The sequence below is a fragment of the Trichoderma aggressivum genome, assembly GCF_033847375.1.
Source record: "Trichoderma aggressivum f. europaeum strain CBS 100526 chromosome Unknown scaffold_025, whole genome shotgun sequence".
NCBI lineage: Eukaryota > Fungi > Ascomycota > Sordariomycetes > Hypocreales > Hypocreaceae > Trichoderma > Trichoderma aggressivum.
The window spans coordinates 6,288-278,755 of record NW_026946391.1 but is presented as its reverse complement, the minus strand read 5'-3'; the positions used below and the strand labels follow the sequence as shown (position 1 = coordinate 278,755).

At 49.9% G+C, this 272,468-nt stretch overlaps 77 protein-coding genes across 77 annotated transcripts; 36 read left to right on the top strand and 41 right to left on the bottom strand.

The window, feature by feature from the left end:
• Positions 1-1,050: 1,050 nt before the first annotated feature.
• On the top strand, positions 1,051-3,326 carry Triagg1_6400 (uncharacterized protein; the record flags this gene model as incomplete). The annotated part of the gene is made up of 12 exons (XM_062901021.1): positions 1,051-1,443; positions 1,520-1,751; positions 1,819-1,900; positions 1,982-2,048; positions 2,131-2,157; positions 2,219-2,412; positions 2,473-2,595; positions 2,651-2,700; positions 2,765-2,846; positions 2,908-2,925; positions 2,984-3,053; positions 3,123-3,326. The coding sequence occupies 12 exons, from the start codon at positions 1,051-1,053 to the stop codon at positions 3,324-3,326; spliced, it is 1,542 nt and encodes a 513-aa protein (XP_062754653.1).
• Positions 3,327-4,269: 943 nt separating this feature from the next.
• Triagg1_6399 (uncharacterized protein) lies at positions 4,270-5,380 on the top strand (the record flags this gene model as incomplete). Its single annotated transcript, XM_062901020.1, has 6 exons — positions 4,270-4,311; positions 4,379-4,399; positions 4,453-4,697; positions 4,754-4,796; positions 4,852-5,116; positions 5,187-5,380. 6 exons carry the CDS (start codon positions 4,270-4,272, stop codon positions 5,378-5,380), a joined length of 810 nt encoding a protein of 269 aa, XP_062754652.1.
• A 1,055-nt stretch (positions 5,381-6,435) lies between these two features.
• On the top strand, positions 6,436-8,645 carry Triagg1_6398 (uncharacterized protein; the record flags this gene model as incomplete). Its single annotated transcript, XM_062901019.1, has 4 exons — positions 6,436-6,589; positions 6,646-6,962; positions 7,268-7,394; positions 8,230-8,645. The coding sequence occupies 4 exons, from the start codon at positions 6,436-6,438 to the stop codon at positions 8,643-8,645; spliced, it is 1,014 nt and encodes a 337-aa protein (XP_062754651.1).
• A 32-nt stretch (positions 8,646-8,677) lies between these two features.
• Triagg1_6397 (uncharacterized protein) lies at positions 8,678-9,376 on the top strand (the record flags this gene model as incomplete). Its single annotated transcript, XM_062901016.1, has 1 exon — positions 8,678-9,376. One exon carries the CDS (start codon positions 8,678-8,680, stop codon positions 9,374-9,376), a length of 699 nt encoding a protein of 232 aa, XP_062754650.1.
• Positions 9,377-10,554: 1,178 nt separating this feature from the next.
• Triagg1_6396 (uncharacterized protein) lies at positions 10,555-13,857 on the top strand (the record flags this gene model as incomplete). Its single annotated transcript, XM_062901015.1, has 1 exon — positions 10,555-13,857. One exon carries the CDS (start codon positions 10,555-10,557, stop codon positions 13,855-13,857), a length of 3,303 nt encoding a protein of 1,100 aa, XP_062754649.1.
• Positions 13,858-14,433: 576 nt separating this feature from the next.
• On the bottom strand, positions 14,434-16,597 carry Triagg1_6395 (transcriptional regulator family: Fungal Specific TF; the record flags this gene model as incomplete). The annotated part of the gene is made up of 4 exons (XM_062901014.1): positions 14,434-14,692; positions 14,775-15,568; positions 15,717-16,255; positions 16,555-16,597. The coding sequence occupies 4 exons, from the start codon at positions 16,595-16,597 to the stop codon at positions 14,434-14,436; spliced, it is 1,635 nt and encodes a 544-aa protein (XP_062754648.1).
• A 1,396-nt stretch (positions 16,598-17,993) lies between these two features.
• On the bottom strand, positions 17,994-19,231 carry Triagg1_6394 (uncharacterized protein; the record flags this gene model as incomplete). The annotated part of the gene is made up of 4 exons (XM_062901013.1): positions 17,994-18,101; positions 18,167-18,577; positions 18,639-19,124; positions 19,187-19,231. 4 exons carry the CDS (start codon positions 19,229-19,231, stop codon positions 17,994-17,996), a joined length of 1,050 nt encoding a protein of 349 aa, XP_062754647.1.
• Positions 19,232-20,188: 957 nt separating this feature from the next.
• Positions 20,189-20,823, bottom strand: Triagg1_6393 (uncharacterized protein; the record flags this gene model as incomplete). The annotated part of the gene is made up of 2 exons (XM_062901012.1): positions 20,189-20,673; positions 20,784-20,823. 2 exons carry the CDS (start codon positions 20,821-20,823, stop codon positions 20,189-20,191), a joined length of 525 nt encoding a protein of 174 aa, XP_062754646.1.
• A 4,702-nt stretch (positions 20,824-25,525) lies between these two features.
• Positions 25,526-26,131, bottom strand: Triagg1_6392 (uncharacterized protein; the record flags this gene model as incomplete). Its single annotated transcript, XM_062901011.1, has 1 exon — positions 25,526-26,131. The coding sequence occupies one exon, from the start codon at positions 26,129-26,131 to the stop codon at positions 25,526-25,528; it is 606 nt and encodes a 201-aa protein (XP_062754645.1).
• Positions 26,132-27,416: 1,285 nt separating this feature from the next.
• On the top strand, positions 27,417-28,385 carry Triagg1_6391 (uncharacterized protein; the record flags this gene model as incomplete). The annotated part of the gene is made up of 3 exons (XM_062901010.1): positions 27,417-27,872; positions 27,996-28,133; positions 28,173-28,385. The coding sequence occupies 3 exons, from the start codon at positions 27,417-27,419 to the stop codon at positions 28,383-28,385; spliced, it is 807 nt and encodes a 268-aa protein (XP_062754644.1).
• Positions 28,386-28,980: 595 nt separating this feature from the next.
• Positions 28,981-31,481, top strand: Triagg1_6390 (uncharacterized protein; the record flags this gene model as incomplete). The annotated part of the gene is made up of 4 exons (XM_062901009.1): positions 28,981-29,083; positions 29,827-30,283; positions 30,328-30,694; positions 30,747-31,481. 4 exons carry the CDS (start codon positions 28,981-28,983, stop codon positions 31,479-31,481), a joined length of 1,662 nt encoding a protein of 553 aa, XP_062754643.1.
• A 1,799-nt stretch (positions 31,482-33,280) lies between these two features.
• Triagg1_6389 (uncharacterized protein) lies at positions 33,281-34,975 on the bottom strand (the record flags this gene model as incomplete). Its single annotated transcript, XM_062901008.1, has 1 exon — positions 33,281-34,975. The coding sequence occupies one exon, from the start codon at positions 34,973-34,975 to the stop codon at positions 33,281-33,283; it is 1,695 nt and encodes a 564-aa protein (XP_062754642.1).
• Positions 34,976-35,761: 786 nt separating this feature from the next.
• On the bottom strand, positions 35,762-36,803 carry Triagg1_6388 (uncharacterized protein; the record flags this gene model as incomplete). Its single annotated transcript, XM_062901007.1, has 3 exons — positions 35,762-35,934; positions 36,012-36,234; positions 36,300-36,803. The coding sequence occupies 3 exons, from the start codon at positions 36,801-36,803 to the stop codon at positions 35,762-35,764; spliced, it is 900 nt and encodes a 299-aa protein (XP_062754641.1).
• Positions 36,804-38,264: 1,461 nt separating this feature from the next.
• On the top strand, positions 38,265-39,452 carry Triagg1_6387 (uncharacterized protein; the record flags this gene model as incomplete). Its single annotated transcript, XM_062901005.1, has 1 exon — positions 38,265-39,452. One exon carries the CDS (start codon positions 38,265-38,267, stop codon positions 39,450-39,452), a length of 1,188 nt encoding a protein of 395 aa, XP_062754640.1.
• A 115-nt stretch (positions 39,453-39,567) lies between these two features.
• Triagg1_6386 (uncharacterized protein) lies at positions 39,568-40,732 on the bottom strand (the record flags this gene model as incomplete). Its single annotated transcript, XM_062901004.1, has 4 exons — positions 39,568-39,704; positions 39,765-39,933; positions 39,990-40,598; positions 40,655-40,732. 4 exons carry the CDS (start codon positions 40,730-40,732, stop codon positions 39,568-39,570), a joined length of 993 nt encoding a protein of 330 aa, XP_062754639.1.
• Positions 40,733-45,271: 4,539 nt separating this feature from the next.
• Positions 45,272-46,357, bottom strand: Triagg1_6385 (uncharacterized protein; the record flags this gene model as incomplete). Its single annotated transcript, XM_062901003.1, has 1 exon — positions 45,272-46,357. One exon carries the CDS (start codon positions 46,355-46,357, stop codon positions 45,272-45,274), a length of 1,086 nt encoding a protein of 361 aa, XP_062754638.1.
• Positions 46,358-50,180: 3,823 nt separating this feature from the next.
• On the top strand, positions 50,181-51,798 carry Triagg1_6384 (uncharacterized protein; the record flags this gene model as incomplete). Its single annotated transcript, XM_062901002.1, has 4 exons — positions 50,181-50,423; positions 50,773-50,974; positions 51,217-51,414; positions 51,467-51,798. 4 exons carry the CDS (start codon positions 50,181-50,183, stop codon positions 51,796-51,798), a joined length of 975 nt encoding a protein of 324 aa, XP_062754637.1.
• A 1,663-nt stretch (positions 51,799-53,461) lies between these two features.
• Positions 53,462-54,239, bottom strand: Triagg1_6383 (uncharacterized protein; the record flags this gene model as incomplete). The annotated part of the gene is made up of 4 exons (XM_062901001.1): positions 53,462-53,693; positions 53,756-53,822; positions 53,887-53,959; positions 54,069-54,239. 4 exons carry the CDS (start codon positions 54,237-54,239, stop codon positions 53,462-53,464), a joined length of 543 nt encoding a protein of 180 aa, XP_062754636.1.
• Positions 54,240-59,532: 5,293 nt separating this feature from the next.
• Positions 59,533-60,798, top strand: Triagg1_6382 (uncharacterized protein; the record flags this gene model as incomplete). Its single annotated transcript, XM_062901000.1, has 4 exons — positions 59,533-59,707; positions 59,776-59,859; positions 59,924-60,431; positions 60,690-60,798. 4 exons carry the CDS (start codon positions 59,533-59,535, stop codon positions 60,796-60,798), a joined length of 876 nt encoding a protein of 291 aa, XP_062754635.1.
• Positions 60,799-63,889: 3,091 nt separating this feature from the next.
• Positions 63,890-65,615, top strand: Triagg1_6381 (uncharacterized protein; the record flags this gene model as incomplete). The annotated part of the gene is made up of 3 exons (XM_062900999.1): positions 63,890-64,165; positions 64,228-64,996; positions 65,074-65,615. The coding sequence occupies 3 exons, from the start codon at positions 63,890-63,892 to the stop codon at positions 65,613-65,615; spliced, it is 1,587 nt and encodes a 528-aa protein (XP_062754634.1).
• A 1,117-nt stretch (positions 65,616-66,732) lies between these two features.
• Triagg1_6380 (uncharacterized protein) lies at positions 66,733-67,788 on the bottom strand (the record flags this gene model as incomplete). Its single annotated transcript, XM_062900998.1, has 2 exons — positions 66,733-66,844; positions 66,923-67,788. 2 exons carry the CDS (start codon positions 67,786-67,788, stop codon positions 66,733-66,735), a joined length of 978 nt encoding a protein of 325 aa, XP_062754633.1.
• Positions 67,789-68,767: 979 nt separating this feature from the next.
• On the top strand, positions 68,768-71,175 carry Triagg1_6379 (transcriptional regulator family: Fungal Specific TF; the record flags this gene model as incomplete). The annotated part of the gene is made up of 4 exons (XM_062900997.1): positions 68,768-69,377; positions 69,478-69,509; positions 69,590-70,924; positions 71,077-71,175. 4 exons carry the CDS (start codon positions 68,768-68,770, stop codon positions 71,173-71,175), a joined length of 2,076 nt encoding a protein of 691 aa, XP_062754632.1.
• Positions 71,176-72,669: 1,494 nt separating this feature from the next.
• Positions 72,670-72,999, top strand: Triagg1_6378 (uncharacterized protein; the record flags this gene model as incomplete). The annotated part of the gene is made up of 1 exon (XM_062900996.1): positions 72,670-72,999. The coding sequence occupies one exon, from the start codon at positions 72,670-72,672 to the stop codon at positions 72,997-72,999; it is 330 nt and encodes a 109-aa protein (XP_062754631.1).
• A 1,010-nt stretch (positions 73,000-74,009) lies between these two features.
• Positions 74,010-75,902, top strand: Triagg1_6377 (CAZyme family AA7; the record flags this gene model as incomplete). The annotated part of the gene is made up of 5 exons (XM_062900994.1): positions 74,010-74,065; positions 74,125-74,486; positions 74,554-74,978; positions 75,034-75,670; positions 75,736-75,902. The coding sequence occupies 5 exons, from the start codon at positions 74,010-74,012 to the stop codon at positions 75,900-75,902; spliced, it is 1,647 nt and encodes a 548-aa protein (XP_062754630.1).
• Positions 75,903-78,680: 2,778 nt separating this feature from the next.
• Triagg1_6376 (uncharacterized protein) lies at positions 78,681-79,061 on the bottom strand (the record flags this gene model as incomplete). Its single annotated transcript, XM_062900993.1, has 2 exons — positions 78,681-78,958; positions 79,058-79,061. 2 exons carry the CDS (start codon positions 79,059-79,061, stop codon positions 78,681-78,683), a joined length of 282 nt encoding a protein of 93 aa, XP_062754629.1.
• Positions 79,062-85,148: 6,087 nt separating this feature from the next.
• On the bottom strand, positions 85,149-85,559 carry Triagg1_6375 (uncharacterized protein; the record flags this gene model as incomplete). Its single annotated transcript, XM_062900992.1, has 2 exons — positions 85,149-85,498; positions 85,550-85,559. 2 exons carry the CDS (start codon positions 85,557-85,559, stop codon positions 85,149-85,151), a joined length of 360 nt encoding a protein of 119 aa, XP_062754628.1.
• A 2,260-nt stretch (positions 85,560-87,819) lies between these two features.
• On the bottom strand, positions 87,820-88,250 carry Triagg1_6374 (uncharacterized protein; the record flags this gene model as incomplete). Its single annotated transcript, XM_062900991.1, has 2 exons — positions 87,820-87,918; positions 87,984-88,250. 2 exons carry the CDS (start codon positions 88,248-88,250, stop codon positions 87,820-87,822), a joined length of 366 nt encoding a protein of 121 aa, XP_062754627.1.
• A 6,589-nt stretch (positions 88,251-94,839) lies between these two features.
• Positions 94,840-96,456, bottom strand: Triagg1_6373 (uncharacterized protein; the record flags this gene model as incomplete). Its single annotated transcript, XM_062900990.1, has 3 exons — positions 94,840-94,912; positions 94,983-95,801; positions 95,915-96,456. The coding sequence occupies 3 exons, from the start codon at positions 96,454-96,456 to the stop codon at positions 94,840-94,842; spliced, it is 1,434 nt and encodes a 477-aa protein (XP_062754626.1).
• Positions 96,457-97,990: 1,534 nt separating this feature from the next.
• Triagg1_6372 (uncharacterized protein) lies at positions 97,991-102,237 on the bottom strand (the record flags this gene model as incomplete). Its single annotated transcript, XM_062900989.1, has 8 exons — positions 97,991-99,615; positions 99,678-100,132; positions 100,186-100,440; positions 100,501-100,612; positions 100,666-100,825; positions 100,940-101,148; positions 101,212-101,679; positions 101,742-102,237. The coding sequence occupies 8 exons, from the start codon at positions 102,235-102,237 to the stop codon at positions 97,991-97,993; spliced, it is 3,780 nt and encodes a 1,259-aa protein (XP_062754625.1).
• Positions 102,238-102,619: 382 nt separating this feature from the next.
• Positions 102,620-107,092, top strand: Triagg1_6371 (uncharacterized protein; the record flags this gene model as incomplete). The annotated part of the gene is made up of 14 exons (XM_062900988.1): positions 102,620-103,288; positions 103,340-103,346; positions 103,785-103,902; positions 103,960-104,067; positions 104,118-104,335; positions 104,395-104,425; positions 104,477-104,658; positions 104,708-105,333; positions 105,532-105,614; positions 105,676-105,766; positions 105,858-105,958; positions 106,011-106,113; positions 106,164-106,262; positions 106,892-107,092. 14 exons carry the CDS (start codon positions 102,620-102,622, stop codon positions 107,090-107,092), a joined length of 2,637 nt encoding a protein of 878 aa, XP_062754624.1.
• Positions 107,093-108,919: 1,827 nt separating this feature from the next.
• Positions 108,920-110,883, top strand: Triagg1_6370 (uncharacterized protein; the record flags this gene model as incomplete). The annotated part of the gene is made up of 7 exons (XM_062900987.1): positions 108,920-109,269; positions 109,334-109,535; positions 109,599-109,640; positions 109,699-109,846; positions 109,902-110,007; positions 110,062-110,421; positions 110,478-110,883. 7 exons carry the CDS (start codon positions 108,920-108,922, stop codon positions 110,881-110,883), a joined length of 1,614 nt encoding a protein of 537 aa, XP_062754623.1.
• A 664-nt stretch (positions 110,884-111,547) lies between these two features.
• On the top strand, positions 111,548-113,005 carry Triagg1_6369 (uncharacterized protein; the record flags this gene model as incomplete). The annotated part of the gene is made up of 5 exons (XM_062900986.1): positions 111,548-111,778; positions 111,875-112,097; positions 112,276-112,363; positions 112,457-112,740; positions 112,848-113,005. The coding sequence occupies 5 exons, from the start codon at positions 111,548-111,550 to the stop codon at positions 113,003-113,005; spliced, it is 984 nt and encodes a 327-aa protein (XP_062754622.1).
• A 1,558-nt stretch (positions 113,006-114,563) lies between these two features.
• Positions 114,564-115,272, top strand: Triagg1_6368 (fungal hydrophobin; the record flags this gene model as incomplete). The annotated part of the gene is made up of 3 exons (XM_062900985.1): positions 114,564-114,993; positions 115,082-115,167; positions 115,243-115,272. 3 exons carry the CDS (start codon positions 114,564-114,566, stop codon positions 115,270-115,272), a joined length of 546 nt encoding a protein of 181 aa, XP_062754621.1.
• An 8,658-nt stretch (positions 115,273-123,930) lies between these two features.
• On the top strand, positions 123,931-125,772 carry Triagg1_6367 (uncharacterized protein; the record flags this gene model as incomplete). The annotated part of the gene is made up of 1 exon (XM_062900983.1): positions 123,931-125,772. The coding sequence occupies one exon, from the start codon at positions 123,931-123,933 to the stop codon at positions 125,770-125,772; it is 1,842 nt and encodes a 613-aa protein (XP_062754620.1).
• A 3,750-nt stretch (positions 125,773-129,522) lies between these two features.
• On the bottom strand, positions 129,523-130,959 carry Triagg1_6366 (uncharacterized protein; the record flags this gene model as incomplete). Its single annotated transcript, XM_062900982.1, has 3 exons — positions 129,523-130,439; positions 130,514-130,626; positions 130,688-130,959. The coding sequence occupies 3 exons, from the start codon at positions 130,957-130,959 to the stop codon at positions 129,523-129,525; spliced, it is 1,302 nt and encodes a 433-aa protein (XP_062754619.1).
• Positions 130,960-132,199: 1,240 nt separating this feature from the next.
• Triagg1_6365 (uncharacterized protein) lies at positions 132,200-133,801 on the bottom strand (the record flags this gene model as incomplete). The annotated part of the gene is made up of 1 exon (XM_062900981.1): positions 132,200-133,801. The coding sequence occupies one exon, from the start codon at positions 133,799-133,801 to the stop codon at positions 132,200-132,202; it is 1,602 nt and encodes a 533-aa protein (XP_062754618.1).
• An 871-nt stretch (positions 133,802-134,672) lies between these two features.
• Positions 134,673-136,574, top strand: Triagg1_6364 (uncharacterized protein; the record flags this gene model as incomplete). The annotated part of the gene is made up of 4 exons (XM_062900980.1): positions 134,673-134,780; positions 134,848-135,255; positions 135,337-136,228; positions 136,297-136,574. 4 exons carry the CDS (start codon positions 134,673-134,675, stop codon positions 136,572-136,574), a joined length of 1,686 nt encoding a protein of 561 aa, XP_062754617.1.
• A 650-nt stretch (positions 136,575-137,224) lies between these two features.
• Positions 137,225-140,653, bottom strand: Triagg1_6363 (uncharacterized protein; the record flags this gene model as incomplete). The annotated part of the gene is made up of 1 exon (XM_062900979.1): positions 137,225-140,653. The coding sequence occupies one exon, from the start codon at positions 140,651-140,653 to the stop codon at positions 137,225-137,227; it is 3,429 nt and encodes a 1,142-aa protein (XP_062754616.1).
• A 1,172-nt stretch (positions 140,654-141,825) lies between these two features.
• Triagg1_6362 (uncharacterized protein) lies at positions 141,826-142,646 on the top strand (the record flags this gene model as incomplete). The annotated part of the gene is made up of 2 exons (XM_062900978.1): positions 141,826-142,438; positions 142,501-142,646. 2 exons carry the CDS (start codon positions 141,826-141,828, stop codon positions 142,644-142,646), a joined length of 759 nt encoding a protein of 252 aa, XP_062754615.1.
• Positions 142,647-142,887: 241 nt separating this feature from the next.
• Positions 142,888-144,418, bottom strand: Triagg1_6361 (uncharacterized protein; the record flags this gene model as incomplete). Its single annotated transcript, XM_062900977.1, has 3 exons — positions 142,888-142,982; positions 143,039-143,715; positions 143,784-144,418. The coding sequence occupies 3 exons, from the start codon at positions 144,416-144,418 to the stop codon at positions 142,888-142,890; spliced, it is 1,407 nt and encodes a 468-aa protein (XP_062754614.1).
• A 645-nt stretch (positions 144,419-145,063) lies between these two features.
• Positions 145,064-146,516, bottom strand: Triagg1_6360 (uncharacterized protein; the record flags this gene model as incomplete). Its single annotated transcript, XM_062900976.1, has 2 exons — positions 145,064-145,801; positions 145,878-146,516. The coding sequence occupies 2 exons, from the start codon at positions 146,514-146,516 to the stop codon at positions 145,064-145,066; spliced, it is 1,377 nt and encodes a 458-aa protein (XP_062754613.1).
• Positions 146,517-147,523: 1,007 nt separating this feature from the next.
• On the top strand, positions 147,524-148,729 carry Triagg1_6359 (uncharacterized protein; the record flags this gene model as incomplete). The annotated part of the gene is made up of 1 exon (XM_062900975.1): positions 147,524-148,729. One exon carries the CDS (start codon positions 147,524-147,526, stop codon positions 148,727-148,729), a length of 1,206 nt encoding a protein of 401 aa, XP_062754612.1.
• An 8,196-nt stretch (positions 148,730-156,925) lies between these two features.
• Triagg1_6358 (uncharacterized protein) lies at positions 156,926-159,932 on the bottom strand (the record flags this gene model as incomplete). Its single annotated transcript, XM_062900974.1, has 7 exons — positions 156,926-157,144; positions 157,217-157,451; positions 157,536-158,698; positions 158,769-158,954; positions 159,040-159,543; positions 159,648-159,702; positions 159,763-159,932. The coding sequence occupies 7 exons, from the start codon at positions 159,930-159,932 to the stop codon at positions 156,926-156,928; spliced, it is 2,532 nt and encodes an 843-aa protein (XP_062754611.1).
• Positions 159,933-162,926: 2,994 nt separating this feature from the next.
• On the top strand, positions 162,927-164,820 carry Triagg1_6357 (uncharacterized protein; the record flags this gene model as incomplete). Its single annotated transcript, XM_062900972.1, has 3 exons — positions 162,927-162,959; positions 163,025-163,507; positions 163,567-164,820. 3 exons carry the CDS (start codon positions 162,927-162,929, stop codon positions 164,818-164,820), a joined length of 1,770 nt encoding a protein of 589 aa, XP_062754610.1.
• A 456-nt stretch (positions 164,821-165,276) lies between these two features.
• Positions 165,277-166,865, bottom strand: Triagg1_6356 (uncharacterized protein; the record flags this gene model as incomplete). Its single annotated transcript, XM_062900971.1, has 3 exons — positions 165,277-165,850; positions 165,948-166,494; positions 166,541-166,865. The coding sequence occupies 3 exons, from the start codon at positions 166,863-166,865 to the stop codon at positions 165,277-165,279; spliced, it is 1,446 nt and encodes a 481-aa protein (XP_062754609.1).
• Positions 166,866-168,204: 1,339 nt separating this feature from the next.
• On the top strand, positions 168,205-171,805 carry Triagg1_6355 (uncharacterized protein; the record flags this gene model as incomplete). Its single annotated transcript, XM_062900970.1, has 5 exons — positions 168,205-168,214; positions 168,336-168,759; positions 168,811-169,111; positions 169,162-169,378; positions 169,443-171,805. 5 exons carry the CDS (start codon positions 168,205-168,207, stop codon positions 171,803-171,805), a joined length of 3,315 nt encoding a protein of 1,104 aa, XP_062754608.1.
• A 1,347-nt stretch (positions 171,806-173,152) lies between these two features.
• Positions 173,153-175,381, bottom strand: Triagg1_6354 (uncharacterized protein; the record flags this gene model as incomplete). The annotated part of the gene is made up of 3 exons (XM_062900969.1): positions 173,153-174,416; positions 174,504-174,909; positions 175,360-175,381. The coding sequence occupies 3 exons, from the start codon at positions 175,379-175,381 to the stop codon at positions 173,153-173,155; spliced, it is 1,692 nt and encodes a 563-aa protein (XP_062754607.1).
• A 3,389-nt stretch (positions 175,382-178,770) lies between these two features.
• Triagg1_6353 (uncharacterized protein) lies at positions 178,771-183,403 on the top strand (the record flags this gene model as incomplete). The annotated part of the gene is made up of 2 exons (XM_062900968.1): positions 178,771-180,767; positions 180,871-183,403. The coding sequence occupies 2 exons, from the start codon at positions 178,771-178,773 to the stop codon at positions 183,401-183,403; spliced, it is 4,530 nt and encodes a 1,509-aa protein (XP_062754606.1).
• A 543-nt stretch (positions 183,404-183,946) lies between these two features.
• Positions 183,947-185,653, bottom strand: Triagg1_6352 (uncharacterized protein; the record flags this gene model as incomplete). Its single annotated transcript, XM_062900967.1, has 1 exon — positions 183,947-185,653. The coding sequence occupies one exon, from the start codon at positions 185,651-185,653 to the stop codon at positions 183,947-183,949; it is 1,707 nt and encodes a 568-aa protein (XP_062754605.1).
• Positions 185,654-187,765: 2,112 nt separating this feature from the next.
• On the bottom strand, positions 187,766-189,469 carry Triagg1_6351 (uncharacterized protein; the record flags this gene model as incomplete). The annotated part of the gene is made up of 1 exon (XM_062900966.1): positions 187,766-189,469. The coding sequence occupies one exon, from the start codon at positions 189,467-189,469 to the stop codon at positions 187,766-187,768; it is 1,704 nt and encodes a 567-aa protein (XP_062754604.1).
• Positions 189,470-190,770: 1,301 nt separating this feature from the next.
• Positions 190,771-193,188, bottom strand: Triagg1_6350 (uncharacterized protein; the record flags this gene model as incomplete). The annotated part of the gene is made up of 1 exon (XM_062900965.1): positions 190,771-193,188. The coding sequence occupies one exon, from the start codon at positions 193,186-193,188 to the stop codon at positions 190,771-190,773; it is 2,418 nt and encodes an 805-aa protein (XP_062754603.1).
• Positions 193,189-194,164: 976 nt separating this feature from the next.
• Positions 194,165-195,133, bottom strand: Triagg1_6349 (uncharacterized protein; the record flags this gene model as incomplete). Its single annotated transcript, XM_062900964.1, has 1 exon — positions 194,165-195,133. The coding sequence occupies one exon, from the start codon at positions 195,131-195,133 to the stop codon at positions 194,165-194,167; it is 969 nt and encodes a 322-aa protein (XP_062754602.1).
• Positions 195,134-196,317: 1,184 nt separating this feature from the next.
• Positions 196,318-198,298, bottom strand: Triagg1_6348 (CAZyme family AA3; the record flags this gene model as incomplete). Its single annotated transcript, XM_062900963.1, has 3 exons — positions 196,318-197,300; positions 197,435-198,161; positions 198,230-198,298. 3 exons carry the CDS (start codon positions 198,296-198,298, stop codon positions 196,318-196,320), a joined length of 1,779 nt encoding a protein of 592 aa, XP_062754601.1.
• A 1,166-nt stretch (positions 198,299-199,464) lies between these two features.
• On the bottom strand, positions 199,465-204,387 carry Triagg1_6347 (uncharacterized protein; the record flags this gene model as incomplete). The annotated part of the gene is made up of 6 exons (XM_062900961.1): positions 199,465-201,116; positions 201,168-202,426; positions 202,487-203,108; positions 203,180-203,544; positions 203,737-203,764; positions 203,880-204,387. The coding sequence occupies 6 exons, from the start codon at positions 204,385-204,387 to the stop codon at positions 199,465-199,467; spliced, it is 4,434 nt and encodes a 1,477-aa protein (XP_062754600.1).
• Positions 204,388-205,172: 785 nt separating this feature from the next.
• On the top strand, positions 205,173-206,274 carry Triagg1_6346 (uncharacterized protein; the record flags this gene model as incomplete). Its single annotated transcript, XM_062900960.1, has 2 exons — positions 205,173-205,353; positions 205,418-206,274. The coding sequence occupies 2 exons, from the start codon at positions 205,173-205,175 to the stop codon at positions 206,272-206,274; spliced, it is 1,038 nt and encodes a 345-aa protein (XP_062754599.1).
• Positions 206,275-206,470: 196 nt separating this feature from the next.
• On the bottom strand, positions 206,471-208,744 carry Triagg1_6345 (transcriptional regulator family: Fungal Specific TF; the record flags this gene model as incomplete). Its single annotated transcript, XM_062900959.1, has 1 exon — positions 206,471-208,744. The coding sequence occupies one exon, from the start codon at positions 208,742-208,744 to the stop codon at positions 206,471-206,473; it is 2,274 nt and encodes a 757-aa protein (XP_062754598.1).
• Positions 208,745-209,730: 986 nt separating this feature from the next.
• On the top strand, positions 209,731-210,573 carry Triagg1_6344 (uncharacterized protein; the record flags this gene model as incomplete). The annotated part of the gene is made up of 1 exon (XM_062900958.1): positions 209,731-210,573. The coding sequence occupies one exon, from the start codon at positions 209,731-209,733 to the stop codon at positions 210,571-210,573; it is 843 nt and encodes a 280-aa protein (XP_062754597.1).
• A 1,650-nt stretch (positions 210,574-212,223) lies between these two features.
• Positions 212,224-216,256, top strand: Triagg1_6343 (uncharacterized protein; the record flags this gene model as incomplete). The annotated part of the gene is made up of 6 exons (XM_062900957.1): positions 212,224-214,170; positions 214,230-214,428; positions 214,536-215,052; positions 215,145-215,378; positions 215,430-215,704; positions 215,760-216,256. The coding sequence occupies 6 exons, from the start codon at positions 212,224-212,226 to the stop codon at positions 216,254-216,256; spliced, it is 3,669 nt and encodes a 1,222-aa protein (XP_062754596.1).
• A 222-nt stretch (positions 216,257-216,478) lies between these two features.
• Positions 216,479-219,315, bottom strand: Triagg1_6342 (CAZyme family GH55; the record flags this gene model as incomplete). The annotated part of the gene is made up of 6 exons (XM_062900956.1): positions 216,479-217,016; positions 217,113-218,295; positions 218,361-218,439; positions 218,504-218,632; positions 218,700-218,953; positions 219,009-219,315. The coding sequence occupies 6 exons, from the start codon at positions 219,313-219,315 to the stop codon at positions 216,479-216,481; spliced, it is 2,490 nt and encodes an 829-aa protein (XP_062754595.1).
• A 2,754-nt stretch (positions 219,316-222,069) lies between these two features.
• On the top strand, positions 222,070-226,214 carry Triagg1_6341 (uncharacterized protein; the record flags this gene model as incomplete). The annotated part of the gene is made up of 4 exons (XM_062900955.1): positions 222,070-222,440; positions 222,576-224,148; positions 224,213-226,052; positions 226,108-226,214. 4 exons carry the CDS (start codon positions 222,070-222,072, stop codon positions 226,212-226,214), a joined length of 3,891 nt encoding a protein of 1,296 aa, XP_062754594.1.
• Positions 226,215-226,649: 435 nt separating this feature from the next.
• On the bottom strand, positions 226,650-227,678 carry Triagg1_6340 (uncharacterized protein; the record flags this gene model as incomplete). Its single annotated transcript, XM_062900954.1, has 1 exon — positions 226,650-227,678. One exon carries the CDS (start codon positions 227,676-227,678, stop codon positions 226,650-226,652), a length of 1,029 nt encoding a protein of 342 aa, XP_062754593.1.
• An 843-nt stretch (positions 227,679-228,521) lies between these two features.
• Triagg1_6339 (uncharacterized protein) lies at positions 228,522-229,205 on the bottom strand (the record flags this gene model as incomplete). Its single annotated transcript, XM_062900953.1, has 1 exon — positions 228,522-229,205. The coding sequence occupies one exon, from the start codon at positions 229,203-229,205 to the stop codon at positions 228,522-228,524; it is 684 nt and encodes a 227-aa protein (XP_062754592.1).
• Positions 229,206-229,868: 663 nt separating this feature from the next.
• Triagg1_6338 (transcriptional regulator family: Fungal Specific TF) lies at positions 229,869-232,761 on the top strand (the record flags this gene model as incomplete). Its single annotated transcript, XM_062900952.1, has 10 exons — positions 229,869-229,954; positions 230,011-230,036; positions 230,091-230,200; positions 230,261-230,301; positions 230,362-230,475; positions 230,853-230,956; positions 231,018-231,515; positions 231,592-231,854; positions 231,913-232,028; positions 232,101-232,761. 10 exons carry the CDS (start codon positions 229,869-229,871, stop codon positions 232,759-232,761), a joined length of 2,019 nt encoding a protein of 672 aa, XP_062754591.1.
• A 166-nt stretch (positions 232,762-232,927) lies between these two features.
• Triagg1_6337 (uncharacterized protein) lies at positions 232,928-234,833 on the bottom strand (the record flags this gene model as incomplete). The annotated part of the gene is made up of 6 exons (XM_062900950.1): positions 232,928-233,050; positions 233,109-233,592; positions 233,652-233,777; positions 233,865-234,211; positions 234,274-234,470; positions 234,563-234,833. 6 exons carry the CDS (start codon positions 234,831-234,833, stop codon positions 232,928-232,930), a joined length of 1,548 nt encoding a protein of 515 aa, XP_062754590.1.
• A 2,967-nt stretch (positions 234,834-237,800) lies between these two features.
• Positions 237,801-238,636, top strand: Triagg1_6336 (uncharacterized protein; the record flags this gene model as incomplete). Its single annotated transcript, XM_062900949.1, has 2 exons — positions 237,801-238,060; positions 238,123-238,636. 2 exons carry the CDS (start codon positions 237,801-237,803, stop codon positions 238,634-238,636), a joined length of 774 nt encoding a protein of 257 aa, XP_062754589.1.
• A 1,412-nt stretch (positions 238,637-240,048) lies between these two features.
• Triagg1_6335 (uncharacterized protein) lies at positions 240,049-240,546 on the top strand (the record flags this gene model as incomplete). Its single annotated transcript, XM_062900948.1, has 2 exons — positions 240,049-240,103; positions 240,212-240,546. 2 exons carry the CDS (start codon positions 240,049-240,051, stop codon positions 240,544-240,546), a joined length of 390 nt encoding a protein of 129 aa, XP_062754588.1.
• Positions 240,547-241,421: 875 nt separating this feature from the next.
• Triagg1_6334 (uncharacterized protein) lies at positions 241,422-242,888 on the bottom strand (the record flags this gene model as incomplete). Its single annotated transcript, XM_062900947.1, has 1 exon — positions 241,422-242,888. One exon carries the CDS (start codon positions 242,886-242,888, stop codon positions 241,422-241,424), a length of 1,467 nt encoding a protein of 488 aa, XP_062754587.1.
• Positions 242,889-244,429: 1,541 nt separating this feature from the next.
• Positions 244,430-247,288, top strand: Triagg1_6333 (uncharacterized protein; the record flags this gene model as incomplete). Its single annotated transcript, XM_062900946.1, has 6 exons — positions 244,430-244,527; positions 244,576-244,931; positions 245,326-245,645; positions 246,205-246,378; positions 246,450-246,672; positions 247,002-247,288. The coding sequence occupies 6 exons, from the start codon at positions 244,430-244,432 to the stop codon at positions 247,286-247,288; spliced, it is 1,458 nt and encodes a 485-aa protein (XP_062754586.1).
• Positions 247,289-247,778: 490 nt separating this feature from the next.
• Triagg1_6332 (uncharacterized protein) lies at positions 247,779-249,220 on the bottom strand (the record flags this gene model as incomplete). The annotated part of the gene is made up of 8 exons (XM_062900945.1): positions 247,779-248,000; positions 248,062-248,095; positions 248,165-248,411; positions 248,469-248,481; positions 248,553-248,716; positions 248,767-248,785; positions 248,863-248,989; positions 249,081-249,220. 8 exons carry the CDS (start codon positions 249,218-249,220, stop codon positions 247,779-247,781), a joined length of 966 nt encoding a protein of 321 aa, XP_062754585.1.
• A 1,320-nt stretch (positions 249,221-250,540) lies between these two features.
• Triagg1_6331 (uncharacterized protein) lies at positions 250,541-251,899 on the top strand (the record flags this gene model as incomplete). The annotated part of the gene is made up of 1 exon (XM_062900944.1): positions 250,541-251,899. The coding sequence occupies one exon, from the start codon at positions 250,541-250,543 to the stop codon at positions 251,897-251,899; it is 1,359 nt and encodes a 452-aa protein (XP_062754584.1).
• Positions 251,900-254,353: 2,454 nt separating this feature from the next.
• Positions 254,354-256,256, top strand: Triagg1_6330 (uncharacterized protein; the record flags this gene model as incomplete). Its single annotated transcript, XM_062900943.1, has 3 exons — positions 254,354-254,641; positions 254,813-255,209; positions 255,340-256,256. The coding sequence occupies 3 exons, from the start codon at positions 254,354-254,356 to the stop codon at positions 256,254-256,256; spliced, it is 1,602 nt and encodes a 533-aa protein (XP_062754583.1).
• A 394-nt stretch (positions 256,257-256,650) lies between these two features.
• Triagg1_6329 (uncharacterized protein) lies at positions 256,651-258,229 on the bottom strand (the record flags this gene model as incomplete). The annotated part of the gene is made up of 4 exons (XM_062900942.1): positions 256,651-256,761; positions 256,813-257,080; positions 257,188-257,914; positions 257,998-258,229. The coding sequence occupies 4 exons, from the start codon at positions 258,227-258,229 to the stop codon at positions 256,651-256,653; spliced, it is 1,338 nt and encodes a 445-aa protein (XP_062754582.1).
• Positions 258,230-260,080: 1,851 nt separating this feature from the next.
• Positions 260,081-260,488, bottom strand: Triagg1_6328 (uncharacterized protein; the record flags this gene model as incomplete). The annotated part of the gene is made up of 1 exon (XM_062900941.1): positions 260,081-260,488. The coding sequence occupies one exon, from the start codon at positions 260,486-260,488 to the stop codon at positions 260,081-260,083; it is 408 nt and encodes a 135-aa protein (XP_062754581.1).
• Positions 260,489-261,232: 744 nt separating this feature from the next.
• Positions 261,233-262,135, bottom strand: Triagg1_6327 (uncharacterized protein; the record flags this gene model as incomplete). The annotated part of the gene is made up of 1 exon (XM_062900939.1): positions 261,233-262,135. The coding sequence occupies one exon, from the start codon at positions 262,133-262,135 to the stop codon at positions 261,233-261,235; it is 903 nt and encodes a 300-aa protein (XP_062754580.1).
• A 2,311-nt stretch (positions 262,136-264,446) lies between these two features.
• On the bottom strand, positions 264,447-266,118 carry Triagg1_6326 (uncharacterized protein; the record flags this gene model as incomplete). The annotated part of the gene is made up of 2 exons (XM_062900938.1): positions 264,447-265,741; positions 265,827-266,118. The coding sequence occupies 2 exons, from the start codon at positions 266,116-266,118 to the stop codon at positions 264,447-264,449; spliced, it is 1,587 nt and encodes a 528-aa protein (XP_062754579.1).
• Positions 266,119-267,693: 1,575 nt separating this feature from the next.
• On the top strand, positions 267,694-268,584 carry Triagg1_6325 (uncharacterized protein; the record flags this gene model as incomplete). Its single annotated transcript, XM_062900937.1, has 1 exon — positions 267,694-268,584. The coding sequence occupies one exon, from the start codon at positions 267,694-267,696 to the stop codon at positions 268,582-268,584; it is 891 nt and encodes a 296-aa protein (XP_062754578.1).
• A 180-nt stretch (positions 268,585-268,764) lies between these two features.
• Positions 268,765-272,033, bottom strand: Triagg1_6324 (uncharacterized protein; the record flags this gene model as incomplete). The annotated part of the gene is made up of 8 exons (XM_062900936.1): positions 268,765-269,505; positions 269,575-269,956; positions 270,020-270,110; positions 270,178-270,230; positions 270,295-270,872; positions 271,269-271,290; positions 271,345-271,781; positions 271,845-272,033. The coding sequence occupies 8 exons, from the start codon at positions 272,031-272,033 to the stop codon at positions 268,765-268,767; spliced, it is 2,493 nt and encodes an 830-aa protein (XP_062754577.1).
• Positions 272,034-272,468: the final 435 nt, after the last annotated feature.

Below are 272,468 nucleotides of genomic sequence, written 5' to 3'. Positions count from 1 at the left end.
CGCGGACCTCGAGCCAATGCTTCACGCCAGGCAGCGGACAATCCGAGGACTTGATCTGCTGTGACGTGATAGTGCCTCCAGCTGAGAGCTCCCTTGCCAAACTCAATTTCCTTGACGAGAGCTACGGTGGCAGCGGCAACATGCGACGGCGTGCTTTTCGGTCGTCCAAGGGCTGAAGGCTGCTCCGGGATGCCATCAGGGGGATTGACTGACGCGGCAAAGGATGGGAACAAGCCGTGCCGCCGACATCATCCTCACCCACGGGCGAGATGACTAGATGCATGTTTTTTTTTTATATTTATATGAAAAGCATGTGCCTAATTTTTACACATAGTTAGACATAGAGCTCGGTTTTGAGCCGCCTAGTTAACCTTGTATGATGGTAACAAATCAGTGGAATAAAAAAGAGACTAGCTAGAGTCGACTATGCAACCATCACTTTTCCATGATGCCAATTTTCGGCTGAATTTCTACTTTAGTTTCCATATTTAATATTCCTAATATTCTCCCATGATAATCGCGATTAATCTATATTCTTTTTTATCAGATTTAAAAGGAATATGTTAGGTAGTTATCAAAAGTGATATAGGCTTACCCTCCGCTGTCACCCTGCAGGTCTAAAGTGGTCAAAAGTCTGCGACCGCTCTCCTCTGAGCTCCACCCAAGCACATATAATTCAAAAGAATCAACATTGAATCCACGTGCATAAATAGAAATAGAGAGCTACTATCCACTTAGAAAAATAATTATTATTTCGAGTTTAAGAATATCAAGGCTTGGAAATAATCCCCATACAAATTCTGCGTGGGTTTCGGTTTTTGAACGGTTCCTAAGGTACTAGGTAGGTAGGTACCTAGGTACTCAAGTACCTCGCCCTCCGTAAATCGCCCAGCGGCCGGAAAAACATTGTTGCTCCGCTGTCCGCAATCTGCCCCTCCCCCTCCATCTGCCAGCCAAAAGATTGAGTCACCCTTGAGAGGCCGATTTCGACCAAAAGGCAGCGCCAACGATCGTCACCAAGTCGCAAGGACGACACAAAAGCACAGCATCATGGCTCCCGTATCCGCTGACCCGGCCGGCGATCTCGCCCTCCAGGTGCTCCAGGCATTGGCCAACGCCGACCAGATTCTCTCGACCGAGGCCTTCCCCAGCGTGCCCTTTGAGACGATCAAGGCTGCTCTGGACCGTCTTTCCTCACGGTCCATGGTTGTATACGAGCAGATTGAGAGACAGGAAGCGATTCTGGAGGCTGAGGCTGAGGAGATTGTCCAGCATGGAAGCCACGAGGCTCGCGTCTTTGAGGCGGTGCACAAGGCCCTTGGCGGTCTCTCCATCCAGGACCTGGAGACGGCAATCGGCGACAAGAATGTGACCAAGGTTGGCCAAGGAAAGGCCTTTAGGGAGAAATGGATCAAGAAGGACGACAACAAGCTTGTCGCGCTGGTTAGTTTCTCTTTGAGGGGAGGAGGAGAGAACAGGAACGAGCGACAAGACGTGATCTAACCCAACCCTGCTGCAGGTCGACTCGATTGAAGACGTTACGAGATCGCAACTCCGCTTCATCAAGGAGACCAAGTCGCACGACGGCAAGATCATCGCCGACCTGAAGAAGCGAAAGCTCATCACCACCGCAAAGGTCATTTCCTTCAAGGTTTCCAAGGGACCCAAGTTTGCGCTGGAAATTGTCAAGGAGGAGACGGATTTGACGGCTGACATGCTGGCGTCTGGAGCGTGGAAGACGGCCAACTTTAGTGAGTGGTCTTATTCAAACTTGCACATACCGTTTGTTGCGGGACACGAGAGTTAATGTTTGAACAGAGCCGTACAACTTCAAGGCCTTGGGCGGGCACCAGGTCTCTGGAGCGCTTCACCCTCTCAACAAGATGCGACACGAGTTCCGGTTAGTTGGCTAAATCTTGAACGGCTACTGGGATTCTATTTGTACACGGAAAGGCTAACTGTTTTCTTCTCCCCTTTACAGACAGATCTTCTTCGAGACTGGCTTCACAGAAATGCCTACCAACCAGTACATCGAGTCTGGTTTCTGGGTATGTCTCACTCCAAGATTCTCCCGTTTTGACACTTGAAGAAATATTAAGCTTGCAAATGCTAACTTTTTAAACTAAATAGAACTTCGATGCTCTTTTCGTCCCTCAAGTACGTTTATAGCTGAGAATTATACCCCCATCCTCTTCTTAGCATCACTAACAATAAACAGCAACACCCTGCCCGTGATTTGCAAGATACCTTTTACATCTCCGACCCCAAGACAGCTGGCCGCCCCGGCCCCGTCTCCGCCGACGATAAACAAAACTACGACGAGTACTTTGAGAACGTAAAGCAGGTGCATGAGAACGGAAAGTACGGCTCCATCGGCTACCGATACCCCTGGGCCGAGGAGGAGTCATTAAGGTATGTGTTTCCTAAGATAAATGTGTATAAACATTCAAGTATCATGCTAACAGGCCCCAGACTTGTTCTCCGTACTCACACCACATCTGTTTCGGCAGCCATGCTACACAAATTGGCGGCGCAAAAAGGACCTGACGGTCGTGTGCCGCCTGTTCGCTACTTCTCCATCGATCGCGTTTTCAGGTAACTATCGATATAACTCCTCATATGTGATGATGGTGACTTACCATATTTATAGAAACGAGGCTGTTGACGCAACACATCTGTGCGAGTTCCACCAGGTAGAAGGTATAGTTGACTTGACGTGATAGCTTAATACTTGTTTTATTATTCGAATGCTTATAATAATTAGGTGTTATTGCCGACTACGGATTGACCCTTGGAGGTCTGATGGAGTTCTTCGAGACCTTCTTTGCCAAGATGGGCCTGACAGAGTGAGTACATCAATTTGGTCTTGAATAAGTCTGCGATTTAATACTAATATGCACTTTGCAGTCTCAAATTCAAACCAGCGTAAGAAACGATAACCCTCTTGCCGAGCATCCCTAGACGCCACTAACAAAGGAAATAGTTTCAACCCCTACACAGAGCCTAGTATGGAGCTTTTCAGCTACCACAAGGGCCTAAAGAAGCTTGTAGAGGTAAGAACGGCGTTACTAAACTAAGCACTACAACGTATTCGGAATGCTAATCGTGGAAATTACGCACAGATTGGCAACAGTGGCATGTTCCGACCGGAAATGCTCGAGGCCATGGGACTGCCCAAGGATCTGAGAGTGTACGGATTCGGCCTCAGCTTGGAGAGACCGACCATGATCAAGTACGCCATTTCAAATATCCGTGAGCTGCTTGGTCACCAAGTAGACCTCAACTTTATCGAGAGGAACGCCGCCGTGCGACTGGACAAGGATTAGATGATGGAGCGCATATAGAAAGCAAGATGAATCGGCATATGATGGATTAAAAAAAGAAGAAGAAGAAGAGTCCAATGCTTGGACAGAGGGGGAGAGAAGAAAGAAGAGAAATAAAAAGGGCAGATTCGGAATATCGCCGTTCTGGGCCACGATGTTTCGATCAAGACGGCAGCAACGATGTAACGACACGGTTTGGTTGCAGAACGCAAAAGTCAAACCTCATCAATGCACTAGACTTTTGAGTCGCTGAGAGACAAAGAAAACAAAAAAAGATCAATCATGGTACTATTGCCCAGAGTATCGCTCCTATTCCGTAAAACGGCAGCGGTGACTGTATTTCCGATTGAGCCTCTTTACTAATGTCCCAATCGGAAGGAATACGCTCTGTGTTTCAGATTATCAAGACGAATGAGAATACTTTGCATCTGTTGATATTCCGTCACTCACAGGAAGAACTTGCCTACATTCTCGTCATTAAACCGAGCAAAGCTTAAGAATCCAGGACTTTGTCTGAGGAATTGCCTGTTTCGGAATATGTAGGTGGGGTTGTTCGCGATCTTGGTGGCGTCAACAGGGGATCGATTGTTAGTCGTATCATGACTGAGCTCAACGTCGGAGTTACGGGATTGGTCGAATCCTTATGGCATTGTTTGAAATGTAGTTAATCCTCCGTCACAAGATTCTACCGAGATTAGTAATAGTAACAAAGATGAGCCACTGAGAATAGGTAGCAGAGCGGACGTAGACCATGGAGTTTGTCGTTTCGTAATTGCACCTAGTTTGCGAGCTTATGAATCGTCTCTTAGAAGATATGGAGATGGACATCACTAGGTGTATAAAGCAATCCGTCTCCTCGTGAGTTGGGATACCTTTTTGTACTCGCCACCGAAGATCTCAGAACTCAAACTTGTTTAGTACACCTTTTATACAACCAACGCAAAAAATGTCTTCTTGGGCTATTGTCGGAGCCACTCGTGGTATTGGAGTAAGTGATTAATGGCGATGTGAACTTACGTGCCCCTTTTCGTGAGGCTAATCATACCACCCAATAGTTTGGATACGTGAAAGAACTGGTACGTTGCTCGTCGATATCGCTCTAGTGACTGATTGCTCACCTATAGGCCAGTCTGCTGATTCCAAGAACACGGTTATTGCTTTGATTCGAAGCCAGGCTACGGCTGGTCCGCTGAATGAGTTGGCCGCAACTCGCAAGAACATCCACGTCATTGAAACGGACATCTCTAGCGTCTCAAGGCTCGAAGAGACTGCAAAAAGCATCAGCAAGGTCACCAACGGCAGCCTGGACGTTCTGATTTACAACGCCTACTCTGCCGGAACTGACGAGGCCAAGCTTTTGCCGCCTTCTGCCTTGTGAGTATTTCATTATTCTGTGTTCGATATTCGCCAGAGAGACTGATTGCGTCAAGCCGCGGAAAGGAAGATCTTTTTAAGCGAGAAATCGACGAATCTGTAAGTCTTGTTAGGGAACGAGAAGCCGATTCATGGATGCTCACACCGTAAGCAGTTGGCTGTGAATCTCTTCCATGCTGTGAATACGATCAATACACTGCTCCCTTTGGTCGAAAACGGTCAGCAAAAGAAGATTGTATACATTTCGTCAGGAATTGGCGATATTCCTACCACTCGCTTCACCGAACTGCCCAATCTTCTTGGGTATGCTGTCAGCAAGTCCGCCGGAAATATTATCATGGCAAAATACGCAGTCGAACTCAAGGCCAAGGGCATCAAGACTCTCTCTCTGAGCCCTGGTTGGGTGGAGACCGACGCTGGTGAGTGTTTGTCATGCTTGGTAACCGAGTTAACCGACCGACATCTGCTGACATTATCTGGCACCATTAGCTCAAGACATTTCCAACTCGCCTGAGGCCTTCCAGTGGATGCTCAGCTCGTTCCAGAAAATGGACCCGAGAGTCAAGGGCATGATCTCGACCGAAGAATCCGTCAAGGCCCAGTTGTCTGTTATTGCTTCTCTTGATGAGAAGCTCAGCGGCGACTTTATTTCCCACCGCGGCAACAATAAGGACTGGTTTTAGACGCTATCACGGCCGCATCTCGACGCTTGTTCGCTTTTTGAGATTGATGCTGAAGAAGGCAAGTTCGTAAGGAAGCTGTGTTTTATAGTTAGCCAAAATGAGCAGAATAAATTGGATTGTTATTAGGAAGAGATGTTATCCTGTGTGAATACTTGTTGCATATGTTCCCAAGAACAAATAATTCTGATTCAGGCCCTTTCCTCGGCGTCAGCAGGACTACGTAAAAACTATGGCTTCCATCAATTTCAAAGTATGAGCGCTCAAAGAAAAGGATAATGCTACGTCATGCTCAAATCTTGGGCATGCCGTCATTATTTGTTCGGAGATCGGTTGGTCCCTGGAATAGATTGTCTTTGTTCCAGCTAACGCAGGTAAGCGTGAGGCTTGAATCCGGTTCATTGCTGCCCTCTGCTGCTGTGATTCCGTCTCGGTGTAAGCCTTGTGCCCTTGACTGGTGTAGGAAGTGCCCAATGAAGAGACTCTCCAGCCAGGAGACTCCAAGCCATGTCTTACCCCAGTCGAACGGCCCACAGATTATGTCTGCCGTCACTTGAGAAACTTCCTCTTTTGGTATGTGTAAGTGGAGTACGGGTTTCGCGGCTTGATTGTTTCGACTAAAAGGCAATTAGTCAGAAAGCTAGATTAAGCCTCGAAGGACAACCACCATGCTCCCTCACCCTTAAACAAAGTGTTGTCAAGAGCGTCTTGCGAGGTCGATTTTTGAATTCTTGAGAAGAGTAGTAGCTGAGAAGATGGTGAGAAGCAATTCCGCAAATGAGCCGCAGCTCAAGGTGCGAATACGTCGCTGGAGAAGCTACCAGCCGACAAAAACCCTAGCAAAGGATAAAGGATGTGATGAGACGACTTCGGAGACATCATCCGAGCATCTGCCATCTGGGCTTCCGTCGATATCATTGACCAAAAGAGTGGGAGTCGAGTTCATCAACGCAGCACATCCCCGCGATGCCACTTCGGCAGTGGCTGTATCTAGCATTCGATCGCATGCAGCTCGGGGAGTTCACGCTTCCCGGCGCGCATCAACCTTGCCGCTAAATATGGATTCAAAAGGAAGGGGAACGCAAGTGGATACTGGGAAAATTCCCCAAGTGGTCGTCGTTTGGCCCGCTAGACTGAACATTCCCCGGTTTGAATGGTTATTCCAAGGGAGCAGACCTATCACAAAGCTTGAGTATTTCCTCTTGGACTACTGTAGGTGATCCTATGCGGACGGTTTTGAGAACTCACCCAAAGCTAACTCGATGTAGACGTAAAGTCTGTTATTCCAGAATCTCGGGATTGGTGTGACCATGGCGAGGGAGAGCTTCCATTTTTCGAAACCGCAAGCCAGCATTGGCTCCCCTTTATCGTCTCGGACGACGGCATGCTAGCCGGGGTCTTTCTGTCCGCATGTCGTAATCTCGTACTACATGAGCGGCAAGGACCAGTTGACTGTGATTACGCACAGGTGGCAACCATGTACAAGGTGGAGTGTATCAGATCTATTAACGCGGACATTGCTGCAGAACGATGCTCTATTAGTAGTGCGTCAATTGCAAAGGCACTGATGTTGTGCAGCGATGAGGTAAGTTTGTCTTACGTTTGATAAGAAACTTTCCGAGATGAAAATCCTGATGCGTTTGATGATAGGCTCTGTGCAAGAATGAGGCCGCTTCGTTCCAGCACTACGAAGGCATGAGGCAAATGATTCAGCTCAAGGGAGGCCTGCCAAACCTTGGTGTTGAAGGTTTTTTACGCAAAGCCTTCAAAGGGTGCAACGTGTACCAATACTTTGGGAAGCCTCATCTCGAATATGCCAGATGAAATGGAGTCGAATCCATGCCGCAAATTGCTGGAGCAGACGGGACGAGAGTGCTTTAATGTCCTTAGGATGATGTTTCTGTCATCAGGAAATGTCAAGTGCGAGCTATAGAGACTTCTTCGCCGTCGATTCTTGGGAAGAGCGATCTCCAGAAGTTGCGAAGGGCGGCGTGGGGGTTCGAGGATGACGATCGTGGTTTGTTGATCCCTTGAGTGGTTGGCGATCGCGATTTGCCTCGTGTCCATCGTTATTGGGGATAGGAACTCACAGAGCTGATACATCACGGGGCGGTTGTGGAGTGGAAGAGGCCGCTTCAGAAGAGAAATTCAGAAGAGGGATTGTGGGAAGATGATGTAGCCGTCAAGATTGGGGCGTGCCTACGCGTCGGGGCAGAAGTGTTGATGGTCTTGGTACATGTACGTACAGAGGGAACAAACAAACCTAAACCAAGGCCAAAGTTAAAGAGGGAAATTGAATTTACCTTACGTTTAAACAATAAATTAACAAAAAAAAAAAACACTCTTATCTTTCTTTCGTTCGCTTCGCACGCCCCATCCATCCAATTTTCTTTTCGCCTTTTTGTTGGTTTTAGAACTGGATAACGACCCCAACAACATGCCCGCGTATCAGCATCGGGCATTTGACCAAGGAATCATTCGGTGCGGCCATTTTCAAAAGATATGTAGAATGAGGCAGGAAATAGGTTTTTTTATAGTACTATGGCGCCAACGAGTCTAATGTCGCCGCCATATGCTCAAGTGAATTCTATAGCAGCCCTCTGAGCAAATTGACCAAAGATACATCTGATGGGACTCTGCGGATCGGATTCAACGCCACAATCTGCGAGTAGGAAAACTATCAGACGCATTTTAGATTCAGGTCTAGTTCAAAACTGTACTATATAGGTATTTAAAGTTGAGTCACGATTCAGCTGGTATATAAAGGGCGTAGAGACCCCGGAGCCAACTCCTCGATGTAGGGAAAGTTGAACATTTCGCCAGAGCCTGGCTGCTACTATATCGAGTGCAAGAGGAACCGTTTGCAGACTCTCAAAATGTACCGGAATCGTGGAAGAGGAGGCAAAACACGGCCCGAGGGCTTCGTTCCACCACCTCCACCACCTTCACCATCATCACCACCTCCGCCATCATCACCACCTCCGCCATCACCGCCATCGTCGCCATCGTCGCCATCGTCACCATCGTCGCCATCATCACCACCAACAACACCAACACAGCCCCCATCGTTAACGCCGTCACGATCGCCGTCACGATCGCCGTCACCACTGCTATCGCCATGGTTGCGGGAACCACTGGAACAAGAGTCACCAGAATTGCCACTGCCCCCATTCTGGCGTCCCCTTCCTCCTCGGCCACCAATTTCTACAGAATTTCTCACGCCTCGCCCAGTTCGTTCCTCGAGACATGCTTTTTCTCATCTAACTGACCCTCCTATTATAAACCCTCATCTTCTTGACCATGCTCCTGCAAATCCTCCTCCTCCACCTTCTTTTCTTTCTCGGCTCCCCTCCTCGCAGCTTCCTCGCATACAACCTGCTGTGGACCGTCCTCTTTCGAGTCGTTCTTCCTCTTTTCACGGGCGCCTTCCTTCCGCTCGCAATCCTCATGGCAATTCTCCTTTCGTTGTACGTGCAGTTGCTCGTCACCGTCAACCTCCTGGGCCTCCTCCTCGTTCACATCTTCCGCTTTCATATCCCCGCCAACAACGTCTACATCCTCATCCTTTTCTGCCTACGTGTCCGCGCCCTACACCAACTCTTCCCACGTCCCACGGCTCTTCCGGCGATGGCCCCCAATACACCTCCGGCTCCCGACCCTCGACCAAGCGGTACACCACCACCTCCCGTCTCTAAACCAGATGGTACGCCCCCAGCTACCGACTCCCCGCCAAGAACCAAGGCGCGAGAGAAGCCTAGCAACGAGCAAACTTGCTTGACATACTGGAAGTGCTGTGCATGTGGCCAGCCGGGAATTTTTGGCGACCGCGTCAAGTCTTGCGTCAAGGACGGCTGCGAACATGACCAATGCAAACGCTGCACCTTTTACAACTCTTACGACGATGAAGGCTTCAAGGAGAAGGGGAGATTCCCCTGGTCCCGCAAGAGTCCGCCCATATCGCCTGCCAAGTATCTGGGCTGGGGAGGGATTATATCATGAGGTCATGATAATCAATTTCTAGGGAGGCACTGAACCTGGAACTGCGATGGAGGGAGTAACAGGGGTGCGATTCTTTGCCTGTCAATGGTTTTTTGATTGGTATCTGATTGATGGAGAATGGGGATAATGTGTTGTGTTGAGATTGCTCTTGTAACACACTCGTTTACGTTATGAAAGTTTGTTGTGGATTGCTCTGTATCTTCGTTGTTAAAGATGGTGACTGTGTGGGCGATTAAATTGCGGTGGAGATTAAAACAGTAATCGGTTCTCGCTCACCTCAGCAGTGTTCATACACTCTGCGATGGAAACAATGTCATTGGAGGAATAAATTCTTTATAAATCACTTCATTTCAAATGTAACAATCGTCATTCGCTGTTCAACTTGTTTGCCGTACATCATCGGAAGCTGTTCAGTTTCACAAACCAACTCATCCATATCGATAGGCATCGCCAGGCAGCAGCCGCACAAGTTCGCGGCGAGTTTTGATTCGCCTGAGGCCACGGCGATCTGGCTGCCTCAACGGAAAAACGATTCGCCTCTGCAGGGAAATCATCGGAAACGACTTCAATTGGACCACGGCTCAATTCATCTCGCGGTTGTGAATCATTGGCATCTCAACCGAATTTGGTGTAAGACGGTTGGCTGGTTTGCAGCATCAAGTGGACCTCGGACTTTATCAGCGTGTGACTTTGTCTTGGCTTGGGAGAGGGAAAAAACTATATAAAGCTTCCATGGTTCCCCTCGTTGATATTCGTCTTCATCTCCTTCATCATCATCGCCTTCATCAGTTTCTTCCTTTTACCGCTGGTGATACAAAACTGAGCGTTGCGATACTGCGGTATTGCTTGTTGTTTCTACCCCGCCACTTCCAAGCATCAGTTGATCATCACCAGACGTCATCCATCATCACAGCACTTGAAGCATCTTCTTTTATCATCATCTCTATTGCCTATTGGACTTGTCATTTATTGTTGTTTCTCTGTGATTTCATCATTGGAATTTTCATCAGTGGTCGTTTCTTTGAATCTCTCTCTACCATTGACCCACTTCTGATATCTCGGATTACCTCCCCTGTTCACATCTCAAACTAACCTGCCGTTGTCATCTTCTCCCATCCATCCATCCATCCATCGCCATCTGACTTGAGTTCTTACCCGCATCAAAACTCACCATCACAATGTTTCGATACAATAACCCCAACGCCATCCCCAGCTGTGGCGTCTACATCATTACCGACGACAACATCAAGTATCTTCCCATCGCGTCTCTTGATGTGCACACTTCCATCGTCGCCTCAACCTCGCGAACAGTCCTGACGCAGACATTTGTCACCACAGGTACCTCTCTCAAGAATGTGAAATACGTCTTCCCCATGTATGACGGTGTCTCCGTGGTGGGATTCGAATGCACCATCGGCTCGCGCGTTATCAAGGGCGTTGTGAAGGAGCGAGAAGAAGCCAAGCAGGAATACCAGGCTGCTGTAGCAAGTGGTAGAATAGCGGGCTTGATCGAGCGGTCCTTGGAGGCATCCGACGTCTTCAGCACCTCGCTCGGCAATATTCCCAGCCGCGCTAAGAGTGTCAAGGTTGAGATTACGTATCTTGGAGAGCTGAAGCATGATGCTCAGGTGGATGGACTGCGCTTCACCATCCCCACCAGGTTGGCTCCGCGATATGGGCAGCATTCCATGACTGGTAGCAACACTTTTCAAGGTGGGAAACACATCACCATCACGGTTGATGCCGACGTTTCCAGTGGTTCGGCCATCAAGAGCATTCAGTCGCCGTCCCATCCAATTTCTGTCAACATTGGCACCCTTTCTACCGCGACATCCGACCCGCCATCTCTACAGAAAGCCTATGCGACTCTGTCCCAAGGGTCAGCAGAGCTAGACAGGGACTTCATCATCCAGATTGTCGCTACCGGTCTCGGTGATCCCATGGCGGTCCTGGAAACGCACCCGACAATTCCAAACCAGCGGGCTTTGATGGCGACGCTTGTTCCCAGATTCAACTTGCCCATGGAAATGACTGAGGTTGTCTTTCTGTGCGATCGAAGCGGAAGCATGGGGGGCGGAAACAAGATTCCCAACATTGTTAATGCGTTGAAGATTTTTCTAAAGTCTTTGCCTGTTGGAGTCAAGTTTAACATTTGCAGCTTTGGATCACGCTATGAATTCTTGTGGGAACGATCCATGACATACGAAGAAGGGACATTGGAAACAGCTATAAGCTATGTCAGTGGGTTCGCAGCCAACTTTGGCGGTACAGAAATGTACCATCCAATGGAGGATGTATTCAAGCGACGATACAAAGACTTGAACCTCGAAGTGATTTTGCTCACTGACGGAGAGATTTGGAATCAGGGAGACCTGTTCAGACTCATCAATACTGAGGTTTCTGAAAGCAAAGGTGCTGTGCGTGTCTTCACTCTGGGTGTGGGATTAGATGTCAGCCATGCCCTGATTGAAGGCGTCGCTCGTGCAGGCAATGGCTTTGCTCAGACGGTGGGAGAGAACGAAAAGATGGACAGGATGTTGATCCGAATGTTGAAGGGGGCTCTGACGCCTCACATTACGGATTACTCTCTTGAAATCAAGTATGATAACAATGATGGTTCGGCAGAAGAGAATGATGACGACTTTGAAGTTATCGAAAGGGTTATGGACGCGATAACCTTGGAAGTCCCCTCCTCAGGACAGGCGGAAGAAAGTCGCATTCAAGAAGCCCAGCAGCCTATATCTCTGTTTGATCAAAGCGTTTCAGACAAGGACTTGGAGATGCCTAATACCTCTAATTCAGTCAAGGGGAAACTTCCACCCTTGACCGTCCCTCGATATCTTCAAGCCCCATTTCAAATCCCACCTCTTTTCCCTTTCACTCGCACGAGTGTCTATGTCTTGCTCTCAGACTCGACACCAGATCGTCAGCCTAAGAGTGTTATACTCAAAGGCACATCTGTCCATGGTCCACTGTCACTGGAAATCCCCATTGCGACTCTTACGGAGAGAGGTACCACTATTCATCAATTAGCAGCACGAAAGGCCACCGGAGAGCTTGAAGATGGTCGCGGTTGGATATTCCACGTCAAGAACCAAGATGGCAAGCTTTTGCAAGAGCAGTTTGACGGTCAATTCAGTGACATGGTGAAGCGAGAGGCGGTCCGCCTGGGGACGCAGTATCAAGTCAGCGGCAAGTGGTGCTCATTCGTGGCCATCCAGGATACTGATAGAAATGCCCACACGGGGGAAGAAGGCGAAGAGAATGACGATGATGGCGACGAAGAAGATGATGGAGATGAAGAGACGGACGAGTTTGAGGAGATCTCGTTTGATGAAATCGCAGCTCCAGAAGCCGCTGCTCGGAAAAGGAAAGCTCGCCGGGCTCAAGGCAAGGCTCTAGGCAAGGCGGCTGTTGCGGCATCTCCTCAACGGGGTTTTGCCGCAAGAGTGGCCCGAAAGTCCGCAACGTCCGCCGATTCAGGGGTTAAACGGCAAAAGGTTGCCTCTCAACCCAATCAACGAGCACAGCAGCTAATGTTACAGCAGCTACCTAGTCAACAAGCACATCCGCTAATTGCACAGCAACAAGGGATAATGCCACATGGGATGCAACAGATGATGCAACAGGGGGCTGTACCACAGATGGCGGGTGGTATGCCAGCTCAAGCTCTAATGCTACGGCAGGCTCAGGCACAGGCTCAGGCACAGGCACAGGCACAGGCTCAGGCACAACAGACGCAGAGTCAAGCAGGGAGGCCGCCACAGACAAGCAATGGTAGTTCTTTGTTTGGAAGTTCTGCTCCCATTCCTTCTTCTGGGGGCTTGTTTGGTAGTTCTACTACTCCTTCTACTTCTGGTGGGTTGTTCGGTTCTGCGAACGGTTCTGGTCCAGCGACTGGTGGTTTGTTAGGCGCTGGAACGTCGTCTCCCATGCCATTTGGTAACTCGTTCAACGCATCTGGTGGTTTATTCGGTTCTGCAAATAGTTCTCCTCCAGCGACTGGTGGTTTGTTCGGCGGGTATGCTTCTACTTCTTCTTCTGGTGGCTTGTTTGGCAGATCTAACCCTTCCCATTCTAGTGGTTTGTTCGGCGCTGGAACATCATCTTCCATGTCATTTGGTAACTCTAATAACGCATCTGGTGGCATTGGTAGCAGCGGAAATGATGTGCTGTCAACGCTGTCTGCTTTGCAGACATTCGCTGGCAATTGGCAATGGAGTCCAAGTCTCGAAGGTATTTTGGGCATCGCACCGCTGGCTGCCTCTGTCAAGATTGAGTTGCCTGGCCAGTATACCCAACACATGGATGTGTTGGCAACGCTTTGTGCTGTGGTATTTTTGAAGAAGAAGTTGGCGTCTGAAAAGGACTCTTGGGAGCTGCTTGTGCAAAAAGCAGAGGATTGGCTGAGGGCCCAAACAGGGGCAGACGTGCTGGAGTTGGAGAAGCAGGTGGAGCAAAAGTTGTGGCCAGCCTACTAGGCATTTATGAATTATGAATCAGATTGTCAGCAGCACTCGAAGCTCAATTGTTTCTATTGTGGTAAGGGATGTTGGATCACGAGGTAGAGCACATGAAGATATTTAAAGGGGCGTTATTTACTCACCTACAATATCAAGTGTCTGATACTGTCACTAATTTCTTCTACTATTGAATCTATTTTCTGCTACTATTGTTATATCTTTCTAGTATGTGCTACTATTGGTATATACTTTTAGTCTGTGCTATCATGGGTATATTCTTCTAGTACCTGATGGTATAGCTAAATTTCTCTATAAGTATTGTCGTTTCTGGTCAATGTATTCATCACTGATGAGTTTGGTTGAAAGTTTGTGACATGATGCTGGTTACCTGCGTTGGGGCATTGGCTAGTATTTTCCAGTCCAGATATATCAAGATTGCTATTTCTAATTTACACTTAATGCTGTACAATCGATTCACCATGCTGGGTGATAAATACTCAAGAGGGACTTATGGTAAAGAGCTTGAGAGTGAGGTAGACAGGTATCAGTTATAAGACCTTTGACATCTCAGAGTATCAGCGTAATACGTGAGCCTCATCCATGGGTTGGCACACCGTCCCTTGCCTTTTGTATAGCAAGCTCCCCCAACCTGGCAAGTTCCATCGAAAAGGCATCCAGAAGTTTCAGGTGCGTCAATTCGGCCAGCGTGAGCTTTCGTATGGGGATGCTTCTGAATAGCGTAGGGGCGCTCTTGAGTATTTCTAGATCTCCGGGAGCGGTTTCGTCGAGAGGGCTTGAGAGGATATTGGAAAATAGGGCGAGTATAGCGCTGATGGGGTAATAGATGATGACCCTGCATAGAACATAGAATCAGTAGTTGTTTAGCTTTATTATACAATATTCATCAAGAGAGAACAGGGTGTGGTTGATCATACCAGAAGCAATCGTCTGTTATGACGTGGAGAGCTACGCGCAAGTATACCAACGTCGATCTGCTAGCATCCAGGGAGAGATTGAAACTAGATCGTACGCCCTCGTGATAGTTCCCTGGTGACTGAGCCATGCACCTCCCGCTCGCTCGATGAACGATTGCGACAAAGTGGTAGTATGCCAACCGAACCATGGAGGACTGCATGCTGACATCTGCACTCACAGGTGTCGTTTTGCCAAATGTGAGTGTCGGGCGGAAATCAGGTGGAAGAGACATACGCCATTGCTCAAGGGATTCATCAAGGACACGGATGCTTTCAAGAAGCTCACATTGCGATTTGCGGTGCGCCATGGGCGAATACAGAGCGTCGTAGGCTCGAGACTTGATCTGAGAAAGGAGAAGTTCCCAGGGATACATGGGGACGGTTCGGCTACCAAGGCCAGGGATGGTGTGGCTCTGGATGTGGCGGTTTTGCATTACGGAGTAGTCAGGGGGGAGTGTGAGATCACAATGGATGTCTGACAGACACGATGGCTGGCCAGTGCGGATGCAGAGGTCTTTGTCAAGGGAGTAGCAGGTCCAGAAGAGATCGCGGAGATGATGAGTTCGGTCGTTCTTGTCGTAGGCTTGCGAGGTCGGGGGTGAAGATGCTTGATTTGAAGATGATGGAGAGGAAAAGTAAGATCTGGCAACGTCTTGAGGGTTTGTGTGGGCCTTGAGAGCAAAGATGAACCGTGTAGCGATCGATAGGAAGAGGCCCATAGACTGGAGGTCGCCCAGGAAATAATAAACAATGGCCTGATGTGGATAATCAAGTGTTAGACAGAGTGCACCATGGTTTACCACACGTTTGGATGACTAGGGAGGCCAAGCGCGGCTTGAAGGAATAGGGGAAAGAATTTTCGAAGAAATCAAGTTACTGGAAGGGACTGGAGCATAAACGTACTAATGTGACGAGGGTTTGAAGGCCATCCCCTGTCATTTCTTGCGTAACCTGGGGTATTAACGACCTGGCTGCTGCTAAATACGACTCACAGGACATCGTCGCAGCAGAATCATCTTCAATATGTAGAATAGAAGCTACAGCTAGAAACGAGTAGACGCACGCTCTAGCAGCAACGACAGAAGGAGAATCAGGCGAGGAATATGCCAAGTCGAGTGTCTTGGCAAAGAGACCTTTACTTAGGACGGGAAAGATGAGGCACACAGTCGAAGAGCAATAGGCCGCGGCATATCTCTCCAAAGTCGACCTTTGAGGGAGCTCGCAAGGCTGAGCACCGGCAGCTATTGCATCCGAGTCTAGATACAGACGGCGCGGACTGTGCCATTGGCGACCAAATGAGCAGAGGGTCTGAGGCGTCATACGGCTTCCAGTGCGTGATTCGATCCATGCTTGTCCTTTCTCAGAGAAGAGCGAGATGCCAGTAAACGAGGTAGCGTTGCGGAGGTCGGACTGAGACGAGGTCGGGTATTCAAACTGAATATCTGCGAAAAAGTTAGACAAAGATGTAAACAGATGGCGGGGAAAATAGACATGGATAGGTGAATATAGAGAGAGAGATGTATATGAAGAATAAGGTGCTTAGGCTGTTATGCTCGTACGAACAAGCACACCGTCCAAAGGATAACAAAGTCCAAGTACAAACAAAGCTAGGGGAAAACGAAGAGCAAGGAGGCGTGGTAATTCTATAATATGCCGTCATGGTAAGGAACAACAAGGTGCAAGAGGCCGAGATTGGCGAGCAAGGTTCTGTCTCGTTAACCAAGAGGATCAGGAGACTTACCATCATCGTGCTGGGATAACCGTTGGGCTAAGATGACCTCCATTCTGGTAACGGAATCTGGAGTTTGGGCAATCTTATGATCCGGGCTTCTCAAGGCGGGTCAGCAGTTGGCATAATGCCAAGGAATACTCGATCCGCATGTCCGTACGTGGCACGAGCTGGGGATGAGGCTACGAATGAGGAATGGCCTTACCCTTTCTTCTTGGTATTTGCCACCAATCGGCGGTAGGTGCAGGCTAGGTCATGGTGTTTACACCAATTGCATTGTGGAACGTCGGCATCGCATTGGATCTGTCATGCCGGTCTGTCAGTTGGTTCCTGGCCCGAGGCTTGTCTTGATCGGAGCAATCTTGCATCTCCATTGGCCCACCGGGCGAGAAATAAAGTTGACAGACACGTTTGACATGTATTGCCTCTCCTGTCCAAGATCCACTGGCTCTGGTGGGAACGCACCTTTCTCCTGGAGCACGAATCACACGCCTTTGCACGCCGTCCCCTGTTTGATTTGCGAGGCGCCCTAGTATCCATAGTGTGTTGACTGAAGCCAAACGAGGTTATTTTCCCGATCAAACGAGTTTATCGAAATGAATCAGACAATGATCTGAGTCGACTCAGAATTGCGAATTCGACTGCGGGCGCAGAAGACAGGAGATCTGGGAGCAAGAGATGGTTCTCTGAATCGTCAAAACTTGGGGATTTGACCGCTGAGTCAGCGGAATTCGGAATCATCCCCTGCAGCTCACGATGTGCCCGGGATTTGGTGGCTGACATCCTTGTTGCGGTGTTCTGAGAGGAACAAGTTGCATCGCGTCCGAAGCGAACCTAAGATGGATTAGTAAGGCCGGTGGAATGGAGAGAGAGGAGAGAGTGTACACGCACAAGCAATGCCGGAGTCACAATTCGTAGAAAGATGGAAGAAACGTAAAAGAAAAGTAGATGGAAAGAGAGAAGAGCAGCGAGATGGTAAAAGGTGAGATTGCCAAGGCTGCACTCACTTTATGCATTTACTGCCAGTTATTGTATTAAGGGAATTTTATCTTCCGTGCGTGTCCGCTGACTTTCCTTCTTCCCCAAGGCTAAACCACAACCGGATATCTCTTTGTCTCCTACTCTTCCCCATGCTCAACCATTTTTGACTAGGGACAATGCCACACAAGAAGCCTGAGATTAGCGAGTCAAGTTACAATTCTGTCCAGTGTCATATCCCCGGCTTGGTTGTCATCGTTTGACACATTCGAAGCTTCCATCAACCACAAGTTAGATGCACTACCGGATCGAACAACGGTAAGTTGTTACGTCTATTCATCCTTGCTAAACTGGCTAACCAACGTTACTAGAAGCAGGATTGGCTTTAAACAATTCGACAACTGACTCCTTGGAAGTACGACTCCAAACTCTACCCATGACGCTTGTCAAATCAATTCGACACACACTGGTGCTTAATGACCCCATCGAGATGGACCCTCGCCTGATTCAATCTTGGCTATCAACTCTTCCTTGTTCTCGAGGACAAACTCGTCCCACGTCTTCAACGATAGACCGGGAATCTACAAGCATTTGTCGTTAGCGTTGCACGGAGATTACCGGCAACCAAGTAAGTGTCAAAACTCACTTCATGCGCCTGAATGTAATCATGGCTTGCATAAACCTGTCCAAAGTACTCGAAAATCAAAAGTTGTTCCGTAAAGTCCAGAGCGGACTCAGGAGACATGCCAACACTCTCAAGCCGTCTTTGGAACTGCTCCGGGGTTGATTTCCGGTACTCAAAGGGAATTCCAATTACTGACCATTTCTCATTAGCTCCACGCTCTGCCTCCAACGACCCATGAAACGTACCCTTTGCCAGTGTGACAAGCTTTTCGCCCTCCGATATCGCCTGGGCATAAAACGCGATGGACTTTCCAAAGTAGGTCTTTGGGTTCTTCACGACGGTACGGACGAGCCTACCCGTGTCGGTGATGGCTACGTTTGGCAAAATTGTGCCGAGGCCGACTGGAAACTCGCGCACAAGCTTACCGGAAATCTTGATATGAGAATCGTTTAGCTTCCATATCTCTTGAGCCTCGACGCGAATGGAAACGCACCTTTTGTGGCAAATACCCCCGAGGGTCAGTCAAGCAGTTTTCAAAGTAGTTGGGGAACAGAACCGTCGTCGTCTTCTTCCAAAGCTCGTGCTTCTGCTCCTTGATGTACTCCGTCACGTCTGCCTTGCTCTTCCAATGGTGGACATGGTAGAATCTTCCCTGGGAAAGCTCCATCGGATCAGGGAGAGCGCTCCAGACAAAGTGCTCTAGCGTCGGGATCTTGGCAGCAGCATCGGCCAAGGCCTTACCCTGGGCGATCTCGATGACTTTGGATCTCGAAGCCCAGAAATCAGTCAGGGCAAAGATGATGCTTGCTTCGGCAAAGATCTTTTCCAGTGCCTTAGGGCCGTCGTTGAGGTCTACAGCTTGGACATCCACCCCTTTTGCAGAGAGTTGCAAAGCAGCGGGCTTGGAGGCATCACGCGTAAGACCCTTGATACGATACTCGTTGGGATACTTGAGAAACTCTTCAACGACGGATCCTCCCTAGCTCAGCCTCAGGTTAGATGCTAGATGGATCTGTCTGGATGGGGGATTGAGATACAAACCTGTAAGCCAGTAGCACCTACGACGACGACTGTTTTAGGAGACATTTTGATCTAATGTTTGCTGCTTTGCTTGGCAGGAGTTCCTCGATGCTAATGTGTTTCCGAATGGTTTTCCTAGGATTGGAACCTGGGAGATCATCTTTATATACTCCTTCCCCAGCCCCAGCCAACACGATCCAATTGCGCAATTTCGACCGAGTAAGCGGAAGACGTACGACCTTGCTTCACCGACATCTTGAGATTCGAGTCAGAATTCTGTTGAGAATTTCCGACATTCTGTCAACCCTGGCCTAGTGCTGTGTGTCGAGACGCGGGGATGTGCCTCAACGCTCTGCAATGTGACCCCTGACGTTGCATTCGAATGCCGTAGCGCCGGCTGAAGATCTTCCCAACCGACACCAACGCCAACGGCAGCTATCGGCTGTTTCAATTCTCCGCTTTGCAGAGCATCGTCGTCACTCATTTATTGACAGTCTACACCCGTCTGACACAGATGTCCTCCGTTGAGACTGTGTGCTTTCATGAGCCCATGCTCGGCCTCGGACCTTCAGTGTTGTGCGAGCCTTCGTTTTTCGGATTGGCGTTCCCACAGACTCCTCCGTACCCATCTTAGATTTTGCATCAGCACATGGTAAAGTCATGTTACAACTTGTGTGGATTCTGATTGCTAATGTGCAGTATATTTAGGTAATACGAAAGACTACAAGTCCTCCTCTCGTTCTACAACAGGTCTCCCTGATCCGATGACTCAGTACAGGGCCCATCACATCAAACGGATTTCCCGATTACCAAGGAATCTCCCCACCGTCCAAGTCCAAAAATCGCCCCGTAGTCTCTTTGGACGCCGCGTCAATCAGCTTCATAACACCAATCGTACTGTCTTCCACCGTCACGGGCGCCTTTTCGAGCCCTTGAGCCTTGGCCCCACGATTTCACATGTCCGTCTGTACAAACCTAACAGCATTTTAGAAACCAGATTCTATTACCAATGTTTGAATCATGTTACCCAGGGCTAATGGAAAGAGCAATCACATTGCTGTGCTCAATGCTAATCATCTTCATCAAAAAGTTGCCGGCCATCTTGGATATCCCATATTCCGTCGTGATGGACCATGTGTTGAGCTGACTGATACTGGCCACGCTTGTAGATATGTATACCAGCTTGGATTCCTCCGAGACACCCAAGAGTGGAATAGTGGCCTTGAACAGCCGAAGTAAGCCTACGGTGTTGACCTCAAAGTGCTTCAACATCTCGTCCTCGGATATTTTCGCCACGGGGCCAAAGGTATCGCAAATACCGGCATTGGCAATGACCAGATCCAAGGTTGTTATACCAAATTCATCTTTGAGAAGAGCAACTCCCTCTGTAATACTCGAGGCAACATTCATGTCAAGCGGGAGTACAATCACCTTCGAACCTTGCCCGCAAGACAGGGAGTGAAGTCTTTCTTCCTGTTGAGCCGTGACATGTCGAACCGTTGCAATCACTGTGGTGTCAGGCCGTAGCAGTTATTTGGCTACCAGAGATGCCCCGATACCTGATCCAGCATGGTTTAGCCCTTTCTACTTTGCGAAAGAGGAAGATATCCGTACACACCTCTACTAGCACCAGTGATAAGAATGGTAGGTTGAGACATTCGTGAATAAGGCTTTCGACTCTATGAGTGGTATTGCACTTCAGGGCAAGACGTAGACAATCATGCTTCGCATTAAATGCTTTTTCACGCCGTTTTCACTTTTCCCGAGACAACATCATCTCCATCACCAAAACCTCAACCATGTGTGTTCTATTGTGCGATTACTAAGCGCTGATGATGATCGTTGTCGATGTTTGTCCATTGGTTCGTTGCAACGTTCGGAAATCTTTCAAGTTCCGAAACTGGATCTCGGACTTCGCTTATTTCCTGTCTTTCACGTTAGTAGGATCATGTCATGAAGCAGGCCTTAAACCCGAATTCTGGTACATTTCTCACCTCCCGGCTAAAAATAGATGACGGCGGGCTTCTCGTATCATCAGCAGCTAATCGAAACGGCTAGAATCCCGACCACTTTTGACAGGGCGTACGAGATTCCAGCAGATGTGCCCGTCTATTAGGTTGAACATATGATCAGTAATTTCGGGTAGCGTAGTCTTCTAAGCGAGGGAGCCGATTTCTCTGTCATCTAACACGGATGTCTCTGGTGATTGCACCGGCTGCGTCGTTTGTAGGCCGAGACTCTTGAAACTAGATGGATGGAGATGGAGGGGGAAATGGTGGTGTTTGGAAATGATACTAAAAGGCATATCAAGTATCACCAAGTTGTGTACTGAGAAATCTCTCTCGGGACGGCGCGCCATAGCTGGTGAAATGCAAAACAACGATGAGCTTCATGTCGGAGCGTCAAAGGTGATGATGCTAGCACTAAAGACACTTTCGAGAGCCGTTTTATAAAATCAATTCATCATCCAAAAGGGGTGATATTTTTAACAAAGCAACAATTCCGTTTGGCGAAATATGTCGAATCTCGATGTCTGCCCCGATGTCAACTCCTCTTCCACTCTCCCTCTTTTCTCCTTTCCGTCACTCATTTGCGTGTGCGTGCTTGTAGACATAGCCAGGTGAGAGGGCATGGCCTTGTTCAGACGAGGGGACATGGTCGCACTGCATTGTTGCTGGGAAATATGCCCACTTATCAGAGCCGTCAGCGTCAGTCCGAGTACATGAAAAGGAGACGTAGGGGCCGTTGGCAATGTCATCCAGGTTGACAGGGTATATCCGAATGGCCTCTGTAGGGACACCGGCCGTAGTAGCAACTCGTCGAGAGCCGTCTTTAGTCATAGCGACCAAATTTGCATTACCGCCAAATTACCAGGTGGCCAATGCAATCACAGGGCTGTCACATTTATCAACCTCCTAGAGCTTGAATGTTTTGTCGAAACTGGAGGTGAATGCCAAACCACGAGCGCTGTCGTAGTCAGAGCTTTAGTCAAGCGGGCTGGAAAGGGACAGCAACCGTGAAGGTATATGCACAAGCTGAATAACAGGAGGCTGGATGTAATTAGTATAAATAGGTACTCCCTACCTGATCAGGCCAGTAGAGAAGAAAGCTATTGGACATACCTTCAAAAAGGCGAGGGGACATGGCCTTTGTGAGGCGGGGATGTTCGTATCTTTTTTGTCAAAGACGAGGGAGGACGAAGACGAAGATTCATCTGTGTGGCTTTGCAGCGTTCGTGGCGTATCAATCTTGCCACGGGATATTGAGTCTTCTCTTCAGGCCTATTCAAGGTGACATCCAGCTCGTTTAGTTGCGTCGAGTACCGTTACAAGGTCCGTTACTGTTGACATGTTAGCATAGATACTCGTCTAAGCTGGAAATGAAACATACGTGGCACAGAGCTTCGCCCGTTGATAAATAATCCGGGTGTGAATCCGGGTCTCAACCAGCGGGGCCAGCCGGCTGGGTCCTCTAGTAGCACCCCGGCCAGCCAGCCTTGCTTGATAGGCGAGGATGTTGGTATCCTTCTCGTCGAACACGAGGGAGGACGAAGACGAAGACGCGAGAGGACAAAGATGAAGACGAGGGCCAGGGAGAACGAAGACGAGGGTGAAGACAAAGATCTAGTTGCCTGGCTTTGCAGAACTCGTGGCGCGTTGTTTGCCATGGGATATTAAACCTTCTCTTCAGGCCTATTTGAGGTGATATCCAGTTCGTTGAACTGCATCGATATCATGGATACAGTATGTTACAACCATGGGTGTATGCTCTTCCGGCGCTTGATTCTTCTCCTTTCTAGATGAATGATCCCATCCCCTGACAATGCAAGGGCTAATCTTGAATCGTATGGTGACGCAGCTCTTGATGGCTAGTTCTGTCGACAAGTTAGCATACGTACTTCTAAACGCACAATACAAATACGTGAAACTGACCTTCGTCCGTTGACAAATAATCCGGGCGTGAATCCGGGCTTCAACCGGCGGATGGGTCCTCTAGTAGCACCCCAGCCATCCATTCTACATGAACGATTCCATCCCCTGATAACGCGAGGGCCAATCATGAATTGTATGGTGACACAACTCTTTATAGCTGGTCGGAACCGAGCTGGACTTGACTCCCACGCTGGTGCACTGCCACCTTTCCTAGAGCTGCAGCTGCATCCTCCTCTCCTCCTGAGCCTCCAGGGCCAGCCGGCTGGGTCCTCTAGTAGCACCCCGGCCGGCCAGCCTTGGCGACTACATCAGCCATCTTGATCTCGATAGCCTCTCTGCGCTCCGCCGCCTCAGGAATTTCGGCAGCAAGGTGACCTCGGCATCACTATACCTCCTGCCACCTCGGTGCGTCATCAATCCCTGTGCTTCCAGAGTAGTAGGTAAGGAGCCTTGGCCTCAATTTCCCCAATGTTTCGGACCTCTTGCGGGAAGGACGGCGCAGGCGAGATGGGAAAGCTTTCTACCTTGGTCAGCATCGTGAATGCGTCTCAGATGAATGGCAGAAGTTTTTGATGAGGATAATTGGCTGGCTAGACGATCTTACAAGAGAAGTGGCGGCTTATGAGAGATGCGATGCGCTGTAACGGAGCAAGTATAGAGTAGCTCAAACGTTGGAAGAGAGGAGGGAGAAGGGAGCAGTGGGCAGTGAATAGACTTGAGAGAGGATGGAAAGGTCGAGAAAACAAACGAAACCGTTCTGAGTATCTCTTTACCTTGAGGAACGTATCCCGTCCCCCGAGCAGAGAGAAACGACAGAGATCTCAGCAACGTAGTGGGCTTCGGCGTCAATAACTCTCCTACCACACTCGGCACCACGATTCACCAACTGGGGTATTTGAAACGAATCTATGGAGAGAGTCAGCAGATGAATCGATATAAATACGTGAGTTGATACGAGAGCAGGGACGTACTTTTGGGTTGTGGCGACTGAAGATCCGGCCCAACGCATTATTTGGAGGGAACATACGCAAGCATGTTGTAGAAGCAGCACTGTTGATATCACTTGATTGATTCAAGGGCGAGCAAGTTAGTGAATGTGCCAATGCAGAGACGTAGGTTTTCAAGGGAAAAAGAACACACTGTTCAAATGAACCGGTTTAGGGATTAGCACAAGGTGATTTCTGACTGTTGATTTGTACCGAACGCGTGATGAAGCAGCTCTGACATCGCCATTCGGCAGAGATGAAAGAGTTGCTGAGAAGTGTGTAGATGCAGGCTGTATGAATGCAGAGGCTGGTGGCGGCACGACGCCATCTCGATGGTGACGTATGGAAAGAATTGGCAGAGATTCACAAGGAGGAGAAATCAAAGAGAAGCAAGAAGCCTTGGTGGACGGAAATTGCGAGAGATACAGAAAGAAGAGAATGGAAGAGAGGAGAAGATGGCAGAGGGCCTTGGCGGTCAACCATAAGCTGTTTGTTTACGAGTACGAGCAGCAGCCTCCATCGGACCCACGCACCTCGCCTCGATGCTGCCAATGAGGAAACAGAATATCCGAGAGTGACTTGAAGGAAGCAGCTCTTTCTTCCTAAACTAGGTGCTTGTTACGTAGTCTCAATGCTTAGAGAAGGTGAAAGAGGAATGGCATTACGCGGCCTTCGCTTGATGAATCAGGTGGCAACTATTGCTCGGAGCCCAGAGGGAAGGCAGGTTCAGGCCTATTGATCTCTATTTTAGAGGCCACATTTCCCCCTTTGACGAGACAACTTTCCATCAACAACACCGAATCTCTCACCTGCGTTCACTTTCATTACGCGTAGGGGTTTGACACCCGAGCCCCCCTGCCCTACCCCCAGCAATCGACAAGCGAGACAATGATCAGAACGAGTCTGGGGCAATTGCGGGGGGTGAGGGTGTCTCCCCTTTAAGAGGCTACTTTGAGGCGACCAAGCCAAATGTTGTGAACCCTTCACCTGTTGGCGTCAACGGCAACAAGAACCAGCCAGCTCGTACAAACAACCACGAGGCAACTGAGCCACCTCAGTCCACGCCGAGCTCGACACTCCAGTGCAGCAAGCGCCCGCCGCCTACAGCATTACTCTCCAGCCTGAACGGCCATTCAACAGCTGTTCTGTATCCACCTGAACTACACTCTTGTCTCGTACGGAGGTGAGCTTCCTTTGTTTTTTGCTAGCCTTGGGAGATTACTGACAATTGTCAGGATCTCTGAGAATCTCTTTCGTCGACATTTCATCTTGTCTCTCAACAGGACTTGTTCTTCTTTTTTGTTGGAAGGGGAAGGGGAGGAGAGGAGACTTTGCGGTAATGGCAATGGACAGGGACGGGCATCATGATGGAGTTGGAAGACACATGTAGAGGTTTCATCTGGTGAATACACAACTTGTCACAACTGTCAATTCAACTGCCATTAGACGCGTGCATCCCGAACCATCGCACACTGAACATACGTCCCGTCCAAAAACGTATCCCTCTGCACAACTCTGAACCCATACCTCTCGTAAATAGGCTGTCCCGCCGGAGAAGCATCCAGAAAACACTCCACCTTGTCCTCGTCAGCCTTGTTCACGCCGTACTTGAGCATCAAGCTGGCCGCTCCTTTGCCCTGATACTGCGGCTTGACTGCTACCAGTTCGAGATACCAGTGTGGCCTCTTGCCCATGGCCTCGTGATGCATCTCGCCGAGCCTGCCAAAGAAGAAGACGGAAAACTGCTGGTCGCCTTCGCTGGGCCATTGGTCAGCCGGCGGGAGAGGCTCTGGGGAAGCTCCTGGGACGATCCATTTCACAAAGCCAACAAACGTTTCCGGCGTGGAAGAGTCGTCCCATACAGAGAGAAAATGGTTGTTCTCGTCGCGAATCTCTGCCGACAGCGACGTTGTCCAGAAATCGCGTGCCGATTGCGTTCCTCTTGGGGCGAAGCGCTGATGGATCGGATCTTGCGAGAAGGCCTCAAAGTACGTCTCTACCATCAGCGGCACCTCTTCAGGTTTACTGGGTACGAGTTTCAGTGGCATTTTGCGGCGATCTGAGTTGGAAACTTGTTTGGTGGATTTTGGGCTTTGGCGGCTCTGTTGCTGAAGATCCGCGGCTCTAAATATGTAGTTTGACAGACACCTGGTTAGCTAACGACAGAATCGGATAGTCTGGTTCGATAGCATCAATTGATGTTTCTCCCCCCCATGCATACCTTGTTATTTCTACAAGCGCGTCATTCCTATTCCGGCTTCGTTGTGGAATTTTTGTAACCAGTGGTGTTTTTGCACGGGCTGTGGTCGTGGATTGAATTATTGAAAAATCAGGGAAGAAGGAATTAATTAAGCAGTCTTAATTGTATAATAACACATTCTTCACGCAAAACGAAATCTCAGTCTCGACTGTCCTTCTTTTGGAAGGTGTATATGACTGTCAGATTCCAAGCAAGGCACAGGCCAAGTAGTCTTCATAATGCAGACGAAATGTTCAAAGGTCCATTTCTTCCAGCCTTGCAATAACCTGGCGATGCCTTGTCTCAATAGAGAGACGATTTCCGACTTCGGCAGCCCGACACATTTCAGATGCTAGCTGAGTAATATGTCGCTGATCATCTCCTGAGGCCCTTGTCCCAGCTATCCAGTAGGTCTTGAACCTTTCTTGGCCGATAGAAACCAACTTCTTGTTTCGTTGACTGCGAACGTGTGTATCTATTGGATCTTCGGATGAAAAGTCGAGCCGTGCCGATCTGCTGCCAGATGCTCCCTACTGAAATCCATACCTACCAAACCCTGACCGTCCTGTCTTCTCCCCCAGTGACTTTCCGCGAAGACGTTGGACACCAAGCTACCGCGATGACTTGGTCATCATGGTGAAGTGTCGACAAACACTTGCCCAAGCCCGCGTCCCATATCTTTGCTGTTTTGTCTGACGACGCCGAGACGACTTGTGTTTGATCCGGGGACCAGTTGACGCAGAGACCCTAGTCAGTATTTCCCTCGAGGTTCAATAGACATTGAGTTAATCTCCAGTCCCAGATTCGGACGTTCCTGTCGTACCCTGCAGAGGCGATGCGTGTTCCATCGGGTGACCAGCGCGCACAACGAGGATCGCTCTTGTCGCCTTGAGGCCTTGATTTTGCCTCGAATGTGGACGAATCCCAGATCTTGAGCGTGTCGTTGGCTGACAGGATCTGTTTGGAATTGTTTGACCAGGCCACCGAGGTGACCGCGCCGGGCTCTTGATGATCAAGTGTGAAAATGGATTGGAGACACTGAGCTGTTTGGGTATCGAATCCTGACGGTGTTGTCATACGACCCAGAGGCAAACATGTTTCCATCGCGATTCCAGGCCACCGTCATGACTGAGCTGGTATGGCTATGGAGAATGTGGAGGCATTGGCTCGTCTCTGCGTCCCAGATTCTCACCGTCTTGTCGTATGACGCCGAAGCGACCCGTTTGTTGCCAGGTTTCCAGTTGGGTGCGCAGGCAACTCCCCATATAAAGTCGGTATGGCCTCGAAGTGTTGTGACGCACTCGCCCGTTGACGAGTCCCAGATTTTGACAGTGTGGTCATATGATCCGGATGCAATCTCCTTTCCGTCGGACGACCAAGATACTGAGTTGACCCCAGACTCGTGGCCCTTGAGGATGAGCTCAAGGACTGGTTGGACTGGTTGGGCTGGTTCGCCGGTACTGACATCTCATATCTTGACCTTTTTGTCGGCGGACACCGAAGCGGCATGGGTCGTTGTGTTGCACCATGCCACCGAGTTGACGGCATCGGTATGGCCCTTGAGTGTTGATACACACGCTTTCGTTTCTGTATCCCAGATCTTCATCGTGTTATCGAAGGATCCTGATGCGAGCCGCTTCGCATTGCACGACCAGGACACTGACGTGGCCTAGTCCTCGTGGCCCGTGAATGTTGCGGTGGCCTCGCCTGTTTCTGGATTCCAGATCTTTGCTGAGGCATCCATCGACCCCGAAGCGAGGCGAGTTCCATCTGGGGACCAGGCTACTGCCATGACTGATTTGAAATGTCCTGTAAGTGTGCGAATGCAATCTTGCAAAACGGTATCACAGATCTTGACTGTAGCATCGGCTGATGCTGAAGCAACTCCTCCCTTTTCTGACCAGGCCACTGACCGGACGTCGGCGGTATGGCCCTCGAGCGTCATGAGAAGCTTGCCGTTCGCTGCATTCCAGACTTTGATGGTGCGGTCAAACGACGCTGACCCGAGCCTCGCTCCATCAGGGGACCAGACGACGGATGTGACTGCATCGGCATGGCCCTAGAGGGTAAGCATACACTCCTGTGAGTCTGGATACCAAATTTTGATTGTATAATCCGATGATGCAGATGCGAGTCGAGATTTGTCTGGCGACCAGGCCACCGACATGACGCTTTGTGCATGGCCACTGATTGTCGATAAACATCTGGCTGTCTTTGTATCCCAGAGCTTGATGGTGTTATCGTCAGACCCTGAGGCTACTCGCGTGTTATCCAAAGACCAGGCCACGGCGAGAAATGAGTCGGTGTGGCCTTTGAGATTCTCGATGGATGCATCCTTCTTCTTATCTTGGTCATCCATTTTTTACTTCTCTGATATTACGGTCAGTTTTTTTTTTCGTTCTTATGATGTCACTTCATTATACTTTGTCTCCTCACATGCTATTGTCTAGTAGTAGTAGAGAGGTTGATGAGAAAACTGAGTATTCGAGGTATTTGTGTTCAAATCTATAGATATTGATGCGTATTAATACTTTTTTCTGGAGTTCTAAACAGCTGCAACAATTTCGCACGTTGGCTAAGAGAGAGAGCTGCGATTCTCTTCCCATGAAAAGAATCTGATTCGTCTCGTTCAGCTGCACTACCCGCTTACATCTCGAAATGAAGATGAGGGCTGGGAACCGCGACTCCAATGCCAAACCTCAATCCATTCGCTACGGCTTCGTCGGACTCCCCAATAGGAAGAGGTTCGGTGCGGGGTTTGGTCAGTCGGATTTCTTCGCCAGAGCAACTTGGAAGGGAAAGACGATGCAGTTTGGAGGATTCGGAATCTCGCAAGACAGGACACAGCCAATGGGCATTTGAACAAGCCCTCACCTGGCAGCCGTTGGATATGCCACTATGGCAATGAATCCCTGCTCAATTTCCACCTCGCAAATGCATTCACAGATTTGCCAGCGAGACGGTACTTTTGCCAATGCCGTGGTCTCGGTCTCCGTTGGGGGCGACAAAAAATAATGATAAAACGGGCCCGTGTCGAAGAAATACATACATGGCATATGTGAGTAACAAAGTCTTCTGCTGTGTCTCTTTGAACAAGAAGCCGTTTGATGCTGTTGAAATATAAGCCTCAATAGGCCTCTGGGGCTAATCTTTTTTGTTTTCAACAGGCGTTACTAGAACCCCCCATAAGCATAGCCGAGCAAGGCAGCTTCATATAAGCCATGTTCGTTTATCAAGGACTCATCGGCTAGAAGATATCTAAGGGCACAGAATTCCTCGTTGTGGTTCTCCCTTCGAGGATCGATGTAGGAGCTCCAGTCATCGTCTTTCGCCAAAGTCTGGATGATGATTGCTAGAACCTCGGCGACCATGGCAGATTTGGCACTGTGATTGAGAGTGTCGACATTGCCGAAGATGGCAACACAGCCAGCCTTAACTGTGGAGGCTACAATTTGATGATGCTGCTTCCGCGAAATCTGCTTCCGCTATATGCCCACTTCTAAGTCAATGGAGACACGACTCAATCCACCTCATCGGTGGGCCTTGTTACGCGCAAGCATCTGACGAAAACCGAGTTCTTGAGCTGTGAACCTGTTAATTTCCATGGGCCAGTTCGGATCAACGACCAATCGCACGGCAATCGTATAGCGCTAGTTGTCTTCAACAAAACAAAAGAAGGCAGTGCCCCAGTTGCAACCCATGTCTGCATTTATCGGAAGTCCAAGGTGGCGACGACTGAAACGCCTGCCGCCTCCCAGGTATTTCGTATTGCGGAGGGACAGGAACAGCAGCAATCGGAGAATCAACAAAACGAGCAGAATGAGGGAGCCTTCTTCATCAGTGGCCAAACCCATGAATTTCAGGGATCCCTGAACAGGGCTAGAGATGCGCTGGAGCTGTCGCTTCGCAGTCGTTGCGGCTTCTCGGATGAAACACATTGGACGGCGGTGGCGATTCCGCGGTTGGACAAACACCAGCAAGCTTCCCAAAGCTGTTTTCCTTTAGCCCCAAATATGCAACGGTCACAAACAACAGCGCTGAAATGGTCAGCTGTACCGTTAAGAACAGGAATGATGCTCGAGGCGAGCTATTGACACCTGCTGGCCTCGCCCTCGCTCTGCTCGGATTACTTGCTGGAGTGCCTCAAGCCTTTTGCGCTGTGGTGGCAATCGGCGGACTCAGTCTCGCTGCCGAATCATGGAAGGACATGATGTGGATCAATGACACGAAAAACGACGAGTCAACTGCGATGCTGTTCCCTGGGGACAAGATCCGACATGTTGTGGGAGGTTGGGGGCCATTTGAAAACGACTACGATATTATAACGATGCAAAATCACGTCGAGGAACACACAAATACCTCCGGGGGTCCAGTCATACACCTTCCAAGTAACAATGCACTCCATCATCAACGCCATATACAAGGAGTGGACGGTGAAGCGCATCCGGGACAGCGGCACGTCCACGCAGATGGTCCATCTCCCTCTTGAGCTCCTACAGGAAATGGTACAGCGCCGGCTCCTGTTTATAGACGGCCTGAAGCCTTCCGGGTCTTCGAATCCGTCTAAAAGTCCGCCATTTGCCCTAGAAGAAGGCTCTGTCCTGTCGTACAACACCGCCTTCAAGTCTGGGCAGGGTATCTACGATTGCTGGTACTCCAACAGTTACTGGGGTGAACAATCCGACACCCTCTCGGAAGCCAATGAAGAGAAGAAAATTGCCATTGTCCAAGGCCCAGATTCGCATTTCAAGCCGGCCGGGTACTGTTCGACCGGTTATCACGTGCGTCATTTCGGGGAGGACCCATTCACGCCGGTGCTAGAACTCACACGCTGCTGCTATATCAAGGTACCCTCCTCGGAGAGAGAAACAGCTCGTCGCTTGATCGGCAGGGTTGACGGTTCTGCTGGCGCAATCGAGTTGATTGAAAAGAGCGAGAAGAGAGAAAAGAATACTAGGGCGTATCATCTACAGAAGGTGGCTAGAGACACCTACGATCTGTATGCTTGGGCATGGAAAAAGTCACTCACAATAAGGTCTACCGGCGGCGATAGAGTATACTTTGTGGTGAGGAAATGGTCGCCGGCGAAACGGGCGATTAGTCGAGACATTTGGACGTTTAGACGATGTCAAGTGCCTGTCTCTTGGATTAGTCGGTAGTTGCAAAATAATTAAAGGTTGGACAGAACCAACAAGATTGTGGTTGAATGAGTAGCAAGCAATTGGCGGCGATGTTTCTGCTGTGTGAAGAGAAGAATCTGCAAGATTAGGGGAACGCGAAGCTGTTGAATCCCATCAAATGGATCTTGTGGAAATGTCTGAGAGCAACTCGGAACAGCCAAGCGGGTGGATGGACAGGAAAGCAGCAACAGGGAAACAGCGACTGGAGAGATAGAGATGTTGCACGTGCACACTCGCTAGAAATATGCGCTTACGGAAATGATCGTCACACAGTGGAGCTGGATGCCCATATTTCAGAGTTTGTGTGCCCCATTTTTAAGGTCGCGGCCCCGCTTTCCGTTGCATGCACAGAAAAGGTACTTGATACCAGCGGACACAGTACATTCTCGTGTCGCAGTGCCGGTACTGGGTACATTAGCGTATGGGTGTCGCAGAGGTGCCGCTCAGCCAACCCAACCACCAAAAGGGAACGTTTGGATTCCAAAAGTCCAGTTATCGTAACAGCGCTGTAACCGTAACGAAGGCGCTGCAACGATGACAAAAGCGCGCTGTGATGATTTAAAAGGGAATTTCTGTCCACCACCCTGATATTTGGTAGGAGATATACGAAGTGAAAAAAAAAAAGGAAATAAGAAATAAAGAGAAAATATGTGAGTGAATTTTTTAAGAAGATCTCTGTAAAATGGATGTTGGCAGAGGTTTTATTTAAACCGTAAAAGAATGGGACTTGGGGTCTTTTTGCCAAGCAACTGGTGGACAGAACAAGTGAGATCGCAAAATAGATAAGTGCATACATTCAGGAATATAAGAACCCAACCAGCCAGCGCTCGAATTTTACTATATAACTATAATAACAATTACTAAATATATATAAATGTAGTAGCAGCTACTAGAGAAATGTAAATATAATAGTAAATAGTAGCAATTACTAGAGAGATGTAGACATGATAGTAAACGGTAGGAGTTACGAAAGAAATATACATATAGCAAAGAAAATATAAGTACTAGAGGTAGGTACCTAGTAGCTATAGTAGAAGATACTAAAAAGCAAAAGGCATATACCTAGGTAGTAATTTACTACGTGAGTGTTTGAAAGTACTCAGTCTGTCCTCCGCTTATCAGGTCAGCCCGCTGGGTGGTACTAGATTGGAGGCTAGGGCACGGTCACAACGGCAGAGGGGTGTGCCAGAGCGTATTTTGCATCCATGTATGCCTCCAACCCAAAATTGGGCTTCTGCATCAGATCACACCAGACGTGGTACCCCAGTATTATGACAGGCATGGGGGTGTAGTCGTGGCGTAATGCTTTATCAATTGCACGGAAGGCTGTCAGGAGGGCTGGGGGGTACCTCATTGCGAAAATATATGGGACCTCCAACACGTATCCCGAGGGTTTGTCGCCTCCTCTCAGTAGCTGCCAGACTCCCCAACAGTATCATTAAATTAAGTAAGGATGCATAAGGAAGAAGAAGAAGAGACCCAGGTCCATGACGAAGACCACCTTAAATACACACAGGCTGCCTGAGGCAGCTAGAGCCCTGTGTGGAAGGCACAGCCCAGCAGTACTGGGGTTTATGTGGTGTTGGCATAGTGCTGATAAGTACCCTTGGGTGCTAGATTAGGTACCTAGGGAATGGATTCCATTCGTGAAGCTTGATCGGGGTCACAGCTTACAACCGTAACAAGCAACTTGCTAGGTACTGTAATATGCGTTTACATGTATGCATTAGGCTCTCATAACTTGGACTGTCGTCTCTCACAACTTCGACTATCCTCTTTCACAGCTTGGACTGTCCTCTCTGCGTTATAACTGGGGTAATTTCCTCCGCCAAAGCCAGCAGCTTCTCATCTTCAAACCTTTGACCAATTAGTTGAACGGATAATGGCAGACCATGAAACTTTTCGGCATCATATAGCTTCTGAATGGACAGATCTAGGTCGTTGTAGCAATCTTCAAGTGGCATCGCAACGTCTATATTCTTGTCCGCATTCTCGTTGAGCGGTATCGCGATGCTTGTCCAATCGACAACGTTGATAATGCCAGTAAAGGCAACCCAGAGATATTTGTCAAATGGGACAGCAGTATGTGGCGCGTTGACAAACAGAATACCGTCGAGTGGTTTGCCGTCATGTAGCCAATACCTCTTCATCTGCATAGCGATGCGAGCAATCTGGAAGTTTAGCTCGTGTAGATACTCGACGGAGAGCTCTGGCTGCATTCCTTTGGGGGTCATGTTGCCCATCGCTTGGACAATGTTGGTGTGTGGTTCGGACTCGAGCAGTTTGCGCATATGAGACACGTCCATGAACTCGCCCATCTTGAAGTGTATTTCACTCGCCTTTTCGAAAGGCGGCGGGGCCAGCTCAATGACTTCGTAGCCGGCTCTCTTCAGTCTATCGTGAGCAAGACGCAGACCTCGCGCAACGGGCGGATGAAGATGCACCACGCCCGTCGTAAGCCACACGCCGATTCGAGGCTTGTCGGGAGAAGGAATCTGCATCCAAGGGTGAGGGTAAATAAACGGACTGTCGTTCCACGGCTGTGCCTCTGCCATGACTCTTGCTGCCAGCCTTGCATCTCTGACCGACCTCGCCAGAAACCCGCTGACTCCTGGCGGCCCTAGAGACGTGGTACCCATGATACCTTTGCCCAGGATTCTCTGGCCATCGATGGGAATCCTATATGCGCTTGGCTTGTATCCAACAACTCCGCACACCGCTGCCGGCATGCGCACACTTCCTGCTGCGTCTGTCCCTAGTCCTAGAGCAGAGCCGCCCATGGCCATCAGCGCGCCCTCGCCTCCCGAAGAACCGCCCGCTCCAAACTCGGCATTGTGAGGATTGGCCGTGCGTCCAAAGACAATCGAATCCGTGTCGGCGGTGAGGACAGTCTGGGGAACGGTGGTCTTGGCGATTATGACGCAGCCGGCGTTGAGCAGCATCTGCACTGCCTGGCTTGTTGATTTGGCGGGATTGAAGCACAGGGCAGTAATTCCGATGGAGCTGTCGTATCCCTTGATGTAGAATTGATCCTTGACACTGATGGGTAGGCCGTGGAGAGGGCCGACGGGCTTATTGCCGTTCTTGAACTCGGAATCTAGCCACTTGGCTCTTTCAATGGCTTCTGAGAACATGATTTCCGTCAGGCAGTTAGTTAGCTGGTGTGCAACGGCGGCACGCTTGCAAAACGATCGGACGACATCTTCAGCCGTCACTTTTCCAGCGGATATTCGCGCGAGCAATTCGGTGGCATCAGGGGCTGTGATGGCCAGATCGTGCTCTGTGAGTATTCCGCAACGAGGGAGAAAGTCTATGGGCCTAGTTACCGAGGGCCTAGCGCCAGAGGGAAGAGACCCGGCGAGACGCCATTCAGAGAGAAGAGACTCGGCGAGACGCCATTCAGAGGGGATTTTGGCGTCTCGCTCGGCCCGTTTGCGAGCAACAATGCCCTGCCACATTGGTTGAGGAGGCATGGCTGGATGGAGCTGGAGGAGGTGGTAAAAGGCGAAAGTTTTGGATCAAAATCGCGGTGTGTTGCTTTTAAAGAGAGCCCGACAAATTAATAGCCTACCAAGCGGAGGTCAGAAAAGGCGAGACCGCAAAATGACCAAGTGCATACGTTTAGTAATATAAGCATTTAATCAGCTCACGAAGTTGTCCTTTTATAGAAGAACGCAGATGCAGCCCGCATCCGAATATATTATACTGATATAGTCGCAGTTCTGTAATTTTTCTTTAAAAAATAGCAGTTGCTAGAGAAATATAGATATAGTAGCAGCTACTAAAGGAATCTAGATATAATAGCAGCTACTAAAGGAATCTAGACATAATAGCAGATACTTAAAGAGCAGTTGTATAATTTAACGCGTGGGTGTTCGTAATCTTCTCGGTCTCGGGTTTTCTGTCCTCCGCTTGCCAAGGTACCTACAGTGGGTGTCCAAAAGTAACGGTAACGATCCAACCCCAAATTCCCATATAAACACACCTCACACAATTTAATAGTAAAACACTCCACATTTTAATATAATATACCCTGGAGCGCCAATGGTGTTTCTGGTGACGGGTCTAGTGATGAATTTCTAGTCAGAAATTATTTTGCCGAATTGGCTGCCTTGCAAGTCCAAACGAGCAAAAATCGTTTTGACAGATCAGCCTCATTATGACTTGTTATGGCTTTTTTGACTAGATAGATGCTACGGTACTGAGTGGCTGATAGGACCATTATCTCGGATTCTTCGTATCCGACCATCCGTCCCCGTCTATGAAAGTCCAACAACTCCAACTTGGAGGTAAGTTGGCTTCTCCTCGATCCTCTTCCGCCATTCCTCGCTCTGCAGCTCATTCACGTCCCATGCTGCCCAAGTAAATCGTCCGTGCAGAAATTTGGCCTCGTCAGAAGCCGCCCAGACGGCGTAATTTCCTGGTAGGGTTTCTGCAAATATAGTCGTCAGCACCTATATAAAACCTCACGTAACAGAAATAAAGGAAATCTTGGAGAAACTGCCATACCATCATCCCAAGCCACAGCCTCCTTCGGAACGCCGCTTTTCTTTACACTGTCCGTGTAAATTCCTCCGGGATGGAAGCTCAAGATTTGCATATCATCGGCATCAATCGTCTGAGCATACATCTGCACCAGCAGAGTTCCCGCATTCTTGGACGCGCAGTAGGCAGGAAAGGCTTTGACAAATTCAAAATCGTGAATGGCCATGGTTGAGAGGTTGATGAGATACTGCGAACCCTCACGTTAGTACGCATTCCCAAATATTTCTGCATCTCGAAATCAAGCAGACGTACCAGCTTTCGACCTGCTTCTCGCTTCTTCTGGTGGTAGAATCGGTCAATGAGATCCATGTTGGCGCCCACGTTGGTTGTCCAGCTAGGCCACGCTTCGTCGAATTCCAGATCAATCATTTTAGACTGCCTGTACGTGACGAAAGCAGCATTCAAGATCAAGACGTCGACAACAATCCCATCGGCATCGAGCTGTGCCCAGGCCTTTTCCGTTGCTGGGCGATCAGAAGCATCGAGGACCTGGCCGATGAACTTGGTCTTTGGGTGATTCTTCGAGAGAGTTTCGACGGCTTCGTTCAGAGCACCTTGGCGGCGACCAGTAAGGATAACGGTGGCAGCTTGAGCTTCACCAAAGGCGTTGCAGATGGCAAGACCGATTCCCGCAGAGCCTCCAGTGACGTAGATGACACGGCCTTGTTGGGAGAGCTCTGGACGGGTCGCTAGAATGGCTGGATACGCCGAATTGTGGGAGGTCTTTGCGACTGAAGGGTTTTGGAGAAGAGCCATGGCTGCAGTTGAACTTGATAATTGCTTCAAAAAGGACGGATTCGGTACTATGATGTGATTGTTGATGTTGATAGAAGATGGTTGCAGGATGGATCGAGGTAATTCACCATCACAGCAAGCAGCAGTGATGATATTTATACATCAACTTCGTCCATCAAGGCACCATGAATCGGATCGGAGTACTAGCTGCGGACCAATCCCCATGGAATGTATTTCCCAAACAGGACAAGAGATCCTCGATGTTTAACCCACCGTACGCCGATTTTAGACATTGGTCTTCCCTGTCACGCTGCAATACGCCGCTATACGCTCTTTCGCAAAGTAGGCTAATTTCTACCGCGTCCGCGCCAACATCTTATAACTCTATTTTGACTTCCACTGGTTTATGTACAATGGTAATCGAGAGTCTAGCGATTCTATCGAGAAAAGATTCCATTCATCATCCATCATCGCTAGGCAAATATCCTCACTTACTACCTATACAATGAGTGGCAGGCAAATTGTAACCCACGTATCAACCCACCCTCCCCTCCCCAAATCTAATTCCGCAACTGTCATTCGGCGGAGCGCCGTCCATCAAAGTGTCAGCCATCGTATTGCTATTTCTGCGGAAAACCGCCCATCGGAGTTTCTTCCCATCGGAATAGTCGCCCTGGATAGCCGTAGCTGAATATTGATTTGATTCGATATCCTCGCCTTGTCGACCGGGGGTCGATGCCTTTTGCCCGTTGTGGCTCTGGCGGATCTTTTGCGGGAGTTTGAATCGCGTTATACCGCCCTGACTCTCGAACAGCGGGTCAACTAGCTTCACAGCAACACGAATGACATTGGATTCAAAGAAGGTAAAAAATAATAAAATGGAAAAATACGTCTAAATCCATGAGTAAGAGAGAGCCGATGGTATGATTTCTTTGGATGCGCGTAACTAAGGCGATGTTGCGGCTTCGGCGTATTGACCACTGACAAACAAACAGAGCCACAGCAGTCAAGAGAAAACAGCATCAAAACCTCGACAGTCCATAATTCAAAAATCCGATATCGCCAAGGCGGCAAGATCGATCTCAGTCCCAAACCACTTATCCCAGCGCCAAATCTTTAGTCGCGCGAGGCCATCGCTCGTCTTACAATGAACATGACGCCACGGATCTTCCTTAGTCGGAGTTCCGCAAATGTTCCGCCGGATTATAAACCGTCAAACCAGCGGCATCTCCTTTTCCCCGACTCCCATCTGAGCCTCATCAAAGTCCCGTCCCCTAGGTACATACCGGTACGTGTACTATACTCTCTGCAACTGCAGCATATTCTAAATCTTCCGCATATCGATTGTCTAATCCTAACAAATCATCCGCAGCCATGGATTCTTCTTTGATAAGCAAAGACTCCAGTCCTAACTCCGATCGGATTCCCGCATTGCGGCGAAGAGCCTGCATTCCCTGCACCAGTTCAAAGCGCCGCTGCGACATGGCCCGCCCGTCCTGCGAACGATGCTTGGACAAACAGGTCGCGTGTCGATACTCGGCGGCTCGTCTCTATGCTCGGCGAGGCATTCAATCAAAGCCCAGCGGAGTTACGGAGCCGGAAGCATCGCTCAACTCTCCCTTCTCCGCATTGTTCGAGAGTGGCGACGATGAGTGTGATGGAAGTTATAATGGCGGAAACCACCATAGGAGTGACGACGCCACCAATTCTTTCGATCCAGCCCCTTGGTTTCTCCAGGCTGAGCACTGGGTCATCCACTACCATGAGGATCTTCCAAGCCCGCCGCCTTACGTCCGCAGCACAGCCGTACGGCAGTACATTCTCTGCGTGAAGAAATGGCTTCAACAGTGGGTTGAGACCGGCCATTGCCCCATGATACACAAGTCTCTATTCGCCGACACGAAGCTGCCGCCATGTCTTCAAGATGCATATGCCGCTCTGGCGGTGTACAGTCTCAAAAACGACCAAAACGAGCATGTCGTAATGCAGCACATCGAGGACAAGGCCAATTCACTGCTTGAAGAGCATTGTGCCCATCAGGAGCTCCTCATTGATCCCTTTGTCGCCCCATGTCCCCTCACAACCGTTCAACATCTCGCCAGGGTTCTGTCCTTGATCATCTACCAGTTCATCCGTCTATTTGACGGCAACATCCGTCATCGGGCCCAGGCTGAGAAATACATTCCATTGTTGAAATCATGGACTTGTCAGCTTTGGAGCTCGGTCAACATCGACGTTACCGTTCAAAACACGTTCGGCGGCGATTACCTCGTCACTCAAGAAAACGCCGACGCAACCGTCAAGCTGTGGCGGACCTGGCTCCTGATGGAGAGTGTACGTCGCGCCTGGAAAGTGAGCGCCTACATGAGGTGCATCTACTACGTCTTTCGCGATGGAACTGCACCGTGCGAGGGCACCATTGATTTCACAGCTCGGCGGGGGCTGTGGGATGCTACTTCTGCCGCGGTTTGGAGACGCTTGCTCGAACAAAAGGACCCTTTGTTTGCTGTGCCGTTTGCATCTTCTTGGCTGCTTGACGCCACGACTCCCAAGGATATTGATGCCTTTGGGTTGGCTACTATGAGTATCTCGATGGATTCAGACAAGTTGGATTCGTGGATTGCCCATTCTTCGGCTATGCATTTGGAGGGTTTATTAATGGCTACATGATTAAGGGTTTTTGTCTCGATATGAGATGTACGAAGCAGCTGACAACTGACTATAGACATGGAAGGGGAGATGGTAGCAAGAAAACAGAAACAAGATTAGAAAATGGGCATACCAACTAATGCATGAATGGTTCAACCTGATCCAGGCACCAGTCATACCAAATCTTTCCCAAGCCAGTTCCTCCTTCTTTCGTACTTCGCGATCCCTTCTCGATGTCTTCTCTAATCTTCGCAAATCTTCCCCACGGTATCGCTGTTGCGGGAACCCCATTAGCTCATGCAACTTCAAAAGTTCAACGTCGCGGATTCTTACCATAACTTCCCGACTTGTCTGCCGTCACTTGTGGAGAGAGGCCACAGAATAGCTCAGAGTATGCACCATTGATTGCGGGAAACAAAATGACTTTCTGGTTTATTTTGTGAACGAAACCCTGCCCGCCATATCTCTGAAGGTCTGATCTGAGGTTTCCAGGGTTCACAGCCTGTTTGCTCGTCAGTACATACTCGTCCGATTTGGTACTATGTACATTTAGCTTACCAGACTAATGATTCCCTTGTCCTTGTATCGTTTCGCGTACTCTGCTGCCTGATAGTATACGCCCGCCTTGCTCACAGAGTACTTGTAATAGGTACTCTCCTCCTTTTTCGTAAATCCCATGTTCTCGGGATCAAATCCTCCCTTTGGTGAGCCCATTTCCGAGTACAGAGAGCTCACCCAGACAACTCGCACCGTGTTGGCAGAGCTCGCAGGATAGCTCGCCGCAGTTGTAGCAAGCAACGGCGTCAGAAGCTCTGTAAACAGCAAATGACCGAGATTGTTCACGCCCAGTTGGAGTTCGTATCCCTGCTTTGTCGTTGATCCTTGTGGCGGATGCATCACGCCCGCATTATTGAACAAGACATCAAGCTTAGACTCCCTCGTGATGAACTCTTTAGCCGACCTTGCAACGGCTCTCAAGTCGGACAGGTCGAGAGCAAGAAACTCGAGGCGACCGGTGGAAGTCGGAAAGGCGGCGCGAATATCTTGAATGGCTTCAGTGGCTTTGGCTTCGCTTCGGGCCGCGACATAGACGGCTGCCCCTTTGGAATAAAGGATTTGTGCGAGTTCTTTGCCGACGCCGGTATTGGAGCCGGTAACGATGTAGATCTATGTTATACATCAGCTATTGGGTCGATATAGAGAATCTCGTCAGAGTCTGATACCTTTCCGGACAAGTCTCCCAGATTCTGCTCTGTAAAGGCAGGCTTTGGTGGCCACATCTGAGTTATGATGCCGCCCATGATGTTGATAGTCGTTTCCCCTAGCAAATGATGGATAACAAATGATGTAGAGGTGGTTACTGGAGACGGACATTCGAGACGATTCTTGGCTCAACAAGTCCTTATATATATGCCAAACACTCCTTTTCCATCTCGAGAATATCTATCAATGCAAGTGGAATTCGGGAAGCTAACCGGCTTTTTTGTCCGATCATTTCTGCGGCGATTCCGTCTGCCGGTGAAGCCCCAGCCACGGCATTCGGGCAGCCACGCGATTATCTCCACTACCCATGATCCTATATCTTGGTTTTCGAAGTGAATAGATGGTCAAAGTTCGAGGCTAGCTGACATTTAGATGCTTGAGTATCCGATTGTAGAATAAATGGCTGACACCTAGCTCCTGGACCTCGGGATTGCGGCGGCCGCTTCTGCGCTAACGAGCGGCCGCTCTCTGACAACGGCGCGTTTGCCTCATTTTGCTTCTTATCAGTTGCTCTGGACGAAACATGGTTCTCTGTGACAGTGATTTGTGCATGTATTTGCCGTTTTTCAATCCGTTGCATCATGTTTGAGGGCTTTTTTCGAATCTTGTTTCACCGAGGGACATGAGCATTATTGAAGGCTTACTTCAAGTGCCTTGTCTGGCTCCCGTTAACTCGAAACCTTGTGCTTGGATGTCGAATGCCGATTGAACGATTCAACTAGGTATGTTATTCAGCTAGAATGGCGATAGCCGTCATGTCATATTTCTCCGCACTCCCTCTTCGAAGGAATTAGTTGCGCGTCGTCGTCCGCGGGCACGCGTTTCTTTAGAATAGGTCTATCGAATACGGTATTCCACTGTCTAGTCACCTGTCAGTCCATCAAGACGTGGTTCACATTGCAAAGCATGATGGCCTCAGTTGTAGCAGAGCTCCACGGTTGAAGAATGGCATTGAGGAGCGGGAGCGTACCAAGAAGAAATAATCCCCCGCCTGCTGCTTGGACATATTTGCCATTGCACCAGACACTGTGGATGACGGGGCTTTCGTCTATGTGTTTGAACTCAACGTTCTTGATGAAGATTGCATTTGAGCTGGATTCAACTCCCTCGCTAGTGCGCTGCCACCTTTTCCAGAGCTATAGCTGCATCCTTTTCTCTTCCTACGTAACCAGCCATTATCATAGCCTCCAGTTCTTCCGTTTTTATATCTGCCTTGGCCACTAGATCGGCCATTTTGCGTGGTTGTAGTCGGTTTCTTATCCCCTTTAGCCATCGTGGCTGTTTGGCGTAGACTTCGGTTGGCCGTTGACTTGTCTTGTAGTAGTTGTTGCAGGGGCTCGTTGCTTTTGTGGTGGGATGTCTCGTTGGGTGGTCTTTTGATCTTGAAAGGGTTGCGCTATAGATTTATTGTAGATTTTGACCCAAGCGTAGCCTTGCTCTGACTTCGCTATTTCAGCTTTACTGATCCTCTTGATAATAAACATAACATCTATATCGACCATCTTAACCTCAATAGCCTCTCTGCGCTCGGTCAAGTCAATAATCTCCGTTAGACATTGCAACATTCTTTGTGTTCTATAAAGATTTTAGTCGATAGTTGCAGAAAAGGTCAAGTAATTCGTTGCCGTCGACGCTGCAAGTCTTCAAGCCAAGCACTAGCCCTTGCCTGGATTTCTGCCAGGGCAACACTATACTTTTCGCTCACTGCTCTGCTGCTCTCATCTCGATCTTTCGTAAGCTGCTTGATGTTAGCCTCTACACGCCTTAGCTGAAAAGAGAAATATAGATAAAAAGACCTTGTAGAGTGATAGAAAGATAAAAAGCACCTTGAAAAGAAAGTTAAATAGTACGTGAAATTGTTTAGATGGACGACAGGTTTGTGCGTGTATTTGCCGATTTTCATCTCGGTTCATCATATTGGGGGTTCTTTTTTCGAGTTTTATTGCCAAATCCATGAACATTACTGAGAGCTTCGTTCATGTGTGGCTCCCATTCATCTGAAAGCTTGTACTTCCATGGATATTGTCAGTTGTCATGCAACTTTCTTGCGCACGTATTTTTCGAAGAATCTAGCAGCGTGTCCTCTACAGTACCCCCCGTTCCAATAGGAATAGAAGGATACTCCTTCTCTCTCTTGTGGGTATCGGCAATCTCGTGCCAAAGGCCTAGAATATGATCAACTTCGTGTGCCAAGATGTTAGCTGGGACGTCTTCCATGGGAACAGAGTTGGGCTCAGTTTGCGCGGACGTGTTAGGTGTGGGACTCCATTGTCTAGTTGTCACGTTAGTTTGTCAATTCATAGTGCATATTGAAAAGAATGACTGCATCACAGTCTTGATAGGGCATGCAAAAAAAGAATGGTTATGAAGAGAAGGCATAGTGAAAAGGAAAATACACAAAGAGACAGGGAGACATAAATCCAAATTTGCTGGTAGAAACCTGCTGAGAAATCCTTGCAGAGCTCTATGTTGCCTGCTTTGGTACCGCCATATGCGGTAAACAATGCGTTCCTGGTTATCAGGTTGGACTTGTTCATGAAGACTGACGATCTTATCTTCTTCCAATTCCACATGGATTTCTACACGGATACTCCAACGCCAGAGGGTAATAATCGCCGCAACGCAATTGTCTTCTCGGACAATTGCCCATACCTTCCGCAAGGAACGGGGGTGAATATCTTATGGAAAAAAGTAGAGACTACCACTCACTCATGAAGTAGGAGTCCCCGGTACTGCGATAGGAGCCTTAAACCCCCTCCGGGACGTTGTTGACAGCGACGGCGATATAGAGAAGTAAGACTTATCCATGATCAAAGAGCTTATGACATTCATCACCTCGGCACTTGGATAGGGGTTGAACAAAGCTTGACATGAGTAGTGACCGGTTACTGCTAAGAGATCAGCATTTCTGTATTCCCAGAAGGGCTGATAATCTTTCTTACAAGATTTTTCTTTCAGAAGTCACCTGGGACCCTGATGGGGCTAATATTGAAGGTGCCGTTTTCAGGCTCGGGCCTAGACTAATCGAAACTCTTACCATGCGCCATACTCCTTTTGGTCTCTGCCTATTACTTAGCCCACTTGCTGGTTCACAGAGCCAGATTGCTGAAATCGTGCATTCAGAGACGCCTGCTTGAGAGCCTGAAAGGCTTGATGCTGATACCACCACACAAGAGGGTCCTTCGCTTGCGCGTGAAATTCGGCAAGCTCCCGGGCGCTAAGCCTCGATCGCAAATGCATTCGAGTGCTGACTCTCTGCCGTTCTGTAGATCGATTCATCAACTTGGTTGCAAGTTCGTTTACCTTGGTCCTATCATCGGGCCCCAGCCTTGCCATTTCAATTGAGCTTGAGAATGTCGGCCTATTAGGAGTAGAAGCACCCTCAATGCCCACAACCTGTTGATTGGGTTTTGCCATAAGGGAGTTATGACTATTATAAAGCTGATCCTTAGTGATCGACATCAGTGGCTCTCCCCTCTGCCCCGATTCTTCACTTCGTAGTAGCTGGTGTTGGAGAAAATGAATATGGGCTTGCTGTATATCAATCCTCCGAGATAAAGCGAGGCTATCTGCCTCAGAAAGACCGTAGACAAGAGACAGCCTTTCTGCCAGATTCTCCATGTCGGACAAATCCCCGGGACTCAATCTCAGTGCTGTTTCCAGAACTAGTCGGTCTACCGTAGACGGACCAATTTTGAAGTCAATATCTACCAACTGAATCTGTTTATATCGGCCGATATCGTCCTCTGGATATTGAGGCTTTGGTGGCCTAGGTCCTTGAAACCGAGTTGGGGGATCTTTTGTTGAAACCTCTACTCGGTTTGCCTGAATGCTGGGTGAATCACTACTGATCTGGATGTCTTGAGTCTCTTCGATTCGCCTGAAATCTAATGAGCATCGACGACTGTGGTACCGTTTGCATTAGTATTCAATCTATCGAGAATTTGTTGGCTCAAAGGTAATATAAAAAGGTGATGCTCTCAAAAGCCCCCCATGCCATACCATTGAACTTGATCGGATTGAAGGCCGAGATTCATAAAGCCACAGGATGGGCATTTTGTGGAGCTATGGTTTTGCCTTCGGAATATCATTCGCATATTAAGAATTTGATTTGGCTATTTAGCTAGGTCAGCAGTTTGCGACTATTCGAGAGCATGAGTAGGTGACCTTGATGACAGTTTGCCAATCTTTGGACAGATCAAGGCGATGTCCATTGTGCTGATACTCGAGAGTCCATTCGCCCCGCTCTATCTTGTTGGTTCCCAAATCCTTAAATCTATGTTTGAGGATCTCGACAAAAAGCTAAGAGGGATATAAGTATACAGCAGTGGCAGATATATAAGAAAGTGAGAAGCACAATACCTCTTTCGAGTCAACTGTTTCCAGGTGAAAGGGTAAATAGCAACCCCTGGAGTCGATAACAACCACTAGGCTAAGTGGTAATTGCTGGCAGAGCTATTGCTGAAACAAGAAAGATCTTGATCGTTGTAGCTGATGTGTTTTCCATTGTGAACCTGTTGCAAGCCATGGGGCAAGGGCTGTTTCGGGCTCTATATACTGCCAGTCAGTACGCGTTGTCAACTGCAGATATAAGAGTTCGTTTTACCAGCTGAGTATGAATCATTAGACTTCTGGAACGGCTCCATCACAGCCACTGGTATTCCTTCAATCAGTAATTCTTTGGCGTAAGCTGCCGCGGTCGCTGCTGCGTACTCTTGCCATTGCTTATTCTTGTGAGAATCTGAGTAGTCGCAGATTCCTCGGATTACCAAGCATGGCAAAACATCGACTAGGCCAGCTGCTTCCATTTCGAAGCATATGGCATTTAGCTCCTGGGCTATTTCATCTCGTGAGATGGCGTCTTTCATCACCTGGTTGCCAGAGGCAACATTGCCGTGGTGAATGACTGGGTGATTGTCCGCTCGAGGAACTCGGTAGACTAACATGGACGTATCACAGCCATCGCAAGTAGCCATTTCTGGGCTGTGATGGTAGGTAGCGAGAAAGAGCCTGTCTTGTGATGAGCTCGGATAAGTATATTTGGTCATTTTCGGATGCTTCATTATCATTTGTTGAAGGAAACCTGGTACTCTGCTCGTCTTAGACTCGTGAATTGCCTTCAGTTTGTTCACAGCGGCCAAGAGGTTAGAAGGAGGGCTTTTTGGTGTTCCGGTTCGATGGACTCGAGAGCCTTGGATGACTTTACCAAGGTCGTGCTGGACCACATTGTAACCGACGACGATGTCACCGAGGCGCACATCGACACTGTCAAGCACTCCGCCGCCGATTCCCACCATCAAGCCGAATCGAATAGAGGGAAAAGTGCGGATCAAGTTGTTGGCCACGACTGCTGCGGAGTTTGTGCCATAGTGGTTTGCTGGGAGGCACGCCAATACAATATTGTGCCGGCCAATATTGCCCAATATGTAAGAGTCGGAATCCTTCGCATTCGAAGGCAAGCTTGGATGAATTCCGTCAAGCATCGCGTTCGCAGCGGCCATTTCGATAGAGAGGGCGCAAATCCAGGCGATTGTGTAGCTCTCATTTTGTAGTTTAACGGTGCTTTCTTCGATCCTTGGTCGTTTGAAAGCTTGTACCAATGGAACTTCATCATTATCGTTAAGCCGAGTCCTCTTGCGTGATCTGGAGCTGTCGGTGTCCATTTCTCTGATGAATATTTGGACCTTGGGTGATGGTTGGTAGCAGTTCAAAGGATTTAGAAGACGAACCTGAGGCGATAAAGAAAAGTACAAGGAACTACCGATTGTGTGTCAGGCAAGGCCGGCCCATCAACGTTGACAGCTGAATCACCTGCACAGCCACATCCACGTCAGGCACTGATATTGATTTAGGCGCCAGGCTGTCTGTCGCACGAGTGCAGGAGAATACGTTTTTTCCCGAGGATTTGCAAAGCGAGCTACATGCAGAATTGCCTTGATATCCCAGATGTGACGAAATGATATCTATCGAGGTAGTTTGGATGCGGTTTCCAGGTGAGAAGTCCCCAAGCTCTAGGTGTATGTCGACAAGCAGTCAAAATCGGCGATTAATCAATGCGACATCGTCCATCCAATAGCAGTGAAGGGATTGCTGGGGCCCTGATATCGGTAGATTGTAAGTTAACTGTTCACAACTGGCAATCCAAGCCATCCAAAAGATTATAGAGGGGTACATACATGTAGTTGGCTTGCTGTTCACTGTACTGAGCGTGAACACTCTCTTTTGAGTGTCCATTCACTTGACAATTACAATGGCTCGTGTAAACGCTTTGACGATCAGCTGGCGGGGGTCTGTGTATGGCACATACCCTGCAGCCTTGTTGCTGCGGCTATCGAATTCGGAGCTCGTAACACCATCACATGCGGAGGAATTCGACTGCAAATCAAATTAGTAGCCAAAGAAGGGAAAATTATCTGAACCTTACCGAGATAGCAACACTTTGCCGGCTGCGAGACAACTTGCGGTTGTTCTAAATCGAGGTTTTGAGATAGACTATGGTCAACGACAAGCCACTTTCAATACAGTAAATCAAAAGAAAATGTACAATGACGTGTTTCTTTCAGTGTGACAATGACTTGGAATTCAAATAAGGCCCATACAAACTAAACCTATCTCAATTCGTGCTTGGCTGGTTTCGGAGAGGCTGGCGGTTCGTTTCTGCATTTCACCATGTATCACTTGTCGACACAATAACGGCCGATGCTATCCGCCAGCTGCACTAAGGCGAGTAGTGGTAAATCAAGCACACAAAGAGCTGCCAATAGATGATACCAGGGCCACGGAATCTCTCAGATTGATTTCATGGGGATGAAGGAAACCTACTATTAGCCGTAAAGCATCTCAAAATGTCGATATGGGCTCCAGATCAAACACCAAACACCTACACCACCTTTTCCTGCACAACGCCAGAACTGTTCTCTACTATACCTGCCCATCTACGGAGAGCATACCATCAGGTATCATTGATGTCATACAATCACTGCACAGGAGAAGGCCAAACTGGCCACTGATACTTCAATCTTTCCCTACAACCTGCCCCAGCACAAGAAATCGCATGCCAAGGATCCGCAGCAGACACACACTCGGCAAAACCAATCCACTTTCCCTCCAGAAGCAATTATTTCACCGCTCCTGACTCTGCAAAACTTGCTCAGTTGTATCAATACGCGAAGAGCGGGTGAATGAGCGAGCAACAAATAAGAATACGGGGAGGAGGCTGCACGGATGCCTGGGGCAACCTCCCCATCAGCCAGTGAATGACGAGTTCGTCTGATGTCAAGGCGCACTTTCCAAGCAAACGAGTCTCCAGAAGGTAGGTCAGTTAGCGAAGAGGACGCGCGGCCTGTTTCCCTCCCTCCTCTCCCCCTCGAGGGTATACCTTGACTTTCTCATCTTCTCTGGAACTTTTCTTCTCTCATCATCATCATCTTCTCTCTTCAAGCAGTTTTCTGTGGCCTCTGGCGAGGGTCTCGTCCTCTCCGAAGCTTTTCTTCTCCTGTATTCTCCTTATCCTTCTCTTAAGCAGCTTTCTCTCTTCAAGCAGCTTTCTCTCTTCAAGCAGCTTTCTCTGGTCTCTGGTGAGGTTCTCGTCTTCTCTAGCCGCTTTCTTCTTTTATCGTCTTTTCTCTCTATAAGCAGTTTCTCCTAACCTCTGGCCAGGTCCTCGTCTTCTCTGAAACTTTTCTCCACTCATCGTCTCCTCTCAACTTCTTCTCTCCCTCCAAGCAGCTCGCTCCCTCCAAGCATCTCGCCATCTCCAAGCAGCTTTCTCTCGTCTCTGGTGAGGTTCTTGTATTCCCTGGAACTTTTCTTCTCTGACCATCATTTTCTCTCTCCAAGCAGTTTTCCCTGGCCTCTGGCGAGCTTGGCAAAGCGATAGAAGACTTGAATCCATCGCAGCCCATGGAAGCTGCCGGACGATGCTGGGTGGCAGAGACGGTAGGTCTTTCCCCTTTCCCTTCTCGTCTCTATCAGAACCAGTCGTGGAGCCCATACTGACAACTGAGCAAGGACGCCTGCTGCACGTCACAATCTGCGGTGAAAACTTGACAGACACTGTCTATTGTGGCCATTTACCCTCACTTTGAGAGCCCACCTCCTGGCCTTTCTCTGTTAGTTGGCCTTCCACGCTGTTGAGATGCTTGTGTTGATTTGGCCATCTGACAACTTGAAATAGGCACCATCTTCCATTTCAGGTCACTTTATAGGCATGCCTTGATCTTACTTTATGAGTCACACGACGGAAGCTTCGACTGATCAAATGTCGGTGACAGTTGTGAACATGACACCATGTCTATCGAGGCACCGACTAGTCAACATCGTTGATTTTGGTCATCTTTGCTCATCGACTTGTCTCACTGTTTGGAGCTTGTCTTCTCCGAACCACTCTCACCCTACACTTGACCATGCATCCAACGCTTGCTAGGGTCGAGGTCTCCTGAGTTGTGGCATCATTTGTCAGTTGCTCACGGGGAGAAACATCCAACGCGAGTTACGCAAGCGTCTGTTGAGGTACTCCAAGCTCGCAAAGCATCGTCACACTCCTTCATCATTGCTGACAAATACCCCCCTCTTTTAGCAGCCGGCCGACAAGTTGCACAGAGACAGGACATCCTTCGATGCCTCATCCTTCGATGCCTCATTATTTATATCTCGGGGGAATCTGTTGCTGGTCGGCCCTAGCCCAAGGACAGAAGCTATCCAGGCGGAGATTTCGATGTCAGAATGCGGCGAAATCCGACCTAACTCAGCAGACGGCGGTCGTTGGTAAGTAGATACACTGTCCTCCTGCTCGAGACAATATTCTCATGTCACGACTGCCATAGATGCGAGATGCCCCAACAAGTCACGGATTTCTCATTCGTCAGCCGTTTGGCCGGGCATGAGGGGATCGATGATGCATCTAGTGTGGTAAGAGATGTATTGGCTCTTTGAACTCAAACCAAACCAACCAACAATCTCAAAAAAAAGATGATTCGCCGTGACATGGACACGAGCATAATCTCCATCCTCGTCTCCATCCTCCCTTGGAAAAGACACTGGCTGCACATCATCTCCTACATATTCTTCAGTTTAAACATCCTGCTCTTCACCATCTTCTGCATCATCTCGCTACTACTACATACGGTCTATCCCAAGACTTGGATGGTCGAGATTTCACATCCCACGCAGTCTTCCTTCCCAGGATGCTTCTCCATGGGGTTTGCTTGCTGTCAAGATCCTCTACATGCTCCCTGACAAACGGGCTGAAGCCCAACGAGAGATAACCTCCCAAATCTCCGACTTTGCCATCCTCTTGTCCTCCATGGCAGCCGACATGGACTAGCTGTACGCAAACATGCCATATCACGGGCACGAGGAGGTTGATGACGCGAGTTTGGCAGGAAGTGTATTGACGCTGAGGCCCCTTGCTGTCAAGGTCCCGAAACTCTTTGCCAGACACATTGAGACGCTCTTTGTTTGCGCGGCGACGCAGGCTACAAAATCATGGAAGAGAGGCTGGCAAAGCGCCTCAAAGCCACGCCGCTCGCTTTGTCTGTTCAGGCTACCTCATTTGTGTCGCCGCTGCCAATATTGCAGCCAGTACCATCGCCTCTTCCAATACTCCTACAACCAGATCCCCCCGGCCAGACCATTACCGACCACCCAATCTTCATCGCTGACCTCATTGACGGCACATCCAACTTCGTCCACGGCTTCCTCGACGTCACCGTCTCCATCACCGTCGCCGTAGGCAGAGTGACCACAGCGGGCGTCGTCTACAACCCTCTTCCGCGACGAGCTTGACAGCCGTCACAGCGCTACATCTCTCTCACTTCGCGTCCTCGCTTCAGCTGCTGCTTGCCACTTATAAGGTGATATCGCGCATAATCCATTTCTTTTTCTGCTTTTGAGGCCACGCGTCACGCGCCAGGTTTTTGTGCCTCTTCGCCCTCCTACGCAGGCTCTCGCAGAGCGTGTTTTTGGTTACCACCACCTTACAACACGATATTCTTCTCGAGCCGACATACTTTGTCCCGACCTTTCTTCTTGTCAGACATCATTATCACTACGACGTCTGACGGTCTCGATGCCGTAGAGGCCGGTCCTTCTGTCGCCGCCCCGGGAGATGAAGGAACTGACACCGAGGAACCTCTGGTCCACCACCAAGGGCCACGGCGCACATCCTACCACACAAGTCAGCACCACCGCCACCACCGACCACATCTCTAATAACAATCATACGAAGCACTTCTCCCCCAACTATCCTTTCAAGGCCTCTTCTACGAATGGATCCCCCTGTACAAGCTCGAAGAATACTATCACCTAGACTTGAAGAAGAATCAACCTCTCAAGATCCACATGCTCCCAAAGGAGTCACCTTCTGTTCATGGGAGCTTTCGCTGCTATACCTGGAACGAGGTCATCAATTTCCCTTGGTTGTTCGTGCACCGTTTGACCCGGCTTATAAAGACCAAAAAAATGAGACCAAGACTTCTTCCATCCCTGTGCTTTCTGCGGCTTGACTTGGATAATTTTTCAGATCCTCTACTGCCATTTTCCGAATTTCAACTTCGCGAAGTCATATACCACGAGTTAGGATATGCCCTGAAGGAACTTCAAGTAAATGGAATACCATTCGACGATGTGGATATCAAGGTTTCTGCTGAGCTCAGTTGTCTGGTGAAGGACGAAGGCCTCTATCTGGATGCATCTACAGCTTTCATCACCCACCCCGGAAGTCCGCAGAGCCTCTCGGAAGATAAGTCCAGGACCAAATGGCAACCAGACAGTGGTAAACAATGATACCAAGGGCCCGCTGCTCCCATTGAAGAGGCTCATTCTGGGCTTCTCCGTCGTCCAGTATGTCATCGAGTCTCTGCTCAACTACCGTATCCTCCAGCTGCATAACTACCCCCGTCATCCTCGCCAAAAAAAAGTCAACCAAGAGACTTTTGACAAGTCACAAGCCTATGGTCGTGCTAAAGCTCAGTTCTCCGGCATCAGCGGCCTCTGGGGCCAGATACTCAACTTCGTCTTTGTCTATTTCGAAGTCATGTCTAAGCTGTGGTCCTGGACCGGCGACCTGCTTCTCAAGTATGCGCCAGCGCCCTTCACCGGCTAAATCTCGCGCTCGATTGTCTTCGTCTGTATTTTTATACTCCTGTCCCAGGCAACTATTCGTCCAAAGCCGCTTTACAGCCAATGGGGAAGGGGCGGCGACCAAGAATCAGAAAACCCACCAAGGGCCTCGGCACAGCCAGAACATCTTCAGGCAGGCATGGGCGGTTGATGACGCACCGAGGTAGCAGGAGGTATAGTGATGCCGAGGCTACCTTGCTGCTGAAATCCCCTACGAGCCGCCGGACACAGATATGAGCTCTGCTCCGGGAATCTCCAGCTGGTGTGGATGGACACGGGGAGGTTGATGACGCACCGAGGCGGCAGGAGGTATAATGATGCCGAGGCCCCTTGCTGCTGAAATCCTCCCGTTCCAGAATAAATCATTTGCCTCCCGACGAGCTTTATGACTTGACCCCGAAGAAAGCTGCTGCGCCAACGCATACAGATACCGAATGGTTTGGACGGGCACAGGGAGGTTGATGACGCACCGAGGCGGCATGAGGTATAATGATGCCGAGGCCCCTTGCTGTTGAAATTCCCCTGCTGTTCGTCTGAACCTTTCGGTATCTGCAGAACAAGACCGGCAATCGTGCACCCCGATAAAAGCAGTTGATTTTTCTGAAACTGCGTCCACTATTCATCGCAGCTCCTCTTTCGTAGGGGCTAATGAACACAACGATATCTGTAACTTTGACGACAGCCCATCAGATAGCAGCCCTGTTCCAGAAACATCCAAGGAGATGCCAACCGTATCGTTGGATCATTTACCTCCAGACGAACTTTACGACTTGACTCCCAAGAAGGCTGTTGCACAAACACACATGGATGCCAAGGGGGTTTAGGCGGGCACGGGGAGATTGATGACGCACCGAGGTGGCAGGAGGTATATTGATGCCGAGGTCCCTTGCTGTTGAAATCCACCTGCTGTTTGTCCAAACCCTTTGGTGTCTGCAATCAGCCGGTGATCAACGACGATACCAATGGCTGTTCAGCCAATATTACCTTACCATTAAAGGGAAAGAAACAGCGACAGAAAGCCAAAAAGCCTAGCTGTTTCGATTCTCTTACCCAAGAATACTCAACCGAAAGCCAAACCCTCATTCGCTTCGACCGTCTTACACAAAAAATACTGAACGACTCCATTTCTATGCGGAACAAACAATCTGCGGCTCCCAGACACAATACCTTTAATGTCAGCAGAGCAAGACGACCAATCGTGTACCCCGATGAAGAGAGACGACTTTTCCGAGACTGCGTCTACCATTTATCGCAGCCCTGTTCCAGAAACATCCGAGGAGATACCAATTTCATTATTGGATTATCTCCTGACGAGCGTTACGACGTCACTCCCAAGAAAGCCACCACACCAACGCAAGCCGCTGCCAAACCAAACGGCAGCTAGCTCGTCGTCGACGATAATATCAAGAGCTTTTCATCAAAAACTATTATCAAAAGGAAGAAATAATCACCAAGCCCGTGATGCTCCAAGGACCTGTTGCTCCCGACGGGTGGGATTCAGGTATGCGTCGATGGGCTAAACGGCCATGCCCTAGAAGTTCTTATAGCGACGTGCCTCAAGCCTCTTTCGCACCCTTCCTCCGCTGCTCATTCCACCACAAGATCCGTCGGCTCCCGCTGCGGTACTCAAGAAGCCTATCAACACCTTATCCGCCTAAATTGCCTCCGGCACCGACAAGGATGTCAAACTCAAGCACACCGCCGGAAAGGTCGCCGAGGCCGCCCAGTCGGGTTCCAAGCTCGTGATCCTGCCCGAGTGCTTCAACTCGCCCTACGGATACGACTACTTTCCCAAATGCGCATAGACACTGCTCCCGTCGCCGCCGACCAATAAACGTGGCCTCCGTTCCCAATCTTGGTGTCATGTTTGTGGCAGGCCTTGATGCGCACATGTTAGAACGTGAGAGGGACTGTGAACAGCAGTATAGAGGCTGACTCACCTCAGCTGGCTGGTGGTGTTGTACTGCTTTGAAAAGTCTATCTCAATGCTGCCAAACTTGTCGGCCTCTTCGTCGAATTGGAGTCAGGAGGCCAATTTCGTCCCAGACCTCGTTGAAACGATCCATTTTACCCTTCATGTCGCGGATGGCATCGTCCCAGAAGCCTTCAGCCTCGGCCTTTTCGAAATCAACAGCACAGGCTCCCTGTAGAGGCGATACATATGAGTAGAAAATTCGTGCGTGTGCCGCAGAGATACATTTGATGAGATGCTCCGGGCCCATGAGCCAGCCGAGAAAACTCAGGTCAACATACAGAAATATTCATCAATACTGTCGGCATGAGTACCGTACCAACACGCCAACCTCTGGCATAAAAGTTCTTGCCGGCAGAGCCAACCGTGATCGTCAGCTTCTCTATTTCAGGAGACAAGTCCATTGAGCCGAGCGCCGCACTCACTGTCGGATTTACCGATGCGACGCCCATTGTTCGACAGCAGACGTTGAAATCCGTGTTGGTTGTCATTGGCAAGCTCTCAGACCGCACTATCAACAGCGACCTTTTGGAGCAGCCGGCAAAGACGGCAAACGATGAACAGCCTGGCATTCGCACAAATACCACCATCTGTCTCGGCAAAATTACCAAAAATCGCAGTATGGAGGTTGTATTTATTATCAAGATGAGCTGCCACAGCTAGGTCAGAGGAAGGATACGCCCCGGCCTTTGGTTCAAAATCCAGAATCAATCCGTAGCTCAACCCGATCGGCCACAGCCGACCAAGTCAACCCTCGAAAATTCAGGCCACAAAGTATGACTGATCGAGGTTCAAGGCCAAATTCAAAATAGACGCGAAAAAAGGCTCGAACAACGAGGTTCCAGCACAACGCAAGCTTCAACCCCCGCAACTAATAGTTCAATGACTCAACGATCGTTCCGTCATGTTATCAAAGGCAGCGATAATCCTTGAAAATGGATTGCGCACGCAACGCAAAAGACCACCCAATGAGACCACGCAACATCAAGAGAGACGACCCTTGCAAAAGCTCCCAAGCAATAGCCGCAACCCGACCTCAACATGAGCAAGATGGCTGAGCGAACAGTCAAATCCACAATCAACAAGACAAAATCCCAGTATATCTTCAAGATACAAAGTCTTCAGAACTGCCTCAGAATAATCACTACAACGTCACCTTCTCCCTTCACCTAGCACACGGCAACTAGGAGCCCAAATACTATCCCAACCTCAAATTTGGCGTCCTCAACGGCACCGGTGTTCAAATGGCTTTATAACCTTCAATGCCGTCTGCCACGAGCACTGCCAAAGCTGGCCAGCCGGCGAAACTTCCAAGGGTTGCATTGATGTGTCGTCTCCAAACTAACAGGCCATCTACGCTGTGGGAGGCAAAGAAAGCTTCAGCGACGACGAAGTGGATCCAAATCTCAAGATGCACAGTCAACACGGCACCTTTACCATTGGCATGAAGAGACGGCAAGGCCGGGTCGATTTGCCTTACATGTTCCTTGCGCGACCTCTGTGTTTACCCGAGAAATGCGGCACCCTAAGCACTCGCTGCAACGGCCGAAGGTTTGAACAAGGACGATGGCACCAACTGCGTTGTGCCAGTCATATACCCGACTTTAATTGATAAGGGAAAACGTCCATCTCGTCGGCGGCTCGATCCGACAAGCACACACTACTCTAGCAGTACGGAGTCCAGCACCGCGGATGTGGTTGTGATACAAAGGACTTGCACGTTGGTGCAGGGGATTTCACCATTGCTGCCGGTCAATTACCTTCAAGCCTGCAGCGACAAGCAGTAGCTTGACAAGTCTTTGCCTTTGAAGAGACAATGGTGTTGCATCCAAGTCGGTGATCCGGCGCCAGGGTTCTCGACATCGTCTGAGATTCCCATCTTGTTATTGACAGCACCGCTATTTCCCTCGACCGAGAACCAGAAAACCCGTTCGCTTCGATCCTCTTACTCAAGAGATACTACACGACCCCACGACCATGAGAGAAACAATCTGCAGCTCCTGGATTGCCAATTATCAGCACCTTGGTGGTACCAAAGCCCCTACAGTCGAGATCCTCCCAACCACCGAGCTGAACATGAAGAGGAAACTGGCATCAACGTATATACAGGGCTGCCACTCGCTTCTCAATACATATTCTTCAATAAATAACAGTTCACAAAATACTTGTCTTCAGCTGTTCTGTCAAGTAATACAGCAGCACAACCATAAACCATAAGCCTCAAACCACCATCACCACCAACCTATTACTTTGAAGTGTGCGAATCAGAGCCACAACACAAGCCGCGACCAGTGGGATGCATCAAGCAGAGTTCAAATGGACCCCTACATCCTGGATCACTGCCCCTTAGCAGCTTGCAAGGACGAGGATGAGGAGGTCGATGACGCACTTCGGTGGCAGGAGGTGTATTGACGCCGAGGCCCCTTACTGTCGAGACCCCCTCTAGCCCAGATACTAGAGTAGCATCTCTAGCAGAGGAGATTATCAAACGTACTTCAGTCTCCCTAGAACAGGAGGACTTGGTGAAGAAGCTATTTGAGGCTCACTCTCGGCTTCCTGCTGCTTATCGGACACGGATCCTCGCCCTGCTTGCTAAGTCGAACATCGCATCAACAATGTCACAGAGCATTATGAAGGTGGTGACAGATCATTACCCTTTGGCGTCTTGGGCGAGAACGAAGACAAGGAGATTGATGAAACACCGAGGTGGCAGGAGGTGTATTGACGCCGAGGCCCTTTGCTGTCGAGATCCCCTTCATCCTCTTCGGTGGGGGCGGCTTGGGGTTGCGGCTTGGGAGGATTAATGACGCACCGAGACTGGCAGGAGGTATAGTGATGCCGAGGCCGTCTTGCTGTTGAGATCCCTCTGAAGCCGCTCTCCCATCGCAGGCTCTCAAAAGCCAAAGCCGAAACGGGCTCGACCTCAGAAAAAAGCGACGCCGCTGATGGACCGGAGATATGCTGGCGAAGACACGGAAGAGAAAGGCGTCGGAGGAAGGTAGGTGGTTGCGAGTGGACTTTTGTTGCTTAGTGCTGCATATGTGTAGCTGACTTTGATGCTCTTAGAAGGAGATGATCCTTCGGCCTACGAAGAAGACAGGTCATACGACACAGAGAAAGCAGCAGTCCAAAGTGCGAGCAGGGCTCAGGTAAGACGGTAGTTTGAAATATTACGGGTCACCGTGAGGATCAAGCTCTAACCCTGTTAAGCAGTGACTTTTGTTCTTTTATTGTTGTGCATTCTCTTGCTTTCCTCATACTTGATATGCCGGTGAAGACACGGAAGAGAATGGCATCGAAGTAAGGTAAGTAGCTCAGCGGGCGTCTGCTGTTTGTTGTTGCATATGTGTAGCTGACTTTGATGCCCCTAGGTGGAGAAGAAGTTGAAGAGATTCTTCAGCCTTCGAAGAAGACAAGTCGTTTGACGCAGATGCAGCCTCCCTCTAAAGTGCGAGCGGGGCCCAGGTAAGACGGCGGCTTGGAATGCCATGTGCGAGTTGAACTAGTATTAACCGATGCGAGCAGCAATCGGGCCGCCAATAGTACTTTGGAGAAATCATAGTCGGCTTCATCTTCCGCCAAGAGCGCAAAAAGTCAGATTCGTCGAAATGCGCATAGCTTCCGCGAACCCCAGGGTCCTGACGATAGCTGAATACCTCCAGCCCCCAAAAAGCCACCCACATCTAGTGGCCTGTGCACTTCCTTTGGGGTTGAGAAGATACGACTCGCCCTTTTGAGCAAGCCGGGCATACAGTGGGTTTCCTGTGAGGTCACTCATGTGCATCCACTTAAGTACCAGTGTTCTAATCTCAGTAGTATTATTGCTGGAAACACCGCTTTTCCGGAAAGTGGGATTAAAGAAGACGGGGGGAGGGGGTCTGGGACACTACAGACAAAGATCGTGGCGATGACAAGAGATGAGAGGGCCCGGAGGAAGGATTATTCTTCCTAGAGCTACTGTAAAGCTCTCCAGGAGGCACTTCTGCCCATGTACGACGGTACACGGCTTTCAACAAGATGAAGCGAGGATCCATGTACCGAGAGAGATCGAAGAGTTCCTCTACGCCAACGCGATTGACTGGACTGAATGGCCGCCACACCCGCCCAATTTGAGTGTGATTGAGAACTGCTAGGCCTTTCTCAAGTGGAATTTACGTTCTTTATTTCCTGGTCTAGGGAATCACAGAGACAACGAAGCCGACTGGGCAGCATTGATTGAGAAAATTGAGTTCGCGTTGGATGTTATTCAGTCGCTGTTCAACTCTATGGAGCGCCAGCTGCGCGCCGTTATCCGCGCCCAGGGATGGTATACGAAATATGAATCCCTGATTTCAGGGCTACAATGGGGGTGATCGCAGACTTTTGACCGCTTACTTTACTCGGGATGTTAAACGAGACCTTGAGGCTATTGGCCAGTGTTTGAGCTTATGTCAGGAGGTTGTTCGCCAGAATCTAGTTTGACACCAATCGAACTAAATGGGCTGTTTAACAGTATAATTTATATTAACATGGGGTACGTATATTGAAACTTCCTGGCTAGCATGTCACTAATTTTTCGGATATTCTTCTCAAACACAGAGATGACCTGGTTGTCAACCTCAGTGGTGGTAAAGTTGATCTGAGGCACACGCTGCAGAATCGTGTGGACAATATCAGTCGCTCCCATGAGGATCGCCGTGTCCAGTCGAAGATCTTGTCACCTTTATCGACAGCCCAGCCCAGCCAGTTGCCGAAAGTCCTTCAAAATGTCTACCAGAGCTCTCAAATGGTTCAGTCAGCCTATTGGCAGTCTACAATATCAGCGTGCATAACTATGTGGGCCAAATGATGCAACACCGTACGGCTCTCGAATACGACGTTGAAATCCTGTATACATATGTATGTCTCGACCGCAAAGAACGCCATAGGGTATCGCTCCGGCGTGGGTATAATGACCACAGCGGGTTACTAGAGGACTGGGGAAAGGGTTATTCGGAAGACAAGGGCCTGGCTACAGCACGTCGTTCAGAAATGGGTATATTCTCTTTGCCGACATTCCTAGGGTTTTATTCCCCAGAGAGCTTTTTCCTAGGGCTTTCCTATGTCAGCCGACGTGCCTAGAATGGCTATCATTTGTGGCGGCTACCTCAGGCCGACATATTGCTACTTGCAGCGGGGTCGTTAATACTAAACAAACAAGCAAACATCCTGTTATTGCAGATCCAATCTATAAGGATCACATTCATTCTCTTCAATCGGCTTCTCAAAGTTGGACTTATATCACACTGGTGTTATTTTTCGGGGGTGGTTGGAGATGTTAGAGAGTGGCGGCAATGGGAAGAGGAGAATAGTCAGAGCTGAGGGCTGCACGGTCACTATCACGGACCACACAGCTGGGTCGTACAAAGGACTGTTTTTACTTTCAATACCTTGTTCGACTCTTCAGCCCAATCAGCCTGCCAGTTGAGATCTTTGACGCCTTTGACTGCACTCTCTGAACAAAGGAACGTCCGCTTTGTAACTAGCCCCTGACAGGAGAAAAGGCGTGAGATATTGATGGCTTTAGGCGGATTTCGACCCATGATGGTCTACTACTTGATCCAAGCAGTGATGCGGCTGCTGAGGAGACTTTTACGGAAAACAAGTGGCGGCTCATGAGCGGTGCGGTGCTATGCCACCAGCTCACCTTGTCTGGTGTCTATCCGCACACGGCAAAGTCGAGCATTGGGATATCATATCGAAGCATGCGATAACGCTACGGCCGCGATGAGAGCCCGGCGGTGCCCAGGCCCAATCCAGCAGGGAACCGCCATCACTGACAGCCTCATGCCCAAGCCGCAGACGCATCCATCAGGTAGCCCTTCTTGTTGCTGGAAGGGGGAGGTTGTTGTCATGGGCTACAACGGCTGGTTCAAGGACATGGGCAAGCCTGACAACAAGAGTAAGATGTACTGGTTGAACGGAACCCTTTCACTGATCCTGCCATGAATACTAATGAATGTTCAACAGGTTCGGCACTTCTTACGGCCGAAGCCCTCAGACACAGCGTAGATGCCATTCCGAGGCTAACACAAAGGTCTCAATTGACCCGAAGTAAGCCATCCGGTCCTTGGTCATTCGCCGTTGATTCCAAACTAACCGTTGAAACAATATTTAGCAGTGTTCCCACAAGCAATTATGGATGTAAAAGTCCCGTTTAACGGCCCCGTCCATATCAAGCGCAATTATCGCAGAGCAAAGCACGGCATCTCAATAGAGGAGGTCACCGTGCTTCGTGTCATCGTTATAGAGAGAATGAAGGATTGGCGACAGTGTATCCGCCTTTCGAGGCAGAAATTGACATCGGCCGTGTCATTGAGGCTTCTTTTGACCACGAATCCTCGACAAGTGGCGGCAAGAAGCGCAAGATCCACACGACTAACAACAGGCTCTGCCACAAATGCAACAAGAACTTTCCGAGCCGAACGTCCCTTGACGAGCACTGACTCGAAGCACCCTAGCCCCTACGTCTGCGTCTTCCATTACGCCAACTGCAACACCAGATTCGATGCAAAGAAGAAATGGAAGTGCCATGTTAGTACCAGGCATCTGAGCCTAGAGTACTGGGTTTGCGCAGAGGGCATGTGTGCTGATGAGCGGCAGTCATCTCACCAGCGATACGCGGGGTGCGTTTCCCAGCGATGATGACTTCACTTCAGTCAGTCGTTGAATCTGACGAAGATATAAAAGAGACAATGAGAGAAAGAGAAACAAAACTCACCTTGGCAACGTGCCACTACATCCAATCAAACACCATCCACCACTCCCACAGCGGCAACGAGTATCGTTCACTGACAAAGTGCTTCTCCTCGTCTCTCCAGAGTCTGGAGCCGCTAGAAGTCGCGTAGAACCTCCAGCTGTCGTCTATGACCTAATGGCTATAGTCCTGCCACCCCTTACCATGCAGCCGGCCACTGTGACCCAGGGACGCTCTCACAGCGAGCTGGATGGGCCAGCAACGTCCGAATTCTGCCCTTCTCGACAACCCGTTAAGTTCACAATCCTAGAGACTTTGAAGTCTTTGGGGATTCAAATGTTGGGGATCAAGCCGAAGATTATTTTTGCCCTCTCTGCAAAGCATTCTTTCGCTCCAATACTGCTTCAACCTACCTGCACTTTCCAGGTGCTGTTGAGGGTGATACAGAGGTGGGATGCGTTTAAGCGTTTAGACTCTCTTGGGCGGGAGATTGGTGGTTCATTCAACGAGACCTCATTTGATCTACTTATATGTATTGTGTGGCGGATTAATGGATTATGTGAGTTGATGCTGAGGATACCTGAGAGTTGGTAATAATATAAACGTTGATGGGTATTTGTTCGCTGCTATTCTCTTTTTATCTCACAAATGTGCCAAATAGTTGCCCCAGGTAAACCCCATGTGAACAGGTACATCCATGCGCTAGTAGAGCTGGGGCGGATTAATTACTGGCAGTTGAATCCTGTTGAATGACGAATAAAAGATCCATGCTACGCAATCGGGTGAGTTTCGCGATGCTGCTGCTGCTGCATGCCAGTCATCAGTACTTGAAACTTGCTAGCTGCGCCACCGAAACTGCATGTACCGCGATGCACTCACCGGGAGACGAGCTGCGCAGGTGAGGCTGTCCCTACCATCATGGATATTTACTATGAATACTACCATAACTTGATGGAATTGGCTTCGTACGAATATCACATGTGGATGCTCCCAACAATTATTAACTCAATTCATCTTCAATAAGGGAGATGGATGAGACCGACACACAATGGGTGGCTCATCATGACAAAGAACTATTTGATGTAGTATCTAATGGTCGACGAACTGTATAAATAGATCCAGTCAACAGATTTCGATTGATGATTTCCATGTTATGGCGCGTGCCCCTCTCGTACATGTACATGACGATGGATCCGGCCAAGATGCCTCTCGTCAATCATGTCACGTTGCCCAATTCCCTCCCAGCTATCATTCGGCTCCAATCATTGCATATATGATCACATTGATTCTGTAGAAATTTCTACTGGCAATGGATGACTCGCCATGCCCGACTAGTTACAGAGGCTGGATGAAACCAGGGACCACAGAACTCCATTCCTTCAGCATTCAGCATTCAGCGTTCAGCATCATTTGGTCGGCATCGTGTCCAGGCTACGTTGCGTGAAAAGCTGCAGTCGACACCGTATCATTGACGACTCGTTTCCACTCCAGTTGTCCTTGTTTTCCCAAACCCGCCAAGTCCCATCCATTACGATCGGAACTCGGCTGGCTACAGCCAAGCACGGATACATGTAGCCACCAGCTAGCAAATGCTACTGCGGTTAGCACCATCTCGGGCTACCCCAGAGCCAAGACATCTTGGAGACGTGCTGTCACCGTCGTTATCTAGATAGCTGAGCTCTGACACTGGAGCTGATGCTTGCAAAACACGTTGCAGTGGCATGTCACTACAGTGAGAAGCCATCGAACCGGCCGCTGATAGCAGTAGATCGACTACTGTCACGTATGTGCCTCTCTCAGACTCGTTCTCGGGTCAGTCTGCCACCGAGCAAATACTCGTATTAGCAAAATCCAAAGCCTAGCAGCCACAATGCAACGTTAACCTTGAATGATTCCCCCACGCTGGTTATCTCGTCCTCCTGTGCCTGGAACCTCGTACCAAGTAACTGCTTCTGGAGTAGGGCCGCCCTGTGGCTGGCCTTTGGAGTGCGGGGGGGACGTGGTCAAGACACTAATACTGTACGAGGACAGCACGGTAAGTAAGCACGTATCATCTCGTACTCCGTGGTGCCTGGGATAGCCGCGAATAACTGGAGCCAAGCCCGCTGGGGATCCGCAGATACTTGCCGGGCATCTTCCTTCGCCGTACAGTCGATGAAGCAGAGATAACGGACAACTTGTTGATAGAGCCAAGATGGGCCAGGCCACATCTAATCTGCTACCTAGTTGAATAATGGACGCTACCAAGAAAACGAATGATTAAGGAAGATGTCGGAACTATCAGGCTGACGACAAATCCACGCCTTCGAGATTCCCATCCTCTCCTGTCCATTCTCCGTTCTCGGTAACAGTAATACGAGAGTCTCTCGCTCCACCCCCGCAAATGGTCGAGTTTTTTTTCTCTCTCCCGCCTCTTCAAGCCTTCATCTCCACTTCTTTTGCCTCTCCATCCTTTGCCTCCATCCCGCTAATCATACATGGCTTGCCCTGGCCTGGAACGGACAACATCCACAAGTCTGGGGCAGAAACGAGCATCCATGATTCTCCGGCAACTTTTCATGTCCTGGGAAAACGACTTCTTGTGCATGATGGAATGATCCTGGGTCGATGGTTCCAGGGGCACTCTGCCATTGGCAAGTCTAAAATTGTTTCTTTTTAAGCTTCCCTTTAGGCTCTTGAGCAAAAACCACATCCCTGCCAACCTCGCCGTCCGCCTGATAGGTGGAACAATCGTCGAGGAGCCATGCTAACCGTTGCTTCTGCAGACTTCTGCACCGCTCTGCACCGCGCTAGCAACCTTGAACTGATAACGTGTGGGATGGGCCATGCACTCTCCAATCTCGAAACTACCACACTCGAACAGTCGCTAGCCGGGAAGAGCCACAAGGTGTGCCAGTCCATTGAACCCTGCAGTGTCTGATCGGCCTACCTGGCAACCTGGTAACTCGAAGCTGACAGCATCACTCCTAGCTCTCCTCTTGTGCTACTACTCATGCCCCTCCGCATCACCTGTTCCATCGCACAGGCTGTCCCTAGTGGCAATTTCGTTACATCGGTCCAAAAGCTACTCCAAGCAGCTGCACAGTGGCGGAAGCCTTATCGGTCATGGCACTCCACTCGGTAGCCCATGGACACCTCCTTACTTGGTATATATCCACGACTCCCTAGCCCTGGTTTGTTGATTTCTACGGCTCGGAAGTCGCTGTCCTGCGTCGTCTCAGCACCTGCTCAAGCTTGGCTGCGTCTTGCGGCTGTCTGTCAACCTCGGCCGTGACGACCTCAGTCCTCTCCATCAGGAACTGCTCTCGAGGCTTGGCCCTACGACGACGCTTTCTTCTTTCCTGTTCTGCTTCATTTGCCCGTACCGATCGGTAAAGCATCGCAGCAATGGCGGAGAAAAACGACCTCCAACGCGAAGAGACGCGGCCAGACTCTATTCGCGACTTGAAGCATGGTGGTGCCACCGCCGAAGCCATCGAGGCAATTCGTGCCGAGCACGAGCTCACCTTTGGAGAGGCCCTGAAGCTGTATCCCAAGGCCATTGCCTGGTCGGGCTTTGTGTCCATTGGTGTAATCATGCTTGCCTTTGATCCCCAGCTTATCGGAAATCTGTATTCGACACCTCAGTTTGCTCGTGACTTTGGGCACTTGTACAAGGGAGATGTGAGTCTTTTCTTCTTCACCATTTACCTCGAATAGCGTTGCTGACACCGATCATCGCGCAGTGGGTGATTGAAGCTTCCTGGCAGACCGCTCTCTCAATGGGCAACCCAATCGGCCAAGTTCTCGGTGCACTCTTCGCCGCTTACCCCATGGATTACTTTGGTCGAAAACTCACCTTTGCCGCCTGTGTCATCCTCACCGCCGGCATCGTCTTTATTCAGTTCTTCTCCAAGACTCTCGGCGTTCTTCTCGCCGGAGAATTACTGGCTGGTCTCGTTCTTGGAATGTTCGTCGTCATTGCGCCAGCTTATGCCTCCGAGGTCTGTCCCACCGCGCTTCGTGGTCATCTCACCTCATTCGTCAACCTTTGCTTCGTCATCGGTCAACTGCTAGGAAACGGTGTCACTGCTGGTACGTCCAAGCTCGAAAACCACTGGGCCTACAAGATCCCTTTCCTGCTTCAGTGGTTCTGGATCCTCGTCATCCTCCCTGGTATGGCCTTCATCCCGGAAAGTCCATGGTGGTTGGTTCGCAAGAACCGCTTGGAGGACGCTGAAAAGTCGCTGCGGCGTCTGGCATCGCCCAAGGTGAATGTTCAAGCTACTTTGGCTTTCATCGTCGAGACCGATCGTTTGGAGCTGGAACTCGAGGCTGGCAGCACATACTGGGATTGCTTCAAGGGTGACAACTGGCGCCGAACTGAAATTTCCATGGGTGTTTATTGCACTCAGGTCCTCAGTGGTATCTACCTCATCAACTATGGCACCTTTTTCTTTCAGCAGGCTGGTCTTCCTACCGCCCGCGCCTTTGACATGTCCGTTGGATTCTTGGGTAAGTAATTATATCGTGGCATTTTTGTTATCCAGCGTGAGATGTGTTTACTAATGACTCTCTCTGCTGTCCTGTAGCCGTTGGTTTCGTCGGAACGCTCGTCTCATGGGGTCTCATGCTCAAATTCGGTCGCCGCACGCTCTTCGTCTCGGGTCTCGCGATGCTCGTCGTCCTCCAGTTCGTCATCGGCATTCTCGATTGCGTCCCCGGTCGACCTTCCGGTGCCATCTGGGCCGAGTCGTCCCTCATGCTCATCTGGAACTTCTTCTACGACATCTCCATCGGCCCCGTCTGCTTCGTCTTGCTTGGTGAATGCTCCGCTACGCGTGTCCGCTCCAAGACAATTGCTGCCGCCACCGCCGCTCAGGGACTCCTGGGCATCGTCATGACCGTTGCCATTCCGTACATGATCAACCCGGAGCAGGCCAATTTGCAAGGCAAGCTGGGCTTCTTCTTTGGCGGCCTTGCTCTCATCTGCCTGGTTTGGTCTTATTTCCGCGTTCCCGAGACTATGGGCCGTACCTTTGAGGAACTTGATCTTCTGTTCGACAAGAAGGTGCCTGCGAGGCAATTCAAGGGCTATAGGCTGGAGGGCGCGGTGTCGGCCGGCGCGGCGTGATTACACACGCGCAATCATGGACGGAAAGGGGGAGAAAGAAGGCAGAAAAGAAAGTGGCTCGATATTCGAAACGGATGCCTTTCACTGCGAATGACAAGCCGATCTTGATGTTACTGATCGCCGTCAAGTTACTCTGAACGAAGCTGCCGAAATCCCCCTGAGAGGCACCCAACGACCAAATCTCATCGGGACTGAGAGGAGAGGAGTGGAAACATTTGGAACATATTTTTGCGAGACAAGAATGTGTGAGCCCATGCTTTCTTTCTCTTTCTCGTTTCTTCTCCACCTTTCACGATTTTTTCTTTATTACATTGGAATTTTTTCATGGCATTAGATACCACTTGAACAAGTAATGAACATTGTTGAACCATCCTCAGTCCCCATCGTCACGTTTCGCCTGACGCAGCTAGAAAAATACAGGGGGTGGCCAAAGACAATAGGGGAGATTTGACATTGAAGCTATTGTTCTCAGATTGGATCTGTGTCAATCGTGAACGGCACTGCCTGCCGAATGGTTGATACAAGCCTTGATCCCGATCTCGTCAAGGCCCAACTATAGGCCTTTTGTAGAAGATATGGTCCGCTACACCACGTCAGGTTGCAACATTCATGCATAATCAAGTACAGTCTGATTGGATACCGGCTTACCGAATAAGCTCGGCGTCATCTTTCTCCTTTTTGATCAACTGACAATGAATGTGGTCCGCGGAGATTAATCCCTGGAGATTACGCTCGAACCACCTCCTTGGCAATCTGATGTTACCATTTGGTAAAGTTAAATGTTGTAATTGCATTAGAACGTAAACTATTGAAGCGGATGAAAGTAACATGTCAAATCCTAGTAATACAATCGCCTGTTGTTTGTAACGTCTTGGATGGAGGCCGGTCAAACAACATCCTGATACACATTCGGAGGCTGAATCATGACTTAGGCCGTCACTGATGAACACCATGTCCGCTGATATGCCTGTCCAAGCGTCATTTCAACCCTCGAGCCTCTCCAACCATTCGCAGCTGCACTGGCCCTCTCTAGTGGCGGGATATTCTCCCATATAAAGTCTCAGACGCCGTGGTCAATGGTCTGCGCATCAACCCATCAAGGTGAAGAAAAGCACTCCTAAAGACTGGACGATATACCGGGAGAGATTGTCTCGAGCGCGCTGATGAGCTCATCGAAGAACCTCTTCTGAACTTGATAGCCCCACTGGTTCGTGACGTGCTTCGCTGGCCTGGTACGACGGATTCATTAGTTATACAACATTTCTACGAAGCAGTGGCTGTTGAAGAGTATGATCGATGTTACTTACACCTGGACCTTGCAGTTGGTCAGATACTGGCCGTGGCTGCTTTCGTCCGTGAGGATCGCGTGTACCAAAGTCCGGCTCCCCTCTTCTGTGGAGCGAGCCATGATCTTCTCAGCGATTCTAGCCCCCGCTGAATCTGACTCTCTGGTCAGGTCGGATTTGCAGTAACTGGGGTTGGGAGTGTTGATAATGAATTTGCCCTTGGCTCTCTTGGCTATTTCCCGCACGGCAAAAAGAACAAGGAGTTTTGAAAGCGGATATCGCCCACCCATGTCGCCTTGTTTTATGTCATTCAGCCGATCGAGGAGGTTTCTATCGTTGAGCCCACCGAGAGGAGCCATGTAATGCAGAGCGCTGTTGGGAATCACGAAGCGACACGGGTTGCCTGTTTGTTGCTCTGACCTGCGCATGGTCGGGAGGAGCAGGAAAAACAGGAGAAAGGTGTTGATGACGTTGACGTTGAGCGTCTTTTCGCTTCCCTCGCTGAGTACAAAGTGGTTCGTCATGATGCCTGCGTTGGCCAAGACGCCGTCGAGTCGGGGCAACAGAGTTGCCCGTCCTGCAAAGGTCTTGACGGACGCCTGGTTATCCATGTCGATCGGCCACACTTCAATGGATGAATCGAGTTTTCCGGTGGATTTGAGGATTTCGTTCTTGGCTGCTTCTCCCTTGGAGGGTGTTCGAACGGCCATGATGAGCTTTCCCACGCCGAGGCGGGAGAGATGGCGGGTGGACTCGAATCCGAGGCCGCTGTTTGAGCCGGTGACGACCATGATTTGACTGGAGAGGTCGTTTTGTGTATTGGGAATGGGGAGGGTGACAAAGACTCTGCCGTAGATGACAGAGCCAAGCCCGTGAATGGCAGACATGTTGCTTTATATAGTTGAGTCTCTCTTTTGGAAGAGTCTGCGATCTTCTTCGAATTGAATACTGGCTTGAGCTTGCGATTCAGATGGTGAAACAATGGTTGCTTAAGTGTTGAAGAAAAGATGCTCCTGAAGTGACTGTTTCAGTGTTTAAGAGAAGATGCTCTTAGAGTGGTTGCTGCAGTGTTAAAGAGAAGATGCTCTTGGAGTGGTTGCTGGATGCGAGTCCAAGTGTTGATGATGGCTCAGACGGAGATGCAGGACGAAGGCCCTCGCCGTCACACTTAAATAATTTGTCTTTCCATTGCGTCCTCCAGCTGTCTGCCTCTTCTCCCTCGCTATTCCATCGTAATGTTAGCAGAGTCACCATCAGCCACCATTAGCCACCATCATCAACAACACAACAACAACACAATCTCCTCGAGTTGAGCATCACCATCTCGACTTACAAGATTCCCGCTCCTATCTCCGACTCAGCTCTTCGCACCAGCTGACGGGATTCCCCCTTGTGGAGAAGCCGGGGATATTATCTCCGCGATAGTGCCCGCTAAAAGTCGCCGATCCAGCCATGACACTCTGAGCTAAGGAGAAATCAGGCAATTGGCAAATGCTGCAAATCGATTTCCCGCAGTTAGGCTGGCCCGGAGTTAATATCCCCAACGGGGTTGTTAAATAGTCCGGTGCATCACCGATAACAGCCGGCCTTTTCGATTTCCACCACCTAATCTCCTGATCTCTTTTCTCTTTTCCAACATTGTACAAGTGCTGTTTTATTTATTGTTTTTTTCCTTTTTGTTTGTTGGGAGTCGCGTAATGGACTTTGGCCCAAGGAAGATTGAAAAGCGGAACCGGGCCCCCGTGTCTTGCGAACCATGCCGAGCTCGAAAGTAAGCAAAACCGTCGTTCCAACGACATGCAAAGTCTCCGAATGAAGCCCAGGAGAAAACATGGGAGGAAGCTCACCTTTACGCTTCGCAGGCAAATGTGCAACCGCGGCCAGCCGTGTGAGGGCTGCACCAGACGGAATCAAGCGTCACTGTGTCGATATGCTCCCAATGCCATCAGGAACAAGGCTCGCCCGCCCAAGGTGGGCAACATCCAGGAGCGGCTGGATAATCTAGAGGTGATGCTGGCTTCGATTGCGGCGAATCCCGCTGCTGCTGGGATTGGTATAGGAGCTGTGCCCAGTACGCAGGCTTCGTCCGGCCAGAGGAGAATGCCGGCGTCTTCCTACCCAGAGCCTCAGTCACCGTTCAAGCCAGCTCGAGTTCCCCAAGACGATCACGCCTTGCCGCCTGAGCTGCCTCATCGCCACGAGTCTGGAGATGGCCAAGTCAGTTACATCGACCCCAGCCATTGGAGGGCCATCTTGGACGAGATCAAAGAGGTCAGAGAGCATCTGGCAGCCTTTGACCGCCCTCTGGTGCAGGAGGAGCCGGAGCGCAAGAGCGTTGCATCAGAAGACGGGGCCGGATTTATGTTTGGCAAATTTCCGGTGGTCGATCTCGAAGACATCATCAGCACCCTGCCGCCGAGATCGGCCTGCGATGCCCTTGTTGCCCAGTATTTCAACGCCAGATTCATGGTGCTGGGTGAGTCCATGACAGTTCATGCTGTTCATATCCATCCTTGGCCCTACAATTCGAGATTCGGTGCACTAATGCAAGCGGGCCGTCTGCATGTCGTGTATAGGCATCCTGCACCCGGTCAAGTTCCAAAGGGAGGTCAGTTCAGTCATCGGAGATTAGTCAACACTTGACAGGTCGTTTTTCATGTTGCAACTAACCATTGGCGATGAATACAGTATGAAAAGTTCTGGGAGGCTCCTCTCAAGGCACCTCCTCTTTGGATTGCTCTGCTCTTTTCCGTTCTCAGCCTCACAACCTCTCTTCGCAATGTCGCCGGTGGCTCGGCCGGGCCCAAGTCGGCAAAGCCAACAGCCAAGACGCTGCAGCAAAGAACAGTGGAATGCCTGATCTTGGGACGTTTCCCTACCGCAAATGCGTATGCTCTGGAAGCCATGATACTGCATCTCCAAAGCTGCTACCTCACCATCAATAGACTCGGCTCCGATCACTGGTTTGAGATGGGCACTTTGATCCGCCTCGCCTTTAGAATGGGCTATCACCACGACCCGGATGGCTTACCGGGCATCTCAGTCTTTGACGGAGAGATGCGGCGGCGCGTGTGGCACAACATCTTCCAGGTGGACGCGCTCATGTCTTTTCAGATGGGGTTCCCAAGCATGATTCCGACAGAATTCTGCGACACCAAAGTGCCGAGAAACCTGCAGTTCTCTGATCTTGATATGGGCATGACTTTGCTGCCTCCAGGGCGGCCTCTGTTCGAAAACACCCCAATCAGATATCCAATCGCCAAGTCTGGTGTCATGGCCGTGTTCAAACGGATTGTTGCGCATTCCCAGTCTTTGTCTCTCCCAACCTATGATAACACGATTATGCTGGATAACGAAATGAGGGAGTCGTACAGCAACCTGCCGGAAATCCTGAGAGGGAGGGACGTAGGTCGTTCTTTCATGGACCCATCGAGCATCATCTTCGAGAGATGCACACTCGAAATGCTCTACTTGAAGGGTCTCATTGTTCTGCATCGGCGGTACATTAGCTACGAAGTTGACGGCCGTCGATTTGAGCACTCCAGACGAACCTGTGCTGAAGCCGCTCTCGACATCCTGGCTCGTCAGGCAGATCTGCATCAAGCATGCCAACCTGGAGGGCGTCTGTACGACGACCGATGGATGGTCTCTTCACTGACCATGCACGACTTTCTTTTGGCTGCCATGGTCATTTGCCTGGATCTCTCGGTTCGTCTTCGGCGTCCTTTGAGCGTGTTAGTGCCAGGAAAAGACGACGATGCTCTTACTGGGCGAGAATACCATGCGCTGCAGAGATCGCAGAAGATATGGGCATCCAGTAGCCAGATGTCTCCCGAAGCACGCCTTGCGGCTTTGGCGCTCGGCCTGATGGTGCAGAAAGTGGCCGAAAAGGACAGACGCCATATTCCTCCATCTACTATTACGCAAGAAGATCTGGCTGCTGCTGCTTCAGCTTCTACCCAAGAGCTTCCGTATGCAGGGCCCATGTCTCAGATGATTGATGGCATAGAAGGGCTAGACTGGGTAAGTTTGGATCCGTGCTTGTTGATCAGGTTGGAGGAGGATCTAACTCGAAGCAGGGCTTGTTGGACCAGTACTTTCAGAATCAGCCGACGGATCCATCACAGTTGGAGGGATTCAGCATTGATTCCAGTTGGTTTGACTTACCTCTGTAGAAGAAGTGGGAGGAGAAGTGTTTGCAGGAGTACCTTGCGGCTGGTGCCAGCTTTTGGACTGGAGAAACAGGTCACATGACGATGCAAGAGGAGCAGTAGAGTGAATTTGGGGAAGAGTGAACATGAAGAAGAAGAAGAAGAAGAAGAGATAGAAACAAGAATGAAAAACGGAGAAGGCGAGACTGCGAGCAATGTTTCCTCTGTCTGCGAGAGACGGTCAGGATGGGGAATTACTGCCGGTAGTTCAGAACGTACATCAAACTGCCAGGTAGAAAATGCAGATTCAGCATGACCTCAACGATACCCAAAACTGTAAGGGAGGAGGACAAATGCAGGGAAATATCACTGGTGCTTGAGAAAAGCTATTGAAGGAATTATTGATTTAATTCCTAGTCTACTGCATCATATTCAACTGCTATTGTGTGCGTTACGTTATTGCCTTGAAACGTCCCAGCTGTTTGAACGCCCCACTAGCAGAGCCAACCAGTTGCCGTTTTCCCTGCTTTTGTTTTTAAAAAGCCCACCCCAACCTTCTCGTTGCTCTCCCACTTCTTCCAAACATCTCTTCTTTCGTTCCAATTTTTTGGTTCGAAATTTGCTCATTTTTTGGCCTCTTGGTCTCTTATCTCTACCAACATTTGCTTCAACATTCTTCCTTGCTTCCTCATTCTTCCAATAGTAAGCTTCTGCGGCATCCATCTTCAACAGCCGCCCACACTCGTCGCGTCTTGACTGAACTTTCAGACTAATCATGGCCACAGATGACATATTTTTCTCAATATCCCACTCTCGGCATCGAAATGCCAAAGATCAGGTGGTGTCACGAAAAAGACACGGATTATGCACCGGCCCAGCTGCCGATGAACTCTACCCACCCCAGGCAGGGTACTAGACTCTGCATCAACCCATCCCCCCCTCGCCATATATATCGACTCATACTTGTTTGTAATTGCCACGGCGGTCCTCCAACACTCGCTCGGCGTCAACTCAAGTTACGGCATTTGCGAGGCCATGTTTGCACTGGGCCCTCCTTAGGACACCTGCGTTCTGGCTCAGCAAATGTGCCACCCAGACTCGCGAGTAAACACTTCCTTGACACTTTTTGCAAGCATGGACTAACATTCTTACAGAGCACAGAGAATGTTGCAATGCCTCACGGAAATTATCGAATTGACGGAGCGCAGAGAGGCGATTGAGGTCAAGATGACTGATGTCGTGGCCAAGGTTGGCTGGCGGGGGTGCTACTAGAGGACCCAGCCGGCCAGCCTTGTTTCACAATTCACGATTGGCCCTCGCATTGTCAAGGACAGACTGCATCCGTGGTTTCCTGTGGCGCTAAATGCTACAACTGATGGGGGACGGCTCTCTGGAGTTTCGACGGTATGTTCAGTTCACTAAGCTACACAACAACTCTCTGCATTGTTGCAAAAGAAACACATGAACCAGAAAGACTAACGCTGCCAATCAAGACAGAGGTGGTCGTTGGACCACTGATAATACCGTTTGTCCGCTGGAGGGCGCACACCGGCTCGAAGAGGGCCAGGCATTCAATGCCTTCAAAGGTGACATTCGGTAGAACGCCAAGGTTCAAGTATGGCGCGGCCCGGGGTCTACGAGAGGCCCAGGTCGCTGCCATGCTTGAACCTTGGCGCCGAATCACCACGAAGCCAGCTTCCCCTGTACTGGCGGGCCGTTGCCGTGCTTTGCCCGGACAAGACTTACAAGGCAACCGACATTGCCATTGTACATTTAAGCAAGCTCCTTGTCCAGTGTAACAAGTGGCTCCTCGTTCTCGATGTGCAGGGGCCTATGACGTACTGGGCTGTGGTTGCTGCCACGACCTCTGAGATGCAGAAGATTAAGCTCTCGGACACACTGGCCAAGGAGCTGGTGTTTGCTCTTCTGCGTGCCAGACAGCGCTAGGTCCTTCGTCAGGATGATCCCCGATCTGCTACCACCACTGTTAAGTCTCACTTCATCGCCAGCCGCCAGCGACTTCTCCAAAGATTTGAAGGAAAAGGACAAGGACCTGTGCAAAACAGTCAAAGTGTCTTTAATCACTCAGCGGTAGACGCCACCACCACTGTCAAATCCCATTTCATCGCCGGCCTCCAGCGACTTCTCCAACACTTTGAGGAAAAGGACAAGGACATTTGCAAAACAGTCAAAGTGCCCTTAATCACTCGGCGGTAGACGATTACCTGAAGCCAGTCTCCCCTGTATCTGTGGCCAATCACTACAAAGAAGCACACAATCAAGAGCTACACAACGACCAGAAGCTTTTCGCCTACCAGAAAATTCAAGATGCCCGCTGATATTTCTTCGACCAGCTCAACCTTCTGTTTGCAAAGTTGCTGATCGCACAAACAAAGAAATCGCTCGCTCTGCTCCGGTGTCGAGTTCAACTTTTGCCCAATCATTCATCCCCATAATACTCCGCGGACTGTCCTGCCACAACCAAGATTCCCTCGCGTTATCTCCTGTAAGTACAATACTGTGCATTTATCCAGTCCGCTGTCAATACGCAGAATACGGCAGAATGCTGACCCGCGTTGTAAAAGGTTAATCCTAGCGTGTCTCCCAGCTCAACGGTCAACCCGCGCTGTTCCCGTCATTACTTTCGCGGCATCTTTCCAAATGTGGTATTTTAGTGTCGAGCTACTCAGCATCTTGCGGTTGCGAGGAATGCGATCTCTTCCTATTGGCTGCAAAGAGGCGATCATCACAGCCACGATGCACGAGTCGTCTAATTTGCGGAGGATTACGTCGACTTTTCGCGGCATCATCCCAAGAGCGGGAGAGGCTGATCATGTCGGTCCTCTTTATGCATCGAGGGAGGATTGCCATGTAATCCTGTCACTTGTTGCTGTGGTGCCTCCTCGAGCGTACCAAAAACTATAAATGATGGCAAACTCACTTTCACGAATTCCAGAATGACCACTGCTTCATCACCATTCGACTGCATCACATATCTTGTTCTTGATGAACAGTCATCAAAATGCTAGCCTCTCACCTTCAGTTGTTACTCTGTCTAACTGGCATTGTCAGTGGCCTCTGTGCACCGCCTCCAGAATCATGCAAGGCATATCCTGGCACGTCCTCTTGGCCCTCCGCCCACGCATGGGCTACCCTCAATCAAACCATCAATGGACGACTGCTTCGACCTTCTCCGCCCGGTGCGGTTTGCCATCCTAGCCAGTCTACCTACAACATCAGCCAATGCTCCCAGGTAGTCGACGAGTGGAAGACGTACGACTTTCATGTTGCAAACCCAATTTCCGTCATGTGGGACAAGTTCGACAACTTTACCTGCCTACCTGATGAAAACACGCCGTGTTCTCCAACCGGGTATCCTGCCTATGTGGTGAATGCATCAACTGCAGAGCATGTCAAGATTGGCATAGACTTTGGTAAGTTGGATTCATGCCCTTTTACAGTGACGGAAACGCAGAGTGGTCTAACCATATCTCTTCTTAGCACGCAAGTACAATGTCCGCCTCAACGTCAAGAATACTGGCCACGACTATCTCGGGCGCTCCAATTCTGCAGGCTCCCTCTCCATTTGGACTCATAATCTGAAGACAATCGCCTACAACAAAGGGCAGTATAAGCTGCATGGCTCTGGGAAGATCTTGCAAGGAAATTCCATCACTGTTGGCGGTGGATCTGAGATGTACGATATATATATTGCTGCAGACAAGCATCACGAGCTTATTGTTGGTGGAGGAGGAAAGACTGTTGGAATAGGTGGCTACATCACTGGCGGAGGGCATTCCATCTTTGCGCCAAAGTATGGCTTAGCCGCAGATAACGTGTGGGAAATGGAGATTGTTACACCAGGAGGCGATATTGTTATAGCCAACGAAGATAGACATCAAGACCTATTCTGGGCAATGAGAGGAGTAAGTAGAGCTATTCTCAAGATGACCAACTTCTCAATACTAATGAGCATCGCAGGGAGGCGGCTCAACATTTGGTGTCATCACATCCATCACGCTCAAGACGCATCCAAGCCCCAAGATTATGGGCGTCGCCTACATGATGTTCACCGATCCCAAAGAATCCATCGTCTTCGACCTCATCACCTACATCGTTTCCCAAATACCCAGTCTAATGGCACAAGGCCTTTCTGGCTACAATCTCGCCACAAAAAACATGACGACGCCCGTCCAGATTCCAGGCATCCCAGATCGCATCGCCGGATTCCTAGGCACAACGGTTCTCCAAGACGTCGACAGCCCCGACGTCGTCGCAAAGATTTTCAATCCAATCAACGAAACCCTTGACGAGCGCTGGCCCAACAAGGTCCAATTCTACACTCTTCTTACCGAATATGATTCGTGGCTGGCTTGGTTCAGCCAGAATTATGACACCAACCAGGCGGGTGGAAGCCAGTACCTCGTCTCCCGACTTCTCGATGGCGAAGCCTTAACTGGTAACCCGCGGAAGCTGAAGAGCGCTCTCCAAGCAGCGATAACTCCGAGCGGAACCATATCCGTATTCATGGTAGGCGGCAAGGGTGTCCAAGAAGCGAAGCCGAGAGGAGGTAGCAATGCCGTCAATCCCGCATGGAGAACCGCATATGTTCACGCTCGTAAGTTGTTCAATCTTTCATCCAACGTGACAAAGTCCATTTTACTGACGATAGCCTACCACCAGTAACCAGCGAACCGTTCGGGCCGTTCAACAAGACTGCAGAGAACAATGCCAAAGCGATCCTCGACAAAGAATTCCAACCACTCCGCGATCTGACGCCCAAATCCGGCGCATACATCAATGAGGCACGTTGTTTTCTTTATCCCTCATCATTGATCAATGGCTACTAACTTGTCCTTGTCACCGTAACAGGCCTATCCGTTTGAAAAGAACTTCCAACAGACATTCTGGGGCAGCAACTACGCGAGACTCCTCCGCATCAAGCGCGAAGTCGATCCTACAGACGTTTTCTGGTGCGCGCCGTGCGTGGGCAACGAGAGATGGGAGGTTCGTCCAGACGGACAGCTCTGCAAGAAGTAGATGAGACCACCGTCTTCGGATCGAGGTCGGCTCTTCTTGCGTTCTTCAGCTGCGACCGCGATCGAGGAAAACAAGGAATAGTTTGGGGACATGATTTTGCGATGAAATCAATACAATACATATTTTCTTGGCGTGTATAAGGATGCAGATAATGTGAATATTTCAAACGATTTCTCCGATTTATTTGGCAAACGTGTCAAATAAACTTTGCTACTACATACTTCATGTGCTGGCAGTCACTCAGCGATCACATTCGCCGCACCACCTTTTGTGCTTCATCAAACCATTTTAGACAAGAGTAAACAAGCACTACCTGATCTTGGTGAATTGTGTGACCTGCCGTGTGTTTTGCAAGGTAAGATTGGTGAGATACAAATACATGCTAGGTATACAATATTGAAGTCCTCGGCAAAAGATCTCGAATTGCGCGCCACCAGCCCTTGGTGAACTTAATGCCTTGGCGGGTTCTTGACCAGTCAGGCTATACGTAGTAGACTTTACCGTGCCCGTCCTCCGACCCTTCCGTCTTGCCTTCAAGATCCTGATTCCGATCCTCCTTGGCCCATTCGCATTCGTTTTTAGTTCGGTAACAGCAAAACTGATATTAACACGCGATGCGCGTCACCCATCTCCTCCGCCTTACCCACAAGATATGCAAGGATGCTGGCGTATTGGAGGGGATCAAGTGTCTTATTATGATGATGCTCCCACCATAAGCCCGGTAAATTACGAACCTGCTTATACTTCGAGAGTGCGAGTACATCCAACCGAGCAGGGACCTGCTGGGTAGGTGAGAGACTCCTATGTAGGTACCGAAGAACATCGGTCATGGGTAGTTCCAAAGACTGGATAGGAGTAGGTGTTATTGTGGGAGGAGATGGTATTGGCCGCACTATCGGCGGCGGCGACACAAAGGAGTTGGCCTGAACGGGCAAAGGGGCCGGTGTGGTTTTGGCCCCCCGCCAAAAATGGCTCTGTCGGCAAGGCTGAAACGGTCGGTTGTCGAAAGATCGTTCGTAGGGGCGCCTTGCCGACAGAGCCGTACGCAGGACAGTACCGTGACGTCTGTATACATGAGAGTATGGACAAGATTTCTGAAAAAAGTTGATGTGGCGTAGTTGTGCCGTGTCCGTTTAGTGGGATAGTTGTGAATGAATTCTTGATTTGGCCCGAGAGTAACAAGGGGACAAGTAATGATTGACATCTGATGTAGATGAAGCTGGTTTCTCTATGAGAACGGTCAACAACATGTTTGACAGGTATTTCAAGTGGATGTACAACTTACCATGCCATCCGATGTACAGTGAGCTGTGAATTAGTGTTTTCAGCGAGATTAATCTCCTATAGCGAATGGAGTTAGCCAATGGTAGAAGTCAATGAGGAAACATAGACTTACTGCTTCTAGGATGAACGAGGTTCTGATGTTGGTATACGGGAGAGAAAAGATGTGGTGCGGATGGGGCACGGATGGGAATATTGCGTCAGGAGGGCCTCTGGTTGGGAGTGAGACTCTTGGAAGATGCGACAATGAGTACAAAGTGGACCTAGGAGGATGGTTAATCGAAGCGAAGCAGAAAGGTTCATAGGGAAAATCACCCACGTTTAGAAAGAAACAGGCTCTCCAAAGAGCAGCAAGTAGGTCGGGTGACGAATGTGGGAGTGAGCAGGGAATAGAGAGAGGGGATAGAGACTGTTGTTTGCTTTTCGAGAAGGTGGTCTGAGGTTAAGAAAGAGCACAGCCATCAACTCCAAGCGACGGCATGATGGACTTTCTGCAGAATTCTCTGTGCTCTACGCAGCGATGATTGTCCCACCCTTGAAGGTTGTGAATTCTTCCTCTGAGGACACGCCTTGATGAGCATCTCTCCAAAATACAGACACAGAAGTTATGCACTTACGAAGCGTCATCGTTCTCTGAACGGCCATTATTGGCTCCCCTTTTGCTTGAACGGAAGTGGTGCGAAGCTTTGCGAAGAGAGGATGGCTTTCTTGCCGAACTTTGGAGTGCAGGTGTGGGCTGGGCCGGTTTCTCTCCGCGATACTCGCTTGTCAGAAGAAATGAGACGAGCCGCTGACGAATAGAAGAATGGCAAACTGATGCCTGAAATTCTTTGCGAGGAGATGGTTGTGCTTTGGAACTGCTGGTGTTGGGATCTGTTGCTTGCAACCGTGTTTGTTGGGAATCAAGGAGAGGGAGAAGAGGAAGGAGAGGAGAGGGGAAATTGTGGGCAGTGGTCCAGACCGCAAAGGAACTCGAAGGAACTCGATGGAACTCGATGGAACTCGATGGAACTCGAAGGAACTCGCTTCAACTCCTGCTCCTGCTTTAGATAAGAGGCAGTTGGTGCGGCCTGTTACGTAGGTTATTGCCTGGTTATTCAGGTGGCCACTACAGCTGGCAACTGTTCAGGTTCGGTTGCCTCACCCAGGGGGGATGGCACAGCGGTCAGGGGGGCCCAAGGGCAGGTACTACTGGGCAGTACTGGACACCAATAGACGTTCATTTAATGTCTATTGACTCTTCATCATGGGCTCTTTTTTCCCTTCATCACAAGCTCTTCTTCCTCAAGGCGAGAGTTCAGTTACCATCAGTTGGTCACAATATCCCAAGTCTCCGCCCGCCCGCTCATTTGAAGTTGAAACAATCCTTCTCCCCACAGCTTATTTCCCTGAGAACTGTTGCCAACCTCGACAACGAGCTGGCCCCTTATCTCCTCGTCGATACAATATATCACGGTAGGCTTCCCTGGTGTGTATTTGATCTCTGCCTCGTCACCTGGGTTGATCTCCTGGGGAGGGTTATGAAGATACTCTTGATAACCATTGATCTTGAAGGTCGCATCCGTCGTGTTGTTCAGTGTGACAGCTGCGAGAAGTCAGACCATTTTACCTCGTGTCACCCATAAAGAAAAGGACTCCAAGAATAGTCATGGATCGATGGGAACTCGGCGACGATCAGACTTACCCATCTTGCCTCTTGGTGATGTTGGGGAACGGAGATTGGTATCTGATGTTTTTCCAAGGTGTGCTTGGGGATGGAGAGGATGAACTGTGGTTGATATATTGCTGGGACTGATCACTGAGGCACTGGGGCCAAATCTGGCATGCCGATTTTGTACTGTACTCTGGCTTCCATCAAAGCCATTCTACACTGAAATGACACCGTAATATTTTGTGGCTCGATTCCTCCAATACCACAACGCGTCGTGCCTAGAGCGGCATCGTGAGAATGCTTCGAGGTCGGAGAGAGGCTCATCTAGCAACCTTTAGATCCACCTAGCGGAATACCCTCGTTTACGTGGCATAATCAAGAAGCAGACATTTCTGGATTCCATGCTGATTGGGCACTGCCAAATTCTACATCTGCCGGGGAGCAGCTGAATATCTGCATTGGGAACTGCCTACGCGGGGTTTAGCTGAAAAGGGTGTTGGAGTCAAGCCTAGCATGGCATGGACCTGACTGGGGTTGTGTAGCTCCTTTTTGTACGGCCAATGAATTCCAATGAATAAAGAGAGTGCAGATTTCACTAGGGATCCGTCTTCAGCGGTGCCCCGCACGATGCGAGCAGGGCATTCTTGTGGGAGTTGAGCGACGTGGTTGCTTGCTGGGGCCTTTGTCCAGATCCTTGGAGAAAATACAGACATATCGTCATCTATACAGCGAATTACTACAGAGTATACTGCCGCTTGGATCGAGAGAGAGGACGGAAGAGGAGGAATCTTGCTACATCTTGCTACTCAAACGTCCCAGGCATTGACATCAACCAAACGACGAGGCTAAGCTGACTATGTGCCGGTGTCAGAGTGACAGCGGGATTAAATGCCGTCTCCACTTGATCTCCCTCCAGTTCTCTCAGGTAGGCCAAGTCGAAGGGAGTACGAACGGTGCAACGGTCTGCAGTCATTAATCTGCGTGCTAAAAGCGTTGGATAGAAATCGGACAAAGTCGGCGGTCCATAACCGGCCAGCGGTTCGGTACACGCCTCTTCCGTTTTGTCCACAACCATCGATCTGTGGGAGACGATCTAGCCATGGTCGTAGTAGAGGAGAGGTGAATCGCTTCTTCGTGTGCGAGGGGGAGGACTAAACGCAGAAACACCAGGTCAGCTTCTCTCCAGAGGAAGTGCTGCTCAGAACCAATTACTCAACAAGAGAGGGAACTGGGCACGTAACAAGAAATAAAGGCCGGATGGAACTAGACGGTGTGTTTGCGCGGCCGCCGTTTCTTGATTTTTGTAGGATCAGAGTAGTAAAGACTGGCTGTGGGAAACGGAAGAGTGGAGGAGAAATCCCATACCTTGCAGAGGAGCCTTGCACCGAGATTGTTAGTTCTGGTGGCTGCGAGGCTACGAGGCTACAACGTTTGATTGCTGGCTCGCTTTTGTAAAGCCCCAGTGCTGCTTGGATCTGGCTACACAAGGCTGCCACCACCATATCATTGCAATACAAAACACTCTGTTAATATTTCCCGATGCCTTGTGCCCAATGCTGAATTGCCTTCAAGTAAGTGTCTCCAAATCAATGCCTTCTCCACATGATCTCTACACTGAGAGCGTGATGCATCCCTCCAGGCCCCGTTACCCTACAGCTTGCCAATTGGAGTATATTATTCCATCGATACACAAGCGCCAATCTGCATTCTAGCAAACAGCTGACTTTCTGATGGCTACGTTATGACCCAATAACGAACCAATTGACATTTCGACCGTGTTTTACAGAGGGCACACACACTCTACCCATTCTTGGATTCTCGTGGCCTCTTCGTTATTCCATCACTGGACATGTGTACTACCTATTAACAACCCTTGGCCTAAACCAGGCAATCCCAACAAACGAGTCTTTGTGCCGATGTGCTCGGTGAGCTTGAGTTTCGCGGCTGTTCAAATCAATGTCTAAATCTACAGCTCGCCGCTTCATCTGTTTAGACATCATCGCTGAACAAATGCTGCCTCTGGAGGCATACCAAGTCAGCGTGCTACAAGCATTACCGTATGTACAGAAATTAAAGACCACATTGTAACTACTTGGGCGCGTGGTCTAGGGGTATGATTTTCGCTTCGCATGTGAAAGGTCAGGGGTTCAATTCCCCTCGTGTCCATTACTTTTGCATTTTTTTTTTGTGCACCCGTCTCGGCGTCAACATTCTCACAAGACTTGATTGTCTTGCTTCTTTTTCCCTTTTTTGTTCTTTTGTCTTCGTCTTGTCAAATTCCTCTCAAGATAACATGGAACTCGTAAATTCCATTGCTTCTAGGTTGGTCACATCGTAAGTATTTCGTGATCTCGTGGGAATAATCTCCTCCACGAAACACCACTCGGAAATAACGCTGGCAGTGATCCACACTCCACTCCAGCTTCATCAGCTTCGAATCCAGCCTAGCTCTCCCAAATCAATCAATCCAACGAGATCATGGCTGAAAGTTTGTCACATTCATTTCCTTGAAATATTCAGAGTCCGCATCCAGGGCGTCTGCTAAAGACTCCTAAGGTGTACTGCGATTCTCCCTCTACTGGACCTGCGGAACTAACCTTGTCCCTTCATAGGACCCTGCACGATTGATTAGGCTCGCCTATACACCGTTTCGAATCAGAGAGCAAACGTCCGTCAATGCGAAGAGAAGGAATTTTGCTGACCCAGAGTGTGGGAGGCCCCGTTTGGTTTAATTTATTTGATCTCGCAAGAGAAGACACGATATTCATCAAGACCTACACGCGTCAACACATCGAAGCTGATCCGAAGACTACTCATAGATCCACTGGCGGTTGGCCGGCAACATCTCTTGGGCAGAGAGAACACTCTCTGCACCATCCATCTACTATGTTTGATGGCCAATTGTCGGCCGATGGAAGAAGTGAAGACGCTTCATCAACATGACTGAAGACTACCATCTTCTTGCGATACGACAATCTGGAAGGAAAGCGCTACAAGAACCATAGCTGGGATAGTCTCATACATCAGCCTATGGCTGTATTGGGAGAACATGCCCCTGAAAAAGAAGAAGAGAACAAAGACCAAGTCAATGTGGTGCCGAATGAGTGGCCGCAGCAAGTATTGCATCAACGGATAAACCTCCCCAGACAGACAGTCTAGAGCATTAATTGGCAGCGATAACACGTCCACCACATCTCAAGGGAGGCCAATGTCCAACTCCTTCTGAATACCAACGGACTTGGCCATCAGGCACAGTGATAGCGCCACCCTGCTTTCATAGGAATTGCCATTTGAACAAGCTACGAGATGGAGCACAAAAGAAAACCAGCAATGGATACAAAGGCACAAATATCAACGCCACAAACATGTGAAACAATTCATTTGATACAACTATTCTGATATATACATTGAAAGCCGTGACCAACTCGCTGCACCGGCGTTGGCGCATCTGTGGGACTTTACCGTGCGGCGAGGTGATTTGAAGCGCCGACTGGGGAAAATAGATACATACAGGTGTAGCTCCGTGAGAAAAATAGACAATATTTGCTCAATTGCCAAAAGATCCAAATGAAGTTTAATCTGCCCGCATGGCTTGCATCATTCTCATTGCTAGAGCTTGTATGCCCTCCTTGTACCCCTGTGGTATGAGTTAGCGGTTGTGGCTTCATGGAAAGCGCCAGGATCTAAGGCTACTGACCTCCTCTATTTCTCGGACGAGTGTCCGAAACGCAGGACTTTATCGTGCACAATTGTCACAATAAAAGTCTCAGCGGGCGATTGGTAATCATTCGTGAAGATTGCATTTGAGCTGGATTCGACTCCCACGCTAGTGCGCTGCATCCTTTTCTCTCCCTGCGTCCCCGGCCATCATCATGGCCTCCAGTTCTTCTACCTTTGCATCTGCCTTGGCCACTATATCAGCCGTCTTGACCTCGATAGGCTGGCCGGCTGGGTCCTCTAGTAGCGCCCCGGCCGGCCAGCCTTGCTTGTCCAGTTCTTCCATCTGCGTAAGACTTTACCGTGCACAAACAAGTGGCACAGTAAACGTCTCACCAGGCGATTGGGAGTCATTCGTGAAAACCTAGTAAACAAGGTGTGAACATCCGAAACCAGTTGTTCAATCTCCTGCTTGAAACTGGCCTTCTTGAGATGATCATCACAATTGTGACTATGTTCTCTGCTCTGTGTGGGATTCCCTTTCATGATGAACACCTCCTGACGTAGTCTCTGTTCCGACTGAGTCCTCTCCCCCAAGGTTTGTCAGGGGAGGGTTCATCTGCGTGGGTTTACGGTGTGCAAGTAGCACGGTAAAAATTGGTTCCAGGAAAGATGGGTTGGTGTCAACGACTGGTCTTCTTTGAGTCTCTTGCTGCCCCTAAAAGGAGAGCTAGCTGCGACGAATGGTTGATGCAGTTTTAGAAAAGTCAACTTTGTGCGCAAGACTTTGTCGTACATGCTCGACACAATAAAAAGCATCACCGGGCAAGGTTGTGGGGATCCGGAAGTACAACAGAGCGTGCAGCCACTTGGGACTGATGGAGTGTGTGGATGTCGTTGTCCGCGTAGAACATGGCGCCAACGGAGTGAAGAGATTGCCGTAACTGGTCGGTTGAGGCTTCATGAATCCCGCCTATATCAGGGCTATGGAGAGGGTTAGTCAGAGCTAAGCACAGCAGAGCACGAACCACAACTAACTTGTTGTTGCGTACATTGAGCGGAAAGACGGACGCGTTCTGGAGTGATGGAACATGGGGGAGTGTCGGGTCTGGACCGAGCAAATTCGGCTCGTAGATGCCACCGTTGGCGAAATGTAATTATTGGAAATAAAGTCTAAAAAGACCTCAAGAGCCAGCTTTACACAACTGCAAAAGTTCCAGGAGCATAAGATTCATACGCGAGATTTACGAGACGCCGAATACTTGTCGAAAAGTTGAGTTGTCATGGATATGTTGAAGAGGCCTCAGAATGGCAAGGATGAAGAGGAGCTCTGCTGAAGAATTACAAACGGTAGAGTGTTGGCCTCTAATGAGAAGAGCGGAATAAGGAGCATGCATGAGGGAATGCTGGGAACGGCATGGCGTTGACTCTTGAATCAAGAGCTGTGCAGACCGAGTGAATGGATCGATCTGCTGTAGGAAAGACAGGCCTCAAAGGAGAAGAGATAGCCGAGAGGTTGAGAGAGAGGAAGGAAGTGGGATAGAGTAAGAGAGAGAGAAGGGGGGGGGGGGGGGGGGGGGTGCAAAAGGGGGGGTATAAATTTAACCCCCCCCCCCCCCCCCCCCCCCCCCCCCCCCCCCCCCCCCCCCCCCCCCCCGAGCAGACGGGCGGCTTGACAGTTTCCACTCCCCCCATCTTGAGCGGTCAAGAACCGAGCGTGTGACCAATAAATTCATTCGATCTGCGATATCTGCAACTGCATCTCGATCCGCATCTGCAGCTGCATGCAGGCCTGAGGCACTGAGTACCTTGGACTAGCATTAGTATGCCGTACATGCCACCCCCTTTCCCACAGGTGCCTTTGCTATCCTGCTGCATGTATAGGTAGTTGAGTTTCTCTGGTCACTGGTAGAATGCTGCAACAAGACGAAGACACTGAGAGTGCTGCTCGACTGATCACCTCTGCAACTATCACCAAATTCTTGATTCATTACCTTAGTAGTAGGTACACAAGCATCCGTGATGTGCTGTACTCGGGTGTTTGTATCTATTGTACTCCATCTCCCCCTTCGTATCCGCTCTCGCCTCCAGTCTCTTCTGTTGAGCCACTCGCGGAGCTTCCTCACCCTCCCTCCTCGACCCACTCCACCATTTCATATCGCGCTCTTCCTAATTCACTTGACATCTCTTTCAGCAATCGGTCAGGAACTGTCGAGGCTTGCCCCTAGTATCAAAAGGATCGGGATCGGCGGGATCGGAGTAGACTGCCGCCTTGGCGTTGTTGGGGATGAACTGTGCTGTCCAATCGAAAGACACACTCAACTCGCCATGGAAGATTCTTGAAGCAATAGGAGACCTCTCGGCTTTTTGTTGGGATGCCTTGCCTGCCAGCTTTTGCTGAAAGCTGGCAAGTGTTGCCAGAAGAGTGACGCAAGCGATCACGCTGACCCCCGCCCTTCCCATTCCTTTATATTTCCCCTTCGCCCATCCTTTTCGTTTCCTCTTCTCTCTTCTTCTCTTCTTTTTCAAGCCTGTTGAGCTGGCGGAGGCAAGGCTGGCTGGCCGGGGTGCTACTAGAGGACCCAGCCGGCTGGCCTTGCTTCTGTAGTTCAAGGAATTGGACGTAACGCCAAATCGGCCTGAGAGAAGACTCGTCCTCGTCCTCGTCCTCGTCCTCTTTCTCGTCCTCGTCCTCGTCCTCTTTCTCGTCCTCGTCCTCGTCCTCATCTTTGTTCTGGTACTCGGTCTCCCTCGCCTTTGACGAAAAGGATACCAACGTCCACCGATGACGAGAAGGACACCAACACGTGTCTTCTTCTGCAACTTCATCCCCATGTATGTTTCTCCCTTGATCCTTCTACAACATACCCTCCGTCATGATGCTGATCTTGTTCAGCACTGAATCTCACCCCAATACGATTGGCATGGTTGATTCATTGAGTCTGTTGGCCACTTCGGTCCGAAGAGCCACAAGCAAGACAAGGCCGCTTCTGGAGTAGCAGCGCCAGACTGTCCTTCGCCGACTCACCATCGACTTCGACTGTCTCTGAATTTGACTTCTGAGACTTCTCCTGCTCCAACCACCATCACACCCTGAGCAGACCGCATCATCAAAGGTGCAATTGGCCCATCATTTCGTTGTTTCCAGAATACCATGACTGTAAGACACTCCCCAACTACAGGTTTGTTCGCAGCTGACATGGTGATCAACTTCAGTACTCAATCGCGCTTTCTCGTTTCTGGCACTTCTCAATTCAGGTCCAACTCAACACTTTCTTTGCCAACCAAAAATGCTGGTCTTCTTACATTTCGACTTCTTTTTTCTTCCGATCTCGCCCTGTGTATATGCTGTAGTCATCCGCTCCTCTTTACATCTTTTACCTGAATTGTGCAAGTGGTGGTTAGGATGGCTTGAGTTTGTTGGTTGTGGATGATGGTCGAGTGTTAGGCAATGAGCTCTAGAGTATCTTTTGGAGCGTTATAATGGAAATCGTTTCGCTGTGGTCCATTCTTGTACAAGTCTTCTATTGCGCCGTGACGATTCTATTCATTCTCCTCAGAGTATGCTCTCCGTCACTAGAACCGAGTCGCGCAAACATCTCTGGATGCTCTTGTTGCTATCTGTTTGCACACTTGGTAGCTGTCTTGATTGAAATGAACAGTAAGCGAACTTGAAGGATTTCCGCAGCACACAGTTGGTTTGTTCAAACGCGGCGATTTAGTTGCATTCCCCTCTCCACCAACGTTCAAACGCGCATAGAATGCCTCAGCAATTTCCATCCGCGCAATTGCACACGCCGCAAAAGCTCTTTGCATTTTCGACGGCAACAGTGAGTACATTTGATACATCTCTGGAGCGGAAAATGCTCACGGCATTGATTGATTTCTCTCTAGATGTGTCTAGACCTTCAAACCTGTCGCCACATTGCCTCCCAACCGTCTCCGTCTTTTGTCTAAATGGTCCAACGCCCAACGCAGCAATGTCGCGGTGGAAGCCAGTTCTGGCTCAGCATTGCTGTCGATGTCTTTATTCGCCGTTTTCGGGGGTATTGCCCAAGACAGCTGAGACGCAGCATTTGTGGCTGTACTGAAACTGTGAGATTGTGCTCTCTTCTTGAGGCTACAAGTCAATAGCACTAAGAATATCTACTGAAGCAGAGTCGAGATACTCGAGGCAACGTGCCGTTTCCCACGAAGCGAAAAGCCTTTCGAAGCAACACCGAGATCATTCCTTATCGCCGAGCACACAAGCACATACAATCCGATTCATTTACAAACTCAGACAATATGGCAAGTATAGATCGCCTTTGGAGGGCCAACAGTGACCAAATGGAAATTAATCAAGTCATGCCGAATCTTCAGAGTCACCTTTGTTACAAGAATCACGATTTCCAGCAGCGGACGAGTGCGAGCAGGTGGCCAGAGTACACATGGCCCCTTTCTTCTCCGGATTCTTTTTCTTGAGTATCTCTCTATCAATTTTACGCCTCAATGAACAAGAAGGTAATTGTTTCATCTTTCTACTCTTGAGAAAAGTCACAGTTCTTGAATATCAACATAGTACATCCACGCTACCAGGGCAGAGCGGTGTTTAATCGCTGATAGAAAAACTTTTCAGGTATGCGTCCTATTTTCTCCTGTTCTTATTATTCTCGACCCTCATTCCTAGGACCGTATTTGGAAGAAACCGGTGGCCACTCTACCATGAGTTCTCTCCATTGTCGTGGTCACCAGCTTGCATTGGTCCAAGGAACCCCTTTTACAGTCATTGGCGCTCGCGCAGCCATGTTACAGAGAGATTATCTGGGAAGTTCAAAGATGTACTTTATTCATTCATCGACCTTTATAACAGCATCCTTATTGACTATACGGCTGCGACAAGACGCTATTGGTAATGCCATTATGTCCATAACTAGAGAGAACAAAATCGCACAATGCTAACAGGGACGATTTGGCATAGGAAGCTGTCTGCAAGCATGCAAGAGCATCGATACGGTCGTACGGAAATCCAAATACAAAAGAGAAAAAAGAGTAGGGAAATCCAAGGGAAGAAACCATTCCTTCAACGTCCCCTCAAGATTGGCAGTGACATCCATAATCGCACAATGCCATGTCAAGTTTCTCTCTTCCTGGCGCATCTACGAGCCGATGCAGCAGAAGCCGAGGAGGAAAATAGCAATGATGCAGTTGCCCTGGTCACAGCCGCTGCAGCAACGCTTCTCGATGTCACGTTCAGCCTTTTACGCAGTCAGCAATGCCCCATTTGCGATTGGTTCGACACACCAGATCAGAAGATACATACCAGAGAGTTAGTGTCATTCGGAGGAGCGCCGGTGGTCTGCACACCAATTGCCTCCAAGTAGCCCAGAGCAGCAGTTCGGGCGTCTTCTTCACTGATGCCAGGGTATTTTCCCTTCACCTGCCAAAGAGCAGTGGCATAGTGAGGATCGGCGGTCAAGTCGGAGGTGAGATCAATGGTTGCGGTGTTGGCAAAGGTGCTCGAGGTTGGTGCGGCCAAGACAAGGGGAGCGGCCAGAGCAGCAGCAGCGAAGAACTGAAAGAAACGCATGTTGAGAATGGTGGGAGAAGAAGGAGATATGGAAAGGGAGATGAAGATATCGAATATGATAGGAGTGCTTGTTGAGCTGAGTTGTTGGTTGATGAGTGAGAACCCCTTTTGGAGGAATTCGTCGTCCTATATATACATTTCAAGGTATGCCATCGTGAAGACTTCCATCTTGATATCAGCTAATCGAGATGTTATTTTAGGAATACCAGGCGACTAATACGCCCACCATGAAGCCAATATTCCGACTATCAATCCTATGATCATGCTGCGCCTGGTGTTGACCATCCTTTGGCAGAAAGCGGCCCAACTCTAGCCCGTTATTTTCCTGTCAGCACTGACTTCAACCGACGGCGAAGTTTAGATGCCAGCCTTACGGGGCTAGTAAACAAGCGCGCTCCAGTCAGCACAATCTTTGCTACTTAATTGACTAGTGAGTATGGATGAAGTATGACACGAGCATTCTCTAACAGCATATCAAAGAGGAAATAGGTTGGCTTACCGTGCTAATGCTTCGCCATGTAATCACTTGCGATGACGATCATCAGTCTATCAATAGTTCGTTTCCCAAGAGAGCATCAGCTTGCTGGACAAAGAAGAGCAAGCTCAGAAGAAAGCCTCTTTGCAGGACGAGTAAGTCAGTTCTATGGCATATCGCCATATTCCATTCTTACAGTCTTGGTTTCAACAACGGTTTGTCTGTCGTTATTACCTGCAAATGATAACGCCAAAGAAGAAGAGATCTTGCAACAAATGTTTCTGTGCGATTAATTTAGAAACCATCATAGGATGATTACTCTGTAAGTGAGACGCAGCAGGGATGATTCTTGTTGACTAGGTAGGACTGTTTATAGCATTATGTCGAGCCGAATCCGCGTCTTCCTGTTTGCCACCCCTAGGTCCAGTTCGTGTCATCGTTTCATGAAGGATATTTACAAAGTGTATGCGAGCTGCTATAGGTACAAAGCCCAATGATGCTTATTACTTTCTTCAGTTGCACGTACTAAATGTACCAAGGCACTGGTGGAAAAGGCTGTTGAGCCATCGAAAAAGGACCCTCGTCCCGATCTCCGGTGCTATGTTTACTCTAACAGAATCGCCGAGTATCACAAGGCTCAGAAACAAAAGTACCACAGTGACTTAAGCAATCGATGTGATTACTGCTTACCTCTGCGACTAATGTTCTCCCATCACCTCCCGAAATCTCCGCAGTCTCCATCGACGCAGCATTATATCCACAAAGTTCGGAGTTTATTTCGCGGGGAAGATCCGATCCCTGCCAGACGATCTTTGCGTGCGTGCTGCGCTTAATATAGCAGGGCTATACTACTCACAGAAAAGGAGATGGGGCCAGCTAAAATGCTAGAACGTGGTGTGGCGATGTTCCGGACGACGACGGCCTTTCCTGCTCTCCGGACCAAGCATCCGTTCAACTAAGGCGAGCCGGGTATCGTTAAACCCCCTTTTACCATCAATCGGAAGATTCTTCCACCCATAATCTCTCGTGATTTGATCAGCCGCTGTAGGTGTCATCCAAAGACTTCCAATCTCCTCGTCGGAAAGCCATAGCCGAAAGTCCGATCAGGAAGAAGATGTGGAAACCCCCCAGACGCTACCACCAAGCCACGACGCCACCAGCACTTGACCCTGGCCAGAGCAAGGCTAAACGGCTTGGAGTTGGCGGTGCCAGAAGCCAGATAGATTTAGAGGACATTGGCTGTCTAAATTGACACGAACTGTCTCGGGCGAAACACGCCGCGGGTCGACGACGCAAGACCCCGTGTCAAACGAACTACTCACAGATATAAACATCCAAACGACATTGGGCGTGCACAGAATGTTGTACGGGGTACTCTCTCCTCAACTTGGAGCGCCTAGGCATAGCGCGGAGAGGCTTCAAGATGGCAGTACCGTGGATCATACCCCATATAAGCACAGGGGAACGGGGAGTGTGGTGTTACGTGGATCCACGGATACGCACGCTCGTAGGGATGAAGCAACTCATCGGATCTCTGCCCTTCCGATTATAGCAACATAGAACAGGTCGGTAGAATATCATATCGCAGAGTGATTGGCAAAGCTCCCTCCAGATAACGGATATTATCGGTGCCTAAGGAGATCCATCAATCGTCATCAAAACATGACACAAATCGCCTGAATGTGATATTGAAGTGCATGTGACATCTGCCTCTAGTTTCTCTCGTAATAGTCGATTATCATTAGCCCGTAACACAATCTCACCTTTGCTTTCGTTGTAAATAGATGCCCAATCACTTGGTTACAAATCGATGATGGGGTTGAAGCTCTGATCTGGACTTTCGGCACTTGGCGCAGGGTAGTATTGCGCCATATCAAACAAAGTCTGGAATGTCTCTTAGCAACAAGATGTTCCAAAAAAAAAGAGATGAATATCCCATGTCTAAATTCTGTTGGTATAGAAATATGGATGAAATATCCATCCAGTCTGGCAGTCAAAGTTGGATTGTAGATTGTGGCCCCATCACCAACGTTTGGCTGGATTCCTGCTTTTCGCCGCGTCGCCGGCGATATACCGCTCCAGCTTTCGCCAGCATATTGAGAAGGAAAAAAAAAAATGAGAAAAACCAAAGTGATCACAGTGATGATATTTTAGCCAAGAAATTCCCACAATATTGTTTGCCCGTCTTATTGTGGGCTGATGAAGTGTCAATTGTCAATCGTTCGTACGGGCATCACATCACATGACTTGCTGTAGCTGCTTGCCGACATACTGATCCATGGTGATGATTTCCGGGTAACAAGCATCACCAGGAATACTCTCCATCTTTCTGTGGCTAATTCAAGCCCAAAGGTCCAAGTCTTCGGATATCTTTGCAAAGCAAGATCAGTACACTTTTTGGACCGCGCGAGCCCCTTTGCCCCCATCTCTCATCGTCTTTCTCTTCCTCTTGCTTTGTCTTCGTCCCTCCTCTCCTCGGCTATCGGCCGAATATTCCACTTCACGACGAGGCGGCTGATACAATCTTGGCTTGGAAGAGCGCTCTGTGGTTATCTAGGGTGCAAGGGAGTTTTTCAGAACTCCAAGTATCCCAGGGTCGAAAGCAAGAGGCCGCGAGAAGGATTTTGGTCGATGGCCTGGCGCCGGATTACGATCCAGAGAGCAAAAAAGCTTGGTTGACTGTACGCAAAATATCCATTCCTTACTGGTTAGCCGCTGCTGACTGATTGAGGATGTTGAATATAGAATATTTCGAAGTTCCACGATTTGTACCGCCCTGTCCGACGTCAAATTTCCATCGACAACGTTACCAAACCTCGATCCCATTTCGAAAATGGCTCCCCGAAGAGAATCAAGTCAAACAGTCGATGAGGAATGCTGTCAGATCGGTTGTCAAACAACATGCATCTTTCTTTTCACTGCGTAGTACGACATTGATTTAGGGCCAGTCCGAGCCGCGAATGTTTCCCGGTGCCTTGGCATCGCAGCCTCCTACCAACCAGATCGAACGAACGTCAGAGCCGCTCGCAATTATATAAAGGGAATTAGGGGTAAAAGAAGGAGGAAATTTGGAAAGGAAGAGCATACAAAGAGAAGATAGTGTGATAGCAAGTGTTCGGTGTCTGTTCAGGAATACAAAGAAACTCCTGGCAGGCTTCACGAACAAGCCATCGAGCTTTCAGCGACAGGAAATAAAGCAAATGAACAATGAATCAAGTAAGACGATAGGATTTAGTTAGAAAATAATAAAAATAGCCCATAGTTTGCGAGTCATTCTATGCTGCAAAACCTCTGCATCTCTGCATAGTAGATGGTCTGCGCGGCCAGGGATCCAAGGGGCAAGAGCGTCAAGTTATGAAATTTATTCTTCTGTATTATTTCTATCACTCAAAACAATTTATTATGCATGGTATTTGCAGTGGTAATTGCATTTAGTTGTCAATGGCGTCTGTTCGTGTAGAATTTCTGAGTGTCCATGGAGGTATGCGCCGAGGTGCCCCCCGCTGCACTCGACCCCCAACTCGCAGCCCCTTTCAAATTTACTGCAAAAGATGGACTGGGAAAAGAACAAATAAATCATAAACAGAATCATAATTGATTTTTCTTGGTACTCAGACTTGTGGCTGCATCAAGCTGCCCTGCGGAAGCAAAGGTTGGCAGTTCGCCCCCTGTGCCCCCTATTCCACCACCACCAGCGCAGGCTGCACAATCGCACTGGAAAACAAACACAACATTTGATCAGCAGAAAAGCACTCACAGACTTCATAAATAAGTAAAAAAAAAGAGACCGGACACTAAGTTTGTCAATTCTCTACTAGATGCTACAATTTCGATAATCAACACCAAAGACTGAGACGGCTACAAATTGTAAAAAAACGAGTCTCGATTCAACCACAAGACAAAGCGAACAGGTAGGCATCGCGAATCGAACAGCAGTCTTCTAGAGATGGAAAAAAGAAAACGTACACAGGACTTTACCATGAGGCCGTCACGGTAAAGTCCTGCGTACATTAGGAGCTCTGTAAATCCAGGTTATATACCATATCTCTCTGCAAAGATACTGAGACATCGCGACATCCCGCAGCCATGAGATACTACGTACGCTCGAGACATATCGCGAAACCACCACAAAAGAGAAATGGGAATGCTTCAAAGACCTGGCCGAATGGAAGACAGTCTCGCTACGCATACGATGCTGCTCGCCATAAATTTCAAAAAAATTGTACTCAAATTCAAACACTACGCAAAAAGAAAGGACGCATGCTGGCAATCGAACACCAGTCTTACAGAAATGAAAAAAAGAAGAAAAGCGTACGGAGGCTTTACCGCAACCCCATTTAGACGTCACGGTAGAGTCCCACGCTGACAGGAGCTCTGTTATTTTACCTCTTAACCCCTTTCCCCTCGCTGGACACTGCCCAGTACCCGTTACCTGTATCTGTCTCTCTTGCCTCCCGGACATCTCTCGCACATCGTGTTACATCACTGATCGCCCTCGAGGTGGAATGCGCGAAGCATCTCGGAAACATCTTTGCCCTCCTATTCGTCGGAGCCTCGCTACTCGTTTCACGGATGCTGCTCCTTCACTTCTTCTTACCGACTCTCTGCCTTCCTTCGCACACTTTTTCTTCTACCCCCTCGATTTGCCTTCTCCCCCTCCTCTCAACTCTCTCCCTTTCTCCTCTCTCCATCTTCTCCATCTTCTCCTCTCTCCATCTTCTCTCCTCTCCATCTCTCAAGGGTCTCTCCATCAAACGCTCAAACACTCTCTTGTTCAACGTACTATCTCGCCGTCCACTCTCCCTCGTCAACATCAACATCATTATCAACATCTTTACAACATCTTTACAAGTATGGCTTTACCTTCGTTGCGCTTTGTGCACAGTAATGTCCCACGCGAGTCTGCTCGTAAGACGCAGCAGGCGGCAAAACTGTTCCTGGGTAGCAGTACCACCTCCAGCATGACGCCCGAGAACGTAGAGAGCCCCGGGCCGCAACCCAAGCCGCGGACCAATTCTAGATCCAAGCGAAAGAGAGAGGCTGAAGGGCCAGGGTCAACCCTGTGCCGACAAACCGTTGGTTTACTTGACGCTGCGAAACCACATTGAATGGATGCTGACTCTGTCGGCAGTGTGGGCGTTGCCTGTTCTGCACTCTTGTGCACGGTAAAGTCCTGCGTCTGGCGAAATCACGCCAGAAGGCGAGACGGAGGAAGAACGGCTTTGGAGGCAGTGGCTGGGGTGACAGCCAGGGTTAACCCTGTGCCAACGGACCGTAAGCTGACTTGACCCCAAACATGACATGAGAAACCACATGGGCGAACACTGACTCTCTTGGCAGTGTGGACGTCGCCTTACCTGCACTCTTGTGCACGGTAAAGTCCCACGCTGGCCGGGCTCGACATCAGGCATATAGTCGAGCCCGGCAAAGCCTTAGGGCTCTGCGCGACGTGCTGTCTCGCGAGAAGAATAACGCGAGAGAAGAATGGTGCGTGTGGTTTGATGCGACGAGGAGGACTGAGAATCGACGGACGGCACAAGACAAGGTTGCAAGGTTGGGCCCTCTTTGTACTTCCTCCATGGTCACCGCCCAGTTGGACAGCTCCAGTGTGCCCTCTTGTTGGAAGGAAGGGTGGGATAACCAAGATTGGCGGGCTCGTAGAACACGAGATGCATTCAATGGGAGGTAGTTTGCAATGAACACAGCTATTGGTGCAATGTCTGTCCGACTTGACTACGTGATGATTTGGATACCATTGGTTAGGAGGTAAATAGTCACAATATATCGGATTACCACACACAATGAGTTGCTTCAAGCGTATTCTTCTACCTTTACAGAATCGCATTTGGAGATTCGTGTCTCCTGTCGACTTTGGAGACCACACGTATTTCACGCTCACACCCCCAATCAAATGGACATGGGTCATATAACGGAGAAGATTGGCTAGTAGCAGTGTGCTTTTCACAGAATTAGACGCCATTCTTTGAGGCTGGTTCAATTTGTTCCGATGCTAGTAAACATGGTAGTGTTCCCTCTTTTCTCTCTCTTTCTGTTCAATATCGATGATTCCAAACACTTTGCTGAATATAAATGATTCAAAACACTGTCCCAGCTCTAGGGATTAGTAGGTCCCTTGAGCCTGTCGTAATTAAGCACCGATTCGAGGAGAGCCTGCGTTCCAAGAGCACTGTTACAAACCATTACAATTAGCAAACACACACTGGAAGAAGAAAGCTACAAACAGGCATGAAACTTACCAGTCCTCTGGGCTGCAGTATTCCTCTGGATGGTGGCTAACGCCGTCTTTGCAGGGAACAAAGATCATGGTGGTGGGGCATTGGCTGCTCGTATTGATGCTGTCGTGACCTGCTCCGCTGGTGATGTATTGCCAGCCTTGGTCTCCGACGAGATCGGTCGCAGCCTTTGCGACCATCTCGATGCAGTCAGGATCAAACTTTGTGGCTGGGGAATCAGTATCAAGGGTCCAGTTGAACTGAACGCCCCGGCCATCCATTTTGGAGATGGATTCGAAGGACTTGAACAAGAGACGCTGTATTTCGTCGAGGGCTGCGTCTTCGGGATGGCGGATGTCAAGCGTAAACGTTACCTGGGAAGCGATGGTGTTGGTGGAGGAGTTTGGTGGCATCTTGAGGACGCCAGTAGATGCGAGGCCGTTGAGCTTGCTTGCGATTTCGTTGGAAGAAGCAATCATCTTGGCGGCTGCCAACAGGGGGTCGCTGCGATTGCTGAGAGGTGTTGTTCCTGTGTGGGCATCGCGGCCAGTGATGGTAATGGTGAACCAACGGTATCCCTGGCCTCCCTGGACGACGCCAATCTTCCTTTTTGCCTGTTCGAGGATTGGGCCTTGTTCGATGTGTAGCTCAAAGTGAGCTTTTAGGGGGTACCCGGTTGAAGAGCAGGCAACGTCTCCGATGTAGCCTAGCCTTTGGAGTTCTGACTTGACTGTAACTGAGGGATCCATGATGTCGGGAAGAGAGTAGGCTTGCTCGAGGGGGATTTTGCCGGCCCATACTCCAGATGCCATCATGGATTTGGGAAATCTAGCACCTTCTTCACTGTTGACGCAGGTGGATTAGACGATGAACTGCAAAGACAAGAGGAAAAGAAAAAATGGAATATGGAAAAGAAGTTGCATGGACACGGGATCAGTGGCAGAAGGAAAACTTACTTTGTCCAGTTGATGACTCCAACGTTGTGGTGAGTCTTGTGTCCATTCTCCGCAAGCGTGCGCATCACCTCGACAGCAGCCACGACTCCCAGAATCCCGTCGTATCTGCCACCTCGCGGCTGGGTATCAAGATGGCTTCCCATGGCGATCATGGGAGTGGGATCTGGCGCCGACCCGCGTTTGTTGGCAAACATGTTGCCCATCTGATCTACTACCAGGTTGCATCCCAGCTTCTGCGTCTCTTCGACGAACCAGCGCCTTACTTGGGCGTCATCATCGGAGAGGGAAAGGCGTGCCATGCCCGTCTCTGTTGGGCCGCTGTTTTGGACGTCAGCTTCTCTGGAACTCGAAAAAAATCGCAGGATTGGTGTGACAAACTCCCCATATCGATGAGCGGCACCCCATTGGCAGGTGTGGTGAATTGTCTCTAGCAGTCTGTCGGCGTTGATGCGGAGGCCTGAAGCTGGTGCGGAGAGGTGAGACGCCGAGAAAAGTCTCTTGGTGACAGAATACGGCGTCTTGCGAAGAAATAACTTGCTCATCTTGATGGATTGAAGCTGTGATTTTGCATACAAAAAATCAGTGAATGGATTATCCAAAGATAACAAGGAGAATAGATGGCAGAAATGGTAATTGCGTGAAAGAGGCAGAGCAATCGAATGAATCGGCTCTCTGGTGGAGTCTTGGGCCGATATTTGTTGTTGATAAGATGATGCTTGTCATTTGGCGATGCGCCCTCCGCCTTCTAACAACATGCAAGACTTTTTTTTACTCACGTTGAGAGAGGAGACAGTCGAAAAATTCAAGATGCGATTCTATGGCTCTGCCGGTAAAATTGAGAATGGTTAGGCCAAGTTGTCGTCAGATGCAGGTTGAAGAACTCGATGCTGTTTGTCTGTCTGTAATGCTCATCTTTGTCCTCCGTACTCGCTCCGGGCGTGGAGTCAAGTACAAGATACGAGCCACTCCACTAATCGCGGTCGGTTATTCAGGTAGCGATACCTGCTGAGACACCATTGTATGGCGGGGTACGGGGATTGAAACGTGGTCGAGAAGAAAATCGAGGTAGACAGACCATTTTACAGCATGCAGCAATCCATACGGAAAGAAATTATATACATCATTCTTCATCAGAAATTTAGAAAATATGTGCGCTGTATGTATGGAATCAACTCAAGGACCAAAATAGCCGCCATCGGTGCATGCACTTTCTACTACCTAGGTCTGCTTGAAGATTGATCGTGGGAATGCCTTTCTTCCTACCTTTGCATACGGAGTACCTAGCCCTCGCCTTTTATATTCTCTTTTTCCATCACCGCACAATTCTTTGTCTTTCTTCTTTCTTTCTTCCCACTTCATTGTCATATTTTCCCTTCTACCATCCGACTTCTGCCCCGATTTTCTCAGCTATGGCGCATCCTAGCCCATCGTCTCCCCTGACCCGTCTCTTCCCCCAAGAGGAACTTCCAGCCACCCAGTTTTCCTATGGCAAACATCTCTCGTCGTCAACGCTCTTCGCCCACATAAGCAGTCCCGGGCTATCCTCTACACCCAAAGCTCCCAAGACAGAAGTTTTGGCCGATGAACTCGACTACTTCCAGCCAGCGTTAGTCAATAGGTCAAGGGAGCAAGATGTGGAAACTTCAGTGTGCACTTCTCCACAGGCCAAGCTTTGAGGAACAGAGGTAGCAGGGAGACGCGGTGACTGCAATTCGTTGCCCCGAGTTAGAGCTTTTCCTCAAGCTCCTTGCATCTAGATTCCTCATCCGTCCCTCGCGATATTCAGAGCTTAGGGCCCAGAAATTGGTATGCAAGCGGTCCAAATCTATCCTACATCCGGACTATTCGCTACTGAAGCTGATTCCGATTCCTTGGTTGCGATCCAGGCGGAATCATGAGATGGAACTCAATTCAGGCCAATAGCAAGAGCAAGTGGAATCATCTTTAACGCTTCTGAAGCCAATAAGGATATATTCGTCATAGCTGGTACATCAACCGGGCAGTCTTCATGCGCCATCAACGAGAAATGCATATTATGCCCGTACATGTTTTCCATAGGAACATTCTTCAAATATCTTAGAAGCCTCTTGAATTTCCAAGAGCACTGAACCTGAGATTATCAATCATATGATCTGGGATATTTTCTATCCCCTCATAGTCAAAGATGTGCCTACGCAAGTCCTGCTCAGCGGCAAGTTTCGCGTTTTCCACAGCCAATCTCAGACTATCGGGCCCGGATCGTTCGTTCGATTTACCGTTCCTCCTGACCCAAGCTTCTACCCCTTTCATTATTTCGTCTCTCCGCTGTCTCCGAGCATCAGACACCCAGTAGTCATCATGGATCGGCCGGCCACTCTCAACCACCAGGTGCCCGAATTGGCGAAACACGCTTCGTGCCTTCACAATAGAGATGCTGTCGTAGCTATCCGCATTATGCAAGATATTTTGACGTCTGAGATAGCTTTTCCCTCTCATAGATTCAACCAGAATGCCCAGTAACCTGCCACCTCTTTGAATGAAGTCACTATACTTGATTCCTAATATGCGAGCGCAGTCCGTCTCCAGCATGTAAAGATTGCGTCCTTGACTTGGCCATAAAAAGGTTTTACAACGATACTTCCTCCTTCCATTGAGCCTTCCGGTCAAATAGATCTTCGCCTCTCCCTCTCCGTCCTGATTCCCTTCGATTTCTTCGATAGGGATGCCCGGCGTAATGGGAGGGAAAGATCCAGAAGGCAACAAATGGGGCTCTGCTACACAGGAGGTGCTAGTGGAGGATTGATACTGGCCAGTGGTCGATGTCGGTGTCAAATATGCATCTTGTTCCTCTAGTAATTCTGCCATCTGTTCTGAGTTTCCATTTGCTGGAACCTCGATAGGAATAACAGACGGAACATTTCGTTCAAGGTATGCCTCATGAGGTGGCGTGAGGCCTTCCCAGTTTGGAACTAGTGTCCGTGTTGCAATTGGTGCAGATTCAACTGATTGAGAATCAGGGCCCTTGTTGATAGTCAAATGCCAGCGTAAGTGATCAGTGCACAGAGAATTATAACTTCCATCTGTGAGTGTTGAACAGCCCTGAACAGAGCAGTAATTTATGGGAAGAAATTCAGGTGTGGAAGAAGGTTTATTAGTGCTAGGAGAATCGGCGGTTGACAACTTGTGGTTGGAAGGCTTCTCATCATTTTCAACTGGGAGTTTACGCTTCGCCCGACCTTCCTGAGCTTTTTGGCCATCGTTTTGTGGAATGTTCTTGGTCTGGAGAGTACCCAAAGGGTCATTTCGGTACACTGGCATAACCATTGTCTTTGGAGACAACTGGATACTGCGTATAGACTTTGGGGCAAGGCCATGGTTGTGGTACCTGTTGGTATGGATCTTTAAGGCTTGGGGAGAGGCAAAAGGTGGAAATTTGCAATCGACAGCCATGCATCGAAGTCGTCGTATATGCGTCATCTCGTGCTGCAGACGAAGCTTCTCTGACTCAAAGCCTAATGTGGCTCGAGGACAAGATTTGAGCCGACAGGTAAATGCCGAGGTACGAAACTGGCTCTTGAACAGCTCCAATTCTTCGGCAGTGACTCCTGGATAATCGTGTTGGTCGAGTAATGTCTTGATGGTATCTTGATACACTATAAGCATGGCTGATATCCCGTCCAAAGGAGCCAAGTTCTTTGGTGATCGACATGGTCCATCGGGATCTAGAGCAAGCATCAGCAAGTCGTCATATAGCAGGACACGCACCTCAATTGGTAATACTCACTTGTTTCTGGAAAAAGTTCCGTTTCAAGTCGCTTGAGGGATCTTCCTTTCAAGGCTGATTCAACATGCCTATAGAGAGTTGGGTGCTGTCGCATGAATGACATTCCGTCATTCAATCCATTTAGCGGACTTTTGGCCCCTTCACTTATCGTGGGGCCACTTGCTTCGTCGAGTGCATCGGCCAATCTGCAGGCAAGGACGAGTAGCGGCGAAGTTTTGTCTGGGTCTCCTCCAGTGCATTTGGCACTAGACAGCAAGTATTCGGTCCAGAACTCAGTCGCGTAGACATGGAATCCATGGAGGCCCTTGATAACTTGGAGACACCTCGTCTGTTCTGAGTACGTACTGTTAAAAACTTGCAGTCCAGAAAGAAGGCAAGAAACCGTCGCTACCCCATGTTCTTGAAGAGACTCCTCTTGAGTGATAATCAAGCTACTCGAGGGGGTCTGTAAAAATCTGCAGTGTTGTTAGAAGTCTGTAATGGTGACGAGAGGGTTTGCGTTGCTCACTCTTTGACGGAGACGTGAATAAATGTCAAAGTGGTATCACTTCTTTCTTCCACCAGAGGCCCGCATATATCCAGTATATACTCAGGAACGAGGTGTACGACCTTAGGTTCCCCAGAACTAAATGTAATTGCAGACAATAGCTCGAGCCTCTTCAATGGCCGTTTTGCAAAAGCGATCCAGCCGAGAATGCTTTTAACGCGACTTTCCGATCGGTCATCCAAGTAGGTGAGTATTTGGAGGAGAATCTTGCGGTAGCTGAGAGAGGGATTAGAAGTCAAATATTCGTTGGGTAAACGGTTGAGGCGTAAAACTCACAGATCGCCAAGCTTTTCGGGCAATCGATTGACAGACGTCATGATTTCATCCCCGCTATAGAATATGTTCGTCGAGAGATAATCCAGGACCAGTCTGGCGTAAAGAAACATTCCTATCAGATAGTCAGGAATTTTTGCCATAGAGGGTTTGTCTGAGTAGGCTTACCATCTGCCTTTTTAGCAATCCCGCGCTCGATATTGTCAACTTCGCTCGGAGATATACGAGGTTGGTGGAATTTTTGTTCCAGCGATTGCAGTCTTTGGGATGCATACTGACGTATCGCTTCCTCTAAGCAGACTTTTTCATCGCTCAGAGAGATTGTCTGCTTTTTGCGTAAACAGTTTAATAGAATTGAAGAAGTACGACTTGAGATCAAAACTTTGCAAGTCGTATTTCCTGGTGATGATCGATCTGACGCGAACTGATTCATCAAGCTTACTACTCGTGCTTGCTTATCCAATTCGCATTCGTCTAAGCCGTCTAAAATGATCCACACGTATTCTGCCTTGGATGGTTCGTTGGATATGCTTCTAAAAAGAAGTTGTAATAGACGCTCAAGGGCGGATACTGTTGGCGACTTTTTACCCAGAACAAATTCTTCATAGACATGAGCAACCAGATCGCCATCTTTCCGGAGAAGCTGCATGACTAACGACCTTAAAATTTGCTCATATGTCGTAGACGATGTATATAAATAAGTGCAAAAATGACGGATGACAAACATGTTGGATGCTTCCATAAAGTTGACGAGCTGTGTCGATATCACGCTCTTTCCAGACCCTGGCGTGCCTTGTAACCAGAGAACCGATGTGTCGGGCTTGCTCTGAAGCCAGGAGCTGATTTTGGGATTTTTCAGCACCCATGAGCAAGTACCGGGATGTTTACGCCCTTCGGCCGATATTGATTCGAAGATTGCCAATTGGTCTGATTCATCCATATTTAACCATGAGATGATAGAATGGTATTGCTTGGCAGCCTCTTCTCCATCAAGATTGGACACTTGCTCCAGGCTCTGCTCTCTCCAGCGGCGGATATCTTGACGCATTTCTTTTGATTCGGCAATATTGCGCGCATTTGCTTCTCGATCGATTAATGCCTCATGTCGCTTCATGTCTTCGAGAATATTGTCAAATCGTCTCTGGAATCGACCCCAAGAGGTGAGAAAAAGCAGTTTCCAACCTAAGTAATATCGGTTAATGGTCAAAAAGGCACGAGGATATGCAAATGGTGGGCATCCTTACCACTTCGCCGAACAAACTTGTAAGCATGTTTGTGGAACTGGAGAATGTCCGCATAAAAGACAGCCAGAGTTTGCTGGAAATCCGGATCGCGGATGAAAGCATTTCCCAGGAGCTCAAACCTTCCCAGGGATTCCGCGAGCTGTGAGTAGCCCTTGATGATTTGCTCGAATGCGTCGACATACTCCGAGGCGACGCGTAAAATTAGAGCAACTGGCGCCCATATCCATGGTAGATACGGGGTACCGTTACACAGAACATCTATCACTTTGGAATAGTGCTCTATTCCCTTAAAAAGGGGCATAAGCCGGCGCATGTTGCGAAGCGACCCCCGCGCTGCGAGCTGCCGCTCAATCTCAAGAGCCGCATCTCGTACTTGTTGAAGAGTTGAAACACGAAAGTCGCGCGAATCTGCAGGAGTAATTGTGCGATCGAGATCTTCAAATGCCGCCTTTATTGTTTGTCTAGCGGGAGCAAATATGGGAGGAGGGAGAGGCATTCCGAGAAAGGCTTGCTATCTCATGTCGTATCGATCCGATATTGTAGATGGTGGATGGTGCAAAGGAAAAAAACAAGGCGCTGCAATGGAAGTAGACGGCCGAATCAAGTTTGTGTAACAGCCGTTGGGCAGCCATGCAGGCAGGGAGACAGCCTCGTTCACAGCCTCGTCGGCCGCCTAACCAAACACTGCGCGCTTCGCGAGACCGCTCAGCCACCGCCGGTAAACAAAACTCTAGATCTAGATCTGCGTCAAGTATCTATCAATTTCGATCCATTGTATCAATCTCATTCAAGTGTCGAGTTCTTACCTGTTTTCCAATCTCGCTCGCCCGTCGCAGCAGCGGCTTGATATTGAAGACAGCTCTCCTGAGACATATTGGATGGAGCCCGACGACGATCCCCACCGCCATGAAGCCAAGAGGCAGCGGTTAGATGAAGCTCCAAGCTCCCACACCAGTTCATTCGTTAGAAGAGCTGAAGAGCCTGGTAATTTGAGTCCAGCGACATATGAGCATGCCCCCTCACTGTTCACAGGCGAACTGCCCGTCTCTACAGGAGTATTGTCCACATGGCCACCCACATGGCTGCCAGTTCAATATCCCATCAGTGTCGGTTTTGGATACCAACCCATCTTCCCAATAGCTCCCAACTTTCACGCACAACAAAATTACTGGACAAGTCAACCCCGTGAGACGCTCGGCCTCCATGGAGTAGGTTCATACGACATGCAGTTTGCTGCCAATGCATATCCATGCGGGTTCCCGAATTCTGTCCCTTGGGCTAACCCACTATCACGAGTCCCTATGGGCTCTCTTGCGTTGTCGAATATTCATCAGGCCCACGGACAATTGCTCCAGGCTGAGCCTCTCGGGTTGATTCAGCCGCCTGGTGAACTATATCCCACAAGCTCGTATCAGGCAGCCATCATCTCGGAACAGTCTTCGGAGTCTCCTTCTACAGGCACTTGCATAGATATTGTACAAGAGCCTGATGAAGTTGAAGAACCGCAATCCAACACAGACCAAGAGATGCTAGTTTGCTTTGGCATGGTGAGTAGGTTCGAATAGTTGCGTACAAGGACTTTGAACTAATCCCAACAGATCTCGGGTATTTCTGGGAGATGCGAAAAACGAGTTTCAGAAAAAATTCCAGCAGTGTACGAAGTTCATTTAAATTCGTCCGCAAGTTTCGGCGCAATAGACGATCCACGAATAAAAGGAATGATTCTATCGGACCATGGACAGATGATTCAAGGCCTTCTCGACGAACCGACGATAAATCTCCACGCCTCTTGCACTCTGCATAGCGAACTTTCGGCGCGCAAAGCTTCCAAGAGTTCTTCACAAATATCTTGCGTGTTAGATATTACTGTATACGGCCCCTGGGAGCTATTTGAACAAATAGGTATATGGTTTCAGGAGTATGGAGTGTACCTTCAGGATCCTCGAGTATGTCATATGGACGTCAAATACTGCAATCCTCATCGATTGTCATCAGAGGGTTTTGAGTCGTGTCTCTTGCTTTCTCAAATTGTCTCTCGTACAGGCATATCATCTTGCCTTCAGGATATCACAGAAGGACCAGAGTTGCTGGACATGTTGAGCAGCAATGTCGACCTGGAGGAGACTCCGCAACCAAAGGCAATACGCGCAATTCTTCAAAGGTAGGCTGCTGCCACTGTTGGAATCACTCTGTCGTCTGTTAAACTGACATTCTCCAGTCACCAGAAGAAAGCATTGACATTCCTACTTCGCCGTGAGAAAGGTTGGGCTTTCGATGATCATCAGTCAGATATTTGGGGAAAAGCAGACACGCACCAGGGACAATTGTGAGTGCTTATCCTAGTTTTTATGGTAGTAAAACTAACGGTCGGAATAGTTTTGTCAACAGAGTTTCTAATACTCACCAGCCTGAAGAACCTCCGCAGTTTTATGGAGGCATCATCGCCGACCCAATGGGTCTCGGAAAGACATTGACTATGATCTCTTTAGCAGCAACAGACTTAGACAGCGACGTGAACAACGGCGTTCACATGGATATTGATGAAGAGCAAGATGATGCTGTCACGACTACTCTCATAATTGTACCTCCGCCACGTAGGTTCTATGGATGTTGATATCGCCACTAAGTGATGCCACATGCTGACTTGTAGTAGTTCTTGGCACCTGGGAAGAACAGCTAGCAGAGTAGGATTGTCGATTAACCATTGGTTGTGTTTACGACTAATATTCGAGCAGGCACGTCGTAGAAGGCAGCATGGTATGGCGTTGCCACCATGGCAAAAGCAGGTTTGTCGACAAGAGCGAGCTCGACGGCGTAAACGTGGTTTTGACCACATATTACACCGTTTCTGCAGAGTGGAGGACTGGAAATTCCATCCTGTTCTCAGTTCGCTGGAGAAGAATCGTTTTAGATGAAGGTGAGCCGGTATAACACATGATTTAAATCTGCTTGACTAATGTAAGCAGCACATTATATCCGAAATGGGACCTCGAGGATGGCTCACTCAATATGTGCACTTGAATCCGTCGCCCGGTGGGCCGTCACTGGTACACCGATCCAGAACCGCCTGGCTGATCTTTCGACTCTCCTCAGATTCATCAGGGCTCATCCTTATACCGATCCAAAGGCATTCGATACTGATATATCTCGCTTCTGGAAGTCTGGAAAAGACGAAGAAGCGGTAAGGCGACTAAAGCACCTTTCAACGAGTCTTCTGCTTCGTAGGCCCAAAGCCACGATTCATCTTCCCCAACGACGGGATATGCGATGCCCTGTTGACTTTAGCCGTGAAGAAAGAGCATTGTATGACGAGATCCGTGAGCAAGCAGTCAGCAAAATCGAGGAGGTGCTCCAAAATAGCTCGGAGGTGTCGCGAACGGGCGGCTATGCCAACGTTCTTCAGCGGGTTGAATCACTGCGACTCATATGTGACTTGGGCCTCTATTATCACTCAAGGCACCAAAACCTCCAGCACTTGATGGCAGAAGCCACTGACTGGGCCAGTGTTGCGCAGGAGACGTTTAATGTCCAACGAGGGATGGGTCCAATGGTCTGCGCGCAATGCTCATCAACTCTAGAGCTGACCGAGACGGTATTTGATGATTCGGCCTCGGCACACACAAGTCCAGAATTTTCCCGATGTTTGGGATATGTTTGTGGAGATTGCATACACAAGTTGGGCCGAGCTGATCACATGGCCATTTGCCGCCACAAGCCTCCTTGTCCAACAGCGCCAGTGTCCATAAGCACAAGTGTTTTTGAGGATGCTTCCAGTCTGATTTCACCACAGATAAAGAACCTCTCCACTGGAATTCCATCCAAGGTGAAAGCTCTGATTACTGATATCAGGTCACTCCCTCCAGACACTAAATGGTACAATGATTCTCCAATGTCTGTAACGGGTTGACAAGGCGCTGACATGAAGGCATCATAGCGTTGTATTTTCGACGTGGAGGTTAACTCTTGACGTTATCAAAGCTGGCCTAGATCAAGCGTCGATTTCCAGTATCCGCTTCGACGGCAAGGTACCTCAAAAAGATCGGCAATCTGTAATAGAAAAGTTCAAGACAGATCCAAATCTCCGTGTCATGCTACTCACACTCTCGTGTGGTGCAGTGGGGCAAGTGGCTCTTTGACCGAATTCTTCTCTCGTGGCTAACGTTTCCCAGTCTCACGCTTACTGTAGCATCGCGGGCATATTTGATGGAGCCGCACTGGTTAGTAGTCAGAGCACAATAAAGATCTACAGCCATGCTTATTCACCCACAGGAATCCAACTCTCGAAGAGCAAGCTCTAGCGCGAATTCACCGAATCGGCCAGACGCAAGAAGTGACGACCGTGCGCTTTTATATGCGGGATTCCTTCGAAGAGGTTAGTCCAATGCATGAAAGGTGATAATAATATACTTATACCAATTCCAGCAAGTCGCGGAACTGCAAGAGTCAAAGAAGAATCTTGCGGGAGTCCTACTCTCTCCACATGATGGCGGGCGCATGGACGACAGTTTGGGGACGCTGCAGGTAAGTGATTGGTATATCACCTCGTTGAAGAATGGCCTGTCTGACGCGCCTGTAGCGGTTGCGTGTATTGCTTTAGTCACAAACATATGGGGCGCTGATCAAAGTTGCCATTATGCTGCTGCCAAGGACACATGGTGAGCTTGATCTCATCGCTCAGATCATGTGATTGAAGATTGAAAGGGGGGAAGAAAATTGGTGTATCGGGCTAAATTGATCATATTTTGTACAGATTGTTGTGATTGGGAGCTAAGATGAAAATGAGGAGTTAGCTAAGGAAAGCGCTTATCATGAGAAAGAAAAAATTCTATAAAAGGAGACATTTTGCATCCAGAGGAATATCTCCAGTCGATTGATATGATAGGCAGGGAGAAACTTGAGGAGCAATGTGACGATGACCGCTCGCCATAGTAGGGAAATGAGGCTAAGCGTCTTCCAAGGTTGTTTCTCAACTCGGATATGAAAAAATAGAAGCATTTGGGTGGGACCACGGAAGATCGAATATACATCAACGACAAGACTACCAGCTACTGTCAGCCAACCTTACCAGAAACAATCAACACTGAAAGAAGCAGAGGGCAGCTAGTCTTCTCTCTTCCTCTTGTGACAATCTTCGACTGATTACCGGGTAGACCATCGTCGGCATTATGTCACCAGAGCCACGCTCTCTCCACTATATCGGCGAGCTTTGGGCAGCTCCAGATGCCGCAGATGCCGCTATCCGACCGGTGTCAGGATACATAGCTATCGATAGCGGCGACGACGGACGAACCGGTGGATATGGCTTTCTGTGGGAATTGGCGGTATCAAGCCGGCAGCCGGGCGGCTCGTAAACCGGAGGTCGGATCGGGGGAGAAGATGGAGAACTCGGAGAGTGGAGTACATGTATGGCGCTATCGCGGGGCCAACAGCAGAAAATGGTGCGCAAATATGTCTAGAGCAATCAGTCAGCGAGTTTCTATGCATTCAGTGCGTGATGTGGAAACAAATGAACATGTTTGATGGATGGAGCACCGGATTTGCCTCCAGAAATTACATCATTGAGCCGAGTGGAGAGATGATGTAAATCTTGGGATCTTGAAATTGGAGGTTGAAATCTGGTGAAGGTGAGAAGAATTACAGAAGCTGGTGGTGGCGGGAGTTGATAGAGTTGATGACGGCTGCTGTGGCGCTGTGGTTGTGGCGCCTCCTTTAGGGGATCTGTACCTGAATCTGCACCTGTACAGTAAGGCGCTAGAAAACTTTGTAGATGCTACTGGACTGTACCGACATGATTTTCCAGAACAATGGCGCGTGACCTTATCGATCAAGATTGATGGCCATGAAGGAAGGAACAAGACAAGCGAGATCGCGATACGCTGATAACGACATTACCCTCATCGATATGCACACAATATAATTGCTCAAGCTCATCAACTCTGGGCATGACATCTACCTCAATAGGTACTTTGCGCACGTCAGCGATTCACAGAACCACACAACTCGCTCAGCATTGTTCTCTATCAGCTGTCAATCCAGAACCAACACCGATGCGATGGTGCAATCGACACTCTCAATGAGCACCGACTCCTTCGCCTGCAGATTTGCTTGGCCGCAGCCAGCTAGTGGGCGCACAGATGACCGTGGCAATAAGAGCTGGTCAATCCGTCAGCTTTTGGTCCGTCATTGACGAGCGGCTCCATGACTCGGAAACCAACGCCGAGAAAGCGCCTTCTTGGTACTGGAGTAGCGCGGTGAGGCCTGGGAGACGTTGCGAGTTGACATGGACTGACTGGACAATCTAGACGCATCGACTCGCCGTCCCCACCGAGAGGCAGCGACAATTTGCAGCAGCGGAAGCAGATTTGCCTCGGCCCCGTTAGCCCAGACGACGCCTTTCGATTACATACGCTGGGCTGTAAGCGTCGAGGCGCGTTCGTGTTGGACACTGTCTGTCCGGGGTGCAGCAGAGAAGCTTCAGCTAACAGCAGATCACCTGCGGCAGTTGCACACCAACTCGTCGACTAAATTAACGCTGCATTGGGATCCTCGCCCGCGCTCTCGAATTTTCCAGGGCTGCCAATGCGATGCCTGCCCTGTCAAGCCTTATCCGGGGCATCGTCATCACTAAAGAGCTTCTCGCCACGCCTCATTGGAGGCTCTACCTCGCTCAGTCCCCCCAGTGGGGAATTCTCTCGAGCACGCAATCGCCTAGTACAGCGGCCAAGTCCGCTCACGGAAGGCTCTCACACAGCCATCACCAGATTTTTCTCAGGTTTGGATGGGTTTGCATTAGATAATGGCATGGTTCTTTTCTTCTCGAAGACGCTAATGAATGCAAGAGGCCTGAACCTACTCGTACTTCATCTGCATCGTCGCCGCGTCGTTGATCCTTTACCTTCGACTTTTCTCTTGTCTACAACATTTCCTCTGTCGTGTTGCTTTGCACTGAAAGCAACGGGAGCTAGCTAGCGGGCTGTTTCCGGGGCTCTTGATTTCGATATAGCGGATAGCGACGCCACATCCGTTGCCAAGCCGCCGGCATTGGACTCATTCTGGAAGCCCGTCACATTCACGCCAAGCGTCATAAGTCACGCAGCAAAGTCTTGCCCTCTTCTTGTTCATAACTTGTTTTTTTTTCTCCTACAACAAGTTGAACCCTCTCCATCAAACACATCACAATGGGTTATCGCCAGGACTACCTCGGCGACGAGCAAACGCCTTACGATGGCAAGAAGGAGCACAACGATACCCGAGATGTGCCAAACGACGATCTTGAGGGGTCAACACACATTCTCCAGGACCGTCTCCGCCGCTCTCTGTCTGCACGCCAGGTTCAGATGATTGCCATTGGAGGCACCATTGGAACAGGTCTCTTTCTCGGCACGGGCAAGTCGCTGGCTACTGGTGGTCCAGCTTCGATCCTCATCTGCTACGCCATCGTCGGTTTTATCGTCTTCATCACCATGCTCAGCTTGGGAGAGATGGCCGCGTTTTTACCAGTGGCAGGAAGCTTCTGTACATTTGCGGGGTAAGCACTCTTCGCCTTCTGGACTCGATGTGTTCGTATTTACTGACGGGGGAACCCGTGTTAGTCGCTTCGTTGATGACGCCTTTGGCTTTGCCCTGACGTGGAACTACTGGTTCAACGATGCTGTTTCGACTGCATCCGATCTAGTCGCGCTGCAATTGATTCTGCAATACTGGACCGACAACTTTCCGGGATGGGCGCTCAGTCTGATATTCTGGTTTGTCTTGATTGCTGTCAACATTGCTACCGTGCGTGCATATGGTGAGGTAAGCAAACATAGCAGCTCCAGGCGACCTTTACCCAAGCCAGCATAACTGACCATAATACAGCTTGAATACTGGCTCAGTTTGCTCAAAGTCATTACCATCGTTGTGAGTAGCGGTTTCGGCGTTTGCAAATCCATCGCGAATCCAGCTGACTCTCGTTTAGGTCTTCATCGTCATGGGTATCGTTGTCAACTGCGGCGGCAACGCTGAGGGGCGTTACATTGGCGCCGAATACTGGCACATCCCTGGTGCCCCATTCGTCGGCGGTATCGGCGGTTTTGCCTCGGTTTTCGTCACGGCCTCTTTTGCGTGTAAGTAGCGGAAATGGCATGTTCATATTTGCTTCCCTGGCTGACGGCGAGATAGACGGTGGTACCGAGTCGATTGCCATTACGGCTGGTGAGACAAAGAACCCCACAAAGACGATGCCCAAGGTGGTGAAAAATGTCTTTTGGCGAATTCTCCTCTTTTAGTATGTTCCGCCAGCTTTCTGAATCAGCATCATCACGGTGCTAACATGTCCCAGTATCCTCTCCGTCCTCCTCATTGGCCTCAACGTCCCCTACGACTACCCCAACCTCAACTCCAAGGAAACACGCACCTCACCCTTCACCATTGTCTTCCAGATGACTGGGGCAAAGGCCGCAGGCAGTGTCATCAACGCCGTTATTCTGACTAGTGTCTTGTCTGCCGGAAACCACGCGCTGTTCGCCGGAACCAGGCTGCTGTACACTTTGTCCATGGAAGGCCATGCTCCCAAATTCTTCGGCAAGCTTAACAGAAATCAGGTTCCCTGGGTGGCTGTTCTGGCAACCGGCTTCGTCTCAGGACTCTGCTTCGGCTCCAGCTTCATCGGCGCTGGCCAGCTTTGGTCGTGGCTGCAAAAGTATGTGACATCGTCAAATCCGCTCGATATCGTATCGCTAACCAAGTTGTCTGTAGCCTTGTCGGTGTCTCTAATCAGCTCAGCTGGATCGCCATCGGCATCACCTCCCTCCGCTTCCGCGCCGCCATCGCTCGCCAAGGCAAGACGCATCTGCTTCCCTTTAAGAACTGGACTTACCCATACGGTCCCTGGATTGCCGTTCTTCTGAACTCATTCCTCGTCCTGATCCAGGGCTGGAGCTGCTTCAGCCCATCATTTGATGGCGTCAGCTTTGTCAGTTTTTACATTGAACTGCCCATCATGCTGGTCATGTATCTCGGCTGGAAGTTCATCAAGCGAACCAAGTTTGTGCGGCTGGATGAAATGGACCTCGTGACGGACGTGCACACGGCTGAAGAGCAAGAGGAGGAAGAGAAGGGATGGAAAGGAAAGGCAAAGAGTGTTATTGGGTGGTTATTCTAAGCATTAGCGTGTCTGTTTTGGGTGTTTCTTTTCCATTTTTTTTTTGCTATACGATGACGATGATTCCCTGGAGTTGGCAGCCAGCAAGGATTTGTACAAAGCCGTTGGACATGGACCACTCGGATATACTTAATGGTGAACATTGGACACAACTTACCAAGGAAATGCTATTACGGGATCGTCGTGCTTATGAGTTGGCAAGCTTTTGTTTGTCAACGGTGACAAAGGGCTCAACAGGGCTCAAGGGCCAATGGAAGGTAAGCATTTGCTCCTTAGCGCCAAAGTGTCATGATTATGCAGCGAAATATTTGCATTTTTAATCAGCAACGAGGCTATACCCAAAGCACTTGAGGCGGACAAAGTTAAATAGCCTACTAACATGAGCCGGGCACAGCATCTCCATCCGGAATCCTTGTCCACATGCTGGTAGCTGCTGAAATCCCACGTATGAGGGTTTCCGTGTGGAGCTTCGGAGCTTTGCGTCGCCTTTGACTAGCAATCGGTGTCCGCCCGCGAGCTGGTAGCTGTTACTAGCCGTTATTAGCTGACAGCTGGACATATATCTGACGGGTATTCTGTTCTTTTTTCATCATCTGTACAGGAAAACAGAGGCATAACGGGCTACCTATTCACTCGCTCAGCTCAAGTACACACCCCATCCGCCATGGAGTCGCTGCAGGAGAAGACGCACCCAGCCGGCGACGAGTCGCCCCCAGCTGCTCGGGTCTCAACGGCTTCGGACCAGAGGCCTGCGAGGTCGAAAATGGATCTCGCCGCGTTCGATGGATCGTTTGCTCCGGGTGTGCGGCCCGGCGCCGTGCGGTTGACGCCGTGGTATCGCAGACGAGACTATTTCGTGGGCCAATGGGTTGATATATCCGTGTGGAAGTCTGCTGTACGTTTTTTTTTTCAATGGTTCTGGCCTTCAATTAAGAGTTGAATGGCTGAGACTCGGTTTGCTGACGGAACTTGTTTTGGTGGGGGATTGTAGGTTGTCGAGTTTGTTGCGACTTCGTGCCTCGTCTTTCTCTCGGGCCAGATTACTGCTACCCTGGAAAGCTACGGGACGCCACAAGTTGGCGGATACATTGGCATTTCCAACATTATTCTGATAGCGACGTTTATTTACGCGACGGCTCCCGCTTCGGGAGGACATTTGAATCCAATGATTACGTTTTCGGCCATTTTGACTGGTCTCTGTTCCGTGCCTCGAGGTATGTTTTGTCTTGCCGATGTGCCGAGTGATTCAGCTAGCTGCCTGACACTACCCCGACTGAGCACAAACACAAATATTCCACGTACATTGTTATGCACACATATGTGTTATGTGTTACTACGTCTTCAATAGGATGAATGGTTGGTCCACTTTGCTAACAAAGTGCCCGTGCTTAGGCGTTCTTTACATGTGTGCGCAGACTCTAGGAGGTGCCCTCGCAGGTGGGATTCTCTTGGGTGTCTGGGGTCCTACAAGAGCCACGAGGTATGTGTACCCAGCATGTAGTAATCTTGTCACCTTGTGTTCGCAAAACCACGTAATCCAGATATGCTAATACAAGCTTATTGTTACTACCAGCTTGCAAGGTGGCGGTTGTTGGTACGACCCATCCCAGGCGAACCCCGGTCAAATCTACCTCAATGAAGTCTTTGCCTCGTTTGTCCTCCTATTCCTGTCCTTTGGCGTCGGTCTCGATCCTCGACAAGCAGCTTTGTTCGGCCCGCGAATGGGCCCTCTTTTGGTTGGCACATCATTGGGCCTGGTTACCTTTGCCACGAGCGGAATCATTCCTGGCTATGCTGGAGCGCAGATGAACCCGTCGAGATGCCTGGCCTTTGGAATTGCGAGGCGAGATATGACATGTGAGTGTGCCGTCGAATCCTCCCTGACAGCGTTAAACTAGTCCTTGGGTTTCAAAGACTTTTCTTCTCACGTTGGAGCTAGCTAACGAGATTATTGCTCCTTTTAGACCAGTGGGTTTACTGGTTTGGGCCGGCTGTAGGGTGCCTTATGATGGGTGTTTTCTACAATCTGATCCCACCGCATCATGTGGAATTGGCAAAGGAAAAGAGCAAAGAGAGCCGGCTGAACTCTATGGCTGGGAATACTGAGATACCCGAGGTTTGAGATGGAGAGCGAGAAGCAAAGAGGGGGTCAGGACGGACGCTGAATCCATACACGGGCTGTTGGGATGGCATTGATTGCTAGGGCAGCAGAAAAAGGAAACAGATGGCTTGATGGCAAATAAGATGAAGCAAGCGAGGCAGCCAATCGAGATGGGCGGCCTAGCTCACCGGTCGACTGATTCCTTGTTTAGTGCTGGGAGGCTGCATGAGACGAGCCAGGATAGAGGGCCCTGAGGGGGGTTCATTTGAACAGGGGCTATTGGACTTGTTGGAAGCATCCCAGCCACGCTGGCATTGCAATTTTTGACGGCGTTTTTTGGAGTCCATGTTGATGGACTGGAATCAATCATTTCCATTTCTATACGGCGTGTTCGAAGCGGAATAAAGCTCCGGCCTAAGGTTTGAACAATGAAGATGAGAGGTTTGGGCAGCATGCGTCAGAACGCCTATATCACAACACTTAGAGATTATCATTTTCTTGGCAGACATCTATATCTTTGTCACACAGGTCTCCTCCGCCACTTACAAGTTGACTAACAGGTCAGCCAGCGAGCACGGCCATTTGCAACCATGATCACTCCACTGGATGCTGTGTGTCTCTCTGCAAAGGGTATGCATTGCGAATGAAAACCATTCAGAGTCAGGCGGGGGAAAGAATACACTGGATTGGCGTGCACTGATTTTGGTGCTTTTAGTATGGAGATTAGTCCGGTGTTTTCTTTCCATCGCCTGAGAGAGTCTCATTACCGGCATGGCCAAGACGTGAACCTCTCGGGGATACAACAGTCCAACTGGGACGTTTCGAAACAATCATCTATCGGAAGCGAATAACGAGACACCAAGCCTGCGTTGAGATTGCATCGTAACAGCGGTCGGAACAGCCCATGCGGTGGAAAGAAGACACCGCTGGTCTGCCATTATAATTTGTATGGGATCGGCGGCGCTGTGTTCTTTCCACCCCTTGGCAGCGATGGACGAGGTGGGTGTGTATTCCTGGGATCGAACCACTATCGGGATGTTTAAATTAATGTGGCGAGGGTCTAGATTGCGCAAACTTCCGCGGGGCCTGTCGAGGCGATCGTGATACTATACATACTAACAACCCGCGATCACCAGCCAAATCGAGTTCATGGGGGAGGAGGATAGACTCAGCTGCCAGCGCTTGACCTTGTCCTAAACTAGTCGCCGGCATGGGTGTGTGTCTAGCGTCGGGATGCGACACAAACAGCCAGGACAGGACATGTAGGTGGCACGGGCTGATGCCCAGACGAAAAGGTGCCTTGTTTTGCGTGCATATAAGTACCACGGTAAGCCTGCATCGTGTGTGACTCTCTTCCCTTTGCTTTGTGTGTCCTTGTTGATATGAGCTTACTATCTCGGTGAGAAATTGACGGGTGTATCTTTGTGTTGCCCGAGAAGACATCTTGTTGAAGTATAAGTATGAGGGATGGAATCCTCCCCTTGAGCATCAAACTCCCCTTTGTCTCATCCCACAACTTTGTCTCCCTTTGTTTCACACCCCCTTTTGTCTGAACGACTGCTTACCATTTTCCTTGACAATGAAGGCCCTTGCCATCACGGCGCTCTTCATCGCCGGCGCCCTTGCCGTGCCCGCGGGCTCCTACCCGCCTCCGCCTCCTCCCGACTACGGCGGTGACAACGGCGGCTACTCTCCTGGTTATCCCACCGGTGGCGGTTACGTGCCTCCTACCCCTACCCCTCCTCCGCCTCCTCCTCCTCCTCCCAGCTACGACGATGGAGACTCTGATGAACCTCCTACTGATGGAGATGGAGGCTCTTACGAACCTCCCACCGACGGGGATGGCGATTCTTCTGACGGTGGGGATGATGGCGACGATAGCGACGGCGGTAGCGATGGCAGCGACGGAGAACGCAGTGGTACCAACCTGTGCCCTGCTCTCATTTCTGGTATTGCTCAGTGCTGCTCTGCAAATGTCCTCGGCCTTGTTAATCTAGACTGTGTATCTCGTAAGTCCCATGTTTGTCGTCATGGATGGCAAGCCCCCCCCTCTCGGTTGTTTCGTCCACTAACTAACCGGCTCTCACCAACAAACAGCCAACAAGGTACCTCATAGCATAGATGATTTCAAGGAGATTTGCGCAGACATGGGCAAGCAAGCTACATGCTGCACTCTCGGCTTGGTAAGCAATGCTCTACTCTAGGTACTAATTGATGGAGGGGGAATATCCAGCTGACGTTGTGAAATTTGCATCTAGCTCGGCCTGGGCGTTCTCTGCGGAAAATAAGATTGCACGGCAATTGTGTTTATTGCTGAAAGAAAGGCTTCTTTCAGCATCTTGGTATGGCCTGTTTGGAAAAATATGGTTGAATAAAAAAAGAGCAGAGGGGGACGTTGGATCGAAATATCTCGGTCGTTTTGTCATGGGAGCTGCTTGATGGTACATTTTACTCTTCGACGTTGGAAATCATGGAACTGCATGATTCTTTTTTTGATTTAATTATACTTTGTACTTGGGCCATAATAAAATCACTGCATACACGAATTCTGGGCGGCGTCTCTTGCTTTTGTTGATATGATGTTGTTTTGTCCTTGGCTGTTTATGTGTTTGCATGCTGGTATCGTGCCATTAAGGTGCTGCAGAGGTGCTGAGCAGCCGTCAATTGAACGCAGCCACCAAAAAAAAAAAAAAAACACGGGCACATTTTTACCACTTTCTTACACAGCGCTTTCTACTGAAATCAAAATTTCACAAGTGCAGGGATTGAATCGAGGTGGAAAAATCGATATGTTATGCCATCTAGACTACTTGATTATTTCTCCACCGCGTGGCACCTCTTTGGCATCTCACGGCACTGAGAGGGCACTGTATCGGCATGGTAACAGATGGACCCCTACCATCTTCTACTAAAGTACGGGGCTGTCAAGGTCGGCAGGTTGTGCTAAATTGCAGATCGCTGCGGGCGCTATGGAATCAACAGAGACGATTACCATCTTTAGAACTCTTTGGCCAAGCACCAGAACAAAGTCTTGGGATGCTCAGGGATCCTTTTCTGGGTGGAACGCGTTGGTGGCATAACGAGCTGGCTGTGGCTTTTTTGCTAAAGCACTTTGAATTGTTGATTTCAGTGACGGCAAGTTTACCTCTACAAGGACATGATCGGAACATGTCAGTTTGATTCTTCTTCTTCCTCTTCTTTTGAACCCGTTTCCGATCGGTCGAATTTTCTACTTTTGGCAATTCATCTCACTTTCAACAATTCCAAAGCTTCTGACACAGCGCTGATGTATTTTGCAGGACCCTTTATCCGTTTCTTGCATTCCGACAACGACGGCGCAATCTCGAAGACGTTTGAACTCGACTGACTGCGAACTATCATTGACAACGAATTTTCCCGACAGCTCGAGAATGGCCTCGGCGTGAATTGAGCAGCAGCAACCAGGCGCAGAGAAGAAAGGCGGTCGGAGCTCGAAGCATTCCACGGTAAAGCTGTTGCCCATACGTTTGCCACTTTGGTAGCGCAGATTGAACTTGTCAACAAGTTGACCCGAGGAGAGTTAAAGTCTCTTACTCGGCTTCCTAGAGAAAGATGCGGAGTTATTGATTGTCAGTCGTCGGGCGTTTTGGTTGGAGAGGGAGGGATTGAACACCATCGAGGTGCAATTTCTGAACAAAGAATGGGATGGTAGAGCAGCGTCTTTCGCAGGAAACAAAGAGCATTGTTGCAGAAATGATTATCAACCGCCTCGCTTGCTTTGTGGTCTTCGATGCCGATTGCGGTCTTGCGTAGGAGAACAAACTGGACAAAGGTTCCTTGGTAGGAATAACGTCTTGGTGTCTGAGGAGCGAATTTGTAGTCGGTCAATGAGCTCTGAATAACCAATCCTACACAAATGATTATCTTGTAGAAGATCGAGATCAAGGTAGTACTATTAGATGACTTTGGTCTCCATTGCCACGCGGAGATAGACCTCGCGTCACCTTTTCTTTTCTTCCAAATCCCTTGGATTACCCCAAAGAACAAGAGTAGCCTTTGATGTAGTGTTAACACAGCTCTCCCGGCGTGTTAAATCTGTTGGTGGTGTGTACCATGGTACTCGCAATACGTTGATACAGCTCCAATTTGGATTCCGATGCTGATTCTACGACAATGCAAGAAAATAACCCGTAATTCTTTCTTTCTCTTTTGCGTTTCTACTGTCGAATAAGGGAGCCAACTCCGCTATGCAATACACCTAGCCAAATGTATCACGTAGCGTCCGCATCATGGATCCTTCGTCAGAAGATTCTTCCTGTTCACGTTTACGCAACACTACTTACTGGATCCTGTGGAAAGAAGATGGTGCTACAAATTAATCAGACTACATGCTAACTGATCCTCTTCGAAGGGGGAAAATGCAAAGAATCTGTCAAACAATGAAACTACAAACAAGAAGCTGGCAAAGCCATCCCAACTACAGCTAACTGAAGCAGCCCACTACACCATGTTCCATATCAGGGGCGGCAACTTGCAGTGCCATACAAGACTGTCGATGGCTTCAACGCTCTCCAGCACACCAGAGAGCCCAGGCCTCCCAAAGAGCGCTTTCCCCCTACTCTCCAACGGGGGAACATCGAAACTGCCCACAAGATCGAGCATCCTGAGGCACCAAACCTTCTTGCCGAACAATTACGAGAGAGCAACGTCGAATCAGTCCAAGATCGTCATGCAGAAGCTCGCCTTCCCTCGTTCTCACAACTAAAACGCGTCATCTCGGATAGTCTCGACCAATCTCAGGCAGTGCCAGGCACACACTGACCGTCCAAACACGCCACTTCGCCTAAAGAGCATCGATGCCTGAGGAAAGGACCGGCTTCTCGGCCCCATGCCTACCATCCGCGAGTTGTCATTGGCTCAAGCTCAGGCAGACCGCCACCTGGAAGCACCTGCAGACTTGCAAACTGCCCGGAAGGTCCCCCCTTGGGTGTCTGAGAATCAGGAAGGCAGCCTGGAAGAAGCATTCAGCTATATAACTCCCGCCCCCCTCGATCCATCTCCAACTTGGATCTTCTTTTTTCTCATCTCTCTTTTTTCTCGTTTTTTCCCTCGTCTTGCCGGAGGTGGAGGAGGACATTGCTGCTCACAAACTCAACTGAGTCCTCCTCCACCTCAATGCATGATTCTGATGTCCCTGGTGAGTGCATTTTCTTTTTCTTTCGCTTTGGCTGTTCTTCCGGCCGATACTTTTCTCATTCTTAACTTCTTCTCGGGCACTCTTGTTGCCACTGTCTCCCTCACTTTCAACACTCTCCATGTTCAGTTCACTGCCCAGTAGACTCTTCCATCTCTACTTTTCTGTTTCTGCCACTCTTCACTACCATGCATGTCTTTTCTTCTTGAGTCTAACATTGCTTTAGGCTGGATATCAACTATCCATGTCCAGGCGAGAGGGGTGGATTTCAACAATCCACCCCCAGGCGACGGCCGCGGCACACTGCAGTAAGTCAAGATTGCCTGCCCTCTTCAACTTCTTGACTAACCAACAATCTCCGTGCCCAGTCACACGCGGCCGTCGCCCACCACCACAAGTTCCGGTCCAAACGACCGGAACACGCCTTGTCTTAGCCCAAGGTCGGTAAGAATACGCACCGGCAGTCAAGATTTTCGATGGAGTGAAACCAGAAAGCCCATCGGAATCTCATCGGAAATCCCATCGGAAATCCCATCGGAAATCCCATCTCAGATTTCATCAGGAAATCCCACTCTCAACGACCACTCGGCACCTCAGAGACACACACTCGGCAGCTCAGACACACGAGGTTCGTGAGCCCTCACATTCCATTCCCTTTGTCTTCATGTTTGACTGACTGGAGATGCAGCACTGCCCGAAAACGTTTCTCCCTTGACGACAGAGTCCTTCTGAATCCAAACGACAAATCTTTCCTGGCCAACTCCACCTCCTCACCACAACAAAGCGCACACCATACGACATGTCTGATTCTTCCAAGTTCAGACTTGGCCGCACATGCATCTTTGGCAGATCTTTGTCATCTCTTTTCACTCTTTTATCCACAGGAGCGGAGACCCTGCTTCACCTTCCCGCTCAGAGCTTTCTGTGTCGAGAAGCGGGATTCACCGCACTTTGCACTCTCTGACGGGGGAGTGTTCGATCAACATCACCCTTCGGTCCCGCATGGCTGTGGTCTTTATTTACTTGTCTTGGTCTGTGTGCCCATTTTGGGCATAATCTTTTTTTGGATAAGGGGCACGAGAGACTGTTTTGGAAGAAGATTGTATTTCATAATAGACTGTTGCGAAAGAGGATTGGATATGGGGTGTGGCAGACTGGTGCGGAAGACGATTGGATCTCATGATAGACGGTGCGAAAGAAGTTTGGATATGGGGCGTGATGGACTGGTGCGGAAGAAAATTGGATATGGGAGCGAAGGAAACGTCTTTGGATGGATGAGTGTGGTGGTTGTGGTCTTTGCGGTCATTTTTATGCTTGGTCTTTGGTCTTTGGTCCCTGTGGTCTTCGGTCGAGGTTTTTGGAAAGGGGTGGTTCTCGTGTTTGATTGCAGCTTCATTAATTATAATTTTGTTGGATACCCCTTGATCGTTCCGGTTCGCAATGTTGCTGCGCAGCCCATCTGTCACAGCCGCGTCGCTTGTGTCGATTTCTATCCAAGCACACCCGCGTCTAGCGAGAGAGAAGAATATCAACTCCGCCATGCGCAGGCTTGCAGCAACAATACCGATGTGATCTGATGGGGGGATCACAGTTGCTCCGGTCGTGGTATCAAAACTGTAGGTGCGCTTCAGCATGCTGGAGCCACGGGGAATAACTGAGATGACGGACTCGCGCCCCGGACTGGTACGATGTTTGGAGTCAACGCCGTTTGGGTATAATGATGGAGGTACAGATCTTGATGGATGTATGCAACCTTTCCAAGCTTCAATGCTAATCTTTATTGTTAGTTTTAATGAATTCCGTCAGAGTATTCGGCATTCCCACACGCTTGGTATCTTCCTGTCGAAGAGAATAATGATCCCGGATGCGAACAGAGCCGACTTATCACAACGAAACTACCGATACTGTCTCTAGTTGCAGGAATCATGTTTACTGTGGCAGGCATATGTTAAGTCGGAATACGGACAGCTCAAACCAAACGGCCACCTGGGTCATGGCTCGATCCCGAGCACGCGCAATCGCCGTATTGTTACGATCCGGTCCAGGCCAAGGGAGAACTCGCAGCGTCAGAGTCAGCAGAAGCCTCTCGTTGTCTTGGAGCACTACTATATGGCTCTGCGGCTAAGCAGGCAAACATGGATAGAGAGAATCAACTCCGAGCCGATTATGGAAGATGGAGAATGTTCACGGTAGCCTGGGCATCACCGTGGTGTGATCTCCGTGATGTGGTCTCCGTGGTCCGTGATGAGATCACTACTCCATCTAGCATGGAACTAGATCAAAATGACGTTCAGCTATGTCAGTTGATCAAACATTCACCTTTTCCAACAACAGCAATGGTGGGCCAAACACGCCAGTCTCTCAGCTACGCGTACTGACATCGACTTCGCACGCATCGCCAACATGAGACCAGCTTAGTAGCGTGAGCATATCGCCAATCTCCTCGGCTTAGACGGAGCTAGCTCTGTGTCTCAAGTACGCTGTCCATTGATGGATTAGTCTCCGACTTCCCTGGGGAGCTCTGTGGGAAACGATTGGCTTGTCTACGCTCGCGTTGCTCAAGGGAGGCGACCCAAAGCCGGGATCCTGGCGTCCTTGCTGTTGCGAGTGTTGCGGTTGCTGCGGCAGGCTATTTACCATATGAAGCCTGCAGGGGCTAGTGATTTGACGAGAAAGGATTGGTCGACGAGCAACCGTGATGAGAGGCGGGTATGTGCCACGAATCTCGGCTCAACCTCTTGGAGAAAGCCTTAGGAGTACATCGACGTAAGGCGGGTCTGAGGAACCCCTGTTAGGTCTGCTGAACGCTGAACCAAGATTGTACGGGCACTTGTTTAGGTAGTTACAGTAATCGTAGCGCGCGCTTCTCCTTTCACAAATACTATCGGGGCAGCGACAAAGAGACTGCTGAACAGCAATGGATGAAACCATTCAAGCTAACCTTTTATTACATGACAATCTCAACTACCGGTTCCACCTTTTGCTTTATGACTACGTGGGGAACTGTTCAGAGATTGCTTCACAGCTGTTGTTTGGACCTCATCGCAATCGAAAGCAAAGTCTGAACACTGGGCTACCGAGGCTAAGCTTTCTTGGCTTTTACAAATCATAAGGTGGAATTTGTTTCCATTGCTGAAAACAAGCCAATCAAGCGCAAAAAAGCCCGCGTATTCGTGGAGCTTGATCTAGCCGGTATTGTCAAGCTATTGCGAGGGAAAGGCGGCTAGATGTTCTGGGGTTGCATTTCTGGTGGAGCGACAAAGGACCAGTGCCGTTGAAAAGTAGCCAGTGGAGATATGCAAGTCCCGATGACTTACTCGAAAACGGTGAAACCTGATCTTGTTCTAAACTAAAAGCTGTGTAAGTTCTAGAGTCTATTCAGCGAGTGGGTTACTCTGTAGAAATGAATGCTTACCAGACGCATTAATAGGTGCAAACACAACAGTCAGGGGGCAGATCAGCGCTATTCCATGTCCCTGGTACTTTTCAATCTCACAAACTTCGTTTAAATATTAAAGAACCTACTCCATATGTTGACAGGCAGTCCGTCTAACCTCAATCTTGACACTTGAGTACAGTCTTAAGATAAGGGTGGTGTCAGAATACCCAACCAGTCACAAGTAACAAGATGCCATCGCAACCCGGCCTAAAGACAGGCAAGTTGCGGAGAACTTGTGAAGCAGTATGTATTCCCATCCATATAACATTACTTTGGACCTAGACCTTTGTCCCCCCCCTTCCATCATATCATCCCAGAGCATCTGGAAGCTTACTCACAAACGATATTACAAAAGAAGGGAAACATCAGCTAACTCAATACAAACAAATGTGTAGTGTGCCTCTGTCAAGGTCAAATGTTCGAAAGAGAAGCCGACATTTTCACGATGCCAAAATCGCGGCATCACATGCGAATACTTCATCGAGAAGCGCCCCGGACGCAAACGCCAACTTAGTAGATACACAGGCGGGGCCAATTCGACCGCGGCAGCAATAGATTGTTACTACGGCCAAGTTGGCAACGATATACGACAACCCTCAGCGTCTTCTCTTTCGTCAAACTCCTTTTCCCCAGATGCGCGATGTGCCGAAACAATGATAGCCTCTGTCACGTCTACCCCCGGCCATACCGTTACGAATGTGATCGCGAACTGCGACGACTGCATTGAGTCTGCTCATATTTCTCAGGACTTCATGTCCAAGGGCCTTTTCAATAATGATCCGGCGGCCGTAGATTACTCAAGCATCTTTTCAGCATTTGGGGAAGACCGTGGTAACATCTGTGCTGGTTTGGTGGATGCCGGATCCGAGATGGACAGACTGGGTTGCTTTCAACCTTTAACGGTGTCTGAGCTGTATCAACCATCCTCTCACGACATTGACTTGCGTTTGATGCCCACCGAAGATACGATGGGATTCAATCCCATTTCGAAGTCGATGAATATGCCAGATACCTCATCGTGCAGCTGCTGCAGCAGCACAGGTCGGCCAGAGAGTTCTTTAGCCGGCTTCTGTTCTACTAATCACTCAACCGCCTCCATCGCGGCCCTGACACCAGGAAGAACGACTCCTGCAGATATTACCAAGACCTCGATGTGCCAATATTTGGACCAAGCTCTCCAACTATTGAAGAAAGTATCGGGATCATCATGGATGTCATCATCATTCGTCGATTCACACTGTTCAAGTCAGTCTTCGCAAGTACTATCACGAACGCCTTCAACAGCTCCAGACGGTGACGAATCATCAACCTACTTTAGTATGACCGAGGCCCTGCCTCAATGGTTTGAGACGACACTGTCGGAAAATAGACAGTGCCTGGGAGCCATAGATAGCATCCTAGAATGCCCTGGCAATGACGAAGACAGCATGTTACCGATGATTCTCTGCATGATTCTCCTCAAGGTATTGGACAGATACTCAAATGTGGCATTGAATCAACCGCTGCTATGCTACAGGCACAGCCGTGACACTGCAGAACTCGGATCAAATACGGGCGGTTATTTAGTAATGGAAACTGGCCTAGGAGCGTCAACTATACTCACGAAAAGCTTTAACTGGGGCACATCTCAGTCCGGTGACGACGAGTATTTCGAACGCACCACCGCCCATCTTGGTCTTGGAGAGCTACACAGGGTGCAGAGAGTACTGAATCAACTGGTCGATAGACTTAAAAGTCTCGATTGTTATAATGCTAGCCGTCCGACACAACAGAGCTGTGGCTGGGAAAGCAGACAACAAATGGCTCTGTTGCCGATGGAAGAGCCTGCGGAGCCAGGTCTAACATCATCTTTCTCCGCAGGTACTTTGGAGAACATGGCGACTGATGTACAGAAGAGGCTCACTATGATGTCTGCAAGTATCATTGATCAGCTACGTCAAAGCTGAGGCATGATGGTATAGTACAGAGTCTCAATTCCCATACCCGAAGAACCAGAATGTGCAGCCACAGTCCCCCAAGCGATCCGGACAGGCAGCCGGGTTTATGATGGTAGTGATGTATATTATGGATGGATTGGAAGGATCTAGTCGCAGGTCAGTTGATATTCTCAGGTGTTGCCAAGAGCTCTTTATTGGACAAACGATTCACGGATGCCTAACGACCCCGCAAATAGAAGATGACGCTCCAAAAGATGAGTGTTGAAATGAAGGGAGATTCAAACAGTGACTTGTTTCTTTGTCTATTCAATTCCTACGCATCGAAGTCTTGCGACATACCGCCATTTTCATTGTTGAGGAACACACTCCATCTCCCTTGATGGTGTGACGGCCGACAATGTGTACTGGAATGGACTCGAACCATTATTGCCTAAGGGACGCGTCAAAGGAAATTCGACTGTTTGATCTTGTGTCAGCGGATGAACAAGAACCTGCGCAAGGACGCATCCGACGCGCGACAGTTGGTAATGCGCCTCCGTTTGTGGCTGTTTCCCACGTCTGGGGGGACAGGAGCCGCGATCGAAGCGTCTGCCTTGAATCAGGCTGTGGAACCAAGTACGCTCAAATCTCAACGAATCTCGAGGCATTCTTCATCAGACTCATCGGCCTGGATTCGAATACGCTCCCTCAAATATGGTTCAAAGGGTCACGACTGCCTTTATGGGTTGACATGATTTGCATCAATCAGATGGACGTGGCTGAAAAGGCGTTGCAAATTCCCCTCATGCGGGACGTTTATTCGCAAGCAAGTTCAGTCATCATTTGGATCAATGAAAACGACAGTCGCATCGGCCAAGCTTTTCACTATCTTGGCCAACTTATTGCAAATAAAACAACGACCGAGGCTGCAAATATATGGACGCTCTTTGACCCAAATGGGTGGGAAGCCCTAAAGTATCTTTTGGACTGCAGTTGGTTTCATCGGAGATGGGTTCTTCAAGAGTTTGCAGTGCCAAAGGATGTCGTCTTTCTTTGCGGCTCAGACGTTATGTCAATCGACGATCTGTTCAGTGGCATCGACATGGCCGCAAGTGTACTGATAGCACGGCCTCGAAAATTCAAGATACTCCATCCTGCACACACTGGTTCGCTGAGGCCGGCGCCTGCTCTGAGGGAACTTAGGAAGCACTACGCCGAGGCTGGTTATCATGTAAGCTTACTTTGGCTGCTGGAGCACTTTCGTTCCACAACGGCAACCTTGGCTCACGACCAGGTATATTCCTTGCTCGGTCTGTGTAGCTCTGAAGAGGTTGCTGGCAACCCAATCCGGTACGATCTCGAGCCGGAAGAGGTGTACAAAACCTTTTCCGCGACTCATGCACGGCTGTATAACAACCTGGAGTTTCTTGGGCTTTGTACAGCAGCTCAACGTGACTTTGTGTGTTCGGGCTCGGTGGATAACTTGGTATCTCGCTCCTTTGCTGGCCCTACATGGGTGCCCAACTGGCATTCAGAACGTCTTCAGCGCTGTTTGGGGCTGAATGATTATGGTACTAACCTCAAGTTCTTCAACGCTTCAGACAGGATCCCCATGACTGTGCTATTTCGACACGACGAGTTGGAAGTTTTGGGTGTTCGACTTGATCGAATCTTGAGTATCGGCAGTTTCTGTCGCCTTGAGCGACGCCACGAGTTGACAGATCCCAATTCCAGACTGTTTCAAGAGTATTTCGATTTCTGGACGAGCGTAGCCGCGGCCGAAAGAATCATGCCATATAGAGACAAGAAGCATCTAGCAGAGTCCATTGCCCGTACGCTCAGTCTTCTCGGCATATACCTGAACCCAATGCCTCTGTTAGCCGACATTCCAGACATGTTCTGCCGCTGGTGTAGGGAGTCGAATTTAGGCAGGCAGCTTGCAGAATATGGACTCAAGCCCAAGAACGCCACAAACCTAGAAGGAGAAAGGGTGTTTATGGGGATGAGGCGTCTGACGGCCTGGGAACCCTTCATCACTGAAAGCGGCTATATCGGCCTTGCTCGAGGGAGTACTCGTGTCGGTGACGAGATTTGGATCGTTGGTGGCTGTAGTGTGCCTCTTCTGTTGTCTCCGCAGACAGGAGATCTAGTCAACTTCGAGGTGAAGGGCGAAGTCTTTTTCGACGGCTTCATGTTTGGAGAGGCAATGAGGATGGACGAGTTTGGGGATACTTCTGTGCAACCAATCGTCTTAGTGTGAGCCGGGGAAGGGATTGCTTGCGCAGTGGATGCTTACCAAGGCGCAAAGCACATACGCCGTATCTGACCTAGTCGGTACGGCTTTGGCAGCTGGAAGAAGGACTCTTTTACAAAGAGGAGGAGCACTGTGATGGTTTTGAACCAGAATTAGAGTCGGCAGCTACCTTGAGTCTCCAGCTGGGTTTCAGCAAACGAGAGATACACCGACAGATCTCGGCTGACTCGGTTAGGAGGTAGGCAGACACTGCCCAGTAGTCAGGTGTGTTGTTGCCAGTTGTATCCAAGGGGTAGATAACTCGGCTGCTGTGGCACTTGAATAGCAGGTGCCCTGGTGTGGTGACAGATGTAGGAAGGATGCCGGGCCTATATATTTTCTCCCCCCTCGAGGCTAGTGGGCGCGCTTTTTCTCCTCAACAAACTCCTCGCTCCAGACGCGTTCTCCCACTCTCTCTCCGCCATTTCTCCAACTCCAACTCTTTTTATTTCCCACAGAATGCATAGACAATATTGTTACTGCGACGCTCTTTGTCTCATCTCCTTTTTTTCCCGCCTTTCTTTTGAACAGTGTTGTGGTATCCTTGCCTTCGTGGCTGTTGAGAAGACGACCATTCGTCGGTCGGGCTGAACAGTGCCTTCTGCAAGGCCAAAGGTAAGCAAAGACTCTTTGAACAGTATCTGACGGTGGCTAACTTTGACGGCGATTCCAGCATCCAGGGACTTTGTTGCACATTTCCACCCAGTCACCCAGTTGGTCGCAACTGTTGCAAACTGCCTCCACAAACGTGGCTTTTGTGTCGTCTCACAGGTATGAACGGCGTTTCTCTCAACTATGTGCTGCTTTGGTGCTGATAAATGTTTGCCTGGTAGATGCCTCCAAGTTGTTGGAAAGAATTCCGGCAAATCCAACCAACCAAGCATTGGCCGTTACCTTGCCTTTGCCACCACCTGCCAAATCACCACAAGTTCTTCAAACTTGACGCCCTGGGGAAGATCTCTTTGAAGCCACCAAACGGATTCAGAGGCTTGTTTGACCTTGCTGTCACCAGTCCCATTCAGCAAGACCACTTCACTTGCTCCTAGTAGCAGCCGCCATGATTGACCCTTGGACTCCGGCTCCTTTACTGGGGTCTTTCTCTCGATGCCACGCCCTATGAGCTCTCCGCTGCGAAACGCCGTCGACGTTAACAGCCAAGATATATCCCCATGGTTGGTCCTCCGGCGGGCGCCTTGGTCCGGGGCTGCGACGCACCCGGGGCAGAGATTGCCACACCAAATATCATTATAGTATCTTTATACTATTACAACAACAATATCATTACAACAACAACATCTTTACGATATCACAACAACATCTTTATCAACACAGGCATAACCCTTCTCTAACCAGGAGCACTGCTTATCATCAAAACCAGGGCCGTCACTCTGCCACCCTGCCGTCCGCATCCCAGAGTGACGGCCCTAACCCACCGGCCTTACGGTTGGGAGAGAGGCTGGGCTGCCAGCTAGCCGTTCTTCGCCTCGATTTCCCCAATGTCTTTGGATCTCCCGCGGGAGGGACGGCGTAGGGGGGATGGGAAACGGCTCGGCCTCTCTCCCAGGCCAGGCCAGGCCTGGCTGCAGCACGTGCAGGTCTGGCCTGGCTGCTGCACGCGCAGGCAGGCGACGTGTACAATGATACAGCACGGGAAATCCAGGAGGTTCCTTGGAAACCCGCCCTTTACGGACGCCGCAATGGTTGATGCTTCGATCCTGGATTCCTCTACTGGTGCTCTCGATGCCTCACCCTATGGCGCGGCGGAGGACAGCCCTGGGAACTCATCATCTCTACACACTCATCGACATCTTGCTTTTTCAACCATCACACAACCTTCGACACACTTCTCGCATCACCAAAATTCGTTTTACTATCCTCTTGAGCCGCGATAGTGTCTATATTACCTTGTTTCTATTGTTGGGCCTCGGAATTCGGGCGGGTGGTGATGGGCTCTTCAGAAGAAAAGAGAATCCCACCGGAGACCTTGTTACGACTTTTACTTCCTCTAAATGACCGAGTTTGGAGAGCTTTCCGGCCTTGAGAGGGCCCCGGAGGCGGTTGGTCCAGATCTGAATGGTACCGAAGGGGCCCTCGCAGCTTATGGACATCTTTGCTCCCGATCTGTCCTGTATAACCACACATCTGTGGCCGAGCATTCGCCGAAGCTCCCACCAATCGACTCTTTCCATGTCTCCAAAGAAGCATGTCTGGACAAGATCATCAAAGAGCTATCTGGGGAGGAGGGTAGAGGAGGAGGGGAGGGGGGAGGGCGTGATTACTCTTGGGATTTATTTAGGGATGGATCAGATGCATATCACGGAGTGGGTGGAGGCTTGTAGCTATTGAATTGACACGTTGATCTTTGTGACCACTCTCCCGCCGCTGCTCGGTGAGTATCTTGCAGATGGATGCACTCTTTTCCTACTAGTTGGATTACCTACCATGGTTCAAGAATCGTACTACAATACACAGCTCCCGCCCAGTCTTCTGGATGAAACCTTTGGTCCTGATATCGCCAAGCTTCTGAGCTCACGCCCTGAGACCGACGTCACTCCCGTGTTATACACATCAAGTCAATTCTCTGTTTGCTGCTGTTTGCAGCGAGTTTTTCCCTCCTTCATAGATCAGCAGAGCAATATATAGAGATATTTACACCTTTTCAGCTTCGTCGGCTTGTCAACAGCATGAATAGAGTAACAGTAGTTGCTAGATGGCGACGATCTGATGGGGGTACTTCATAATGGTATTTGGCTTTCGGCCTTCGGAAACACTCCTTGGTATTTCGTGATCAACTAACACACGCCCAGCCACTATCTCCATAGACCATTCGCCTTGCAAATAGGATTGATCTATCTACCAACCACTATCGGCCATGGCAGTCCTCAAAGGATCGCGAACAGCGTTGAGCCGACGGAATAAATTGGGAGGCAGCTCCAAAGCACACGAGTGCTTGTCAAGCATCCATGATCTCTACAACTTGAAAAGTTCGCAAATGATGAGATGATGATATATTCTTTGCCGTAACACAGAGCGCGAGGTAGCCGGGGAGTAGTTGAGCCTATGTGATGAAGGAAATCTTGGGCGACGGACAAATTCTGCCACGTAACGTCCGAAGCACTGCCATGTTTCTCCGCGTCAAGGATCGATTTACCCAAGCACACTGCGCTCAGCTAATCTAACAAAAGGGCCAGATACAAGATTTAACAGAGTAGGGAAGCCGGCTCTATGGACGATGGGCTACCAACCACATGTTGCTGCTTTGCATACACATCGGCCTCGTGTTCAAACAGGTAGATGTTGGTGCAATTGAGCGTGGAGTCTACGCGTAGAATACTTGATTAAGCTTCAACATTACTATTGTAGTTGCCCATTCCCATTGACGTATAAACTCTCAACTTGAAACTTGGCCGTTATCTGGCCGACGCCAGGGGGGGGTGAAAGGGCGCGATTGCTCTTGGGATTTTATCTGGGGGTGCTTCAAACGCATATTACAAAGAGGATGATATTGTGTGGCACGCGCAAAGTAACAACATCTAGTTGCGAGATAGTGACAATCCAATAGAGATACTTCACAATGATACTTGGCTTTCAACATTCGGATATGCTGCTTGGCGTATCTGTAACAGCATCCATAGTCAGTGCTGGCCCCCCGATGTCCATTTCTTTGACCGACAATCATGGCTCTCACGAACGCAAATATTTCGACGTGATGGGAGGCTAGGAGAACCAGCGCTGGAACCATTTTTTCAGAGAGCCCCATAGATTCCAAGCTGGCGGCTTTTCGTTGCCCTCATTTCTCATTTTTCTGGCTTCGTCAAAGTACGACGAAACACTCTTCATCACCTCATACCAGCGATTAACCGTTCTCAGCCAACTTCCCTCGTTATCATCCAGTGGCTCCTCCATCTCGGACATTTTTTTTGCCATCTCTTTTTTTGACATCCAGACCAAGGGAGAGTTTTTCTCGTACACGATAGCGCGACCACCAGATATTCTGATCTCTATTTCGGACTGACGCGCCAAGAGGACTTTTCCAGCTTCCGTATCTGACCATGAAACAACCTTGAGATCATCTCTCATTACCTGAAGTTTGATTGGCTTGCAATGAGCGTATCGGTCACGAATCAGATCTTTCAATGCATCGCTCCTCTGCTTCCTGTGTCGCTTCTTACTCATCACGGACGAGTACTGGACGCCCTCGAGCTTTCCCTCTGGTAGGCCGTGATGGTACATGACACCTCCTTCATATGGGCCAGGCGGGTTCAAAATCCGAGTAATATCTGGCACATCGACTAGTTCGTGGATTTTCCGGCACTCTTGCTCGAAATCCTCTTCTATGAGCCTATCCCACATCGATATAACGATGGTGATGTTTTTGAAGAATTTGGGACCGCAGAAACATTCTATCCAACGCACTGTCTTGAGGTCGTGGTCCATGAATCTGGTTCCGACCCTTCCAAAGACAAACATGACACCGGTGGGAGTCATGAACAAACCCAAACTGTAGAGGCACGCCATAATGTCTCCAAAGTTTTCGACATCGTTGGTATCGGCGGCGCCAAACCCAGCTGTGTCGACAAAGAGATACTGGCCACGATCAATGATGGCTGGGCAGACTTGGTATGTACGAGTACCTAACAACCATGCGTAAGTACCTTATTTCCAAACAGTTCTTTCCACCGTGGAGGAGTGATTGTTTAATCATTACCTGACTTTAGACTTCCAGCTACTGTGAGATCCAGGCCTGTCAACTCTTCCAAGATGGTTGACTTGCCTGTACCGGCTTGGCCGACGACTAGTATCAACTTGGTGTCCCCGAGGCTGTTTTGTTGTCACAAGAATTCCTTTATGAACGTATACTTTCATTGGTGCATAGACCTACCTCGAATTCAAAAACGACATTACTGCTCCAGATACTGCTCCATTGGCATCGGCCAAATGACGGCACAATGTGTTGTACCAGTGGCGAGACTTCTTGTCGACAAGTTCTTCATTGCGACTGGTGCTCTCAAAAGCTTGTTCGGTCTCAAGATGCCGGTCGAATAGGTGATCCGCCATCGGGGCCGACTGGCAGATAACTGGTGAAGGGGTATGACGAAAACCCGCATCGATAGCGGCTGTATTCGTTTCCATGTGAGTAGGAGGAATCTTCATGGTGATAGCCAAGGTAATTGTTATAAAAGTTGTTGAAGGTTAAGTGAAGACGGATGGTCACAGTCCAAGTCAATGGATAGAAGGGATACTTATACTCGCATTGCACAACCTCAATACTGATGCTCAAACTCAATTAAGCACCTGCGGACTCGATGTCCACTGGCAACAACAGTGTTATATCTGAGAGCCAAAGAATGAGTGACGACAACACTCCACTTCCAAGCCAAGGCACCACAAACTCACCAGAACCTACTAATGCCAATACGCGGCATCCGAGACCACGGCGCAATCTGCAGGTGTTGGTGCAGTGTGGCCGAAATTCTAGAGTTAGCCTCTTCGCCCTGTTCAAAGCATATCCGGCCGCTGAGAGCAGTGTTGAGACGTGTCGATCGATTCTTGAGGCGGAGAGGTACTTGTATGGGAAGCGCTTTGGACATTGTATAGCAATACAGCCGTTCCTGAATTGTCTTGTTCGGGCCTTTTTGCACATTTTGAGTTTGGTCCGGCGCCTTGATATACTTTGTGGTCCGGATCTCCATGCTTTGATGACCAAACAGAATGTGAAGGCAAATGCTGGGGGTATGTCCAAGGTGGCCGCAAGCCTGGCTGTTTAAGGAAAAGAAAGAGGCAAGGGAGAAAAACGAGGTTTGTCAATGTACCCAGACCGCGGGCCAATTCCAGTTGCCCTGGGAGGTTCAAATGCCTTAAATTGTACTGGGAGGAAATTCTCTTGAGCGATAGCTACCTACCTAGTACCTAGTCAGCGTTTGAGCGCTGGATTGTATGCCGATAAACGTTTATGCGTGGAAATACTGATTTCTGTAAGATCATGGGTGTAACTTGGAGTGTTATAGCCGGGGGAAGCTTTACTTTGAACTCGCGATTCCAGCTTTCCTGGACCTCTTCTTTTGATACCAAAAATAACCGTGGACGCACAAGTTAAAATGCACACGTGGCTCTTCTTGATGCGCATGATTTTGTCCTGTCAGCTCGGTACTGTTCGAGATTTCTTGAGAGCCTCTATGGGCGACAGTGGTTCGTTTTCTGCATGAATTATCTAATTGATCTGTTACTCCTCGTCGGAGGTGTTGGCCCCCCGTATTATCATTGTAGATGGGGTTCCTATCTTCTCTCGTGTGTAGACTAAACATGCAGATGCAAGTTATGCGTCATGTTTCCCAACTCCAGAAAAAGATTCACCTTCTCCACGTTCAAGACAAAGAATAAACAAAAAGAAATTCTATATAATCTCCATCATAGTCTTCTTGCTAGTAGAGCTCAAATAATCAAGTATTAGGGGCATAAGAGTACCCTGGCGCGACGGGAGATAGAGATAGGGCTCCAATCTGGCCTCCAAACTCGACTCTGAAACTTCTCCCTCTTCACAGTGTTCTGCCAGCCGTCCAAGGAACCACGGCTGCGGCTCAGCGACTACCGATCCCATAAACAGCAACCAAAAATACAAGCCCTTGGACATTTTCATCTCTTTTGCGTACTTGTGCTTTTCCTGGAGCAACAGAAGAAGCTGGCCGGCCGCGTACTGCGCGCTCATCTGTGGCCCTTTGGCGGCAATGGAGCTCGAGATAAAGGTCAGTGTCGCGAAGCAGATGCAAAGTTGGACGTGGGATATTTGGTGATCATGGATATGATGCAGAAGCCGACATGATATTGCTTGCAATCGCCTGAAAAGCCAGCCTTCCGCTTCAGGTCCAATCGATGACCACGCCCACGCCTCGCTCGCAATCCGACAATAGTCGACCAAGTCCCGAACCAAGCTATCAAGTTCCTCAGAAAGCGGCTCTAAAAGAAGATGCGTGCCGAGTAAAGGCAGCACCGACTCTCCCGTGATTCCGAGCTCCTCACGAATCGAACGGGGCAAAGGTCCTGGGTCCCAAGTGATGGGAATAACGAGTGGTTGCCCATGGCTGATGGCCATGTACCTGTCTGCCATTACTACACTGTCCAGGATGTAGGGATCAAACTGTTCCCATCCACCAGCACCCTCAACAACTTGGAGCAGTGCCTTGAGATGCATTCGACAGGCAGCAAATCCATGGGATCCCAGCATAGAGACCATGGCCTGTCTCTGTGGCGATCGCTCCCACATGACAGGCAGGCCGTTCCACATTTCCGTCACTGCAAGGGCATACATGGAGAGCAGAAGCCAGTCGTCGACCTTGTAATCGGGAGTGGCGAGATAGTTTCTTACAGCACGAAGGGCCTTGTCGAGAAAGTATTCTGGCTGCTTTGCAGAATCGAGGCGGCCCATCATCCAGCCCAAAAGGCTGGAGCCGTATGCAAGGGTCGAGTACATGAGCTTTTCGTCTTCAACACATCGCTTTAGACGAAGCTGGAACATTGCATCGTGCCGTGTGGGGAGCTGATGCAGGAGCATGTATGACGGGGCAAAAGATTCGGCGAGGAAATTTGCTCGTGATGCCTGGGAAAAGGTAATATGAAGGATAGCATGGGTACCGGCGTCCGTGTTTGCTATTGTGCAGCGAAATGGGTCTGAAGAATTATACGAGGGTTTCAAGGTTGTTGACAGGGACTGAAGTTTCTGGTTGTCTTTCTTTTCCCTCTGCTTCTTGGGGTTTGACTCCTCGACAAAGGCGACAAACTTTAGCTTCACCGCGTCAACCTCTGAGCCTTTTGAATCATCCGACGTTGGTAAAGTGGTGATGAATTTGGACCATGGTTTCGATCGGTGAGATGCTTCGGCCTCGTGCTTGCGTCGAATATTCTGCACATGGCTCAAAATGGCTGACCGTTCACCCGCCTTGCTTCTGGACAAGACTCTCGACGTCTGTGTTTTATTAACAAACAACAGCGACCCATCCATGACGGCTTAGGGCTTGCTGCCAATCTATTAGGCGCGCCGTGTCCCCCACAAGAGCTGCACGAGCGCGATAGTCGGTGCTAATAAGCGCCAAAGCGCTCGAGTGCGTCTGAGGCCATCGCGAGCAACGTCGGCAGCGCCGGCGGCTGTGCTTTTGCCGCTTAGCCTTGAGCCCCCCTGGACACGACACAAGCCCCGCGGCTGTACTCTGCGTCAGGAGCCGGCCGTCAGGAATCGGGCTGTAACGCATGACGGAGGATTCTAAAGGATTTCGATGGAGAAGACACAGAGCTAATGCAATAGCTGATTACCGCTTCTGGGACATACGGTTCCTATTCGGGAATGACTCCAAGTCGGGCCAACATTGCACCGCAGGGAGATGTCGAGGGTCATGTGTGAGATGATTGGAGAATGCTGGGATTCGAATGAGAATAGAGACGTGGTATTGATCGGTTGGCGGCACAATGGAGACTGCTGGTTACCCAACGACATGGAACCTGTTCCTGAACGGAGCGGCAATTGAACCGACAAAGGATCTGAACAATGCAACATGATTCCCGACTGCATGGTTTATGCCAATTCAGCAAGTTACACTACTCTTTTGAGAAAGGACCTGGATTTCACAGCCTCGAACTTTTGGTTATGATCCATCGTGGAGGAGCATAGCTTTCGTCATGGTAACGAAACTACAAGAGGTGAAGACATGTTGAAGATGGGTTATAAGAAGAAGCAAACTCCGGTGATGGGAGAGATGGGAAAAGTCATCGCCGTCAACTCAGACAACCAAACAGCCAGTCAATTGATTCAGAATCCATCTTGATATCCTCTTTATTTGGCACAGTTGGACCAACAGCTTTCAATCTCCATCTCTATAATGCGTCAAGTCCTCCTTGGCAGCTTCGTTCTGTCGGCTGCTCTATCAGCTAACGCAGCTCCAACCACCACTGGTTCTAGCTGTCTCCCTGTTGTTGACTTGGGATACGTTCGTCAACCCTCTTTTCAAAACTCTCTGCCTTTACAAGCCCACTAATATTTCGTTTCAATCACAGGAACTCCATCAAGCTCTCTCCTACAACAGCACCAACCAACTATACACATTCCAAAACATTCGATACGCCCAGTCCCCCGTCGGAGACCTTCGATTCCGCGCTCCAGCTCATCCAAAAACCAACCGAACTGCCATCCAGACAGGATCCGAGTTGCGATTCTGCCCTCAGGGTGTTCCAGTTTGGCAGGGTGATGCATACGGGCCAATTGGAAAATATTCAAACCCAGCCAACCCGTTCAGTCTACAGATTTGGGAAACGAGCATCCAAGATGGCCTGCCACCACCAGTTGATTGGAATAAAGGCGCCAGTGAAGATTGTCTCTTCCTTGATGTCCATGTGACCAAGAAGACACTACAAAAGGCTGGTACGAAGGCATGTGGAGACGGAGGATCCCCTGTGCTTGCCTGGGTAAGCTTAATTCACGCTTGTCTCTCTCTCAAATGCGAACAACCCTCTTGAACAACCTTTACTGATACGAGTCTGCAACAGATCCACGGAGGTGGCTTTGTCCTTGGATCCAAGACTGGAACACCCAACCCTGGCTACGACCCAGTTGGCCTTTTTCAACACGCTGCCGCAAACTCCGATGACGGCCTCGTCTTTGTCGCTCTCAACTATCGTCTAGGCGCTGTTGGATTCATGGGCGGTCCCGATGTCGAAAAAGACGGCAACCTCAACGCCGGCCTCCTCGACCAAAAATTTGCACTGCAATGGATTCAGGATAACATCCACTTGTTTGGAGGCTCCAAAGAGAAAGTGACCATCATGGGAGAATCTGCCGGTGGTGGTTCGGTACTCTTCCACTTGACTGCAGAGAACGGCAAGGGGGCAGGTCTGTTTTCCAAGGCTGTCGCGCAGAGCCCGGCCACTATCCCTACTATGCAGATTGCAGCCGATAGCTATAGCCAGTTTCTGTCTTACCTCAACGTTAGCAGCTTGGAAGAGGCTCGTGCTGCGGATTCACAAGCAGTTATTGCTGCCAATGCTGCGCAGATTGGAGCGGCCCCTACCACGACATACATCTTTGGACCTGTGGTTGACGGCAAATACATCACTGGTTCGCCTACCAAGATGATCAAGGAGGGACAGTTTGACAAGTCGGTCAAGGTGTTGGCCGGGCACAACATGTTTGAGGGCGCATTTTTCTTTGATCCTAACATCACCACTGATGCTGAATTCAAGACTTGGACTAACCGGTCGTTTGCCGGACTTACGAGCAAGGATGTCGACACGCTTGTCACTACGCTGTATCCTCCGCAGTTTGATGGGTCTCTGGGCTATGTTGACCAAGACACTAGACAGATGAAGCTGTGGAGTGAGGCTGTGATTGATTGCAACTATTATTGGATCGGGCATGCCGTCCAGAACACCGGATATGCTTGTAAGTATTCAACGCATTATTCGTCCTTTTTGTATGAGCTGTTTGACTGACCAGGACGTGTGATGCAGACGAATTTGGTGTCTCTCCAGGCTTCCACATCCAAGATCTCCAGTACACCTTCAACGACCCTTCCACTCCGGCTGCATGGCCCAAGGCTCAAGATGCTCTACAGGAGGCAATCATCACTTTTGTCCAGGGCGGCGTCCCCGAGTTTAGCAACCACAAGGCCTTTCCCCATCTTGGATCTCACGGCACTATTGTGAACATCACTGCTCAAGGGCCTGTTCAGACGACGAGCAGGGTTAATGCAACTCGATGTGATTGGTGGGCAAACGTCTATCATTGATGTGACGACGTCGGATTGGATGTCGCTGTTGAAGGGACAACTAGATTAAGGAGAATCCAGTATTAATACGGGCAAAAGGACAGCAAATGGGATCGATATGGATGGAATGATGCGCGCTCTCTTGGAAATGATAATTGTCACTTGTTTGGAATTAACTAAAGTACGTTTATAGATGGCTTTGTGTTTACATCAATAGTTTTCTTTCGCAGGTTGAACCGAATGAAGCATTCATTGCTTTTGTTTTTCAGCAAAGGCTGGTAAGGTAGAATTTGGAAAGCCACGACACGGATCAGGCAGAGTGGCTGAGTGGTCTAAAGCGTTAGACTTGAATCATCAATTTCGATTCTCGCTATCTAATACCTTCGGGTGCGCAGGTTCGAACCCTGCCTCTGTCGCTTTCTTTTTTTTGCGCTTTATACGTGATAGATAGATATCATTTACCGAAACTGACACAGCTGTGACTTTTTTTCTCTTTATTTCTAGCTGTTGCTGTACATTGAGTTGTGGGTGATGGCGAGAGGCACGCTACTAGAGCAGAGATGTTTTGATACTCTACGTCCAAGTATCAGGAGAGCTTATGGGTTTCCCTTCATCCTATCATGAGAAGCTCTTAACAAACAATGTGACAATTCTCATCTCACTTCTCATTTTCAAACTCCAATCCTTCGTCCATCGACAGTCAGCTCTGTTCCCTTCTGTCCCATTCTTGCCCTCACGACCATGGGCTTGTCTGCATCCTCCCCCAGATCTCGCTCGACCAAGAATCGGCTGTGTGTAATCACCACGACCCAGCCCACCGTCCGTGACATGAGACCGCACCACCGGACTACAGCCGCTTGGCCCGCCTCGTCGAGACTGTCAAACACCTCGTCGACCAGTAGATAGTGAGCTCGGTGAGCACTCCTAGCCCATGACAGCTGCAGCAGAGCAAAGTAGAGCGCAAGATCGACGCGCTTACGCTCACCACCAGAGCGCTTCCCGTAGGCGATCGAGGCGTTGACAGCAAGATTGGGATCGAGAACAGGGCCCAACGAGGAGATGGAAGCATCCATATCGGTGTCTATGGAGTCAGAGTCAAACAGCGAACGCAGCATTCCCGTCGCCATGTCGCGCGCGTGGCGTGTGTCATCATATAGCATTGTGAGGACTTGCACGAGAAGCGCGTTAAGCTCTGAAATCGACTTTCCGAGGACGTGGTCACGGAAGTTGGCTGGTGTTTTCGCCTTGGATCTGGTAGAGGACGAGGAGGCGCGAGGAGTGCGTTTCGTCAGGGCAGAGGACCAAAATTGGAAGAGCTCACGGTTGACTTCAAGGTCTTTTTGTGTAGCGGTCAAGGCGTCGTGCTCTGAACGTGACATGTGCAAAGACGACTGCTCATCTTTGATCAAATCCGTGTACACGTTTACCTTTTCTTGCTTGAGCGTCAACTGCTGTTGTTTCTCTTCACGTGCATTTTGAGCCTCAATGACTTGTGTGAGCTGCTTTTTGATCGTGGCGACTTTTTTGATAGCGAGCTCTTCGTGTGTAATGATTCTGTCGGCTTCGTGCCTTAGATGTTGTAGCCGTGACGTGCTATTGTTGATATCCTTACTGAGACTGTTGATAGCCGCCTTTTCGTCCCGGTTCTGCACATTGTTTCCCTGCGAACCGTTGCTTGGTATTTGCGATATGCGCAAGAGGCTCCCGACGGCCTTTAATCGAAAACGGAGGATAAACATCTTCGCTGCATGCAACAGTCTGCTCAGGCCTATGGGGTGAGTATCAGCCATATTTCCTAATTTTTGACATATTTGCCGATGTAGCTGTGCAAGCCATGTCGTCGGCTCGGTAGGCTTTTGTTTCTGTATCCGAGCATACGATTTCTCCAACCGTTGCAAGTTCTCTTGTTCAGAAATAATTCGATCCTGCAACGTCGAGATCTCTGCATTCTGGTGTCTGAATGATGTATTATCCTCGCTAGGATATACTTTATTCATCCGTAAGTCGGCAGTTGCAAGCTCTTGTGTAGCTGTCGCCACGGATTCGCCAGCCTCCTCCATGTCTTTTTGTAGTCGCCTCTGTGTTCGATTCATCTCTGTGAGCCGTCTTTCCAGGTACTCCATGTTCATGAGCGATGCCTCCAGTTTGCTCTGCACCTTGTTCACATCGTTATCGATATCCTTGAGCAGCAATCTTGATACCTGGCCGCATTGATCCAACATCGACAATCCAAGCGATGCTTCAATCAAGTTACGCCGCTGCGCCGGCGTCGAGCTAAGAAAGCTCGCTGCACTCTCGTGGCTCAACACAACTGTCCTGATATATGTCTCGTAGTCGGTGCCAAGCAGCTCATTGATGGCCTCTTGTGTCGTTCGCGCATCTGGGAGCTCGAGCTGCGTCTGCGGTTCACCTTGCAGTGAGACAATAACGCGATTGCCGTACATCTTGTGCTTGCGATGCCGCGCGATCGTGTACCCGTTGGCAAACTCTAGGATGACGGAGCAGTCTTTTCTCGCATTATCGTTGACGACATCGCCGACAAGCAATCCGCTGCGAATGCACTGCCCGAATTGGCACCAAACCATGGCCTCGACCAGTGTGCTTTTACCTGAACCGTTATCGCCCACCAAAAAGGTCAATCCGCGCGGAAGGTTCCTTCGAAAGTCGACGGTAATCGTTCCTTGCACGCCAAGAAAATTAGTGATTGTGAGCGTTCGCGGCTCAGCTACAAAGACGTGGGTTGATGGCCCTGCCAGCTCAGTGGCAGTCTTTGTGCCGACAGCTTGAGATGACGGATTGAGGAAGTCTCTGTAGCTGAGCTTGGCCTCGCCATCCTGGTCTTCCACCTCAGGGGAGACTTGGATTATTCGCTGACCAACCCGCACCAACTCGTCGCGTCGTAGAAGAAGATCCTCGTCCATTTCTACTGACTTGATATACTTGCGAGCTTCTGCAGCGAGATTGAGTGTTTCAGCCCGAGGTTCATTATCAGCACTAGAATCTGGAACGCTGTCCCTAGTCGCATCAAGGCTCTTCCGACCTTCAATGGGCCATTCTGAGAGCTGTACAGCAGCATCGCTCTCCGGGACCGATGCGCCGAGGCCACCAAAGGAAGTGTGGTCGGTGTTCAAGGCAAATCCCTTCGGAATCCACTTGCGCACGCTTCGCGCCTCCAATTGTCGCGAGGTCAGTCTATCACGAGCCGTGACGTAGTTGAGATAGTTATGTTGGCCGACGAGCATCACATGCTTATCTGCCACAGCACTTTTGTCGACCTGGCCGTTAAGAACTTGCTGTATGTTGGCCGTTGTGTAACTAACAGCATGTGGGTTGACGAGCAGCTCGTGCTCAAGCGTTTCTGGGTCGAACAAGACAACGCCCCGCCGCTCGTCGAGGAGGTCGGCCCAGCTCAGCTGCAAGGGCGAGCCTAGGTAAGTGATGCTGCCTCCTAGACCATCATTGTTGCGGATGGTTTGGTGGCTATGGAAATGCCCTGTGAAGGTTCGGGCTAGAGAGGCGAACCGATCCGGGCCCGTTAAGCCCCGGTACGATATGGAGCTCGTCACATGAGGCTTGTCGATGTCGGTGCTAACCACGTGGCGCTGCATGATGGCCTTGTTGATTGCCAGATGGGCAAAAGCAACCGTCTCGCTCGCTTCGTTGGGGCCCAGAGCAGCCACGGCTTCTGTCAACTCGTTCTGGTCCTCACGGAATGGCAGCAGCAAGACACGCCGGCCGTCCCATTCGTGGTGAGCGATACCATTATGCAACGACACATACGGGGCCATGCGGTTGATGTTGAAGACGGCAAGGGCCGTGGTCTGATAGTCACGGCGGTAGGCGAGGTCATGGTTGCCCAGTAATATGTGGACCCGCGGCACGACATCGCTGAGGAGGCCGATGAAGCGATAGCACGCAGACAACACATGTGTCAACTGCATGGTACGGCTCGTTAACAGGTCGCCACAGATCACCGCCCGTGTGATCTTGTTTCGCTCTGCCTCGGCAACAATCCACTGCGCCGTCCGCCATACGTGATCCGGATCACGACGCCCGAAGTGAATGTCGCTGAGAAGCATCCATCGTACTGATCCTCGCATGGCTCATGGTGGTGAGCAAGGAATGAGCGATGTCGTGAATTTGGGGGCGAGAGTCGGCAGAATATTGGCTGCTAGGGGACCAGGTTAGCCATAGATCATGAATGTCCAGGCAGAGATGGTTGCAAATACCTTGTACCTCGTATCTGGAAAATGGCACTTGAAACCAAATTGAGATGTTGAGGGTTGGATGGTGATGATGCAACTCGGACGATTCACCGAGGTGCGGGTTCGAACAGGCAGCCTTAGGCAGAAGCCCGCTAAATGGACCTCCATCACCACATTTTGATGGCGATTGATGTTCAACCGAAATTGGCTTCCATCTTCCATACCGCTGTGTAGGTGGGATGATTAATCAGTTCCAGAATGAGTTTTGCACAATCTCAATAGCGTGCATTTTCATCGCTGCATTGCCTGCTGTTGTTTCTCTCGAGTCTGCATTTACAGTCATGAATGTTGACACCTTGATGCCTTACCCTAGACTCCGGAGGTTGATTTCAACAATGCTCAGGAAGGAGCCAAATTCAATGACGGCATTATCGCTTGATGAGCCAATCGAGAGGCAATTCGCTTATCGATATTGAGATAACGTTTACCGAGTGCACAACCTTCATTTTCTCTTCTACAGACCAACAATTGCCTGTAACCTCTCATTTTCGTGATGCCTTCAACTCAACTCCTTCTTCGTATTCCCGCGCAAAACCCTCGGCCGACTTAACCGTGCACTATGAACAATCGACCCGCTTTCACACCTCCGCCGAGAGCATCTGGACCGTCTTTCACAAGCCAACACGCAACTATTTCCACTTGACGCAGCGCCTCTTTCAGCAGTAATACGACAAGAAATCAGGATCTCCCTGCTTACACATGGCTTGACCCCACGCCTATCAAACGGTTCGTCCGGGATCAGCTCGATTAGTTGTTCAACATCTTGCCTCGTATCCACGCTGACCATCAATGTCCACTTTGGTACTGGACTAATTAGGCATTGGCCGACTTTGTAGACGACAAACGACATACAAGCTCCGTTGCTGATGCGTGGAGAGCGGCGAGTTTAAAAAGCGTTGATTGTCCGTCAGTGCTGGTCTGCCTTCTCGCGCCAAAATCCAACTAGCCAGTACTGTCTCACTCTCACAACTGGCGGAAACCTCCGAATCAACTCCCCTCCAGCCACGATGAGTGGCATTGACAGCGAAGAATTCAGCGAGTTTGACGAAGGCGATCGCCTCTCCAGCCTTCTGAGCCTCTGCCCGCGCTATGTCATTGTACCTGCGAACCCCCCAGATGGCATCGCTTTTGCCATGACGGGACACGGCCAAGAGTGGGAACACTTGACCTATCAGCACTCTGGCATCTCAAACTGCAAACCCGGCATCTGGAAGGCAGAAGTCAGGAACGTTCCTGGAAGCGAACTGGGAAATGCTGACTTTGAGGCATGCCTTCGGTGGGTGGCAGATTTGGACGACAACACTCAGCTCGATTTTGCCGTTTCCCTTGATGCGTGGCAGGCCTGGGAGCAAATGTTCAAAGATCAGTTTGACGATTCCGTCAACTGGGGCGAAGGCGTAACCTGGAAGCATGGTGGCAGTTACTACGACGATGGCGGCCTCTTCAATGTCATTTCCACGGCGTACCTCACAACGGACGCAGCAGCAACCATCACAGGAGGGGAATATACCGAGGATGATGGATATGAGGGGTATCTCGAGATGGTCACCCTCAATGACAACCCCATCAATGCGGAGGACCGTATCAGGAACTACGGCTTTACTTTGGGTGGGCTCCATTGTAAGTTCTGGTTTCAGAGTTGATGACGGAGGAACAAGTGCTGACTCGATCCCATCTACCAGTTGGTCAAGATAGTATTGGCGGGCCGCCTGTGATCGCTTTGGCTGAAAAGGACGGCCAAGTGGTCGGAATCAAGCTTTGGTGCGACGATGACGAGATTGAAGAGGGCACTCCATTTGACGAGCAGCCTGGCAAGCTTGTCTTTTAACGGTGATTGGGTGTGGAGTTTACAGCGTTGTCTTTCTTTTCTTCAATATTCATGGGCAACGCGGTTGCAGAAAGTGGAGGGTTCCAAATGATACAAGTATGCAACGCTTTCAAATCCTCAAGTACTCTTATACACAGTCCCGAGCCGAAACGACTCGAAACGACTCGAAGCAACTTCATTTCTGACTCCGAGCTATGCCGTGCTGTTTCGTTCTACCACAGGAATAGATGCTTCTGACATGCTAAGTGTCGCCAGCAATCATCTGAGCGGCTTGTTCGGCAACATTGTACTCGAATACCTTGCGCGACGGTTTCGCCGCCATGTTGGGGAAGAAGCCTGCGGGAATTGTAAGCGGCAACAGTGATTTCGCGGAATGACAACATGTTACCTACCAAGAATCTTGAAGAATGAGTACATTGCGTACTCGCGGATGATGCCCATGTCGCGCTTGGTGTTCTGAATCCTCTGCGCATTCTCCAATATCTCTGTGACGCGCGGCTTGCGGAGGTTGATGTATTGCCTTGCGGCCTTGGTGACGGCTTGTTTCTCAGTGACGGAGCCGCTTGAGTCTGCTCGGCCAAGTTGATGTGCCAGAAACATTGCAAAAGATTCGCAGTCCTCTAATGCCTGCGACACACCCTGTCCGGAAGTCGACGGGAGGGCATGAGCTGCATCTCCAACTAGGACAACCCCATCACGCTCCCAGGTTGGCAACGCTGGCGACGTCCAAGTGGGATACATGTTTGAAACTTGAGCAGATTTGATGACTCTCTGGATGACCGGATCTTTCCACTGGGCGTGTCTCTCACGCAGCCGGTTGGAGACGTCATTCATGTCGAGAGTATTGCGATCCGGGCACTCTTTGATTTCGTATGTGGACCACCAAGCCAGAGTCTCACCCGGCTCAGAAACGACGTAAGGAGATTCGCGGTTGGGATCTGAAGGGTGGCTGTCTGAGAAAAAGTAACCGAAGAAGCCGTTGCCTCCAAAGATGAAGTTCATGGATCCATTCTCTACGAATTCTTCCAAGCCAGCTGCCGGGATGAAGCCGCCAATGCCGACAAGGCCCCTTTGCAAGACACAGGCAGTTAGTACTGGATGATGCGATATAGCGAGTGTTGTGCACTTGTTACTCACTCATAATGAGGAGGATATGGATCCTCTGACGCCTCGGGAAATAGAGCTCTCTTGGCGATTGACTTGACGCCGTCGGCACCAATCACTAAATCCGCCTCTACAGGGTCGCTTTCGTCAACAAATTGGACAATGTTTCTACCTTCCGGGTTGGCAATGACTTGTAACACTCGCTTATTGACAATGGCCGAGTCCGGGATGCGAGCACGCAGGGATCTCCAGAGGGCATGGCGACTACATGCCACCATGTTGAGCTTTTTCGGCTCACTGCCTGACTCGCTGGTAGTGGAGATGCTGGCGTCAATGGACATGAGCAAACTCCCGTTCTTATTCTTCATGTTGGATTGCGCTATGACATATCCGTGGCGTGTCACATCTCGGAGGATGGCCTCATCAAGACGCTGAATTACACCGAGCCCGTTGGGTGCGATGCCCACTCCGCCGCCGACAATGAGCGTGGAAGAATGCGTCGGTCCTTCTTCTCGATCGTCTGACGTGACATCTTTGCCTGTTTCGTAGGCCTCATATATTATGATTTCGTGGTCTCCAGTGGACGAACTGCTCTTGGGGAGCTGCTTCTTCAATTCGAGGTACACTGCGCATCCGGCAATGCCAGCGCCAATGATGGCAATCTTCATGGTGGTCGACAGGGCGTCAGGGTTTGAGTGCTGAATTATGCGAATATGCCTTTCCAGATTGTATGACTGGAGATACAAAGCAAAGGACAAGGAGGATAAGAAACAGAGATATATATGCATTCATTTTGCAGTGCAATATCCAGAGCCCATAAACACCAGGCCGGCTTCACTACACCAAAGCTGCACCATCTCGGGAGAGCTTCATGATCAGTGGAGCCGCTAGATCGCAAAGCTAACCGAACAGAGCCAAGACAAGGCTCCGGGATGGATGCGCATAGGCCAGAGATCCATCACAAGGCCGCCTAATCAAACATTGAGTTTGATCCAGGGAAATGGCTGTGTTTGTTTCTCAGGACCAAGTCCAAGCCAGTGGCAATAATAAGAGATTATTTCTCCGCACCCCAGGTTCCAGCAGGATGAAGGAGGTTACTCTGATTTACGAACTCGGCTAGTGTTGCGATGGGCAAGCCACTTGCGGTGGCAGTGTCATCCCAGATGCTGTAGGATGCGGCTCTCAATGTTGTCCTCGGGAGAAATTACAACACGACTAGTTGATGGATCCATCAAGCTGGTACGAAACCAAGGGGTTTGGTTTCGTGTAGTCGTGTGGCTTTGTAACGTGGCAGCTGATGTGTTTCTCTGCCTTCATTCGACGGGGTAATTGTCGAGAATATGAGCCGCCACATCGGCAAAATATTCGTGAGATGGCGCAGATATGTCGGCAAAGCCTCTATTTTGACTGGTCTGTCCCTCGAGAATATCGACGGCCAATGCCCTTTGCTGCGGAGAGGGACTCCACAAGGCAACAGTTTTCAACTGCTGGACTATCATGATGGAACTGCGGCCCGGTACGGCGCTAGACGCTGCATTCGTCATTGCGTGTGCGGAGAGGATTGACTTCGTATGATGTTGGATTCGCGAGTTATACGAGGCTGCTGTGGGGAAAACAAGGCACAACAGACGCAGCACGATGATGTTGGCTGTATCATAGAGCGTGACTAATGCCGCTGAAGGAATGTCGACATATGGCAGCATGAAGTGACGTGGATCAGATGCATCGAGATGGACATTGGCAACAGGGGTTGGCTGCCCTTGATCTTCTTGTTGATCCTGTCTAGAGGCGTATAAGAGTCCCTCCAATCGCCATTGGTGGATCTGGAGCCGTGCATCCTGGATGAGAATGTTGAGTTTGTGCTTCAGCTGCTGTACTTTGTCTGCCGTGGATGTGATTAGATGGCTTGCAACTGACAAGCATCTCTCAACAGCAAAGAGAATGTCAACAAGCTTGTCGAAAATGAGTTTTGGGTGAACCTGGAACGGAATTGTCATCCACTCTTGCGAGGCAAAGGGGTGAAGCTCATTCTCCGCCATTGACGCCACAAACTGTCTCAGAGCAAAGGAGTTAGCATTGTTTTCTCATCATAGGAGGATTCAAGCTTGTAAGAGAAACAAAACACACCGTTTGAAGCCGCAGATGACTGAATATCTGATGCAAAAATCCGCCTTGGCAGCGCTCAGGTCCTTGCGCTTCTAACAACGAAGCCGCGCCTTTGATGTGCTTCAGCCATGCCCTGGGACTAGTGCCCGCCAACGTCTCGAAATGGGTGAGCATGACGGCTGCGCAGACAGAAGTCTCCGGAGAAGATGAGCCCAACAGCAGTCGCAGGCTCTGCAGTGCCCTCATGTACCATCGGCAGGCTTCGGTCTTGATAGACGCATCTCCCACAGCGGTGCCATAGCTGAGCATTGACGCAGCCCGGATGGAGCTTTGGACGGGAGATGGAGACGGAGAGGCGAGGAATTCGGGGAGCTCGTGCAACCAAATCCTGGAGGAGCCTCCCGGTATTGGTAGAGGCGGTCTCACGGATCCGAAGAAACCGTCGACGAAGTGAGAGACGAAAAGCTGGTCAAAGGCACTGGCTGGAGACGGCTGTAGCCCTGGCAGCTGCGTGAGATGATTGACGGCGCTGACCTGTGGCGATGGCCCACGCTTCATCTTGGTGGCTGTGAGAGCATCTGATGAATCACGCAACGAGGCCTTGGGGACTGCATGGACGAAGAAGGCGTCTGTGCGAGCTCCGGGACATTTCAAATCCATGTTGAGGCATCGCAGACACTCTGGGAGGGTCTCATCACACTACAAGAGCAAGGATGACATGAGTTACAAGGACTGAAGCTCTCATTTTGAGTTGAATCTCAGTTGGCAACAAGGCGCACCTTTACTCTGCGCTTCCGACATGTCGCGCAGCCTCTACTTCTCCCGGCGACATTGACCATGACGACAACTGTTTGACTGTCTGCAAGTCATGAGATGCAATGTGCTGGCATGAGTCTGATCAACTCACTTTTCGAATGTACGCGTTTACACTAACAAATGGGATCGATGCTAAACCACCACGATCCGAGGATATCCCGGCTCTCGCCAGGCACACACTCACTTTCCAGGGGATCTTCAGGAGAAACCCTGTCTGCCTCGCCTTGCCTCACTCTAGTCTCGTGCCGTTGCTGCAAAAAACAAACGCACCACCAACCCAGCCCTTCTCATCCTATCCCCGAACCGGATACGGGTCCAACAGCTTCAATACCAGCTTCTCATGCTCACCCCCTGACCGACCCTTTTTTTCGCCTCTTAAAGCTGCAGACCGACAGTTGGCAATCCTCCAATGAGAAGCCGTAGGATGAGCTCCAGTTCTCCAAGCAATGCCTCCACTCAGACGACGATAACCATGGATTGCTCTGCCACGTCACTGGAACCGACAGGGCTGGTTGCTGTTGTTGTTGGCACAAGAGCACGAGCTAATGGCAAGGGAGCAAAAGTGGAGCGGCGACGGTCAGATGCATCTCTTGCACGCTTTTTGGGCCGCGAAGCTCGATTTCACGACGTGATGCGTGTATGACCGACTGCTTGCGACTCATCCTTTGCTCCATCTCCCCGCGATTACGGAGCCTTGCCGTCGTTCCTTTTCCTGCTCTCTGTTTTGCATTTGCGCTCCCGCCTTACCCCTGGATCTGCTTTCTCTCTTTCACTTTCATACACACACACACACACACACACACACACATCGTACATATCGTAAGGCGCCCAAAAACATCGGTCACATCACCATGGGCGAAGACCTCCTGTCCTTTGTGTTCAAGGACAAACAGATCAAGGGCAAGGCCATTCGAGCAGCCGCAAAGCTCTTTGCCAATGCGGCCCCCATCGTCAAGACCATCGAGGCCGGCCATGGGCTCATCAAGATTGGCGACACGCTGTCCAAGGCGAATGAGCTGGCCGGCAGGGTCAACGACTTTGCCCCCCGCGCGAACCAGATGGCCGACGGCCTCAACAGATTCATCCCCGCCATGCAGGTCATGGGTTCGTCCATGTGCGACAGCGCCAGAATCTTTGCGTATTTCAGCATGATTGCGACGACGGTCAGGATCGGAATGAACATGGTTCAGACGTACCAGGGCATCCAGGCGCTACAGCTCATCGCCGCCAAGCTACAGGATATCTCCGTCAGCCTCGCGGCGCAAACGGCTCTCCTCGCCCAAAAGGAGTTTCCCGACTATGTGCACAGCATGATTCGGGAGCGGCTCATGCAGACGTCGGACGACGCAGCGGTAAATCACTGGTTCTTCCTCTGGCATCCCGACGACGACTGGTATCCCAAGTTCTTTCACCTGCTGGAGGAGAAGCCGCTGGGCACGAGGTTCTGCGGTTACACCAATCAGATTGACTCGGCATTCGTCTTCATGCTTGCGGCGAGGCGGCGCATCACAGAGAATGAGTACAAGGCACGCCGCCGCGGACATCCCATGCGCCCAACGCGGCTGCATCTCCTGGTCCCAGCATATCAACCTATCCTTGTCGCCGAAGCACTCAAGATTCCCGAGGAGATTGGCGACTTTGTCATGGAGGGCCGGATCAACAGCAACAGGGAGTTTGTCTGGCTGAATCTGCCCGACGACCAGAGACACTATACCCTCAACATTGGCCAATGGATTCCGCCAAACCAGGGCTGGTTAACGTGGGCCGCGTCAAAGATTGGGCTGGGAGAGAAGTCGCCCAAGTTGCGTGAGCGTAGAGCTCTCGGATACAGCCAGATTCCATTCGAGATTGAAGCAACGCCTTTGCCCGTGAATGAAGACGACGACGGGAGCAGTACCCTGGTGAACCCCTCAATTGCACCATCCGAGGTCAGCCTCACCCTTCGAGATGAATCAGACAGAGACAAGGATAAGGATAAGGACAAGGACAAAAGTCGGCGACAATCAACACCGTTGCATCAGCGCGAGCGGCGGCATCGTAGCAGCAGACGGAATTGAATACCATCAAGACATTTTTAAGATGAAAAGAGACGGAACATAGGCAAGGGATAACGGCAGAGGCAAAGGGCAAGGAACAGTTATGGGCATACATCACTCAATTCTCTTTTATTTTTCTTACCTTTTTCACTTTCTTTATTCCCATATCATGTTGCTAGTCGGACCCGAGACGGCACAAAGTCAGCCTGGAGTTGGAAAAGCCCAAGAGAGCGAGTACGAGAGATCTGGAATCTCCGCGTCATTTCACACAAACAGAACGACAGCATCGGTTGGAGTAAATAGAATTCATTCGGCATGAGATTGCGAAATCATGAAAGATTTGTTCACAGCTTGTTATATACCATGGAAATGTTGTGCGGCTTCTTTTCTTTTCTTCTCGCTTTCCTACATATCTGTTTCGCCTTTCTCTCTCTCTTATAAATCATTTTGGGAAACTTCCTTTGCTTGCCCACCCAACGAAACCTCTTATTTTCCTTGACGGATAAAAAGGCCAGACTCTAGAGGCGTCGTATGTTAGTCTCTCTTGTGCCGCTTACTCCAGGCGGAGGATTAAGTCCTTCTAGAGGAGCGAGCTGGAAGCCTAGCAACGATCCCAATCCCGTTCCATTGTTGCCACGATGCCATTTCCAGCTCCACACTTTGGCTTCAAGTTGCGATTCGTTCTGCTCGATTTGATCCCACAGGTGGTTCGTGGGATCCGCAACGCCTCGTACACGGACTTGTCATTGCAAATCTGGGGAGGGTTCATCGTATTAGATTGCTCGAGCTGCTTTTCAAAGCCTTTCGCCGCAAATGCAAGCTGCCAACCGCATATGACGGTGTCGTATAGATAGACTTCATAAAGTTTGCGACGGGGGTGTTGTCATTGGGCTGAGGGGGATTTGCGACTACAAGATCGAGAGGAATGGACAAGCCAGCCGGGAACGGACGCAAATTCGCGTGTGCTGAGGCGTTTGTGAATGCCATGGGCTGCCCATCGTCTGCCGATGTAAGCAAATAATGGCGGTATGCCGCTTCTGTGAGAGAGATTGGAATGATGCCTGGGGCATTGGCGCCAATACACAGTCTATGACTATGCTGTCTGTCGAACAATTCGCTAGGAACGGCCCCTTGTAGAATGTGGTCTTGTTCCTGTTTTGCTCCAGTCATGATACTGCCCCATCCGTTGTTATGTTATGATGAAAGAATGGTAGTGTCTAGTCTTCCTAGATCTTTGCTCGACGTGCAGCGGCTGCGACCCAGTCGCTCGTTTTAGAGGTGTTGGCATACACTCCAGACGTGTTTGTCAGCTGGGAGATTGAATATAAAGCAGCTGGTGCCAGAGCGGTATTGACATCGAGCGGGATTCTGCCATTCGCGTTGCCATATTTAGAATCGCCCCGTTGAGCTACGTTTTGGCCTGGCTAAAAGAGATGAGATTGTTGACTGTTTGACTGTACTTAGACGGCGCCATAGCGTTCATGATCTTGCTGGCGGTGGTATCACTCAGGTCGCCCCAAGTTAGATACTTGCTATAAGGATGAACGCTACCAGCTTTGGTCTGTAGCAACGACTTCAAACGCTCCGGCTTAGCTATGCCAAAGTATCGTTCTAGAAGGATGAGAAGAAAGTAGTCCGTGCCAACTATTTGGTCTGTACACTAAGGCGTTGTGGAGATGAGGCCGTTTTGCATGTTCGCAAACGTCTCGTAGTCACTGATTTGCCTGCACGACAAATAGATCCATCTGTTCGATTGATTCATTCAAGCGCGGCCCCAACGGCAGTCTCCATGGCGTCGGTGCTGAGAACATTCGACACAAAATTTCCCGTTAGGAAACTAAGAGATATCCTCATCATCCTACAACTAGCTTAATCATGTACGAGGAGAAGGGGGATGAATCGACGGCCACAAGTTGCTGCTAGGCAAGTCGTTGAGACTGGTTGTTCAGCGGCAACCTTGACGCAAAGTGCTTGAGTTGATGTTAGTTGTATGAAGCTGAGAATTGATAGAAGCCGGATTCGAATTGCAGCTTTGTGTAATTGATTTAGACTAGATTGCTAGTGTTGCACGATTGTGAATGTCTAAGTCGTGACGTTATCTAGCCACAACCGGGAGATCTGAACGCCGTTTCTCTGATATCTTGTGACGCTGACGCCACGTTGAGTGCCAGGACTATGGACACTCTGTCCAGCTGTGAAATCGCGTATTTGTTTGTCCTGCCTAGGATGGCGACAGAAGGCTCCACGGAGCTGTTGAATGAGATCACGCCCTCGACGCCGACAACGGAGTGAGGAGAACATAGTGTCTTGCGATTAATGGATCCAAGGAAGTTCCAACTGTCAAAGCTCAGCAACTCAGTGGTTAGCTTATTTCTGTCAGAGTATTTGCAAAAAGGCTGATGCTTCGACACCCCCAAGGAGGTTTGTTGAGCCTATTCCCAAGAGGTATATTTTTCGAGTCAGCGAGCCCCATGCTCTATAGCCGAGATTCATTTTGATACCCCTCATGTTTTATGCGTATTGAAGAATGCATCGCTCTTTCACGTATGATACCTGTACCACTAGAGCCAGATACCCATCACACAGCAACATCCTTCTTACGAGTTATTGCGTCCCGCGGACCTCCGAGACCCTTTCGAGTTCGATCGTATGCTTTATGTCGACTTTGAACTGCAGTGTCAAGCTCCAATGCAGACTTCGCCCTATCTAAGCCGTGAGCCTGAATCGCATCTGTGGTTGATTGCAATTCTGGCCAAATACTCTGCTATCGCTGTGGAGGGTTTGCATCAAGATACCACGATGTCGCAAACATTGCCGCTTTAAGTATTGCACAGAATTGAATTGACAAGTTCAATGGCGAGACGCCCATTCTGACAATTGTGTGGTTGAAAGAATGTAAAGATGCCACTGTTTCTAGCAGGCCAGGTAACGATGAATCTTTGCCCAATGATGGATAGATTGCTGTCGGGGAGGAGAGTGGTAGGGATAGGTTGGGCACCAACGTGGTAGTTTGAGTAGAATTAGTCTTGATAAAGAGCGTCACTGATATGTTGCGTTTGAACAGCACATCCTGATGGTGATGGTTGGATACTTGGACCACTTGGGGGAGCCTGTGCCTCAAGAGAAGTAGCAACGAGCTAATGAGTTTTCGAGACATGACTGCTCTCAATGGACGTTGTTCAAGTAAACAAAAGACGTCGCTCTCTTTTTGTCGTCCTGCAGGCCAGCCCCATTCATTCCCCTCTTGGCATCCTTATATAGATCTGGATCTTAGCCAGTCAATCGGCTTGGCAGGTTCGCACAGTCAGAATCTGTCTCAAGATTGAGATCGTCCATCACATGGACGACATTTGGTGTCTTCTTTATCCAGCCGCTGTCAACCTGCTGTATTCAAAAGCGCCTCAGTTGTATCTAAGCATCATATGGCGAGCCTCCCTTGAAGTGTGATGATGGGGGACTGGCAAGGTGAAGTTGAAGTGGTGGCAATGCCAGGTATATAGAGACCGTTCTCGGAGTGATCAATGTAATCGAACTTGTCGATAGATAGCTTGTAGATAAAATAGCGGATAGGCGATAGTAATCTCATGTCGCGAGCAATTATGGACGCTATTGTTGCTCTTAGCTCTGCAATTTTGTGGCTATAATTTCAGCTTGTGTACCAGCAGATTGACAGCATGGGACTTACTTAAATCTTTCCTCTGCTTCAACTCCATGTTTCTTCAAATCTGTATAATTCATAGAGTCAAAATCGAGCTTGTGTCAGATGATAATGGCCGCCATGTTCCAAGATACAGCTCGAGCCCAGAACACTCTCCCGACCTTCTGTTATGGCGCGCGGATGAGGGATCCAGTCACGAAGCTGAAACGACTCGGGATCCTAGTCTACCCAAATCTCGTTCGTTCCAAGTGAGATAGCTCCAGCGTACCAGAGATGACGAGAGAAACCCAATAAAACGTAAAATCAGTGATCAAGATAAAAAAATCATCGTTCAATGTATTCGTAGACGCAGGTCGACTAGGGTTTAGGAATCCTTGGCTCATGTTCAGCGAGCCACTGGGCACAGAATGAGCAGCGCCGCTGGAACCTTTCAATCTTTTCCTCACATGTTGCATAACTGTTGAGTTGTCTCGTGGATCTGTGTGATCACTCTCCTTGGTCAAGCCCACCTTCTATTTGCTGCTGTTTGCAACTAGCTTTTCCCTTTTTATAGCATAAAATAGAGAGTTTTACACCTTCTTAGCTTCGTCAGCTTTATCATCAACCAAACTGGATCAACTGGCTTTGAGCTCTGATATTTCGTCGTCGGCAGAAATAGGATTTGTACTTTTAATAAGGGTATTTGACCGGTCCCGTGATCAAACGATTTGTTCTCGCGCCCTGGTCGTTATAGTGGTCGGACGAGTTAGGTTTCTTGTGTTGTGTTTGGTATCCCCCAAGCCCTGTTAGAAGGGGCGTTCTCTAGCTGTCAACGAATAATCAGATCGTCTATCGGTTCCGTCGGTCTGTCGGTTCCGAAGCTTGGCCTTGCCACTTTCTGTGCCTGCTTGGAGAAGAGCGTCTTCAATGTAAGAAGCTCTTGTTACTTAGTTGAACGTGGGCATTCGAGTCTGCCGTCTTTCCTTTGTCGTCATGAGAAACATGGAGCAGAAGCCTCGGTGAGCCCGACTCATCAATTGATAGAATGTGCTCCTCAGAAAAGGAGCCAGATGATGAAAGCTGAGGAAAACGCAAACGAGTCGACAATTTTGGGAGACTGTTTGTACGAATGGACGGTCGAAGCGGCCCTCGTTAGATCTCTTACAACCAAATGAAACCTTAGTTCCCCCAGTTGCGGAAGTGCCATCAAGACTACTATCATGTCCAACATTCGGTATGGACAAAATAGAACCCTATAGCCTTGATTCACTTGCAGTGGAATTTTTTGAATCGACTGTCGCAGCCCCCCCCCCCCAGCGCCGGGCGCGTTGTTAGATTCACCCTCATGTCCACCATTGAGCGTGGATAATGTTGCATGCAACAGCTTTGATCCGTTTTTGTTCAACGAGGATATCTCATCTTCTTATATCGATGGCAGTGTTGCTACCGTTCAGCCAGCAAAGAGGTATCGTAATAGCAAACCTGGCTGTCTGCTAATCCTCTGTTTTGTTGTTCACCCGGCCCCGGAACAAAGCTTTTCTCAAGCGGAACCTTGGTGCTCACTTGAAACCCCTCATAGCTCGGATCCGCTCGTAGTCGAACACGCGCCTCGTAGGTCTTATGGTACGTAAAGTAGAGTAGACAGCAGCTGGACTTCCGGGCTGTCCATTCCAATCAAATCTAGGAAGTGAGGCGGGTATCGAGCCTTCAGGACGCCATACCGCGTCGAAAACGATTGATCATCATCTGGGTGTATGGTACTTTGTGATATTGGGGGTTTTGCTGGTGTTTTGAGGTGGAGGATGTTTCTTTTGAAACGAAGCTCTGAGAGGTGGCGACGTTTTTGGGAGAGGTGTTTGTATTTCTCAGAGATAGGGCTAAGATTCCGGTCAGATAATGCTGCGGTGCGGTGGTCTTGAGGAGAGGCAATGGTTTCGTGACAGTTGTCTGTCAGTTGGCCTCTTCGCTTTTGCCAGGTGGTTCTGACTAGGTGTACTTGCTCTTGTATCAGTCGTGCAGTAGCTTTGCTGCATAATTCCCCAGTGCTGTCGTTGTGACCCATCTCTTGTTCACTCCCGGCAATCTTGTGAATTTGACCAAGTATTGCGTCCCGTCATTGTCTGTCCATTCGCGAAAAATCAAGTCTAAAAATCCCACCGCCAGAAAGATCAGCCCAACTGTGCTTTCCGACAGACAGCTAAAGATAGATAGTCACTGGATGAGATTGAACTGACCTCGTGGTTTTCGAGCTAAATGAATGGCACCACTGTGGCTCTCAACTCCATAATACCTCGTCCATAAGTAGCGTGAAGCTTCGCTATGATATCTAGGCAAGATTTTCAAAGCGAAACTAAACAATGACACAATTCTTCATCGGCAGTTCCAAAGTGGTCTCTCGAAAAGCCGTGACAAAATTCTTATCGGTATAATACGACACCTTGACAAGGCTAAGCCGCTCGTACCGATAATCATCATCAGGACTTTTTCCCTTGAGAATAATGAAGATTACCTGATATCAGTCCCCCCGCGTGGATAGTAATGTCTTTTTTTGTATGTTATGGAGATCCACAACAATCCATCAGCTCGGCATTCATCCCGGCGCCGTCTACTGGGGAGACGAAGTTGTTGTCCTCGGATTCATTGTTTGCACCTTTAGAGACGCTGGAATCCTCATCCGAAGCTGCATGTGCTTCGCCATATGAATCGGAACGCAGCACTGAAAAGCTTTGCGGCCACGGATCGTAATCCATAAGAACCATTCTCGTATGCACGATGTCATCAAGATTTGCATCTTCGTCAGATTTTCTGTTGTAGGCAATGGCGCTTCCATGGCCTGCATCTCTTATTTGCAAGAGTGACCTGCTTCTTCTTGTACCACTTGGAGGTTGTGCCCTCAAGTGTCTTGCTGTAATCTGACTAGATTGAGGTATTCATGGAATTTCTGTGACAATAGTAAGTCAGCATTGTATTGCATTCCCACGAAAGGTCGTTGTTGTAAATACTAACACGCGGTGTGATACGAGACGTTCCTGAAAAGTCCAGGTGCTGGTGAATAGACGTCCACAATCATTGTGATCTCGGTTGCTGTTCCTCAAGGGATCTTTGAAATTTAACAACTCGGAATTATCTTTGGAATTGCTGCGGAAAGGACATAAAGGATCCATCTGCAAACCAATCATTTCAATTGGTCCCTCTTCTATGCTGCCGCCGTCTCTTTTCATCACCTCGACTGCTGCTTTTGGTGGGAGAGTTATGCGAGTCTCTCTTTCAGGTGTGGACTTGGAGTAGGGCCATTCGAGACTGGTGCTTGCGTGATGAGCTGCAAGAATCAATCGGGCGTTATGATATACATCAAATGTTCGCGGCGCTTCCTTCTGCCAGTCATCTTTGTCCTCCTGTATGATGCATATGCAATCGATCCGCAAGAACCGCATGCCGAGTCTGCGGGTGAAGTCGACCGCATCTTGGAATGCCTGCGACAATGAGTCCAAGGGATTCGATGGAGGTGTGAAGAAATATGGCTAGATAACGCTCGGCACTTGATTTCGGTTCTGCCATTGGGCCCTCAGCAGTGACTCAGGGATACGTCCGGAGATTCAGCTGGAATATCGCTTCTGTTGCGAAGGACAGCATCGCAGCCTGGTCCGGATGGCAGAAAGTTGCTGAGTGTGGTGTTTGACGCATTTATCCAGCTACGCCTTGGCCCACGAGAGGCTTTGTCCGACAAAGTATCGCGACCGAGTGTTGTTTCTTTCTGCGTGCTGTGCAGCGGAAGAGACATCCATCTATGCTTCCGGGTGACGAAATCCACTGCTTCTTCCCAGCTATCTGTCAGCGCAAACATCCGCTTCTGGGTAAAGGAGTCGTTGAAATAATACCTCCATTCTATGGTGAAGTAAGCGGCCGAAGATAGATGGATAGAAATCTCTGCACCGTGCAATTCGCCAAGCGGGCTCTTATCCATCAGCTTCTACAAAATCGCACAGCAGAGACATCAACGTTCCATTACCCAACGAGACAATTCAAAAGTCCGCTGCCCTGGCTGAAGCTGCAGCGATCGCCTTGTTTCGCGAAGTCGGTCGATGCTGGATACCTGATAGTTGCCTTGTCCATTCCAGTGGCAAATGTCACAAGCGTCTCTGAGAGTCTCTGGTTCGTCATCGTCGATTGATAGATCAAGAGTCTTTTCTTTAATCTAGCCGAGAATCTTTCTGCCGACCATTCTTTGACGTGTTGAGATGGAAAAAAGCAGGCGAGTTGAGGTAGAGCGGGGGAAAAGAGGTAAGTGCAGTTGGCAGAATCTGATTACGAAATGTCTCAACAAAACTAACTGCGCTTGCCTCATAATCAGACAATTTGAGAAGAATAAAAAGAAAATATCCAAGATTGTAATAGAAACACAAAAACTTGTGGAATATCTCAGGTGCCAAGAAATTGGCTTTTATACAAATCATAGTTCAGAAAGATGACTCGCTCAAACCACCCCATAGTATAACGCCGATAACCCTCATATCCAACATATCACAAAGTAGAGAAATATCCAATCATTAGTATGTGAAATCAAAATACGTCTAAAAACTTTACGCAGTCGCCCGTTTGTCTGCCTGCATACTCAGGGCGAGCAGCTCATCGACAAAAGCAGACTCATCCTGCTTCCCCTGGCCGGCGAAGCCGTTCTCGCCCGTCGCAGTAGCAGTGTAGAAACTTTCCATCTTGCCTTGGGCATCAGCTCGGGGATAGATGGGCTTGAGCTCTGAGCCCTGTTGCTCTGGGGCATTTGGGTCTTGTTGATTCTGTGTCTGGAAAAGTGGCGGTTAGACATTTGCTTCCAACAAAGGAGATTAAAGGGATGAGACTTTGCTGCCACTTACATCATGTACGTTGATGGACACCTCCTGCGACACCATGATGCCACCAAAAACGTGAATACTCTTACCCTGACTCTTATGGGCGCCCCTCCCGGAGTGGGACTGGCTTGCTGATGAGAACTTGCGGGCGTCATCGAAGCTGCCGTCGTCACCATTGTATATCGAGCTGGGATGCGACACCGATTTTGACAACTGCTCCTGGCTCCTTGTAGGTGCCAATGCAAGAGCCGTAGTACGTCTGTTGTGTCCAGATAGCTTATATCTAACCCTGCCTATGGCTCGAGAAAATAGCTTATTCTTCACTTGGGCTATACCGCTGTACCGCCGCGGAGGTGATGGCAGCTCATGTGCTGTTGAAGACATGTCGCGATGGACCATGTGGGAGAACTGGATGTTATAAGAAGAGCCTTCGTACGTAAGTTGGCGCATTTTGAAGAAGTTGAGAGGGGTGAATTCGTAATCGGTTGAGAGCACAGTGGCATGAATGGGGAGGACGAGTTGGAACGCAATGAGGACGCATTTCGAAAGAGATTTGCTCGTTCTAGTAGAGGGAGCGCACGGGAGCTGCACTACCTTGGGCAAGAGTGTAGCGTTGTCAAATGTTTCGTCGCCTAGCGAGTCTCGCAGCGAGGAAACGGCGTCTCGAAGAATCGAAGCAAAAATGCGATCTTGAGCGGAAGCGGACTGGTGGCTCTGAAGCTTGAGTAGAATAGTCGAGAGCGGCAAGCCACGGAGGCCGTTGAGAAAGCTAGCATTGCTGGCATCAAGAGTGCTCACGGGCAACGGCACAGAGGGAAGCAAATTCCGGGCTGTCTTTTGTGCGAGCACGTCGAAGCCGCCCCTGTCGAGTCGAGCGCGGACGGCAAACATGCCCACGTGGAAGCCGGGAGATAGCATGGGGGCCTTGTCTCTCTGGTTGGCCATGTTGTGTAGACGAGCCTCCAGGTCGGGCGTCTTGATGCGCATGGTAGACTGAATAAAGGGAGCGACCTGGTGAACTTCTACAAAGCGGAACCCTGAAGCCTCAAGTCTCACCACCTCCCTTCTGCTGTCAACCTTACGAACGAGGAACATGAGCGAACCGCGGCCGTACTCCTGGCCATCCCGCTGGATGCCCTTTTCCACGACACTTTGTAAGCCGGGCATGTCGTTGTTGAATAGTCGTTGGACCCTTGATGACTCTCCCGTGACAAAAATTTCATCCCACAATGTTCCGACGCCAGCTAGAGTCTCCTTGGTTTTGGAAGCTAGGGCGTCTGCGGTGACGCAGAATAACTCGCGCAGAATGGTGTCGTATTCGTCTACAAGCTCGCCATCGTCGCTGATGAGTCGAACGCCCGCCCTGCCAATGTTGCGCTCTTGCGCGAGAAGTGAAATATGGTTGGTCATCTTGGCCATGACTTTTGCCATGGTATCCCAGTTGTGAGAAGCACGAAACATCCAGTGGAAGAGGGGGTGGCTGGTGTTGAAGACGTCGTCGTTGGACTAGCGAAGCAAAACATGGGGTGTCAGTTTCTGCAAGCAGGCCGGCGTGTGGGTAGAAGAAGCAACTGACCTTGGTAAAGTACGTGTCTGTCACGACTTCGCTGGGCAAGTATCCGTCTTGAGAGACCATGATGCGGCCCTTGTCGTCAAAGACGCCGGCGGCGAGGACGACTTGTTGCGACTTGCTGGCGTAGTCTCGTCTTACCCAACTTGAATAGATGGCCATGCCGGTCATGACAATACCGGCAGTGATGGACTGGATGTGCCATTAGGCTCAGTCAGTTTCGATGCCCTTCAAACAACATTCATTTGGCGTCTGCCAGAGATGTGAGGGGATTTACCAGGCAAATAACAACAACCATTGCATCCTTTCGGGAGACCCCCTTGCCAGGCTTGTCGTGCAAGAGGGTGTAACTCGTTCCAACAGCGGCACACCAGTGCATGCCAGACACGGCTCCGGCCAGGGCCATGGCACAGCCCAGTCTCTTCCACCAGGCGCTGCTCCAGGTATTCTCAAAGACGAAGAAGAGGGTGAGGGCGGTAGTGCTGGCGAGGACGGCGATGACGACGGAACCGATGAGGTAGGAGAGGCGATACGAGCCCCGGTAGTTACTGATGGAAGCGTCGGCGAGGTAATGCATGCCGCAGATGGCGCCGCCAGAGAGCAATCCGGCGAGGACGATTCGCCACCATCGGATTCGACCGTTGCCGTTGACGCCGACAAAGGCGAGTACGAGCACGAGGATGGGCACGAGGAGAGAGGCGACGGTGAGGGCGGTCGAGTAGGCGATTTGGAGGGCTGGCTCGCCGTTGAGCATGTAGATGGCTCGGTTGCCAATGAAGTGCTGTCTCGTGAAGATCACTATGTTAGCAAGCTTGACATGCACTGAGGTTCAAAAGACTTGTAGTTTCAATCATTAATGTTTCCCATGTGGTGGTTGTGTCGTACCATGGACCAGATGGCAATGCCTCCCATTGCAATGGCAGCGCCGACTAGTAAGAAGCTGTGATTCTCAGTGTCAGTTATCAGCTACATGGCAGCCCAGCACCGAAAGGGCACATACAAGTTGTGCTTTCCTCTGTGTGAAGTTCTCCGTCTAATCAACTCCAGTGCCGTTCCGGTCCCAACCAAGCTAATGGCGTAACTGAGGCACACGAACCCTCCGTTGAACGTGTACGGCACCACCTTGCCGGTGTACTCCTCCAGGAGCTGCTGCGTCGTGGGCGTCGCCATCGTCGTCGTCTTCTCTGTTGTTTCGCTCCGGGATACCGGCGGCTTCGGGCGTCGACAAGAAAAACGAAAAGAAAAGAAAAGAAAAGAAAAGAAGAAGAAAACGTTTGATCAAACGAGAGTCATATTCCCAGACCCAGGCATCAAAGGCTCAAGACACCAGCCGGGGGGAGTCTGGAACACAGACGAATCAGTATCTATCCCCTTTCACAAGGAAGAGAAGACGGGGGGGGGGGAGACCTCGTCGAGTTGATACGGTCGGTACCTTATATCTCTAGTACCGTCAACAACGCATCGGCTAAGCATATGCATATGCATGGGAGAGAAAAGCCGCAGCCACGGGTCCGGGACCAAAGGCGGCCTCGAGCGCAGCATGGATGGATGGAGAAAGAAGTGCCAGGCCAAGTCCGCTTATGAACCCGCGTGCATTAGTAACTCGGCTACCCAAGTCGGCGTGCCACGATCCAGGGCTTGCTTGCACAAGGCGTATGCCGTCCCTATCATGGGGGCATCGAGGCAGCCGAGGGCAATAGTCCCACGACGAACCGAGCCATCTAACCCATTCCAGGACAACAGCGCGGCGGCCTGAGACAAGAAGCCGTCGAATAAGAGGGCCAAAGAGAAAAAGAAAGGAAGCCTTGAAAGCATTTTCTGTGCTGCTCGCGCCTCGGCAGAATCCGCCCTGTGGGAGACTCGATGCCCACATGGGCCACGATCTGGACTCGATGCGATCTGGGCTGGCATCAGAGGGGGGTCCACAGCACTTGGGAATCGGAGCTGTGATGGGATCTAATAGAAATCAAATCAGCATTCGAGCCAACCAAATCAGCTGCTGGGCTGAGCTGGCCCGCAGTGGGCAAGGATCAACGGCCCAGCGTTGTGCAGGATGTGGATGTGCATGTGGATGTGCATGTGCATAGGGCTAGATGAGATGAGATGAGATGCGGTTGCAGAAATAAAAAGTTATTGGCAGTGCATGACGTGAATCTTTGGATAACTCGAGGCAAGTACCATCACATGGCATTCCTTTCAACAACGACTTCTCATCGATAGCTGGCCCTTTTATCTTTCACAAATCTTGACATCTTGACACAACTCAGCACTCCTCCCATGACGCCTAACCGAGACTTGTCCATCCTACGCGACTGTCCACTTCAGCCCAGCAAGAAGCCAAGACTAGGCCCGTTCAGACACTGGAGCCACGCAGAAGCCCTTGCTCACGCATATTCTGCAGTGGTACAGCGCATCTGCAAGGGAACAAGAGCCTGTTGGAGCTAACAGGGGGCCTGGGCGATTCGGCTACTGCACCTTGGCTTCAGCTGGTCAGAGCTAGTTTTTGGCTGGGCGATTTGTCCACAGGCTGGTGTTGGCGGCCACAAAACAAAGAGTCCCGGGGAAGCAAAGGAGAGAAGAGAAAAAAATCAAGGACTACTGTAGTCTGCGCGTCCGTAGAGTAGAAGAAGCGGCAAGACTGACTTGATGCATAAACATAAATACCGCAACCCCTCTCTCGCCTGCTCGGTAACACTGAGCACAATAGAGGGCACAAAAGACCAACAAGCTTAACTTGTCTCTTAAAACCTGACCAAAGTGTCACACCTGCATTTCATATTCTAGACATCACAGACACCACTTTGTGGACAGCAAAAGAAAAAGAAAAGAAAAGAAAAAGGGCAGCGGCTAGTTCAGGCACACGGGCATTTCTGCAGCGGCGGGGAAGGGAGGGAGGGAGATCTCATGGATCGAAAAAAAAAATCACGACTTCAGCCAGATGCGAAAAGCACCGAGTGGGGACGCAAACGCCATCCCTCGAGGCTACGGGAATCTATCGAAGTTGCCGGTTGCACATAAAACACGTTGGCTTCACTAGTTTGGCCCGTGGCGCTCGGCGAAATCACCGTCGCCAGGCACAGCAGACAGTGATTTTTTGGCTCAAGCCAGCCATTTCGCCTATTGCCTGTTGTGCAGACCCTTTAATTCTCTTCTCGGTATAATGATGGCACGGTTGTGTGTGAACATCTGGAGCGTAAACAGCGTGTCCATCTGTGTCTGGCTCTTCGACCACTTTGCACTCAACGTTAGGCCCTCAATGACGCAGAGTGCTCGTGGCTTCTCCCTTGGACGCGACGACCACATAAAGACCAACGTTTCACACTGACCATCGCCCCGTATTCAGCTTTCAACTGAGCCCTGTCAAAAGTCAAAATGGGATCCAACCGCTTGCTCGTCTCTACGCTAGTCCACCAGACAGGCGGCATACAGGACAGGACAGGACAGGGTTCAATTTTGCTCCCTGGCACCAAGAGCTCGCTATGCTGTCTCCTATTGCTCTGTAGTCCAGACAACTTCCATGTTAGCTTATGCTGTGTCGAATCGCCCCTCTTGTCCGGGCACTTTTGCCGGATCAGCGTAGACGAGACACCACGATGCTGCCCACGTTTTTACCACGAGGCCTTAAACCCGGTAGATCAAGCCAATGGGCGTGGTAATCTAGGTCACCGGCCGACCGAAGGAGCCAAACAACGGCCAAAGATCTTGACCGACGAATATACAGACATGGAGCCGGGCGCTATTGAAATGTGATATAACTAGACAGCCTCGAGACGTCACAAAATCTCAAAGCAGAGACTGAGGCGTACAAAGCCCCTTATTAGGAGTCGACGATGAAGGATGCACAATGACTCGCCACAAGCTACAGGGCTTGTGTTGGCTTCCGGCTGCATCGCTACACCAATTACGCTGAAGAAGACGGTTAAGATTACGCCGACGCTGACGAGATTGCAATCCAGCCCTACCACCAACGTAACATCTTTATTTACTGGGGGCTGTGACATGACGTTACTCGGCAGCAGAGCAGCGCCCACTCCAAGACGTGCTCGTGCCTGTCACCTTTTTCTAGAATCATGCCGAATATCGTGATGCTGTTAATTGAGCGTGCAAGATGTTGTATTCTCTTTTCCCCTCTCTTATCCTTCATTTCTTCCAAATCCTTGATCAATGGGATTTGCACCAATTCCTTCACTAGTCCATGTAAAGACGAGCTCATCAAAATCACAACGACCCAGACACGTTTTCAGTCATTTTAAAACTTGTAGCCAGTTGGAAACTCTCTGTACAACAACCCGCATTCCGTCACCACTGATGACTTTCCACGGCGACAAGGCAGCGTCAGCCTTCAACGGGAAAAGCTTAATAAGCACAACAGATCCTCCAAGGGGCCGCTGAGCGGTCAGATGGACGAAGCAACTTTATTTTTCAACTTCGTCCGTTTCCTTCACCAACAACACTTTGCAATCGGCAAGTTCCAGCTCCAGGTTTCGACACAGCCATTGGAGATGGCCTCGTATCTGTACCAGCTCCTCGGCATGGGGCCAAAGAGATCGGCCCCGGCAATCGTGCCGACGGACGAGATTGCGCCCTTGCATCTGTTCGACGATACGGCGACTCTGCGGGGATTCACGCTCGTGTGGACCTTTAAATTCGACGAGGTGCTGGACGCGGATCTGCTGGGCGATTCGCTGTCTCGGCTCTTTCAGATGGAGGGCTGGCGGAAGCTTGGCGGAAGGCTTCGACGCAGAGTAAGTCAATGGCCAATTGGCATCAATGCATTGGGAATGGTTGGCTGACTCAAGCTCAGCCCGATGGATCAGCTGAGATTCACATTCCTTGTCCCTTTACAGAGGAGCGACCGCCGCTTCGCTTTACAAAGGAGAGCTTCGACATGCGCATTTCAGAACATCCAGAAGCATCCAAGTTGCCCAGCGCAACAGACAAGCTGACGATATTCCCAAGCGCCCGAAACTACCAATCACTAGCCCTCGGGCCGGGAGCACCCAAATGCATCGACGACTATTTTTACTCCGACCATCCGATATACGGCCTTCACGTCGTCAATTTCACAGATGCCACCCTAGTCTCCATCACCTTCAGCCACTGCATCAGTGATCTCGCAGGTCTCATGGCCGTCATCAACGCATGGCAGCTCGTCCTGGCAGGCAAACCCGAGGCCGTACCTCCATTCAAGGGCTTTTTCGAAGATACCATGGCTGGACTCTACAAAGCAGAGCCGACGGAAAAGTTTGTCTTGGCCGACAAACAGCTCACGGGCTTTGGACTCGCTTCGTTTGGACTTCGATTCATTTTTGAGTCATGGTGGAACTCACCCATCGAACTGAAGCTTGTTTGCATTCCGAAAAAGATGATGGATGCTTTTGTACGGGATGCCAGAAACCAGGTTTCGCAATCAATAGAGGCCAGCACTGCTGGAAGCTCGCCCGCGTTCATCAGTGAAAATGACATTATTGTAGCACTGGCAACGAAAACAATGGCGAGGAATCTGTCCCCCGGCCGCCCCATTACAGCCTTACAAGCCGTCGACCCTCGTAGCCGTGTCAAGTCAGTCTTTCAGCAAGATGCCGCATACGTCTGCAACGCGCCAGCAGCCGCCTTTGTCCAGTACACCAGCCAAGAAGCCGTCGACAAGACCATTGGCGAACTAGCACTCGAGAGTCGAAAGGCTCTCCTCGAGCAACTCACCGAAGAGCAAATCAAGGCCTTCGCTGCTCTAGCCTACAAATCCATGAGCGTCACCGGAAACCCTGCCATGTTTGGAGAAAGCAATATGGCCCTTCTCCTCTTTTCCAACTGGAGCAAAGCTGCGTTTCTACAAACGGTAGACTTTAGCCCAGCGATTGTAAAGAGCGCAGAGACGGTCCGGCCTGATGGGAAGCAGGGCCGTCCAGTTTATTACCATTCACAGAGCATAGACACGAGTCCATTCTCCACAAACGTCATTGTTATTATGGGAAGAGATTTGGAGGGTAACTTTTGGCTGAATTATCCAGCGCACTACTGGCCTGCGTTGTTGGAGCAACTGGAGCGATATGCATAGATTCTGTAGAGAGCACAAGAGTCCGCACTGATAGATTTTGGCCTGAATAGAGAATGATCTTGACTTGTTTTAATCGATCTAGTGAAAGAAATGTCAGTTTGTTCACGGCGATCACCTATGTCTAGTCATGATTCTTAGTAAAGTTGGCGAAAAAGCCGTCAGCTTGTTCACGATGATACTCTTGTTGGGTCATGATTCTTGATCGAGATGATGATTATTTGGTAGATAATGACCACTTTTATCTGGTACCAATTCTTGATCGATCCGATGAAAGAATCGTCAATTTGTTCACAATGTTCACTCATCTGGTCTTCGTTTTTGATCGAGTTAATGAAAGAAATTGTTCACAGAGTTTGTTTGTCTGCTTGCGACCAAGTCTTATAAGCAACGTCTTGTTGTGAATCAAATTGTGTCGTAGATATTGATTATCGGATCTATCGTATGTCTATGAAACGTCTAAAAGCAAGCAAGGAGAGGCATAGCCATCGCCGCTGCTACCAAATAAAGGCTTGCAGTGACTACTCCAGCAGCATTCTTGCCCGATCCAGTCTTGGTTGGGCTCGCAGCAGCAGCAGTGCTGTCCTGTGCAGAGCTTCCGGTATTTGAGGCTCCGTTGTCAGAAGCGGTAGTCTGAGAGTCGTTGGAACCTGAGCCGTCGCCAGAGCCCGATCCTGATCCTGATCCTGAACCAGAGCCGGAGCCGGAGCCACTAGATCCCTTGACGCCTGCAGCGGTAATGGTATAGACGGTTCCATCGCCGCCATTAGTGTAAGTAAAGACTGATCCGCTAGCAGGCGCGGTCACAGTTCCGGCATTGTTGCTGAGCGTTGCTGTTCCAGTGGCGGGAAGGTTCGTCGGCTTGTAGAATGTGCTGACTCCATCGAGAGAGTATCCAAGGTCCTTGATGCAGTCATATTGATCCAGATACGGGCCGCATGAATCAAATGGTGTGTTGAGTTGTGACTCAAGCGCGTTCACGTTTCCCAGGCCAAGGAGGGCGGGATCGGTTTCAGGGCAGATGTTGAGGAAGCTGATGCTTGATTAGCATAAAGGTTTGTCACAGACAGGTCTCCTAGTATGAATGCAAAGCAGAGGGGCAAACACGAATGATATTCTTTGAGACTTACGTTGAGATGGCACCGCTAATTTCGCAGCAGTCGCACCCCTGAATCTGCTGAAGGTTGCTGCTGGCATCGCCCGAGTTTGCATTGTTTGAACAGGTTGCCGTCTCCTGGATGGCATCCTGGTAGGCGAGGAATACCTTGCCCAGGTTGCATGAGCATGCATTAGGGGCGTTGTTTGGCGTCGGGAAATAGGGCACAGGCAGCTTGGCAATGGGGCAGTTGAGGAAATAGTCGGTGATGTAGTTTTGGTACTCGCACTGCCAGACTCGGTTCCAGCAAAAGGCGGAATAGCAGTTGTAGTTGTCGACGTAGTTTTGACATCCGCAGGCCAGTAGCTCCTGTTGGCTGTTGTCCTTCTTGGCCTGGGCAATACAGGAGCTCATCTGGTCGTTTGCCTGCTTCTGACAGCTCTCGAAGCCAGACGAATCGGCACATCCAGTGCCGGTCAGGGTCACGCTGCTGCTGGCAGCAAGAGCCCCTGTAGAGAGGAGAGGAAGCAGTAGTAGATGCAGCATCGTGTTGTGTGTGTTGTAGCCTTGGTTTTCTTTGCCTGGGCACAATGAGAGAAGAAACAACAAGAGAAGAACAGAACAAACTCAAGGGGAACAAGAGCACGATGGAAATAAGGGTCCCGGCCAGAGACATCAGAGCGTTATACAGGAGAGCCGCAGCACGGGCACAGGCCTCGCCTGCCAGTCGCGCCCTTTGGTCTGCAGTCTGCAGTCTGCCTTGGCCCGAAGCCCAAACCGGCGCGGCTGAAAGACGAAGCCCCATCGCCAGTGGATACGCAACGTTGACTGATTTCCCAAAGAGCAGCTGCGTGATGCCAAAACGGGTCCAACCGCACGCACGTTGCCTGCCGAGCGATCCGTATTCCGCGCTCTCGAGGCTAGCAGAGACGGTCTGTCGTTGGCCTAGCATGCAGAGGCAGGATTCGCCGAGTCAAGACCCCAGATTAGCGAGCGTCGACGGCCGTGGGATTGGCCAGCAGGGCGAGCCACATTCTTTTGTTCGATCCCGTTTGGCCTATTGCGTCTAGTCCCAAGTCCTTTTCGTCGGCCATCTCGGCTGAGGCGCGGAACCGTCGAATATGCTGCGTTTCTAGTAACAAGTATGCGCTGCCTATAAAGAGCGAGTCGGGGAGAGCAGGTTGCCTGGCTTGGTCAGAATCGACAGACGGATGATGGAACGATGGACGACTGCTTACGCGTTGCTGTGCGCCTTGCATTGGAAGTGATGCGAATTGCATTGCTCGACGTTGGGTCGATTGATGCATTGTCGACGGCGAGATTGAGTTGGGTGAAGAATGTCTCTGCTCCGGCTTCTTTTTCCTCTCTACCTCTCTCCAGTACGTACTTCGGCTCCTCGCTTACGATAAGCTACACCCTGCCGTCGGCTGTGCGATAACGACACGTGCATTCCTTATCGATTCCGCACCCGCGACTTTTGCGAACAATTGATAATGATTAGAAGCCTTGTACGATACATGAGAAATAAATGCATCTCTGCTGCCCATTTCTCAGGCTCTGTGTAAGCGCTTGCAGGTGAGGCCCGGTGGGCTCGTATTTTAGGCTCAAGATCTAGATTATCAGTTAGCTTAATCGATATTTTGCCTTTTTGGGCATCAAATCCCGGGCAAGGGTGCGATGCGGCAGATTGTCTGCTTACCCTGCAAATTAAAATGCGATATTTGACAGAACAGTTGGCGCTCGCAAGTGAGAGCTCGTATGATATGTTTAAAACACTGGCAGCTTTCATTGTCTATTATTCCCAACTTACAAACACCGATCTGTTTGTGAGCTGCAATAGAGTTGGGGATAACCATCTACGGGCCATTTTGCGTTTATTGCCGCTGAGATCATCCACTCTGGGCCTTACTCATGTTGATCAGTGAACATCTCATATGAGATTCTCACTCGCCTGGCCAATGACTGAATAACCATGCTATGTAAGTGCCCCAATAATCATAACACGCATTTCTCAGTGTGTTTCTTTCATGACGCCAACTTCCGAGCTCGAGGTCGATGTAAGGCGATGAAATACATGGTAAGGTAGGTCGTTGAAGAAACGCAGCCGGCTCTTATCGAGTCGAGAGACTCATTCACTTACCAAATACCTGGGTACCTGAAAAGCAAACACACAACAGAAGCCTATTGGGGATAGCCATGTGAAGTCTTTCAATTCCTTCATCATGTTCATCCCATTCGTATTGTGCCATTAAGCTGTGCGCACGCAGCGACACCAGCAGCCTCTCAGGAACATGAATGCGCGTAAGTGATTGGCTGTAATACCTATTAGGCAGCCATGCACAGCCTTGCAACCCAAAGGTCTCGCGAGACTTGAACGAATTGACCGAATGTTTACAGGAACAATTGCTGTCCTTCTTGCTAGAATTGCCGAATCTGCACACAACTGTCGATACAACGTCGGTCGTCATATATGTCATCCTCACGATGGCATCGCTTTCGACTGGCGGCCAAAATCTGCCCAGTGAAAGGCAGACTTTCCGCGTACGAGGTGTGCCTCACGACTGGAATCGCGACGGACTGGCATCTTTTTTGGCGGAAAATAGCTATACCAGCCCGGATGTCCAGACTTTGGCCAATGAAACCCACGGGCGTTCGCAGACGGCCACAGTCACTGTTCAACGTGTTCCCAGCCAACTACAGGAACGTCTAGCTGACCCAGTCAAAGGTATTGCTCTATATATACCTTCGTCTGATCAACACAGTAGACCGCGGAGCCTGATGCTGGACACTGCCTTTCTTGGTGTCACAACCTTGTACGCTCCTCTCTCGCCGGATCACGAAGTCGAGTAAGTGACTGGCGTGGACATTGCGTTCTGGACAATACTAACAGTGTCAAGCATTATCGTAATCTCTGGCCTCGGTGGACGCCCTTTCGGAACGTTCAAAGAACGACAAGGGGAGTACATGTGGTTGCGAGATGCACTCTCGTATGATGTAACTGAAAAAAGTGACGACAAACCAATTTCGCGTATCATGGTATATGGCTACAACTCAAACTCTGTTCAGAGCGACAGTTTCCAGAATCTGCAAGATTTAGGGACAGCTTTTCATCGGCACCTTCGAAAGCTGGCGGTTGCAGGCGCATTTAAGCCCATCGTATTCATTGCCCACAGCATAGTCGGATTGGTTCTCAAGCAGGTATTAGTACTCGCAAATCTTGTCCAAAGAGTCCACTTACAGGAGACTAGACCTTTATATCCCTCTACAAGTCAAATGACGAGGAAGATCAAAAACTATTACGAGCCGTGTATGGAATCGCCTTTTCTGGCGTGCCACATCACGGTATGGATATTAATTCGCTCATCCCCATGGTCAAATTTGGGCCAGAGGGTGATGAGGATGAAAAAGTGGTTGGACTCCTTCGCAGCCTCGTCCGAGAGGCACGACAAACTCAGCAGCGTAGGCGTATGTGGCAAACCCAAGCTCTAAACGAACCAGCTTCAATGGAAATGGTATTAAAATCTCACAGATCCATCACGTCAAATATCGCCAGCGCAAATAGAAAAATGCTTGCAATCACTGGCCTTTGAGCATGTGCAAGACCATGCCTCTGGGGTTAGCGATGCTCTCTCAGGAACATGCAAATGGCTGCTGCAACATGAGACATATATAAGCTGGATCTCATCCAGTCATGGACTTCTTTGGATCAAAGGGAAGCCAGGCTCGGGCAAGTCCACACTTTTGAAACACGCCTTCACTCACCAAAGCCTTTCCAATACTGCGAATGACGACATGTTCATCTCTTTCTTCTTCCGCGGCCGTGGAAATGAACTTCAAAAGACTCCGTTTGGCCTATTCCGATCGCTTCTTTATCAACTTCTTAAGCAAGCTCCTGATACGCTGCTAGATCTTGTCGATACATATACACAAAAGTGCAGGGCCATGGGCAACTACCAAGAGAAGTGGAGATGGCATCCAGACGATCTATGGCGCTTCTTAGAATCGTCTCTTACAAGTGTCTTGGCAATCCGTTCGGTCTGGCTGTTTGTTGATGCGCTGGATGAGTGTGGCGAGAAAAATGCAAGAGATCTGGCCAGCAAGTTTCAACTTTTGGTCGAAAAGATGCGGCCTCTGTCTTCTTCGGGCAAACAACTCCGGATCTGTTTCAGCTGTCGCCATTACCCAATACTAAGCTCTATCAGTGCATTGGAGTTATGCCTCGAGAAGGAGAACCGAGGAGATATTTCCACCTATGTACGGTCAGAACTATCTTCCTTTGGAGAATCAATACCAATCACGATCCCAGCCTTAATTATTGATCGGGCTTCTGGTGTTTTTCTGTGGGCGGAGCTGGTGGTGAAGCATGTTGTGCATCTTGGACTAAATGGCCATGGACCAACCGAGATCGCGGCGGCAGTGCATTCTATTCCGAAGGGCCTCGACGAGCTGTATGACGGACTCGTTCACAGTATGACGCCATCATCGCTGAAACTAATCAAATGGGTTTGCTTCGCCAAACGGCCATTGTCGGTTAGTGAGCTACGATGGGCTATGGCTATCAATGCCGAATATTCCTCGCTCAACGCATGCCAGAATGCAAACGATTATATACCAGACGACAGTCGTATGAAGAAGCAGATTGTGAAACTCAGTCAAGGACTTGCTGAGGTTACAATGGGGCCCAATCCCATTGTCCAGTTCATCCATCAGTCAGTCAAAGATTTCTTCACCGACAAAGGCTTATCAAAGCTAGTTGGGAAGATTGTTGGAGGTTCAATATCGCGCGATACAGCAATTGGAAGGTCACACTTGGAATTATCCAAGAGTTGCATACAGTACTTTGCAATGGAAGAAATCGTACAATTCACAAGCTACGAAAAACAAAATTTGTATGGCGATTATCCTTTCTTACACTATGCTATTTCTTCATGGATGACACACCTAAAGGAAAGTGAGAATTATACTATCGCACCCGAAGGAATTTTGGAGCTGTTTGGTTGGCCAGAAGATGATCTATCAGATATCTGGACGGAGCTTTATAACGAGATGGACGAGGATTCAGATGGTTGCCCTATAGACAATATCCATCTTGACCACGTTGCAGCGAGGTATGATCTCAAGGGAGTGATGAACGCCATTCTACAGAGCGATGGCATGACTGCTATTGGAGTCGATACCCCAAATGGTGACGGCATGACACCGCTGGCGTTGGCCGCGCAAAGTGGGCATGAGGCCATGGTCAAACTCTTACTTGCTATAAGTCATGTTGAGATCGATACAAAGAGTTTAAAGGATCGGACACCGCTATTCCTGGCTGCAGAGGAAGGGCATGTGGCCATAGCAAGCCTTCTGCTTGCTACGAAACAGGTCGACGTCAATGTGAAAGATAATGAAGAAGGCCAGACGCCACTCTCATCAGCTGCAAAGAACGGCCACGAGGCCATGGTCGGGCTTTTACTAGCCACAGGCCAGGCTGAGATCGATTCAAAGAGCTCTAATCACCAGACACCGTTGTCATTGGCCGCCGAGAATGGGCATGAGGCTGTGGTCAGGCTTTTACTTGCTACAGGCCAGGCAGAGATTGATGCAAAGGATGCTACTGGCTGGACGGCATTGTCATGGGCCGTGACGAACGAGCACGAGAGTGTGGTGAAGCTTTTGCTTGCCACGGGCCAGGTTGATATCAATGTAAAGGATTTATTTGGCCGGACGCCACTGCTATTAGCTGCGTTGAGTGGGAGCGAGGCCATTGTCAAGCTTTTACTCGCCACAGGCCAGGCAGAGATTGGTTCGAGAGACTGTAAAGGCTACACGCCGTTATCATGGGCCACGAAGAATGGACATGAGGCTGTCGCCGATTTGCTTCAACTATATGCTCTATCTCTTTGCTGATACTTGATCCAGTTCCAAATACGCCCGAATTGTCAACAGATTAAAGCCCAAAAGACAAGTGGCATCTCGTATTAGAGTTCGCACTCATTCAAGCATTGGCCGCATAGCTATAGTATATATAGAACATGTTCAATACACATGATACTTATTCCATCATGTCTCTTTCCAAGCATCTATTTCACAATATCGCGGTAACGAGTGGTAGTAAGACTGGAGTAGAATAGTTAGAGTCAGTGCTTCCTCAAACTGGCCTAGGTTGGGCAGCGATGCAAGGAGACAATACGATATCAGTATACCACCACCAGATGGTATCAAGAGTCAATACGTCGTATACACGTGTTCACGATGCAGCCTTGCCAACTCACCTGTTACACAATACTGCACTTGTGGGGACTTCCCATGCATTACAGTGACAGTATCGCCCCATCGCAATCTTTTCCCGCTTAAGCTGCATCATATTTTCACCGAGCCTCCTTTTAGCTGGATAAACTGAGTTTAGATATGAATTGTATGGTAGTTGATTAGGCAATGCTTTAAGTGCCGAAACTCTATTAGCTATTTCGTACAAAGACCTGAAAGCTTCGTAGCAGAACGGCCTCCTCCTGTACTAAAAGTTAACAGCATTATCCTTCACTGAATCCCATCAATCATTTGAAAATGGTCAAATTCAACCGCTTTTCTCCAAATTGTACTCTTCCTAATGGAACGCCCGTTGGCTTTGTCAACTCACCAAACATCCGCACGACAATGCAGATCGTTTGGGCTGCTTCACCGTCATTCTGCTCTGTACATTGACAGCTGAGTTCCCACATATGGCATGAGATGTCGAGATTCGATGGATGAGGCTGGGTGGCTGGATGCGTTATTATTCACCTATTCTTATGAGTGGAATTTTCCCATTGTTTGAGGCTCTGTGGCTTGGAACTTGAGGTTAGATACATCAAAAAATGATCTCAAGTATCATCCGGAAGGCGTCATACCTAGTTACTGACCACATCACTCTAGGCACGAGTGGCTCCTAACCTCCAACTTTAACCGTTTATACATAGCCACCGAGGCCGCTGTCAAAATCGGCCACATGGATCATGGTTTTGAGATTAATTGGGAATTGGAGTAGGCACGTGTCCAAACACCTCAGATACTAGCCAATAGTAAATGTTTTAAGACAGCCAGGCTGTGATCATGGCGTCTTCTTTTGTAGTCGGCGGAATTGGGTGAGCCAGCAGGCGGAATGGAACTTGGGTACTGAACAAAAGATGAAACAGATTCTGCATGCCTCTTAGAAGGTATTATTCAGGCTTCACAACTCTACCAAGAATAAAAAATGTGCTACGAGATGAAGTATAATTATCTGTTATATGTGCATATAACTTTTGGCAAAAAGTAGCGGAATAAGTCAGCAATCTCGCTCGGGAGATCATCAATGGTGGCTTGCAAGTCTGAGATGCTGGTCCCTTCCTGGAGCGCAGTCTCTAACAAGCCCGAAATCGCAGATACCCAGAGAAAAACGCCTTGGGATTTGTCCACAATGTCAGTGATGATCTTGTAAGCTGCCTGTTGGTTGGTGTCCGCGAAGTCGCGGTAGCCCGGGCTGAGCTGAAACTGGTCCTGGACAAACGATTTAATGTCTTCTCGGGTCAGATTCTCGAGCTGCAACATTGGGTTTCTTCCGTACTCGTCCCTAAAGACATTCCATGGCCGACTGCTCACGCAAATCTTCACCCCAGTCTCTGCGTTGGCGTCGCGGATGAGGCGAACTAAACCGCGGTGATGCTCATGGTGGCCTTGGTCAAACTCATCTAGGCCGTCAATAAGAATCATCAGCTTCAGTGTGTCCCCGGTCGCAGAAAGTAGGCTCCGAAAGCCAACCTTCAGTTCGTCCATTGTCAGGGCTGGCAGGCTGATGTTTCCATTGAAGGACTGAAGAAGAAACCATCGCGCGGGGAAGATGAGGATTGCAAGCTCAGGCCGCTGTCGAATGGCTTCAAAGATGAGTGTTCTGAAAAGGCCTTCCTGAGACTTGTCTAGTTTGTTCGCTCCCGAGGTCCAAGAGAGAAAACGAATAATGAAGAGCTGGGACTCGGCTGCCCACTCTTGCAGCAAGGCTTCAAACCTCGAGTCTCGTGAGATGAACTTGGCCAGCGTGGACTTTCCGGCACCTGGTTTACCAGTAATCCAGTAAATATCCGATGAGTCCCCCCGCAACCATTGTGGAAAATTTGACCAGAGAACGTTGCCGTCTTCCGATGTTTGCGGCTCGTGGAATATCCACTCAAAGGTTGCCGTATGTCGTTTAAGAATACCTTGCTCTCGATGGCTTATGGACTCAAAAGACAGACTCTGACACACTTTTCTGAGTTTCTCAATGTCCTGGCTCTTATCAAACACTGTTTGCTCTGCATATTTGCTTGTCCACCACTTATTACTGAGCACATAACGCACCATCTCGTCGGTCTCCGTCTGGTGATTTACTGGCCACTTGTCGATGAGGTCAATGTTACCCGTACTGAACTGTTTGGTAGTATTGTCGATTCGATCAAGAGTGGCAATCATATCTGCTTGTTGCTTTGCAAACTGGCGCAACTCTACGCCATTCTTACCGGCTTCATCCCTGATCGGCCATAATAAGAACTAGGCTAACCCAGCTCTTTGCATGACAAATGCGACTTGCTTGAGAAGGGTGGAGGGCTTGACTAACAACAAGAGATACAGAAGACCCACGTTCATCTGCTGCCGGATCTGGCTCAAGCGATCTGCCAGCTTTTCAATGTCACCAGCGGCTGCAACTTGTCTGAAGGCGACCCGCAAACCATCCGCGGCCAGCTCAATCTTGGAGGAGCCTCGAACCTTGAGCTTTTTAAGTATACTTTGAAGTTCATTGTTGGTTGACTTGCATTCGCGGTAGAGACGGACGAAAACCTCTCCTCCCGACTCTTGACTCTCGTCGAGCTTAGCTCTGATGGCATTAGCGAGGCTTAAGAGGTCCTGGGACACGACAGATAGATCGATGTATCCGGACTGTTGGCCAGAGGGAGACTTATACAGTTCCCACGCACTGTACACAAGGCAAAAGCCAAAGTCGGCAAACTGAACCACTGCCGCCGCTATGCCGACGGCGTTTACGGGATCCTTGAGCCGCACCCAAGGCTGAAGTCTTATTGATGCCCAATCTTACCCGGTAACAATATTCAAGTCTACATTTATAAAAGCCCATGGCTATTTTGTTTCATCGGTTTGAAACGGTGTTTATGCAACTGGTTACTCACTTTCACTCACTGAATGACTCCAACGTTCTTATTTTTTTTCTAGGGTAGATGAGCGTTTAATTCTAAGGGGTTTTATCACTAGATGACCGGGGTGTGTTTTTCACGATGCGTATGAGTCCTACTAAAGAGCGATCCAATCGAAGAGGTGAATGAAAACCAACCACTACTATGCAGTCAGGGACACGCCAAGAAATTGTAGTCATCTCTGGACACCTTTGGTAAATAAGAAGAAGCTTCTTCTTTATATAGTTTGTTCAAGTCACAAAGCCCAAGGTAGCTTGAACTTACGTGCTTCTTTGCAGCCGCTCATTTTGTAAGACACTGGTATTCAATCCCATCGACAACATGATATCCAAGCATCTCTATGGTGTATATCATCTTATAACCCTCAACTAATCAGTCGAGATGTAGGTTCGTGGTATCCAGCGTCTCGTAAAGGCGTGTAGTCATATCGTGTGGCAGACAATAACCTCATATCTGCAACGTAATGTTCATTAAACTCGGAATCAATCGTCTTCAAAGGGTCTGTCTTATAGAGGCTGCCACACGCACATGCCCATATGAAACGTACTATTGAAACGCATCAACATCATCCATCACAACTCGACTTTTTACACTCACCTCGCAAATCCAGTCAAGATGGACGAAATACGCCGCATCTCATCCAGACTAGCATCTCTCTCCCAGTACACATCCTCATACTGAACTTGCTCCGAAATAGCTCTCCTCAACGCCGTTGACGCAATTGTAAAAGCAAGACATGATATAATATCGCAACGAAATCGAGTGCTCGCGTAGATACTCGATTTCGAATCCAACAGCGAGGGATAGATAAGATCCACGGTACTATACGTCAAGGAAAGCAGACACTGAAAAAAAGATGTTGGGTCAAATCCTAAGTAAAACAACGTGAATTCGTGAGACGTTACCAATAGGACGACGAGGCCGTCCATGAAGCCGCATACATCGCATAGTCTCCTAGCTGAAAAGCACAAGATCAAGGTGTAGAGGCTTCCTAAGATTATGCGGACAGCTAGGTAGAGGACTCGAGCATGAGAAGAGAAAAAACGTGGTACGGCGAGACAGTTTTGCGATTCATCCATCACGTATAGTTGAAGATGGGGTGAATAGCCCAAAAACACTAACAAGATGCCATCGTCTTCTATGCTGGGAACAGGGCAATGCTCGTCTGGTTATTTCATACCGCCGTTTGTAAGCAACAGATAGCCGTATAGCAAATGGTGCAACACCGACGTAAAGACAAATCAAAACTCTGTTCCTAAAGGGATACTTGGTCGGAGAGATGATGCTATCCGCACCCGACACGAGGACGGAGACAAAGACGGGGCTGGAGATGCATTATACGCAGACGGAGACTTGCAATGTCCATGGCCACTCGACATGCCCGATTGTGTCATGAAAAGGGGAGCCTCAGTGAGTGTGAAACAGTGTGTATATTGTGTAGTATTCCTAATGAACCCGTAGCCATCGATGGAAGAGTTGGGCCGTCCCACACCAGGCATCCGATCCAATATGGCAATCCACGCGACACAACAACGGCAAATCATGCCACACTCCAGCCAATGTAGTGTCAACAGAGTGCCCTTTTCCGCGTATTCGACGGGCCGGGAAGGCTTGTTAAGCCTCGTCTGATTCGCGAGCTAGGGAATTATTGACGCCAAAGTCCGTCGACCATCCCTGCTCGTCCGCCTACTCCGCATGCCCCAAAAGAGCAATTAGGGATGAGAAAGGGACCAATAAAGGACGATGAAAGCGAGGCTCTCCACTTTTAGAATAACGAAGAAGAGGCCATCCCCCAGCTTTTTTTCGAGGGTTGTTCAACGTTGATGATTTTACGAGACTCTTGATGGGGGAGAGTGAGAAGTGGTTGCCAGCGCTTCACATCGCGGCGTAAACCAACAGCTGAAAGGCTGATGTCTTGCATTCTTGGTATCCTGAATGGAAGGGAGAAAAAAAAAAGAAAGCGTTTCTTATTAATACATTTAAAAGGTAGGTATATGTTGCCCAATTGTCAGCTCTGCTAGAATTGGACATGCAGATGGTCATGATTCAGTAGCCGGCGTGGATGTGGAAGTGATGGTAGGATCAGACTTGATCTCTGAAAGCCTCTTTGCTATTTCAGCAGTCGACGTTTTCGTCGACGAGGTGCATTCAACACACTGGCGACACTCAAGATTACGCCGCAGCTGCTCCTCGCACCAGGCCAGCCGGGCAAACAAGTCCTTTGTTGACTGCCTGCGTTTGCGCGGCGCGGCTGGTGCGCTTGGCTGACAAGCGACTTTGAGCTGGAGTTTGTTGAAAGAGGGAATATGTCAGCGGCGGTTTTGTCGTTTTTCTTGTCATCTTGGGGACGGGCGGAGAGTATTTGGGTGCCGCACCTTGATGCACATGGAACATGGGCTTTTCCGGTTGCACTTCTTTTTGCGCTTCTGGCAGAGCCGACATGCGAGTTTCCTTGCTTCCTTTGCGGGTTTGTGGGGAGAAGCCGAATCGACGGAGCCCACGGAGCCCATGGTCGGATACTCGTGGATGTGAGTGTGTATGTGAGTGTGAATGAGAGTGTGAATGTGAATGTGAATGTGAATGAGGATGAGGATGGTGTGATGTGAAGGGTTTTCAGAATGGACCCTTTTTTCAGCTAAAGACGTGTGTCGAATGAAAAGGTGGACATGAGACAGAAGAGAGAGTACCCGTAACTGCCATGGAAGCTTGATTAGCACCCTTTATCAGTGGTCAAAAGATGCGTCCTGAGACTGGTCAAGGACAGGAGAATTTCACACATTTTGAAGACTTGTCGTCAAAGCTCAAAGGGCGGCACATCTCGAAGAGGAAATAGTAGTAGTAGTAACCCCCCGTCGAGCCAATGCACAGATCAGCCTAGTGACAAACTTTGTTCAATAAAAGAACGTTATGGGTCCCGGGAAATCGAGTCATGGATCATGGAGATCGTTGCCTATGCGACTCGTAGGGCAGCTAAGCTGGATCGGAGTGCTCAGTCGAGTCCTTCGGGGTGAAAGAAGGCACCAAGAAGCCGGAATCGTGCTCTGTCGACACCCCGAAAAAGGGCAACAAGCACACGGCGGCTCGGGGTCTAACAAGAGCCCGTCGATGTGGAGCAGGGACGCGAGGCCACGATTGGACAAGCGGGATCGTACACAGACAAATACGGATGGTGAAACTCCGCAAGATGCTGCATCGCCAAGGGCACGGCTGTGGGATGAGACGAACGTTGCACGGGGGGCTGTTGGGTGTCTCTGACAGCTAACAGAGGCAAAGGAGCCCACCCCTGAATTAGCAATCAGGGCTGACGGGCTCCCTTTATCGCCCATTGATTCGGGGGTTTGCAACGTGGGCTATTCCGAGATGCCGGCGCGCTGGCAGGCTGCGGCTCTCCGATGGGGAGGGTCATATATATATTCTGTAGATAAAGGTCAGATCATGACAACTCTCTCGGTTCACGGAACGAACTGTAGGGGTTCTGGGACAAGCACCAGTCATAGTCGACGCTGTTTGATTCAAGTTTACGAGAAACGAAGCTCGACGTTGACGAACCGTGAAGAGAGAACTGACTGAGTGAGTGGTGGTTTTGATTTCATTTGATAGACGACCGAGTTTTATTTGAATATCGACGCATCTAAAGAAGGAAGAAAAACAAACAGCTTCATTCAGCATTCAAAGATGCCAGCTGGCCAGCCGCCAGAGGGCGGTGAGTCGAGCCCCGAGTCCCGTGCTCAGTCGCCACACGGAAGTGCCCAAACATATGTCGACGGTCAACAACAACCAAACTTTTCTTTCGATTCCGACTCGAAGAAGAACAAGGACAAAGACAAAGACAACCACGACGACGGCGACGATGATGATGAATCCTCCGAGAACAACAGCGCTCACGAGATGGAGCGGCGGATGAGCGTCGTGCAGCAACTGGCCCGTCAGTACACGCACGCCTCGGGCATCGACATCCAGGGCCAGGCCACGTCGCTCTTTGGGAACAACGATGCCGACTCGCCCCTGAATCCCATGAGCAGCAAGTTTAGCGGACGCACATGGGCAAGGACGGTGGCCAAGTATGCTGCAGAGCACGGCTCGGGGTTCCGTCACAGCGGCATCTCGTTCCGCAACATGAACGTGTACGGATACGGCAGCGAGACTGACTTCCAGAAGGACGTTGGCAACGTTTGGCTGTCGATTCCGGATCTTGCTCGGCAGGCATTCAGAAAGTCTAACAAGAGACGGATCGACATCCTGCGCAACTGTGACGGCGTTCTCAAATCTGGAGAGATGCTTGTTGTGCTGGGACCGCCGGGCTCGGGATGCTCCACGTTTCTCAAGTCGATTGCGGGCGAGACGAGCGGAATATACATTGACAGCGAGACTCACTTCAACTACCAGGGCATCAGCGCGGAGGAGATGCACACTCACCACCGAGGCGAGGCCATTTACACGGCCGAAGTCGACGTGCATTTCCCCATGCTTTCGGTTGGCGATACGCTTTCGTTTGCTGCCATGGCACGAGCTCCTCGAAGCCTCCCCCCTGGAGTGTCCAACGATGAGTTTGCGGCACACTACCGTGATGTTGTCATGGCCATGTACGGCATCAGCCACACAGTCAACACCCGCGTCGGTAACGAATACGTCCGTGGTGTGTCTGGGGGAGAGCGAAAGCGAGTCACCATTGCCGAAGCCACTCTCTCCAACGCCCCCTTGCAGTGTTGGGACAACTCTACTCGAGGTCTTGACTCGGCCAATGCTATCGAGTTCTGCAAGACGCTGCGTCTGCAGTCCGACACCTTTGGCCAGACGAGTGCCGTGTCCATCTACCAGGCGCCGCAGAGTGCCTACGATGTCTTTGACAAGGTGCTCGTTCTCTACGAGGGACGACAGATTTTCTTTGGCCCTACCGACAAGGCCAAGGAGTATTTCGAGAGCTTGGGGTTTGAATGCCCTGCTCGTCAGACTACGCCTGATTTCCTGACGTCCATGACGGCGCCAACGGAACGAATCGTTCGCCTTGGCTGGGAGAGTCGTGCGCCTCGTACCCCTGATGAGTTTGCTACCTGCTGGAGGAACAGCGACAACTACAAGGCCCTCCAAGGCGAGATTGACAGCTACAACTCGGAGCATCCCATTGACGGAACCGACGCCCAGGCCTTCCGCGAGCACAAGAAGGCTACCCAGGCCAAGCGTCAGCGAGTCAAGTCTCCCTACACCCTCTCGTACTCGCAACAGGTCCGACTCTGCCTGTGGCGAGGATGGAGAAGATTAAAGGGCGACCCCAGCCTGACCATCTTTTCGCTCCTGTCCAACTCCGTCATGGCCCTCATCATCTCGTCGCTCTTCTATAACCTGCAGCCGACAACGGGCAGCTTCTACTCGAGAGCCGCAGCCCTCTACGTCGCCATCCTGTCCAACGCCTTCTCCAGCGCCCTCGAAATCCTGACGCAATACGCTCAGCGGCCGATTGTCGAAAAGCATCAGCGATACGGATTCCATCTCCCGTCGGCCGAGGCTTTTTCGTCTGTGCTTTGCGATATGCCGTACAAGATTGGCAACACAATCTGCTACAACTTGGTGCTGTATTTCATGGTGCATCTGAACCGGACTCCTGGGGCTTTCTTTTATTTCCTGCTTGTGACGTTTCTCATGGTGCTGGCCATGTCTGGAATCTTCCGATCAATGTGAGTTTTTCTTGTCCTTGTCATCCATGACGATGCCCTTATTTATACATCACCATGCCCCTGTCACCCATCACCATACATTACCATGCTGACACACAGACAGTGCTGCCCTGTCGCGAACCCTTTCGCAGGCCATGGTCCCAGCCTCGCTCCTGATTCTCGCCATGGTCATCTTCACGGGCTTCGTCATCCCCGTCGACTACATGCTTGGATGGTGTCGCTGGATCAACTACCTCGATCCCGTCGCCTACGGATTCGAAGCCCTCATGATCAACGAGTTCCACGGCCGCGAGTTTGAATGCAACTCGTTTGTCCCGAGCAGCCTCATCCCGGGCTACGAGAACGTGACATCGACACACCAAGCTTGCACCGCCGTCGGATCCGTACCCGGACAGGCTCTTGTCAGTGGCGATGCCTACATCAACTCGCAGTACAAGTACTTTCACGCCCACAAGTGGCGCAACGTCGGCATCCTGATTGCCTTCCTCCTCTTCAACCACCTGGTGTACTTTGTCGCGACGGATGTGATTCAGGCAAGGAAGTCCAAGGGCGAGGTCCTCGTCTTCCGTCGCGGCCAGCTTCTCACTTCGGCCGCCAAAAAGGGCGACATGGAGTCTTCCTTGTCTGGGCCGGTTCCCGTTGTCGAAAAGGGCTCCAACATTCCCAAGGAGTCGAGCGGCGCCAACATCCAGGCTTCCACGAGCGTCTTCCACTGGGGCAAGGTGTGCTACGACATCAAGATCAAGGGCGAACCACGACGAATTCTGGACCATGTGGACGGCTGGGTCAAGCCCGGAACCCTCACTGCGCTCATGGGCGTGTCTGGCGCCGGTAAAACCACGCTGCTCGACTGTTTGGCCGACCGCATCTCCATGGGAGTCATCACGGGAGAAATGCTGGTGGACGGCAAGATTCGCGACAATTCGTTCCAGCGAAAGACGGGATACGTCCAGCAGCAGGATCTTCATCTGGAGACGACGACCGTTCGTGAGGCTTTGGAATTCAGTGCCCTGCTTCGACAGCCTGCCGGTACCCCTCGAGCCGAGAAGCTGGCGTACGTCGACGAAGTCATCAAGCTGCTGGACATGCAAGAATATGCCGATGCCGTCGTCGGTGTCCTCGGCGAAGGCCTCAACGTCGAGCAGCGAAAGCGATTGACCATTGGAGTCGAATTGGCGGCCAAACCCCCGTTGCTCCTGTTCGTCGACGAACCAACCTCGGGCCTCGACTCGCAGACATCGTGGGCCATCCTCGACCTCCTCGAGAAGCTCTCCAAGGCCGGCCAGTCCATCCTCTGCACCATCCACCAGCCCTCCGCCATGCTGTTCCAGCGCTTCGACCGGCTCCTCTTCCTGGCCAAGGGCGGCCGCACCGTGTACTTTGGCGACATTGGCGACAACTCGTCCACCATGACTGCGTATTTCGAGAAGCAGGGCGCGCCCAAGTGTCCGCCCAGCGAGAATCCCGCCGAGTGGATGCTCTCGGCCATTGGAGCCGCACCGGGATCGACGACGGACATTGACTGGCATCAGGCGTGGCTCAACAGCTCCGAGTATCAACAAGTTCAGGCTGAGCTGCAGCGCCTCAAGGACGAAGGCAGCAGCCACGGCGACTTGATCAACGACAAGGCCTCGTATGCCGAGTTCGCAGCGCCCTTTTGGTCCCAGTTCCTCATCGTCACCCAGCGCGTCTTCCAGCAGATCTGGCGCACGCCCTCGTACATTTACTCCAAGTTCTTCTTGTGCCTCTTCGTGTCGCTCTTCATCGGCCTCGTCTTCCTCAACGCGCCGCTCACCATCCAGGGCCTGCAGAACCAAATGTTTGCCATCTTCAACATCCTCACCATCTTTGGCCAGCTCGTGCAGCAGCAGATGCCGCACTTTGTCACGCAGCGGTCGCTCTACGAGGTCCGCGAGAGGCCGTCCAAGACGTACAGCTGGAAGATCTTTATGCTGTCGCAGGTCGTCGCCGAGATCCCCTGGAACTCGCTCATGTCCGTCTTCATGTTTGTCTGCGTCTACTATCCAGTGGGCTTCGACAAGAACGCCGTGCCCGCCGACCAGGTCGTCGAGAGAGGCGGCCTCATGTGGCTGCTCTTCTGGCAGTTCCTCGTCTTCACATGCACCTTTGCCCACGCCTGCATCGCCATCACCGACACCGCCGAAGCCGGCGGCAACCTCGCCAACGTGCTCTTCATGATGTGCCTCATCTTCTGCGGCACCCTCGCGTCGCCCGACAGCATGCCCGGCTTCTGGATCTTCATGTATCGCCTCTCCCCGTTCACCTACTGGATCTCCGCCGTGCTGTCCACCGGCCTGGCAAACACCAGCGTCACCTGCTCCGCCAACGAGCTCGTGCATCTCAACCCGCCCAGCGGCCAGACCTGCGGCGAGTATCTCGGCAACTTCATCACCGCCGCCGGAGGCTATCTCCAGGACTCTGATGCCACCGACGGCTGCAGCTACTGCCCGATTGCCGACACCAATGTCTTCTTGACGAGCGTCAGCTCGAGCTACTCGCACCGATGGCGCGACTTTGGCATCGGAATGGCCTACATCATCTTCAACATTGCCGCGTCGCTGTTCCTCTACTGGCTGGTGCGCATGCCCAAGAAATGGGGCAAGAAGAGGCAGTAGAGACCATCTCCAGCCCCGTTGTGATGCTGTCAAGCGACATGACTGCACTCTTTGCATTTCGCTCGACACCGTCACGACAGACAAAACCACTGCATCTACACTTGCCAGTAACAAACAGACATCCTTGAGGATAAACCTTATTTTTCTTGCCTTTCCTTTCATAGATCAAATCTTCCTTTTAGAGAGGTAGTGTCAACTTTTGACACCTCATCACTAGATTTAAAAATCATCACGAGTTAATTTTTGTCCAAAAACGAAGCATCCGCGAGAAAAACAGGGGTTTTCTTTTTCCTTTTTCCCCTTGCATCATCTAACGAGTGTTTTGACCCATACATCTCATTATTTATTCCATCCATCCATCCATAGACTATTCAAGAAATACACTATTTGCCTGTTTGGCGCCGCAAAGGACTGTACGGTGACTCGCGAGAGTAGTATTGCTTGGTGTTTTGTTCAGTTTGTGCCTCACAACAGCCCATGTCAGCGACCTATCCCCATTCCGACTCCATGACATGGCAAATGTGACCCTTTGTTGTCAGCCAACTAAAACTTCAAGTCCTCAATGTTATCAAGCAAAAAGGTATAACTCGAATTCCGATAATCATCAACCTTCAGCCCGTTGGTAGCTCCCTTAAACTCCAACAACTCCTTGCCCTCTTTCCACTGCGGCCAGAACAAATCAGTGTTTGTGCCGACATTAGGATCCAAATTATACAAAAAGTTGATATAGTACACCCGCCCACTCCACGTCGCATAGTTGTCGTTGTCGCCCGAAAACAGGACGCTGACGTCGGACCCATGATAGGTGCCAAAGAGAATGGCAAGCAACAGGTCCTTGTACGACGAAAAGTACGACCACGTAGGCACGTCGGGGGCGACTTCAGAAAACACCTGCAGCGAAATTCGGCGAATCAGGTTGAAGACAATGTCGCCGAGGATGGACGCAATCCTCTTCTTGCCGGGATACAGCTCGAAACTGCCGTAGCCGTACGGGCTTCCGTCCTTGGGGAAGGGGCTGTAGGTTTGGACGAGGCCGGTGATTTGGTCTTGGCCGGCGTTGTGGAAGTAGTATTCAGATAGATAGGCGACAATCTTTTCGGTTGTGCCCATGTCCTTCTGGGTAAGACTGAAGAGCGATCCCTCGTCTTCCTGGGTTCCGATGATCATGGGCACACGGTGGAATTTTCCAGCCCTTTGCAGTGCGTCGGGGCTATCTGTCAAGGCTTGGCCGTCTGGCCTGGGCAGATATGACAGAGCAAGAGAGCTGTAAGAGAAGATGCCGGGCACGGAATTGGCAGCAGTAGTAAAGTTGTCATTGTCCAGAGCACGAAGGCAAGCCAGCGAGTTGTCTCCCTCACATCCGGCTGCTTGTGCAACGGCATCATAGATGGCCTGGCCCTTGTCACTGTCCAAGGGATCTGTAGGAGTCGCCGAGCCAGAGTTCATGATGGCGCCCCGGAAGAGCGGGTTGCCGTTGTACGTGGCGTCGCCATCAAAGAGGACAAGCTGGTCAAACACGGAGATGGCGCCGGCAGATTCGCCCCAGATGGTGACCTTGTCTGGATCGCCTCCAAAGGCCCTGATGTTATCGGCAACCCATTCAAGGCCCATGCGTTGGTCGAGTAATCCGGCATTGCCGCTGCCCTCTTCCAGAATTTGCTTTCCCGGCATGAAACCCCACGCAGCGACGCGGTAGTTGACCGCCACAAAGATGAATGGCTTGCCAAGAAGCACACCGGTGTCAATCAACTTGGTGCCATTAAAGCCGGCGGTGCTTCCCCCTACAAAGCCGCCGCCATAGATCCAGAACAACACGGGAAGGTTGGCGCCCTCCTGGACGCCTCTGGGCCTCTGAACATTGATTGTCAGGCAGTCCTCCGAGGAATCGGGAGCTTTTGCCTCGCCAGAGGTGTCGTTGACGATGGAGCCCGCTTCAGGGACGCTGAAACTCGGGGAGTCCCCAAAGGGTCCTTGAGAGCATGACAATGGGACTTTGGTGGCGTCGAAATCGCCAAGGTACCTCGAGAGCTTCTGTGGTGGTCTGAAGCGCAAATCTCCAATGGGTGCATCAGCATAAGGGATGCCATTGAACGTATCGACAGTCAGGCCAACTGAGCCAATAATGGTACCAGATGGAATCTCAACCTCGACAATGCCATTCTTTGCCCTTGCAGTCAAAGAAGAAGCCGGTAGAGCTCCGACAAGGGGCAGCAGACCAGCCGTAACAGCTGTGAGAATGGCTGCCTTCATGATTGGCGAGGAAAGCAGAGAAATGCAGAGGTTTGGAGTCTGACTTTGGTCAAGGGTCAACTGCCACGACGAGTGGATGATGGTGATGAAGGCTTGGTTTTCTCGAGCGAGAATCACCAGCCTCTTATACAAGTTTTGGAGCCTCACATCGTTGCCGTCCCAGCATGATGCAATGCAGTTCGACTCTCAGATTCCCCTGCAATGTCAGAGTACTCTCTCAACAATGACATAATAATGTCGGGGAAAAGAGACAGACAGAGTAATATTGCAGCGCCTCCCCACTCGATGAATGTCGTGATGTTGGGGTCTTACTAAATTGTAGAGACCCGCTCCGTCGGCCGCTCTGCTTCATGCAGCACATGGTGACTGTGTGATTTCCAGTCCAAGACATGTCACCTATCATCCAACTTTGTACTCCGGAATGTGTTCCGTTCACCGCATGGGAATCATGGCTCGGTGACACAGCATGCGTTGAGGTGGATATGAAGTCGTTGACAAGACGAATGAGGAGCGAGGGACGTGTTCCGAGGCAGCACCAACGTCTGAGACATTCGTAGTCATGGTAATAATGCGGTTGTACACTCCGTACGACTCTGACTAAAGGATGCCAGATTGAGTGCCATACCCTGCATAAGAGATTCAGTAAGATGCCATGGCGAGCGTACAATCGCGCCAATTACCTGGTTTGAACCTTGATGGCGCTGTCTTTCCCCGGATGAAACTGGCCAATGGTGCACACTCGCCGCCCTCCATCGGGGGTCGTTGATATTGAATCCCCACGAATTTGTGACTTCGCGTCACCAACCTGTTGAAAGAGCTCGGGTTTTTGAAAGCTAGGTGAGGGGGGGTATGAGTACCTTGATGCAGATCCCTTGCATTTGGACAGTCAGTTGACCAAGGTGGTCTGTCGGATCGAGGCCAGGTCGGATCGCTTCCGGCCGTCCTTGTCTCATCTTACTAGCCATCAGACGGTGTACCACAGGGGTGAGAGCCCTCAGCAAGAGTCCATCATGTGGGTGGCAGAAAACACCGCCGATCTGACACTATAGATTTATGTGTGATCAGCGGTGGTGTTATTTGTCACCCACTGTCTGTACGGCAGACGAGTCTAGGGAAGAAGATTTGCCTCGCAGTAGGTATTGTCGAGCCATGGAGTCTCGAGCTGTCACTCTATTACGTCGTCTCTGTTTCCGGTGAGTCGCTCGCAAGGTTCAAACTTGGATCATCGTAAGCTGCATGTGCTTCGGCACTCTGGGTGATGAATTAGCTGATGAATCTTGGTGCCACTGGTCTAATCATACTCCAGTTCAACGATGGTGAAGCATGCTTACGTCTGTGAAAGCCTCCGTTCGATGCAATGTCCTCGAATCAAGTGCTTCGTACCTATACTGTTATCGTAAGCTGCAATCATCTCAGCATACTAGCTTGGAAGATCCGGTGCCAGTGCTCCGATCGTCCTCTGATCATGCTTTAATCGTGCTCCAATTATGCTTCAATCGTACTTCAGCCATGCTCCAATTTGTCGATATTGATATTGACATCAACTTACGTCCGTGACGGCCTCGTCGGTGGAATGTCTAAACATCTTTGACTCACGTGTTTTGGTGGACGAAATCCCTTCGACTCGAGTACTTTGGTGAACATTTCATACTGGAGAAGAATCGGAGCCGTCTTCCTGTTCATGCCGACGTTTTGATGTCGAAAGGAGAAGAGGAGTGAAGGAGTGAAGAAGAAAAAGTAAAAGGATCCATGAATGCCGTTCGAGGTGCTTCGTCGGATTCGCTCTTGCTCCATCGCAGTTCCAAACATGAACGCTTCTATTCTTCCACCTCCAACCAAAAAGAGTTGCCATCAACAAGATACATCACCAAGAAAAGAAACCATAAAAGCATGGTCAAGATAGGTAGGCATTTGCAATAAATATACCGTGATAACTTCCAAAAAGACAAAAAACACAACCATCAGGCTCCTTTCTTCTACAAACAAGCCAAAGCTCCTCAAAAAAAAACAAGGGGTATAATCTCCCACCATCCTCCTCTTTTCTTTTCGTCCTCCCTCTCCCATCCACAACTCCCAGCAACAAAGCTTTTTTTTCTTTCTCTCTCCAAATCCTCAGTGCCCCATTCCGTCGCGAATCTCCAAAAAGTTGAGATATCTCTGTTTGGTCCAGCGCCGCGCGCGCTTCCCCCAGATGATCATGGGCAGTGACAGCATCAAAATGACGAATCCCAAGACGCCAAGCTCGATAAAGGTATCCTGGACGCCCGTGTCGAGCCAGTAGCTCGCGACAAAGGTGAAGATCATGGCCAGCGTGTTGTTGATGACGGCAACCCCCACCATGCCCTCGAGGACCATATCCGGATAGCAGTCGGCAAGGTAGGTCAGACTAAGATCGCCGGCACAGCCGTAGCCAAAGCCAATGAAGCCGAGGCCGACGTAGGGAACGGGCCAGCTCCAACCCTTGGCCGATCCGATGCCAAAGAGCCACATGCCGGTGGGAAAGATGACGACGCAGAGGAACATGAGGTACAGGCGGAACTCGGCCTCTTGGATCCCCCTGTTGCGTCGGCTGGCCCAGAGGACAAACAAGTCGCTCAGGTAGCCGCCGTAGAAACAGCCAATGATGCTGCCAACGAGACAGGGAATGTTCATGTTGCTCACGGCGACGTCGCCATAGTCCCAGGGATCGTCCGTCCAGTAGTCCTCCTCGATGGTGAGATAAAAGGACAGGGCAATGTTCTGCATGCCCCACTGCAGGCCGGCGAACCACACAGCGGGAAAGGTAAAGATGCGCAGCGTGTGCCACAGACGGCCGACGTACTGCTTGGCTCCCAGGCCGCGCAGGTTCGGGGCGGGGGTGACGAGGGCAATCCGCTGCCAGTACGACTTGGGGCGCGTGTAGTTGAGGGAAAACCGGTCGGCGTCGCGGGGATTGGCCGCGGCTTCTTCGTCTGATGCGCCCGTGTTGACATGAGCTACGGCTGGGGGGCCGCCGGCCGTCTTCTCGTCGCCGTCTGGGGAGGAGGATGCGGCAGCGCGATTCTCGATTCGCTCTCGCGTGTAGCGCTCACGCGGGAACGCCGTCTCTTCCAGACCAAAGTAGAAGAGGACAAAGTTGAAGCCCGACATGATGGCGCCGAGGTAGCCGATCCAGCGCCATCCAAGGCTGCTGTCGGCGACGTAGCCACCGATCAACGGGCCAAGATACGTTCCCACGGAGGTGGCCAGGGTGTACAAACCCATCGAGGTGCCGTTCTGGTGCTCGAACCAAATGTCGAGCAGGGAGAGCTGCACCACGGCCTCTGCGACCGACTCGGACGCTCCGACAAAGAGCTGCGTCCAGATGGCGTCGGACGACGTCTTTAGCCGCCCAAACCAGATGTTGCCAATCAGGCCCCAGGTGGCGCCGACGAGGTAGAGGATCCGTCGCCCGTACAGATGGACAGCGGGCGAGCTGAGCAGGGTCCAGTAGCCAATAGCAAGGAAGAGAACGCCGGCACCGGTGTTGAAGACATCGTAGCTGATGCCGTACTCTTCGTTGACGCCCGTACTTGCAGATCCAGCAACGTTGGACGTGGCAGCGGTCAAGGCGACGGCAAAACACACGAGGCCGGTGTGCCAGATCTTGCGCCACAGGCTCCAGTTGAGGGGATCGTTGGGCGACTGTGTCGGCTGGGGGACGAGCACGATGCCGTCGTGCTTCTGCAGCAGGCCACTGGCAGAGGTGCTGCTGGCGGACTCATCGATGAAGACGCATCGCGTGCCCGGGAGCACTTCGTCGATGTCGATGACAGCTGGGAGGGACTGAACGGCCATCCGAAACGTTTGAGGTCAATCGCAGTGGCGAGAGGGAGAGACGAATTGGCTCACGGGAGCCTCATGCGGTTGCGCCGAAGGGGAGAGGATGATGAGAAGAGAGGAAGAAGAAGAAGAGAGAATGAAGAAGAAGAGAAGAAGAGAGAGGTGGGTGAAGATGAGAAGAAGAAGAAAAGAGAGAGGAGGAGGTGATACAATGGCCCCCCCCAGATCCGGTACTTGCTCCGTGGTACTTTTTTTTTTAATTCTTTCTGGGCTGGTGTGTCCGCTAATCGGGCTTATCGCGCTATCGCTGGGTTGCACCACTTTGAATTTTTTTCTTTCGCCCGGGGTCGCCTGGCCTGTTAGTGGAGAGACACTGCAAGGGCTCTAGTTTTGGTGGCTTTAGCGGATGGTGGGAGGGGCGGGTACCTGCTGGAGCATCTGTACCTGGTAGCGTGCGCCAAGCTGCCCAGCCGCACCAAGTCTCTCGGTACTTGTGCCCGGCGAAACGGCACATTGAATGGCCGAGAGAGAGGCGATAAGACATTGGATCTTGATAACACCATGACAGCTGCATCACTTCATAATCACCATCTTTTTTTCTCTTGAATCATTTTTGCATCCAAATCGTGACCGCAGTGGCGCATTATCGCAAATGGAGTCGCAGTTCCCCCGACTAGGGGCAAGGGACGCGATATGCAATGCAACACTGCTAAACAACTCGCATGTTACTGCAACTAACCTGCTACAAGAGAGAATCAGCGCATACTTGCCCGATTGGACAATGGCTGATGGCTTCACTTCGGGCAGATTCAGCTACTAGTACTACCACTGCACGTACTTACCCTACAACATGTATACATTCGCTGCGTTACATCAGTTGACGGCGGCATTTGAAGTTTCCCCTCGATGTATTTGTTTCGATTTTGTATTCATTCTTGTACCCGTGGCATGCTGAAGAGCTGTACTCCGTAAGAAAAGACAACATGTGCATCACATCGTCATTGGTGGTGTTTGTACTTGAAAGGTTGCTTCAAAGTAAGCCTCCCATCTCCCATAAAACAGTTAGCATCACACAACCACATCAACCCAAAGCTACCAATATTGCAAACAAGGTAAGTTTCTATTCATGCATCATTTGGTATCTCTATATATTTGCCCTCCCAGTATTACAATCAATCTATATCAACATGTACAAAGCAAATGGTATATCCTCAGACTTACTAGGCCGGCCAAATGAATGAATGAATGAGCCGCCGTTCAGTCTTGTCTCGACACAAAGAAAACGAAACGCCATCGTATGTTTCACCTCACGCAAATCAGCAACACCGGCTCACCGAGTCGTCTCCCACCTCAGACTCATCGTCAGCAAACCGACTCCCAGTCTTCCGCGGCGTCGACTTCATCACCGTCGTCACCGCACAGTCCGTGTCCTCCTCAAACACCCGCCGGGCATCTTCCTGCCATCGATCCCGCTTCCTCTTTCGCATCTGGTAATCTCCCGCCACCGCGGGCGTCTTGGTAAACTCCAGCGACGCCTCTTCGAAATCGACAATCATGACGCTGTTGCGAGATGCATCGTACAAAAAGTTGCTCGGGATGTGCCCGCCGTTGTACACAACTCCCAGCTTGTGAATGGCTTCTATGCCCATTTCCATCATTCTAGCAATCTGCTCCTTGGTCACCTGTTTGGAACAGTTCAGAAAAGGCCGGCCGGCCCAGCTCAAGAGCAGCAGGTCCTTCAAGGCTCTGCTGTTGTGGCGACGCGGCTTTATGAGCTCAATCATTCCCATGCACACGGGTATGCAGCGACCCTGGAGATTCGCCATCTGATCATAGACAAACTTTTCGCTCCAAAGGTATGCTGAATTCTTCCCTGCCTTGGCGATGAACGTATAACCGTGCGATGTCAGCCGCATCTTGAACAGGGACTTGGGAACGTTTGCAACCCGCAGAGGCGTGCAATCGGCATCTAGGTTGTCGTCTTGGTCAAGTTGCGTACGGACAAGGGTTAAAAAGTCGTCGTAGTCGAGGTGAGCCGGTCCGTGGAACTCTGCGTTGGGGCAGTTTTTATCCAGCGATTTCCCTTGCACCAGACCAAGGAGGCACTTCTGGGAGCAATACGGCTGGTCTTGTATCGACGTTGGTGCACTGGCGATGCTCTCGGTTGTATCCTCGTAAGCTCTTTGTGCGGGGACATCGTCGAGCCAATTCCTGATCTTGTCGTTTCCTCGGACTTCTCCTCTGCGAATCTCGGTGAGCAATGGTGACCGTCTAAACCCTTGCCAGCGGTGCATTCTGAGGGAAGACATGGACGAATGCGGCCTCATGACGCCCATTTTTCGTATCTTGTCCAGTACGTCGTCGTATCCCATGGTCCAAGTATCCAGATACGTGACAGAATCGCACCACGACGCGGGCAGCGGTCTCGAGCGAAGAGCCTGAAGCACAAGCCCAAACACCATTGCACCAGCAGTTCGATGCAGCCGGGCAGGATCATCGGGCATGACTTCGCGCTCCGGAACACACGGCGTGCAGTATATGGTACAGGGATCGTCCTCTGAGATGCAGCAGAAGATGAATGCTTCTCCGGTGCAAACGCATCCGTACTGAATCTCCTTGCTAATCATGTAGGAATAGAGCTGGCTAATGGTCGCCGCCACAAGCGTCTTCGAGGCAAAGGTGAAGTCGTCGCCCTCCTTGTCAATCACGTCTCGTTCCGGCCGGATCTCGGAGGCCAGCCCGCGGTTGATTTCGTCCAGCTGCAGGCGATGCGGTAGTTGATGCACAAAGGCAAATATCGGAGTCTTTTCGCCCTTCTCCTCGTCATGCCGGTACACGCACGACCGGTTGACCCAGATGCCTGCTCTCTTCGCCCTGCGATGAGAATTACGCATGGAAATCTTCAATTCGCCCGCGCCCTTGTGCCATGATGACTCCAGCACGGGCTCGAATACCTGGCCGAGGTCTTTGTCGGTCTCTATCGTTACCTTGATATCGTCACCGAGTCCGAGCCCGTTCCAAAGCAAGCCGTCTTCGTATAGCTGGTCCATCATTTCCTGCACCACATTCTCGATGGCGTAACGTCCAAAGTGCTGCAGTGACGCCTCGCTGTTGACTGGGGTGAGAGTGCGCTTCACGGCCTCGAGTTGCTGCATCGACGGAAACCGGAGCTCCTTGCAGAATGCGCTGTCAGACAAGATTCGCTGCCATACACCTTCTTGTAATCGTGGGAAACCGTCCCAAGGAATGATTCGTCGAGGAAATGTCCAGCTGAGCGCTTCCTTTTGTGTTATCAGAGAGCGACTGGCCGTCTTTTGGAACCGGAGGTGGAGCGTATGACACGTTTCCAGATACTGGACGAGGTTCTGGGGTTTCTGGTCCTTTGACGTTTCTCGCTGCACCCGCTGGCTGATTTGGCGCTCGATCCGTTTGTACTCGCGGTCGAATAATTCCTCATACTGGACGTCTATCCTCTGCTGCTCACGCTCGAGGAGCTCATCGCGTTCGCGTTCCAGCTGGCGGAACTTGCGCTCGTACAACTCGTCGCATTCGCGCTCTATATCCCGGCGGTCTAGCTCTCTTCTCTCGCACTCGGTCTCTACAAAGTCTCGGAACCGGCGTTCGTCCTCGTCGCGGTCGAATCTCTTGCGTTGGCGCGGGAACACCTGGCGGCGGCGCAATTCTTGTTGCAGGAGCTTCTTCCGCCGCCTCAGCTCCTCAAACCTATCTGTCATGACTTGATTGTTGCAGCAGGCATATGGACGACTGCTTTGCCGAGCAGGAATAAGGAGTGGCCCTCTTGGCCGTATTATAAGAGCTGATTTGCGGTGGGGCGTGACGGTGACAGCTCACAAATTAAACTAGCCTGCAAGCGGGCTAGAATGTGAGCCGGATAATATGACAGCTCTGGTGACCCCTGTGAGCTGATGGCTCAGATTGGAATCAACGGGTTTGTTGGTGGTGATTCGTTGCCATCTTGGGGTGGCTATTGTAGTGCTTGTGTGAATACTAGTTTCTGTAATAATTTGCTGGTCTAGACGCGTCGTCGTTGGCTCTCAGGGGATCGGCATCCAAGAGGACACAGACGGCGACACAACTCAAAATAGATGCGACACGAGGTTTTGCGGTAGATCAAGCTGTGGATACGGCCAATATCCGTGCCGGCCGAGACTTTTCGTTGGACTTGTGCCGTGCCGTGGGCTGAGTGTCTCGAAGCCCTTTCACATGTGGCCGGCATCATCAAATTTCGCATAGTGGTGTTTGCCGAATCACGGTTTACAGTTGAGTGAGCATCCCGCAATCACGGCGCTTGAACCCATGTCACCTCCAATCCAAGACACACGATCCAATCTCTCGCGTCAACTGTGATTGGAGCTCTGGATATCGGGCATCACTTGACCTTCCCTGCACAGCCACATGGTTGAAATGAGCTGCCGGCCGTGAATGCTCCAACAGAGACGTTGCTTCTGTTGGGCCAATTGGCCTTCCAGCCGTGCTTGATTTGCTCCGGGGCAAGATTGGTTGGGGGTTCCCCTTGTCAAAATGAGCATGCATGGCCTGTGTCTCCCGCATTTACGAATGCGTGTCAGCAAGCCCTGTCTTCCTCCCTCATCTTGTTGACAAGTCAGTCAGTATGGAATCCAAAAAAATCAGTGTGCTCTATTCATTCTAAGCATGCTTCAGTCATTGGTACGTCTTCCTTCATCTCATTCAGTTCGCCGAATAATTCACTTGGGTCGTATACGCGGCATCATCGTGAATCGCCCAATAACTGTCCCAAATTCTCTTCGTTATCGGCCCAACCTTGCCGTCCTTGACGGGCTGTCCATCGAGAACCGTGATTGGCAAGACACCGCCAGCCGTGGTGCACATGAATATCTCATCGCACGTGTACGCCATCTCTACGGGCACCACCTCGACGTGAACATCGATCCCATTGGCACGGGCAGCTTCCATGACCGTCTTGCGCGTGATGCCGTGCAACACTCCCCTATCGGGCGTGTAGATGGCGCCGTTCTTGACAAAGACAATGTTGTATCCGGAGCCCTCAGTCAGGTTGGAGTCTCCGTCCGTGAGAAACGGATAGCTGGCTCCACGATCCCTGGCCTCGTACATTCCGCGCACCATGTCGCCCCATTGCAGGTTCTTGACGGTGGGGTCCATGGCCCCGGGAGGAGTCCGTCGAACCGTCCGTGCAACGATGGCGCTGCCGCCGGTGTATTGCATGTCTGGGTCCATGAGCCAGACGTATGGCAGCAGTATAACGTACAGGTTGTTGACAATGTCTTCTGGCTTGGCCTCTCGAACACCCTTGAACCCTCGCGTGACGATTAATTCGACGTAGGCATCCTTCATCCCGCTCTTTGCGACCATGTCGAACAAGATGCTCTTGAGCTCTTCCCTCGGCAGCGGCAGTTTTAGTCTGAGCTTTGCACAGCTGGCGTCGAATCGCGTAATGTGATCGTCCAAGCGAAAGAACTTCCCATCCCATACCGACGGGACATCGTAGCACATGTCGCCATGAAGAAAGCCCTGGTCGACGATTGGGATCCGTGCCTCTGCTAGTGGCGAGAGCTCGCCTGCTATCCAAGCGACACCGTTGGCGAAGGGGTTGTTGCTCGCTTCTAGAGCGGCCCGTCGCTTTTTGTAGGCGGCGAAGACGGCGTCCATAGAAGCCATGATTGCTGGTTTGGATGAGTGTAATGTTTGAGTTGAAGACGGGACTCGGGATGAGAGAGATTCGTTTGTTTGTCCGCCTTCTCTCTTTGAAGCTTGTTGAGCCCAGTCTTATTGAGGTTGATTTCGCGTCAGGTAATTCAGTTGCAGTCGAAAGTGCGGAGTCATCTGCTTATGAATCCATCTCGCAGAGTATGTCCAAGGCTTGGCTTCAATGGTCCGCCGATCTTACAGACTGTCACTGTCGCCTTGCCCGAATCGAGTAACCTAACGCGAGTCTAAAAGAGGGAATATCTTCCGAGTGGTGTTGAGAAGACAACCAAGAAACTTCTAAAAACGCCACTTAGCGGAGAAGCCCCATGGAAGACGCTGCAACGGCAACGCTTTAAAACGGCGTTTCGAGAAAAAAAACCGGTTTCATCACGGAGCCATGGGAGAATTAGGGTAGCTCGAGGCACTTGGCTGACTCTGGTCATCTTTTGCCATAGCCCGTGAGTTGACCAGTTTGGCAATAAGCATTCTCAGTTGAACTTGGTCATGCAGCTGCAAAAGATGACAGCAATTCGAGAACATCCATCCGAGACCGAGGCTGCACTAGGAGTATTGCGTGAGGACTCACAGAGTAGCATCATGACGACACCGGGATCGATTTCCAGTCCAAGCTAGGCTAGCGGTCAATCTCAGACTAATGAGCAGCTCCATATTTGAGCATCATCTGTAAGGCGTACGGAGTCCTCCGTAAGCGGCCTTGATGAGATGAGGTTTGGCTGAGGTGATGATGTAATTGATCAATGAGCTGCTCTGATTGTCACAACTGTTTCATACGCTCATTCTTAAGACGGCGAGTTTCCAACCAGAGCAATGGTTCAAGTGTTTGTCGAGTGTAATTTGGGATCACAAACTGAAAGGACTAGTAGTTGGCTTGAAGAGTAGACAGAAGTCTTTGCATCGAGTGAAGGCTGGAACATGAATCTGGGGAATGTCATCCAATGAATGCCACTCAAGGCAGTCAGGAGACGCAATGAAATGAACAATGGCAGAAAGCATAAAACTGTTCAGAGGCGTCAGTTTGTTCAATTGCATCCTGCTGAATCACATCTCGTTCGCCCATCGCATTATTGCTCGCATAGAGCCTCTACTACATATCGTAACTCTAACTATATTCCAACTGGATGAAAGACTTACCGTTACTTCTCACGCCACGTCTCCTTGATGAAATCGGCACATCTCTCGGCCACCATCATCGTCGGCGCCATTGTGTGCGCACTGGGGATATTGGGAAACACACTGGCGTCGGCGATGCGAAGCCCATCGATGCCAAAGACACGCAGTTTCTGGTCTACAACGCCATCTGATGCGTCGAGCGACATGCGACAAGTGCAGGCGTAGTGCAAAGCGCTCTGGTAAGCACGTTTGGTATACTCGTCGATGGCCTCGTCTGTTATGTCCTGCCACTCTGGCAGCTCAGTTGTGCCACCGCTCTTCTTCTGTTGCTTTGGCAGCAGCTTCGTGAATCCTAGTCTTTGGTCGAGATATTCCAAGTCCATTCCAGGGCCATAGACCAAAGGCGCAGTGTGCGGATATCCCGAGCGGGCAAACTCTTGGCCCAGGCGCAACGCGAAGCGAATGGCCTTTCGCATCGGTTTGAAATCTCTCTCGTCTCTAAGAAGAGGGTGAGTAATTCTAGGAGGATGCTCGGGATTCGTTGTGGTAAGCCTTATGTGGCCTCTGCTAAAAGGCTGCACCAATGTACATAGCCAAGTCAACAGCGAATGCTCCGTGATGTAGACGTCAAAGTAGCTTTCAACGGGAATGATCATAATCTCGATATCCGGCGCATTCTGCGGCCGCATTGAGTCCATTGTATCCTTGCCGTTGCATGAACTCTGCACCAGCATAGTCGCATCGTCAATGGCAGTTGTGCGAGCAAAGATGGTGGAGCTTGTTGAAGAGGTTGACAAGAGACCGCGACCGAAAAACAGCCAGAGAATAAATTGCCAAATAAACACGAGCGGATTATACAGGCTGTGGATGGTATCTCGAGTTGGGATTCGCGACATGATGGGCACGGCGACATGATCCATCAGGTTGTTGCCTACCGCGGATGACTCTTGAACGATGGGAATCCCCAGTTGTTGAAGATGATCTTTGGGTCCGATGCCGCTATTTGCTATTCGTCAGCTGGTCTCTCGCTCTTCTGTGTGGCAGGAATCTGGACAGAATACCTTCTCATCAAGATCTGTGGAGTACCTATTGCTCCAGCACAAAGCACAACTTCTCGTCGTGCCTGTACATAATACTCACGTTGGTCTGCCTGCCCTCTGTGACGAATGAGGACACCAAGCAGTTTGCGAGACTTTGTATCGATATCAAGTCTTGAAACCACTACACCCGTACACACGGTAAGGTGTGATGCCCGAGCAATAGCAGTCTCTTTGCTAAGCCACGCCTTGTACGCAGAGATGCGTCGCCCGTTGCTATCGATGGCCTGATCTAGGCGAAAGTAACCCTGCGCGCTCGCATCTGGGTCGTTGCAGTCGTCATGAACAGGAAGCCCCAGTCTGCGGGCGGCTATCTCAACGTAGGGATGAAAAGAGAATGGATAAGCAGGCTGGCGGGTTTCAACTGGCCCGTGATGACCTCGATACTCGGCATCTGGGTGGCCGACGGCGTTTTCACTCTTCCGAAAGTAAGGCTCTACGCTCTCCCAGTCCCAATCCTTCAGCCCTAAATCCTGCGACCACTCGTTGTAGTTGCCAGGTGGTCCACGGGTGAGCAGCATGGCGTTGATGCGGGTTGAGCCTCCAAGCGCCTCTGCCCAGAAGAGAGAGAGCTTCCGATTCAACGCCGAGGGCATCTGGCTCAGCTGCTTCACGACTTGCAGTCCAGACATCATGGGATTCTGGGAGAGCAGCGGGATGCGACTAAAGAGATTGTCGTTGACGAAGCCCTTTTCGAGGAGAAGCACGGAGACTGTCGGATCCTCAGAAAGGCGCGAGGCCAGGACGCAGCCAGCGGCGCCACCTAGATGCTGGAAAGTCAGCAGCTGGATTTTTGTCTTGATTCTGGGGGATTCTTTGACTTGCCTCCGACAATCACATAGTCGTATGTTTTCCCATCCACATCCTCAGGCTTGCGTTCAGGATAGGAGCTACCAAAGGGCCACATGGTGTTGTGGCGGGGGAAGAAACGTGGGGTAGCAAGCAAGCTGCAGACTGCTGGCTGAGTTGCCGTGCATTTAATGCAGGGCTGAAGAACGTCAGCGCTAATGTCGGCTGAGCTGTTGTTTGCAATAAAAGTCAGCACCAATTCTAATACGCTAGGGGCATACGTATCTATCTGAACCATCTTGAGCTCTGATTAGCTGTTTTAGATGAAGATAATCACGAAAATGGCATTTTGTAATAGCAAAGTCGAGGTGATTATGCCATGGGTAGATATCTGATGGCAGATGCAAGGCAAATTCAGGCGATTGAGGGGCTTGGTGCTTATTCGACACAACACTTTGTCATGCTCTGGTTCTCTGTGAAAATCTCGGAAGCAACGCGGCTGGAGATGAGGATCAAAGCATGACTCAGATCGAGTGTTTGTGGCGTTGATTTGTTAGTCTTGTAAAGAAACAATTTTGAATTGTAAAAGACTCACGGAATACCTGGTTCATTTGGGTCGAGGCCGGCTATGGATTAGGCAGATAAAGCCTCGCAAATTCAAGCAATTTGGGGCATCGAACAATCATAGGCGTGGAAAGAAGTGCATGGTGGACGATTTGTGGAGGGATTGCGGAAATGGTCTTGACGACTATGAGTTGTAAAGAGTATGATTTCGATGTGAGGAGGGGAAAGAAACTGTGGCCTTGGTGTGGTGACCTGATCCCGTGACGATAGCAGCCTCAACCCCAATCTTGGGATAATAAGCGAGAGGAAACAGGAAAGAAACCAAAGGAATATTACAGTAGGAAGGTACATAGGAATTGTATTAAAGGCTGACTGAACGCAAGGGTACTATACCTAGTACCAGGTACAGCACGATCCTATTCGTGATAACAATGTGAACGGTCTGCCAGATGAAAGACTGTGATTGTCGAATGCGTGTATGTATGCTAATGAACTCAGCACCAGGATCCCGATGAACCCCAGTCTATGCGTCTCAATATATCAATGGGAGTGCTACTTCAACTCCATCAGCTTCGTCGCGAACCAGTGCCTCTTTGTCCACAAGCCATAAGATTTCTCCAACGGAACCAGTGCTTCAATCATCTCCAATTCCTCTGGAGTGTCTGCAGCTACTTCATGTAACCCTGTCAGCTTCTTCTCATTCAGTTCCAGGCGCCAGATCTAGCTCTGGCTACTCGAAACGCGTCCGGCTGCAGAGCCACTCTCAACCTCCCAAAACTTCCTATATCTCGCAACGGCACAATGCCTATATTCTTCTCTGACACGTTTACGCCACCACGACCTCGTTTCATCTTCTGGCCATTCTTCTCCGACACGTTGGAGCCACTCTTCATCAGGTTGCTGCAGCAGGCGACAATCCGGTGTGGCCCCCTTTTGAAGAAGAATCTCAACGATATCCCAGTAGCCGCTGAAGATTGCCGCGTTCAACGCGCTGCCGCATTTTCCACCACGTGCGTTGACGTCGGCTCCTCTATCCAGCAACATCCTTACTGACTCTGTCTGGCCTGAGAAAGCGGCTGCCTGCAGAGCTGACCCGAAGATGCCCCCTTGTGCATTGACATTGATATTTGGACACTTTTCGAGAAGAAGCTTTGTCAAGAGGGAGGTGGCGTTGATATCATTGACATAAGCAGTAGATGATTCTCTCGCACATGCTGTCTGGAGTGTACAGCCATATTTTCCAGCCTTGACATTGGCATCAGCGCCGTGTTCAAGTAGCCAGGAGAATCTTTCATGCCACCCCTTCTCTTGGTGCCCAAACGTGGAACCTATATTCCAGATCTCCAGTGTGGCATTTAGAGCAGTGGCGAGCCCACTACGCACGCCGTCGACATCGTTTGCTTGGCCAAATAAAAGTTCCAGCACTTGAATGCCATCATCACGATACATTGACCTCCCACCGGCCGCATTCCAAGCCGCATAGTCTTTTTGGTGGATATTTGCTCCATGTTCGAGCAACAGTCGCACCAACTCGGGGGCTCCTCTTTTGCAGGCAGTTGCGAGAGCTGTTCCATATTCTCCCCCTTCCGCATATACATCGGCGCCGTGCTCGAGGAGTAACCGTACCAAGTCCACCTCTTGATCAGCTGCACAGGCAGTTATCAGTGCTGTTCCGCATTTCCCCCCTTCCGCATTCACATCGGCCTTTTGCTCGAGTAGATAATGGACAATGTTCGCACTGAGCCCTTCATTGGAGCAAGCAGCCTGGAGAGCATTGCCATAATGTCCCCCAACTTGGTTAACCTGTGCCCCTTTGCTTATGAGCAATTGCACAATCGGTAGAGTCTCTTTGCTTAGACTGTTCCGCGAACTGAGGTCGCGTCTATCAGACCGCGCTTCTCCGATGTCTTTTCTAGTGTAAGCCAAAACAGCATGCAGTGGTGTACCACGTGAACCGCTTTTCATGTTCACATCAGCAGCGCCTTGATCAAACATCCAACGGACCCTCTCTTCGTCCCGCTCCACACAGGCCTCTTGGAATACTCGAGACTCGTCGACCTTGGCGCCTTTCTCAAGGAGCAGTTTTACCACCTCGACCGCTGATCTCACTATAGGGCGTTCTCCTTTTCTCCATTTCCAACCCAAGTCTCTCCTATCAAGGTGATACTCTTCGACCTCAACAGCAAACCCATTTATAAGAGTCCCACTCTCAACTGTCTCATTTTTGACTAGAGATTGGATGATCTCCATTGCCACTTGGTGATTAGGGAATAGGCCTATGTTGCCGCACACAAGCTGTAATGCTGTGTCACCCTCCCCACTTCGCAGGTTCGGATCTGCACCGCTCTCTAATAGCTTCTTCACGTATCGAGCTGTTATCCACGCTTGTCTGTCGGGCAAGTCTGATATTAATTCACACTTACACAGTGCCTGGAGTGGCGTGCCATAATCGGACAAGGCATTTACATCAGCGCCTCTTTCTAATAGCAGATCAAAATCTGCATCGTAACTGTAAATAACAGCATTGTGAAGTGCTGTCCCAGAGGGTTTGACTTGCATATTTACATCAGCGCCGCTGTCAAGGAGAAATCTCAGACTTTCGGTGCCTTTTTTGTCCATCCATGTGGGCAAAAATGGGTCCCGGTCATTATTCGGGTAAAGGTTGAATTTGGATCCGTAGCTGTGCAGAAACCTGCCCGCGTCCAGACTTCCACGACTGGCGGCTGCTTTCAGAGCTGAGCCCCGTTCGCCACACTGCGCATTAACATTTGCTCCCGCTTTGAGAAAAAATTGCATAGCATCTTTGTTTTTTTCATATGCCATTTGCTGCAGTGATTCATCCATTTCTTCCCGGGTAACATACTTATTTGCACCGGACTTTTGATGAACCAACATTTCAGTCAGCTGATAATGGCCGCACTTTGCGGTGTAACGGTATGGTCTCAATAGCATGTCTCTTTCGTCATTATCGGCACGGTAGTCCATTGCGAGTAGAGTGAGAAGACTTTGGCTATGAACAGCAAGTGCAGTCGCCGCATCTCTTTCGATGTCAGGTGACCATGACACGCGCGGAATTCCCTCAAGATGATCCATCCAGGAGCGGGCTGCGCACATCGCCAAGGGATATAACTGGTTATAAGTGTCATGAAAAAGATATCCTGGGGGGTGACTTGCAACCCAGTGGCCAAAATGATTCAGATAGGCGAGGCAAGACTTCACAATAGAGTTGTGAGCGTCAACCTCTGTAAATGAGAAAGTCGAGGTAGAGCCTTGCGTTATTCTCTTGGAAACCAAATACTCTTTCAGAGAGAAGTGGACTAGCCGGATTACAATGCCTTTTGGGTTTTGGGAGGTATAGCCCTCTCGGGTCATAATGAGACCGGAGAAGTACTTCAGGATGTCCGTAGGAGAAAAAGGGCGTTCCCTCTCGTTAAAGGGAATATCATTGTGCGGGCGGATGGTGAATATCTCGGCGAGTTCTTCGATGCACAAGGACCTCCTTGAAAAGGCGAGCCATTTAAGCGAGTGTATGACTCGTTCTTGGAAGTGTAGTGGAATGCTTTCCAGAACTCTATTATAGGTGGCGTCAAGTCCAATGGGAAGGTTTTGAAGTGCCTCGCGTACTTCAGGTTCAGATGAAAGGTGTCGGAGTGCTTCTAACTGAAGATGGACATATTGGAACCTTAATACACAGGTATCAATTGAGATGTCCGCTATACGTGAACCGGAACCCGAAACTCACATGCAATCGGCTTTCTTCACGAGTGATTTTCTCGCTTCGTCCTTCACGCTCTTGGGCCAAGATTTATATTCGTCGCCGTTTAGCTGAGAATCAACGTAATGAATTATATCCTTGTTGATAATCTGCTGGCGAGCTAATAGGTCAATTTCATTCTTATCTGTTAAAGATAAAATGGGCCGTATTTTGTCGTCAATATCTGGTTCCTTCCGGCTTGTGAAGAAAAAGTGAAATTTGCTAGGTGCAATTGCAAGTATACGCCGTAAACTCTTTAACAGCTTTGCCCGTTGCTCGTTGAGCAGTGGGCACTCATCAAGAGCATCAATAACGATATAAACATTAGCAAATTGCGATGCAGATGCAATTAACATTGCCTCAAGCGTCTCGGTATCTGGGCGCTGGCCATTGATTTTGTACTGCCCGAGGCGTTCCGTCAACTGGGATCTCTGAGTCTGTTGGGAACATATTTGCTTAGTGAGGGATGCAAGCATGACATCGACCTTTTGTTTCTCGGGGTCGCTGAAGCTGAAATAGAAGTATGATACCACAGTCGACGGTTCCGATATGTATTGATCCCGAAGGCGTTTAATGACGGAAGAACTGAGGATCGATTTCCCCGAACCGGCTGTTAAGAGTCAGAAAACCCGGCTGGTAACACGACCTTCGTTGAGCGGCTCAAGGTTGAGTTGAACATACCTTTACCATGGAGCCACAACAATGACCCATCACTTGTTTCCCAAGTCTTGAATTCCTCACTGTCCTTTATCAGCCATTCGCACGTGCCGGCCTCACGCCTATCAAGCCCTGTATTATACATCGGAGACGGGTCAACATCGCATAACCATCGTAGTAAACCAGCAAAATCTTGGTCTGCTAAAGCGGAAAGCTTTGCATTCATCTCTGAAAAAGTGATTATTGTTGTCAAGTGCTTCTCATAGCGCTGTATGTCACGCCACATCTCTTCGACGGCGGCAAAATTGCGCTCTTGTTCGTGAATCTCTTCTACTAGTGAGCTCCAGTCTTTCCATTTGACAGCATCAAGGCCGTGACGGAGAGCGGAGCTGTTTGAATAGTGACAACAGGCCGTAGCTTGGAATTTCAGGATGTATATATAGAGTCTTTGCAAGGCGCCCTTGTACTGGGTATGCGATTGTCGAAATCGATCATGATTGTGCGTTCCCAATTCATAACATTCGACGTAGAGTTCTTCTTTCATTCGGCTCTGTACAAGAAGAGAAGCAATATATTCTAACCCTTTGACAAGGGAAGTCTGTTCCGCAGCTATATTCATCAGAAGCTATCATATTCCTTGGTAAGTATTGAAACAGCAGATAAGTCGCTGCGACTTCACTCACTGGTAGAAAAAAACTGACTCCGGCCCAGGCAATCGAGGTACATGGATTAGCACTTGCGGTATTGCTGATGTAGTCGTCGGCTGAATTCGCAATCCTTAAAATGAGCCGCATGGCGTCTTCCGCTTGAACTTTATAATTGCCAGATTTGGGTTTCGATATATCCTTGTTGAATTCTTGCATCTTACTTTCAAAGACTGCTTGCATCCACTCTCTCCTATTTTGTTTCAAATTGAAAGCTTGCCCTAAGCCAGCTGTAACGCTGCCTGTGAGCTTGGCTTCATAGTCTGCGATGAGTGCACCATCCTGCTCTCGAAGCTTCTCATATGCAACGTCCCAGAGCTCTCGAATTGGTATATCCTCGATTCGGCGACTTTTGAGAGTCTCGGGCGATTCATTCAACCCCTCTTCTTCTGGAGGTTTGTTAGGCTCCGTGTTCTCTTGCAGTCCGTATAATTGCTGTCCATTAGAATCCGTTGTATCAACCGGGCTGTTGGCTCCACTGCCAAAAACTCTGGAGAAGCGCCCCTTCAGCCAATCTCTGCGGCCCATCACTGCTACGATGAATGCAGATTGACTGGTTGTAGAGGTAATAGTATTTCTTGCCGCAAGTAATGATGTAGAAGGAAGGAAAATGGCGAGCGGGAAAAAGAAACGTGAGAGCCTTGCTGCCCAACCACCCAAAACTTCCTGCGTGCTCAGCCTCAGTTAATGAGCAACGGTGGCAACTGCAATACTCATTGGACAAGGCTTCGCATAGCATAGCCGATTGTAACATCATGTGTGATTGGTGGCCTAGATGATTGGCCACCTATCGATTTTACCTTCCGAAACGAAGGGTATGAATGAAAGAGCTGAGGCTGAACAAAACGGCTGAAATTAGGCGAAATACTAAAGATGACTAAAGTGTCTGGATGCTCTTTAGTTGCTCAGTAGGTAAACGACAAATACCAAAGAGATCCGGTTGATGAGACCAAATCCACATTGGCCGGATCTGCGACGGCTTTAACGGCGGAAGAACGCTGATTGGCTGTCGTCCAAGGAATCTCGGCGGAAGAAAGCTGATTGGTCAATCCGCTTCACCTATTCGACCTCCGGTCCAACCACCGAGTCGAAATCCAGAGGATAACGGCAAACAATTCATGGAGATTGGCGGAAATAATGCCGAAACTTATGCGAATGGCTTCTCAATTGCGTAGCAAGATCACCTGTGCTAGGCTTTTTGGCGAGGTGGCCACTGATATAAAAAGGTGGCCATCCCAACGCTCTTTTGGCTTATTAGAAGCAGCAACAACAACATCCTACAAGAACAAAGTCGACAATAAAAGATAAAAGCAATGTCTCAAGCAGTTCCCAGGATTGTTACCCGAGCGCTGGGTAATAATGGACCTCAAATTCCTCGCCTCGGCCTCGGCCTCATGGGTTTGAGCGGACACTATGGCATGCCCGCTCCAGACGAAGAGCGCCTGGCCTTTTTGGACAAGGCATATGAGATGGGCGAGAGATACTGGGACACAGGTGAGCCGATAGCCAACTAACTTGGATAATAAGACACACGGGCTAATAAATCTTCATACAAAAGCCGACATGTATGGAGACAACGAGGACCTCCTGGGAAAGTGGTTCGCCGCCAACCCGGGAAAGCGTGAAAACATCTTTCTCTCCACCAAGTTCGGCATCCAAATGGAAGGCAGAAACATCAAGGTCGACTCTTCTCCAGGGTACTGCCGACAGGCCGTCGAAAAGTCGTTGAAGCGGCTCGGACTGCCATTTGTCGACTTGCTCTATGTTCACCATCTCGACAAGGTCACGCCGATTGAAAAGACGATCCAAGTCATGGTTGAACTCAAGAATGAGGGCAAGATTCACCACCTTGGGTTGAGCGAGTGCAGCGCTGATACGCTCCGTCGTGCTTCTGCAATCCACCCCATTGCCGCTGTTCAGATGGAGTACAACCCGTTTACTGTGGAGATTGAATCGCCTGAGCGTCGCTTCCTCGAGACTGCGCGAGAACTCGGCATCGCCGTGGTCGCATACAGTCCTCTTGGAAGAGGGCTTCTTACTGGATCCATTTCATCGAAAGAGGACCTTACCAAGGCTGGTGATATGCGAACCATGTTGCCCCGATTCAACGACGAAAACCTCGAGAGGAACCTAGCAGTTGTGGCAAAGATTTCCGAAATCGCAAAGGCCAAGAGTGTTACTCCAACACAGCTGGCACTGGCCTGGGTCCTGGCGCAGGGTGATGATATCTTTGCTATTCCCGGAACAACAAAAGCACATAGACTTGGCGAGAATCTCGGAGCCATGAGCGTCAGCCTGACTGCGGAAGAGGAGCAAGCCATTCGCAATGTTGGAAAGGAAGTCTTTGGAGCTCGAATTCATGACAAAATTCCCGGTGTCAACATCTTTGGCGACACTCCGCCGCTCGAGGCATAATCGCATAAAGACGTGGCCGCGCCGTGTGAAAAGAGTTGGATGTGTAGCAGTACTTGGTCAATATATACCATGCCAGCTTTTTGGTCAGCCCTATATGCCCAGTAGGGAGATTCTTATGGTTGCTGTTGATCATGTGAACAGAAGCAATGTAGAATTGACATTGTCAATTTTTCTAGTGTCAGTGAATGTTGCCCATTCAAACCCCATCCGTGAAATCTAGGTCCTGCAGAAACTGTTGTGGTTCTAGAACTTCATCTATACGCTTCAGATTGCTGCTTTGAAGACCCCACGTCTCCTGCATGCCATAAGCAGAGGACAGCATACTGTGAAATGCGTCATGCGTGTCGTCGACACTCGAGGCAGTAGAGGCCAGCTCAGGCAACAAAGATAATGGAGAATCACTCCATGGCCAAGACGAAGTTAGATCGCTGCCATCCAAATTGCCTGTCTCTGCCGCTGTGCGGGATCCGATAGCATCTCTCGATGCACCTTCTGGAGAGTCGTGGCGCAGAATATGAATGATTCCCATATATGGAAACTCCATTTCGATGCTGTCTGCTTCTTCTCGAACAGTGCACTCCATTTCCATCACCTCGCTGGGCTCACTCCATGCTCTATAGCTCAACCCATCTGCTGCAGACGTTTCAATGGCGCTTAGTTTCTTCAAGGCTTGTGCTGCAGAGGCACACAAGGCATCATCATGTTTTTGAAACACAGTATCCAAGCTGCTAATGGCGCGCTCAACTAGCAGCAAATCCCCTGGGCGCTGATGATCAAGGGCATTCTCGCGGCCCAGCCGATGGCTGTCCAAGTGAGACAGCAGAAGATTCAGGGCAGAAAGAATGATTTTGAGAGAGTTTCCGCGGTTCGAAGATGTCACGCGATTGGGGCCGACCGGAACAATGGATCGGGTGAGTAGTTCGCGGCTTGCAAACATGGCGGAGATTTTGGAATTTGTATAATCAGGCGCTGCCTCGTCGATAAGAGAGTCTCTGATGCGCGGCACGACATACGGTAGGTGAAGTAACAGCACAAGGTTGTAATAATGCATTTGAAGAACGACCTTGACAGTCATGTCCTTTAGTTCCGCATTCGTATTCGCATCCTTCAGCCGTGGAAAAGCCCACCATTCTGCCGGCAAGGACCGCGCCGCCCGCTTCAACTCGTAATCGATGTCTTTGGTCTCATCGTAATGGTTATAGGAGAGCTCGTCTCTCAGTTGCCCGTGTCGCATCAATTCGTTTCTAGATATTATGCGACTTGTAAGCACGGCCTGAATGCGCTCCATTTTCTCATAAGGTTCTGTTGGCACTGAGTCTTGCATAAAACTATCGTCTTTAATAGACATTGGAAGGCAGAGCACCAGAGCCATATAACGATCCATGAATATGAGCCGAAACCATAGGGTCTTGAGGCATATCGGCGTTTGGCCGTTGGTAGCTTCGCGCTGCTTGTTTTGTCGTCGTACCTGTGGTATGTGCAGGCCCATAAGCTGAGCAATACTCAATGCTCGGCGGAACACGAGCCATGCCAGTCGTGTTTGACCTGTAGAAACGTGGTATAAACCTTCGAGCATCAGCGTTTCTATCCCTTCCGGAGAGACGACGAGGGCGTCTTGTGAGGTGACGTAGCGGGAAGCAGCCTCGAAATATTGGCCTGCAACGTCAGTATTGGAGCGATCAAGGCACAATTCGGAGATTTCAGACGTGCGCTCCGACTGCTGGAGGCAAATGGCGAGTTGAAAGAGGCTCCGAGCTAGGTCAATCGGTTTGGGATTTGGCGTTGAAGATGATGGGCGGGTTATTTGGCGAGGGGGAGCAGCAAGTCGGAAAGGATCACTGGACAAGCCTCGAAACACATGCATAGACATCATTAAAACCTTGTTGTGGTGCATGATCCGAGTGGTGATGCTGACAGACGGGAGGATGGATTGCAGGAGGAGAGTGAGTGAACTGCATCGAGGCGAGCCACTGGTTGGGTCTGGCGAGAGTAAAGATTGATGTGCCGATGAAATCAACGACTTGGACCCATTGTCGGGTGAGCAATTAGAGCTCCTTGCTAGGGCCTTGTCCAACTTGGGGAGGAGTTTGCGTGGAGGGTTGGAGGAACTTTTCGATCGTTGAACCTGCGGTGCTGAGTTGTTTCGGTTCAAGTGGTAGGAAGAGTTCTGATTCGAGGCAGTGGGAGCGGTTGACTGATGTACGAGTCGATCAACCATGCTCTCGAGATGTTCCATCCGCTCTCCAGCATTTGGACGATGATTCAGCTGATCCACCGCTTGTGTGGCTAAGGCGTGCTCCTCGATATGCTGAAGGACGCATTTTGATCCGCGACGCTTGCAAGACACGCAGACGCTGGCGCTGCTCTGCTCAAAATGGCACCGGGTCTTGCGTCGTTTGCATTCCCAGCAGCTTGTCGTGCCTCTCCGGAGCTTCCGGTGCTCGATTCTTGTGGGAGTAGACGAGCTCATTTCGGTGACTTCTGATGAGGAGAATGAACATGCAATGTCAAGAGTCTATCCAGACAGAGAAGCAATGCTCACGAGTGTATCATCTGGACTCGGACATTGCATCGTCGAACTGACTAGGCACCAGTGATGCTGGCGCAGAGCCAAAAAGTTGAATCAAGGCTCTAACAGTCGATATGAACGAAGCGTAGTTGAATCAGTGATGAGGAAAATTATGAGAAAATTCAGCTTCTTTGGCATTCGTATTTGGTGTATTTGGATGACGATGAGAAGAATGAGCAGATCCGAGATGCAGGAAGGAGAGAGTCAATTGGTGTCGAAGGAGGCTTACGTAATGGGCACGGCAGCCAATGAAAGCGCGTGTATCGTTGATCATTTGGTTATCGGTACGTACCGCCTACCCTCCACCTACGATTTACAGCAACCAAGTTTCTACTCTACGTTCAAACAAGCCTGTATAAAAAAGCATAGATAATGTTTCAGTATTTGATTTTGATGTAAAAAGATGTTTTAAAACAAGATTTGTTTGGAAAAATTAACGGCAGCGATAAAGATGTATTCACTAATATACGTGTTGGTGACTTGACATCAGCCATAACGCAGCCACTCAGGAGCATATTAGTTTTTGAACATGATTCACAAGACAGTGAATGGATCAATAAATGACAAACAAACACCAAACCCTGGCCGCCAGAAGAAGCTAACCATGGACAACTCCATACCAAACAAACCACCAGCAGTTACCCGTTGTAGTGAATCGAGATGGCTAACTTGCGTGAATGAAGCTAGCTCTGGCATATATAGGCTGACATGGCACGGTAAAATCTCCTATTTGGATCATCTCTGTATCATTCACCTCCTCTCCAAAGCCTCAGTGTATCTCTCTCAGTAACGAACTGTGTGCTTAGCAAGAGACCAATTATCGTACCAAAATCGGGATACACCTTGAAAACCGTTGGTAGGGAGTTATGACACTCTAAGCGCACGCCATGTCTACATCACATCACAATGATCTGGAGCTGCTTCTTGTCGATAGCAACATCTTTCCTGAGGGCTTCCGACATCCAGATAGCTATTCAGCTCCCGAACCGAGAAACTTGGATGAGATATTGAACCGACTGTCCGCTCCGAGGCCTGGACTGCCCGCGTACGAAGAGACTGATTTTCAAATGTTCCAGCGCACGAACAGTTCTCTTTCGAGAAGCACGATAATGAGGAAAGTCATACCGATCCTCGAAGGCAGCGTCGACGGCAGCGGAATCAAGCCGGACACTGTGAATGACGGCGGAATCGAGTTGGATAACTTAACTCCGCTTGTCGAGGGCGTCGACGTAGTGCTTCAACCGGATTATTTCGATGGAGCTCCTTTTACCGCCATCAACAGGCAGGTAAGAGATGCCTTGGGTGGCATCATCATCCCGAGCAAGCACATCGGCGCCCCGGTACTGCCCAACTTCTTCCTAGAGGTCAGAAGGCCATCCGGCAATGCTGTCACTGCAAAGACGGAGGCGTGCTATTACGGGGCATGTGGCGCGCGTTCGATACATGCACTCCAAAACTATGGTCGTGATGGCACGCTAGAACATGACGGGAATGCGTATTCGTTCAGCTCAACCTACATCAATGGCCTCCTCAAAATATACGCCCACTTCATCGTTGGACCGGGCGATACCGACGAAGCATTGCCGGCATATCACATGGTTGAGCTCAAGGCGTTCAACATGACAAGCACCTACCAGAGTTTCATTGATGGTTGTGCTGCTTTCCAAAATGCACGGGAATTGGCGGCTGAGTTCCGAAACGGCTTCATTTCATATTTGGGATCAAGTTAAGAGCTAGGGGAATTGTGCCAGACGTTGTAGTGGCCGTAAGCTGCAACCAGAAGAACGGACAGCTTTTGGAGAACGGCGACGAAGTTTGATCCGACTTCTCTTTTGGAGTGAATCTCTTCGATATAGGTTAGGTTTATGCTGTTATGGTTAAGCCTTTGGTCTTGTTATGCAATGGCAGAGCTCGTGATTTTGACAGAATATGGGCCCGCCTAGAGTGAATGACAGCCCTGCGGTTAGGTTGCATCTGTGAATAAACAGTACTCATGTTGTAATACTATCTTATAAGATTTTGTACAATCTTTTTTTTTTTTTTTTTTTTTTTTTTTTTTTTTTTGCAGTTTTTCACAGCTGATGCTGGCACAGCAGCATCACCGTCAACGCGCACGCAATTCCATGAGAGCGGCTCCCAAAGATCGGAAATGCCCGATATTTAAATTGCGCGAAATTTCATATATCGGCAAATACAAATAACAAAAAAAGGGAAGAAAAAATAGTTCACATCATAGAAGAGGTATGGCATTACTGCTGATTCTTTGGAATGAATATTCGGATTTCGGCCATTCGCTTCGATATATAGGGCATGTATTCCTCCCGGTTTGCTCTGTATCGGCCGACTAAATGTAGGGAAATTCTGGCCGGCACCCCAAATTTGCTATCCATTATCCAGTGTCTCAAATTTAGAGATATGCAAGTTACCTCGGAGTAAATGATATTGCCAGAAACTACATAGAGGGATATAACGTCACTAAGTAATAATACAGGTAGAAACTAGAGGAATATAATTATAGTGGCAGACACTAAAAAAGTTAGCGATAGTAGCAGATGAATACCTATAAAGATTGCGATAATAGCAGAGACTAGAATAAAATATTAATACCTAGTAGCCGAAAGTAGTGCTAGTAGTAGACATTTGAAGAGCTACATAGTCATTACTCCGTACTTGCTGGATAAAATCCGTAACACACCACCAGTTTGATGCTCCTCAATTATCATCCTAGACCTGTTCAGCCGCAGCTTTGGCGCCAAATGTGACAGCTGATACGACGGATTCCAATCCCGGTCAGCTGTTTCCAGGCGGGGGAAAAGGAGACCAGGGCCTCGCTGCTGGCTGCATGTTTTGGTCACATTTTGCTCCCGAGGCAGCCTGGCATTGTTATGAGCATTCTGATTTGTTTGACGCGGGTGGCTGAGGTAGCTTTTGACCTGAAACAGTCGAGATGTGTCAGTATTCTCAGTAGGCAGCAGCTCAAGTCAAAGGAACCTAGCTACGTATTCTATGTTGCCTTAGTAGATACTAGCAGGTAGTAGATGGTAGTAGTCGGTAGTAGATGCTGGTAGATGCTAGTAGTTGGTATTACATTAAAGAGCGCAAATTTTCATGTCAATACATAGGCAGCATCTGCATGATATACGGATGTCAGTAAAAGATTGAAGGAAGCCAATCCAATAGATACAGAATACACACTGCTTTATCCTACGCGGTCGATAAGTGGCTGATGTTTACACCAGATTTGTTCCAAGGGGATTCGGCGCTTAAGTGGCCGAGACCCCGGTCTCTGAGCTGAACAATCCAAGCTACATTCATCTTTCAGCTGCGTGCATCCCACCCAAAACATCATTTCTCCCTCCCCAAATCACAATCACATCATCATGGGCGACATTACAGCTGAGCAGCTCAACAATGCGGAGACGAGGAGACTTCTCGATACTATTGATGGCCTTCGAGATTTGAGTATCGCCGGCATCGACCTGCCCCAGATCATCGTGGTGGGCGATCAGTGCTCAGGCAAAAGCTCCGTTCTCGAGGCCATATCTCGAGTTCACTTCCCCATTCGCGACGGCATCTGCACTCGATTTCCTACAGAACTAGTGCTTCGAAGGGCACTTATAGATAGCACTGACGTGAGGATCCGATACGCTGATGCTGATGCCAATACAGCGGCATCATCGTCAACGCGCACGCCATTTCACGAGAGCGGTTTCCAGAAATCGGAACTACCCGAAATCATCAACAGAGCCAAGGAGCACATGGGCGATGGAAAGACAACTGGCTTCTCGAAACATGTCTTGCGAGTCGAAATTTCCGGGCCAGACGTCCCGTCGCTGACTCTAGTTGATCTGCCTGGAATATTCCAATCTGGGTCATCTTCACAGCCTCAAGAATGGAAGCCAGTCGTTGACGAAATGGTTGAGGGCTATATGAAGCAGAAGAACAGCATTATTCTCATGGTTGTATCGGCAGATCTCTCCTTGTCCAAACATGCCATCCTCGACATGGCCCTCAAACATGACACGGCAAGGGAGCGCACGATTGGAGTCATCACGAAAGTCGATCTGTGTCCTGGTTCAAACCTGGAAGACGAATATTTGCGTCTCGCAAGAGGACAAGAGCCCAGTCACCAGCTTCGTCTAGGTTGGCACGTCTTGCGCAACCGAGGGCCTAAAGAAGCAGACTTGGACTTTGATCAGAGAGACGCCGAAGAGGAAAAGTTTCTCAAAGCAGGAGCATGGTCTGCGTTGCCTCTGAGTAACCGAGGGGTGGAAAGTCTTCGCAAAAGTCTTGGATCAGCCTTGCTCAAGCAGATCAAGAGCAGTCTACCCGACCTCATCAAAGACATTGATGGCAATCTGCAGAATCGCCAAAGGCGTCTCGCAAAGCTGGGAACAACGAGAACCACTTCCGACGAAATGCGTGATTATCTGCTCAATATATCAACGGCTTTCCACAAATTGGCAGAGCATGCAGTGGAAGGGAGATATAATGCCCCATTCTTCGCTACCCCCTCAGACCCAGAAGCAAGCAGCAAGATCAAGTTTCGGAAGTTGAGAGCATTGCTTCGAAACTTGAATTATGTATTTGACTTCACGATGAGGGAAAGGGGAGCCAAGTACAAGATGAACTGGGACGAACCTCCGCCCAGAGACAACCCACTGCAAGGCTTAACTGACGAGGAAATGCTGGCCGATGCTTTGGACAATATGCCTGGCAATCTTGAGCCATATTTCAAGCTATACGACTTTCCAGATCCAGTGGTGGAAGGAAAAGATGTGGCATTTACTAGGATAGAGCTACTTGCATCGGATGGCCAAGGCGCAGAGTTCTCTGGGCTACCGAGCAACGAGTTCATCATGCAGCTTTTCCAAGATCAGTCTGAACCATGGCGACGCATAGCTCAATGCCACATAGACAATGTTGTGGAGAGAACAAGACTGTTCATCTATCAGATATTCGACTACATCTTGGAAGACGACGAGAGAACAAGGGACGCAATCTTGACCGAGTTCGTGGATCCGTTCTTCGATTCCATGACCAATGCGCTCAAGGACAAGCTCGATGAGATTATGCGGCCTTATACATCCGGACATGGAATTCCGCTCGAGATAGAATTCCGAGCGGGAGTATGGAGGCGCAAGCTCAGGCGCATGAAATCGGATTCTGCCGATTTCCTCGACCAAAACTCCGTCGCTTACAACACGATGGAGTACCGGATTGTGAAGCCCGACGATATTCTCAACGTCCTGATCCAGACGGATACCAGCGCTTATAGCTACTTTGGTATTGACATTGCCGTTGACATGATGTTGACTCATTACCAAGTAAGCCAACAACATTTCTTTCCTTGCAAATAAATGTACTGACGTTTGACAACAACAAGATGAGCCGGCGAACATTCACGGACAACGTCGTCCACCTAGTTCTCGAAAATTGTTTGATATCGAAACTCCCCGACATCTTCAACCCAAGAGTCGTTACGCAAATGAGCGAAGAGATTTTGAAGAGGCTGGCCGAAGAGTCGGACGAAGTCAAGAGGGAAAGGAGCCAATTGGCGGATGAGATTGAGAAATTGAAGACGGGTTTGCAAAGCTGCCAGCGCTCTCGGCCCAGAGACTTTTCAGGTACCCTACTAGAAGAACCGTCTGATGATGAGGTTAGGACGCACATTTCTAATGTGATTAGATAGATTTTCCGGAAGCAGTTGTCGAGAAGACACCCAAGAGAGATACAGATGCACCGAAGACAGATGTTCCCAAGACAGATGCCCCTGAGACAGATGTACCAAAGAGAAAGATTCGAGTCAAGCTGCCCCCGGTTTCTCTACCAGAAAGAAAAGCAGGTCTGAGCAGCAAATTCCTAGCGAGTTTTGAGCCTGCAACAACATCTACGTCTTCGACCAACAGCGGACAATCGACCACCGTTGAGTCGAGCAAGCAAGGCCCAATTTCAAAGGTTCCCGCTCCCGCTGCTGCTCCTCTTCCGTTTGGTCTGAGATTGGAGTCTGAGACGGCTGCGCCGAATTCTTCCCCCTTTGGCTCTACTACGACGTCAACGACTCCTGCGGCCGAACTTTCATCTTTTGGCTCCAAGACATCGACGGCAACGACGATAAATCCGGTGTTTGGCTCGGTGTCTGCGTTAAAGTCCCCTCTTCCGGCGTTTGGCTCTGTTGCAGCAGTGCAGTCTTCTGCTGCTGCTGCCAAGTTGCCGGTTTTTGGCTCGACAACTGCTGCGGCAACTACTTCTACAGCATCACCTTTTGGTTCAACGTCGACTAGTACCTCTAAGCCATCAGCTTTCGGTTCGACGCCAGCGACAACTTCAACAACATCAGCATTTGGCTCAACAGCAACCAATACTTCAACGTCGGCCTTTGGCTCAGTAGCAGCGACTACTTCAACGTCAGCCTTTGGCTCGATAGCAACTGGCACTTCTACACCATCAGCCTTTGGTTCAACTACAGCGACCACTTCAAGACCATCAGCCTTTGGTTCGACGGCACCGGCTGCTTCTACAACATCAGCCTTTGGTTCAATTGCAACAACAAACTCTAGGCCGTCAGCTTTTGGTTCAACGGCAGCGACTACTTCAACGACTTCAGCCTTCGGTTCAACAGCAGCCAATACTTCTACTCCATCAGCTTTCGGTTCGACAATAGCCAGTACTTCAAGGCCGTCAGCCTTTGGCTCGACGGCAGCGACTACTTCAACAACTTCAGCCTTTGGTTCAACAGCAGCCAGTACTTCCACGCCATCAGTCTTGGGCTCAACGACAGCCTCTGCTCAGATAAGCTCCTTCTTTGGTCCAAAGCCAACCACTACCTCTACAACACCATCAAGCTTCGGCTCAACAACTGTAACCCCTGCCTTTGGCTCAACAACCATAACGGCTGCCAGTAATACACCGTCAGCTTTTGGTTCCAACACAACACCTGCCGTTGCTGCGCCAGCATTCGGCTCGATTTCCTCGTCAACATCTGCGGCTGGTGGCGGATTTGGTTCTTCCACTGTACCTAACCCGAGTAGCGGCTTGTTTGGGAAATCCTATTCCACTTGGGATCCTCCCAGCACAAACCTCATTGGATATCAGGCTTATTCTGAGCGGGACCCTGATCCCCATACGATCCAGACACTCTCCTTCCAAAACATCGCGTTTCAAAGTTTTTATAAGAGCTGGTCTGCTGATGAACTGAGATTGGCAGATTACGCGCAGGGCAGACGGCCACCGGCGAAAGACACTGCGCCGTTTGGAAGTTTAGGGGCGTCTCAGCCTCAAGGCCCGGAAGAGACATCCAGCGGATCGACATCTCCGCCTTCGAGGCTGAATACGCTGTTTGGGGGTACTCCGCCGCCAGTTCCTCCAAGGGAGCCTGCTGCTTCTGGGAGTACATCGAATGTAGTGCTTTGAGTTGTGTATTTGATGGCTGGCTAGGTGCTGGGTAGTCATGTTATTTATGGAAGCTTTTGTGATATTGCCCAATTCTCGCGGCGTGTAGCTGATTACGCTTTACTTGCTGTCCAATCATTGTATGTCTATTACAACTATAGACTATCACCCAAATTCGAATCTAACTTGGTGTAGCCAGTAGAAGTCTAGGTAAATCAAATCTTCAAAATATCAACTATCATTCTACAACGACTCAAACAGGGATACACCCTGTGGGAACGGTCCCGTGTTATCCTTCTGGAACACAGTGTCCACGTTCTGCACGGTAGCCATGGACACTGAACCAACAGTGTTCAAGCTGTACACCCTCACCTGGCTCTTCTTGCTGAAAATGCTACTAAGTAGCGACTTGGGCGCGCCGCTATCAATTCCAACGATCTGAGTCTGGCAATTCTCCTGATCAGTGTTTGAGCACGTTGTGCTGTGATCGTTGAAGAACGAGTACAAGCCCGCGCCGTAGCAGAGAATGTCGCGCGAGCTGAGGACACGCACCGCCCAGCCATCCTTGCAGACACCGGAGCGGCCTTGGCAAAAGTAGTTGAAGTCTGGGTCGGTGGAACCAAAGATGCTGGTGATGAGGTTGGAGGGAGACTGAAACTGGGTTGCGTTGGGGTGAGGCTGGTAGTAGGCGGTTTCGGTTTGGATGAAGCCCATGAAGATGTTTTGAGTCTTGGAGAATTCGTATTGGTAGAGGGCGTTGTGTTCGACGGCAGTACCCCATCTGGACAGAAACAGTTAGCAGATTATTCAACGTGACTTGATGAAGGGACTTTGGAGGACATGCAGCCAAATGTTTCCAACCGCGCTTTCGACCAACAATCCGCGAACGCTGTAGACGTCAATCATTCGAAGGCTAGGGTCCTCAATGTCGTGGTCAGAGGCCCAGAGCCAGCAGTTTTCCATGTACAATCCCTGGGCAACGGGTGTGACGTGCATCATGGTATGGGCTGCAATGCAGTTGGGGTTGATGACGTCGCTCCCAATGTTCTGGGGGCAGTTTGCAAGCTGCAGGTTGCTGCCCTTGAAACCACCGACTCTGACGTGAACATCCCACATGCCTGAAGGGTTGGATGGTGTACTGGCAAGGTTGTACTCAATCACAATGGCACCGCTGGCAGAGCCTTGCGTGCTCACCACCATGTTTGACCATTCAATTTGTCCGAACTGGCCAGGCAGTCCAACTTGGACGACGGGCTGGGGTGCAGATGCCTTTGAGAAGAACGGGCCGGACCCCATGATGTTGGAGAATGCTTCACCGACGATGCGAGCGCCGGGAGGGATCTTGATTGTGCTTGTGACCTTGTAGATTCCACCATCGACGAAGAGGACTTTGCCTTTGCGCACAGCGGTGGCAATTGCGGCGTTGAGTGCCTTTGTGTCATCGGTAACGGCGTCACCCTTGGCACCCAAGTCGCGGGCGCTGAGGAAGTCGGAGACGTCTAGGTTGGCGTACAGCGGCTTTGAGCGCGTGTAGAAAGCTCCATTTCCAACGGTGAGACTGGATGGGCGAGGGAACGGAGTGGCTGGTCCATCGACATATGTCGGGCCATGGGGGTTATAGGTGTTGCCAGTAACATAGCCCTTGATGGTGGTGTGACCGGCAGAGCCAGCCAGAACAGTATTGCCGGTAGGGCCTTGAATGGCGATGGCAACGTTTGAAAGCTGAATGTTTTCAAGGTTCAGGTTTCCTGCTCCCACGGGCTTGGACGTGGCCGTCTTGGCCGTCTTGATGAAGATGTCGGTGTCGGAGATGCTGGAATCAATCATGGTGATGCCGCCCACGCTGAGAGCTCCGTTTCCATCGACAGCGCTCATGTCAAGGCCGACGGAGCAGTTGTTGATGGTGATGCCTGCGTATGTCCAGCCCCAGTCGAAGCCCTGGCGAATGGCTGTCTGGGCGTTGTGGAAAGTGAGGTTGCGCATGGTGAACTGCTGGCTTCCGAACTGAGCGCCGAATTTGCCGCCAATAAAGGTGATGTCGGTCAAGAAACCACCGGAACCTGTGATGGAATGAAAGAGTTAGCAAGCCATGAAACTCGCGTAAAGGGTACAGTTGGGAGCATACCATCCTCCATAAAGATGCCCTGATGGGCGGTGTTTGGTGCGTCGCTCATCACGATGCGGACGTTTTGAATGCTCGTAGCCTAAATAATGCGCATTAGAGGGAATTGCTATGGGTGAGGAAGCAAGCAACCACAAAGCACTCACCTGAGCGGTTGGCCAGTGGATTCCAGTAGGACCAGAGCCTTGATCGTTGACAGGCGGAACATCGGTAAGATCGATGATGAAGTTGGCAACCTGTCGATAGAAGATGTTGGTTGGGCCCCAGATGTGATTCTGCGAGTTGAAAATTAGTTTCTGGCAACATTTGAGAGACGAGTCCGTCAAAGTCAGAGAAACACACCTTGTCACCATCGATAACGCCCAGGCCAACGCCGCCGAAATTCGGGCTGGCCTTGAGAGTTGGCAAGTTGACGGCATCACCGATCATCATGGTAAAGTAGTAGTCAATGATTGGAGATGACACGACGTAGGTACCTGGCGGGAAATACACAATGGCGGGAGTGACGGTGCTGGACGAGCAGTTGTCTGGTCCGCAGCGACCACCCGAGGTCATGGCAAGGTTGATGGCAGCAGTATCGTCAGTAACGCCATCACCTAAGCTAGATGGTCAATAGATTGTTTCTGTGAAGATGATCGAGAAGATTCGCACCTTTGGCACCGTAATCCATCACATTGCGAAAGACTTTGTAGTCGGAATCCGCAAAGGGCGCGACACCTTGATGCTTGATCTTATCCAGCCAGTACTGTGTCGGTGGTGGTGTCGTTGGCTTCTTGCCAGGCAGCTTGGAATGCAGGCCATTGTCTGCCTTGAAGTCGAACCAAGCGGCAAACTCTTGCTGAATGTTGTCAACAAAGGTTTCGATCTGGGGCACGAGGCGACCAGAGCCAAAGCCTGCCTGGGAAAGATGAGGCAAGGCCAGGATTGGCAGAAGGACTCCGCGGTTGAGGGCCTTCATGATGATTATCAGAGGCGCAGAGGAGGGGGAGAGGGAGGGGGAGAGGGAGGATGAGAAGATGAGATGAAGCCAAAGTCAACTGCTCAGGGACGAAGCATTTTTTAAGACGGGAGGAAGCGAGGTTAATATAACAAACGCGTCGAAACTAGTGAGATTGCAGCTTCAGCAGTGACAAGGGTGCGTGATCGACCCAACTGGCTGGGATGGTTAGTTTGTCAACTGTGGCATTGGTCTTTTTCTTTCTCATCCTCTCGCTGTTCCAGTTCCTGTACGGTATTCCGGAATCCCTGTTTCCCCGTCTCAGCTCCTGTCATCCGATGATGCTACGATGGAGCACAACCCCCAGAGCCTGAGCCGGGGATAGTGAGGATGATGCCTGTCCAGAGCAGAGCCCTAGCCCTGAACAGGCCTAGAGACTAAACTGACAACCCCTGTTCTAGGCGGTAGGCTTTGCGGGGAAGAGTCAAGAATACGCTGTAAATCCTCGGTACGGTTCCCGGACTTGGATGGATGGAGCTCATTTACCGAACACTCCATCGGACTGTTTCCCATGGGCTGAAGCTGCGCCCGCGAATGAGGACAGCTGGAGAACACTAAAGCCGTCAGTAGGCCCGTGAAATGGCCGGTGGCGGCTGGCAAATGATGCGAAAGGTTTTGTTTTTCCTGCAGTGAAGCTCAACGACCAGCCACCAAAGTGGCAAGGCGGGCCGGGGAGAATAGGCCTTAACGTTGGATTTCCCCCATGGCCATGTCAGTTCATAAGCAGTCAGCTTCAGCTACCCGTCTGTGCCTGTCTGCATAGGGGCCATCGTTGTACAGTCGGGCCGAGGAGGGTTGGAGCGATGAGGCTAGAACTTGGACATGCTGGAGACTATCGTTTTTGCTTTGTGTTGGCCGAGGGAGCGTTTCCCCAGATGCCGTAGGATGGCGACCAGCAGAATTGGCAACGGCGTTTCGGATGAGACTATTGGAAGAAGGAATGGAAAGGAAGAGAATAAACAAAGAAGAGTTCCGACATGTCGCCTCACCAAGCGAACAAGAGCCATGGAGGAGTCTCAATGACTGTTCAACCTCAATCATACCTTTTGCAAGTTCCAGGTCAACAACGGCTCTTCAAGGCTGTTTCACAGCTCGATCCCGGGCATCGCCAAGGCCATGCCGCAAGTCTTGGCCCTATCGCTGCTGGACTGTTTGATCCCCAGCGGCTCGATTGTTGATCCGGCTCGTGCCAGACGAATGTCACCAGAACTTGCGGGGAGGCTTCAGGGGTAACGCGATCTAACTCCGGATTTCTCTAGCGCATGGAGCTATTGACAGGCACGAAAAGTAAACAATCGGGCCATTGAACTGATGACGGTTTTGACGTTTGACGTGATTGGCTGGACGACTCTTGGAGAAACGTGCGTGAATGAATCTATGCTGAGAGTGAGCGCAGAACGGGTTCTGACTGAAGAACATGATGGAACAGTCTGAGGTGTATTATGTGAACCAGTCGCAGTGCATCAAGTTGTGGCTACTTACTTATGCCGCGATGACATTCTTCCTGGCCGACAAATTGCAAGTCTCATAACCGACAGGGCAACATATGAGAATCTGTTGGGCACTCTTTAGCCTGGAGTACTTACGGCGGCATGCGGCGTCGGGCCTGTGGAGCGGCATCGTACTCTGCAAGATTCAGCGCAGTGATGGTTTGTCAGTGCTGCGATGCTGCTGGATTGCACGCGCAGAGTGACTGACCTTTTGATGATCTCGGGTTAGCAGTTGGCGATGGAGATGAAAGAGATGAAGGATGTTGAACAGAGGAAAGGCCTGTGATTGCCTGAGGCTGCTGAAAAAGATACAACAGAGTGTACAAATAGACGAGCATTACGCGAGCTCGCTTGAGCCTTAAGCGATAGAAGTATTTCCTACAGCAATTATTATACAGGATACATCCAGTCTGCACCCTTGGCAGCATGTGCGAATCTCTAGGGCTGGCAATTTGTAAACCTTCCACTCATCCAGCAATCATGACAAGTATTACTAAAAAGTAGGCTTGCACCAATTACCCCCAAGGCAGGGTGAAGCCAAGGGCACCAGACGTCAACAAACGGCTTCCATCCGAAGTCGCTTCAACCTTGCTGTAGCTTACAGCTTTCAAACCACCCATCTGTTGAAGTTTGGTTAAAAGCGAGATAATGATGCTGGGCAAGTCATCCATTATGTGGGAGAAAACAACAGCTGACCGTCCTCAACAACCTTGACTACCAACACGGACAGGTTCTGCATCCAACCAGGATAAATGCCAGCACCAAAAGCTATTCGACCAATACCGCCTGCATACCCAAGAAGAAGAAGAAGACGAAGAAGAGAAAGAAGCAATCTGCTCCTGTCAGGTTGCCAATCGTCAATGCTTTACAGGAATCCACCAAGGCATCCAGCTCTCCTGTCGCAGTCTCCCAAAATCTGAAGCCCAAACGGGGTTCCAAACGTATCATCGCCATCTACGTGGAAAGGCGGATGTCAGAGGTCGGTCCCAGTGGTAGCCAGGCTGACCATTCATCCGAGTCTCTAATGCACCAAGGATTTGATTCGTGCCGATCGGCTGCTTTCTTCTTGCTTGAACCGATCAAATCCGTACAACCATGTCTGCAGCCAAATGCCAAGCAACCAACCACCGCCCCCAACATCTCCAACACCTCGACCCAATAGAGCCTAGGACAAGCATGTTTGCCGTTTCCGACGTTATCATATCATCTCTTCAACACGCCTTCAATGGAGCCGCTGGGCGCATTTTCAAGTGCCGGCACCACCGCTGATCTGTGCAAAAAGCTTCTCTTGCTCTGCGAGAATGTCAAGAATGCGGCAGCGGAGACCGACGAGCTACGGCGGCTCCTCACCAATTTCCAAAGAATCCTCACCAGCGTTGAAGAGATGCGCAGTAGCCCCAATAATGCAAAGCTCAAGCATACTCACCAGCTCGGCGACGCCATTAGTGAAACTCAGTCACTATTGCAACATTTAGTTGACCATCTCTCTCCCTCTTCAGAAACGGCTCACAGGATACTGCGCAAGATTAAAGGAAGCTCACTCAGGTGGCCCTTTGAGAAAAATGACATTCTCAAGAGGATCAACAGCCTGGAACGGTGCATGCAAGTGATTAACAAAAGCCTCCAGGTTGATCAAACGTTGGTTCATGCTGCCCTTTGCTCTGATTTCAAGGTCTTGACTTTTTAGTGCTGACTGGAACATAGCAACCTACTGCTTGACATTGATTACAGAGCTATTCTCGACAAGCTCCCTGTCGCAAGCGATGCCTATTTCGATTCATTCGACGAAAGCCGCAAAGCAAGGTGCCTTCCAGATACACGAGTAGATCTCCTTCAAGATGTTTCCAACTGGGCCAAGAATCCAGACTCGCATGCCGTGTTTTGGCTCAATGGCATGGCGGGCACCGGCAAGTCGACCATTTCTCGAACCATTTCCGAAATGTTTTCGAATGAGAATTGCCTCGGAGCCAGCTTCTTCTTCAAGAGAGGCGAGGCTGACAGAGGAGGACTGGCAAAATTCTTCACAACAATTGCTGCAGATCTCGTACGCCGACAGCCAGTATTTGCGACGCGAGTAAAAGAAGCGATTGAAGCTGAACCCGGCATATCCATGAAATCAGCATCGGACCAGTTCAAGGAGCTCATCCTTAACCCTTTATCTACCATCCCTAAGAATTCTGGCCAGGCGAGCCCCATCGTCATCGTGGTCGATGCCTTGGATGAGTGTGACCGGGAGAAAGATATCCAACTCCTCATTTGGCTTTTTTCCCGCTCATCACAACCAGGTTTTCCAAAGCTGAAGTTTTTCGTAACTAGCCGCCCTGAACTTCCACTCCGCCTAGGTTTCAAGAAGGTAGAGGGAACCTATAAAGACTTGATCCTTCACGAGGTGCCAGCCAGTATCATTGAGAACGATATGCTGAGATTTTTGGAGCATGAGCTTTTCAATATACGAAACGACTACAATCTCTCAAGACCGGATGACCTCAAACTCCCAGAAAGCTGGCCTAGCAGCTCCAACATCGAGACCCTGGTGAAAATGGCTGTTCCTTTGTTCATTTTTGCGTCAACTACATGCCGCTTCATAGCTGATCACAAGCATGGTGACCCCCAGCGTCAGCTCCAACGAGTCCTTCAGTACGACACAAAGGCTCCAGGGTCGCGTCTTGACGCGACATATTTACCAGTCCTGGACCAACAGATTGATGGACTATCAAAGAGTGAAGAGGCAGAAGTTGCTGAAGAATTCCGAGCCATTGTAGGCACAATCATCATCCTTGCAAATCCCCTCTCCATCACTGCATTATCACGAATGCTTGATCTGTCCAAAGAAACCATTTCCAATCGCCTGGAGCTGTTGCACTCCGTCTTGGGCGTTCCGTCTTCCCTAACCATGCCAGTACGATTGTTGCATCTTTCGTTTCGTGACTTTCTGTTGGATCCAGAAAAGCGTGACAAAACCCCATTGTGGGTAGAAGAAAGACAGGCCCATGCTACAATGGCTGATCGCTGCCTGCGCTTACTCGGCAATCTCAAGCCAGATATGTGTCATCTCAAATCTTCAAGCGTATCAGCAGTGGACATCCCACGCGAGACGATCGACCGTCATTTACCTCCCGAGCTACAATACTCTTGTCTATACTGGGTGAGCCATGTAAAACACTCGAAAATAAAGCTTGTCGATGGAGGGCCAGCCAGCGAGTTTCTACTGCGGCATTTTCTCCACTGGCTAGAGACACTGAGCCTCATGGAACGTACTCGAGAAATTATTGGCTTGATTCAAATGCTTCAAACACTTGTAGAGGTATGCTACTATTTACATTCCATAACTTCAGATACGGTTCTCCGACTGCTAATAATCTTTGCAGCCAGAAACTGGTATCAAGACATTTGACTTCCTGAATGACGCGAAACAATTTGTGCGCACCCATGCCTCAACAATTGAGTCGTGGCCCCTCCAAACATATTCTTCGGCTCTTGTTTTTACCCCATCGGACAGCGTAGTGAGGGCTCAGTTCAAAGACAGTATTCCTTCATGGATACTATTTCCGCCGCCAGTCGACAATAGTTTGAATCCGTGCACACTACTAATAGAAGGGCGCAGCAATTATATTGAATGTATGACTTTCTCGCATGGCTCGACGTTGCTTGCTTCAGGATCCAGGGACCACACGCTGAAAATATGGGACCTTGACACGGGCGAATGTTTACAACAAATGACTGGGCATACAGGTGCTATTTTATCCGTGGACTTTTCGCACGATTCATCAAGGCTTGTGTCTGCTTCAGCTGATCATAGCATTCGGATTTGGCACACCGACACAGGAGAGTGCTTCAGAATACTCGTCGGTCATTCCGGTACCGTTGCATCTGCAATCTTTTCGCACGACTCGACTTTGATAGCATCAGGAAGCGAAGACTCAACTGTTAGAATATGGAACGAAGAGACTGGGGAGTGCATGCATGAGTTGCTGGGCCATAAAGGCCCCGTGCCAACTGTCGCATTTTCACGAGACTCAACACTTGTTGCATCCGCATCTCAAGACGGAATCATTCGCATCTGGAGCACCAACAGTGGTGCGTGCGAGGCTATTCTGCACCAGAAAGAGGACTATCATCCATGGCTTATGATGTTCTCACCCGACTCAACGCGTTTGGCCATCGTTTACGGCGACGGCGTCTTGCAATACTGGAGAGTCGATACGAAAATTTGTGAAAGAAGAATTCAGTTTGGAAACAGCAATCTCAAGATAACACACGCTGCGCTTTCGCACGACTGGAAGTATTATCTATCCACCACCACGCTGGGGAAAACATTGCTTTGGCGAATAGATACGGAGCAATGTGTTCATGCATTCAACCCTCGTATTGGTTTCATCTCGTCGGTCGCCTTTTCACCAGATTCGACGTGCTTTGCGTCGGCCTCAATCAGTGGTGAAATCGGCACGTGGGATGTCGTGGACCAAGACCAAAACCATCCGATGGTTGATCCAGCCGCCATCGACACGCGCCCCAATCGAATCAAATTCTCGCATGACTCATCCCTGGTTGCAACTACAAGTCTGCATGGCAGTATGATAATGGTATGGGATGCTAGAACTGGCTGCCCTGTCCAGAAACTGAGATTTCCGGGAGACGCGTTAGATGACATGGTGTTCTCGCATGACGGCTCACTTATGGCCTCAGTATCGCTTGGTTTCTCTCCCAAGCGACATGTGTGTATCTGGAAAATGGATACAGGTTTGTGTACGGACGTAGAGTACCACACAACGCCATTGATGGATAGAGGGCGTTTCACATTCTCCCATGACTTGCAGTTCTTCGCTATCAACTTTAGGGAGACAATTTCCTTACGGGGTATTGGCAAGAAGGGTTGGGATCACACCAATGAATATGGCCACTGGTTCTGTCATGTTGTTTTTTGTCACGATTCCGCAGTCTTGGGAGCTGCTACAACCACAGGTACAGTACTTTTGTGGGAGACAAGAACCGGTCAACTTATTTACCAGTACTCTATACCCGGAACCGAAATCGAATGCATCGCATTCTCTCACGACTTGGGACTCATCGCTGTTGCCACGAAGGCAAGTCGCATTCACATTATTCATCGCGATAACAACGAGCGTATTCGCACGATTGAAGCCGAATCCGGAGATATTGACACACTAGCATTTGCATGCAATGCTTCGTTTATCGGTGCCAGCATAGGTGGGAGAGAAAGAACATTTATATGGCAAATAAGCACTGGCCAACTCATACACAGTATGCATCTTTGGGATATGGGTCGACATGTACATTTTGATGGCAGCACGCAACATATCTCTACACACTCAGCTGCTGACAGTCAAAAGAGCGGACTGTACGATGTAGAAGATCAATGTTGTGGCTACGGCCTCCACTCCTCTGGACGATGGATCGTATGGGGTACACAGAAACTTCTCAGACTGCCCAAAAGATATGACACGCAGAAAATCGCAGTCAGTGATCGTGCAATCGTTTTGGGATACGAGGTAGATAGAGTTATCATTATTACTACGTCGGCGAAAGACGGACCAGATCTTGAGCATATATCCAAGATACACGGATGAACAGCATGATTCATCCGCTTCGGATGTGTCTGATTCACTTAGTATGGGCTTGAACCACCTTGAAGAAGCTTGGGATTCCATGCAGTGTCAAAGTCACAAAGCATTTATCAGGACAACCAACCCCCAAATCACCAATGAAATATTGGTACTCGCATCCCTTGATGAACGAGGATTATGTTTTCGACTTCCATACTGTATTGGCTCCCCCCTGGTATCTTCACTTCATCACCAAGACATTTCTAAAACGAGGCTTTCCTGCCAGGAGACTATCAATTGCTTCTTGAACATTTGTCAAAGCATGCTCTTGCACCATACACTTGATGCCATGCACCCGAGCAAACTGAATCGCCTCTTCGCTGTCTATTGCATGGCCGCTAGGCCAGCCATGAACACTTCGACCTCCATTAACAAGCACAGCGGTATCGAATTCCACTCCACCAACAGGAGCCAGACAAAGCAGTTTACCACCAAGAGCAAGTCCATCGACTAGCCGGCCAATGATGTCGGGGTTTGGTGCTGTTTGAACAATAATGGAAGCGCCACCAAGTTTAGCAAGTTCAGTAGGACCGTCGGCTTTCTTTGTGTTGATATAATGATGTGCACCGAGTTCTCTGGCAATGGCGGCTTTGTCGTCGCCGGATGAAAGTACTGCAACTTCATATCCCATCTTGCTCGCATACTGAACGGCGAGATGGCCTAAGCCGCCGAGACCCTGAACGGCAACAATGGCGCCCTGTTCAACGTGCAATTTACGGATGCCGTTGAAGACGGTGACTCCTGCGCAGAGTAAAGGGGTAGCTTCTGCTGGGTTCATCTCTTTGGGAATGCGAACGACGGCTTCCTGACGGAGGAGTACATACTCTGCAAAACCACCATCTTGAGTAACTCCATTAATTGTTTGCTGTTGACACATCTGAAACCGTCCTTTTTGGCATTGTCGACAATTGCCGTCATGCCCGCCATGCCAAGGGCCTCCAACTCTCTCTCCAATAGTAAACCGATTGACATCTTGCCCAAGTTCGACGATATCTCCAACGAGTTCGTGGCCAGGAGTCCTAGGAAATACATTGCCGAGATGGCCTTGCGCCATGGTGATGTCTGAGAAGCACACGCCGCATGCTAGAACTCTGACGAGCACTTGGCCTGGTCCTGGATGTTGAAGCTTCACGTCGTGAAGATTGAATGGTGCGTTGGCTTCTGTGAGAATTACCGCTTTGTATGTTGTGGGGAATGGAGTTGAAGCCATTCTGAACGTGAAAGAAAGTTGCCCGAAATGACAAGGGCCTTTTAAGAGTCTTTCAGCAGCTGGATATCCAAGGATCTATGTATCCGAACCCAAGTCAACTAGCTATTGTGAGCAGTTCCTTTACTGGAGGTACGCATACCAGGATCCGCGTCGACATCCTCGTCTCTTCGTTGGCAACACAGATTGATGCCTTAAACGGGTAATTTCCATATGATACCGAATTGGTTTATTAAGCATGAAGCTGGGTTATTGTACGTAAGTCTTATTCAGGCTTACACAATTCTGCAGATTTATAACGTCACGTACACCGTATCCAGACATGCCAAGAGCATCCCGTGGACCCCACCGAAGCGGTTGGACGTTGCCTGGGAAAATTACTCGAAGAGGAAAACAGTTGTTTTGCGCCGACCGATTGGGATCCACATTATGACCGCCTCGTGCCGTTCAACAAGGTGGAGTTTCAGGGACGAACGACTGTGAGACATACAGTACTCGTATGTCCGAGGGTTTGTGGGGCCGATGGACAGTGTGAAGCCGGTTGAGAAAAAGACTCTGCTTCAACGTGCTCAACAGCATATGATTCTGATCCCGCAACAAGGTTAGGGGGTAACTGTATGAGTGTTGGCCGAAATAACAGAAGACGGGTTATCAGACTGTAAGTGAACGAGTCCGTGGCGAGTGTTTGGCCGATCTGAGACTTCACACGACGTCACTCTCGGTATGTTCAACTGCTCCACGAACAGACATGAAATTGCGAGGTTAAATCATCAATCTGCTGAAGTCTATTGGTCTACAACAAAATCTCTCGACATCCATACTCCCTGTTGAATCTCTCCCGTGGGTTCAGTTGGCCAGGTGCTTGCCCGTAAAATATCTATACGCCACCAAAGTGATCTGGTTGTCGGGATTCCGCAAATCAGCATCCTCCCAGTCCAAAAATCGCTCGAACCCAGACTTGCTAAGGACGTTTTGGCTGGCAAGGTTTTCCGCCGACGTAAACGCCACCATGATCTCCAGCGGCTGCTCATCCCCCTCGGAAAAGGTGCGTTGGTCCACTTCGATCTCTGCCTCTTCTCGGGGCAGCTTGCACCACATGTCCAACCACCCCTTGGTGAACTCGGTCGCATATCCCTTGCCCCAGGCGTCTGTTCGAAACATGTATCCCATGGCCGGCCAGCCGAAAATAGACTTGATCTGGTGACAGCCGCCGATGCCAATCATTTCGCCTGTTTCTTTGAGGCAGATGGCAAAGTTGTAGTGTGACCCATCCTTTGGCGGTAGGAAAAACTCGAGCCTTGGCCGGGTTTCATCAACATCTATGTCTGGTCTTCCCTGGGGAGTGTTGATCATGACCTCGGGTTGTGAGCGGATCAGGTGCAGGCTGTCGAGGTCTTCAGCAACCAGGGCACGGATGATTAAGCGATCAGTCGTGACTGGAGCCCACGTAGAGTTGAGCGGCAACGGACGAACAGGCAGAGTTGTCTTGACTGTTGCCCATTTTGGCTTGGAAGGTGTTGATGACGCCATGGGCTGGTTTGCTGTGAGTTGCTTTGAAGGTGAGTTTTCGAGAAATGTTTGTCCTGTGGTCGTGTGAATCATGAATCACGAATATCTCTCATGGTTTTGGCAAAAGACCCTGAGAATTTCCAAATGTGGCTAAAACCGCTCCTTTGCTAACTATCTTTCATCTAGGCAGCTTTGTCAAGGCCATGTAGAATGAAGAACGGCACAGTGTGTTGATCGACCACACTGTCCGTTGGTAGCCTCAGCTGAAAATCGAGAAGAGGATTTCCGTGTCCCGTGGAGATAAAGCCGAGCGGAGCCGCCACATACGGCCAATCTGGATGTACGCGGATGATGAATGCCAAGACGATCTTTGTCCAATTCTGGTAATTCTCAAGTCCAACTTGCATCGGACAGAGCTGAGATGCTGATTCACTCCCGAGACTCATGAATCAGCGGTGAATTTGCAAGATGGTGAGGTTATGATGGTCTGTTTCTGAGATGCCTCGCTTTCTTTATTCGCCAATGGATTGTTCTCCAGAAATGGCAATTTTCAGGATTTTCGATGCTTTCAAGGCTTTCAAGCTGCCTTCTAAGCATAAATAAACCCTTGAAAGACTGCAGATTGAGTATTTCGATTCTCACGATCAAAGTCTTCAATCAACAACTCAAACCAAGCCTTCAAAAATGGCATCAATATCGGGAAGCTGTAACTGCGGCTCCATCACAGTCTCATTGACTGCACTCCCCTCAAAGACGGTTGCTTGTCACTGGTATGCTATCTCACACCCTCTGTATCAGTTACAGTCCCTTTAATTGATATGCGCAGCCTCAATTGTCGCCGTGCCGGTGGGCGTAAGCAACAGACACATTGTCTAGTCTCACAAGAATGATGCTCATGCTCGATAGCATATTCCATCAACTATATCATGGACGAGAGCGAGGTAAAGGTTGACGGTGCGCAGAGGGCGCTGAACGAGTATGAAGACTACAAGACAGCCTCGGGCAATTTGGCAAGAGTACGTCTAAACCCCTTGCCAAACCCTTGATTCCCACGTGAAAAATGATGTTTCTGACAGAAAGCGTTAATCCAGAGGAATTTCTGCAAGGCCTGTGGAAGGTAAGATTTCTTTTGGAATGATATTCCCTGAGAGACACCTTGTACTGACTGTCAAGATAGCCCAATTTACACGATCGATATTACCATGCCTGGAAAGTTGCTCATCAAAGCGTCACTGTTTGATGACATTGTCGAGGAGAGAATGGATGTGTTTTTGGATCGCAAGATCCAATGGTCTAGTTGAGTGCAGCTCTACCAGGTGCTGTCAAGAAAAGAATGAAAAGAAACGATTGCTCAAACAGCCAAACCAAGAATTCTGCTGAGCCCTTGAAATTCAACATGCGTTGAAAAGAGCAAACGCGATTCAATAATCCGAGTTCCGGAGCATCAACGACCGGATTTGTTAGTGCTTCGCTCATCACATGATTGTTTCCGCGATTATGCATTCACAGCGGCTGTTGAAAATTAGTAAGCAGAATCATCCTCTTATCCCGGCTTGCGATCTCTGCTTACTCTTGCAACTCTTAAACTTGCCGATTGACGACCTCGTCTAGGCAATTGAGCAACGAATGAAACCGTGGTTGAATGAGACGATTTGATTACAAATATAGCCAATTTGCATCGCGGGAAACAATGAGTTCGAATGTCGGCCCTCGCGGATTCAACGTCATCCCGTATGAAGACCCGAGAGACACCACACTTTCACAAGAAAACGGTAATTCTTCTTTTGTCTTGACTGTGACTTCAATGTTCCTGAAACTGAATCAAAATTGAAGCAAACAATTCTCTCATCAAAGATGACGTCGCCACCTCTCATGCGAAGTCAAGCGGCCACAAACCGCTCGAGTTTGTCTCGGTGACACCAGCAAAGCAAAAGGGCAACAAGGCAATATCGACTGTTGTCCGCACGCAAGTCATGAAGGACTACTTTTGGAAACAAAGAAATCCCGACAGCTCCGACCAGGCGGCAAGCGAGAATCCCACGAACCCATCTCAGTACAAGGGAAGATTTCGACTCAACTCACAGCCCAACAAGACAAAGCCCAAAGCAGGCGTCAGGAAGGCGAAAAGTCGCGAGAAGACCTCTAATGAAGTCGCAAGAGCGCAAAAGGGAAGGATTCTGGTGCCGAGGGGTCCGATATCCGATCCTAGCGTTTACGACCCGGACGGGTTCTTTGCGAGTACGCCTGCGGGGTTGTTGGGCGGGAGTTTGGATCCTTTTAACTCGTTTTCGCTCAACTTGAAGCCGGAGAGTTTGAAGCTGATTTACTATTGTTAGTCGGGCAAAGAATCTGAGTTGCTAGGCATCGGTTGCTTTGACGAGTATGTCACTGACCTTGGCATCACCAGATAAACAAAGCTATTCCAAGGACTTTCTCGATCTCAACATAGGAGGCGGCTACTGCCTGTTCGATGCTCGGGAACACCGGGCTCTGTTCCATTCCATTTTGTATCTTGTTGCCCTCGACTTTAACCTCAGACGTGGCTTCTCCGATGCCTTTGGGTGCCTCTATCATTCATCTGAGGCATTTCGGTTGATCAACGAACAAATCCAGAGCGGCACCTTTGAAGATGCGACGATAGCATCGGTTGCATTGATAGGCGCCAAAGAAGTACGTTTCTGCCGTCTCTCTAGCATCACTACTGCAATGCTAATTGTACGCCGTGTAGAATCTCGCGGGCTTGTTTGACGTCTCATACATGCACATGCAGGGCCTGAAGTACATGATTGAGAAAAGAGGCGGAATCCAGAATATCAAGGGCCTTCATCGCGGAGTAGTCATTTGGTAAGCTCCGGTTTCCCCGATAATATCACCGAAAGAATCCGCTGAGTCAAGCTGACGATGTTTGACTGTCAGGGCTGATTTCTGCAACTCGAGCGTTTGGAATTGTCCGCCGCAGTTTCCGCATACTTCCCTTTCCTCGACACATGACATCGAGTTCCCATCCGAAACATCATCGACAGACGACCTCTCGCAAGACAATCTCGATGTTGAGTCGCAAATCGTCTCCCTCGTGCAGTCTCTCCGCAAGATATCCGCTACAAAAGACGTACCGGGCCACAAAAAGACGGAAGCAAGCCGAGTATACGGCACCGAGTACAAGCTCCATCTTGTAAAAGCTAGTATTGCCGATCGCGGAGCCAGCAGCAGTGAATTGGTTCCCCTGTGCGTTGCCTTGAACCTATACCTCTACCTGGCTATACGAGAGCTTCCTGCAAGAGCTCGGATGATTGAGCGCCTGATTGATCGGTTGCAAGCTACCTTCAATCTGCAGCTCATAGAGAAGCCTGCGTCGAATACACATAAGCAAAGCTGGATATTGTGGATGTTATTCATCGGATATGCAGCAGCACTCGAAAATAAACGACAAGAGTGGTTTGCGCAAAGTCTGAAATCGCTCTACGCCAAGTCCAGCTTTCGGGACATGGACCAGCTTCAAGTAACGCTCAAGAGCGTCTTGTGGCAGGATACCTGGAGTGAGCATTACTTCAAAAAACTCAGAGAAGAGACCGCTTGAGGAGAGAGGTGAGTAGAGGCTTGAATCGGTACAAAAGGCTTGAGTTGGTACACCATCATTTTGAACATCAAAACTCTTAGATGACGTTAATTTGAAGAGCCGTGGGTATAGCGCACTTTCATTTCGTCGTTACATTCGTCTCATCATTCTCACAATGAACACGTCTTCATTGTGTCTTTTTCGTTCTTGTGACATCCATCCAAATCTGTGATTGGGCAAAGACGCCGTGGTTGAAGATTTTGTAAGGCTTATCCGGGTCGCACAGCGTAAAGTCGAAACGTCGGATTAGCTATACGACACAAACTATGGTCAGCGGCCAACTTGCACAACGCGACACGAAACCTTACCTCGACAAAGACCTTGTTCAACTCAAGCAGGGCAATGGATTTACCCAAACAAAGCCATCGACCATAGCTGAAGATGAGATCCAGAGTACTCTCCATTTCCTTGAGCTTGTCTAGAGAAATATTGAGCCATCTCTCTGGCCGAAATTGCAGCGCATCTTCACCCCAGACATCTTGTCGCCGAGTAATCGCCCAGATGCTGTAGCCCACTCTGGTCCCCCCTGGAATAAAGACGCCGTTCCAGGTATCTCCTTGCGGTGGAACCTCTTTTGACATGAGACCCGCGATTGGCGGGAAAATACGGAAACCCTCTTTGATCACTGCTTGAAGGTATGGCAACACTTTGGCCTCGCTGTCGGTGATGACATCGCCGGCAATGTTGGCAGAAGCGATTTCTTGCCGAAGTCTACGGAGGATTTCGGGGTTTGCACATAGCTCCATCATCGTGGATCTGATGGCTGACGCGGTTGTGTCAGATCCGGCAGCGCTGGATTACTCAGTAAATCTGAATGAGTCAATGTTGCAGGGGGTAGCCAAATGGCTTACATTTGCAGTAGGATTTCGGACTCGGATTCGGTCTGGGTGAGACCGTGTCGGATGAAGGACCCGAGCATGTCCCGCTCACTGTTGACATCTGGCTTGAAACGTTCTGCCGCTACGTCTCTTGCGATGCTTGACAAATAACATGCGGAGTCAACATGCGAAGTCTTACTCTTGTGGGACAAAGCCGTGCCAGGGGGTTGGGGACAGTCTGCTCACCTCATTATCCTACCAAATCCAAGCTTGTCTTTCGTTGATGGGAGCAACCCTTTGAGAATGGGAGAATTCAACAGCTGGAGCAGCCAGGGGAACACAGTAACCACCATGACCATAGGGAGGTTCTTCTCGGTCGTCTCAATGTACTCGTAGACGTCAGTGTCAGTCTCGACAAAGCCAAACGGCGCTCCGTATGCAATATCAGAGATGCAATCCAAGGTGAAAAACTGAACCTTGCGGCCAAGGTCCACGGGAGCCTTTCTGTCAGCGTATCTGTTTAGCAGGCCCATGAATTCTCGGACATTGTTGTCAATTTTCGATTCGATGTTGTCGACATCGCGGCCAGCGTACTAAGGTTCCCGGCCGTCAGCTTCTTCCAAAACTCTGCATTTGAAGATGTCATAACACATACACCAGCGGCCATTTTGGATCGCAGAGCGGAGTGTGCAGCTTCATCTCGTGTGGACAAACAGTTGTTCGAGGTGGGGTTGAAGCGCATGCCATCGTACCAACTGGACCGTCGATATTCTGTTTTAACATTGCACATGTGCTTAACAAAGACAGGGTCATCAGTGACGAGATCGTTTAGTCCGACTCGAGCGATTGTTCCTGTGAAATGGCAAGGTGTGGTTAGTGGTGTTTCAACAAACCAGTGCATGGACAGTGTGAGCGATGACTGCGAGCCGCGACCAACTACTAACCGTATTTCTGCGTCACTTCCCAGAAGTCGAGATACGATCTGCCGCTATCCACAGATCTAAAGAGCCACAAGTTTGAGATCTTGGCCAGCAACGGCCCGTCGAAATGGCGAAGTCGATAGTATTGCCATGTTGAAGACAACACAAACCACGCAACTATTACCACTAAGGCAAAAAGAGCGACGCTAGCCGGAGGGATGACGCTGAAGAAAGAGCTGGGATGGTGGACAAGAGACGAAATATGTTGGGCCAGTTGCGCTGTGTAGTTCGGCATCTCGAATGAGGCGTAAAATGCGACTCCAGAAGATATCCCATGATAAATCAGAAAGAAAGAAGGCTCAAGCGATAAATGTCGACAAGTGTGTGCAAAATATTTTCATCCTGGCTGCGATTCTCGGCCCTGGCCGCTCCTAAACATGGTTCTTGGGGGCCATCCCACATGCAGCCCTTGCCAAGGATGGTGATAGCAGCCCGAGCATATAAATGGACAGCACAAGAACCAATAGGCTAGTAAACAAGCACTTCGGCCGTCAAGGTATCACGCGTCTCCACCAGCCAGGCTTGGTTCAACCAATGCCCGACAGATCCGGACTTGAGACGTAACCCAACTCTGGCCAAGAGGGTGTCGCAATATAGCCAGAGAAGATCTCGCATTACGTGACCCCCTTTGAACAAGAGCACAAATGCGGAGTGGATGCGAGTCAGGAACCCGCTGTTCAATTGAACTGCTTGGGTTTACGCGGGTTTCGGCGGCTAACGTCAGCAGACCATTCCGGTTCAGTAATACACAAGGCAGGCAAAGACATATTATTTTGTCTCCATGGAGTTTGCTAATGAAAGACGGACTCGTGGAGTTGAGTCAGGCGACAACCCGGTTGCTCTCCCGATTGACATCTTGGCAACAGGCGGGGCCAAGGAGCTGCAGGACGAAATAGGGCTTTGCCTTTTACCTCTTGGGGAATGCAAGACAATGCAAGAACGCCCAGGTTTGACTGTTCAACTGATTGCTCATATGTCAATAGAAGCCTATCAGTCAGTCACATTAGCTAAGTGGTGCTAGTAAGCGCCAAGTTGCGCCAAGTTGCGCCTGGTCCGAGGAGATTGGCGCTATCCGTCCCGCAAACCTAGGATGTTCGAAAGCCTCTAGGTTATCTAGGCAGCCTCGGCAGACTTGGTCAAGGCACCTCGGCCGACCGGTAACTCGGGATGGGGTGGTATCGAACACTTGCCTTTCTTAGCTTGGGATCTGAGCCCACGAACTTCTTGGAAGCTCTGACGAACGGGTAGGCTTGCTTTCCTAGCAGGGGATGAAGCACTAAGGCGAACCACAGTCCACTTTGACCGAATACAGCAAGGGCTTTTGTAAGCCAACCAAAGCGGCGGCCTGTTTTCTCTCCTTGGGTCCTGATTAGTTGCAGAGTTGTGAGAGGTCAGAGCCAACGATCTGTCTGACCAAGACGTGGCTTTTGCACAATTTGGAATATCAGTAAACGTTGTTTGCTGTCATTGGCATCAGGTATGTCATCTGCCAAGCATATGATATGTTTGGAGTCCGTTGCGTGATTATTGTGAAAGTATAAAGTAAGAAAGGCGAGGACCCGATGTGCCATCCGGCGGAGACACAGCCAACGACACAACTCCACAATGCAATTGGACAGTGCCTACCCAGGCGGAGTTCAAGTTGTTTCAATCTCTTGAAACATGGGGATTGGGCCAAAATAAATACGCAGAATGCAACGTTCTTCCTGTTCTCGTGTAGAATAGGGGTGAAGATGCCTTTCGGGGTTGTGACTGATTGTATCTAGACAACTGACGACTTATACGAGGTGCAGTTGATCTGCAACATCAAGTCAGTGAATCAAGCAGTTTATCTGGGGGCAAGAAGTGACAAATGAAACACTGACAAGTCCATCTGATGAAAGCCTCTTGTTTGAAGAATGTCTGGCTTGGCTATCCAAGAGACAACATTGCCAGCAGCGCGACCGAGAGAGCGTGATGTTTGTGAAATCACAGATGGTACCTGCACAAATTGAGTCGGGCGGCGTATGTGTTGTTTCTGTGTGGCAGGATTAGTATTTTCTTTGCTGCAACGACATCCTGTTGCGTACAGGTATGTCATCTCTAAGACGTGCTGTAGGCCACGCCGCATCGAGCCGGGGTTGTAATCGTAGCAAGCGACAGTGCTATGCTAATGAAAGGTTAACAGCTTCTCACAAACACCCATGACGGCATAGAACGGGATAACTTGGGTTCAAATAAGAAGAAGATATTACCTGATGCAGCAGTAGCCTTCGTCAGCCGGGTGCTCGCCAATGCAGCCGCCGCCGAATACTACGCGGATCGGAATCCGGAACGAGCCCCTGGCTAAAACACATTCGGTAGTTACCATCGAATCCGGAAAACGGTAGGATGTAGGGCAAACCAGGATGCCAGGGTATACCTGAAGCACGGGAGTCGTTTGTCGATCCAGGGTTGCATCACGAGAAGACTCTGTGTCCTGGTGCTGCTTCACCGAGGCGACATGTTAGACCAGACGGGAGAAGAGATGCTGGCATGGCCGTAACAGAGTGCTCAAGACGCAATGATCAAGCCTAAATCTTCTAGTTCGTCAATGTTTACTCAGTCTTTTGCCGCAGGACAGGACAGACCATAGTGTGACTGCTCTCTTGATGCAGTCAAAAGCCGCCAGCTAGCTTAGTTGTTGGGTCTGGAGCCGAATGGGCTTTTCCGGGCCACTGCCGAGAATGTCATCCAGGATGCCGCCAAACAGTATAAATGCGACACATACCCGAGTCTGATGCAAAGGCATTGACAGCACTCTCATTGCAAGTCCATGTCATATCGATTCTTCGGAACATCGCTGACAAGCTAATGCCCAGTGGGTGGAAACTGGCTGACTGACTCGAGAGGCTCGTTAGATAGAGTTGGCGGGAAAGGGTGGAGTTTCAACGTACACCCGATTGGGAAATAAAATGTCAGCCGTCGTAGTCCCATTTGGACATACGATCAATTGGATATAAATGACAGTGAAGACGCCAGTTGGGAGACGGCATCAATCCAGTGGCCCTTCATCTCTGTCGCAACTCCAGTCCTTCGGGCTCATATTGGACTCTCTTCGTTGTGAACCCGAATTCGACCTATGCTTCGTCGACCGACCGTTGTATCGTCTTGATTGAGCGAGCTTGTCTGAAAGCAACCACAACATTAGCCATCAAAAGCTGTCTGCGATAAACATTCCACAATGCACCTGATACTTACCGGCGCCACTGGTCTCATCGGCTCGAGCGTTCTCGATGCCATGCTCAAAATGACCGAGGTGACGAAAATCTCGATTCTCAGCCGCAGACCTGTCGCGATGGCTGAAGACGCCAAGGACCCCCGGGTCAATGTCATCATTCACAAAGACTTTTCAAAGTATGATTCAGAAGTGCTGAGCAAGCTTCAGGGAGCAACCGGTGCAGTTTGGGCCCTGGGAGTTAGCCAAACAAAAGTCTCGAAGGAGTATGTCGGTGGCATTGCGTAGTCCGTGTCAGAAACTGAAACCAACTGACCTCTTCGCACAGGGAGTTTATAAGGATCACAAAGGACTATCCCCTTGCAAGCGCTGAAGCCTTTTCCACGTTGCCACCAAACAACGACCCTTTCCGGTTCATCTTTGTATCCGGCCAAGGCTCAACACAGACGCCAGGTCGATTCACAAACCTGTACGGCAAAACAAAGGGCGAGGCCGAACTTGCCTTGTCTCAGATGCGCATCACCAACCCGCGTCTGTTGGCAGATGCCGTGGGACCTGGATTTGTGGATGGTAAAGATCACGCAGCCATTCGGCCGTACCTACAGAATCAAGGTCTCTTGATCGACAGCACCAAGATGTTGTTGAGGAAGCCGATTGAAGTGGGCGCCAAGTGGTTGCATTGCCCGAGCGAACCAATGGGACGGTTTTTGGTTGGAATGGCATTGGGGAAATATGAAGCTCAGCTGCGAAGTGGAAACGTTGACGTGGTGACGCTGAATGGAGGTCTGAGGATCATCAAGAACGTTGCGATGAAGCAGCTGGTTGGGCTCGAGGATGACTGAAGGAGAGTGACGGGAGGCAGGAGACGGATAATCTCATTCTTTGGATGACGAGAATGCCTGATATCTGGGGAAATGGTTAGCAGCGTGCAAACATTGGCGTTGAAGGAGTTGGATTACAACGTGACGTTCACAAACTGTAGATGGATGTGTATAACAAGAGAGACAGACAAAGATGGGAAGAGCGAGATCTTGGGGCCATGTTGGATATGAGATTATTTCTACGCTGTATGGCATTATAAAAACGAGAGAGAAGAAGATGGAATGGAAAGAAAAAGACAAAATCTAGAAACAAAAGTGCGCAGGTGTTGTTTTGTGTCCTGCCTCAGGTATAATCTTCGTTTACAGCTGTTAAGCGAACTGTTTAGCGAAGGCACGTTAGTCAGCATCGCGATGCAAGGCAGGAACCTCCTTCGCTTGTCGATGCTCATCTTGAGCGACGAACAAAAGGTCATTTACATTAGTACTAAGGTAATATTACATAATTTTTGAGGATATCTCATGTATTTTCGTACACATAAGTACCTAGAAAAAGCCATTTTGTATGCACAGAGCTTGGATCAAGTTCTATTGAAGACGAGGCTATCCGAAATTATGCACGGCTCTGAAGCGCAATGATGAGATGCTTTGAAGCAGCTATTGTGAAGCTCAGTGATTGACACTTCTATTGCACTCTGCTCAATTGCTCCACTACATCAGAAATATCGCCCTGAATCAGTTTTATTTACTGCTTCATGATTGTGAGATTCATCTCCATATTGTAACGCCGCCACGTTTTTCCATGGCCGGAATTGGTGATACTGGCATGCGACATTCTGACGTCAAATGCCAGGCATCCATGGTCGAACCCGGTCATGTCCGCATCATCACCGGCCGGCCAAGAACTCAATTGGCATGCAAGGGGTACGGCAGCCGAGGAATTTATGTAACCAGCAATGTTTCATACAAATGACAAGATGGTGGGAAACAATCGAGTCTATATTAATTGCGATGCTCAAATTGATGTTGGATGGATTCCTGCAGGTGCAGTATCACCCATCAGTAACACCCATCGATAACACCCTCGGTTGCACTCACAGGGGACATCAGGGTGCCCGGCGCACTGCGAATCCCGTCGGGGCGCTGTAATACAGTGCGTCTGCGGGCAATTGGCCACCCTGCAGCCCCTGTAACTCGTGCGCTGTGCTCGTAAGGTTTGGAGCAAAAGCTCCACAGCCCGCGTCATCGATGATGCGACGATATCCGCGAAATGTTTATTATAAGAAAGATACAGTTCCGCCCTCCTTTTGGTCACGACAATCCTCGATCCATTTCTATTCCTATAACCAGTACTGCCTTATCTATATCCACATCTTCAACTCGGTTCCATTTCCACCTTCGGGCCTATACTTTTCACAATCACGACTCACGACGCCATGTATATCCAAAAACTTACCGCCGCCGGCCTCGCCCTCGCAAGCATCGCCTCATGTACGAGACTCCATCTTCCCCGTTTCTCTCCCAACAAAAGTGTAAAAAACTTGGTGAAAAACCAAAAAAAAAGAAAAAACTAACGCAGTACCTTGCAATGACTCTTAGCTGGCGACACCGTCTCCAAAGGCCACGTACTCGACTTCGCCGTGGAAAAATGCATCGACAGCGACGGAAACATTCGCTGCACCAAGCCGTTCCCCGTCAAAGAGGGTTCGTGCTACCGGTTCGAGTGGTCGACCAACGGGGCGCTGGCCCACACGACGGTGGAGGTGAAGGACGCCGGGAGTGGCGAGATTGTGTACTATCGCGATACCGACGGCGAGTGGAAGCCCAAGAAGAACGAGGTTGTGTATCTCGACTTCAAGCCCAAGATTTGGGGGCAGGGCAACGAGACTGTGGACTATGAGGTCAAGAAGTGCGATAAGGATGACGAGCTGTGATGGAGTCATCTTGGGTGGATGAAGGGATACTTTGTGTTGCGGTAATAATTCGTAATAATCTGCTCATCAAGGTTGGAGTCTTCAACATGGAGCCCCGTCCAGTGATGAAAGTGAGGCTGATTGTGCGTTCGCATGGTGGCTTGTTCCACAGATTTTTCCACAAGTCTCCATACTCGCAGAAACATGTACCTGATAAAACATTACAAAATGAGTTCATCACCACTTCAAGGCTCTGCGCCACGTTTCAGCTCAGCCTTCGGTTGCGGGTCGCTTTTGTCCCTTTGGTTCAGTGCAACTCATCCTTTGTCCACAATCGTATTCGCTTTCATCGACCTATTTTCGTCTACCTCTGTGCGTAACACATTCAGCCTCTATTACATGGGCTCATGAATGGTTGGATACTCATTCTCTTGGGGTAAACCCGCAACATCTCACCAAAGAAATACAAAACATCTCATAAATTCGATGCCGAGTTTCAACATTCGAATCCCTTTTTACCATCCTCATCCAATCCGATTATGTTATTGCTCGCTCCACAGGGCTGAGATACGACGAGATCCGAGATCCGAGATCCGAGACGCCACTCTTGGCGGATCGAGCTAACTAACACTTGACTCTAAATGAACCCTCGATCACGACTTTATATGCGACGTGGTGATATTTTTCAAAACATCGTGTATTTCGTTTTGATAGTTGTTCCTAATCTACATAGCCAAGTTTCTTACTCAACTGTCTACCTCTCTCGTAGCAAGTGCGTGTACGTACTTCAATCGCATAAACCCCTCCTCCTCCACCATCTCGGCCACCCTGTAGAACAGAATACCCCAATTGTCGTTTTCGCTCGTCATACCGACGCTCGAAATGGAATTGAATCCTCAGTATGGAATCTCCCAGTGCCGCTCCTCAGTAATTACCTTGTAAATAAAGAGGCGCGGCAAGCTCGAGTTCCCACCCTTGTGCGTCAGGATCATCTCAGAAGCCGCAATGTAGCTAGAGACAAAAGCGTCCCACGTCCGCCTCTGGGCCGGTAGTTTCTGGTTAGGTCTTGGGATATAGATGCTGCACTTCACCGCTTCCACGGCCATCTTCACGCCGTCTTCATTCATTTCCATTATCTGGGCTTCCTTGAAGTGACCGACTCGGAGGTGGGTTTGGCCCTCAGCAAGAGATGCGAGTGATTGGCCGGGCTGAAGACCATCCTGTGGGAGTTGTCGCCCCTGGATCCTTTGCCATTGGCTGAAGAGGTAAAATTGAACTCCACGGGCATCGATGCGGGCGAACCAATGCATAATCGCCAGAGCAACGGCCATCCTGCGGGCCAATGTCTCAACATCCAGCTGTAGCTTCATCATCTGGTTGAAGTGCATCGTGTCGTTGCGATACCAGAAGCGCATGTCATTGACTTTGCCTTCCAGTGAACAGAAATAGAGATGCACTGCGCATTCTATGTAGGTATCGGCTGCGTCGTCGCGAAGATGGATCCCGTGGTGGCCTGGCTCGCGCGGAGATGTCATCGGCCTCCCCGGAATCGACAGGGGAAGCGGCGGGATATCCTCGTTGCCGTTGCCGCTTGCTGGCCGATAGCATACCGTTTCAATTCTGCACCTGCACTTTGGAAGCCCGCCGAGAGGAACTGGCTCATTTGCGCCGTCGCGGGAATGTCGTGCAACTTCGACGGCAGTAAAGTTACATTCACCAAAGGCGTTGAATACCTTGTGACACATTGCAGAGGATTTCGTTGGTTCGGGCGTAGGACATAGCTTTTGCGGCTGCTGGCTCGGAAGGGGTGTCGTGCCTGGTTCAGTGGCATATCGTGGATGAGGCCGAATAACAAGTTTGAATGTTCCAAAACTAGAGCCAGGACGGGAGCCAGGATGGGAGCCAGGATGGGAGCCAGAACGGGAGCCAGAACGGGAGCCAGAGCTGGATGGTCCGCTGTTCGAGAGCATAGGCAACGGAGGAGCACTTGAGCTCCCCCCCGAAGTCGATGTCTCGGGAGTGGCCGCCCTGATGTCTGGGAGCCGCGGCATGACGGTGTCGGTGTTCATCGTGGTGTTTGAGGTAAGCGATGGGGAAGATCCGGGACCGGCGCTCGAAGTACGGCGCTGATTACAAAATAAGCAGATGCCTGGAGGAGGATACCAAAAGGCAGGCGAAAAGGCATCTGTCATGGGACCCTTGCCCTTGTCTTTCTTGGTCGCAGCGTCTGCCTCTGGCGTTTCTGCTGGAAAACATGACTGGAGGACATTTCTCGACAGTAAATGCCTCACATACTCAGAGGTCCAATCGTCTTTGGCTTTGTCATGGTCACCAGGGCCACAGAGGTCCTGGAGGCGACCCATCGGGGCGCAGTGATAACCAAAATTCATCTGGAAGTAGAGATGCCGATATTAGCAGGAGTGCTGTGAGGGTGTGGCTTGATCTGTACAAGCCATCAACTGCAGGCAAAGAGGCCTGTTGATGTGACTGGCTCAAGATGATGGCTGAAGAAGAATACACGACTACCGGGGGGGAGGCTGTATATTTATACGCTCAGCCGAGCACACCGAACCTGATCGAAATCAGCACCTGTGGTGCTTGAGTCGTCCCTCAGACTTCTGTTTCTCCCTTCCGGGGTGAGAACCCGAACCCACAAGGAAGACGGACCCTCAGGAGGCGGTTAGAGTTTAATGCAAGTACAAGCTGTATACTTTCACCCCTATCTTTGGTTAGTGCGTCAAGCACACTACTGAGGGCATCAGAGAATCGTAGCTTAGTATTCATTTGTCCTGCTGTCTGCATGGCTTGTTTGGCTTTTGATGTCAACTCATGGCATCCTTCAAAGGGCTGTTGAAGGCTGTGATTACACAACTAGCCCGTGCAGTCGGGCTATCATCCAGTATATCGCCAGAGGCCGACACTGGGCAATGTGCTGTAGCTGTCACAACTCTGAGCTCATGATGAAAAATGTTCTGGCACTAGAGAGAGAACCGAGTCATCAGATTGTATCAGAAGTTACGGTACCCGAGGTGTATTCGGCAAAGTTCCGAGTAGCCAGCTTGTTTCGTTCGCAAGCGAGCTTTCCTGAGACATATGCCCCATCGACGCGCCAATTCTAGCCTGATATTGAGTTTCAGAAAGTGGTGATTTTCCGCCAGACAAAAAACGAGCTGGGAGCAGCAACAAGAGCCTCGAGGAAAGGGGGGCTGGTTCGAATGTCCGGGCAGCTGCTGGCCCTCCCCTGAGCCGGTGATGGACGAGTACCTATGAGCCGCTCTTTACCAGAGGGGCGGCGAATACATAACTGCAACTGTAATCAGTCTTCATGTACCAATGTCAGATATATCTGAAGATCGCAGTACCACTTAGGGCACTATGCGCGTACCTATGCCAGCGACAACAAGTCCATTGAATTATACAGCTAGACTTGCCCCAATACCAGAATATCATGTCACACTGTATTCCATTTAGGCTCTTTGAAATGAGCGTGCCGAACTCTGGAATTGGGTACCAGAGAGGCACGATATGAAAGTCTATTCGTGGGAAGAGAGCTCCTCTCACTGCCATTGGATTGTTCTCCTCCTGGAAAATGGGTCTTGATGTCATTTTCCCAGGAAATGGGAGAGTGGAACGCCATACACGAGCAACAGAGGGGATTCCATGTGGTTGATTAGAAGCAGAGGGCACTGAGTGTATCGAATCTGTTTGTTTGTCATGATTCAAAGTCCAGCAGCTCTCGAGCATCGAATCTTCCCAGCAAAGATTGAGAATGCAAGTAGTCAACCATCGTGCGTATCGGACAAGGACGTGGCTGAGGACTGCGTCATGCAAGATGGCGAACTGTCTGAGCAAGTTTGCGATGGTTAGTGAAGTAAGTACCTCTCTTGTATCTGGTCCTCTAAAGATGTGGGGAAGAGGGAAACGCCCAGCAGTGAACTATCGTCACATCAGAGGCTGGGCGCAATGGGACAGAACCGCAGAGACCGAAGGGGGAACTGACCGGTAGCAGCTTGTTGGGTAGGGCTGTTGAAGGTTGCAACTCTCGGCCAGACTAAGTGCTAACCCTGACCCTCTTTTGCGGAACGATGCAGGCAAATCGGCACGGCGTTGGTTCAACCATGACAAAGTTGACGATGCGGTTGTGGATTCGGATTCAGGTGGCGTGTCTGCCCGAGGGGGGATAATTTTGGTTGGCGCGATACTTCCATCGTCATCAGCAGAGGAGGATCGGACAATCGAGATAAACGGGCTTGACGAAAATCAAAAGACCGTCCGGGCCGTTCGGGGGGAAGAATTGGCACTGTTTGAACTGAACCGAGATGGATGGCAAATGGATGGTCTGGATGATGCTGGGCAAAGGTTTGCGCGAGGGAAGTGGTGCGAAGGCGGTCACGGGTCGGTCACGGGTCGGTCACGGGTCAGTCACAAAGTACCGACACCAAAAAATCATTCAGCATGTTGACAAGGTCACCGAAATCCAGTATTCAGACACCCTCAATGTATCTCAGTATTCCCAGATATTCATCTCGTATATTGTTTAATTCTCTTAATAAAAGCAATAATAGTCCTGGCCGAAAAAGCTGGTGTTCATCTGGATCACGGGGCTGTTATATCAAGAGCGCCGGAATAGATGGCCCGATATTCGTAAATATATACCCTAAAATCACGCGTATAGTTTCAAATACCTGTAAAATGTTTTCTAGGGTATCTATATTTTGCTATTCTGTGTGGGAAATTATTTGTTGATACCTGCCGAGTTTCCTGTTTGGCAGCCTTCGCTACTACTAACCTGCCCGGCAGAATTTCAGTCCTCGGGCGGTCTGATTTCTTCCTTTGACAATCTCCAAACTCTCTCCGTCGTTGCACTCATCTTTGTCTTTCTCAATCCAAATCACCTTCATTGCCTCCATCTGCGTCAAGAAACTTCCATCAAATGCTCCGCCGATTTCGTCGAGATGCTCCTACTCACATCTTCGCTCGTCACCAACCTCGTCAACCTCAAGCAATTTGGTGCGAGGATCAACGTTTGCCTTGTCCGTCTTTCGCAGATACTAATCACACTGCAGCTTGCTCTCGCTATCCGACCTCGATCCCATGATTCCATCCTCTTTGCCAACGACGTAGGGCTGTGCTGCCCTTTCGTCTTTCGACGAGCTATCCGTAGAAGAGGCACCACGTGATGATCACCAACCTGCGTTGCTTGAATATCCCCACGGTCGATCTTCCACATGCTGCCAATCACACATTTCGACCCGATGACGATTGCCATGAGCTGAAGCTCGAGAGAAGATGTTTTGAGCAAAGGTACGGGCATCTAGTTTGAGCATTTTGCAACGTCTTCTAACCCTACTAGAGCACAGAGTCCGTCACACGAGCCACAAAGAATGCGATTCCTTTCCAAACGATCGACTTTTTCCCCACGCGATCCACCCTTCCGAACAGTGCTCAGGGCATCCTCTACGTTGATCCAAGCCAACGGCTGCCCGTTTCAAGAAAGAACGACATGTCACGAGTTCTACACATTCCACGCGACATTATATGATCGACAGGATAAGCTCCAGGAGGGCATTTCCTCCAGCAGCTCGAGGGTGAACTGGTGAGGGTTTCTCGTTTGAAATCGACCATCGCTAATGTTCCTGCCTACCCTAGGGCACTGGATATCGACAATCATCTCGATAGTTTGGCATTGTCGATACCATCTATGTCATCATCTTCGTTGCATTCACTACTGCTGTGCGGCAGACAATCCTCATCAATGCCGTCCTATCGATCATTCTCGTTTGTTTCTTTATAATTCACACAAAGCAAGAACAAACGCCACCCATCCATACACACACCCCTACACACACCACGGTAAGTGCCCCAACCTTTTCCTTCAACTACTTTGAGAGTCGTTCTTTATAGGATGCCATGTCCGACTTTAGCGATCGTCAACGAAGAACACCACATACCCCCGCGACCCCGAAACAACACGCCAGGTTGCGCATAGAAATCTCAACTGCAGCAAATCGAAAAGGGAAACCAAAGGAATGCTGAACAAGCCAATCACCTCCTCGCCCACCCACACCCAGCTACCGAACCAACGGCGGCAGGCCAACAGCGTTTCATCGACGCGTGTCACCGTTGTTCTAGCCCCCAAATTTCTCAGTGAGCCAGCCCTGTGAATGCAGGTACAAGTACAGCCTTGTCCAGGCACAGCATGGGTCACCCCTGCGAGTTCACGTTGAAATGGTGGCATCTCGCCCTTTACGCGATGTTTCAGAACAAAGAGCCTCAAATCAATTCTACAGATATGACGCTGGATGAGGCATTGATTCTTCAAGACAGGGGCCTGATTCGGCGTTTGGTTGAGCCTAGAAGACCGGCAGTGGCACCGGGCACTTACACACGCGCCTTGTTGCCACCATGCAAAATACTACCATGTACGAGTAATCATTGCGCCCTTGGAAAAGCACGGTCCTCACTATCCTGACAAGCACCGGGCAGGGCGAACAGGGCGAACAAGGTTGACGACACCGCCTACACCTCCAGGGATTTCAACCCGTGGCAGGGCGAGGTCTTGGTCGCCTCGAGGTCAAAGCACTGCGGCGAACTCCAGCAATGGACGTTCCGAGACGTCAAACCACACGGACCTGTCAAAATATGCTTCTGGGGCTGCGGACCAAAGTGGATGAACCGAAACGGAGACCCGGTTTGGCAATTTCGCCGGCCCCAGCGATCAAAAGTCCGTCTCGAAGCGGCGCATCAGCAGCGATCTAATTAGTGATCGGAAACCATTTCACAAGGCAATCAAGCAATACTCGGTCTCAAGTTGCGAAACAATGGTTTGATTTGTGATTCTCAATTAACAAACAACATGGTATAGTGATTACGCTCGTCTAACAATTCCCCATTGGACAGGCTGTATTTTCTCTCGCAAGAGCAAGGGTGAAGCACAAAGGAGCATTAAGGAAGAGAAATCCCAGTAAAAAAAAATTCAATCCCACGCAACGCCGAGCGTTAAACAAAAAACAATTGCCAGGGCAAGATGATTCTCAAGGAAAAATAGATTCCAAGCAAAAATGAAATTTCGAGTAGAAGGGCTCTGTCAAACAGCTTTGGTTGCACATCTGCGGCCGGCGAATCCGCCAGAATTTGAAGCTTTCGGGTCGCTCGAACAAGGTCGGGATTAGAGCCCAGGTATCTCTCGGATTTAAAACTATCCACAAGTCAGTCCCGCGAGACACGAATTGCCATGGGTGCAGATTTGCTCCTCACCTCCAGTTGAGATTAGCTCTGACTACACATTTGATGCCCTCAATGTACTTTCGGACGTGAACATCAGCCTCCTCTCCCCAGCTCGGGACACTGGCCTCGGCCCTGTCCCAGCGCTGGTAGCGGTCTTCGAGAAGCTTGCCTACCTTGTCAAATGCTTTCTGTGCCGACAATCCGCTGAGTCGACAGGCCGTGACCATGTTGTGCGGCACTCCCTCTGCCTGTCCGAGAGTAAGCCTCTGACACATAAAAGGGGGAGCGGGAGAGAGATTGGATGCTGACTTGTTCTTTGCGGTAGGACAGAATGTCGTTTGATCTGCACACGATTCCGTGAGACATGGAACGCCAGGCATGAACAAGGATGTAGGCAGAATCAGAATCTTACATGGCCACCATGTCCATGCCGATATTTTCCAGCTCTTGAATGACCGAGTGGTCAAACACCTCGTCCGGCACCCGGAGGCAATGTGCATATTCGACCAGGTGGTATAGGGGTCTGCAGCCCGCGGACTCTCGGCGGATCATGGCGATTTCTTCGAGCGTGGGGCGTTTTCCGGAAAACTGGTTGTCGATCTGCACGAGTGCGCCTCGGCAATAACCTTGCATCGCGAGGGCAAATCTCCGTTGGATGCCTTGGTGAGGGTGTTAGTATGGGATACGGTGTCAAGGTGGATGGTTGAGGATTGTACCGGTGGGTGTTTTCTGATGACAACATGGTCTGTTAGCGGAGAGGATGGGAAGGCAGATACGATCCAGCATCGGGACCAACATACCAAGGCCATTCTCTTGACAACGGTATCGTGGAACTTTACAATCCGCAGGCGATCTTTGATGTTGAGGTCTTTTCTAGAGGCACCGCTCAGCATGGGCATCATCAAGCTCTCCATTACGAGCTGAGATTCTCCCGGTCGATGTCGCAGGTGTCCATTGTCAAACACTGAGGCTGTCGTTAGGTAACTGCAGTCATCGGGGAGCGAATGGGCTTACTGTCATCGTATGGGAAAACCTGTGGTGAGTCATGATGCTCGGTCAGTAGGGTTCCTTCAGGGGTAAGCTGTTTGGCTCGTGATGACTCTTGCTTACCCAGTTCCCCCAGTCACACAAGGTTCGAAACCTTGATCGAGAAGCATGCGGAGCGGCAATGGCGCAGAAGTAGGAGAAATCGCATTTGTTGACCTTGATATTCATTTTCGGCCCAAAGGCACAGAATCTTTGGCAAGACTGTCAGCGCGTGGGATGCTGGGGATGAGCGATACGACGACGCACAAGAAAAAGCAACAGAAAGGGGTGCTGGAATTTACCTGCCCAGTGCTTCTTCCGACTCCGCTTTGACGGCTTCATAATGAGGATTTACTAGAGGTGCTTGCTTGAGGAAGGTTTGGAACATGTCAGGTAAGAGGACGGTGATTTGCTCCGGCTGCACTGCTTTGATATTAGACATGGTGAGGGATTTTGCCTGTGCAATTTCATTGCCATGAACGAGTATGTGATGATGACTAGTCACGGCGCCTTGACCTGTGGACCATATATATCATGACATATTGTTCGCTCCAGCACTACAATGAACTGAATCAATCATAGCGCCAAATCCACAAACAGGGCAACAGGAGGATGCTAGAGGAGTACTGGCCAACAGCCAAAGGGGCCTTTGTTGGGGGGGGGATGGCTCCTCAATAGACTGTCACCGCGAATAAGCCCCGAATGGAACGCGGGCAAAGGGGGTTTTGTGAGGTATGAGCTGAAGTTCTTGTCCTACGAGTACTGTACTACGATGACATCACGGGATTGGTTAGTTGGTAGCATCAGGAACCTCGAAGCCATCATCGCCGCCCTGGATCTCATTAAAGGATATATCCGGAAATAGGCTCGAAAAAGGGTATTGTTCCATCTAGGTGTGGCGGTAAGCTTTGGCCAACGAATGTACGGTGAGGATCTATGCATGATTTTTTTTGTACCCTCCTTGTATTGGTTGGTTGAGGCCAAGGAGCTCTTTGATTCCAGATATTTGACACGGAGTGACATGCGAGCATGACGAGTGACGTGCTGTCTCAGTTGAAATGATTTCCCAGTCAAATTCATTTTCAAGTGGTGAATGCACTTTTTGTTTCAATCAAGACGCATGGGCATCTCAGGTGAAGCCAAGGGAATGAATGATGCTGGTGGCTGTTGGGCCGGATGAAGCGTGAAATCGGGTGGCGCTAAGGAGATGGGATGGAAGCGGCGTGGCCCGAAGAGGCTTTGGCAATACGTCTGGACGGTATTGCGATTGGTTCATGTTAATGCTGAAGGCTGTTGGTTCGTGACATGGGATGAGCGGCGAAAAAGGGGAACAATCGGAGTGTTGGTTCGTCGACAATGCGTATTGTGCTGCGTATGAATAACATTCTTAGTGGAAAGTTGTCCATTCTGTATGCACTGAAGAAGTGTTGCGTGTGCACGCAAATCTTCAATCTTCAGCATGTTGGCAGTTTGATGTTGGTTCTGTTGGGCCGGGTGAGGCTTTCGTATAGCCCAGTTCAGTGACTGAGGGCGGACTTGATGCGTATGTTGGCTCGTTCGTCCAAGGGCACGGCACAATGGGGGTCAATGGGGTGTCTTTGAAATGGGGATGTCTATGTGACTGGTATGCTTCATATAGGTTCATCGTCAAGAACAGCCATCTCTGGGTGTCGTAAGAGGGCCTTGACCCCCATGCAGCCCAGAGTTGTTGTGTTGACCTCGTGTCGAAGAAATCTTGTTGAAGCGCCGAGCCAGCACCGCCATGGCATTCCACACGGTAGGAAACTACACATTTCAGTGGACAGACCTTCATTTGCCTCGAGAAAAGACGGATCCCTTGCGCCACGAGTACGACACGCTGGGACACGATGCCGTCAAGAAGCTGCAGCAGATTGCAAAGGAGATGAAGGGGGAGGCAGCAGTCAAGCCCACGCTTTGTCCCGGGGGCTTCGACATGTACGCCGTCCTCCGGGATCGCCACACGGAAGACGAGACGCTGGACAGGCTCTGGAACGAGCTCCACACGGTGCCGGAGTGGGTGGACTGGGAGCAGGTTGAGCGTGGGCAAAAGTTCTTTTACCGCTATGCGGCGGCCAACATGGTGGGCTTTTTGCTGCAGGCTTTCTTTGGGGAGAACTCTGCGGCGCCGGGCGTCATCGAGGTCTTGATGCGGACGGGGGGGTTCTCGCCAAAGGTGCTGGTCCGGAGGTTGTTGGAGACGTTTCAGCATCTTTTGCAGGTTACGGCGAGTCTTGAGTCGATTCAGCCGGGGGGGCAGGGACACACGACGACGGTGCGAGTTCGTCTGCTTCACGCCGCGGTGAGGGAGAGGATCCTCAGATTGGTTGAGACGAGGCCGGACTATTTCGACGTGGGGACGTTTGGAGTGCCTGTGAATGTTGTGGATTCGATACACAGCATCACGACGTACTCGTGTAACCCGATGTGGTTTCAGCTGCCGCAGATGGGCGTGTTTCCCACGGAGCAGGAAAAGGAAGATTACATTGCGCTGTTCCGTTATGTTGGGTATCTTTTGGCGACTCCCGCCGAGTACTTTGCGAGCGTGGCCCAGGCCAAAGCCACCATGGAGAGCCTGTTGCTTCACGAGCGGGGCGTCACGGCGAACTCGCTGATCATCGGGCACAACCTGATGGAGACGGTGAAAGACGTGGCTCCGTTTCACATCTCGGAGGGCTTCATCGAGGCCGGGAGCCGCGTGCTCAACGGCGATGCGCTGAGCGATTCCTTGGGTCTCGGAAGGCCTGGATTGCTGGCGTATGCCTGCTGGAAGGGGCACTGCTGGTTCGTGCGGATGCTGGCCCTGGGGCAGAGATGGATCCCGGGGGCGGACGAGGCGGCGGTGCGGTATTTCAGAGTGACGCTGTATGATGCGATTGTGAATAGCAGGGAGGGATTGGGGGGGAGGTTGAGCAAGATGGATTTCAAGTACGTGCCGGACGTGGGCAAGATGACGAAGAGGGAGGGGAGTGGGAGGGAGTTGTTTGGGGGGCGGTTTGTTGAGAGGCCGGTCGAGATGGTATATTTGGGGGTGTTTGTTGTGGGGAGTTTGTTTTGGATTGTGATTGGGATGGGGTTGTTGAGGGTGTTGAGGGTGATTTGATTTGATTTGATGGGATGTGAATTTTTGGTGTTTTGGGTTGTTGAAGGTGTTGAGGATGATTTGATGTCATGTGATGTGAATTTTGTTGTTTTGGGTTGCTGTTTTGGTAGTTGTGATTACACTGTTCAACACAGCATTAATCATGTATGCTTGTTTCACGGCTAAAACAGGAATAGATATTAGGCAATTGATTATCGTAAAACCCAGCTTTAAAATCATAATACAGTTGTTTATTTTTGAAGAAACAAACGAAATAATGGCTGATGCCGGGTAAGTAGGCTGAAAAGGCCAAGCTGACTCAGGCTTCCTTCAGCCCAGCCGGATAAAGGAAATAGAACATTCACCTCCATGCATATGCCCGAACAAATGGCGAACACGAAGCTGAAAACCCAAACGAGGTCGGCGACTACTAGTACTATTTATTGAAGATTTAGTATTTGAATTTGCCAAACAGCCGCAGCGGCAGTCGCGCCACTAGCAACAGAAGTAGACGCATCTCAGTGGCAGTTAATTCAGGTTCCAGTTGAATCCTTGGCGGGCCCTGAGCTACCCTGGAGAAACCAAAAAACACTTTAAGCATGGAAAAAAAAGAGGCTGCGACACTAGTCCCTGGCTGGGGGCGGACTAGGCTCGGACCGGCTTAGTCATGGCCTTGCTGTGCTGTGGCTTGGGGGACCTAATAATAATTCCAGGTGCTTGGCGCAGGCGCTAAAAGCGCATTAAAATCTGACAGAGCCTTTTGCCGATCCCGCTGGACGAACGTTGTTGCGCGCCGGCCGAGTAGGCGAGACTACCGGAATACGGCACGCTGGGCGTTTATTGCGGGCGACGTTGGGGTACTGCAGAGGTGGCGTGTACAAACCCACATGATGGCATGGAATCCACACAGCTCTCTAACAAGTCCTGTGCTAAAGGGGAACTAGCAGGAACCGGCAATGTCTCATTTGTGCAAATTGAGTGACGAGGATGAAGTGGAAAATGAGCGGCAGAGAGAAGGAAAAAAAAAAGGAGAGAGGCGGCGGGTGTGGCGGGACAAGGGAAAGATTTGGGTGGTGGGAGGCCGGGCTAGTAGGCAGGGCAGAGCCTCAATTTTTTGTTGTGTGCGAGTGATGGACGGAGAAGAGCAGGGAATAAGTGAGAAGGGGAGAAGAAAAAAAGGGAAGTAAACAAGGCTAATTAAGGTAATTATGATTACATACTGATAGATACGTGTAGGGTTTGTATTTTATTTTATTTGATTTGATTTGAGATGGATGCGCTGGCTGGCGGACTCGTATATGCATGAAATGACAAAAATGAAGACAGACGCAAACTACAAGGTGTGGGTTGTGGGTTGTGGGTTGTGGGAGGGGGATTGAGTCAGTAAGAAGAGTTTAGTCAGAGAGTGTTTACTCAGGCGGACAGAGAGGGAAACGGAAATAGAAAGGAACCAAACATCTGATAATAACGCCTGCTTCAGAGACCAACTGCAACTGCGGATGACTGCCAAGTACGAGTAGGTACTTCTGCTGTTGTCCCGAACCACCGTTTGCAACTCGGGCTAAAGCTGCTACGGCTTAGCCAGCAACAGCTTGGAAGAGACGAGGCCAGGTCGGCGATCCAGGGGGTTGGAGGTTTGGACGAACCATAGCTTATAATATGATATCCTCCGTAGCTGGGCCTCGTAATCTGCTAGCCCAGTAGGGCTCAATCCATTCAGCCCCTGTCTCTGGCAAACTTGCAGGGGTCACAGCCTGGCAGCGCGGTGGATACGAGTTAGATTGATCACGTTGGATTATAGGTTCCAGGATAGGCCTACAGGACCAGACCAGGCAAGCAGGATTTCCCAGGATATTCACAGCCCAGCCCGGCCTGTCTGTTCGCTGCTGCAAGCATCCTCGTCAAACCGTTGAACATGCAGTAGAGTACAGGGCTGACGGGGAACGGGTTGGCCTTGGGGCGTCTCCGCGCCAGGAAACGGGCAACGCCAGTGATTTTTATTTTATTTTTGTATGCTTTGGGGTATAAGATGCATGCCCCAGTCATTATTAATAGATGGCGGTTTTCTCTTTAGCCGAGCTCGCCTCCCACCTTTTGTTCTCTCTGTCTTTTCCCTTGTGATGCTGATGCTGATGCTGATGCTTGCCCCAGTTTAGTGGCACCGCTCTCTTTCTTCGGGGGATCTGACGGGCGTTTTTTTCTGTCTTCTTCTTCTCTCTTGCTGCCTCTTCTCTTGCGCCTCCTCCTCCTCTCCCCCTCCTTCTTTTCTTCCCCCCTTCTCCATTTTCTTTCTTCTTCGATTCACTCGTTTTTATTCCTCTTGGGTAATCCATCCGCTTTCCTTCTCCTCTTTTCTGCTTGCTTGTTGAGCGGAGAGAGCGGGAACGCTGAGCTAAGCGGTTCCGTTGGCTTGAGCTTGAGAGCTACCGTTGACGCATCGACCTCACCTCACCACATCAACCATAATCATAATCAATGAACATGGCACGGAGCTGGAGCGTGGCCGTGCTGGCGGCCAGCAGCCTCGTCGGCACGGCCAGCGGCACGTCCATGTACGCCTTTTACCCGGGCCCCAACAAGGGCGTGCAGATTGGCACGCAGGACCCCAAGACGGGCGACATCTGGGTCAACAACTGCAACGCCAACATTGACGGGGCGCCGCTGTTTCCCACGGCGAACCCGCTTGTGCTGAAGACGGAGAACCAGCCCAAGAAGGGCGGCAGCATGGCGGCCACGGGCTGGTGGGATTCGTCAAAGGTGGTGGTGAGTAAATACCGTTCATGTCTTCTTCTTCTTCTTCTTGTGGTGGTGGTGGTGGGGGGAAAGACATTATCAAATATATTCGGGCCCTTGATAGTAGGATCTGCATACGGTTGATGGTCTGACAGACAAGTCGGGGGATATTTGCTAATCGTTGTGACCCAAAACAAAAAGGCCTCCATCTTCTGGCACTCGGACTCTGGCAAACTCATCAACGGCTTCTACAACTGCAACCCCGAGTCCGGCACCTTGATCCAGTCGGGCGAGTACATCATCTCGGACAGGGCCAACGTCACAGACATCCACCCCAACACGGGCCTGTCGGTCGAGCTGCTGGGGAGCACTGCGGGATACCGAGTCTACTATCACGACAAGGACAGCCAGGTGCATCAGCTGTCGTACACGACGGACACGGACTGGCTCTACTACGGCGCGGTGTCGCAGGATCCCACGTTGGGCCAGGCTTTGACGTCGCTGCATTCCAACACGTATAACATTTCCGTCATCTTTCCCAAGAACGACAAGGATATCGAGGTGTCGCGGTACAACACGGACGGCACTTGGCACATTTGTATGTCTTTTCTTTTCTTGTCTTGTCTTGCCTGTTTCATTCAGTTGTTTCGTTTCATTGTCTTGCATGCTTCAATCTTTGCACAAACAATGCGTTTGTCCTGGCTCCCCACGCTGACTCCCCCTTGTAGCTGCGTTCCCAGAGGCAATCGACAATGCTCCCACAAACAAGACGGCGCCCTCCAAGATCGACATTGACCCCGATGTGAAGCCCAAGTTCTCCCTCCCCGCCTGGAACGGCAAGCCCGGAGGCATGGGCTCCGCCGTCGACAAGTCCAACACGCGCACTGCCTTTTACATTGGCAGCGACAGGAGGCTCTACGAGGTGGCCAGCATCAACTTCATCTGGCAAAACATGCCCAACCAGAGCAGGTCGGCGTGGCCCCTGGCTGACGACGCAAACGCCGAGCTGGCCGTCACCTACAACCAGGCCACCAGCGAGGCTTGGGTGTACTACGTCTCCAACAGCAGCCTCGTCCAGGCGTACCGGGGCTCCGACGGCTCGTGGGGCAACCACACGGTGCTGCCCACCTCGACCCGTTCTTCGGGAGGCGGTTCGGACGGCGACGGCGACGGTTCCGGATCCGGAGACGACGACGACGACAACAACAGCCAGGGGGCCGGCTCCGGACTTTCCGGGGGAGCCAAGGCCGGCATCGGCATCGGCGTCAGCGTCGGAGCCATCGGCGTCGGCTTGCTGGGCCTCTTCTTCTTCCTCCGGCGGCGGAAGCAGCGAGCGGCCGCCAGCGCGGCCGAGGCGGACAAGGAGCAGCCGCCCATCAACTTGGGTCAATACCACTCTCCCAGCGAGCAGGCTTTGTATTACATGGCTGACGGAAGCGTAGCACCGGCATACACCCCGCAGACGCCGTACGACTCGCCCGACGCGGTGAAGAAGGCGTCGCCCGACATGAGCATGCACCCGGCCAACATGAACACGGCCATGGCGTCGCCGCTGGTGGAGATGGAGCAGCCGCCGACGATTTATGAGTTGCCGCAGACGAATTATAGTTATGAACTTCCCGCGGAGACGGTAGAGCGCAGGTGACTCTTGGGGAACGGCGCTGATGATGGGCGTCAGTAAGAGGAGTCTGTGTAACGCTCTTATTACTATTTTTTATGTCCCTTTTTTTTTCTTTTTGTGATTATATATAACATATACCTGTCTTGTGTAAAGATCTCTCTTTATTAGAGCAACAACGATTTTGAATAAGCACTAGCGATTTTTTCTTTCTACTTTTTATTTTACGCTGGATTATTCTTGTAATGTGTTTTTTACTGTAATGGTTTGGATGGAGATGCGTGGTTCATCTTTATCAATGAGGGCGGATGTTTGAGAATAGGATTGACTATTTTTACTTTTTGGACGTTGAATCATTCATTACACATTGATTGAGTCTTTGGGTACTAATGTATATACATGTACACATTCCACATGTCGTTTATTTGACTGCAGCCGCAAACGCAGCGGCCTTTTGGCCACCGAGCTCGAGGTAAAACGCAGTGTCGGTAAAAGTGTTGTCGTAGCCCACAAACTTTTCGTTGGTGGGGAGCTGGTTGGTCTTTAAGCACGGCAGGCTTTGGGTACCTATTGGGTGACACACATTGTGAGTGAGTTGGTTGAAGATGTAGGCATGGAGATGCTGCATATGATGGGGCTCACCTTCGTTGACTTCGTCAAACATGGCGTTGAATGCAAACAGCGGCTTGGCCGCGAGGGAAGTGATTGCGTCGGCCTGCATCGAGTAAAAGGAGCCGTTGAAACGGGGGAAGTAGTCGAAGTTGGCGGGCGTGTTGACGCCGTTGAGGTGGTAGGCCGAGGTGCCGGGCCAGATGAGGGGGGCGTGATCGATGCCGAGGGATTGGAGGGTTCTAAGGAGGAGGGTTGAGTTAGTGTTTGGTCATGGAGGGCGAGGACAAGAGAGGAAGACATCGGGGGAAACAATAGAAGAGAGCTGAGAGAAGGAGACAAGACTTACTGAGAATCCGGAATCTGAGTCGTCGTGTGGTATCCCTTCAAGTAACCGCCGTTGCTGTAGCCGCCCACAGTCCAAGGGCTGATCAAGTTGGCCGCCTTGTACGCCGCCGCAAAGCCCGTGTTTGCCCTGACATCCGTGCCAAAGTTGCCCGGCACGCCATATCCAACATAGGCACCGGCGTTCTTGAGCTGCGTGGCAATGTTTGCGCCGTCGGTGACGTTGATGGCGACGGTGGGGAAGCCCACGCCAAACACCATGACGGCGGGCTTGCCGTTGTGGTGGATGTAGGCGGGCGAGGTTGTGTAGGGCTTGATCTTGGCGTTGTAGTCGGCGAGGATCTGCGCGGCGACGCTGCCGGTGGCCGAGTTTCCGCCTGAGGCGTCGTATTCGACGATGAAGCCTCGGCCGTATTTGACGGCGGCGGCTTCGACTTGGTTGAGGATCTGGGAGTTGGTCAATGTGTTGGTTGTTGCTGGAGTCTCTTGTCTATAGATTTGGGGGCGATGACTGACTGTGATGAAAGAGGCATCGGTGAGATGACTGAGGAATCGCTGTACAATGATTCCGTCGATTCCGTACTGCTGCATCCACTTGAAATGTAAGTCGACGACTCCTTGGCAAGTGTTGTCGTAGAGTTGCACGGGTTGGCCGTTGGGTGCTGTCAGAGTTGACGTGAACAGGCAGTTGGCCGGATACTGGCTGACATCGGGCACAAACTCGAATTCGACTATAGTCAATCATGTAAGTAATGATTCTTCAACCTGAACAACCCCTGATTCAAGAATTGTATAAGATACAAGTCAATCGTACCATTGCCGGGTCCTGGAGTTCCACCCTGGGCAGACCAATGGCTGTTTACACCGGATGCTGGCTTGCGGAACCAGCCCTGATAACCGTACAGCCACTTGCCCTTCAACGTCGAAGTATCAACTGCCGCTGCTCTAGCATACTCTTGATGAACCTTTGCGTGACCCTCGTGGCCGTGGGCAACTGCTGTTGAGGCCGCAGCAGCCAGCAACAATCCAGACAAAGTAGCACGCATTGCAAGAACAGTTTGTTTATAAAACTTGACACGAAACAGTCCTTTTCTTAACACACAAGTAAAGAACCGGCAGATACTCGCGGCTCCAGCTTCGGCATTTGCGTCTGGGGGCGGGTCTTAAATATCTCCATTGGCATCGTGGTTCTCCTCGTCCAGAGTATATCGTTGTGAGTAATCTGATGCTTAAAAGTGCCGGTGAGCGCCGTTGTTTGGCGTCGTCAGGATAGCGCGGCACCAACGATGCGAGAGAAGAAGAGGCCCGATGCAACCACACGGATAACCCCTGTAAATCGAACCAAGGGGGGGAGGAACAAGATGCAAATGCTCGGGGAAAACTACACGCATTCGACCAAGTTCGTTCTCGGTGGATGTCGGCATTACTTTTCTTACGCTACTTGTATGTCTCGAAAGGGACAATGGTGGATGCCTATCCTGGGGGCAATCATATGCGTGTACCATGTCGTTTATAAGTAGTAATCGGATGTAGGGTGCCGGTGGGAGTGGTTTTGGTGAGCTTTTCCGTCGGATGAAGAGGGTTTGAGCGATTGTTGCATGGTTAAGCTTATAACGCCACTTCCGACGGGGGCTGTTAAAAGAGTTGAGTGTTTAGTATTTAGGAACGCTGTCTCGCTAGATTGGAGGTTTCGGAATTACTGATTCAATTGATTCAGCATATTGATACAATCGACTAAACGTAGAACGACTTCCGTTTCATGCCATACTTTATTTGTCTTCTTATGCACGCCACCAGGGCCGTACTTCAACCGAGGTTTCTGTATCGTACCATCACACAGTAGCGGTCAGAATAACTAAACAATGATCCAAACAGGCAGCTTACCATCAGGAATTAGACACAGTGAGCGGGTTGCCATTGTATGTGGAGTAAATGTTTTGTCGGGTTCGCCCGCTAGAGCTGACTGGTTACCAAGGTGAAACAGGAAGCTCCGTAAGGACGACAGCCACTCGCTGTTGAGAATCAGATCATATAGACACTTGGATAGAACAAGGAACTATCGCTGAGGATAGTCGGGAGAAAAGACGCGCGCTGTTGTGGCTGTCGATGTAGATCGGTATTAAGTGACAGCGGCCCCGTTCGGGATTTCGTCTCTGCTAGGGGCGATCATACAACGTAACGTGTCACAATTGTTGCCAAAGACTAGTCTATTTGAGTAAAGCTCTTGGAAACGACTAGTCCTCATGTTTTGTTATAAAAGAGCTCATTTCCAAGCTGAGTTGACTTGGGTGGTAGTTTGCAATGCTCTTCACTTGAGTAGTATCGGTTTCCCAATCAAGGCGATCATGACAACTACCTGGGTTGTTGGAGCTTGGCAGACCTGATTTACCCACGATCCAGAGGGAAATCATTAACATGTGAATAGTGATCATGTCATTGAAAGCCCAGCGGCGGGATTTGCCAAATAACCTCGGATCGCGGGGCATTACCACCCCACCGTGTACAGAACAGGCTAGGTGTACGAAGTTGTTGTCGAAATGTAGTAAAAGCGTCGGGTGTTGAAAGACTGGCTTCTTTCGGATATTTAGATCTGCTGGGAATGCAAGGGACCCGGTGCTTATCTCGGAAAACTAGGCCATGGCGGTGCGTAAATCTGATCTCATGACTCGCATATCTGGTTCATCGAAGCGCACAAACCATCTACTGGCTTTACCGTTACTTCAAAAAGGGGCCGATAGTTTAACGAGGAATTCTGGTCAGCAAATATATACAGACTGTTGGTGATTTCAGTTGCAGATGGTATTTGGTAACAAATTTATACCTCGACTCTCAGCAGTCCTGCACAACACTCTTCTTGACCTGTCTAGCACATCACGAGGCGTATTCTCCTCCAGCAATTACGTAGATTTAGACGCAGCCGAGCCCGCATCTGAATTGAGAATGGCAATCTCCTCCAGCCAAATCACTTTGCCGTCTTCATTCACCTCGCCCATAAGCATCGCCTCCGCATTCGTCTCCGTCCCATCTTTTCCGTGGCCATACGCAGAGTGTCTCTCGGAAAACAGGTTTCCGTCCCGCAAAAGGTAATGTGATTTGATATCGACAGACGTCGTCCTGGCGCGGATGGCTTTGATGTACGGGATGAACTCGTCCCATGTCATCCGCTTCATGTTTACGGTGACGACAGCTTCTTTGACGTAGATGTTGAGGATCATTTCTTCGAGTGAAGCATCGGGACTGTTGAAGGCTGCTTCGAGGGCGGCGGCGAAGGACTCTTTGCTGGAGAGGGGGCTGACAGTGGTCATGGTGGCTCTATTGGCAGACAGCAGGGAGTCAAATTGGAGTATTTTCTATGTTGAGTTGTTGAGTTGTCGCCTTGGGCTGAATTGAGTGGATGCTCTCTTTGTAGTTGCGCTTGGAAGCTACCCCTCCTATTGAATATGCGGATCTCGGCAGTAGTGAATAGCTTGACGTAAAGAGGATATTCCGAAAAGATTTAAGCACAGTTTATGAAAGGTTCAGAAAAGAATTACCTTCCCCGAAGCATGCTTATCGCGATGTGGCCTTATGTGAATCTCATCCACACTCTCCGCTTACGTGCTTACTCAAATAGCACAGTGGATGTTATTCTTAGCTAGCAAATTAAATCAATCCATTATCATTAGTAATGAAGCTTGCGCTGCCTGTAGATGCACACTAAAACATGGATGTGATGTTGATATAGAGTTTGGGATTGAGTTTGGGTTGTCCAAGATTGGTTGAGCCCGTTGGCTCTCAACGGCGCGACTCAATTTCTTCATGACGTGTAAAACATTGAAACAGGATTATATTCTAGTGTAACAACTACTCTCGTCCTGATATCGAGAATGTATTTAACCCGCCATGTTTTGTTAGTAAGACTCAATCTTGACACCTGTATCCCTTGTCCCATATCAACAAACGTCGTCACAGATTCTTGTCTCACTCCCATGTTTTTTTACCAAATCCTAGCACCGTCATCCCATTTTGACCGAGTACGAATGGATTGAGAACTGTACTGCATCACGACCTTACGGCAGCTGCAAGTCTCCCTTGGTCACCAGCTCCGAATAACGAAGAATAAAGTTTCCATATCTCTCGGGGTATGCCTTGTGGACAGCCGCCTCCAACTCCTGCCAAGTCTTGGTCTTTGCATTGAGCTTTGACCACGTGCGAATGTAATCCTGGGTAGCTTTCAAGTGCTCTACCCCAAAGTCGTCTGTGGATTGACGGTGAGATGGCACGACAACCTTGGGATGAAGCTTCGCAATCTGGTCAATGGCGTCTATCCATTTCTGACGGAGCTCAGGCGTTGTGTTTTCAGCGAGGAATTGGTAAATATTTCCGTAAACAACGTCTCCTCCAACAACCAGCTCCAGAGAGGGTACATGAAGAACGGTTGACGAGGCAGTATCACCACCAACCACCTCAACAGCGCGGAACTCGTGGCCGTCTATCGTAAAGTGATCTTGACCTTCTGGGAGGACGTGGACTTTGGGGTTGGGCTTCGGGCTTTCTGCCAGCTCAGGGAACGTAGGAAGCCACAAGCCGTCCCAAAATCTTGGAGCAAGCTGTTCTAGCATGTGCTCATAAGTGCCCTGAGTTGCGCGGATGGAGGCATCTGGAAAGTGCTCCTGGATAGCTTCGGCGGCGAAAAAGTGATCGCCATGGCCGTGAGTGATGTAAATGGTGCTCAGCTTTCGGTGTTCGAGTATTTCGGCAATCCAAGTCGCAACTGGCTCGACTCGAGACCTGACTGAAGGAGCATCAACGAGCACCGCTTCGTTCTGTGTAGTGATCAAGGTGAATGTAGTAGGGTTGAAGACGACGGGATCTGTAAAGTTTTGTCCGGCGAAGACGGCTGGCACGGGAGAGTCCCAGTATGCGTAGGCCTGGATGTGGTGGCCAAGGGCAATGGGGATATGGGGAGACATGGTGACTGAGTCGCACTGTAGCCTATCAGCTGAATTGGCCAACTGAGTAGAAATATTGAATGAATCAACAAAAACCAGCGACTCTGGCAAAGTATTTATGTCTGATGCGACTTGACACTTGTCTAAGCCAAGGGGCGGCAAGTTCCGTACCCGAATCGTTGCCATATCGAGGAGCGTATTAGTGATTATTACGCCATGCCGGTAGTTGCGGAAAAATGGTCCACCATTGCCCAAATTGAGAAACACACCGACCGAGCCTTGTACTCGTATATGAGCTGGGCGTATTGCCCGCTGATCACCGAATGGCTACGATGGAGAGCGGGCTTTTGCGGATATGTTGCGGTACTTTGTTTGGGAGTTGTATGGAATTATTCTATTGTTGGTAAACAACATTTATAATCACCCCGGCTCTACTTGGTTTGACAAAATCCAATGAATGTTGAACTCGTGCTTATAAGAAGAAGACAATTCAATGTTGCTTCTACAACTTGAAAGCCATAGCGGGATCAAATACATGCGGATTTTGTTTCGTCTTGCTCTTCACATTTGCATTTGGGAACACATGTCCCCGCTGGTTTGCCACCAGCCTAATACCTTTGTGCCGGAAAGTCTGTAGAATAGTGTGTATGGCTGAAGATCCAGCAGGTGACGTTCCCCCAGTTTTCCTTGGTTACGAGATGGGTCGCAAACGCAGGTGTCCATGGGTTATTAGTATCCGCTGGCTTGGACGTGCTTTGTAAACACGGTGCATGATGCGTCGCGATGACAAATTTTCTGGAATTATCTTGGTCTTGTGCTGCTTCACGAAGCCACTCAGCTTCCTCGTGTGAATCTGATTATGTTTCTGCGCGGTCCATCCGATGATCTTTTTAAAATCGTTGATTTTTGTTTCAACCATAGTGGCAGCTTCTTCAGGTATAGCTGACCAAAGCGTGCAGCTCAAAATTGTGAGATTGGAATCTGGGTCATCCAACGAGACTTGTTCAAGAGTACAACGGAATCTTGGAGAGACGGCTCTTCTGAGAGGCGCTGCGCCATGCCCATTCCCGAATCATAGTCTAGTTCGTAGAACTCGTGGTTTCCCAATACCAGAAACACTTTTTTATATCGAGAGGCTTGCGTTTCGAGGAACGCTACGTAGTTGCCGTCGTCAATCAGTCTCCCGACGTCGCCAGCCAGTAGAAGAAATGGTGCAGTCACCGGCAAGGTATATGATGTATACTGCTGGCCTATCTCGAGGTGCAGATCGGACAAGTTTTGGATCCGGACCTGTGGCTGACGTATGTGTCTTATCGACGTCTTCATTCGTCGTGACAGTTTCCTAGAGAGAGGTGATGGAAGTTTGTCAAAGGCCAACCTCCTCCGTTTACCACAAAGGCTAACCAGTTGAACAAACGGCCTTTGTCCGACATAAGATCACGTGAGGCGAGCCAGTTGGCAGACCAACGAGATTCTTCGAGACACTTAATACGAGCGAGTAATTGAGTCTGACGGGGTAGTTAAGCTTCCATTGTCACAAGCCGAGACTATTGAACTTTCTCTGAATCACTCCGTTCAGCTACCTGAAGCATGGTTGAAGTTAGCTGCTCTCTTCATCCCTGTCTTCTTCACCAAGCCATGCAACTTGACTCGATTGCCGGCTACATGAAGGTTGCCCCCAAAAAGCAGAAAAGGCTCGAGAAACACCAAAGTGCCTTGGCCAAAGTTGCAGCTCATTATTATGTTGGAGTTGCAGGCCACGTCGTCCATCACATGCGTAGCTCCTAAGCAGGTTCCCTCATTAGCTTTTTATATAAGCAAGAGTAGCAACAAGAGTAAGAATTAATGGAGAGACTTTTTGGAAAAGGTTTCCATGAGGACATGATCGCGTTCGTCAACATGGTCGGACCAGAATAATGCTACATAACCTTCACGAATTTGAGGGATTACGCGGAAGCCATCGACCTCGGTCAGAACCTGGATAACTTTATCTTTTGAAACTAAAGCTAAACAGTTAATGTACTTGCTTTCCTGGACTACTCCTAAAGCACCTGTAGCACAGCCGCCAAAAATGCCGAGGTTTATGTGTTGTTGGTTGTGAAGCAATGGCGGCGTCACTAAGGGATGCTTGGAACATGGTAAAAAAAAAGCTTTGTCTTTTTGCAACTAGGCCAGAGACGGTGCAGTTATCGTAGACGGGAGTTTTGCCGCCACAGAGCGTACCGCGGCGTTGACACTCCCAGCATTGCGGCTGGTTTGCAGCCACGTCTTCTTCATTCGATGTGGCAGCGACTCCATCACTCTCCTCTTACGGAGCGAGAGCCTATTACCGTTAGACGTCCTCCATCTCCATGTCGTTAGAATCCATGTCAAAGCTAGAGTTGATCCCGTGTTCAGGCTGTGTTTTTACTTTTTGGCCGATTTGTTCGTCACTCAATTCTGGAGAGATTACCTCTGCCTTGTCAATCATGACATGGCCTGAATGGCAAACGGGATCACTATGGGTTTTATCCCTCTTGAGAAATTCATCCGCTAACCCTTTCCCGTCGCTGTTTGCTAAAGTGTCTGGCACAGCTACATCATCCAGGTCTTCATTCGTAACATGCGGGGATTTGGGAATGCTCTCATTGTCCAAACCATTGATAGTGCTTCTGTTTCGCCGCTGCAAGTTGTTGGGGCTATATTTATCACTTGCAACGTCACCTGAAATGTTGTCGTAGTCCCTTGGAAGTGACCCGCTGGCCGGTGATTTCGAGTAGCGAGCTATGGGATCCTTCAAACAGCTACTGATTTGCGGCTCGTTTTGATCACATGGTGGGCGCGGTAGAAACAACTCCTGGAAGCTATTGGCCAAGACGTCGACTTCTTTGCCGTCAGGGTTTGTCTCGTGAGCGTCTCGCATATGGTTCATGTAATTCTCACAAGTGGCCGGAACGTCTGACTTGAGAATGTGACTGAGCTGCTCCTTTGAGGAAGAGCTATCTTGTGCATCTCTCATTTCAACGTCAAGGTAGATTTTTGGATTAGTAGCCGAGGATGACTCATAAACCTTTCTGAGCAAAGCTCGACGAACCTCCAGCTGCTCTGACTCAAACTGCGCGAAACTTCTCTTGGTTTTGGGCCTGGGCGCTGTTGGAGAAAGAAGAGCTTCATGGTTGTCGAACGCTACCATCATGGTGTCTGAAACGGGGGATGAGCTCGAAGCGGCCATTTTGAACTTCTCGGGCTGTAGAGTTGTTGGGACCTTGAGATCCCGGTATTGTAACTGGGTAGGTGCGAGTTCATATGGGGATTCCCAATGTAGAAGTTCCTCTGATTTGGAAATCAGTGCTTCAGCGAGTTCCTGTTGAAGAGCGACGCTAGCATTGGGAAACCGTTCGGCGAAATAGCGTTTCAAACGGCTAAGCTGTGGTGGCTCAGCATAATTTTCTTCTTCGTCTGTGATCTGAACGGCTTTCGCGTGAATGCTTTGGGATTCTTGGCTAGCCTTGCGAATCATCTTTGACGATTTGTTGAGACGCCTGACCTCGGCAGCAATATGACCTGAAGACACGCCTAGCTCTTCGGTGAGGACGCTTGCGATGTGTGTTTCTCCGCTCGGTAGCTGCCCACGAAGGACTTTCAAGACTATGTTTGCGTGTCAGTTTCGATTTATGCAATTCCGGACGTCTCGATTTGATATATCCGAAACCCAGACAAGACTTTTACTCACGCTTCTGAATGTGGCAGTTCAATGCCTCTAACAAGTCTATGATCCTATTGTGCACCTCGGGGGCGTATCGAAGCCGGTGGTCCATCGACGCTTGCCCAGGAGCAAAAGCTCTAGTATCAGTAGTCCAAGTGGAAAATATCATAACTTGGACCTCCAACCTATCGTGGATAAGCCAACCGTGGATAGACGATGCATGTAGGAGACATTCGTTGAATGAATCCAGACATCGCTGAGCGGCGGCAGCAGCAGCAGTTCTCTTGTTCTGCTCAGAGGCAACGCCGGTATCCGTCATGGCTGTGAGATGATCAATCATCACTCAATAGAGCGTATCTTCTACAGTTGACTGTTGTTCGTTGAAGAAAGCAGCCTATTGAATTTATACCCGACTTTTCCTCACGTGGATTGTACTACCTAGACTGATCATGTGGCGAGCCTAGCACAAAGAATCTCTTTGTTCGTGTAGCTATTCGTGATTGGCCAAGATGTACTTGTTATCGATTTATCGGCTATGCTTCGCTTAATTCATGAAATTAACCCCCGCCTCGATCTCTCACCGCAGAAGTTCCAAAGGGACGGTGTGATTTATTTGTTATTTGCCATGCCAAACCTTGCGCGGAGAACCCATTGCAAAATCAACAGCTCTGAAACTCCCACCATTTTGTTTGTCATTCCTAATACTATACATAGTGATGACTTTACTTTATATTTTCATTGCATCTATAATTGGCAACATGGACACACCGTTGGCTCCCGAGGACGGGAGTGACATTGACGTACTCCAGAGCGCTTCACAAACATTCCGCCAAATGGCGGAAGTCGCTCAAAAAATGGATATGGATTCGCAGGAAGTGATTTTCTACAATCACCTGGTGTTCCATTGCGTGAGACTCGAAACGTTAATACAGCAGGCACGCCAAGTCTCGCTTCGATTAGACGGAGATGTAATCAACCGCGCTCTGTCCCATCTTAGCTCTTTGATTCTCGGAATCGAGTTCCAACAACTTTCCCATGACACCTCCCTTAAGCTTCGACTTCAAGATCTTAATGTTCACTGGGGTATTGTCGGAAAATCAGACGACAAAGCGCAAGCCGAACTTGTTGCACGATGGGTGCAGCTCAGATTGTCTAAGGACCATCTGGATCGAATGGACCGAGAATTGGAGGAATGCGGAGATATACTGGAGAAACAACAAAGACGACAGAGATATTTTTCGAACAGGTTGGAATTGCAAAAAGGCCGAAAGCCAGAGGGCTGTTGAGGCTTATATATCCTCATTTCAACAAAACAAACAATGTTAAGTCTAATGCCTGCCAAGACGTTGATAGTGGTAAGTAAAGCAATTGTATGTGAAAGCAACAGCTGTAGTAATAATATCGTTACAGACATAATAGGACACTACCTCGCGTATTTGACGGGTTATAGAATCGGATTATTCGTTGGTGTGGGTGGATGTGCCGGTGCAAAGGTATGATATTTAGTTAGCAAATGGAGTGATGTTTATTTAAACGGCGATAATGTGATCTCCAACGTCAGACAGTGAATCCAACATAATCTTATCGTAAAGGCAGTACTGCACTCTAAAAGCGGCAGTTTTAAACAGGGTTATTCATTGGTGACACTGGGCACAGCTGGTCTCATATCCAGCGTTGTGAATAGCGGACATGTAATGCATATAAGTGCACGGCTCATAGGGTACAAGACAACATTAGGTCCAGCTGTGATCTGCTTCGGTGGCCCTAAATAGATGACGGAATCATGGTGCGGGGTTGAAGGTGTGACAAGCATTCATATTCATTATATATGACCACGCTGTTACTTGACGACCGAGATTTTCCCTCCCTAGCAACCTACGAATGATTAACCAAAATGGAATACTCAAAGACTTACTTCATTCTGCCCACAACTATCTACAAACCGGATGACTACATCCAACTTGGCCAGATCATCACCGATCCCCGAAAACCCTTCGAGCGACTTGCCAAGCCTCTGCCCCTCGAAGGCCCCCTCCGACCCCATACATCGCCACTCCTTGAATGGAGTGCTACCAACGTGAAGACGGGAGAGTGCTCAGTTGGCATTTTTAGCCATGTTGTCAACATAATGGCTGCCGAGGCGTCAGGTAGCCAGTCCCAACATGAGGCCCTGAGCTGGGAAGCGGCTCTTCTAGAGACGCGGTTCTTCGAAATAAGCGAGGACCCCACATATGTTGAGCGGACTGCCAAAGTCCCAGCTGTGGAGGAATGGCTCAAACAGCATCGCCGCTTTGGAAAAACGGTCTACATGATTACGGGACTGAAGATTGCTAAAAATCCGGGCAAGGTCGCCTACGACGGAGCTGATACTTCGACCCTCGCTGTCAACCTTAGGGCGACGCTCGACCCTGAAAACGCCCTTGAAGCTGGTGTCGCTGCCGGCAATCTGAGATCGGGAGTGACAGCTTACGAAGCGAGAGCCGAGACAGCCTACATATTTGCGTACCGTTTGCGCAAGCTTAGGGTGACATGGCGCAATCGGTTCAGAATAGGCGATTATAAGGCGGGTGGTAATTTATACGGAGCCAACAATAGAGGAGTTGATATGAGAGTGAGTGAGGAAGAAGAAGATGAAGATTCCATGTTCGAGATCGAGAGCGTCTCGTTTGAGCGGGGTGATTTCGGGGCCTCGTTGCCTAAGAAGGACAAAAGGTTCCGGGCGTTTGACGAGCAGGACAATAGCGCTTGCTTGGCCATTCAGGTAGATGTCAAGAATCTTGTTTAATCGTATACTTGCAAAGTGGCGGATCGAGTGTCATTCAACATATCCTTAGCGATCATAAACACGAATATAGCCGAGGCAAAAACAATGTCTTCTATAGGGTGTTCTCGTTATCAACTCAATACGTCATCTGACCATATTATTGGCCAAACACTTTAATTCCACAAATAACACAGCTTTGACTCAGATTTCAGCTGAATAAAGGATATCGGAAAGCCGTTTCGAGAAGAATTCAATTGGCGTTTGGCCCTCGTTATTTAATCCTGTATACCCTTGTCGTCGGAACCAGAAGTAACTGTCTCTCCCCCTGTCTGGTACAAGAAAGCTATACGGTGCCTGATCCGAACGTGTACTCATCTTGGAAAAAATAGCACGAATAGCTTGAGGTGATTTGAAACTGCCAGTACTATCCTCTCTGAGTTTGATTTCCGACTCGTTCGCGTCGTAGAACTGATAAATGATAGCTACTAGGGCGGCTGCGATCGGTGTGGCAAACGATGTTCCCGACATGATGGCCCGTACATCACATTTGTGTTTCGAGTGATCATGTTCATCCTCAGGGCTATGGCAGAATACGTCGAGGCCGTCAGCCTGCGCTTGCTCTTGTAAGCCTAGAGGCCAGGTTGACATTACCCCGGAGCCTAAGATGAAGTAGCTGTTGTGCGAACTACTGTCGTCGACCGGTGGGCTGAATTTGGCCGCGAATCCGGACGTATCGGCCGCAAAAATCTTGAAGACGCCGTCTTCTTTTGCTGGGTACGGGGTAGATGCGTAATTGCCCGAGTTACCGGCGGCGGCTAGGAGGATGATATTACGCTTCAAGGCCTCGTTGATGGCATCACGAATCTTGTATGATATTTCCTCACTGCCGAAGGACATGGAAATTATATCTGTCTCCCAGATGTGGATGGCGTGTTTAATAGCCTGAGATCACAAACAACTATGAGTATGGATGGGAATTTGTTTAGCTTTAAAGTGCTGGGAATGTCTTACCCGATAAATCTTGTCCCCAACTTGAGCGTCATGCTGAATTGACTCTCTAGTCACACCAATTCTAGCAACGGATAGCTCGATATCAGGCGCTATTTGAAGCAGAATACCTGCAATGAACGTGCCGTGGCCATCTTGGTCGATGGGATCATGCTTTTCACGGACCGGATCTGATTCGGCGAAATCGTAGAAGAGCGGTTCAGAGGCGTTCTCATCCACGCTTACCCAACGTTTTGACATAATGAAAGGGTGAGACCCATCAATGCCAGTGTCAATTACTGTAACCCGAACTCGCTGTTGGTTTTTAGGATCTACCGGATATGGAAGGATTTGTCGGCGAAATGACGTGAAGTTTTTGAACCATTTTGTCCAGTCGGATATTGCTCTGCAGCCGCTCACCATGTCAGACAACAGCCATCACTTCCCCAAAGTCGAAGAGTAATCTTACCCCTTATCTCTGACATGTTCTCTTGCATCAGAGAGCATTGTGATAGGGTTTGTTGTCTTGTCACACTTCCCGTTGAGGGGATTCGCCTTGGCTATTTAGTCGAAACCGTTAGCGTTGTATCAATGAGTGCGATCATGGTGGTACTGAAAGATATGTACATTTATTGGATGATCTTTCCGAGGGCTCATCTCCCCATTTGACACGTTTTCCCCTGCCACAAGTCAGCAAATTCTCAGGACAAAGCTCAATTTGGAATACTGGTAAACCCCACGCACTGAATAGTATCACGACCTTCGCTCCTTCTCTTGTCGGAGAATGCTTCGGAAGATTTGACATCTGTGTTACGTCCCCTGGGAGCTTGGCTGGCCTTGACGTCTTGGAATGGAGGCGTTGAGTTGATTTCTCGGTATTGAAAGTTGCTACCACTATAGGTGGGCCCGCGTTTTGAGGTCTTTCCTGATAATGGTCGACGTGTTGTTTTTCCTTCCAGATTGTTGGGATCCGGCCGTGGCAAACTCTCCAAAAGCTCTTCCTCCAGTGGTCGAATAACCTTTTCGAACAGTAGAGTTCGCGCCTCGTGAACGTCGTTTTGACCTTCAAAGATGTCTGGCGATAGACATGCCCTGATCGCATCACGGCATGGAAGGGACGTGATTTTAAGCTCCTCATCCCGGTAAACTTTCCAAGCGCTACAGTAGAGTTTGTTTGGACTCGTGAGATCCCGGTTATCCGTAAAAAAGGTTTGAAGCCTCTTTCCCAGCTGAATTTCTAGAAGAATAACGCCGAGCTCGAGAATCGATGGGTGACTGTGAAATTGAAGGGAAAGATCAATTGTCTCCTCACTCTGTCGGAGCTGAGTTGCCCTAAGTAGCGGCTGTAAGGAATTCCCTATCCGTGAACTCAAGAAAAAAATATTATCCCTCTTCCATTGCCACCTTATAGAAGGCGACGTATAAAGATGAAGAAAACCGTATGCGAGAGCAACAAGAAGTTCCAACCTGTAAACTTCAGTCCATGGCTTACCTTCGCATGACAGTAGTTTCTTGAGATCAATTTGCCCTTGCTTAGATTTAGATTCAAATATGCAGATATCGGGACAGAAACCAGATGGATGTAGCCCATCATCACGGAGGTCAATGTGCAACTGCAGGGAATCTGGTTCGGTATGTTGATTCAGAAAATCGCAAACACATAAATCAGATGCGCAGATATCAGGCCTCCTATATCTTCCACCTCGTGTTGAACCCACAGTTGTGGATTTGACCACTCGTCTATATCGTGACATTAGAAAGGATGAACCATTCAGAATCTCCCTGCAAACTTACTGGTCCATTGATGGCTCATGCATCAGTAACTCATACCACTGCATAAACGCTTCATCTCGAGAGGCCAAGATACACAGGCACCCAAGTTCGGGCATCAAAGTCTCATTCTGACATGACCCGAGCAACCACATAAGCTCGCGCTCGGACTTAACATGGCACCTGCAAAGGACCGCACCAAGGGCTCGACTAATGAAGTCGTGTGTTTCTTTGCCTGGCTCTTGCGGTGCCTTGGCATAATCGAGCCTATCAATCATGTCTAGGTTGCCTCCGTATGGATGCAGCTCATCAGTGAGTCGCTCCAGGTTACCTCGCAATTTGTTCCAGGAGGCTGAGTCTTCCAAAGTCCAAGCGTCGAAAAAGTCTCTCGTATTTGATTTCCAATCATCTGATGTGGAGGCAATCTTTTGTACTGCATAGAGTCGAGGGTACTTGGACACCTAAAATATCTGTTAGCGATACTTGATGGCATTCGTCAGCTACCCTTTTCTCGAGGCACATACGTCGACCTTGGAGATTCTGATCACCTGCCTACTGAAAATCTCTTCGAGGCAATCAGCTAGTTGGTATATATGAGACTCAAATGATTCGGCATCGCCATCATTCTGTATCCTTTTAAGAGAGGTAACCAGGATATCAGCTGAAGCTCGGATGTTGCTCAAGTGGTCGCATCTTATGTCCTCCCTGTTCATCTCGGCTATCAGACTTTTGCCCAGCTTACGAACAAGCGGAAGGACGGATATTATTAATTTCAAAATGTCGCGAGTCTCTGCGCCACTCAAAGTGGCTGTACTAAAAATATTTCCCATCAGAGCGATAGGCCAAGCTGCGGAGGCTAACGGGTGATCCTCAGAGAACTTGATCCCCCTTTTACGATGCGGGGAAAGGTAGCCGCGGATCTCTACCTGGGTATATTAATATATATACATATCTTCGGCGTGTGTAACCATTAGCCGTATCGGAAATTCTTTCTTGCGCGATATTATCTTCCAGCTGTGCGGAGTAATTTGTTACTACAGCCTCACTCCTCACTCTTACAACTATTTCACCATCCTCCCTCTCCATGTGGGCGTCGCGAAACCTCCCCCATTGCCATGGAGGTTGATTCATCAAGCATTGGCGAGTGC